Source organism: Anguilla rostrata, chromosome 10 (genome assembly GCF_018555375.3).
Source record: "Anguilla rostrata isolate EN2019 chromosome 10, ASM1855537v3, whole genome shotgun sequence".
Classification (NCBI taxonomy): domain Eukaryota; kingdom Metazoa; phylum Chordata; class Actinopteri; order Anguilliformes; family Anguillidae; genus Anguilla; species Anguilla rostrata.
The window spans coordinates 5,591,636-5,879,993 of NC_057942.1; the positions used below are offsets into that span (position 1 = coordinate 5,591,636).

The 288,358-nt window shown below is 44.9% G+C and overlaps 7 protein-coding genes and 1 long non-coding RNA gene across 29 annotated transcripts; 3 read left to right on the plus strand and 5 right to left on the minus strand.

Moving 5' to 3' along the window:
- Positions 1-1,773: 1,773 nt before the first annotated feature.
- ksr2 (kinase suppressor of ras 2) lies at positions 1,774-95,282 on the minus strand. 7 transcript variants are annotated; one of them, XM_064353649.1, is made up of 22 exons: positions 94,300-95,277; positions 79,485-79,625; positions 78,787-78,937; positions 67,551-67,586; positions 66,648-67,146; positions 53,803-53,978; positions 44,391-44,460; positions 42,376-42,459; positions 40,103-40,170; positions 35,683-35,703; positions 34,397-34,503; positions 33,014-33,182; positions 32,446-32,487; positions 31,945-32,011; positions 30,328-30,376; positions 28,230-28,597; positions 22,105-22,201; positions 21,876-22,009; positions 10,671-10,805; positions 9,383-9,512; positions 8,330-8,463; positions 1,774-1,867 (listed from the first exon to the last, which is right to left on the minus strand). In XM_064353649.1, the coding sequence occupies exons 1-22, from the start codon at positions 94,474-94,476 to the stop codon at positions 1,861-1,863; spliced, it is 2,862 nt and encodes a 953-aa protein (XP_064209719.1). In that variant the 5' UTR covers positions 94,477-95,277; the 3' UTR covers positions 1,774-1,860. The 7 variants fall into 7 exon arrangements, with proteins under 7 accessions (XP_064209719.1, XP_064209718.1, XP_064209717.1 ...); XM_064353648.1 differs by lacking the exon at positions 1,774-1,867 and having other exon boundaries at positions 5,909-8,463; positions 10,671-10,802; positions 94,300-95,280; XM_064353647.1 differs by lacking the exon at positions 1,774-1,867 and having other exon boundaries at positions 5,909-8,463; positions 94,300-95,276.
- Positions 95,283-95,880: 598 nt separating this feature from the next.
- On the minus strand, positions 95,881-96,966 carry LOC135264804 (uncharacterized). Its single transcript, XR_010332805.1, has 2 exons — positions 96,864-96,966; positions 95,881-96,401 (listed from the first exon to the last, which is right to left on the minus strand). It is a non-coding gene; the product is annotated as an uncharacterized LOC135264804 (long non-coding RNA).
- A 73-nt stretch (positions 96,967-97,039) lies between these two features.
- Positions 97,040-105,428, plus strand: rfc5 (replication factor C (activator 1) 5). Its single transcript, XM_064353665.1, has 11 exons — positions 97,040-97,174; positions 98,317-98,381; positions 98,520-98,656; positions 99,410-99,489; positions 99,603-99,676; positions 100,113-100,272; positions 100,397-100,478; positions 100,576-100,705; positions 100,896-100,973; positions 103,649-103,703; positions 104,525-105,428. The coding sequence occupies exons 1-11, from the start codon at positions 97,134-97,136 to the stop codon at positions 104,619-104,621; spliced, it is 999 nt and encodes a 332-aa protein (XP_064209735.1). The 5' UTR covers positions 97,040-97,133; the 3' UTR covers positions 104,622-105,428.
- wsb2 (WD repeat and SOCS box containing 2) lies at positions 105,282-111,402 on the minus strand. 2 transcript variants are annotated; one of them, XM_064353664.1, is made up of 9 exons: positions 110,757-111,402; positions 110,383-110,551; positions 110,057-110,268; positions 109,082-109,213; positions 108,491-108,588; positions 107,878-108,059; positions 107,601-107,699; positions 107,117-107,233; positions 105,282-106,794 (listed from the first exon to the last, which is right to left on the minus strand). In XM_064353664.1, exons 1-9 carry the CDS (start codon positions 110,809-110,811, stop codon positions 106,587-106,589), a joined length of 1,272 nt encoding a protein of 423 aa, XP_064209734.1. In that variant the 5' UTR covers positions 110,812-111,402; the 3' UTR covers positions 105,282-106,586. The 2 variants fall into 2 exon arrangements, with proteins under 2 accessions (XP_064209734.1, XP_064209733.1); XM_064353663.1 differs by having other exon boundaries at positions 110,383-110,554.
- A 1,317-nt stretch (positions 111,403-112,719) lies between these two features.
- vsig10 (V-set and immunoglobulin domain containing 10) lies at positions 112,720-118,083 on the minus strand. Its single transcript, XM_064353662.1, has 7 exons — positions 117,392-118,083; positions 116,818-117,129; positions 115,582-115,872; positions 114,649-114,933; positions 113,956-114,240; positions 113,366-113,479; positions 112,720-113,017 (listed from the first exon to the last, which is right to left on the minus strand). The coding sequence occupies exons 1-7, from the start codon at positions 117,438-117,440 to the stop codon at positions 113,001-113,003; spliced, it is 1,353 nt and encodes a 450-aa protein (XP_064209732.1). The 5' UTR covers positions 117,441-118,083; the 3' UTR covers positions 112,720-113,000.
- Positions 118,084-119,004: 921 nt separating this feature from the next.
- pebp1 (phosphatidylethanolamine binding protein 1) lies at positions 119,005-121,281 on the plus strand. The gene is made up of 4 exons (XM_064353666.1): positions 119,005-119,242; positions 119,818-119,927; positions 120,248-120,348; positions 120,841-121,281. The coding sequence occupies exons 1-4, from the start codon at positions 119,108-119,110 to the stop codon at positions 121,056-121,058; spliced, it is 564 nt and encodes a 187-aa protein (XP_064209736.1). The 5' UTR covers positions 119,005-119,107; the 3' UTR covers positions 121,059-121,281.
- A 439-nt stretch (positions 121,282-121,720) lies between these two features.
- taok3a (TAO kinase 3a) lies at positions 121,721-172,758 on the minus strand. 8 transcript variants are annotated; one of them, XM_064353657.1, is made up of 22 exons: positions 172,267-172,583; positions 170,201-170,269; positions 154,898-154,990; positions 150,626-150,829; positions 148,216-148,287; positions 147,710-147,811; positions 146,863-146,908; positions 146,300-146,396; positions 145,768-145,881; positions 145,210-145,301; positions 144,050-144,143; positions 142,414-142,495; positions 140,076-140,243; positions 137,945-138,136; positions 134,780-134,914; positions 130,723-130,959; positions 128,996-129,124; positions 127,097-127,300; positions 125,787-126,026; positions 124,652-124,864; positions 123,463-123,645; positions 121,721-122,893 (listed from the first exon to the last, which is right to left on the minus strand). In XM_064353657.1, the coding sequence occupies exons 4-22, from the start codon at positions 150,755-150,757 to the stop codon at positions 122,732-122,734; spliced, it is 2,694 nt and encodes an 897-aa protein (XP_064209727.1). In that variant the 5' UTR covers positions 150,758-150,829; positions 154,898-154,990; positions 170,201-170,269; positions 172,267-172,583; the 3' UTR covers positions 121,721-122,731. The 8 variants fall into 8 exon arrangements, with proteins under 8 accessions (XP_064209727.1, XP_064209725.1, XP_064209724.1 ...); XM_064353655.1 differs by lacking the exons at positions 170,201-170,269; positions 172,267-172,583 and adding an exon at positions 172,624-172,758; XM_064353654.1 differs by lacking the exon at positions 170,201-170,269.
- Positions 172,759-174,151: 1,393 nt separating this feature from the next.
- On the plus strand, positions 174,152-185,881 carry suds3 (SDS3 homolog, SIN3A corepressor complex component). Of its 8 annotated transcripts, none has more exons than XM_064353671.1 (13): positions 174,440-175,604; positions 176,427-176,530; positions 177,009-177,078; positions 177,581-177,639; positions 178,436-178,507; positions 178,936-178,955; positions 179,667-179,823; positions 180,236-180,331; positions 180,647-180,708; positions 180,990-181,011; positions 181,606-181,711; positions 184,418-184,502; positions 184,857-185,881. In XM_064353671.1, the coding sequence occupies exons 2-13, from the start codon at positions 176,494-176,496 to the stop codon at positions 184,953-184,955; spliced, it is 885 nt and encodes a 294-aa protein (XP_064209741.1). In that variant the 5' UTR covers positions 174,440-175,604; positions 176,427-176,493; the 3' UTR covers positions 184,956-185,881. The 8 variants fall into 8 exon arrangements, with proteins under 8 accessions (XP_064209738.1, XP_064209737.1, XP_064209741.1 ...); XM_064353670.1 differs by lacking the exon at positions 174,440-175,604 and adding an exon at positions 175,611-175,824; XM_064353668.1 differs by lacking the exons at positions 174,440-175,604; positions 176,427-176,530 and adding an exon at positions 174,152-174,372 and having other exon boundaries at positions 177,581-177,636.
- Positions 185,882-288,358: the final 102,477 nt, after the last annotated feature.

Consider the following 288,358-nt stretch of genomic DNA (forward strand, 5'->3'; position numbering starts at 1 on the left):
AATATTTAACAGTTACGAACTCAGTTGCGCAGCACGTCTAAATGCCTAAAAGTACAGTTGTATTATACATAAAAGTTTCTGGACAGCGTGGGTGAAAGGCAATGTGCCAGTGGGTAGCTTTGCGTTTCGATTTCCCCGCGACTGGTGTTGGACAAGGTAACTGCGTGTTTGGCATTTGGTCTGCTGTTGTGGCGCGTTCGCATTCTGCGTTATGGGCATTTAATCAGGCACTCTGCATGCACGGGGTTGAGCCGAAATGGTGGACATACACCCCTTTTCAATTTACTGTCTCTCAACCAAAGCACTTAAAAAAAAATAATAATAATGTTCTCCCTACAAACATGTCTGACAAATCCAAAAAATAATAATAAAAATAAATAAAAAGCCACTCACTAAAATTATGTTCTAAACACAAAATACCTCTGTACAAATCAGCCATAAGCCATTGAATATCAATGAGAACACTTCCTTCCCTCCGTAATGTAGTTAACACTTCAATACTCAAATCCTGTCAAAGGAGCTGCCCAGTTTACACCTGCATGATCCATCCACATTTGCAGTCCTGTCATCGGGTAGTACTTAGTTTGTCAGTTTGCATTCGTGACTGTTAAAAGTTAAGGAGACGTGAAAACCATGTTCAATCGGTAAAAGACTCCAGGGTAGCATCTGAAAAATTTGTAAAGTTTTGGGAACTATTTTTCTCAGCTAATAATAATAATAATAATAATAATAAATGCAAATAAAAATCGATGATTGGCTCCTTGCATTGTTGCTTCCATACCCTCAGTGTCATACCGTATGTACTTTGCATTTATTTTGCAAAACCCTTTTCATGTTTGGTACTCACATGAATTTAAATGACCAGGTCGAGCCTGTTCACAAATGAAACCGTGGATGACAAAATGTCAGAGACAGATGACACACGGTATGGATGCTAGCATGGACAGTACAGAGGACAAACGGTCGGGCTCTGATTCGAGCATGGCAATGACAAGTGGCGTTTGTGATTGGGCGGTGAATGAGCGAACGTACTGGGGAAAACAAAGGCGGGTGAAAGAGGAGAAAATGCTTCACGTTTTCGAGCTTCACAAAATGGCTGCACAACCGCAACGCCTATCGGAGTTCACAGTGAGGGCGTGGATGACGTGGACAGATCGGTGAAGAACAGCGCTAATGACCACTTCCTCGCAGACACGCGGAGGGCGGGGGTGGAGGTGGGGGTCAGGGTGGGGGGGCGATGGGCATGCGGGGGAAACCAGGGAGGGGGCGGGGAAGAAACCGGCGCTATCGAATATCGATGGCGAACTCGTCGTCTGTTTCGGCGGATGAGAGGCGGAGCCGAGCTGTCAGGAGAGAGCAGGCGCCGCGCGGAACGCTTTGAGGCATCGAGGGCGAGAACGGGGTCGGCTGCAAGGGATTCTGGTCCGAGGCCCCCCGCTGGCGAGCCACCGTGCTGGGCAGCGAATGGGCTTCGCTCAGGATGTCTCCTGATACAAGTATGGAGGGGTTGTGGGAAGGGGGGCGGGATGGGGGCAAGGGGGCAGAATCGGTGGTTGTTTGAGGGTGGGACTTACGACACAGAAGTGCTGGGGGGGGAGGCAGTAAAATGTCCAGCGTTAGTTCAGCTCTAGTCAAGTGCATGTGAGTCATACAGGAACCATGTGCACCCTGTAAGAGTTGATTCAACACTGAACATTTTACTGTGTGGGAGGGAAGGGGAGGAGTCAGTGAGTGGGGCAGAGAGGGCGGGGGGAGGGGGGGCGGGGATTGGGGGGCGTTCGGTGGGGGGGGTCAGTGGGTTTCACGCAAAAAGAAACAAAAAAAAAAATCAAAAAAGGCACAATCCCATCGCGGCTTCTGTTACAGCCTGCAAAGAGGAGGGAAACAAAAACAGAGAATTCGTCAGCAAACGGGCCCCTCTCCCCCCCCCCCCCCCGCCGCCGTCCCCGCTCTACCGGGCCCCCTCAGCCCAGGGACCGCCCGGGGTGGAGACACGAGGAAGATCACATCACATCAGACGCACAGAACAAAGTCATTCCCAGTCGCAAAGCCTGACCGGAGCGAAACATTAATTAAAGAAGACAAGTTTAATAAATTATTTACCACTTAAAGTGCGTGTGCAGAAAGCCCGCCTACCCGAGCTCCACTTGCTGCCTAAATCCCGACTACTGAGCTCTGAGCTCGACGTGTGGGTGAACAGCGAATCTAGAGGGACTGTGGTGCATCTCATACACTCCTCTGATTGGCTGGTAGGACTCCGTGGAGCAGCGGGTCAGAGTTGTCAGGGTCAGATTTATTCTGTGGGGCAAGTTTAGTTTTTCGAGGATATTAAAATGTATCTAGCCAGAATTTTTTATTTTATTTTTTGCTCATTAAAGCTGGGGGATACTCTGGGAATCTAAACCCAGTAGTACAACAGCATCGGGACTAGATGCCATTCAAATTGAAACACCTGTTTCCATACAACTGAAAAAATATCGTTGAAAGATGGAAACTATGAGGAAAATTACAAGGAAGTTTTGCAATCGTGACATGAACACTTCAAAATCCCTGGTTTGCACCACTGGGAGAAGCCAGCTGGTTATTGTGAATAATGAATGTCTCTTTCTTTAATATGACCTGGACCTTAGCTAGCCAGAAGGGTGTAATAGAGAATTCCACGCACAGTCCATACCAGCGCTACGCTCTGAACCTCTAGGGTTTGGTGTAATTTAAAGGAACTGCTGATTTGTTTTCTCTCTGTCTCTCTCGCTCTTTCTTTCTCTCTCGCTCTCCCTCTCTCAGATAATTTAATATTTCTTGGATAATGAGTCCCATCTCCTATGAAAAATGTGGGTGTCTGTGGTTGAATGGGGAGAAACCCACACAGTTTTGTAAATTCTAAGCTGACTTTTCAGGCCAATTATATGTGCCGTTAAATTATCCAAAATCCTCCCACGACAAGGCCTTTTATTTCCTTAGAAAAGACATAATGCTGCCCGAGAATAACGGATAGCACATGCTCATTTGATTGGACGGAGAGACACTGTGTTTTTTTGTTGCTGGTGTTTACATACCTCCATTTCAGACTGACATTATAATGATGTGACTGAACGACAAGGAGAGGAGAAATTAGGTTCTGTTTACCTGGAGATTTTGTTTCTCTCAGCACAGCTCAATCAGTATGAATTTTGGAATGAAGTAAATGAAAATGGGAAGGGGGGGGGGGGGGGTGGGTGGTGGAAGATTCATGGAAGGATCAAAAGGTTTCAACAAAAGATAATCAGAAAAAAATCAGTGAAACATCAGGCAGAAAAACAGAACAAAACCAATAAGATCCGTGCCACCTTTTTAGACGCTGTTGGAACATTACTGCCCCATGCCTATCAATTATTCCAGAGTTATTACCGACTAAATCTTCATTACACAAGCAAATTATGTTGTGTGGAGTTACAAGGATTACAGTTGGGTTTTGGGGTCATGAAGACGTTTAAAAAAATAAAAAAAAATGTTATTCATATCAAGCACACAGCTCACGTGGCCTACTGTGTAATTAAGTCATTTCAAGTTTCAATTACAGTGCAATCACACAGGTGTAAGGGGTATTAATTGCAATGAAGGTTAATCTCGTGTCACTTTATGCATCTTGGGAATTGTAGTTCTTACTGTTATCTTTTTGTCAGTTGCCATATTAGTTGTCACAATAGGAAGTCTAGCATTTTTCCTTTTGTTATTTTCTCAAGCTAAGCTGTTATGTCTTGACACCAATGCTTGCATAAATTCAGCAAACCACAAATGGTAAAGAAATTATCACAAATAAAACACCCCCGGCCCAGCGTCATTAATTGAAAAGCCGAATGTTTTTGCAAAATTGGGTCCTAGAGTTTTGATTGGTCAAACTGATCTGTTGCCGTATGCCGAACGATGATCAACTTACTTCGTGTCCGTGGACATCTTTAAAATTGCGGAGATATACTAGGAAATAATTTGCCTCTGTTCTGCCAACAAAAGAAATGTCAACTGTTAACTGGAATTCAATCTGGAAAAAACAATGAGACTGAGTTTTATCGATAACACAGATCAGGTATGCTGCCATTCTCTTTATCGCGAGCATGCGTATCCTACAAGTGTCAGCATTCGTCTTTATCTTCCATCGCCTACACAGTTACATTATCTCTGATTTTGTCTCTTGGTCAGAGCATTATTATGACGCCGAGAGTCCATTAAGTACCGAGACCTCTCTCTAAGTGAGGCCACACTTGAGATTCCGCGAAACAGCGGTTTTATTTTCCGCAAGTCATAACGCCGTAATTTCAGACGCAGCGCCTGAGGCGACCATTACACCGCAAATTCCGGGTTTTGAAATGTGTGACCTCCTGACCGCAAATAAAGCGCCGCTTTGCCCAGGTAACCTGTGCCTCACTTTTGCAAAAACTAATTAGAGATTCCGGATACGCGGCTCCCTTGTCTTTTTTTTTCTTCATTTATTTTATATTATAATTTTTAATTCTCTGGGGCCAAAGGCGGGGGAGTGTTTGAGCCCCTCTCTTTCTAACGCAAGGGCGGAATGTCCCTCCGCACCGAGTCTCCCCTCTGTTTCAAAGGCTTCGCAAATAAATAAATAAATACCGAAAAAGAAGCTATATAAAAAAAGGAAACAAGAGCCTCTCGTGTCTTTGCTTTTTCGAACAATTATGCGGCATCAGAGCTTTCTTCTCGACTTCTTTTGTAGCGGACTGTGGCCAATTATCCCCTCGTGGGAATCCGGGAAACGCAACGCATTAGACGGCACCAATTAGTAAAATCAGCCCTGCACTGAGATAAGCGCAGACCTCCGACACAACTGCTCTTTCAGGGTTTCTGTATACTGGAGAAACCCCAGGCTTAAATAAACCTCTTACATCAGTTCGCTCCGTATACTTGACAACGGATTTTGGCACACCTAAGTTATGAGTTTCTGCAGAGGACCAGAAACGCTCAACCGAACTTGTCGCTAGCATGACTCTGAATGACAGGCAATGAGAGGGTGTCAGCCCTGGAGTATAAATAACCGACCTTTCAGAATCCACACATTGACAGCAACGGTCAACAGTCTGGGAGTGAGTCATTGGTTATGGTCACTGTCCTCTCCATCACTGACAATTGCATCATAACACCATGGTTACGCCCCCCTATACTTCCACCAGAAATATTCACGAATATAAAAAGCGTCAATTCTAAAAATAAAAATTAAAAAAATTAAAATTTTAAAGGAGCAAGACTAACATTTTATTTAACCATTATATAGTAACCGTTTAATAATAAATAAATACATTTTGGTGGTATAAATAATGATCAGTGTCATACACTTACCTCTCGTTTTTATCTGATACCTAGAACATTATAATGCAAGGTGGTGTTCTAACAGACAGAGTGTGAATGGAGTTAATGTAAGCCCCCCTGAATAATTTCTTGAATTGCTGCATCAATCTCTTCAACTCTTATTTATCACAGAGCAAGCTTTTTAATTTTTAACTGAGCTACGAAGTGTTCGGCATACAAAACATATTTAGGGATATTTGAAGACTGCATCTAAGTGCAACAGGCTTTGCCTTTAGCTTTGAGCTAATGTGATCAAGCTTGGGCTTACATAGCATAGCAATAGCATACAGAGCATCCATACTCTAGTTTTGTATTGGAATTTCAGTTGATAGATAAATTGTCTTGTGTGTGCAACTCCAGCTGAATGACAGAGGTAGATATATACTTTTCATGTTATCCTGGCGACAACTGAATTGGCCCAGACTTTATAAAATTTTATAAAATTTATAATACATGGTTTAAGTAGGTTGCTAATGGATATTTGTAATTTAACTCTCAAAACTGAAAATATAAAACATGGAAAGGAGAAGGGGAGGATACTGAACAACTGAAAAAATAAACAAAAAAGTCCAAAATGAACCCATTTTTATTGTCATTAATGATGAGTGCAAATCAAAACTTTGTGATAAATTCATTAAGTCACTTAGCCATGAACCATAAGGCAGCAAAAATACAAGCTTTTTCAACTACACTCTACAATACAAGACCCAGAATACAAATAAATAAATAGATAAATAAATAAACAACAACAATGCAGATGAAATATAGGGAAACTGGCAAATTTTTGGAAAAGGAAAACGAAAAGGAAAAAATTATGTGTGGACAAAAGTACGACAAAAAACCACAACACAGTTGAAACATCCAAAAAATGAAGAAAGAGTGCTGCACACCAAAAACTGATATGAGTTCACACAGAATATGGAATACAGAACAAAGTCTACTAAATATTTAATAAAGTCCGCTATCTGTTAAATACACTTGGCACTAAAAACGGTGCAGGCTAAAAGCTGACCCGGCTTTTGTTAAATAAATATCCTTCCAGCTCCAGATTCAAAACAATACATGTTGCTTCATAGTATGATACTGTACAAATATAACATTACAATCATTCTCTTAACACAACTATGATTTTTTACAAAGCTCGCGGTAGCACGGCAACCAAATTTTTTGACGGTGCTACAGCAAGAACATGTATTAGGTTTGTTTTTGTTTTTTGTTTTCAGAAAATACTCCAGTGCACTTACAAGAAACTTGTGTGTTTTAAAAATCACAAACTAAATAAAGAACTTCCCTCTTTTGGAAAAACAACGCTGGCCTGTCCCTTCCTAAAGCATTTCATGCACTTGAAGTTGTAAACAGTGGAGTACACTTACAAATATAGATGGTCCACATTCAATTCGTACAAATCTGAATTCCAGTAATAGATTGATTCCAAAATAGATAGGTGTTCTTCAAAACAGCAGCAAAATATTTGTACTGAATGCGGTAATGATACTGGCATATATGATAAATATATATGATAAATATACAGGGTAAATGACTTTGTGCTGTACATCAATGGATTGTCTATCTTGATTAGGCGTGGCACTGTATTTACGACCTACCATAGGATTTATTTTACAGTTGGCTGAGACGACTAATGAAACCATTTTATGAACCAAGTCAGAGGTTCAAATAATCGGGTAATGTGTGTGCTCATAGAGTCCTCCTTAACTTAAAAATGACCAGATGCAGTAGCCTAAGTATTTACTGTACATACGCATCTTTTAACTTCACGGTTAAACATGCGACAGTCACAGAGACTTTACCGTTTCAGAATCAGGGATATATTTTAACACCAGATTAAGTGCAAGGCTCGCAATTGGCACGATTGTTTTTTTTGTCACCGTCGTAGTCGTGTCTCTCTCTTGAAACGCGACTGTAAATATCATCTCTCACATTTACGCACACGAACGTAACACTGCGTTGTTTAAAAAAGTGAACCTCAAACCCGTCAATGAAAAAATCCTAATGAAACAAGGCGCCTTTACAGGCATGCTATTTTTTCCCCCACAGGCTCAATATCAGCTACTCATCGAAGGGATCCATGAGTTTGTCACAGTTAGCACGTTGTTTACATTTCAAGTGTCAAATTCACATCACAAGTGACCTCTGGCGACGGACTGCGATTGGCACAGTGGTCAGTACGCTATCGTCTTTTGTTCCAATTTCGCCCCGAACGGAAAACATTCGCTTTTGTAGATAGGAGGAAGTCAGAAGCGCCTGCTGACATCACCACTCACAGGCAGGGAGATGCCCCTCGTCACATTCAGCAGTGAGACAGACACTGTGAGAGTCCCCAGGAATTAAAGCTTTGTGACTGAGCGTACCACACACACAGACAACCACACATGACAGTGCATGAATCAAACAGTGAAAGAGACGGATGACAAGGACAGAAGAAATGGAAAAAAATAATACGAAAGCAAAAAATACATTTCACACCTCGTAAAAATAATTACACTCAATCTAAAACCACATTTTCTTACAAAAGAAAAAAAAAACACACACTTGGATTTGCATTTCGTTCATAAAAATGCAGTTCAGTTTGAAGTGATTCATGACACAAAATAAAAAGTCATTCTTAAAATAAATAACATTAATAAATAAACTGATAACCGAAAAGTCAACAAAAACAAAAAAAGAAAACAAAAAATACTGTAATTAAATATTTAAATAAAATCCATGTTCAACATGTAACAAAAAACATGAGCTCAAAGGCTGCTGAGTAGTCTAGTTAACTGATATCACTGATTATCTAAACATGTTTTTTTTACTCACGTGTGCATACACAATCCATAGGGGAACACAGTCTAGGCAGTTGTACTTATCGGCTGGAATTATATATTTTTTTTGCGGTTGTTTTTTTTTCTTTTTTTTTTTTTAAATTCAGTGCACTCAAAGGGGCGGGGATATTTTTTTTTTTTTGTTCCTAATTTATTTGACATACTCAGCTGACTTCCAGAAATGCCCCGGGTGGGAGAGGCGGCGGTTCCGTTTTGGCAATTTTTCCAGCAGCTCCACCAGCTTGGAGAAGCTGGGCCTCTCCTCCTGCTCGAAGGCCCAGCAGAAAAGCAAGATGTCCTGGAGAAAGGACCGCAGGAGAACACTGCATGAGACAGCCAGCGTGGGCAACACAGGCAGCAGCAAGAGCGCACAAAGCAATGTTCCTGTAAAATCCTTTTTTTTTTTTCTTTTTTAAACATCTTCGAACATTTTCTCCAGTATTCAAACTGAATTTCTTTACCACCAGTTGCACATTTCAGCTAGTGACACAGGCCGTTTTAAAAATTATTTAAAAATCTTTTACACCACCCGAACAGGCTAATGTAGGGCTCTCAAACTCAAATTCTGGAGAAATTCTGTGTCTTGGTGGTTTTTGACGTGTTTAAGCACTTCTTTGCTGAGCTTAAAACACCACATTGGCCAAAGGGACCACACGCCTTCTTTCCGAGGATTACACAGGCCGCTGATCGGAAGGAAACCTAGAGACACCGCAGGGTTTGAGAACCCTGCAAATGCACACTGGATCCAGGTCTAGAAACAAACTGTAAAACTGTGTCATTGTTATCCTATCGCACAAAGGTCCTGAGCGTGCTGCCCATTACCTGTGTTTAAAGCATAAGCCCAGAGTAATTTTACATCCTGTGAAAAGACCAGAACCTTACAATGCATCTGCCTGACTCTCCTCACATTGTCTGACATTGTCCTACCCCATTTAGTGGCGCTCAAACAGGAAGCTATTCATTGAAATTGTGTGCCACAATAATTAAATACAGCTCAGGAAGGACACGTTTTCATATTCAGAAAATGCAACCTATTATCTCGAAAAACAGGGCCAGTGTGGTTTTCACCACGTTTACTTCAAAACGGAGCAAATTGTACATTTCATAGGATGCGTTGATCATAAGAAAAATAAAAAAATGTTGCCGACCTTATCCTTTAACACCGCTGAACACTGGAAGCATAATGACCAAAGCGTGATCATTGTAGAGCTACTCACTGATATCTCCTTCCCCATGCCGATCTGGGTCAGATTTGGCTTCATCCCACTACCAACTTGCCATATAATTGCCTCTGCTGGTTGGTTCTTGAAAGGCCACTCGCGTGCATGCAACTCATACCATATAGTGCTGCAAAAATTAAAAGGGGTTTCAAAAAATGTTATTACTCTTTCAATCATGTTACAAATGACAAAGCATGACATAGCATAACAAACCAGCTGTCGTGTGGTTTTTAACTCCTTGAAGAGTAGGTTTTTTGGAATGTTTTTTTTTTCCAGAATTTTAAGCCAGAGTTCTAGAACCCCACTGCTGTCAATTACCATGGTTGTTACATCAGCATTAGAATGCTCAGTTAAGAGCATTCTAATCACACACACACACACACAAATCACACACTAATTTGTGATCTTACACCTTGAAGGGTTAATATATAAAAATATTTCCAGTCACGTTTTTTAAAAATAATTCCCCTGCATGTACCCATTTCTGGGGTAAAGACAGAGCGTGGGCGAAGCGAATGTTGTGGACATAGCACAGCGGCTAGCAGACCAGCTGAGCTGCGTACGTGCTCCAAACTTCAGCCGCTCAAACTGACACTGCGACTCCTCAGAGACCCTCCATATGCAGGGACATCTGAGGATGCAGTTGTGTTAGGAGTCAACAGACCAGCGGCCGCCCACTCGCTGTCAGCCCTTCCTGTCAGGAGGCTAGCGGACAATGGCGCACAGATACACTGACGTGAGCCTGGGACGGGGGGAACCGTCCGCTAGGCTAGCACTGATCTGTGAAGGGTCAGGGAGGGAGGTGGGAGGGAGGGAGGGAGAGCGAGGGGGAGAGAAGGGGGTGAGGAGAGAGAGACAAGGGCAGAGAGAGGGAGAGAGGGAGGGAGGGAGGGAAGGAGGAGAGAGAGAGAGAAAGGGAGAGGGAGGAAGGGAGAGAGTGGGAGGGAGGAAAGGAATGAGAGGAAGAGAGTGGGAGGGATGGAAGGAAAGAGGGAAAGAGAGAGAGGGAGAGAAGAGGGCGGGGGAGAGAGAGGAACAGAGGGAGGGGAGGAGGGAGAGCAAGAGGAAAAGAGGGAGAGAAGGAAGGAGAGAGAGCGGGGGACAGGGAGGGAAGGATGGAGAGAGGGAGAGAGAGATAAAGAGCGAGATGAGGAGGGAAAGATGGAGAGAGGGGGGCAGAGAGATGGAAGAAGGGAGGGGGAGAGGGAGGGAGCGATAGAGAGGGGGACAGGGAGGGAAGGATGGAGAGAGTTAGAGAGGGATAAAAAAAAAGCCAGACACCCACCCGAAAGCGAAGACGTCGGACTGCTTGGAGAAGGGGAGCTTGTCCTCCTCGGTCTCGGGGGAGAGCTGACGGATGATCTCGGGGGCCAGGTGGCACAGCCAGCCGCTGGGGATCCGCAGCTTGTCCTCCCTCCTGCTGAATCGGGGAAGAGCGACACGCTGCTCCAAACTCTGACAGAAAGAGAGTTCCCCTCAACTACGCCAACCATCGGCTGGATTCACTCCAGGATGGATTCAGTCTGTCCCAAACTCTGACAGAAAGAGAGTTCCCCTCAACTACACCAACCGTCGGCTGGATTCAATCCAGGATGGTTCAGTCTGTCCCAAACTCCTTCAGCATTTCCTTCTCTTGTGCTTTTCAGTGCAAACACAATTCATTTTCTCAGTTCACTTTGGTTATTGTTCAACTTGTTGCACCAAACTATGACCACGAAGAACAAAAAAAAAGGCAATCAAAGAAAATGACCCTGTCCAATAAAATCCAGGGGTTAAAGGATGAAAGAACTGCTCTGGATTCTGGATGCAGCAAATAAGACATCCAGGGTAAACTTCTTAATTTCTTGCAAGATTTGTTTTCTAAACTTCCAGTTGGAGGGATCAATAAAATACAATAATTTCCCTTTGATACCACTTCAAAAACTTCACATCAGTCATTCAAGTACAAGGGCTGCACACCAGCTGAGATTTTTTCTCCCCAGTCCAGGAGCAGGTCTGCATCTCTGCCTTTACCACTGAACTATGCGTTTGTGTTTATACCGGTTTTGCAGTTTTTTTTTTCGGCCACAAGGGACCGCAGCCCTCTGAAGGGAATCGTCCCGTCAGAAATTCAGATTCCGGATGACACACAGCTATTCATACTGATCAGAAGCTGGTCTCCCAAAACCTACTGCCGCACTGACATTTATTTTTCTTTTTTTACCACCCAAGAGCTTTTACATCTGCACACCGCGGTCGACATCCTGTCTGCAGTCCAGGCTAGCAAAACACGAGTCCGGTCTAGGTTCGGTACACGTGCCGTGGCACTGCGATCATGGGGCGGCAGTGTAGTGTAATGGGTAAGGAGCTGGTCTTATAACCTAAAGGTCATGGGTTCGATTCCCAGGTAGGACACTCCCGTTGAATCCTTGAGAAAGGTACTGAACCTGCATTGCCTCGTTATATATCCAGCCGTATAAATGGATGCAATGCACATGTAAAAATGCTCTGGATAAGTGTCTGCTAAATACCTGTAATGTTAACCCAACTGGAGAGAGTCATGCATCAACACCAATACAAACAGCTCTGTTCATATTATTTTTTTCCAACCTCTGATTAATATTCACAGCAATTCAGTACCATGCAAGCTCCACACATTCTATCCAGAGAGTACAGTCAATGACGTTCCCCCGTCTAAATCAGAGGGCTCTGACTGCGTGAAGCAAATGGCATTCAATAAAGAAGTTGCTTTGTAATGCATTATTTGTCCGCGTTTACATCAAAAAATTACATCTAGGTCTGGAGATGTACAGCATCTGTGGGCAGAGGAGAGTTATGTTCTTGGTCCGATGATTATTACAGCTGTGGGTAGGTATTAGATATAGGGTGACTCACAGCAATTACATTTGTGGGCAGGCTGGTATTACAACTGTGAGTAGATGCGCAGAATAATGTTCAGCGCTAGATCAATTCTGAGAGAGTAAATTTTACCCTTACAATTCTATTCATGGCCTACAACCAACTTTGCAGTGCAGTCAATACTGTTGGCTGCTTTCGAATAAATGTGTTTTTTTTTCTAAGAGCAAAACTTATCCACTTCAGCAACTCAGGCATATTGCAGAATTAATTATTTATTTCCAGTCCAAGAATTTCTAAATTTCCCTTTCCAAATTTCATTGACTTTTCCAAATAAATGCAATGAACTGGCACATTGCCAATATACTCACGGACCATAGCTTGCGGCAAACTCATTTCGAAATAACAAATAAATTGCCACCAAGCAAGAAATGATTAATCCTCCCCATATTCTTATAATTCTGTGAAGTTTTTTCCTCTGTGTTTTCTGGACCAATCAAAGGACTTGCACAGGCACAACAGCATGAATAACATAATATTTTTTCAGTTTGTTTCAAAAGTGCTCACATTTTAAAAAAATAGGCAATATTCCTGACAGCCCACCGCTTCTTTATGAATCATTGATTAATTAGCCAAGGTAATATTCAAATAAATACACAAAGGAAAAATGTCAGTGTGCACATCCATCCTAAATAAAAAGGAAAAAAATATACCCGCATACCAAAATGAAAAGCTCCCAAGAATTTATTGAATAAATGCAATGTTTCTTGGGATAAATTCTTGGGAGCTCGGAGTGTTGATATGTTTTCCTTTTTGGAATATCCGAATAAACTTGTGGCAGAATTTTTAAGGGAAAGTTCAAGCAAGAATATTTCCATTTATTATTGTCTCTTTAATGGATATATTACCTTCAATATATTTCTCATGTCCGTAAAAGATGGTATGGTATAATAATGATTAATCTAACAATGTTAAATTAGACCAGTTGTTCTATGGTTTTCATCTTCCTCTTTGCTTTTCTCTGATTGCATTGTCAAGGAAGAAGATGCAAATTAAATGACAATGAGTTCAATTCAATAAAATCAAGTCAAGCATTTCAAATAAACTAAAAGCAATGAGCCAAATCCTCCCACAACAGCACACACGACCGGCTTTTGAGTGCAAAACATCATAAAAGCCAGCGAGCGCAGTTTTGCACCTTTACAAATCCTTCACGGTTTACTGGCTCCACACAATATGCAACCGGCTGACAAGACACAGATGTATAAATATATAGATGAATTAATATTAAACATTGACAGAGTGAATACAGGAACAAACTGCACCTCCCAACAGATAGCAGACCCTGAGCCCAACAGTGAAGGTAAATACTGAAGTGTCATGGCAGGGTTATAAGTGCTCATTGAAAGGGACTGTGATCGGCGTAGCTGATTGGCCAGCGCGCGGTCACCCCTTTAACCTGTTACAGATCAGTCACCAGGCACCTCGTCACTTACCTGTGCCAGGGCCATTAAAATGACTTAATATTAAGTTATATGGACATAACTCCCAGTCTGCTAAAAAAATAATTAAATTAATAAATGTACTGCACTGTAATGTATTCATTCCATCTCTGTATGTTCATAAACCTCTCCAGAACTTTGGGATATTGAGTCCTTGCATTTGCACTGGGAATCGCATGAATCTGAATGGTCTGAATGGTTGCAGCGAAGCGAGCACAACTGGTTTGGCTGCACTTGAAAGATCGGGCGAAAAGCAAGCGGCTGCTTGAGGTGGTGTTTGTGGGCCAGTAGAGGGCAGTGTTCCTGACTCACGGCTGTTAGTAAGGAGCCTTATTGCAAAACAGCACGAAATTCCCTGGGGGAAAAAAAAAACCCAACCTGACTGACTCTACCTGGCCACCTGAGCATGTCCTGGTTTAAATTAGGTTCACAATGTCCCTCTCCAACCCCGGCTGATGTGTGATGAGTACATCATCCCGGGGGTTGAGTTAATGGTGAAGATCATGAACAGTGCTCTGTGAACAGCAACCATGACCTCACAAGTCCTGTGAGATCATGAGGTCAAAAGTGCTCTAAAATCACCATCCATTATGAGTCCATGATTGCACTCCCAGTGCACCAAATCATTGGGCTGCCTGATCCCCACACATTATTACAACAACAACAACAATAATGATAATGATGATAATAATAATAATAATAATTATTATTATTATTATTATTACTATTATTATGATGATGATGATGATGATTATTATTATTATTAACATGTAGCTTTAAATAAGAATAACAAATTGGTAGGGAAAAGATCTACTGCACAGGAAACATTAGGCTAGCGTGCACAGCTCCTGTCCAAAGCAAACCATTTACAGTTGCCTTTCATTTTCATGTTTCATAATGCAATGCCCCCAGGGGGAAGAGCAAAAACATTTCTGCCATAATAAATGATACAAACAAGCATATTACTGGCCAGGCAACGGTGCTGGCATCGCTAGTGTGTTATCTGCGGTCCAGATATCCAGATTTCAAAGAAATCAATTTGGCTGATCAACTTTAAATGGTTGCTGTTCTTGACATTAATAAGAATGGATGTGGTCTAAACAAAAACAAGAACCAATAAAAAGGTAGATAAAATAAAACCCTGACTTCAAAACATCGATGAAATACAAGCAATTTAAATATTCCGTTGCACTTAATTTATTGCAATTCCACTCATTACAAAACATTCGTGCTCTTAAAAGCAAGGATCTAAAAAGGTCAAACAACTAGAAAGTGTGAGGCAAATGTACTGAGCCAAGCAACTACTTGCACTAATAACTCGCAGGTTTTTAGCCAACATGTACATAATGTCCACGTATCAGGTTTTCCGTGTACAACATGAGCTGACTTGCACACATCAGACGAACAAAATAAAGCCTGTTTACATTGCCCTACAGTGTACACTAATATCAAATATATATTTAAAAATATATATGACATCACTAAGGGCCCGTTTTGCACAAAATAAAAAGCTGTCAGAAGCATTATATAAATCTGGCCCAGTTTCCAAAAACAGTAATTCCTCTCAGCAGTTTTTCCGTTTTAGTTGCATATTCATACAGCGCAACAAGTACACTTTTATCCCTTAACTGGCTGATATAGAGAATGAAGAAAGGGGGGATATTCCTGCAGAAATCTCATTGGATGGGAGGATATGGTTCAGGGACGGGAGTGGGTGGAATTATTCAAATCTTATCGCATACAAGAGGCCAGCAGTATCCTTTTCCCCCCAAGGGGGGGGGGATAGGGAAGGGGGGGAGGGGGGAAAGGGGGAAACTCTCTCGCGTTTGCTTGGGACAAAAGTGCCAAGATGCCCTCGGAGACAGTTTCCCCGCGAAAGCCTACACTCGAGAACAAGAGCGGCAAATGGGGGGCATCTCTGGCACCCATTCCACTTTTCTGGCTGCGATTCAGGTTTGAAAAAGCGCCCCTGGAGTTGAGCAAGCATCCCTCGCAAGGCATTCACACCCAGAAGTGCCAGCGTGATCAAGAGGAGCCCCTGGCTCGAAACTTTCATAATCACTTCTTTATACGTCGCCTCGAAAACCAAGAAAAGGCATTCGAACACACAGGGCCCGCACCTAAGGGGATAGCGCTCAGCGTGGCCCCTTTCATCTCATTTCAATGCACTTCGCAGAAAAGCCGAAACCAAAAAGAGCGTTTTTTGCACGCGCTTTTGGAGATGCGCGCCGGCCATCTTTTTACGCCGCGGTTAAAAACGGAGTCGGCCGGAAAGGGGCGAGAGTGTGGCATGATGATGACGACGAGGGGAACGATTTGCAACTACGCGGCTGCAGGGTTTGAATCCCAGCTGGGGGCACCGCTGTGGTTTACCCTCGAGAAAGACACAACCTGAAATACTTCAGTAAACATCCAGTTGTATAAATGGTTTAAAAAAAAAGAATGGAACTTGTGCAAGTTGCTGTATGTAAAGGGAGAAAGTTATTGAGCCAGTCATAATATGGGAAATCAGGTCTGAAATATCAAAGAGCAATAAGCTGTCGGAAATCCACTGCTATTATTTTTATGTCATAGAGTGTTATGTCATGTGACTCTAAATACCACTATTATCCATTCTCCTGCTGGGTTCACCTGTGCAGCCATTTTCTTAAAAATGTAACTGTACATCTTTATTGTGTGGTCAAATACACGAAAGAATTGACTGAACATGGTCTTTTAACAAAACACAATGCATTTACAGTGCAGGTTCACAGCACACAAGGCCACTTTTATAACACACCAGATGCCTGTCCATAATTCCAAGCCCACTCAACTGTACATGTGCGACTTGCGGAGGAAAAAATTGTGAACCAGAGACGTTTTGAAGAATAAAGCCACACGCCGTACCTTTTGACAGCTGCAATAACAGCTGCTACAGTACATTTCCATCCATTTCTAAGACTTGAGAATCACTGTGTGCATTCCTTGGTGCTGTGTGTTTTTTTTTTTTTTTTTACACGTTCTGATTCATTCTGTGAGCAGAGCATTAACTCAATCACCTTTTTTCACGAACCTGAATAGCCATCAACTAGACGACTGAAAACTCTCTTCTGATTTTTTAGATGATCCTCCAAATTGCGGTGAGTCAGAGTATTCCCCAGCATGCAATTGCCAAGGGTTCATCCAATCCTACTTTGAGTGTCAGACAAAGAAAAGGAGCTCTGTCAATAAAGCTAGGTTAGCTTTTGGCTTCCTCAAAATGATTAGCTCTCTAGCTATACTGCAAGAAAAGCAAGTGGCATAGAGGTTGGGGGACTACAGACCTCTACCACACACTGTACTCTGTTACAGTCAAATAATTCAGCAAACACGAGTTCTGTTATGGAATGAAGAGCTGACAGGAAGAGAAAAACACCAAACAGCAACCCCTGATTGCAGTCTCCTCATCATAGCCAATCACCTCCATGGAAGAGGCCCTAATCCAGTGCAATTCAGATGAATAAAAGTTTGCTTCTCAGGCACCTTCCAGTGCTGGCTGTTTACCGAAGCAATTCTGGTAAAGTGCCGCACTCAAGTGCATGACTGCAGGTCGATGTCCCTGATGAAGCTGCACCGCAAAACACTGCGGCTATAAGTCGGTTTTCTTAACCAATCACGCCCCCAAGAACCGAGCGAACGCTGATTGAGGGAATACAGCCCCACAGTCTGTTTCCACGGACAACGGGCCTGCTTTCACCTCGCCGACTGTGCGCTGACAACCGCCGCAATCAAACCTCTCCGGAGGTGAAATGGATGCTAATTAGCCCCTTCGTTCAACGCATTGTGGTTCGCTAGAATGAATGACATTGGGGAGTAATTTTCAAAAGACCACCCCCCTGCTGCCCCCCCCCCCCAAAAAGAATGTGCTGTAGATGCGCTGTAATTCTCGGTTGTTTATTATGATGCGGTGAACGTTTTACTGCAAATGAGCAGAAGCTAGCTGCAGTGACTGAAATGTGCATATTCACAAAGCTGATTTTTATCGATTCACTCAGTTTAAACGTAGCTTTGGTTTATGCGATAAGCTTTCGCACTGATAGGTCAGTGATCCTGAGGACGCCCGCAAGAATTCCGCAAGGGATCCCTGTTACTTGGGGCGTGGGACAAATTTACAGCATTGCAGGAGTGGCCAGTCAAACAAATAAAGTTCAAAAAAGACCTACCTGCTGAAAAAATTTACTTGAGGTGAACGCCATACAGCTTAAATAATGCTGAATGACTTCAGAATGAATGAATGAACAAACGAATAACTAATTTATATATGAAAAGTAATTTTTAGAAAATTAACCGTGAACAAAGGTGGTGCTGGCAAATGCTTCGAAATTCTAACCAAACTATTTATCAAGACCTCCCCTCTTCAAAACTCTCAAAGTACAAATTTTCAAGCTACAACCTCATGCTGCCATTGACCCCCAAACACGTTTACAGTGAACCTTACCTTTAGGTATATTTTGAATACACGTAGAACCCTTTCACATACTTATATAAGCAATTTACACAACACATCCATTTTCACAGAGTTAACCTGAGGGGAGATACGTAGTATCTCCAAGTTGGGTGCATGTCTAACTAGTCTTGTTCTTTTAAAACCACCCCCCCCTCCCCCAATACCCTGCAGTTTAACAGACAGGACCAGAGGATGCATGATCAGGAGCTACTAGTGAGGCAGGCAATATGATGCTGTACTGTCACTGTTTCCTTACGTGCACACAAGCATTTGTAATTTGTTTCGGATGCAAGATACATTGGCGCAGTGCATTTCAGTTCAAGCACAATTGAGTCTTTTTATAGCATTCATTAAGAAACCGACACGGGTTAAACAGCTACAGAACACCGGCCTACAGAAGAACCACAAGACTGGAAAATCGCACTTCCTCTCAAATAAAAACATCTCTTGACCTAATAATAATAATAATAATAATAATAATAATGATGTGAACAATTCCTACGGCGGCACTGTTTCTCATTCCGCTGCACAGATTAGAGCACATCAAACGGTTTTTCTCCGCGATGGGAAGCGTGGCTAAAATCCAGCTCCGCGGTGTTCCCACGGAAAGTGCCGGAAAGCCACTACTATCTCTCGAAGCCACTGCGTTGAGGCAGGCAGCGAATATCTTAAAGAGCGAAGCATAGCACAGGATCTCTTAAATCCACACTCCCACTCAACTTTCACACAGCGTTGCTTTTTTTTCGTTTTTTTTTTTCGTTTGTTTCGAAACTCAGTAGCTGCATATTGGTTTTTTTCATTTTTCGTTCAAATGACCGCACTTTTTAAACGATTTAACTTCTAAAAAGCAATTAGTTGTGCATGAATTATGAGTTATGAACAATCTAAATCTACTAATAATGAGTAATAATATTGTTCAGATGGAGAGATTTTTTTCTTTAGAAATTAGTCATGTAACAAGGATTTCTTTTTATTTTTCATCAAAGACGTGCCTTGGTTTTTGGAGGTAATAAAGGAAAAATATTGTATTATATTCACTCACCAAGACCTCTACACACAAAAAAATGCTGAGATCTGAAAAAAAAAAAAGATCACATTTTACACTGACAGAGTACATTTGTAGACAGACATATTCTATTAAAGTACGACTAACACAGAAGATTTCACTCTGCCCCAAAGAGCATGTTCTAACACTGCTTTTTTTTTTTTTGGAATAAAGCGAACTGCCTAATAGACTGACGTCTGATGCGTTTCACCTAGCTATTGTTAAAAGGAATAGATTAGTGCTCCACAGACAGAACAACCCGACGTGGATACAAAAGGGATTTTTACCCAGGAAACTTCAATAATTACTAACCTGGAAAATAAAGGCAGCTGGAGCTCACAGCTTTTTGCTAGGTGCATAATGAACAGGGAAGACTTTTATAATGTTAGTGCATTCCTTACCATATTACAATCGCTCCACAATTAAATAATAAAATTCACATTTTATACATTCAGCTACAACTGAATGATCTCCAACCCCATACCATGACAATGGTGGCGTAGGGTGCTTAAAATAATAATTATGTTTCTCTTATGTAAGCTTCAAATTACGGTGGCATTTTTTTTTTTTCATTTTTTACTCCAGTTCAGGAAATTGAAATCATATTTTACAGGCAGTCCTGTGATCCGGGACCATTTATCAACAGCTACTAAGTCCACTCGAGTCCTCGACCCAGAACCTTTTGGGCTGTCGTAACCACGGCAGCGTTTGAACAATGGAAACTGATTAGCTAGGTGCTCAAAATTCAAAACATTCTGTCCAAAAGTACAGCAATCCATTGCGTGAGAGACACGCATTCCCTGCTAACGTGCGGTAGCCTGCTCTTAGAGCACTGCAGTTCGTTTAACAGACGTTCAAAGCACGGCATATTACTGCATATCTGATTCAAGCCGGAGATGGAATCAACAGGCACAATACACACAAAGGACGGGTATCTTCAGTGTTTACCAGTTAAAATCTTTCGCCGATTAAAAGGTATTAAGAGGTAAATGGTTAGAGTGTGCCAACCACGTCCTGGTTGGCTTGTGGCCTCCCAGGAGAAGAATCATCCATTGCTCTGAACGAGCATTGAACAACTACCGATACCCATTTAAAACTCGTTGCTGTGAAATCATTATAGATCTAGTCAATGTAATGTAATTAAGTAGCCTGAAACTCTGTTATTTTCAGCATTTTGTAGTGGGCTGAGGGCTTTTGGTTCGTCAGGTGAATTATACTGGCGAACTGGCATTGAAACGTGAAATTCTGAATGCAGTCGCCAATGCCACAGGCATATTTCAGTCAGAGGCAGAGGAAATATATTTAATTTCTGAGATTAAAGGATTTCCTCTGATGAGTAAGCGTCATTCAAACAAGGAGATCCAATCGTGACGGAGCAGTATGCAAAAATCAAAACAATCAATCCAATTATGAGGCAGCAAGGTTGATCGCATTCGAAAAACTGACGGAAGTGAATATAATGCAGGCAATTGACTGAGAAGCTTAACGCTAGTGAATGGGAAAATTTCAAATAACATTTACTCCCACTATCTCACCACTACATCGCTCTGAATACAGAAGAGTCTTATCTGAGGCTAAGACTGCATATGCTGCCCAAACAGCTTTAATGTAATTTTTATTTCTTACATCTACGTGGAAGAGTATTCAAAACAGCTGTTAGAAGCAGTAAAGGACTTTTGATTAAACTAATAAAAGTCAAACACGAGATTCTGAAGCAGCCTGTGGCACTTCCGTTCCTGACTAGTCTGTTACAGCACCTTCAATGCTACGATCCACACGGACGCTATACTGGCAATCGCCTAGGGTGGAATCTTTACTTCGCTTTACTTCACTCTAGTGTGTTTTTCTGCACTTCTGCACTTTGAACTGATGCACTTGTTGTACGTCGCTCTGGATAAGAGCGTTTGCTAAATGCCTGTAATGTAATGTAATGTCATCTGCATGGGAGGTGCACCAAATAAAAGGGAGAAAAAAGGGAAAACGGAATGCATTGCATTAACAATAGTCAGCGAACCCCCGCCCCCACCACCCCCATCACCCCAAGCACTGCCCCCACATCCCTCCCCCAGTTGTTCAATGTTCCCTACCTTACCACACTCTCTCCGTTTATCAATTTCTACCCCCCCCCCCATCCCCATGATACAAGGGCTACTACAGCCAAACCTACTGGTCAGCGAGTTCAATAACCCCTTTGGCCTTTAGCCACATGAACACGTATTCAGATTCACCCAGTACATGTTCAAATGGAGGACAAAGATTACAACCGGGATGCTACCCCGAAAGCTACAGGCATTGTATCTTTCACTCGAAGTACAAGTATGCGATGTTAGGCTTCGCACCGAAATGAGATAAATGAATAATTAATGCACAACACCCAGAAATACGGCTATTCTAAATATTTGATGTCACTGTCAATTCAATTAACCTGAAGACATGGCGCAGTTCAAATGATCATCCAATGCATATTAAAATATTTTGCTGCCACAAGGCTACAATAGGGTAGTATGCTTTTATACCCATTGAGTGCACTTCCACCACAAAAAATTGGTGTACCAAAGAGGCAACACATTGCATGCTTGTTACCTGTAATTTATGCCTTTTGTATGTGTACACGCATTATGGGATTCTTTACATAACACCTACCTGCCAGCCTGTAGAACTCCCGATATGGTGAAGAGGCCAAAATCGGTTATGACAACTTTGCCGTTGTCGTAAAACACGTTCTTCGACTTCATGTCCTTGTGGAGGATCCCCTTCGCGTGCAGGTATCCCATCCCCTGAAAGGACCAATAGGAAACTCCAGTCAGATCCCGTCCTGTTCCACCAGTGTCCCGGTGCATGCTGGGGAAAAAAAGGGTCACCGCCCTCTTACCTTGACCATCTCCTGTGCAATGTGTCTGGTTTTGTTGACATCGAGGACAACTTTGGCATCCCTCACTACTGCGAAAAGGGTCCTCCCTTTGCACAAGCTGGAAGTGAGAAAAATGATCAGTTAGCAAACGTAACCTTGGCTAAATCGATGGACAATCTCCATCCACACACAATTTATAGAGCTTATTTGTTTCCGTCCCCCGTCCCCCCCCCCAAAAAAAAAAAATGTTTCCAATATAGGAATGCTCTTTGCTGTGACATTTTGGCCACAGATTGAACACCTGCTTTAGAAAACAATATGGCGATACTTGCACATACCCAATATGAAACAATTATTTTATATGAAAATCATTTTAAAGCTTGATCGCTCAAACCTATACTACCTGTAGAGCAAGGGATCCTGCCATTCTAAGCTTTCAATGTGTTACTTGGCAAAAAAGCTGCCAGCTGTATATTTAACGTACATCTTAGATATACCCGTGAGATTTAATGCCCCTAACGCTGTATGTGAGAAACAGGGTCAAAACAAGAGCGAGCTGTTTTTATATCCTTAACTGCTTCCAACGTGGTTACAAAGCAGCTCAGTCAACATCCTGTTTTTGGCTTCGGCGCACATGACCGCCAGTCGAGGGTTTGCGACGCCGTTCCCTCCCTTTACCCCTTTGGGGGGTGGGGTGGGGTGGGGTGAGGTGGGGGGGGTGAGTCGTGGGGGGACGTCCCTGCCCAGCTGGATGAGGTGCAGACAGCACCAGCGCCAGCACCATTCCAGGTGAGGATCCCTGACGTGGCGGACAGGCGGTTGGGCCTGGGGGCGCGACGAGTGACGCCGACCCGCTGAATATTCATTGGCGGTCGGGATAAAATTAGACTCGATCATCCTGTGCTTTAGTGGCACCCAAACGCAGCTCACAGTCTAACCCACCGATCATTTTTTACTTAATCAATGTACACCCATATGAAGGTACCCCGCATATACTGTAGGTACAACCTATTCGATTAAACCTATTTTCGACTGGAACTATGTGGTGACAAGTCCCGGTCCCCAGAATGGGATTCAAAAGCAGTTTTATAGCAGCACTGGCCCATTGGGTCCACAGATGGACAGAGTGGCACACTGACAGAAGCCATTTTCAGCATAATTCTGGAATTATTCCTGGTCAACATCTGGCTGTTGACATCAACTGTGGAGGCACCTTTTTTGCCAAAGAGAAGATTCACCCCAAACGTTCACACAGACTAGATATTTGCTCACATTACACTTTGATCACTGCAGTTAGACTCACCAAATTACATTTCTAAAAGCCCAGAATTTTCTCTATTTATAATAATTAAAAAAAAAAAAAAACTCTCTACTGATATAAAAGCGAATAAATATTGGCAACGTGGAAGCGCAAGCACAACACTCAATATACGCCCACTCGAAGAAAAACCGAATGCAGCAAATAAATATTTACATTTCCATAACTCTCACACGTCGATTGGTCTGCATCTGAATTTAATTCTGCATGTTTGTGCTGTTACCGTTCGGGGAAAATTACCCGAAACGAATGATTAAGAGTTTTGTCCTTTATGGAATAACAAGGGTAGCGTCTAAATATAGACTAAAGGCAACCGATGTCGATACATTTATCAATTTAACTAACCTGCACTTACCCCGCTTCTGTGCTTCCCAGAAGCCTCAGGGGCATCGGCTTTTCCTAGTGCTTCTGTGTCATGGTCCTCGAATCATTCGTTCAGCGTTAATCAAAGTACTGAAACGTGTACACGCTCACGGTGAACCTAATAAGTCCACCGCTCTACACTTGTGCTACAATAACCCTGGGCTCCCAGGCCAATACCAGACCGCAGGAGTAAAATCATGAAGCTACAGCGCTTCGCAGACACTATAAATCCTCGAGAAAAAATCAAAACGAGAAAAGAGATGGGAGGATTACAAAGCAGTCGATCTGTATCTGTATTTGTAGACGTTTCGGTCTGAAGACCTTTTTCCAAGACGTGCCAGATTCAATGGCGTCAGCATGTACAGATGAAGATTAAATACTGATTGGCAAGTTGTTACGTCATGATTTCGATTACTCCCACCTGGTCACTGTACCGCCATTAAACCACTGTTTTACAAAGAGTGTAAAAACTCCGAGACATCATGGTCTGTCTTTCAACCACTACTTTTGTTAACCCCACTGAAGAATAGGTTTTTTGAATGTGTTTTCCAAATTCTAAGTCAGTGCTCCAGAACTCCATTGCTTTCAATTACCAGTTGTGACTGTTACATCAGCATTAGAACGTTCTTAACTGAACGTTCTAATGACATACAGCATTTGCGACCTTTAACATTTAAAGGGTTAAGTTACATGCAAGGGTAACCTGAGAGCAGTGTCAGCTTGGTGTTAAAGAAAGGTAAAAAAAAATAAATATATATATAAAAATTTCCCCTCCTGGATTAATTTGTTAACTGCGATGACACAATTCACAGATTTTTTTCCCCCCTCGGCGGGGGGTGTGAAATCTGGCCACCGATGGGGGCCCATCTGCTACAGGTGAAGCTGCTGGAGGAGTCTGTGCCCCGCCTATCAAGCGGTGGCCCCTCCTCTGTGACAGAGGCTACAGACGGGAAGGACAAACTGCAGTCCTGCTGTTCTCCGATCCGCTCTCTGACGCCACCAAAGGTATCCTTCCCTCTCATTACTGTCAAGTACTGATGGGGGGAATGAGGCTTCATCTACCCCATAATGCACTGTTTCTCAACCACGTTCCTGGAGATCTACCGTTCTGTACACAAAATGTGTGAAATTAACTCTTACACGGTACATGTGGTCCCTACTGGACTCGTACAAACTTTGTTGCGTTGAATTAAGACAAGAAATTTTACTGTGTGGGTTTTCACTCCAACCCGAACCTCAATTAACAATTAGAGTTCTTACTGAGCTGCTAATTAGTAGACTCAGGGGCACCAAATTCGGGCTGACGTGAAAACTTACAGTTTGGTAGAACTCCAGGAACAGGGCTGGGAGCCACTGCTATACAACATGGCAGTCAGTCACGATGTATTTGTTTGAACCAATCAAAAAGTTTTGCTTTCCACAACAAAATGCAGTTATTGGTTTAATTCAGTGAGTTACAGATGGAATATTGTTGCTCCAATCAACCCCTTTTCAGTGTTGTGAAGCCTCATTATCCCATCACAACTATCAAATTCTACTCCATCTTTGTTTCCCATTGAAACTTACTTACACAAAACGCTCATGTCAAGCATTGTTAAGATTACAGTCCAAAGCCATGCTCTACAGTGCAGTGGACGTTTATTTTAAAAAATGTCATATGCTATTTAGCCGTTTATAATACTTCCCATGTTTCAAATGAAATGGCTGCACATCTTTACTTTATACTTGGTTTTTTCCTTCCTTTGTGGTATCTTGCTGTCTGAAATTAAGTCTTTTCAGAAGCTGTTTCGAAAGGAGAAGCCAGTTATCCCGACAAATTACTTCTGAACAAACAGCAACCGAGAGTGGCACAGAAAGACATTCAATGCGAGCAGTAAATTAAGTAGTAAGAAAGTTAAGCCAATGTACCATGCTCCCTGAAATATTGGGATTTCACACTTCACCGAAGCACGAACATCATCTTACATTTGTTTTTGATTTTAAATGGAAGAAACCAGGTCAACACTGAAAACAAGCACTTCATTTAAGAGACTAGCATGAATGCCGTTTCTGAAAGACTTCCTTCCAAAAAGCTCCAAAGTAAATTGAATACAAATGTGCTGTATTTAAATGCCTTAAAGCTGTATGAGTTCTAAACTCATTTTCTTTAGCACCCCTTTACAGTTCACAATGTGTGAAGCTATTATTATTATTATTATTATTATTATTATTATTATTATTATTATTAATAATAATAATAATAATAATAATAATAATAAATATTATAATTTGTATCCATTAAAGACTTACAGCACCAGTTTCTTTAGGCTCTCCATGACTAACAAGCCGTAGGCACACTTTCCTAATGTCCCATTGTGCACGTTGTAAAACCGGTGTGCTGGACGCTTACACACTGGCAGATCAACTGAGGAGGACGAGCTGGAGTCAGAGCCTTAATCACAGCTCGTTACGCTGCCTCCCCCGCCACACAGGCCCCAAACAAACGCTGGAAAACTTGAGTGACCTCACAGGGGGGTAAGGCAGCGTTTCCCCACCCGCGTGGTGAGGTCAGAGAAGGCGAGGCGGATCTGTCTGCTCCGACGGCCCCTGGCACCGGGCCTGCCAACAGGCCTGGGATAAACTGGCGTCGGTCTCCGGGTGGGTGAGGGGGTGGGGGGGGGGGGTGCGGAAGTCGGCCTGCCGCCACGGTGATTCTAAATCATGAGCAGCAGCAGGTTGGGGGGGTTGTGGGGGGGGTGGCATGCATCTGGGCATGCCCGCTGCCACAAAATGGACAACGTCCTTAACAAAACTCCTTCCTCTTAATGATGCACAAACGTGAACTTCCCAACAGCCAGGCATCAAGCATAAGCTGAGGCCCAGTGACATTTTAGAGGGGGCGGGTCCATTTTTCTGCATGACGCTGTTCAGAAATTAGACAGGCATGGATGGCACGTTACAGTATTTTGTCTGCACTTATTCTAGAAGTTAAAATCCGGACCGACTCATTACCAGAAAGGGTACAGTAGATTGTTCAACAGAAGTTTAAACATTGATAAAACACAGAACAGGAAATATAGAAAGACTAATAAACTGTGTGAAGACTAAGACATATTTTCTGAATTTTTTTGTTTATTAAAGATGTGAGGAGCATATTTGATTATACATACTAGCTTTTCGTTGCGGGGAGTGAGACCTGGACAAATGTGGCTTTTCTACAGGCCACTTGAAGATCTCGTTTCTTTTTGAGCAAGGAAATGTCTCCATTTTCACCCTGGAGCCAGTACAGCGTCACCTCATTTCATCTCAACAGTTCGTGTACGACCCTCTGGGGCCTCTGAATTTTTGGGTTGGTCTTGTTTGACACGTTTAAGGCTACAGCACAAACACTTCAGCTCTGAGAAACACGGCTTGTCACAAGGCAGAATCTCGACACCGAATCGCTAAAAAAAACCAAATCAGCCACAAGACTTCACTAATTGGCTCCCCTTCAAATACAGTCATCAATTAACATTTGGATGCTCATATCAATTATGCAATAATACATACTCTCGTGACAAGAAAAATTGATGCTGTAATTACATACAGCCAACAATTTTGACTGCAGAAGCCCCAAATTGCATGCTTAACTAAATGCTAAAAGACAAATTTAGTAGGCAATTTAGAGGCAATATGAAATTATTACTTTAATTGAAATTCATGGCTGTGACCAATTTCAAGAGAAAATGTTTCATTTGAGAAATAACGTAGGAAGCAAGACAACAAAGACCGTGTGCGTTGGACAAACTACAGACAAAAATCTAAATTTTATGTTTTTGTTTATTTCACCCACAGTGTTAGGGAGAAATACTCAATTGCAGGCTCAGCCAGACACAACTCCGCTCTCTCCAAGGTCTCATTAAACATGTTTGCCACAAATGATGTTATTTGGGAAAGCGATTCAGAGAAAAGGCATGGATAGCAGCATCTGGATTCTGTTTCTGAACGCGAACGAGTTATTTACGAATGTGAGGCTCCTGCTCAGCACTTGCAGTGTTCCTGGATCTATTCAATCCTTTACTGTAGAAACATAGCATCAATATCTGTTTAAATTCTACACAAGATGGTCCATAATTTCAATTATTTCGTTCAATAACAAAATAAAAGTCCATCGTGAATATTCTTTCTTCGGACAGCTTGACGTATATCAGGGCTAATCTGCATCAAGATTTCATGGCAAATTCTGCTCTAAATGATTAGATTTCCCCCAAATTATTTACTCATCACTTATTTCATTGGTCACGAATGGCATTGGCAGCTGCAGGGGGCAAAATGTATCCCTGGTGACGTTTTACTGAGGTTCAGCACTGTTATACAGCCTTTTAGAAAACAGTGCGAATAAACGGTCGGAACAAAAAATCAGCACACAGGTCGGCTCTCCAGGAACGGCGCCACGTTTACAAAAAAAAAAGTCCCCCTGGCCGCAGGCAGGGGGCGCCGCGCTCACCTGGTGATGATGGCGAGGTGCGGCGGGCTCATGCAGGCGCCCATGAAGAGCACCACGTTCTCGTGCCGCGTGTTCCGGTAGGCCATGACCTCGCGCTTGAAGGCCTTGAGCTGGTCCTCGTTGTCGCGCTCGATGTCGATGAGGCGGATGGCCACCTCGCCGTGCCAGCGCCCGTGGAACACCTGGCCGAACCGGCCCTTGCCGATCAGCTCGCCGATCTCCAGCTGCTCGAACGGGATGTCCCACTCCTGCAGGAAGATGCTGGTCTGGCTGGCCTTGCGGGGGAAGTTTCGGGCCGACAGGAGGGACAGGTTCATCTCCTCGAACTCGTCCTCCGAGTCCTCGGCCTCGTCGTTCCCCTCCTCAGTCTGTGGGGGGGGACAAATCACGCACCTCCATTAGCGCATGAAAAAGTCTCTTTCAACAGGCTAGGGCCATGTTCGAATCAGCGCACTTGCCTACTATTGAGTATACAAGTCGCAGAGAAGTTGTACACAACTTCTACACACTACAGCGGGCAAGTATGCCGATTCAAACCCGGCCTAGCTTCGATGGAGTTAAAGAGGAAATGCGCTGCCTCGGAATTTTGAGAAATGACCAGCAAATTTAAATGGACCGGTTCACGGATCTAGAGGCAGAACTGTCAAAACTCATTATACCTAAAAAGCATATTCTACTTATTACATCTGATTGACCAACCTTAAAAATTTCTATCTATTTCAATAAATTGTCCACTTTTATAACCGTCAACAGTCCTTATATCCTGTTTTTCCATTTTAAGCTCCTGATATTTCTCCACTGTACAATCGCTCCCCCTGTGATGGAACGACCTTCTGGCCAACATCTCAATGCATTAACCCTGATGTCATCTCCATTCTCCAAGTGTTCAGCCGATCATGACTGATTTAGCAATAGACTTGTGAAGGGCAAGAAGAAATTTATGTGGAAATGTGGATCTCTGAAATGCTCTCTCTCGCAAAAAGCTGGGAGATGAAAGTTTCACCAGGAAATGAAGACTTCTTGAAGAGAAGATGAACTTGTCACAAGTTCAAACGAGAACTGACTGCAAATAAGATGAAAGCCTCGACAAACGAATGCTGTGGTCAGGCAGATCCAGTCAATTAACCTCCGCGCCATAAACAAAACACATCAAAAGAAAAAACAGATAACAAAAAAAATGTATTTTTAAATTATTATTGTCCCTGTGATATGAACAATGACTGACGTGAAACAGCTTATTTGTTTACATAACGTACTCTGCACCCGTGACTAGGATTAAGTATTGTCAGAACAACAATAAAAATAAATCACGCAGTGAGAATGAGAAGACCAAGAATAAGCCTGTTCTAAAATGGCGAACCCACAGTTATGCTTTGGCACGTATTGGTTTGAGCATAATGTCTTCACGGTGAAGAAGCATTTGAGCACACCACGCAGTGTGAAATTGAAAACCAAGAAAATTCAAGAAAGTTCTCAAATTGGCAACTCAGAGTTGCCTGGTTTGTTTATATTGCTTTGCTTACTGATATGAACTTTGTACACCAAGCCTTCCTTCAATTCAATTTGTGATTCAGAATTTATTGAAATGAATATATTTTGTCATACCAGCATATTGGCAGTCTTGTGCATAAACCATGTATAAGGAATATCAAAAAACCCATTTACCAATGACCATCACGGTTGTGCTATTTGGAACCAACTTTATTACTAAACTGGCACTACATAGAGTCGGATGGGAACTTTCAATGTTGGTAAAAAGCTACATTTAAAAAAAAAATGAAGATGGGAGATTTCTGCGTGACCCTGATGATATAATGACATCCTGGATTAGGCCGTGTTTTGTGGATTTTACTAAATGGTAATACCTGTGTCTATGTGTAGTTCATACAACTACAGAAAAAAGACATGGATAGAGCACTTCTACTGTTACTGTCATCATCATCATCATCATCATTATTGCAATACAGGAGTTGGAAGAATTCATGCCGTAAGAATTTATGAATATTAATTCATTGTTTTACACGTGAAGAGGCAAAAAAAGAAAAAGGCCTGGGCAGAATTCTTCTGTTTAAAGAGGCAGAGCAAATAGATGACTCACCTCTGATGTTGGTTCAACCTCAATCTGTAGCAGGGGGTTTCCTTCATTACTGAAAAAAAATAACAGAGATCACCTTCAAGGGGAAAAATGCCTTCAAACTGAGCACTTTAAAAAGATTTAATTTCCCAAAGCACATGAATGCTGATGCTTAGTGGCAGGACTCGACACCGCAGGTACCTAACGAACGGCTCCGGGGCTGACAGTGTGTAACCTCCGCGCGTTCGTTAACGGTTCTCCGAGACTTCAGTGTGTCACGCAGTTTAACACGCGACACGCGTGTGTCATGTTAACGTCGTTAAAATAACGCTGCGCTCTGCCAGAACTCCAGACCCCAGAGCGCTTTAACGACCTGCAGCTGCCACACTCAGCGAGGAATATTAACCCCCGTGTTATTAAAAACGCGGGGGGGTGTGACGTCTGCAACGGTGAAGACGGTGAAGAAAGGCCAGCTTTGACTAATCGTGAGGACTACGCATTGCTCACTCACTTAATCGCGCACACCATCAAGAGCCCAAAGATAACGCGCCGCGATCACAGCCAAAGAGAGGGTCACACCGCTGAACGCTCTTCAGCGAGGTGCTTTACCCAGAATTCCTTTAGTTGGAAACCAGCTGTGGAGCTGAGGAGCAGAATGGGCTTACATAAGAACACAGACGGTGTAAAGCCAAGTTGTCCGTGACTGTCCGGCAGGGATGCAATTCGGTTTTTTTTTCTCTTCCTGTTTCCTGGTAGCCGAAAGTGAAAATGACAGCACGGAATTGGCAAGTTCAAACGAATTAAACAAAAAAAGAAGAATCAAAAATTTCCTGATTGACAAATGACATACGGCCATTGATAAAGGCTGGATTTTTCCCAACGGCACTTATTCTATTATTATGTCTATTTCTTGCCTTCAGTTTCCACTCCGCCTGATTTTCCACTGCAAACCCTGATTCAGTCCCGTACCATAACTGTACCGTGAACGCAAGGCCATCCAGACATTAGCCCACAGTGTTTGCCCTCGCCACTTTACCGCCAGCATTCGCTGTTGCCTTAACAAGGCCTTCCTTCCCTAACCCCACCGACGGAAAGACTGCAGAAAAGATCATCTGTCCTTGAAATTTCATACGTAAGGAAGACAAACAAGAGCCCTTTTTGATTAAGGGCAGCACTCACGTTAACTTAAATGCCGTCTGACCTCCTTAAATTTGAGTGCTGAAATACAGTGCTGTGTTGTCTTTTTTCCCCACTTCATGTCCATCACCAACCAAGTGTATTAACGTAAGAAATGAACAGCACAGCTCGCTGTAAGATGCCACCCAGAGCGGCAAAGTACACTGCAGTTAGACTGAGTCGACAGCACGGTAGGGGGCTGCATTATGTCTTCACTGTAAGCAATACATGAACGGCAATGCCATGCAGTATCACACTCGACCAGGATCCGATCATTTCAAGCATCTTAAATATTGAATTCTGATTGAAGGTTGTCTGTGTTTAGGATTCAGCTTAGCACACTTGGCACATCTTACCAGGCGCTTGATATATGCGTGCGCATGCATGCGCTGTGAAATACGACGCGATTAATGCGCGCCGCGAACCGGATTTGAAAGGGGGGCAGTGAGGTCACGTCGGTCTCACCCGGGCTCGGAGAGGACAGGGTGCAGGATGACCTGGGGTGCCCTGGGCGGGGCCTCTGGAGCAACATCTGGAAGAGAGGGGAGCGGGGGAGAGGGGAGGGCGGGGTCAGAAAGGATCGTAACCCGCAAGGCGACCAGGCTCAATTCGGCACTTGCCCCCCACCCCCCAATGACACCAAACCAGGGTGACCTGTGTCGCACCCCTCACACCACACACCCCCTCAAATTTTCACCAAAGGAATTTCTGTCAGCCTTCCCGTGGAACTAAAGCGCGTCTCCGCGGCAACTCGTCTATGTCGAGAGCAAACAAACAAAAAATAGCCCAAAATGCCCATAACTATGTAACAAAATACATTAAAAAATGTAAAAAAAAAACGTCTTAAGGAACGGCTGCGAGTTTAAATGCGGTTCAAGGGGGGAAGGGGGGAACATCAAAAGAATCCTCCTTGGCTCGCTGCACTGGATTATGGGAAGGCGTAATGACCAATTACAGCGCACATACCTGGGAAAATGAACTGCTGCTTGTGTTTGAAGTAATGAGACGCTGAAAAGAAGAGGGGAGACACACCAGTGTGAAGCACAGCCCAAGCCGGGGGCACGAGCCTGACAGCTAATAACAACCAGAAAATATTTTAATGTGGACCTCATTCTCCATTTCAAGGGGGGGGGGATTCATGTGCAAACGAGATGGCAATATTGTTCGGTCAAAGAGTAGAACCATCTGAAGAAATTATAGACTCCCCAGTTCCAATTTAAATTTGACTTCAGGCAGTATTTCATGAGATGGCAAAAAAAAACAATTCAATTAAGGAGGTAAGATATTACACACAGTAGAGAAGAGTTGAGAAATATATTAGAGATACAGAATATGCTCTATGCTATACAGAGATACAAACTTTGCTATAAACAGAGACAAAGACACACCACACACAAACACACACACTGTGTATATATATATACAGAAAAGGAAGAAAAACTATACAATACAAAACAATATCACTTTTTGTCTTTTACTAAGGTTATACGTTTCCTCTAATGTGGACAAGCACATTTAAGTACAAATGACACACCTGTTAAGTTGAACTGTTTCTGTTGTCGAGTGCACTGGGGGGAGGGGTGAAGGGGAGAAGGGGGCGTGGCATTGGGGGGAAGGGGAGGGGCAGGGGACGAGGGCGTTGAGGAGGTCGTGGAGGACGGGTTACTGCTGGAATCCGGCTGGTAGGGAACGGAAATGTGGTCCTGTCGAAATAAAAGCGAACATTTACGAGACTGAAGAACCGCCAATATGTCGTACGTACAAATGCATCCCTCTTTTTTTGTGTGAAAATGTAGAAATTTTATACTTTCCGAAGATTTTCAGAGAAATTACAATTACCATCATATGGTGAGGAGGGTGTAAGTGACCAAAAAAAGACGTAAAAGACCAAAAAATTAAGATTGCTAAACTCTGATGCAATCCAAATGCATGTCAATGACAGCTTTTCAGCATCACTTTAAAAAGGCCTCACTTTAACAATGTTCCTAAGACAAAAAAGGCGGCCTTAGTGCCCGTATTAAAATGTGAATTAAAACTGAGGTCAGAATCTAAAATCACACCCAAGCCCCAAAATTCTGATTTAGACTGTTTAGCCAGACAACTGAGAGCAGTTGCACAGACATAAAGATAAATGCCACAGTACCATAGAGACCAGCTTTGCGGGGTGACCAAGACATTGATGACTCATTGACATTTTCTTCCACCTCAGCTATTGAATATTGTAGTTCTCATGCGTTTTTATGTGTGATGTACTTTAGATTTTATTGCTGCTGCTGTCTTGGCCAGGTCTCCCTTGTGAAAGGTGGGTGGTAACATACACCTTCCACTTCTAAATGATTGACCAGCCTGAGCACAAATGGATACTAACTGACTCTGAAATTCATACGGCCTTCTTCTTCTGATCTGTGAGTTCCCACAGCTTAATCCCTGATTTGTCTTGAGAGCTCCTCAGAGTTCACAGTTGACTTTTTTGGAAAAACTTTATTCCGCTGCCTAGCAGACAGATCGTACTGTGGCAGGTGTATTTATCGTGCAATCATACAAACTATTACTGCAGACAGCAAAAGGCTATTCAGCCAATTTTGTGACTTGTCACAGTAATTGTCTGCACCTGACATCATTTTGGTTTGCCATGGCAAAGGGGTTGAATAATTAAGCAATCAAGATGTCTCCATTCATAAATTATTTATTCACCACTTTTTCTTTTGCTTTGACATAGTGGAATAAGTTCTGTGGATCAGCATCCATAATTCCTCTTTCAAAAATGCCATGCTCCCAATGTGAGAATGTGAAAACTGCAAAAAATATACGATATGAGTACTTTCACAAGGCACTGTATGTTTTTATTATATCAGTGTGTAGGTTTTGCACATACTTTTCATACCCAATGTAGACAGGTTCACATGGAGGGACCTACCTTGTTGATCTTGTTGGTTTTGGGGAGCGTTTGACTGATGTGCAAATCCGTGTACCTGAGGGGGTTGTTGATGTCACACGGTACCGACTCGGTCCGAACCAGACGAGCTGGAGCAGACAAAGAGAGAGTACCATCTGGACCTTCCAAACAGGCCACACTCACAAAAAAACAACATTCTCTATTCAGACCAATTACTCCTAAAATTCAATGAAATGAGAACAGAGGTCAAAATTGCCCAGAAATAAATGCCTCGTGTTATAAGGAAGTAATACTTGAGGGAGGGAGAAATCCTCCAGAGTTATGGTGATGCAGTATATAGAAATGTCATGCATAGTCACACACACATACACAAACTGTATGTAACCCATGCATCAGCTGATTCAATGCCCAGCTAACAAAAAAACTTTGTTTTGGGGTAGATTTTAGTTGTAAGATGGCATTATGATCAGAATGTTCCCCAATAGCCTCTGAAAATATATATTATTCCAGGCAGGTTCTGTCAAACTCAGACAAATATCCCCATGCGTGTTCAATAAAAAAACTTACTGCCAACCAGAGGAGGAAAGTAAAAGTCCTGCCAAGTGTTTCTTCCACCCATGTACTCGGCCAGCTGATTTCACTAATTAGTTCTACCTCCTGGCTAAAGAATTGTGCTAATTAGCAAATCCAGGTGATTGGAACAACATACTGTGGAGAACTTTTACTTTCTGAACCTGGATTTTCCACCTCTGCTGCCAACATTCGATAATGGTTATTATTTCTCCATGAAAAAACATCATGGAAGTACGTTACACACATTTTGCGAACGTTGCCCAACTGAAGTACTGAAATGGTGGAAAGTGCTTAACATTGTTAACATCCCTGATAAAATGAACATGGATGACCATTCACAATTCATTTTTTTAACAAGAATTACAAAACTGAATAACATACTAAAGCCAGTCCTGCAATGTTCCTTGCAATTTACCCCAACTTTTATAACACTTGGGTAACGATATGAGAATCAAAATTTGGCTGGATGAGTACCATGCTCCCTCAAGACATTCAGGTAGAGAAAGAAAAAAAAATACTGTGGGAATTCCTTTTTGGGTGGCCATAACAAAAATAATTTGGGCAAGAAGAGGAGAACACTGTGTGCTGAGTAGACTTGCATCTAGGTCTGAATGCACACTGTTATTAGGCAAAAACATCCTCTCTTTAAGGCATGCTGATTTTAAAATGGCACAGGCATGTAAACAACATTAGAGCAAGCTCAGGCAGTCATTCGGACGTATCGATCGTGTTACCTTGGGCTGTTCCTTGGTGATCTTTTGAGCCAGACGAAGAGAGAGAGAATTAAAGAGCTCACTTCAGATGAGGTAAAGAGAAAGGACCTCACTTATTTGAAAATCAAAACCAAGTATGTTGACAGGGTAGGTAAAATCAATAACAGAAATGTCCATGAAAGCTTAATGTTGACAAGTCCATTAGGGACAATGATGGTGAGGAAGTGATAAGGCATAGACTTAATAGAAATATTGATGCTCCACTAAGGAGTACATAAAAAAATGAATCAGACAAATTAGTCGACCAAAACATGCAATGTTTTTCAATCAGCAAATGTGTTTCAATCTGTTCTTTCCTCAGGCAAGCAGTTGCAAGGATGTTAGATCGCCAAGACCTCATCAAAAAAAAAAAAAAGAAAGAAAGAAAAAAAAAACCCTTGGAGAGCTTGACAACACCAGCACCTTCTTCCTAAACTTTGCTGCATACCAAGGCCACGCCCACAGACTCATCCTGCCCAATAATATCTCAAAGATTCCCTTCCGGCCCCACTGATTGACAGATGATGCTGAGCTCTTGTTCCATTGGCTATTGAAGCTGTTTCCCGCTCTTTTTGTGATTTCCTCCCTCTGATCTTCTGTCACCCCACTCTCCGCTCCCACAGTTCCACTCTCCAAGCAGCCCTCCACTCACTGCCAATTGCTGCCTGTATTAATTTCAGACCTCTGTGTCATAATCAGAACTGTACTTATGCTACCTTTGAACAAACTCTTCTATGGCCCACTCATTTTCATTTTCCGCAGCCTCTTCAAACACAAATACATGTTTTATTTTTTATTTTTTTTAAATCAACCATGCTGACTCAGTGCAGAACTCTGATATATGCTGAGGGCACAAGATGAGGTCAGAGTAGAAAGGCAGCCATTTTACAGTTCATAGCACTGGCATTCTTTTTTATTTTTTAGAATTTTTTTATGACACGCTAAAGAATTTATTGGTTCTTAAGAATGTTGTTAAAATGGTATGTGCCTGTTTTTTTTTTAACACAGCACTGTCTGTCCATGGTTTCACAGAAGCGCACTTCAATGTTACAATGTTAAAATGCGTGAGATTGAAACCGATCTAAACAGCTTGTTTTCCATCTTTTTTTTAAAAGTTATTCTTGACAAAGAAGGAGACGGATTTTGATTGACAGCCAAGATTGGTACTAACGCAGTGGCAGAGTGCAAATCTCTGTTACAAAAACACCTTCAAACTGAACAACTGCGAGCACGACAGTTTGGAGACACAAAGATTCAAACCTTATCACCATCTGAAATGAACCATCTCAAAACACTTTTAACACTCTTGAGAATTCTTTTCCTAAATCATTTTTTTTTTAAAGTTATATGTGTAGTACATGTTGTGCTAAGTAATGTATCAACAAATAATCTTATCTATTCAGCCATTCATTTGTCTGTTTGGATTTACATGTGTCTATTTAATGTCTTTTTATCTCTGCCATGGATTTACCATCCCATAGATGTCACACTCCTCAAAATAAATAAAAATTTGACTACAGCTACAATTCCGGAACATTCTCTTGCTACTCGCTCCCTTTAATAAGTTGCCATTGTCAAGAGATGAGAGTGACCCTCTGGGTTTGGCCAACAATGAGGGTGAATAGAAGAAAATATCACTGAGTGACGTGCATATTAGCATGACCGGATAGCGCTCCAACACAGGAAACTCATGCAATCTATTCCTGTGATAAAATGATCGCTTACAGCTTGCTATTGCCATAGAGACAGACAATGAAACATGTTATGTAAGAAATGATGAAATACTCAGTAGACATGGCACGAAAGGTGATAGCAGTTTTTTTTTTCTGCAAAGCAAACTGGAATCAAACTTTTAATCACAGCTTATGCCTAACATTTATCTAAGCATAACTGAATATGTCAAGCAGTGGGGTGAGAGAGGCTTGTCAGTGCATTTTCGCTTTTTTTAAACAACTTTTTCATTTGAATATTTTTCGATGCAGCCTGAAGTGCATCTGAAAAAAATCCATTTCAGACTGGATGGATTACACTTCCAGAAAGAGATGTTTGTTTGACTCTTTGCATAAATCTAAATGAAAGGGCAGGTTGAAGTCAATTCCACATGCCCCACATAGACCTTCCCTTTTTTGAGAATGCAAGACAGGTAGTATTTCTTTCTACTCGCAGTTGTCAACCGTGGACAGGCTGTTATTATGGTGCATCTTGCTCCGCATCGGTCCAGTAACACTGACAACATGACACCGAGCTCACAGCCTTTTAGATTATTGGCCATTCATTTCTAAAATGATTTATAGCCACAAAATGAGGGTCCAGGGGTCCAGACTAATTTTTTTCAGCGGCCAATTGGGTCGCGCCCAAAAATTTCACCCGGCTCCACACAAAAGAGTGCTTAGCTCTGCCTGTTTGTCCCGCCATCACATTTGCTATTCAATCACAGCACTGGAAAATGACTGCTAAAGCAGGACTAAGGTGCAATGAAGAATTTTAATTAACATTTTAAATTTCACTTCAAGCAGAGGTCAGTATTAGAGCACAGAACACACAATGCTACATTCAGTGCTGTGGTGTCATTCAGAAAAATCATATTTAGGAGGTAATCGTGTGCTCATTTGATTATTATTATTCTTTTTTTTTTACGTTGGTCCAACCCAATTATAAAGTTGGGACCGGCAGGATACAACACATTAACAAAAATGGACAATGATGGCATCTGGACAATGATAATTTTGATAGCCTGTTTGAAATTGATCATGTAACTTTTGTTAACAGTAACGTTTGGTCAGACAGGCTAGGGGTACTCACAGGTAACCTACCTAGGCTACTTAACACACTTGGTGGAGCAGAGGACACCGGTTGTGAAATGATGTGTTGATAACGTGATGCTTAAAGCCTATCCTTAACCATGTAGCCTGCTTTTTACTTTGGCCAGAAAGTTTCATTTTACTTTAAAAGCTCATTTTTACTCGCATGTGTGACTAAAATGGTCGCACTCTGGAGCAGTGAGGGTCTTTTTAAATAAGGGAAGAGTAACAAAGTAAGAATTCCAGTAAATATTTCACGGTAAAATGCGCATGTTCCGACTGATGTGTGCTTTTTGAAGAACAATTTTGAGAGGTCATGGGCACCTCAGAAACTCCATAAGTTACACTACTCCTATTTGCAAGAAAAGATAATCAACATATAATTATTCGCAAGTAAGTAAACATTATCTGATGGGATGAAAAAATGTGTAAACTAAATAGTGCAATACAATAATTTTGCCACACACTTGTTTTCCTGTTTCTATCAATATATACTTTATAAAGTATATGGAATAAATCTATCTATTTGTGTCTGAGTGTTCAGACACAAAAATACCAACAATATTTAGAAATACATGCATGCCATGAATCTCTTTTGTATTTTTTTTTTTTTTTTTTTACACATGCACAACATCTGTGTAATGCTTTTACGGCCAGAAATCAAAATGGCTTTCCGGCTTGATTCTGGACAAAAATAACAAAATAAAATCTAAATTGCTTGATATTGCACTGTGCCGCACCAGTAAAGGTCAACTGACATCATTATCTGTGACCCGAACGCAGTGCTCGTCTCATGCTAGGGGGTTTCCATTGTGCGATTCAGCAGGTCTGTGCAGTCGTGCTGCCACAGCTGAATTTGATAAATAGCCATATCGTTTCTCTCACCCAGTGCATCTAACCACACAGAATTCTGTCCGTAACTCCAAGTAACACATTTATCCATTGTTTTTATTGTGACTTTATCATTGCACTGCAACTTTACACAAACCTTCATCATTAAAAGTTGAAATTACAGACTGCATAACATTGTGCGAGAAATGCTATCAAAGTGCACTTGAATTAAAAGTGGAGCATACTGCGCTTAGAGTGAACACAACCCAATGTAAGCTGAGTGTATCATAACTTTTAGAGACCTGGGCTAGGATCTCAGAGGTTGCAGGTTTGCATCCTGGGAGAGATCCAGCTGCTGTGCCCGTGAGTAAAGCCGTTAGCCTGAATTCCTCTGGCGAATACCGAGCCGGATGAATTGGTCATATGTAAAGAAGGTAAGTTGGGTAATAATGACTAAATGTAATGAAATGTAACGAAAATGGCCGTTTTGTGTTAGCTGCAGGAAAACACACACTGTAACAGGAACACTGGTGTGGATTCATACATATATCCTTAACTTTACCAAACAACTAAAAGCAAGAGTTCTGTCTGCTCTTCTTCACAAATACAGTTTTGGTGTTTGAGTTCAGGGATTACCAAAACGAACTCGCCAAGCCGAGTTTGTAAAGAAAAGGCGAAACGCTTGCTTTTGCTTGCAAATCAAAGTTGTGGACTAATGTTTATTGACTGTTGATTGAATGTTGACAGGCCACTGCTTTTTGAATCCCTACCTCCACGATGGATGATCAGCAAGTGGCAAGGCGGGGCTTCTTTGGTGCATTTGTTGTGGCACTTCAACCTACAGAGACAGACAGAGAAGTATCCTGTCACTCTGACGAATCAACTCAACGACTCAACAATGGAGCCTGGTCCGATTAAATAAAGGGATAGATACACAGTAAGCATAGTAACTGCTATGTTATAATTAAGTAATATTATAAAATTGTAATTGCAATATTTGTGATTACAATTCTATACATAAATAAATTTATCATATTAGGTATTATATTAGGTATATAAGATATTGTGATATTATACATACATGCTATATGAATACATTACAATATTATAAATATATTACAATATGTCCAAATGTGTGCGCATAAAGTTTAGTTTAACCAGGGAACTCTGTCTCATCCAAGCAGCCCTCCTGCAAGCCAGAGGCTCAGAATGCATGCCACAGAGTGCACTCGGTACCCAATTCCAGAGGGGAAGATCCAATTTGGAGCGAAAAAATGTTTGTCGCTGCTTTGCACATACGCGCGGCGCTGTGAGCAGGCGCGGTGCGTGGGCGTTTCTTTCTTTCTTTGTCGTTCAAACATCCCACAGAAAAACGGTCACATTGAACCGGTGCCCTAAGTCTTAAGCTCAGTTTCTCTTTTTGAGCAACGCGCACACTGAACTGAACGGAACCGTTTTCACGCTTCTCTGTTGACATCTGTTGACATGCTCTCGTTGCGTTAAGTTAGATGTGAAAATTTGAACTATATCTCCTGAAAGAAATAAATGTTTGAAAAGAGGTCATTAGAAGGATACGTATGTATCTTCCTTGTGAGAGATTTAAGCTTTTATAATCGTTGCTCTGATAAAACACTTGAATTGTTTAAGGAATCAAAGAACAATTTCAATAAATGTTACTGCTATAATCTATACTGAATAAAGAATGGTATTCATTTCAAAAATACATATCAGTTGGGGAATTTCATATATCCGGCATTGATTCTAATCAAGTACTACTCTACATCACGTTTGGACAGGGTGTGTGGCCAAGTGATTGCATATACAAAAGTATGTAAAAGAACGGTCAGATAAACACAGCAGATGTATTTAGTCGAACAGAGAACAAAAATATGAATTATAAAATAATATGTTGTATAATGATATGATTCTTAAAATACGAATGTGTTAAGTAAAACCTATAAAATTCTACCAGTCACGTACAACATACACTTACCACATTAAACTGATGCAATTTCCTTTGAGAATTAGTGTAGCATTTGGTGGAAATACACTTCCAAAGCCGTTCATTTGTATTATAACAATATGGTAATCGCCCATCGTTATTGAGGGGGTAAATGAATGCAGCAGACCTGAACTGGCTGTAAAGTATGTGGAGTGAAATGCCTAAACAGCTTGTACATGGTGTGCATCAAATGCATTGTCTTGATGTCAAAATGACACGATGTATTCGGTTTTAATAGGCAGTAATTAGAAACGTTTTTTTACTCAAATTATCCGTTTTAAATTATATAGATAATTACCACTCACTTCCCAATCCGCTTATTATGACAAATGCCCTTCTGACATTCCAAAAACCAGTAATTAATGTAAGAAAATGTTCATGAAAAGGGTCCAACTGAGGGCAAATACGGAAATGCGTCAAAACAATTAACCCCGTTTTCCAAACTTCCACCAAACCAAGGGCTATCAACAAGAACATATGAGCGCAGCACAACCGTACCCCAGGTCCTGTGACCCACGGCGTCTGAAAGCATTTGCTCCAACCATGCACTACACGCTACCTGATTTCACTACGGAGCTTACTTCCTGAGTGAAGAAGGTTGAATAATCAGCGAAATCTGGTGGCGTAATGCAAATACCCGCAGACACTAGGGGGCAGCACAGAGGACCTGGCGCAGAGTAGCAGCGTATTTAGCGAAGCATGGCCCTCACCTGCCGTGTTACTGCAGGTTATAATGGTGAGAAGAGTGCAAAATCTGAGACTTCAATATCTCCCTTAAAATCAGTGTAAATAATCTTCATGAAAAAGATGCGCATGGCTTAGTTTTGCGCATCCTATGCAGTTTTATGCAGGTTGAAACTGCTGAAGGTTCTGATCAGAATCGGTGAATGAGCCTTTGATGACTCCCCCACCAACTCCTCGTTGGGAGGAGTGCAACATGTTGCACATAAACAAAAAAATAAAAGATATTTAAGGCTCTCATGGGAATAACAGATGTTGGTTCATTTTATTCTCCGAAAAGTTGTAAGTGTGCAGACGTACTTGCAGTTTTTACATTTCAGTCCAAACAGCATTCCTTTCCCACAAACTACACATGTCTGAGACATCCAGTACTTGGTGGAAAATCTGCAAAAAAGACCAAAGAGAGGAACATTTACTGACAAGAAACACTTGAGAAAAATAAAAAAAACCCCACAGCATCAGTTTTAAAACACAGACACGGGTCTTGTCTACATCATATGAAGAATTGACCTTTGACAATAATTACCATTTGCGAACGAAAATTGCGCGCTTGTCATAGACAGGATCACATTCACGCAAACAACAAATAACCTTGAATTCTGTAAAAGATAGGCGTCTTTTCATTTTACCCCCCCCCTCCCCCCCTTACATCTAGCCAGCTTTCATCTGTAATCTCACAGACGCAGTGATTCAATTTCCAGCCTCCTGCTTTTCAGCTCTTCCTGAATGCGGAGCTCGTGGCTGCGGCTCGCTAACAAAGACGGCGCGGGACAAAAGGCCACAGGGACGCACGTCAGCGCGCGGCGAGGCTGCAATCGCAGCAGCCGGGGCCCAGGAAACGCAGACTGCGAGACCCCCCAGTCTCTCCCGCCGCTCGCCAGTCGCCAGCAAGGCGAAATTTTACGCCGCCCGCTTTCAACCGCGATAAACACATCTCGGTTCTCTCTTGACTCCGCGGTTGAAAGCGGGCGGTGAGGAACGCAGGTTTGTTTGCGATCCCGCGCCGAGGTACGGCTAGCGGGCCCACAGGTAATGGAATATGACTAATGCTGCCTGACAGAATCAAAATATCTTCATTAGACCCGCCATCTCACCTCATTCCGGCAATATCGCGGCTTGATGCGAGTCCCCACTTACGGGTGGGACGTGTGACGTTCGAGCGGAGAGCGAGCGAGTGAGCGAGCGCGCGCGACGGAAGCTAAAACGAAAAGAGCGCTCCTTCTGGGCCTTTAACCGGTCACGTCTGTAACCGCTTCTCCATTCGCTGGCCGGTATCTTTTCAGCACGACCGCGTCCAGAAACAAACTTGACGAACTTGGGTCACGATGAACCTGGGCGTTTGGACAGCCACCGCTAATAGCACGTAGCGCTGTCCACAAAATGCTAAATGGAGGAACTGAATGAGAATCCACTACACGTATGTAGAGGCTACACTATATCTGAATACAACACATTACCGGTGCTTTTCTGAATAGGGTATTCAAGTATAATACACCCCAACTGTTGGGTCTCTAGATATACCCAGCGAATGCAAAACGTTCTCACAACGTTTCTGCCATGTATAATATTGAACAACACATTTCAGAAACATTTCAAGAACATTTAATGTCAGCCGGGTGGACACTGAAGGGGCTACTCTGGAAATACTTTTTCTCAGCGGCAAAAGGTTGCATGTTTTGTAAGTTTAAAAACACTAAATGGCCATTTATAATCCTTCAAAAAACAGCCCATTGTATTTGCCAAGACTGAGGTGGAGTACCAATTCATGTGTACAAAGTATTTCTTTCCCCTTCTGTAGGGCAGCAGTACAGTCTCACGGACAGGAAACTGGGCTTTTAACTTGCAGGTTGTGGGTTCGATTTCCTGCTGGGGACGCCGCCACTGCAGAGTTGAACGAGGCACTTAACCCCAATTTCTAGGAGCTAAATATTCAGCAGTATAAATGGAATGGATGTAAAAATATATTCCGTGTACGTCACGCTGGATAAGAGTGTCTTGCTAAATGGCCGGAACGTAAAAAAAAACGTAAATGTGACATTGATTGATGTGGCGCTCATACGCAATGCCTCCAAACGGGGATCTTCATCACCCCCCACCCCACTTTTTTTTTGTTACAATACGTCATCACCGTTTTGAGATCGCGCATTTAGAACCATGGAGGGTTTCAGAATGGGGGGCGAGGGTGGAAATGATCTACGCAAGCAGGCCGTTTAATTGGCCTGACATTTTGTCAAAGGAGACAGTGAAACCCACCCCCACCCCGACGCCCGCACCCCACCACCCCACGCCCCCCCTCCTTTCAGTCAGCACGTTACCTGTGTTTTATAGAATTTCCCAAGTCTCGACGGGGGATCTGAGGAGACCATCGAGGCACTGAGAGAGTGTCTGCAGAGAACGACAGGAACGAGAAAGAGAGGGAGACAGAAAGAGAGAGAGAAAGAGGGAGAGAGAAAGAGAGAGAGAGACAGAGAGGGAGAGTGAGAGACAGAGGGAGAGGGGGAAGAACACAAATCAGACCAGAAGGATTGGCCATCGTGGGCCTTCCCTCCCATCCACATCCTGCGGATGAAATGAGAAGAAACAGGGAGAAGAGGCATCGAGCACCCCCACCCCCCCCCCGGAATGGCAGCACACAAATGGGCAAACGCTGATCGCCGCAGTATAAAGGCTGCTTTTGCATCGGCTGACATTTCAGCTGGTAAATACCTTTCATAATGACTACAAGTCACCTCGAACGTCAGGATGGCCTTTCCCCGATCGACGATAAGAGCTTCACCCAGGCCGAATGCAAAATAAATATATTCGATTTTTATAAATAAAAAACCCTGAGCCCCTTGAATGTAGCAGCCCACCCCCCCCCCCGATATAAAAAATTTCAAATCGAGTCGTTTTGGCAGAAGCGCTCCAAAATCGCTTTTGTTTCCAGCAAGTACGCAGATGCAACCACTCACACACGCGCCGAAATAGCCCGGGCCCAATCACACACACCGAGATGGATGGATGGCGGTCGTGCGTTGACCTGGCACCGTTCTGCCATCCAAGAATACCACAGGCGCTCTTTACCGGTACTGGGGAGCCTTCAGCTGGTGCAGTAACAGATACGCTCGGTCACGTGGAAACACCGGTGAAAAAAGAGAATCCACACGGACCAATAATAATCCGCCCCCCCCCCCATTCCAAATGCGATTCGGGCTTTTCTGCTATTTTAGCATGAGCTAATTATCGGCAATTAATGCAATCGTCATTCCGGAGTCATTGCTCAAATTGCGAGTAACCCAATAAAATCTCCCCAATGGACGCCCTTCAGGCAGTAATCAGACCGAGGATCTGGTGCCTCGTTAAGTTGGAAAGGGCATTCATCTCGTGAAAAACATCCTTGATACTTTAATTAGGATTTGGTTGCTCGTGCGCGGTGAAATACGTGGGGGCGCTGACCTCCGTGACCCCCCCCCAAATGCCCCCCACCCCCCACCTCGGTGGCACGGACACAGAAACACTCGAGAGCTTCCGTGCCGGTTGCTGAGCTGTAGGGATATTATGCCGCCCAACGCGCATCCTGATAGAGGCTCCGCATCTCTCTCTCTCTCTCTCTCTCTTTCTCTCTCTTTCTCCCCTCCTCAACAGACCCTCCAGAGAACCCATTAACGTACACACTGACGGAAAAATTACCAACGGTGTGCAGTGTTCCCACTCATCCCCATGTCATATCTCCTTGCTGGGAGGGGGGGTTTGAAAATGTATGGATGGTTGCAGAATAGACCCCCCACCGGTGGGGGGGTTGCTGTGTACAGAGCCTGTGTGAAAGCAGACAGGGGCCCCCTTACCGTTTCCTGAAGCCAGGCGAAGAGCAAATGAAGCCTCTATCCGCCATTACAGAAAGAGCCGGAAGGGCTCGGCAGAAGGGAGGGCCGGGTCTCCCGGTAGCGGCCACGCGCGAACGAGGGCCGGCGGCGGTACGGAATTAACGAGCGCTCGCGGCGTCGGTCTGCGGAACGCGGGCCGAGACCGTCTCTGGACAGAAAGGGGCTCGGCAAAAAAACCCTCCGCTCCTTTATTTACATTCTGTTCCCGCTCTCAGTCATGGAGATACACTCACCAAAACAGACAAGGCAAGGACATTTTGTTTTTCTCTTTTGTTTTCGTTCACCTTCATTTGCAGTGTGTATCCTGGCTGAGCCCCGAGGCTCTGGCTCGTCAAGTTTGTGTGAGAGCGCAGAGGCACTGCACATCCCGCACAGCCCCCCTACATCCCTTACACCCACGCGAGTGAACCAGGACACATCCATGGGGCCTTCCTTCATAAAAAAGGTACCAATTTACACCCAAGACACAGTCACGCGGAGACGCCGTTTTCCCTCTTTCTTCGGCTAACCGTGTGACGCGGCGTCGAATTCCTTCACGTTCCCGGGAAATCCGTGAGAATTTTTTCGACGTCATCCACGTGGTCGTGAAGGCCGAGTCCGCCATTCATGCAGAGATGCTAATATGAAACCGGAAGCAGCCTTCACAGATCAATCCCCCCACCCCCCCACCCCCCCCCACTTTAAGGGGGGGTCCTCAGAGGATCAGAGATGAGAGGCTTCGCGCCGCTCCGGGCAAGGCTGGCACTGTGGTCTCCGTGCCCACTTCCACAGCTGCTGGGTAAAGTGCGCCCACCTTCCCCTGAGTATGAAAACGGTTACCATGGCAATGCCTACACACACACACACACACACACACACACACATATGCACACGCCCATGCATACATACACACAAAAGCCCCTCGTTCAGAGAATGAATTTAGGAGGCCCAGCATAGCGGTCTGGTCCATGTTTCTACATTCTCCCTCTCCTGCACTGGGGGGCCAGGGCCATCCTTAACCATTTTGGGGCCCAATATAGAGTTAGATTTTGGGCCCCTCCCCCTTTGCTTTCTGTGGCTGCCTTCCCAGTGGCCCTAGCATAGATCCAGATGGCAAGAGAGGGCACGCCCACAAAAAAACATCATAAACTCTCCAGGCCCAACCCCTAAGGGGGTAAATTTGGCTTTGAGTTTCCACGGGAAATCAATGACGCGCTCAGTCATAAGTCTTTAAATTAGGACCAAATCTGGACTCAGTGAGGGTCGGGCATTCATTTTCCCCCACACAAAGCTCCGCCTACATTTCTATGATGCGTTACCAACTGGATTTATTACGGACTGTGGCGTGGGACAGTAGTTCACTGGTGATTGGGGGGTGTAGTTGCTATCATTGCACAGGGGAAGGGGGGGGGTTTAGTCATTATTACTGACTGGGGGGGGGGGGGGCAGGTTTGGGGCTCATTGTGGTCCAAAGGTATGTGTGATTTGAGGAGAACCTATTTCAGCTATACCAATGAGAATTAACTTCCAGAAAGCTGGAATCTGTCATTTTCAAGTGTCTATTCAACAGAAACATCATACCACAAGAGGATCCATGGCCGACTCAGAAGAGACAATCACTTGCAGAAAGCCCAAATCTCTCATTTCCAAGTGTCCATTCCACAGAACCATCGCATCACAAGAGGATCCAAGGCCGACTCAGACAGCGAGAGGCACACAAGGGGTAATACTGTATCAGGCAAACTTGAATCGCTTACGAAATTTCTGTTGTCTAGCACTGTGTCTAGTGGATGAAAAAATTAACCTCACTCAGACATTTTAGCAGACTCAATTTTCTTCGCACAACATGAAAATGAAAATCACTGAACCGCAAGAGCATGCTTCGTAAAACATTTTTTTTTGAAGACAAAATACATCTCACAATGTGATTAAATGAACAAACAATAGTAATTACAATATATTGTCTTCTTTTTTTTTAATAACATCTCTAATAGAACTGAGAACACGTGTCACGCAGGAATGTTTTGACTTTTCAGGGCCATGCAGATGGTAGTCAGCAGAGAACATGACTTGCTCTTGTCATTAAAAAGAACACGACTTCCATTTCTCATTAAAAAACTGTTTCTTTTTTTTTTTTTTTTTACATCGCTTTGTTCTCCTTTGACATTATCATTTGTCTTCCTCTTTTCGACAGTTTTGTTTTTTTTTACCCCAGTTTTGTGCTGCCACATATTTTTCGACAGCTGACTAACGTTAAACAGTCGAAACCTCTGTAGTAGTAGTTAGACATGCACAGACATGCATATTTAACGGTCTACGGTTACAACTGGCGATGATAGCAGACAGGAGACGTGAAATCCGAGTAGCCTAATGAACGTGAGGATCTGTGGAAGTCTGGTATTCCGAAGCTTTGCTTGTGATTGGTTTACAAGCATGAACTTCCATGCATGTTGTGGGGATTTTTACAGCAGCTTGATTTCTACACGACAACATGTCTGGTTAATTGGCCCTGTTCACCCGACACTGCCCTAATTTACCCACATTTGGCGGGTGTTCAAGTGCTAGATTCAGGCCCTAATAGCATAATGGTTAAGGAACAGGCCTGGTAGCCATGGGGTCTGTGGAGATTGTCTCTGTGAAAATAAAAAATAAAATTGATTTGAGTCGTAGTGCCCATCAGCTGCTGTAAACAACACATAGTATGCAGCTAAACACAAGGCAACAGTTATTATTATTATTATAGTATAATTATTATTATTATTAGTATTATTATTATTACTATTATTATTATTACAATTTTTATAAATTGTAGGGTTAGGCTTAGCCTCACACCACCATGCATTGGTGAACACCAACAGAGCATCACTACCATCTCAGCTGGGGCTCCCAGCCTACAGATCAGAGGCCATGAACCTCAGCCAGCGAAGTTCAAGCTGCATCCGACGTTCATATCACATGCATTCTAATTCTGATTAATAACATTAATGCAGTTCTTCTGCCTTAGTAATGACACCCAAATGACACCCAAACCACTAAAGCTGTGAGGTAGGGGACCCGTAGGTTTATGTCTATTTGTTTCACATAGTTCCACTTATTGGGGGGACCAATGCGTGTTTACAGGTGACAGTTACCCATAGCGATTCCCACGTCAACACGCGTCTTTTTTAATTTTTGCAAAACGTATGAATCCCTAGTGCAGACCGGACGACCTTTCGGTCTGGCAGCCCCCCGACTGCATCGCGGACTCAAATGGAGCTAAATGGACGTGACAAACCCCGGGCGCCGGGAACCCACCGCCAGCCCTTCCTGGTGGCCCTCTCTCTGGCACGCATCACTTCCTCTTAATTAAGAACGAGTCCCGGTACTTCCTTCCCTGCGTAATTGCAGACTTCCATCATCCCAGGGATGCTGGCTTGCCACAGTCCCGTGGAGGGACAGAGAAGAGGATTGCGTTAGACTCTGGGGGAGTGGGGAGGGGGAGGGGGGGGGGGGGGTGGTGGGGGGAGCGAATCCCATCAGGACCACACTCGCGGAATAGCGTCTCGACACCGCGTCGACCGAACTCTGAGAAAAATGAGATCGCCGCTGCGGCTAACTGGCAAAATGCACGACGGCACGGTTACAGGTGGGTTCGGAAATGGGGCGAAGATATGTCATCGAAGGATTTCAAAGGGCACACGGATCACTGCGCGGGCGCAGTTCAGCTCCCAGCGCTGACCTTTTAAACGTGAGTCAGCTCCTTCGGGAACCCGGCCGACAGAGCGGCTCGACGGCTGAGCGCCACCGAGGGGTTAACCTCCGCCTCTTTCCTCCGCCGATCGTGAGACAACTCGCCGATTTTTCGACGGAGCTCCGCCGCACGCACGGTTTCCATGACAACCGGTCAAACCTTCGTAAAACAGCATAATCAACTTTTACTGTGTGCTCTTACGTCATCGCAGGGGACTAAATGAGCACGCTTAGCTTATTGATGCACTTTGACGTTAACCTTGCTTTTTTGTGAACAAAAAAAAAGCTCTCTTTAGATCATATGCTACACATTACATAGTCAAATAATTTTACAAGTGCTAGATAAGAGATGAGGACTGTATAAAATATAGCTGGAGAGATACTGGAATATTTTCTTTAATAACATTTGCATTTTGACTGACAACCAATGATATATTTAATGCAAATGACTGATGAATTTCAACAGTGGAAAAGGTCATCAATTATCATAAACGACAACTAAACAACCGACTAATAACAATTTCTCCTGCCGTCAACAGTTTTTTTCTTTTCTTAATTTTATTCCTAAATACACCTCCCGCAGCTAGACATTTGCATAACCAACTCTCTGAACTCGATGTTTTGAAGAGTTCACAAGATTCCGAGCCATCTGGTTTCAGAAGTAAAGGTTTACTCTTGTTCTTCCATTAACACAATAAAGAAAAGGCTTTTCCTGATTACAGCTGAGCTCGAATGTAAGTCATCAATGACAATGGGAAGGAAATCTCTAAAGTCTGTTTTCTTTCAATCATTTTTTCTAACTCTAACGACTTGCAGTTCTAGCTGAGTACGGATCAATAATGTTTAACCAATCACCTCTCACTACCCTAAGCCTCAGATTTGTGTTAATATGTGAGCTATGGGGAGGCTTTGAGAAGCGCAATGCACTTTTATCATGGAATATACTGGTAAAAAAAAACAACAATCATCCAAATATACTAATTTTCTCAATTACTTATTCAGTGAATATCTGAAATTAAGGGGACATTTTCAGCTTTGGTACTTCTTGCCTATGGAACCTGCTATTCATCAGAGCGAGAATATGTATGGGAGACATGTTTTTTTGGACCGTATCACGGTTCGAGCCATGAATGACATCACAACCTGCTGCTCTGGTGATGTCACTCTCTGGGCGAGCGACAGTCTGAGGATTCCGCTCGGTCGTCGCCGAACAAGCCTCGCCACGGAACGTGCCGGCATCGCGAAGCTGAAAATACGGTGTCCACCACAAGACCCAAATCCAGGAAGAGAACAGGACCCAAGTTCCTCTGCGTATACTGGAAGCTCGATGAGCAAAAGACAGGCTGTGTGTGCGCGTGTGTGTGTGTGTGTATGGAAGGCGGGGGGGTGGGGGGGTTTGAAATCGGCGATTTTTTGGCAGTTTGACTGCGGCGTTCACCTGGCAACGGGGCTCCGAGCGCATCGGCCACGTCACCGCAGATGGGACGCTGGTCCTCGTCACGCCAAACCCGCCCCAGGGCCCAACCACCAACCGAGCGCCGACGCACACCAAGACCCCAACCGTCCCTCACCGCCAGCCTCATTATAACAAATTACTGCAAGTTATTCTGTCCCTGCGCTCGCTCATTTAGGGGCAAGCGTCGCTTACAAACAACAGGGGCTAAAGCACACAAGAAAACATGGCGCAGGGCATATGTTACGACAATTAAATATATATATATATATATGGAGAGAGAGAGAAACAGTCACTTTCTGTTAACTCTGGTTTATTTCAGAAAATAAAGTCACCGTGAAACTGACACACACACACACACACTCACACACACACACACACACGCCGAATAGGCTGCTCTCTCTGGCCGTTCCCGTACAGGCTTGAGATCTGCCTTTTTGATGAAGACGGTACAGGCAGTTCATTGTGCCAAATGGCTTTAGTGGATTAAGGGTGTTGATGTCTTCCATGAGCGGACAGAATGCAGACAAATTACCAGATCTGATGAGACAAACAGGGCTGGTAAATGGTGCCGTGTCTCTTCTCCTGACCCAGGAGAGCACCACCGCGGCCCCGGTTAATGCCATTACCGACTCCGCCACAATCGAATGAAATCGTTCTGCTGGATCTGGACGCCCGCCTCGGCAAGGGGGATCCGTCTTAATCACTGTCCTCTTTCCAGATCCAGGAAAAAACCGGATTGGCCGCATTATTGATCTGAGATTGCCTGCCTGCTCTGGAGGAATTCTGCTCGCCCAGATGCCGCTAACTCAATAGCGACGTTCCGCTCCTCAAAAAAAAAACCAGGAAAACGTCTGAGGAGGAACAAAGCGGCGGACGCGTGCCGCTTCCAACTGCCGAGCGCCGTCGCCAGGCAACTCACATACAAGAACGAGGAGCCGAATGGAGTTTTACCCATGACCCAAACCGCTCCTCACACCGAACGCAATGCAAATCAGAACGTGTCTATGTGTCATCACGGAAGTATATAATTATCAACACGTACACAGACATACGCACAGGAGCACGCTAAACACATAATGCAAAAACATACGCAGACACACATACAGTGTGTGCATACACAAATGCATAGACAAATGCACACGGACACATACATATGGTATAGATGCACAGACACACGCACACACATACTGTAAATACCCTAAAACAGCAAAAGGTCCCCACAAAGTATAATTTTCCTTATCTTTCTATCCTTGTGGGGACATTTTGTCCCAAGAAATATAGTATTACAAGTTCACACATACACACTCACACACACTCACACACACACCACAATCACAACTACCTACCACCAACATACACACCACCACACACCACACACCACATAACCTAACCACACACACTACACCACACACACATACCCACCACACACACACCACATACCACACTACAACCACCCACAACACACTACCCACACAATCACATACCACCACATCACCACACACACACACTCGACATAACACACACACACACACGCACACACACACACACACACACACTCACATACACACACACGCACACACACACACACACTCACACACATGGCCGGTGCAGGAGGAGATTAATTGCAGCGGGCCCTTCCTGGCTGCCGAACGTGCACCAGAGGGCCTCGCACCCGACACCAAGCGCGGCCGCACGAATCCAGATCGGCGGATAAGAGCCAGCGAGTGAATTAGGGCCCATTACCCAGGGCCCCCCTAAGCCATTCGCCGCTTCCATCTGCGGCCGTATTTTATCCGCCCCCCCCCACCCCACCCCCCGTTTCTGACGCCGTCACCCGCCATTCCGAGTCCACTCACACAGCCTCGTCGATATCGCCCCGCGCGAGACGTTTATCGTCGCCGGCAACGCGGTAATGCGGCAGCGCCGGGGGGGGCCCCGGAGGGCCGTATGCGACCGCACGCCACGGATGCAAATACGAAGGGGGGGGGGGGATTGGGGGGGGGCTTTACTCATTCTCCGCCTGACAGCTCTCGCGCTGCGACCGTGGCCTGAATTTCGGAGTGGGGGGCGATGGATGCGAACATTATGCGCCCGGAGCCAGCCGCGCGTTGTTGAGGCTGGAACGTTTTTGTTTTGGAATTCCAAAGCAGCCAATAAAACACCTCAAAATCCTCTGGGGATCTTCTGTCTGGACAGCGGCGTGTTAAGAGATGATGTCATTTCCGTTGACGTAACTCGGGTCTTCCGATCTCATGGAACGTTTATTATTAACTCATCAACATCTGGTCAGTTAAAAATAAAAATAACGTCCCATACTCCAGCTCAGGCCAGGCCAGTCTAAACGACTTTAAAAACAATGGCTCAGTTTATTCTGCCTTCATTTGGGTTTGCTCATCAACCTGTTTGCTGACAACATTGGCTTTTAATGACATATTAAATTTGGTGACATTGGACAGGAGATTCATTCTGCTGGAGCTTACTACTACATGTATTATTTACGCTATTATTCGATATATTCATTGTTTGTTTACTTTTGCCATCCATCCACCTGCAGGGCATTTCACCGGATTAAGGATTTAGAAATATTTTCCAAATAAAAATAGGCTGACTGCTTCAACAAGTTTTATGAACTACCAACAAGTTTTATAAAGCAGATTTTCAGTGGGTGGGGTGAGTTTGGGTGGCGGGTCGGGGACTTACTTGCAGAGAAGGTGGCGTCGGGGTGGACGGGGGGCGTGGACGGGAGGAACGTGGGGAAGAAAAAAGAACGGAGGGAGCGCTCGCAGAGCAGAGGAGAGCGCTGGGAAGGCAGGTTCTCACAGCTGCCCACGCTGCTGTGGATCTTCAGGTTCAGAGGTTTGCTCCTCTTCTTCGCCCTGGAACACAAAGCAATTAAATCAATCAATCAAACAAACCAAAAAACAAGCGAACCAATCAATCAATCAAATCAATAAATCAAACAAACAAACAAACAAACAAACAAACAAACCAAGCAATCAATCAATCAATCAATCAAACATACCAATCAATCATCCAACAAATCAACCAATAATTCGTTCAGCCAGTTTGTAAATAAATCAATCAATTAAAGGCCTACACATCTTAGAAAAAAAGTCCTGCATAGTATTGATGCGAATCAATCAACCAACAACCTATCTGATTCCTGATGATCAGTTCACTTTGCAGCAAAGCAATCGCTGACCACATCAAATCATTGACCTTAAGGTTAGACTGGGGACGGCATGTGATTCAGCAGTGAAAACTGGAGGAAGAAAGCAAACGTAGGCTAAGGATCAAAGTTTGTAACCGCCATTACGGTCCTCTGGAAAACGATGGCCCATTTTTAGAGGTTCCCAGTAAAAGATGTCAAGTGTACAAGGGGGAGCATTCCCTGGAGTGACGCAGGTCACGCGGGTTGCGTATAGCATAAAATTTCATTGATGTAAAAAAAAAACCATCTGTTTCCCATCGAAGAGGCTAAAGAAGCCAAGAGGGCGTGCTAACTGAGGTTGCTCATAACCAGCGGATGAACTTTGGAGGTAATGAAAGCTCAGGACCATGTAAAATGGCTCTTATCTATCTTCCTCTGCTGCCATTAATGGATCCATCCAGGAAAAGCTATAAACCTGTTCGGCTCAGGCCAGGGCATGTCATTAACTACGGTAGTCTGTGCTTGGCCACGCAAACAATGGGTTCAACACCCTCCCAAAATGACAGGTCGTCCTCAAGCAAATGTCAAGCATCCCTATGGATGGCCTTGTGTAACTGTCCTTAAATGAAACACCACCCCCCCCCCCCCACATCCAGACTGTTCCCGTTCACACCGTTAATAATGAGCTCACTCGTCCAGCTGAAGTCAGAGAAAACCTGCATTCTGCCAGACCGCTCATTTAGATGCTGCCGCACTACACCCTCCAGGACCTCTCCTTAACGGAGTTACACAATTACACTTTTTTTTTTTTTGCGGCAGGGACCCTTCAATTTGTTTAGGTAATAAGGAAAGCGAGGCACCCGGTTATCCTTTACCCGCTAAAACTGTTTGCCTACAATCAAATTTTATAAAATTAAACCCATTTATACTTGCACCTTTTCTTTCCGTGATGAGGGGATCATTTGTTGAACAGTGTGCAACGCAAATAATACAGAAATGGAAAAAAGACAGCTCGTAGGATACCATTAAGAAGACCTTTCCAGCGGACAAAGGTGATTTCCTGTCTCAAACAGGCAGCAGTGGAACATAGTAGTTAGAGAACAGGGCTCTAACTAAATAGTTGAGAGCAAAATTTGGCATAAAATCCCAAAAGGGATACGGACTTGGACCTCCAGGAATGGGGTTCCCCGATTCTGGCCTAAAAGGTCCCACGGGAAAGAACTGCGCCTTTTCAAAATACGGTACGCTCTCCCCATCCAACCAAATTGGTATGATCTGAAGATTCAAATGGGAGGCAAAATGGCATGACATGACACCACCGCAACAAGCCCAACACCACGTCAAGACACACTCGAGCTTTCATTACCGCTCGATGGGATTTGCTCGCGCTTGTTGAGCGCGACGTCGTGCGGGCAAACGCGATGTGTCGACGCAGGAATCCCTAATTATGCCAGCGGGAAAAAAAACGGAGGGAACAAGACGGCCATTTGATCACGACAAGACAGACGAGAAAAAGGCATCTTCAAAAGGCTCCACGGACAAATTACACACAGGAAATGCAAAGAACTCGAGGCATGAGTCATAAATATTAGACGCGTTTTGCTCTTTCCTTGGCGCACCGGAATGTTCTCAAAGAACATTTTTTCCCGAGCGCAAAGCCCCGCGGTTAATTAGCATGTGGCTCCTTCGCCAAGACAACATTCTGAAATTCCAGCCATGCAGGCGCTACTACTGAAAACGTCTGAGAGGACCGATTCTGCCACTGAATCCAACTGGCAAAACATCTCCTGTCACATTTTTCATGCTAATTACCGTTGGGCTCCGATACTTCAAAAGCTCCTTAACGTCGGCGCTAATAAACCTTCAGGAGGAATGAACAAGATGAAAAAAAAAATCAAGATCGGGCTTTAGAGAGATTTTTTTTTTTTAAAAACAGATGATTGATTGATAGAGATGATTCCACCACCCTGGTCCTTTGTGGCCCGCGGATCACAAACACCCTATTCCCAGTACTGCTCCGGCTTGAGTTTCAGTTCTTACTCCATAATAAATGACAGACGGCCTGTCGAAATGGCCCCCCATCTTGTCTCGCTGCCTTCCGAGGCAAGAAAACTTCAGTCAAACCAGCACGACCCGCCTAAAAATAAGCCATCGCCCGAGAACCTCCGGCTTCGTCCTCCCCTCTAACTCTGACAGGACACGGGTCACGTTTTTCGCATCGAGTAGATTTTTTATTTTTATCCCTCCGCATCTCTTCGTCGTCTCACGACTTCTACGATAACTGGACGTCAGACACACAGCTACCACTCCCGCATCCACATATCCATCTTACAGCCACAGCTTTTCTAAAGTTCATCCTGGAAACAAAGGTTTCCTCTCTGGGCACGTACCCTTCTTAAAACCTCTTTATCTATTTGAGCAATGCCAAATTCAAGCAGTTCTGCATATCATACACTTGACTATAATACTCAAGGCAGGATCCTACACCTTTTTACAATATCATAGTATCAGAGGGTGGTGTCTTATAACCATCTTATAACATATAACTATCTAGTGCAACACTAGCAGGTGACATCCTACGTGTGATATCTTTACAGCATTGGAGGGTGGATGGTATTCTATGCTTGACTGCGTATACATCACTAGAGGGTGGAGCATTTTCTACATCGGACATCTCACACGTGACGAATGATAAACATCCTGTCAGACGCAAGACGATCGGGAGGCCTTCGAAGCCTCTCCGTTTCACCGCAGACAGCCTTTATCAGGGAGAAACACGGCGTATAACGGGAGGGCATCAGGGAATGCCAAATTACCGATCTGTTTCTCCTCAACCCGTCATCTTTTCTCTAAAGCCACGGTCACCGATTTCATTTCCCCGCAAAGAAGTACATAAATAAATAAAAATAAAATAAAAAACCCCCCGTGCCCCCGGGGATCTCTCCGTGTCAGCCTCGCCAGGGCAGGGAGGAGCACGCAAAGCTCCGTCCGTTGCCAGGGAAACGCGTTTAAAAGCGAAAAACGTCTCGGGGAGGTGACAGGGCGGCTCGGACTTCCGAGGCCCCAGAAGGGAAGCGGCCCAAAACAACGGGGGGGTCGGGTGGGGGGGGGGGCCTAAATGGGTGACGTAAATCCTAAGGATGCAGCCTTCGTGCATCTTCATTCTGAGCTTCACTGGGACCTCCAGGCTCAAGGGGGTGCACAGAAATTCCACAGCAAACTGGTGACACAGATTTTCAATCATCCGCTGTGACAATATACAAAATGTACATAATGTTAAACCAAAATCAATCAAATACTGGCGTCCAACTAAAACCTGGTCATTAAAGATCCCATGGAAATTACAGTACAATTACAGTAACTCACAGAGTACGGGGTTCCCTTGCGTCCAGGCACAAGCTGACTGCTAATTGACCTCCCCTTTAATTGGCGCAATAATTCCCGCCCACTCCAGTGAAACTAATATCGTGGTGAGACATGTGGTCAAAAATGAGTGCTCTGTGTATCACCCAGATGGGTGCTAGACATCGGTGGAGTTTTCCCCCCTTGCCTATAAAACGATTTGAAATCATGAGAGGCACTATATAAATGTAAATTATACAAATTATTATTATTTTTATGGTTATTATTATTATATTACCACTTCTGATGTCAGCTCCTGAGAGCATAGCAGGACTACATATACACACAGAACATAAAAAACCAGGAAGCTGAGATCTGAGTACCAGGGAGTTAGTGCTAACAGGTTCTCTCGCCCACGGTAATTACAGACACTAAAACTTTTGATTAATGTGACGGGGGAATGGAAACGTTAGCACATCAAACGGCCGTCCGCCGCGCCGCCGGCAGATTTCGCGGTCTGTCCTACGCGCTCCCCCCTCCCCCCCTCCTCCCCGTCCCCCGCTATGAAGACACACCCACTCCCCCCCCCTCTCGACACGCCGCAGCGAGGCCTCATCCGCTGTTTTCGGCAGGTTTTATTGATATCAGCGCCCCAGCCCGCTGCCTTTCCGCTAAAAAGCAACAGCGGCGTGGGGTTCAAACGAGACGCCAGCTCGCTCCAAACCGGGGGATCAGGGGCTCGCGGCAAAGCGGGGGGGCCAGGCGATTTTTAGGGGCTCGATTTAGCAGCGGTTAAACAAAGCTGGTTACCCCCCCCCCCCCCCGTCTCAACAAAAAAGGCCATGGGCAACAGCGCAAGAGAAGAGAAAATGAGCACAATGAGAGAGAATTTGAAGCCTTCGTTTTCATACCACTCTGGGGCGTCCTCACGCTTCACAGACAGGCTGTGATGTCCACCGAATCACACACAAAATGGAGTAATATAAGAATCTGTGCCAGGAAAGCGGCCTTCTGTGACGTGACTTTTCCAAAATCAGTTTCATGGGGGAATCTGAATAAGCGTCGAGCACATTTACAGTTTATTTACGGGCCACTGTTTTAAAGGAGAAGAGGCGGGCTCCACCACTGCGGAGGGAAGGAATCCCAGCAGTCTCCGAAAAAAAGGGGTTCGTTTTTGGGATTGCCCCTTCCAGAATGTTCCCTGCTTGACTGCACCACCGAAAGTCTAAACCCCCTGATTGGCTGGACCCGCCCCTGAACCCCTGAAATGTCCTATCACAACCAGCCCTCTGAGACCCCTCAAATCTCTCTCCTTGGATTCTCAGGTCTTCCCCATCCCACAGCTCCCCACTGGCGCCCTCTCCAGGTCCTCTTGGGGCGGGGGGGTGGTCGGGGGCCAGGTGGGGGGGGGGGGGGGGTTACTCTCCACCCCTTTTTATGCCGGCAGTCCTGGCAGTGAGGCTTAATATATCAATTATGCGCAGACGACAATGGCATTCCCGCCAGCAAACCCGCGCGCCCCTAAACACTCATATAAATTCATAATCATGCCTTCAATTTCGCCAGCCCTCGCAGGCGCGCGGGTTCTCATTAGACGGGAGAGACTGTGTGAGGAATTAGGTTCTCCAAGCCGCGCGTGTCAACACCCCTTTAACCTGACTTGTCATTAATGGTGGAGCGCCAAAGTTTGTAATGAACAGGGGATGAGATTCCTCAAGAGTGGAGCAGCCACACGGGCAAGGAGCCTCAACCCACCTGGAGTGCCATCAGGCTGCAGACTGCGTCTATGCCTGTGACTGCGACTGCGCCTTTCTGTGACTGCAACTGCGACTGTGTCTGTGACTGTACCTGTGACTGTGTCTGTACCTGTGCCTGTGTCTATGACTGTACCTGTGACTGTGCCTGTACCTGTGACTGTGTCTGTGACTGTGTCTGTGCCTGTGCCTGTACCTGTGACTGTGCCTGTGACTGTGTCTGTGACTGTGCCTGTGTCTGTGCCTGTGTCTGTCCATGTGACTGTGCCTGTGACTGTACCCGTGACTGTGTCTGTGACTGTGCCTGTGCCTGTGTCTGTGACTGTGTCTGTGACTGTACCTGTGACTGTGTCTGTGACTGTGGCTGTGTCTGTGCCTGTGACTGGGATTGCAACTGTACCTGTGACTGCGCTTGCGACTGCCAGCCTCGTTCTGCGCAGTGCTGCAGCACAACAAACTGTCTCTTTTTTGTTTATTTTTTTTTAAACTATACAGATGCCCAACCTGACACTGGGTTTCCCCCGAAGCCCAATATCATCATGCAGCTGTTCTGGAGAACGAACAGTTCTTGACTATCTCCATTCTCCCGTGAGATTAAGTTCTGCAGAAAGAAATTTTGTTCGGGGCAAAAAAAAGATGTACAGAAATGTACATACAGGAACAAACCTGGAGCGCAATTTCAAATACAGTGTAGCACTGTAGTCTTCCACTTGAAGTCCACCAAGAGGCAACTGCTGGGTTTAACAGGTTAATGGTCAGAGTGTGTTCCTGACTCATAACTTGTTGGCTATACGAGGATAAACATATAAAACAAGCCAAATGGGGACTAGAAGACCTCCCACTGCTTCTCTGAAACTGAAAGGAAGTTGGTTTACTCCCTGTGATATCGTCCTACTGTGTGATGGACTGAATCGCGACTGCTAATATGTAAAAAGGTTTTTCATGTTTCCTGAAGACCATTAAATGTTGTGCCAGTTCCATGAACCCAGTCTTTTATGTGGGAGGGGGTGCTGGGGGTTCAATCACAGGTCTTCCAGGGGGCCTATGGGTCATTACTAAATGTTCTACAGAGGACTGCGGCTTCCCCAATTCCCCCAAATCGCTGCAGGACCAGAAATGAGGGGTTGGCTGTATAAACACACCAGAGGCTAACTGACTCTAACTCCGGGTGATTCAAATGCCAGACCTCAAGGACAGAGATGTCTGTTCAGGAAATTTTCCATCAGAGAATGAAGACACCACTGGTCCACCATTTTACTCATATAAAGCACAAGTGAGAATGTCCACACACTCCCCCAACACTGCCGGTATGCAATCTCAGTACGTCATTCCGAGAAAAAAAGAGGGGGGGCGGGGAAAAAAAGAGAAGAAGAAACCCTACGAGAGCAGGGGAGGAAACTTTTTAATCAAACCAGATATCCAAACTGCCATCAGAATGGAGGAAGATTTCTCCCTTCAGGTGGTTGCAGGGTTGGAATTACCCTCAGTGAGAGCAGAGGTGTGTGATTCATACCAGCCCTCCCCCGGACTCCGAGCCGTCTGCCTGGCAGAGCCGCGTGATTTATCGGCAGATATAAAACTCAATAACGGAGTACTTAACATTCACAATAAGACTCGTAATGTCATTAAAGCGAAAAAGGGGAAACTTTCATAAAGGTAACGTCGGGGCGAACGCTATCTTCTCCACTCCCCCACCCCACCCCTACACACTCCCCCTTCCTCCTCATCCTCGTCCTCCTCCTCCGTCTCGGCGGTGTGAAATAAACACGTTCGTCCGCGCGCCGCTCAGAAACGCTCCCCCCTGTCACGGCGTGCCGGAAAAAAAAAAAAGAGAAAAAAAGACGCCGGGCGAGCCTAGCGAGCTCGCGAAAGACTTCCTGGCCTCTCCGCTAACGCGCTGATCCTCATTAGCATACCAAATGAGCGCCATTAATTATCGCTCAAGCTGAGGGAGCCACTCGGCTGGAAAAGGGCGGGCAGAGACGCGCGCGGCTAAATAAGTTAGATTAATAGCGGCCGCTCCACTCCGCATCGCCGCGGAAGTTTAAGTGGCGTGGCTTTTTATTTATTTATTTATTTTTTATTTATTTTATTTTATTCGGAGAGGCGAGGGACCCGTGTCGGCGTGACAGCGAGCGCTGACGTACTGCAGCCGAGCGAGAGAGAGAGAGCCCGCTCGACTTCTGGAAAAGTTCTAACCCGGTATGTTCGTCGCCTGAACCCGAGATTAACATTGCTCTGCTAATTGAATGTGTCCACAGAACCCTGTCTCAGTATATTAAAAGCAGAGCAGAAACCACCACACTGCCAAGCAGGAACTGCAGGCCCCGAACAGGGCTTGCTTAAAAAAACGGATGTCTCCGATAAGGAGAGGTCACAAGCCAGACATAAGAATAAGGAGTTTTGTTTTATGGACCTGAAAAAACCCCACATCCTTCCCCTAGAAAAAGCAAACGTTAACACCTATGTGTACTTTTACTAACCGGCACCAAAAAATAATACAAAGGGGAAACAATACGTTACTTTTTCTGTTTGTTTTATATAGATAAGCTTGTTGAGTAATGTGTTTTGGGTCTAGACCTACAAAACAAAGACTGCTTTTGCTTGAATAAACTCTTCTTTTGTGGCACTACAAGTACATCTATGCCAGGGGTGGGCCCTCCTGGCCCCAGAGTGCGAATTCCGTTTCCGGTTTTTGTTCCAGCCGAGCTGAATCACAAGAGTTTGATGGCTTACTAAGAGTCTGCAAATTCAGAGCCCCAAGGGTGAAACACTGACTGCCTCCAGCACATGGTGACCTGTGTTCATTACGCCCAATAATCAATCCAGATATGTACTTACAGGCTCGGAAAGAGAAAAACCAGGAACGTCTCTGCAGGACCAGGGCTGTCTACCCCTGGTCCATGTCTTCAACCTGCATACATACATGCTTTTATTGACAATCCAAGGGTAGGCTACTCAAGAGAACGAAGGTAGCGCCCGAGGATATGACCAGCAGTCTCTCAGATACATGCCTGATTCCAAGACCATTACACTACACACTGCTGGCTCTAGACTATGACCAGCTGGGATACTAGTTTGGTGATGTGCCCCCCACCCCCCCCACCTCCCTCCCCTAATGACTGCACAATAAGCCAATGCTGACAGCAAAATAAGCTAATGCTGACAGACTCCAAGGGACATTTGGAGAGGGCATGAGAGGGTGTTTGGTTGGCAAGTTATCGCCAGCTTCTTATCGACCCCTTTGTCTCATGTGTCAGCTCTGAGGTACAGTGTTCTGCCATGAGGAAGAAAGATTCACTACCTTCACGTGACATACGATGCATCTCAAAAAAAAAAAAAAAAAAAAAACGAATTAATTTACGCAAAGCTACCGTAAGCACCGCGCGCGAGTGGAGTTAGGGCTGTATCACATCTTAATACTTTGTCCGTCGAAAACGAGCCGAAAAGCAAGTCGATTACACACCCGGTCATTTGAATACAAATCAGAACGCCACAGCGAACGACAAAGAGAATGGCGGGGATCTACGCATCCGACGAAGCAGGGCTCCTGAGATCAGCCCTCGGTGCTCCGTGCCGAGGAGCTGATTTTTCAGGCACATAATGGGGACGGAACACGGCTTCATTAAGGACTCCACAGGTGCCCACCGTCCAATCAGCCTTCGGGGCAGGGCAACGCTTCTGTTTCGGCGGGAAAAAAGGAAAAAAAACTGACCGATTCTCTCTCCTAACATCTGTCTCCGTGCGACGCACGGCGCCAAAACGCAGCGATAACCCGGGTTTCGCAAAAACAAAACACCCGCCTTGTGTGCCATCGACGCCAGGCGCTTCATTATCGGGCCCGGTTTCGTTTGTGAGGCAGAAAAACCAACCAGATGGAACAATAACATTAACGATGTACCGAACGGTTACGCTAATACACGTACACCGGGCCAACAGGCCAACAGGCTATGAGAGTTCCCGCCGCTTTCCATATCCGTATTTGCAAATGTTCCTCAGCGTAAATCCATCGTGCGCAGAACGGCCGCGAGGTTCTCCTCGTCTCAAATACAACCCGACGAACGGGCTTCGACAGCACAAAGGCTACTGCCGCACTTAACAAGGCACAAATTGCCAGTCAGAAATGAGCCGAGGATTTCAAAAGGCGGAAATATTTCCGAGCGCCCTCGTCTGTGAATGCGGCGCGGCCCAAAAAACGCGGAGAATTTCGGCGCTAATGTGGAAGAAGAAGAAGAAGAAAGGAGGGACATCGTATGGTTCCCTAAGCGTCTACTCAAGAGGCTCTTTATAAGATACTTTGATGTGTTACACCGGTATCTGGGGCAGAACCAAAAATGCAAACCATCCAGTAAAATGAAAGTTATGAGGGGTGGGGGGGGGGGGGGTGTGCGAGTTCAGATATCTCATTAAGAGAGAATGCGTGGGTCAAAGGTCATTTTTCGAGACTAGTGTATTCAGCGTGATTAAGGACGGATATGGGCACGTTAGAAGTTGCTTTGGTCACACCTGGACACCTGTACACACACACCCACAAAATCAGGAAGCAGACAGTAGCCCCTATCGTATGTGGAACCCCTGAAAAATTTCCAGGTTAAAATCATCCAGATTCAGTAGTGGTTCCTCCGTTTATTCTGTTCATCTCTCCGTTTCCTATACAGAAAAAAGTTCTGGAACATTTACGGGTTAAAATCCATGTTTGATAGGGGCAGGTGACCTCACAAGCTCTTTGAAATTTACAGTCAAAAATTGAAAAACAAAACCATATGTAATACCAGTATCCGTATTTAACACATATTAATAGCAAATATCCACGACAAATTTTTCAACTTACAAAAATAGTAACTTGCATCGCATTTCCTGCGACATTTTTCAATCCTCCACCCGTTCATTTCCATCAGTAACAGCAGCGATGTCCACGCAAACTTTTAAGTTCGAGGACAGTGCAATTTCAGCGTCCAATCATTCCGTTTTTTTTTTTTTGTCCACAGCTGGATAAGTTAGAGTTTTAAAGTTTTGGAGATCAGGAACGGAGCGCTGACCAAAAATCACAATAACAGCCGCCAGGAAGAGGGGCTAATTACACCACGCAGGACCTGACAGGGCTACGATAAAGGCGCGGTTACGCTCTGCTCCAGAGTAACGACACGACTAATCAGCGTGTTCTTCTCACTTTTATAATAAAATGCTAATGCCTCCAGGAAGACAACAGAAGCCAAGCCCCGAACCCTCATTTCATTCACGGCGTGAGCGAATGCTAATGAAATCCACTGTCAATCAGTGGACACGCAACACTTTCTTTTACGCAAGCCAAAGGTACTTAGAGACAGCTCTGGAGATGTTATTTTTCACTTACTATTATTTTTTTTCCCCACTTTACTTTTCTTTGTTTGGCCCGAGCTAAAGCGGCTTGCGAAATTTGCGCTGATTAACATAATCCTTTTCAACGCTTTTAGTTAACCTACCAAAACTTTGTCCGATGCTTCTGCTAATACACCGAAACCTCCCTGCAACGGCGATATCTGCGCACAGAACAACATTCTCCCACCCATCCGTTTCCGTGAACAATAGAACAATTAAGTCGGAGGCAAAGCAACTGCTGGCTACCAAAGCATTGCCTCCCATGTCTGCGTGCAGATCCTCACAAATCTGTTACGGGCGTCCCCTGGAAGACCTTCGAGAACCCTCTGGGGAGGTGGGGGTGGGGTACCCGAACCGCTCTCTTGGGGGACTGATTGAATTCAGGTGAACGCACGACGCTGCCGGCTCTCTTCCCAATACGCCATCGATTAGGGAGCGAGCTCCGACTGGCATCTGCGCTGCGTCTTGGGTCCGAGCTGAGGGACCGGTAATCAATGCACTAATGGCGTCTGAGCAGCCCCAGCGCGGCTCTCCCTCTCCTCCTCTCTCTCTCTCTCTCTCTCCCTCTCTCTCCCTCTCTCTCCCTCTCTCTCTCTCCCTCTCTCTCTCTCTCTCTCTCCCTCTCTCTCTCTCTCTCTCTCTCTCCCTCCCCTCTCTCTCTCCTCTCTCTCTCTCTCCCTTGCCTCTCTCTCTCTCTCTCTCTCTCTCTCTCTGAGCCCGGTTCGCGGAAAAACACAACGCAGATGGCCACGGCGAGGGATTCACTTAAACCGCCGCGCATGGTCAGCGCCGGGACCCCTAATGGCATTAGAGCGATGACTTTCCCCCCCCCTCCCCACACCCCGCGCCCGCGCCCCCGCGCCCCCTCGCCCCCCCCGCCCACACGGCCCCTTCCCGTTACCCGGGTCCGTGGGCATCCTCTGGTTAGTGTAAGCAGAGACAGGGCCGATTGGATCAAAGCCCCGCCAGACCAGGAGCTCGTCAGGAATGCAGGCGCTGTGCGCTTATCTCTCTCTCTCTCTCTCTTTCCTTCTCCCTCTCTCCTTCTCCTTCTCCTCTCCTTCTCCTCTCTCTCTTCCTTCTCTCTCTCTTCTCCTCTTCTCCTCTCTCTCTTCTCTCCCTCTCCTCTCTCTCTCTCTCTTCTCCTCTCCTCTCTTCTCTCTCCCTCTCCTTCTCCCTCTCTCTCTTTCTCTCTCTCCTTCTCCCTCTCTCTCTCCGTCTCTCTCTCTCTCTCTCTGTCTCTCTCTCTCTCTCAGTAGCTGCTGGAGTTCTTGAGTATTGCAGCTCGACCGGGGTGGTGGGGGGGTTTGAGGATCAAAGAAGCCGATCAAAGCCTTTACATTCAGGAGAATGAGGTGGCCGGTGTGACCCCCCCCCCCCACCCCTACCCCCCTGTATTGCACCTCAGGCTGTAATGACACCGCCTTGATTATGATGCAAGAGAAATCAAAAGTAAAAAATATTTTAAAATTGCACCTGAAAGTGTTCTGAAGTGTTGGAAGCCTTTAAGGACATCAGACTGGGAGCTGAAGGTGCTGCCATTTCCTGATTTAAAACCAGTTAAAATCTGGGGGGGGGACGGGGGTGTTCAGGGGGGACCTGTCCCTGTCCTAGTGTGCTAACAACAGGTTTTAGTTTACACTAATTACCCTAATTACCCTGCCTCAATTAGCATAACATACCAATGCCACGTCACTTGTAGATAAGACACAGTAAAACATTTTGCATTCAGAGACACAAGAGCAGCCTTCAAGTCTTCATCTGTCAGTCATAAGCATATCAATTAATACAGGAAAAAAACAGGCAAGTGTTTGGGCTCATTTTACACAGACGCACGAGAACAGTCTTCATCTGACATTCATGAGCTTGTCAATAAATACAGGTAAGATCACATAATAATCGGGGCTAATTAAGGGCAGGAGTAAAGGGGGGCGACTCACTTGGGGATCTGCGTCTCGTCCACTCGGTTCCCCAGCTGGAACTCGTGGGACTTGCTGCGGTGCAGGGCGGTGAACCCGGGCAGCAGGTGGATCAGCTTGCGGGACGAGGGCGGGGGCGTGCCGGGGGCCTTCACCTTGTTCCTCCGCCTCATGGGCGGGGTCCCCGGCGGGGTCATGGTGTTGACCACCAGCGGGGTCCGGGGCGGGGTGTGGGGGAAGTGTCTCTGGCGAGGGGAGGGGGGCAGGGAGCGGTGCCCGGCGTCCAGGGGGGGCAGGAGCCCCAGGTGCCCGTCCACGGTGAGCCGGTCCACGTGCGAGTAGGAGGGGGCCAGGGCCTGGGGGCTGTTGCAGAAGTGCTGGTTGTACTTGGACTGGACCTTGGGGCTCTGGGACAGCTGGAACCGGATCCAGTGGCCTGGTTCCGGCGGGCAGACGGGGGAGATCTCCTTCCCTGAACTGGGCCACTGGATCGCCCAGTCCTGCTTGGCTTGGCTGCTTCCTACAGGGGGGTGGGGGGGGGGGAGAGTTTTAAAAACGAGCACCTGCGGGTCAGCAGCAAAGCTCTAGGGCAATGCGAAGGAAGCAGAGCAAAGGATTCTGGGAGCCATGAGCGTGAATGAATCTGCCGCCGGGGCAGGGCGAGCGGGACAGCGCAGCGCGAACAGAACAGGAAGTGCCACACGCCAGACAACACAGCCACCGACCACCACAACAGCCCAGCGCTCGGAGAGAGAGAGAGAAAATAAGCAAGATGGAATTGTGGGAGAATGGGGAGGGGGGGCGGTGGTCATGTGATGCGCGTGTCTGCCGAAGACAAAAGAACAGCATCTGCGGAGAGGCCACAGCGAAAAAAAGAAAGAAAACAAACATTTCAGCTAGAGTGCGAGAAAACAAATACATCACCTCCGTTATTGTGCAATTTGTCATCCTCAAGTTGTTCTTGAGAAACAAAAAAAAACAGAAAACAGAAAACAACTTTACTGCAGCAGGAACTTCCCTGACCTGTTGACCTTCAATCAATAACTTGTCTCAGCAAATGCAATATAATCTTGGACAATAATTCTTGTCAGAATGTTATATATGTTTGAGGAACATAGGCCTGGGTTGTCAATGTTTGTCAGTAACTTTATTCAATAATTAAGGTGTTTGCAGTTTGTCGAATTAATCTCTGAAGAAAAACTAGCATTTGCATTTAATCATTAAAGTAAATGTTGAGCGAATCCAAGCTTCGTTAAAGTTGAGACAAATGCTGAGTAAATCCAGGCTACATTTCTTTTTTGTAAATGAAAAGAACCATTTACACAAACAAAACTGACATACACAGGAATAAGTCGGGAGATGTGTGGCTTATTGTAAACCTTTAAGAACACCGTAGCTGCAAGCCAAGCATTAGCATGAGCTGCACACAGTCTTAAATTACACACAGAAGCATATCCTTGCCTTTGACCAGTAAACCATCTGAAAGGGTGTCATTCTGTCCTTGAATCACACGCGATTAAATTTAGAGACACAAACTTAGTAATGCAGCTCTTTAACGCTTGTCACAAACAGGTAGGTGTGAAAAATGTCCGCTGGAACGTGCTGTACTCGGTGATCTTGCCGGTACGGGTGCATTTCTGAACTGAACCATAGTTAATGAATGGCTCTGGTGTGATGACACTTTATTGCCCGTCTGTATGACAGAGTTTTTTTTTTTAAAGGCTTTTTCAAGGATGATCTGCCAAAACCGTCAGCTGTAAATTCGTAGATTTTTTTCCCCCCCTTTGGTTTGCCAGTTTAAAGGAAAAAAATGGAAATGTTCAGCGTTAATTTAACACTAGGAGAGTTCATGGCTCTAAGAGGGATCAGATTATATCAGAGTAAAATGTACTCTTGATATTGATTAAACACTGAAAAGTTTACTAGACTTATTAGTGAAGGTTGGGATCCACTTAAGATGGCCATAGGGAATGTCATATGCATGTCTTCTCTACGGATTTAACAGAGATTGTGCTTTGTTACGTTTCCAAAAAGTATGACAGAGCCAGACGGATTGAAATAGCCATTTCATACAGAAGCATCAACCTCGGTAAAAACCCATGTTTGCCAGTGGCGTGAAAGGGTCAATCTGTGGGACACTGGTTACTCTACGTAGCACGGTTAGCCAAACGACTCTCAAATCTGTGTTTTATTGGTCCAAATCAATCAGAATGGCCAATCAGAAAAGGCAGAAAAATGCAAGATAAATAGGGTTCATGGAACATAAATATATGTTCCTGCATATACAGTAATCTTCAGTATCTTCATCAATATCTGGAGGTGAGTGAAGTCGAGACTAAATTTTGCTGGTGTTTCATACAGAGTGTGAATATTTCATGTTCGTAGAACAGTTAAACAGTTAGTTCCAGTTAAACATTTTGCGGGACAGAATCGCAGATGTGCTCCAATTAACAGTTTAACCACATTTTTAAAATGAATAATAACTCGATCCTAAGTATTATGCTCATATTTCATTAGAAAATGAAACGTAAGGCTTTAGGAACCAAGCTGAACCGAAAGGCATCAAAATGTAATGTTCCTGTTCTGCTTTGAATAAAGGTTTTTTTAACTATAACCCCATGTAGTGCCCTGAATTTCTTTTTCGATTTGCACATTCCCCTGATTTCAAAGAGCACCCAGGGTGGTTAATTATTTTTCTATGCCCGCGAAGCCGTCTTTGTACACTTTTTATTACATTTCATAGGTTGTGGAAGGTTTTTCTTCTGTCACTTTCCCCTGCAGAATAAAAAGCAGTGTGATCTGCGGCACAACAGGAAAGCTTAAGTTTGGCGATGGCAAAATAAGGAAATGGTGCAATAACTTTCTGTGCAAGTTGGGTTAAAAAAAAATCTAACCAAAGGTGACCGTGTCGCCCGGGGTATGGGAGGGTTGGGTCGGATAGGGACCTGCATTTTATCACTACCTAGCGACCCCTGCTGGTCAATCAAGTGCCATGGACAACATACTGAAGCCACATACGTATGAAAGGTCTTCCTCCTACTCCACTCTACGAGAACTCAGCTGTAGTCTGTGACATAAGAGAAGCAGCCGACCATGCCACATGTTTTCGGAGGAGAACCCTGGATGTCTACACCCTCCCAAATCGGCGATGGGGTTCGCCCGTGTATGCAGCTGGGGTTTCAGACAACAGGCCCATCCCAAATTGGAGTGGGAACTGGATATGCTCATTTCCACGTTGGGCGCCAAATATATTCAATTAATAAATAAATAAATCAAATTTGAAAGTTGACCTGCACATTACTTTATTATGACAAACAGTGTGCTATACTGTTTGCTCGTTGTTGTCTTCCAAGATGATCACATTCGCAAATTAGCAAGGCTTTTGACCGTAGCGTTCTTTAAATGAATTTATTCTCTTGACGGTCTGTGGGAGAAACAGAGGAGAGCTTCACTCAGAGATTTGCACAGATGTGAGCCAGCTGGGACAGGGCAGTGTTGTATAATGGTTAGAGTTGTGCAAGTCGCTCTGGATAAGATTGTCTGTGAAATGCCTGCAATGTAATGCAACTGTGCTACGCTATTCTCAGGCCTGGACTACATTACCCTTCCTCCCTGCTCCATATCGCACGCTCGTACAGCGCACAGCAGCTCCTTCAAAGGTCGCCCAAGAAGAGCTTCTCCATTACAAACGAGCAGCTGCTGGAAAAACAGGCCATCGCTACGCACCTGCGTACCTGTAAGGCGGGTCCCTGACCTTGGCGTCGGCGCGACAACGATGACTCATCCGCCCAGACTCATCTCTCTCGCACTGTTTTCTTTTTCTCTCAGTCTCTCTCGCTGTCTCTTTATCTCTCAGTCTCTCTCTCCCTCTCTTTCTCTCTCTCTTTTTCTCTTAGTCTCTCTCTTTCACTGTCTCTTTTTCTCTCAGTTTCTCTCTCCTTCTCTTTCTCTCTCTCTTTTTCTCTCAGTTTCTCTCTTTCTCTCTTTTTCTCTCAGTTTCTCTCTTTCTCTCTTGTTCTCTCAGTCTCTCTCTCCCTCTCTTTCTCTCTCTCTCTCATCGGCTGAGCCCACCGCTGCCTCTGGGCGACGCCCACCTTTACCGCGCTCGGTGGGTTTTTTTTTGTTGTTTTTTTTCCCGCCGCAGCTCGGAGTAATGACGTCCCCGCTGCAGCGGATCCTTCCGGAAGCCGTCCCTGCGGGGGCGAGCGAGCCAACGGGGCCCACCTGGACTCCCACGTCCACCCGCCGCCTCCGCCAACTCGCCGCCGAGGTGAGGAACCCCTGGAATTAAACACCCCCACGCAAGCATGGAGCAGGGAGAGGGGACGGTGGGGGGGGGGGCGGCGGGGGGGGCCCAGAGAGGGCTCTGGGGGCATAATTAGGGGCCGGCGGCGAAGCTCTCTCCAGAACGATCTGTCCCACTCACCAGCTGGAGAGGCTCAAGGTCCCAGGAGCCGCACTCGGGCACGGACAAATACACCCCCCCCCCCACCCCACCCCCTATCAGATGGAAGTCGATAAACTCAAGTGAGCCGCACCGCGACGGGGCAGGAGAAGAGGCCCGCGATGCCCTCCAGAAACATCAACGACTCCGAGCAGACGACGCTGAGCTCGTCTCAAGCTGGGTTCTAACAAGTCGGTGGGGGGTAGGGGGGTAGGGGGTGGACAGGGGGGGTGGACGGGGTCAGGCTTGATGTGCCCTCACTCGACAAACACACGAAAAACACACAAGCCTCGCTCTCACCACGTTTCTCTGCCCCGACAAGCTGAGCACAGCGGGGTCCTGGTAAACGTTTTCCCCCCCACAGTTGGGGGGGGTGGGGATACGTGAAAGCATCAGCCATTTGAAGCAAAGTATTTCGCTTGAGTGTACACACGGAGAGCGCCATTCCGTGCCGCTGCACAAAAAGAAATCGTGGAAGCACGACTGCGGGGAAGCACAAGGCCGCAAACACACCCTGCGCAAGTACGCGAACGCAGGCCCTTCGAGCTACGCAAAGTCGACTTCACGCGTAGCTGCGTTCTAAGATTCTCGACGCAAAGCGTGAGCTGCACTTTCCAGCATCGCAACTACAGCAGGTCACAGCATCATAAAGACGTCTTCTTCCATTTGCGCTTTTTTTTTTTTCCCCCCCTCAGTCTTTTGCAACTGTCCTGGATCGCCCCCTAGAGGACGCGGGTTTATTACCTCCACGTGGACACGGGAAGGCACGTTGAGTACGTGCGCCTGAGCCGTGTGTTCGGAGTGCTTCGATCCGCCGTTGTCGTTTGCGTTCGTTTACTTGTGCAGGGTGTGTTTCTAGCCTTACACCTCCCCGCAGTTATACTTTCACGCTCGCTCTCTGCGCGGCAGCGCAGAACGGTGCTCTAAACGCGTATACTCAAGCAAAATATTTTGCTTCAAATAGCTTAACACATTATACAAAATTATACAGCCTGGAGAACATGCTAACTCCACCCTGGCCAGGATTCAAACCCAGGACCTTCTTACTTGCTAAGATGCACATATTTAAGACGAGGTCTTTGGGAAAGACAGCTCTTCAGCAACTGAATTCAGCTCCCATGGTGCAGTTGATCTGTTAATCATCTGTATCTCTCGCACTGACTTTTGTGACATGCCCTTTGCTCTTTTCCAGTCTCGTCCAGTAAGCTGTGAAACGACCTTTGTCCCAGTACAGGCTTACAATAAAGCAATTAACTGCCTTGCACTCAGAAAACTGGCAGACAGTATACATTCCAGTAGAACAAGACTGTAGTCATTTATGGACTGTTTTTTCTTAAACGAAAAATTGAATATACGTCTATATCAATTACGGTTCCAAAATACCTGAAAGCATCTGGATAAGGATTAACCCTGACATTATATATCACATACATAAACAAGTAACGCGCAGTTTAATAAATGAAGGAGGCGTATAAAATGGAGGTGATCTTTTTCTCCAGCCGCGCCGCGCGGAACGGGGTATCTGGGATATTCCGCTACTCTTTCCTCGCCAAACCAATTTGCGGCCCACGTACGGAAGCGCCGGGGCATTTAACACGTCCCGCCCTCGACGGGTAAAAAAAACGCCGGCGATAACGCACGAGCCGCCGTCCCCGCCCGTCTCCGCCGGGCCCCCGGGGGGGCCCCTCCGTCCCCTCCCCCCTCCCCCCCAAATAAATTTCCCCGGGCCGTACCCGCGCTCCCCAGCTCCCTGACGGACCGGAGCTTGTGAGGTGCGAACGCCCCTCCCGTGCCAGTCTCGGGGGGGTGAGAAGAGAGCTTTTTATTCCCCCAAAACTCCACCCTCCCAGCAACAGAGGCCCACCGCCTGCCCAGAAGTGACATTCCAGCAGCCAGGAAGAGATTTATGGCCACTTATTCACAGGATGATTTATGCTAATGGTCAACAGGTGGGCCGACTGTCGAGCGCCAAAGCGGACTCCGCGTGGAAGAGAGGCCCTGAAAGGCCGGCTCTCAATAGCAGAGTAATCGCGGTAATTAGCGTCGAGCCCGTTCCTTTTGTTCATAAAATGGCAGGGAAAATATCATGAGACGGTTAACCGATCTGATCCAAGCGCCGGGGCAAAAAAAGGATCAGGTGGTAATTGTGCTCGCATCCAAGTCTCTGAAACCTGCTTCTTTTAACGGGGCGTCCCTGAAATGCCCGTTCGTATATAGAGCGTGCGTCACTTCTCTTTGATTAATTAATAAAAGGTCTCCGTTATGCACTTCCTGTGAATGTTTGCCCGAAGCGGAGAAGGCGCCGTTTTTTTTTCGCAGTCCCTTTTGACCCTAATTTGTGAGGTCAAAGTCGCTGAGGGCCTTGTTTAAAAAAAAAAAAAAAACAAGGCTGTTTTTCTCCGAACAAAGACTGGCAGCCGGAATATGAGAAACGCTTTCCATACAAAACCTCCCCCCCCCACCCCCCCCCCCCCCGCTCTTAAGAGTCTGTTTCATCAGGGTTAAGAGCTCCTCTGCAGGCCCCCCCTTATCAAGCTCTCCTTTATCTCCGCCTTTTCAGCGAAACGATCACGGGGGGCAAAGCGGCAGCCGCCTCGTCGAAGCGCTCACAGCGGGGACTACTCCCACAAGAGTCGCTTTCTCTGAGTTCGGCGGGAGCAAAGGGGGGGGCCGGCCGCGTCGATACATCGATATCGCCCCGCGCGTCGAAGAGGGGCGGCGGAGGGCCGCTCGTACGGAGACGGGGGTAATCGGCGACGCGTCATTTAGCGAAAAGTCAGCGACGATGGCGGCCAGGCCTCGCGAGCGCCCCACCAGGTCCGCTCGACGGGCTCCAGTCGCAGGCCTGTCGTTTCCCCAGGATTTCCTCTGGGCGACGGCGCCGTTTGACGGGGCTCAGAAAGCGGAAACGGCGGGGGAAGGTTAGCGGTGACTCAGCGAGACGCGCGGCGGGGGCGGGGCGGTCGGCGCGTTCCCGGCCCAGCTGGCGACGCCGGAGGCGTGGCGAACCCGGGTTCGAACGGCCCTCCCGTGGTCGGTCTGCCCGGCGTGTGGTGAGGGAAGGTGAGACAGGGGGGGGGATGTGCGGGGTGTGAGGGGTTTCTGGCCCCCGCTCCCCCCCCCCCCCCCCCCCCCCCCCCGACAGCCCCACATCACCCGCAGATGGTATTTTGAGGCCAATTAGCGGTAAATGAGAAGATGTGCTCTGGAGGCAGGAGGTAGGTGGTGGTGCGTTAATGAAGGCGCTTTGGAGGCGGGGCGGGGTGGGGGGACGGTGGGGGTTGGGGAGGCCCAGGCTGACGTGCAGGAAACCGCGTAGCGTTTAAAAGACGCCCCAGGAGCACGGCGGCGCGTGGAGTTGGGGGGGGGGGGGGGGGTGGGGGGCGCGGGGACGCGCCGCTGCGTCATCGGCGAAAAGGCACCCGGAGCAGGAGGAGACCGGGCGGCGTGTGTGGGCGGGGCAGCTGAGAGGTAGGTAGCTCCAGATGACCCCCCCCATCCTCGCCCCCTCCCTCGAATGTGGTCTCCTGCGGAGAGTCCTGGTGGAACAGGCCTGCCGTTAACGTTAGCGTTGAGCTTAAATAAATAAAAAAACACGCTCGTCTGAATCTTTTCTGACTCCTCACTGGCTCTCCTCCCGTCGTGTACGCACAAGAGACACGCGGCTCTTCTTCCCCTGCTCCGCAGAACACGTGCCCCTGTGCGTGTGGAATGCGCGCCAAAATCCCGATACTGAACGAAAGTGTCAAAATGCGTCTCAATTCAGGTGAGTTGTAAAAAAAAAAAAAAAAATCGCTTGAAACCAAATGACACTTTTCACCTGTTCCTACCTTTGTCGTTGCCTCATAGATATCCATTTGAAGGCCATTTTCATGGATAAATAGAAAGGATGGGTAAAAAAAAGTTAACCTCTTAAATATTAAATAAAGGGCACAAACATTAGATTGGGGATGAAAATTTTCAATATAAAATTCTATTATATCTTTGCAACTAAATCAATTTAGTCTGAGAAACTCAATAAAGTGCATCTCCCACGGTACGTGGATTTCCAGTTGCAAACACAGATGTACGCTTAGATTCAGCTCTACCAACATTCCCCATCGAAAGCTAATCTTCCATTAACAAAAACAAAAACAAATGACTCTTAATTAAGGAAGGACCACAGCATAATGAAAGAAAATGACTTCCACAAATTATTGTGATCTTAAAAATTAATTACTCCCTGTTCCGAGAGGATCGACGCGGAGGCCCAGGCAAATAACAGCTCCGTCGAAGCCGAAGAAACGCATTTACAAGCCAATTACAGTTTAATACTGGTTTTATAATGGAATCGTCCTATTCACACACAGTAGGGTGCAGTGGGAATGGAGCGGAAGAGTTTTCCCATAAGACAACATTCCTCTCAGAATGATCACGGACAAGATTTCATTATTTAAAGCGTGAGCTTTGGGGTTCTTTGGTACCACGGATTTCAAAAACGAGCCTACTGGTCTCGGCCGATAAAAGGAGCAGTTCTGTGTTTTTTTTTTCGGAGGCGCCACTACCCCCTTCTCCGTGTTATTCGTTTTTTTTTCCCTCCACCCTCAGAACGAGCCTATTAGTCGCTCTCACTCCAGCTCCTCCAGAGCTCGTGTCAGGCAGGAGGAGACGGGTTGCCGAGAGACGGGAGTGTGACGGGCACGGCCTGCTCCGCACTTAATCCCATTCTGCCGCAGCGGGAGCCCGCAGAAGCCCCGCCGGCCAGCCCAGCAAGGCTCCGCGGATCTTAAAGTCGCAGCCCACTCTTCCCCCTGCTCTCCCCGCGAAGGCCACCCCGGCTCCGAGCAGGATTTTAAAACAAATAAAATCCTGCCCACCGCCATTTCAATCGCCGGGTCTGGCCAAACAACACCCACCAGGAGACTTGGGGGATTGAGATAACGGTCGATTGATGAGCGATCCATGCATTACGCACCGCAGGATTCACAATCACAGAGATGCACAGTGAATCCAAGCCTAACAGGACAGGCTGTTTTGCAACAGCCATAACTACATGGAAATAACCAGTTTAAAATCCAGTTCTTCATTTTTTTTTTTAATTTTGGGCCGGTAAAAAAAAAAACCCTGTTTGGTAAAATCGACCACCTCACTGCAACCAGAAACAGATCAATTGAGGTGTTAACAAACCCTGTTTGGTTGTCTTTATTCTTTATCCCTCAATTAAACAGGCCGTAAAACTAAATTAGCACATATTCTGAATGGTGGTTGCAGGTGAGCTAGCTACATACCAGGAGGCAGAGAATTTACACTTATTAGATAACCACGCCGAACCTGTTTTTCACATTTTTGCATGATTAACTGATTAACAAACGCGCACATTTCAATGAGGCTTACCCATTAGGAGTCGATTCATTTCTGCTTGATTGCGTTTAACGCAGCAGCTCCGCCAACGTGCGCAATATCATTTCAGCAATCAAATCAGTTCAGTTATCCATGTTTTCAGCATAAATCACTCTGGGGGGAAAAAGTGTCTGGCAAATGTCAATAAAAACGGGAAAAAATGTGGATCTCTTTGTTATAATCAAATTGACTTAAGTGCGCGAGGCCAATTTTATCACAGGAGACCTACTTAGGTAAAGAGGAATCAGTTGGAGAGGGACAATCCTCTTCAAAATTAGCCAGTAGCGCGAATTGCAAAAAAAGAGGTTCATATCCATTATCAATTTAAAGTTACGCCTTCCCTCCCTCCCTCCACAATTTGGAGAGAGAATGATATACAAAGACCAGTTTTTCCGAAAGGCTGCACTGCCCTCTGTCAGTCTTTTTAGGTACTGCATTCAAATGACTGTCTTTAAGAGGTGATGGTGATACATGTGTCTTTGCTGCCCTCTGTTGGAAGAAAAGTGAATCTAGTGGGACAGTAATTCACGCACACCTTCCTGGAGACAGAAACTCAGTCATGTGCTGACAAATTAGGAAAATGCACAACTATTCCGCATTTTACCAGAAAACAGCATCAACTGGGTGTTCTTTTTTGGTACTACAGGGGGCTTTGGAAAGGATTTAGAAGACAAAAACTGTTTAATCCCATTAGTGAATATGCGTAATTCCATTTGACTCAAACAATTGTTTTCTTGCTCTATTGTTTTCATAATTTTCTGTGTTGCGTTACAAACAGCAGTACACGCAGAAGAGCTAATGCTGACGGGATTACAATGCTCACGTAACAAAAATAACCACGCCGCATGCTGCAATGCTTGCTTTTTTCCCCTTAAGTTTTGGCGCCATCTCCTGTTGGCCTTCAATAACTTCAGGCTTGCTTTTCGTATTTGGAATTGGCTATGAGCATTTGCCGCAGCAAATGGTGGTAATATGAACTTTTTCTTGACCTTTATCCCACATCTGTACATATAATTTTTATTATTATTGTTTTAGTGAATTTCTGCTCTGTCAGATCATAGGCTTCTGTGGTTTATAATAAGTAGACAGACGTGGAAAGTCCAGGGGTCAGAAAGTAGAGGCTCTGCCATGTGTTTCTTCTACCCATGAACCCAGCTAATTTCACTAATTAGTTATACCTCCTGGCTGAGGAATTGTGCTAATTAGCAAACCCAGGTGGTTGGAACAAAATACTGGGGAGGCCTTTTACTTTCTGAACTTTTATGGCTTTTTCTTAATCAAACCATATGGTGAAATATGGGGGGGTATATGTTTTGACTTGCAAGATTAATAAAGCTTCTGAAAGAACTTGCTGAACAGTTGCAGTTTATTCAAACGATGAATCAAATCAGTGAATGTCTTTCACATCAGAAGTATGGTCTGTACATGGACTTTATCACTTTCATACTCACACTCTCAAGCAACGCAAATCTAATAGAACAATTATGGCTGTTACTAAGATATGTAAACTGATAGCAAGTAAGTGATGTTTGGAGCACAGAGCATCCTCAGACTAGAGATACTTATGTGCACAAAATATATGTCTGTGTGATTCAGACTCTTTCATTTACATTTCTCTCTGTAGCACCTGATGAGCCTTTTTGCATGTGTCTCTATTTCGCTTCATGCTACACAAATTTTAACTGCTGTGACGGCAAACCTGTCCACTCACATTTGGCATTGCGGGAAATGCAGTCACTGGTGTAGACCTGAACATGAAATTCATGAAAAACTCTTTAAAAAAGTTATTCTCTGAATACTTAAAAAGGTGGTCAATATTTTATCCTTGAAAATCTATGTGAAGATTTAGTAGCTGTTATACTTCATATAACAGGCCTGCCCATCCCTGTTCCTGAAGATCTACCATCCTGTAGGTTTTCACTCCAATCCTAACGAAGCACACCTCATTCAACAGCTAGAGGTCTCATTGAGCTGCTAATTAGTTTAATCAGGTGTGGCAGTTAGGGCTGAAATCTAGTCTGTATTTATTACGTAATACATTTGTGAATAGATACAGCTATATCACAAGTGTCTGAATCCACTCCTGGAGGGTCACAGTCCTTTCTGGTGTCCACGCACGACAGGCCGAGCAGGAAGCGATACGATTGGCCTGTAATCTCGCCCACTGAAATCAGCGATGTCCCGTCATTCATTTATATACCGTCACTAGACTGGACACCCCTGAAGTGGATGCTCAACGGACTGGACACCCCTGAAGTGGATGCTCAACGGACTGGACACCCCTGAAGTGGACGCCCGCCCTCCCTCGCCTTGCAGAGATGACGGACAGCGCCTCACCTGATTTGTGGACGCTGCGCAGACAGGAGAGGGCGGCGTTGAGCCGAGCGCACTCCTCGGCGTTGGCCCCGAACTTCTGCACTGTCTCGCACACCTGCTCGTCGTCCATCTCCAGCAGGCCCTCCAGGGTCAGCTGGCCCGGGCCGATGTCCTGCAATCGGACAGGGGGGGACGGGACAAGGGGGCCGGGAATTAGGATAAAACGGCTTTTTTTTACAAAGATGGCAGTCCGGTTCCTATAGACCATAGAACACCAGAGGCTGTTTCTACAGCAGGTTCAAACCTTCAAATACTGCAAACGTGTTCTGTGGGATAACTACTCGCGTGTTTAGGGACAAAATCCGGCTTCAGCTCCATTAGAAAGAACAATAATGTGACTGTTCTTAGTTAACTTCATGCACACCGCTTTCAGGGCTGGAATTTACTTAGCAACATATGAATATCTGCATCTGACTAATACTTTGAAGACAAAGTTGAAGAAGACGAAGACGAAGAAGACTAAGAAAAAGACAAAGAAGAAACCAAAAACAGGTTTGTAAAGAGAGATTTCTAAATACTTTACACATTAGCAACATATGAATATTAGCATTAGACATATACTTCGAAGACACAGTTGAAGAAGGAGACAAAGAAGAAGAGGACTCAGACTCAGACCAATACAAACACAGCACCGGTGCAAGCAGACGGAGGGGGCAAACCTCAGTGACCTCCTTCCTCATGTTGACGATGCGGAACCAGTGGCCCAGGTGAGGGAACTCCTCCAGCTCCGCGTTTCTCTCGGGTAAGGCCACCTTGCGTTTACAGGACAGCTGCCGGCTGAAGTACTTCACTAGCTTACCCTGAAAGAGAGGCAGAGCACATTTTAGAGATCGGGAACCCCCCCCCCGCCCTGAAAGAGAGGCAGAGCACATTTCAGAGATCGGGAACCCCCCCCCACACCCTGAAAGAGAGGCAGAGCACATTTCAGAGATCGGGAACTCCCCCCCCCCCACCCTGAAAGAGAGGCAGAGCACATTTCAGAGATCAGGAACTCCCCCCCCCCCCCACCCTGAAAGAGAGGCAGAGCACATTTCAGAGATCAGGAACCCCCCCCCCCACCCTGAAAGAGAGGGAGAGCACATTTCAGAGATCGGGAACTCCCCCCCCACCCTGAAAGAGAGGCAGAGTACATTTGAGATCAGGAAACCCCCCCCCCCCCACCCTGAAAGAGAGACAGAGTACATTTGAGATCAGGAAACCCCCCCCCCCCTGAAAGAGGGGAGCACATTTCAGAGATCGGGAACCCCCCCACCCTGAAAGAGAGGCAGAGCACATTTCAGAGATCAGGAAACCCGCCCCCCCCCCCCCGATACTGTCCTCAGCAGACCCCACAGTTTAAGTCCTGAGTGTAATTCCCTCGCCTCTACACCACGCTTTACACAGGGATGCACTTGAACCCAACTAATACACACTACTGCCACAGCTCTGTGTAAGAACGTAATCCACATGGGTACACTGCTTTCCATATGTGTCTGTACTTCCCCTCCATGAAGGATATGTGCCATTGGCAGTGATAATCCATAAAAACCAAAACGATTTAGTTAGCATGTTCAATTCATTATCATCATCATCATCATTATCATCATCATCATCATACTTTCCCAACCAAGACCGTATTCAAAGCCAGACAAATTAAACTGCATGCGTAGAATGGGTTTCAGTTGCAAGCTTATTATAATTTGTTTTGCTTGCTATTCTGTCCTGCTTCTGATACGGTTTGTTTTGTTTAGGGTACATGCTACAGTTCAGCTTTCAGTTGCAATTGATCATTACGGCCACAAGAGGGACAGGCAACAATGAGCCAGACACCATGTCGTCCATTTTTACTGTACAAAGAAAAAAAAAATTCAGCCTCAGATAAACCCTAAATTATCTGACAAGTAATCACACTTATCATTTATAAATATAACAGCATATCACAATATGCTTTCATTTCCACATTCATTCAAGCTTGTGTCTGACATTTGAAAGGTACTATATTCTATAAAAACCTACGGAAAGTGTTCGGTTGGATTTAGACAAATGTTTACAAATCACATTTGTATGGGCCATGGCCTGCCTTTCAAACTTAGCACTTAACCCTTTTGTTCACTTTGGGTAAAACTGACCCATTTTAAATTTTTGCACAGATTTTATTTCTGTGTTGCTTTAAAACCACAATAATGACCTGAGTATATTTAATCCAGGCTAACAGTTTCACAGGTGCTAATAAGTAAACAGAATAAGTAAAACCTCATTTTTTCCCATTGGAAGTGGTTCCCCTTAAGCATGAAGGAATGCCCTAATCTGTACTGAGAGCTGAGCCTGGTAATAAGGAGAAAAATGTTGGTGAATTAGGGAACATATATTTAGCGTAACATCTCTGAAACCTCCACAGTCAACATCACAGCTCATCGTCAGTCTCCCAGTCCTCCCACAAGGTGCTCATTTTGATATCTAGTGATTAGATGGTGTGAAAAAAAAAAACTATTACTATTACTGACAGTAACTACTGGGTAGTAACGGCTTTAAACACACAATAGCACTCACAGTTGGCTCGGCGAAATATTTATTAGCAATAGCACTAGTTTATTAACGCACACTGCACTTCAGGCTGCCGGTATACAGGAACAACCGATTAGCGCGGAGCAATAAAATAAACAAGGGGGATGACTATATTGTCACCGCTTATGACCTCAGACATCTCACAGGGGAACGCAGCGCAGCCGAATCACACGCAGGTAAGGGCTACTGTAATGGCGCTGGCTGAACGGTGGCTTTAAGACGTGTTTGCGGCAGCTGTTTCTCGCAGCGTCTTCGACTCTCGCTCAAACAGCCTACCCTGGAACGATTCCTCCTCGATATCACGCCACCTCACGCTGGCTCACTGCGTACGGAGGAGTTGAGTCTCCAAGGGGACGGCTATGTTACAGTACAGCCAGTCGCGGGGAAGGTCTGTTCCTCTAGGAGGGTTTCAACAATTACATTCCATGTACCGATCGCATTCACACATGTCTATGATCACATTCACACATGTCTATGTCACAACACCCCCCTCCCCCCTGCCCACTGCCAATATAAAACCATTTTGAGAGTAAGTGGGAGGCATTGGTCTAATGGTCCGTTCATTTTTTGAACAATCAAGGATCCGTAACCAACACTCCCAGGTCATTACATATAATTCTTTACAAAAACGCATGCATCCTAGGGGTCACTCTTCGCTACCTCACTGCTGACTTCAGAGAGTATTTTTTAATGTTTATGTTACAGTATACCCTTTCTCAAGGCTGCAGTTTAAAATAACGATTTTCTCCTGAAAAAAATCTGAGCTTAGACCATACTTGTAAAGAACAAGTACCAGTAGTGTTTCATAGACCAGCTGTAAATTGTGCAATGCCAGAGTCACTTAAAAGAAAGGTAGGCTACAAAGAAGCACATGTTCTTTCCAGCACTTGGTTAGCAACCCAAACAAGGAAGCAAATACCTGAATAAAAGAATACATGCACGCACACGAACACACGCGTGATAAATGAGGTAACAAAGACAGAAACAAATAAAAATCACTAAATAAACACAGAGATTCGGCCCTGGGGTCTTCACAGAAAAGGTTCAAATGGAACTATCATCCTGCCATTGTATTTATTATTACTGTTATTTTATCATTCTTTTAAAATTTATTTTATTATTGTTGTTTTAACAGTATTTTGTAATCTCAGCACTATTGTAAACGAGGGCTCGTCCCCTAGATGTGTCTATCGTCCGACAATAAAATAAAGGTTGACTGATTGATTGACAATGTCGTGAGGGAACGGTTCTCAACAGACAAGCATTCCTCCCTCACTAAGGAATATTCAGAGCTACTGTTCAGAAAATGTCTCAGTGTTGCTGAATTCTGTTGCCTGAGCATTGCATCTGAAAATATAGGGCTCAGGTTCCATCAGTCCACACAAATCCTGCTTTAATTTCACCAGTTTCCGAACGCATTTGCATAGTGTAACTACTGTGTGCATCTTAAAGGAAGATGCACAATGTAGTTAAAAGTTCATTTGGTCCTAAATCTTTGCTTTGGAGGTGCAATCAGAGATCCATACTCAAGTCTTCCTGTAACATAGTAAAACAATGTTTTTTCACATGTATCCAAAGAGCTCAAATTTAGCAGTCAAAATGCTTACATTTCACCTCACTAAAATGTAATACACACCTAATCTTAATACTGCCAAATGCTGGAATGACAGTACATTTTCCCTCCCACCCAACTCCCTCACACAGCAAATAATTATGCCAAAAATGCAAATGATCAAATAAATAAATACAATCTGCCAAAACTTTTTTAATGACGGTTTTATTATTTTTTTAAAAGCAAGAAACACAGAACAAATGACAAACAAAAAGACATTTATTAAAGCCGTACCCATACTCTTTCATCCCAGATCCACAATCTGACCGTCCAATACCTTAAAGCCTTAATTTACCACAATGCACCTGGTGTTATGCTAAGAACCTTGGGGCAGGGCAAGACTTCTCAGTATCACTGAGAAACAAGCAGAATAACAGCACGTTTACCGCTCAACATAAAACCAATTCTTACTTGTAACTGAATATCACAATAAACATGTTCATCATGTGGTTCACCAGAAATGGAGTACCTCAAACTGCAACAGCAAACTGTGAAATGGTCTTAATTAATTTCAGCCAAGCAGGTTAAAGGGATAAACTAATGTGAACAGATAACGTGCACGCTAAGCAACCCCTACAGCCCAGGCCGCTAAGCCTTCATTCACTAAATGCGTCAGGGGACCGCTACGAAACAAACAGGTCAATAAAACAGCACTTAATCCAGTCACGGTTTGTAAATGACCGCAGAAGTGGAACGGCAGTTTTTAAAAGAAGAGCAACGCCGCGGGTTTCTGTTTCCGTAATACACGTGAATGTCCAGGGTAATTTTTTTTCGGGATTTTTGCAGGATCGGAACTTCCTGGTATTTGCGAGAAACAGAACGTGATTCTACCATCATCTAGCAAGTAAAAAGACCACTGCAGTGACCCTCCAGTCTGTATACAATGAGTATGGTAAAAAAAGAAAAAAAAAGAATCATATTTGATATTTATTGGAAATAAAAACAGATGATTCCTGTGACTAATAACCCTGCCAAACTCATCAAACCACACACCTTTATTTGAAGGTTCACATAAATACAGGCATAATCATTTCAAAAATAATATTTCTCAGAGCATGTGCAAAAAGCAATGGACCAGAGATGAACACTTTGATCATTGCACAGAACACAGCTACACACAAACAGACTAATAATTTACAGTCAAAAACTCAAATCGCAAATTCTAATTAGGCATGTGCTGTTTCTCATGTAATATGACAGCACAATACAAGAAATAAAGTGGTACCCATCACATGTTCTAAAGTCTACAATATTTGGACAAATAGCACGACCACAGTCTTACTGTACAGTGCCATTTCAAGCTAGGTATTGGAGAGAATAACAGGATTGTATGTCCCCCTGTTACGAAAAATGGATCTTGTAAACAATCTTGATAATGGTATCTTGTGTGTCATGACACCAAATATGCACCAGCAAAATCACGCTGTTACACAAACCTGTGCTGTTAACATGACAACAACTTCATATGAAGTGACCCTACAATATAAACTGTGGAAAAACTCCAGTAAAAGTGAGAGAAAAACTCTGTATCATAAAATGTCGAACTCTGAATATGTGCCATTAATGGAGCTAATTAAGTTAGCATTGGAAATGTAAAGCTCAAGCGAATGTTCATGTCAGACTTGGTGAATGTGAAGGCAAACAGAAGCCGGACCTTGTATGAATGGATACATCCATTCTGTCACCATGAAGAGATCCAGTCGTAACATTTCTCAAATTAAACACTCATGCCTAAGTCAAGTGTATGCATCAAACACATCAGATTTAAGTAAAATTGTCTTATCTATGTGTTGGCCCAACAACTGGTCACCCAGTTGCCTTGATAGTAAAAAGCACAGGGAAGGTGCTTTAGTGAGTTTGGTTTCAGCTGACACTGAGTCACAACAGTAGTTGTTATCAGGACTAAAGTCATTTATACTACACTGACAGAAATTAATACAGTCTTGTCCTTGTCAAACAATACATTAATATAATTTCACAAAATTCTAAAACTTTCTTACAGAATGAATTGAAGTCATCATATCTGCTGTAAAAATACCAGATGGAAAAAATACTATTGGGATGTCCATGTCTCACCAAGTGTAGTGGACTATGTCTACTTAAAATGACCTCATTAAAATATCTGCTCATATGGTCGAGCCACCTTGTTTGTTCAGAAATTATTTTTTTCCAAAATCTTAATTTTTTTTCTTATCAACTTACTGCCACTAAATGAAGAGTAGGTGAAGGGATTTTGAATAGTAACACTACACTAACACCACAGATGGTCTCACTATAATGGTGAGACTGCCAGTCTACCTCAAAGTTTGTTTGAGCAGTTATTGCATACTGTTTATTGTTTTATTGATGTATTTTGGCCAACTAAGCTTCCATGTAATTCACACATTGGGTCAATGTCAAAAATATCCTGATTTCACAAAACTGCAAATGCCCAAAAGGATAAAAATGTAAAAGATAAAAGCAGAAACGCAAAAAGTGACCAGTTTCGAGTTTCTAATTGTCAAAACGTCAAATTGGGACCCTCTCACAATTCACAAATATACTTGTATTGTAATATTAAACTGTATAAACATGAGGCTGAAGTGCCATGTCATGTTTTGGAACATTTGGCCCACCACCTTCAGCTGAAGCAGAAAGATGTGAGTCACGTCTGAGAAGCATGACACAGAAGGTACTGTAACAAGTGACAGTTTTCTCCAGAACACTGCGGAAAGTTCACATAATTCTGCAAATCTCAAGCTACGTACTTCTCAATGACACAAATTTCACACACATTGTCTATTTCTACGTCAAATAGAAATACACAGCAAATTTCCTAGTGTTAAATCAACTCTAATAGTGTTTACACAAGTCCAGTAGGGACAATATACTCCCAATTCTGAATTCACTCATACGTAACTAATATAGTTAGAAGTACAATCATAGTTGATTTTATACTGAACACGCTGCTGTGTACAAATCTCAGGTCAACACGTAGCACATGATATGTCAGTCCAATAAAATGATTTGGACCCTTTGCTTCTTAATCATCCTCCTGCAGCACTGTTAAAATTTTCAAGACATCTGAGAACTACAATTCAGCGGAGTTTTGAAAAAATATGAGCATTCTAAATTGGACATCTCCCTCATGACGGTGATGTCATTCTGTTATTTTTGCAGTAGCATGCAGTACAGATGGGGCATCCAACTGAGATACTGTGTCTAACACGAGCACAAGCACAACACTTTAATTTGATGGACTCAGCATCAAGAGGTACAACATGTACAGTTTTTTACTGTTGCTGTACAGTTTAAGTTACACATCTGTTTGTTAATATAGTTACACCAAGACAGACGCTGGCCTAATTGTAAATGCAGTGGGACAACAATATATATTTTTAAACAATGTAGCATGTAGCTTTTAAAAAAAAACCCAACCTAACAAGAGGACTGCACATTCAGTTTATATAATGCAAACATACTCATAAACCCGATATCAATGTCAGTTTTTCAAAATGGCATCGTCTCTAAAATATGCCTTTGAAAAATGCCACTAAACAGCAGTGATTAAATCAATAAACGTGTGGGCTGTCATCAACGGTCTTTAAACGAAATGGGTCATTTTGTTCAACTAATGACCAGCTGGCCTCGCATTTTCTTATGCAACACAAACATTCCTTAAACGTTTGGCTACAGGAGAGATGTTAAAATACAGTTTATTTCTTTTTTTTATCATAGCTTTAGGATATAAACGTCATCTTTACACATTTGGGCCGCGTGTCAGCTTGTCATGTCAATGTTCCAGACTGGGTATGAGAGGGAATGAACATATTTTATATTTCAAAAATATGAGAGGCACTAAAAATGAGAAACAAAAGCAAAAGGACAAAATGAAAGGTGATCTGTTTATCCGGCACAAAAAAAAAAACTGCTGACTGCATTATAAAAACACGGCTCATGTGACACCATTTCAATGCCATGTTAAAATGAAAGGAACGGCAGCCCCATGAAAATCCCTATTTTTAGACGAGGGAGTTCAAAATAACTTCATCACGCTGCCAGCCGTGCTCATGCACTACATGGTACCGGCATCACACGAACACATGCACAGCGCAAGGGCGTGTGCGACGATGGTCAAGATGCGGTCACGGTCACACGCACACACACACACACACACACACACACACACACACACACAGACCAACACAGAACACTCCAGAGGTATTCTATGAGGTCTATTTGTGGCGGGAACAGTAGCCGGTCCTGCGAACGCATACTGCTCCGTTTCAGCGATGTTATACTGTAAGGTTTTGTTCGCTTGTCGATCGCCATGTTCAAAGGGGCGGTCTAGCTTCTAAATTACATTACATTACAGGCATTTAGCCGACGCTCTTATCCAGAGCGACGTACAACAAGTGCATTAGTTCAAGGTGCAGAGGTGCAAAAGAAACACACTAGAGTGAAGTAACGATCGTAGTGCCAGAAGTGGCCACATAGATAATGAGTTAAAATGCGAATGTGTGTGATGAGAACTTCACCTCCATAGCAATGCCCAGTCAAGGACTCACGAGTAAACACAAGACCGTAATCTCCATCCGCGCTCTACTGCAAAGCTGGAAATTGTTGGTCCTGGAGGGCTTCAGGGTCAGCTGGGGTTTTTTTCCCCCAATTAAATCAGCATCCACCCCATACCATACCATTACACCTCCAACCGGTCCACCTCAACAACAGAGCATGGCTGGTATCCCTCCCACCGTCTGCAGTGCCAGAGCTACCAACTAACTGAACATCGCAAGAAATATTTTTTTTGGGGGGGGCTTTCTACTGTATGTTATGTTACCTTCATTAGCAGACGCTCTTTTACAGAGCGACTAACAACGTAGGAGAACATAGGTGCATCCACCTGAGCAGCAGAGCTGTTATGTGAGCAACAGTGGCCCACCTGGCTAAGAGCATTCCCAGACCCACGAGTGTAAAGGCAACATCGATAGCGCACTGAAAATAACTGAACTCACACCAACCTAGAATTATAATACAAAGCATAGATGCGTAGAATTATAATACAAAGCATAGATGTGGATGTTAGCATATTGCTAACATCCACATGTAGCCACAACACACGTTATAAGAATCCAAAAGTAAATCCAAGCTGGATTCTTGAATTCACAGACCGAAGGAAGCTCATGCATCAGGGGCCTCAAGCAGGATAAGTAGTCCTACATCAGGAATGTGTGCAAGTGAAATGTTATTAACTCTCTGAAGAGTAGGGTTTTTTTATTTAAAGTTCTATGTCAGTGTTCTAGATCTCCATTGCTTTACCAATTACCAATAGTGACAGTTACATCAGCATTAGAATGTTAAATTCAGAACATTCTAATCACATATTTATGATCTTACACCCTAAAGGCTTAAAGGGTTAATGATTTCATCCCAAAGTATTTGGCAATATGACAAAAAAGATTTACAGCTTCCACAACGGGATCGCAATTGCGGTTGGAACAAATGCCAGCATATACAGGGATCACCCAGGACCAGGTTTGAGAACCACTTATCTGCTCTATCCAAATCCTATTCCAGGCCCTAGTAGGGGGATCTCAAACTCAAATCCTGGAGGGCCAGTGTTTTCTGGTTTTTGATGACGCATTCCTGCAATTCAGTGCTTAATTTAGGTCACTGATTAGCTAAAGAGCCTGCACACCTTGTTTCGAAGGCCTAAATTTGGGTGCCGACTGAAATACCGTAGAGACTGTGGCCATCCAGGACTGGAGTCTGAAACACTTGGCCTAGTACCATCAGGCCTGGGTGGTTGCTGCAGTTTGTCGAAAGCTAGGCCTCTGAGCTAAACATCCACAGGCCTCTCCAGCTCATCTGGAACCTGCTGAAACCTCACCCCCCTCCCCGCTCACTCGAATCACAGCACGTTTAACACACTGGGGCTCCGCCTCCTGGGTAGGCCCCCCTACTACACCGACCACAGTCCTTGCGATCCACACACTTCATTGTATTTTCTTGCTTCATCTGTCCTGGATACTGATGCCATTTCTTTTAGTTTATTTTCATTCCTCTTATGAACACATCCTCTGCACCTTTGCACACCTGTCCAAACGCAGTTCTGTTTTTGATTTTACAGCTATATGCTCATCCTCAGATTCAGATTATTCCAGTTAGCCTACTGTCTCAAGTGACGCTACTGCTGGCCTCCTGAAAGCACAGCATAATTTAAAAAGTTAGAATAGATGCGAAATAATGAAAAAAAACGCTTTGACCAGGCTTTCAGTTGAACTTTGAACTCTGTCACTGTGGTGCAGTTTTAAAACTCCCATTTGGAGGCTTATACACCCCTCGTGTGCGGGAACTTTTTCTCCTTTGTGCGATGTCTGTATCAAATGCTGAGATAATGTTCAATTTTCAAAATGACATTTTCATTATCATGTGCAAATGGTGAGGAAAACTATTTGTACATGTTTTTTTTCTCCCAACACATCCAGGTCCCTCTTGAGAACTTTTGGTTCCCCCTTAAAGGTACAGCCTGCACTCGGGGATGCATGGATTTAGGCATGGAGTTCATAGAAGTATTTAAGGAGGGTGCTCTGTTCAATTCATGTTATGAGAGTAGCACTCCAACAAATGTTATAACACGACACAACCATGTCGCTTTTTGTAACATTAAAAACAGGATCATCTCATCTTCCTCAGCCCATATTGTTTTTGTTTGTTTTTAATACTTCTAATAATGAATGACAACAGGCTGCATCATGGGTTAAATTGAGTTTTATGGTCACATGTTTCCCACTGCTAAGCCTTTAAAACCTTTAAGCAAATACACTGGTTGGCAGTGTAGTATAATGAGTAAGGTACTGGCCTTGTAACCCAAAGATCAGAGGTTCCATTCCCAGCTAGGACACTGCTGTTTTACCGTTGAGCAAGGTAAACCTGTATCGCTTCAGTATATGTATCCAGCTGTATAAATGGATGCTACATTTTTTTTTTTCACAAGTATTGTGTAAGTCGCATTGGGTAAGAGTGCCTGCTACATGCCAGTAATGTAAATAACTAATTAATTAAAGGCAGAATTACTTCATATGTTACTTATGCAACCTGTTAAGCAGTGTGGAAAACCAACAGCCTACGGACCTTGGGATCCTATGTCAAATTATCTGACAAGGCAGCCTTTTCCTTAGAACTTAGGCTAATAGCCAGAGGACTGCCACACCACACAGTGACTCTAACTCCTGGAGCCACAGAAAATACTGCACAATCATCTCTGCCAGATTAAACTTCTGCCTGCTGTGACACTGTACACTTAACCAGAGTATGTACATAAAAATAAAGTTTGGTCACTGAACTTTACATGGGACAAGCTGCATAGCATGCGGTAAAACACAGTTTTCAATGACCTGATATATAGTTATAAAGACCTTGCATAAGACTGCATGTATACATTTTTGAGAAGGCCAGATTTTAATGATACAGTTCCCATTTTTTCAAGATTTCAACCGAAAGAAATGACACAAAGACAGGGTTACCTGCAGGATAACTGCACTGAGTAAAACTCGGAACCCTCGCGAATCTGGAACAAAGAACCGTTATGAATTTTACTCAGCGCAGTTATCCAGCTAACTCGGCAATCCGGCTTTGTGAAATACCCCCCGCCCCCAGGTTCCAATCAAACTTCAGCATTGAAACTTGAGACTGGAACCAGGTGATACAGACAGGTGACATCTAAACTTAGCTTACTGGGCATGCAGACCAACGGTGGGAAGGAACATGCTTACTTTTAGAAGGCTGTCATACCTATGGTGAAATATGGTGGTGTATCTTTGATATTATAGGGTTGTTTTGCATCAACTTTTAGGACAAAAACCTGGAATCCTCCTGCCAAGAACCTCAAACTGAACCACAAATGGATCTTTCAGCAAGTCAGTGCTCCCAACCAAACTTCAAAATACACCACGAAATGGTCAACTGATCGCATAATTACTGGGGCACATTTCAGGACGATGATTTGTGAGGAGTTTCACTTGCAGGTCACAACATCCGGTCAAAACGCGTTTCACAAATATGCATCGCTTGCAAACTGTGCAATTCTTTCCTTGCAAGTATGCCATTTCCTTTGATTGTGCTGAGACAAAGATGCACTCCAAAAAAGATAAATCTTCCATCACCACGACCACCCTTTAGCTAACTACGGAGATAAGAAGATATAGGCCTAGATTATCATGGTATAAAGGATTACATTTATGCAACCTTCTCGAAAGAGATCTTAGGTCAAAAACTAACAGGAGCATGGTGCTACCAGTTTCGCTTCATGTGCTCCCTGACAAAAAAGTAGTACACAAAAGTTAATTCTTTAAAGTATACTTGATTATATCAAGTTCATTTTTCAGTATACTTTTAAGTACTTTCTTGTCTCATCTTTATGAAGGGTGTGAATAATTTTGGACAGCACTGTAAATAACACAGCCCTGATGCCCCTCAAACCAAAGCTAAATTAAGCAACACTACAAACAGACCCTGCACACTAACCTAGCTTTCAGCACTGGCCCCTTACAGATGGGTCCTAGTGAGGCTGGTATCATAATCACTATGAGCCAATGGTGAGAAAATTGCAGATGTTACCTTTCTGTGGTGGCTACTGAAGGAAATGTTTTATTTTTTATTTAAAAAGCCATATTGCATTGATGTTATTGGGACTTCCCTATATGTTTTTCACTCTGTTGAATGATGCAAAGCTGGACAGGATGTTCACAAACAGGACAGTGCCATTCGGCTGTTTTTGGGTCTGAATGTCAATATCCTAAGGGGTGTGTGGGGGGGGGGGGGGGTTTCCAGTTCTCCGTGTGCCACCTTGTTTTTCCTGTACAGCATGGATCAGCTGCCCCAGGAAAACCTGTCACAGCGCAGTTCATCAATAACCACAATACTGTCCATGCTCCGTAAACTGCCTAACTGACACGGAGAAGGCCCCTGTACCCTTTTCAGGTTACCAGGAAGTGCTTCCCACTGAGTGCACTTTGATTGGTAGAAGAGCATGCCACAATGCCAAGCTCCAGGAAAAAAATAAACACAGCAAATTAATAGCCCGAAGCGCACTGATAGGCTGTTCCGCTGAGATTCCAGAAAGACAGGATAGAATTAATTGAGACTTGAAAAATGCTATAGACTGTGACTTTAAGTCCAAGTCTCGGTTCCTGGAAGCATCTTTCCACAAATTCATACACTGCCAACAACTCCTAACACAGAAAAAACAAGCAGCGCAAGTCGATTTCTGTTTCTCATCGGATCATGACTAAATATATCAAACAATGCAGAAACCGTTCCACTTTTTAAAAAAAAAAAAGCTATCCACCGAAAGCAAACGTGAAAATAAAAGACAGAAAGGCAAACACGACCAAAGTCCACCGCGGTTTTATCGTCTCTTCGCACCACAATCGGGATAATTGATTGTTACTGGACAAAGGCAAAAAGCTATGATGTGCGCATTTAGCAGGAGCTTTGTAAAACATCTCCTCTTTGCATTAACCACTTGGTTGAGCAAGCAAATCATGTAAGAGGTAAAAAAATAAAATTAAAAAAATAAAATAATAATAATAATAATAATAATAATAATAACATTGGCAGATATATGATCCTCATCAGAGCTGTAAAGGATCTGATCAAAAAATGGAGGATCAAAACATTGGCCTGGCACTACTGGCAATGTAACACATTGTATAACAATGCTGAAAAAGTTGACCAAACAACAACAAAAAAAAACCGTCAGCAATGTATTTTGGCAATGAATTTAAGTGCTGCACTTGGTCTCTCCTGCCGTTTTTCTCAAGATAAAGTTGACCACAGAACAAAACAAAAAACGTCAAAGCACAAAAGGTTTCAATGTGTCCACAATTACTGTACTCTATTTACAATTACACAGAGACACCAAGTGATGTCATAATTTGACATTAGAGAAAATAAGTGAAACTAAATTCCAGACCTTGTCCTTGGAAGCTCCTGAAAGACTACTCAGATAGTTACACTATTACTATACTAAGTCATGTTAGGACATTTAACATAAGACTCATGATTCATGATTCATGATCCATGACCACCGCCATCCCAGATTCAACAGGGCAATTGATATTTCACCAATTTCCAATTGCTTTCTGCAGAGCCAGAGTTCAACAAGACTTTTATCGTGACCTAACTGGGTTTTGCTTCTGAAAGAAAATTAAGAATTTCCCTACGGCCCACTCAAATAATTTCCCTTCTTGTGACTCGAGCAGCTAATTTCTGGAAGTGGGACATTTTTTAAAGAGACAATTACAGCTAGGTGCTAGCAACTTAAAAGTGAATACCCGCTGGCACCATTTTACTGAAGTATATTCTACACAGTTTGCCTTTTGTTTTAGGTTCTTTTTTTTTGGGGGGGGGGGGGGGGGGTCCAATTATATAATTGATCAACAGGAAGAAGGCAAATCGACATAAAATTATAATAATTCACATCACAAAGGGTGTAACATGAACTGAATATGCATTAAAATGGCTTATTCTATTATCCTCAGTTGTGAACTATGCTCATACCAACACAACGACAACTGAAACAACCGCATAAAGTTATTTAGTTAGTGACAACATTATGCAGAACGGCTTCCATTTACGCTTACGTTCTTTTAATTGTGTGCACTGTTTTTACTTCGACTTGAAATCCCAGAGTATGTTACTTTTAAAATTCCCCGCCTACAGATATCCCATTGGGAGGTCGCTGGTTTAAAACACCATGAGAGCATGCGAATGCGAACATAACTCCTGGGTTATTTACGAGGTCAAAATAAGGCGAACGTGGTTTAACATCAAAAATGTGTAAAGCATAAATGTTACATAACGCAATTTGTGTGATTCCCCGCAGTGATATTAAAATGGGTCACGTTTTAAGCATTTGCACTGATTTACCAAAAACAATACACATGGGGTACAATTGCTGCGAAATAATCATGAAATGCGCACGCAGATTTATAACAAACCGCTTAGAGAGCCTAGTTTGGGCCTCCAGATTTGCAGTGAAAATCTGATGGAAATTGTATGCTAGAGCCACCTTTCTTCCACCACCTGCAGAATGCGCAAGCTCACAACAGCTCACTGCAGCTTCTTAATTTATTACACTGCACACAAACCAAGATAGCTAGATAAACAAATGTGGCAAAATGTACATATTTACAGACGAATACACCGATGTTAACACGTAATATACATATCTGAATGCGAATAAATGCAGAGTACGGAAAATAACAATACGTCTCTGTCGAAGCTGTTACGGCTACAGTTAAAATGGTTTTGATAGTGGAAAATGTAATGCTTACCTCGAGCGTTCGTATTTCTTTTTGTGTCAAGTCGTTGGATGTGGCACATTTGGTCCTTAAACCTTCCAAACTGGAGATGCTAATGTCTATCATATTTTGCACCAGCTCGCACTGCTGCAAGGCTTTTTGCAAACTCAGATGTTGCTCTTCGCTTTTTGTCATATTCTCCTCGTCCATAGTTTGCGAGCAGTGGTCGTTTGTATTTTTACTTTTCTTAATTTTATTAGAAAATACTTTCTGAATAAACCAGTGAACTAATATAACAGAAATAAAATGAAATGGTATAACAAGAAATATACAGATGCCTATGTATATCGATTATTTAAACGTGTTTTAAAAAGACGATTCTATTTGGACGGCGACTCCATTGTAATCGTCCTTTTTGTATCTCTTGACGGAGTGTTTTCATCAGGGTAGTTCAGGTAGTGGTACTGATGCTGAGGGCTGAGTCAAACACAATATACAGAAATGCAAGAGAATAAAAAATTAGAACAGAGCGTTTGCTTCTGCAGAATCCATTCAGCGCGTGTAGATTTTTAGAAAGATACAAATAGACAGTTAACTCTTCATTGCACAATGGATAAACGCGAAACGGCGCTGTACTGTTATTTAAAGGTGGTGTGTGCACTGGGTGCAGGTACTCCCCGTCTCCCGTGCCAGCAGCTGCATCCCGGCGCTCTCCCTCCACACCGACATGTTTCCTGTCAATCAAATACACAGCAACAGCAGCAACAGCGACAGAAGCAGCAGAAGCATCGAACGGGGCGGAAGGAGTTCTCGCGAGATAGGCATCAATGCAGTGAGCTCACTGTTTCAATCCTCCAACCTTTTTAAGAGAAATTTACTATTGCTATTACTTTTTATATAATTTGCTTATGACGGTAAATGATAAACCTGGAACATACAAATAGGCCTACAGATATCTCAGATGTGTAATTACGCATCTATTAATCTAGTTTCAAACTATTGAATTTTGTACATCAGAGACTGGATAGGTGTTTTGAGAAAACACTTTGCAATTATTATTATTATTATTATTATTATTATTATTATTATTATTATTATAGTAGCCATATCACCATGCATCTTGATCCTGCTGAATGGCTGAAGCTAAGCACATTCTGACTTGTACTTGGATGAGCCACCTTCTGAGAATACTAAATTGCTGCTGAATTTGGTGTTACTGGGCCAGTAGGTGGCGATCTTCATTCTGGTCAAATAAACCCCAATGCCCCAGTGCAGTGATGGGGAAACTGTGCTGTAGGAGATGCAGTCTTTCAGATGAGATTTTAAGCCAAGGTCCTGACACACTGTGGGCATTAATGATCCCATTACGCTTATTTCAAAGAGAAGCAGGTTCCCCGGTGTCCTGGCCTAATTCTCAACCTGTCTTTCACAACCTCCCACCTAATCAGCCCTCAGTTTAATTGGCACAAAGACTTTCTCTCCCTCTTGACCTCAGCTGATATGTAGTGAGCGTTCTGGGGCAGAATGGCTGCTGTGCATCACCCAGGTGGGTGCTACGCATTGGTGGTGGCTGTGGTGAGTTTCTGCCTCATCACTGTAAAAAACACTTAAGTCTTTAGAAAAGTGCTATATAAATGTAGGGAATTATTATTATTATTATTACCGACAATGAATCAAATTGTAATATGAAGCATCATATGTGTTTTACCTCAAAATACAGTCATAGTTTAGGTGCATGTGTGTACCATGGATATATTGTATTGCCACACAACCCCATTTTATTGCTTATTACATATTTCAAAAATGACAAAAATACATATTTACACTGCAGTTTAAAATTCTACTCAAATACAAATAAAAATCTACTTGATCAGTCTTGCATCAGCTTAAGTATTTTACTTGCAGCATTATTTTCTTAGTGTCTTTGTGTAGAGGCCAGGGAGTTGGTTTGGCTGAAGCCTCAGGATACATTGCAAGATGGGTTCAGAGGACAAGCCTGTGTCAACTTATTGCAACAGTTCATATTTTTTTAGTCGGTGGAGAAAACAATTTTTGGAGGATTTAATCAGTATGTCATCTCGAATGAGGAAGGTGGTTGGCTGATGTAGATTCTTTTGACATGTCAGCCACGTCACCTGCAGAGACATCACGGAGAGTCGTGTCTTATTGAAGTGCATGCCTGGTGCCATCCTTCAACAGCGAATTAAAAATAGAGCTCACTCCCTAACAGTTTAGCCCACTGAATTACAATGAGGCAGAAGGTGTGCTCGTAATGCAAAATGGTGTGCTTCAGTTCAAGAGGGAATCTATTCTAAATTCTCACTCATACAAACACATATTCTGTTGAAAACTCAGTACTTATTTTATACTTTATGTGTTAAAGAGAAACAAATTGCCGGTGAGTAAATCCAGTCCCAAACAGAGGCAGAAATTCAAGGAGAAAACATTTCGAGGTTCAACGTTTAATGTCAATAGCTGGCTTAATTTGTGGATCACAGTGTAATTCACTATTTTATTTCACATCAGCGAAATGGCATGCAACAATTATGTTGTTTGTGTTGCTCTTATTAACCGTTTTGTTAAAATGTGAAACTTACGTGGACGTTTGTTTGTAAGAATCCCAAAACAGTGAAAAAAGCGTAGCTACACAGTCTAGCGCCGTTGCTTGGAGCCCTCCTTCGGTAGTAACCCCACCTCTACGGCTCTAAATCGAGCTCCGATTGGATGTGAATCTGCCGTTAAGCAGTTTGCAGACCACCGGGATAGGCGTGTTTACATGCGCTGTGCTTGTGCGAAAGCGCGCCAACAGGATAGCCCATTGGTTTCATAGACTGAGTAGCACAATTTTTAAACAATTTTTGCAGGACATGGCATCCACAGACAACACAAAGTCAAGGAACCTGCCGTGGTAAGTTACGTGGTCGTTCATGCATTAGATAGTGGTTATTGCTGTCCATGATTGAGGATTATACGGTAGATAACTAGATGCTAGCTAACGACTGAAATTGCTCTGGGCAAGAACGTGTGACGTTAGCTACCTAGCTTACGAAGTGAACACTGGCTAGCTAGCGAGAGCGAATACACAAACCAACCAACTTTGCTAAGTAGCTAGCTAGTATTAATGTTTACTTATCGTTAGTAATCTAGCGAAAGATCATATCGATTGCCTACCTAACCATTAACGTTGGCTATACCTTAGCGATATTCGTATCGCTAACTTGGCTTACACTTGGCTGTTATTAACGTTATACTTTTGTCTCGATTTAGGTAAAGTTGGGTCAATTGCGAGCTAAAACATTAGGCAGTGTGTGGTTAGATAAACTACTTATTTATGCATGCATAATTACCTAGATCCATAAAACTCAGCACCCGCGATAGTAGCTAATGTACCTGACTTTAGATACCCAACTCGCAATGTTCGGCCAGATTAGAAATGTCAGCTCTGAAATGACATTGACAGCGTCGATAGCAAACGTTAGCCAGTTTTTCTCAAAGGGCGCAGAGGTTCAGAAAGGATGCTGACGTGTGTTTTACAAAGAACTGACCTGATGTGTAACGTAATGTGTGTCATGAAGCGTGAGAAGTGCTTGCTATGCATGCATGTGAACAAATGCACTGTTGTTGATGCATCTGTTTAGATCATGGATTACGTAATTTAAATCTGGCCCTCGAGGACACGAATATTGCTGAACCTGAAGTTTGCCCTTCTAATTAGCTAGGACTGATTTAACCCTGGGACGCCAGGTGACTTAAATCTCTGGCCAAACAGTGGCATGAATTGATCATTTAACTGTCAGGTAGAAAATAAAACCAGCAGTCCTATTGATTTTAGTATCCCAGATATTGATTAGTGGTTATCAAACTAGGTCCCCAGGATGCATGTGTTGGAGCACGAACAAGTATACTCAGGGGTCCCCAGGACTGAGGTTGAGAGAGGCAATAGTTTGCTTGTCATTAGTTTGTCAGCAAAACATGTGCATCCATCCCATCATTCACTGTCTACAAAGTTTATTTAGTAACTGACATTTTAAATCATGTGTATTGCTACAGGGTTGAGAAGTACCGGCCACAAACTTTGGATGACCTTATCTCACACCAAGACATTCTGAGTACAAGTATGTTTAATCTGTTTTATCTTTTCTATGAGAAATTTGGAGAAATGTGTGTATTAGTTTTTCCTGTTGTCACAAAAAAAGCATACAATATAAAATATTGCCAGAGATTAATCTTTTTTTTTTTTGTCCTTGTTTCAGTTCAGAAATTTATTAGTGAGGACCGGTTGCCTCACCTGCTGTTCTATGGACCTCCCGGCACAGGAAAGACGTCTACCATCCTGGCTTGTGCCAGGCAGCTCTACAAGGATAAGGAATTTAACTCCATGGTCCTAGAGGTACTGCATAACCGTGAACAGGGGGCTATTTTCATGAAGCAGGATAACTGAGTTGGCTGGATACCTGTGCTGAGTAAAACCTGGAACAACTCCTTTTACAGTAACTTACAGTACAGATCACCACACATTTAACTCTGAAATGTATTTGCTGAAACTCCTTTTTTCTTATCCAAAAAAGGGCCAGTGTGGATGCAGGTTTTTCCTTCTAGCCCAGCACGACACTATGATGTAATTATTCTAATTAGGCTAATTGCATGTACTTTTTTATTATCCTAGCAGTGTTTTCACTACAATGTAAACATTCTGTAATTTAGCCTGTTTTATTTCTGAATTGTTATTAATTGCAGTGCTTTGATGTCCTGTGAAAGCTATTAATAATTCATAACGTGTATCATAAATATTGCAACGGTAATGACTGGAGATGTGCTACAAGTGTGAAAAATAATGGAAAAGTTGTCATTTTTTTCACACTCAGGTTTGAATTACTACATTCGTAACCTTAACGTCTTTTACAGTGAGAAAAATAATGCGATACAAAGAGTGCTAGAAAGTCTAACACCGAAATTATACTGTTATAAATTGCACAGTTAATGAGCAGTAGCAAGAGTTTCACAGTGCCTGAAAGATGCCCTGCCTCTCGAGTAAGGACATTGTTGTTATGCAAACATGTACTTTAGAGAGCCGGGGTAACTGATAGCCTGTCTGGATGAAGCATTAAATGGAACTGACCGTATATATTTTTCATTTTAAAAGCTGAACGCATCGGACGACAGAGGTATCGATGTTGTACGAGGGCCCATCCTGAGCTTTGCCAGCACCAGGACCATTTTCAAGTGAGACCCCTGTTCTCTCACCATCATATCCTATTTCTGGACATTACAGTTAGCTGCCATTACAGTACCTTGGAGTGATGAAACTGTACTTTCCCCCCCCCTCTTGTTACCAGGAAAGGCTTTAAGTTGGTTATCCTGGACGAAGCGGATGCTATGACTCAGGATGCCCAGAATGCATTGAGGAGAGGTGATCTGCAGCTTTCTGTCTTCACATTGTGCATCAAAGGACCTGGGCCTCTTGCAGCATCTCCAGACACCGAACACCACTCAATATATTACATTACGTTACCACATTATAGGCATTTAGCAGAACCTCTTATCCAGATTGAATGACACAGCTTACCTTCTTTACTGTCTATACATTTATACCGCTGGATAGTTACTGAAGCTATTTCGGATGATGGCGTTGTTGAAGGGTACAACAGTAAGGCCCCATCTGGGCATCAAGCCCATTTCCACAAGCATCATGCAACACTTCCAGCCATTGCTGGTAATGGGATCAGACTAGCAGCGTTTACCATTGGCATGGCTTACCTGTGCAGTTGGCAATGGCGGTACGTTTTTGAACGCGTGCTGTAAGCGTGTGATGACTTTTTCCCCCCCGCCTGTTGTCGTTTGGGCAGTCATCGAGAAGTTCACGGAAAACACCAGGTTCTGCCTGATCTGTAACTACCTGTCCAAGATCATCCCCGCCCTGCAGTCCCGGTGCACCCGCTTCCGATTCGGACCCCTGTCCCCGGACCAGATGGTCCCCCGTCTGGAGCACGTCGTCCAGCAGGAGAAGTGAGTGTTCCGGGACCGGTTTAGGGCCTTCACGTTCGTTTAATTTTAACGGGACAAGTCGGGGGACAAAAAAAAAACGGAACCTCGGATTTATACGAGGCCGTCCGCCTTGTGTTCTTTTCAGTCTCGACATCACCCCAGACGGAATGAAGGCCATCGTGACTCTGTCCACAGGAGACATGAGAAGATCTCTGAACATTCTGCAGGTATGGGGGGGGTGGAGGCGAGGGGCGAGGCTCTGTGCTGTTTTCAGTGGCGGGTGTGTTTCTGGCTCTAACTGGCTACCTTTCAATCCTCCAACAGAGCACCAGCATGGCGTATGGAAAGGTGACAGAGGACACCGTGTACACTTGCACGGGTCATCCACTCAAGTCGGACATCGCAAACATCCTCGACTGGTCGTTGAACAAAGACTTTACCTCAGCATACAAGCGTATCTTTTTCAGCTTTTCAATCAAAACATTATTATTATCATTATGCAGTTTCAGTGTTATCTTTTGTGAAACCAGTTAAAAGTAGCTCCTGCACAGGAGTATCTTTTTAGTCTGGAATGATCCTTGTAATTGTTTGAACGTTTGACCTTTAAACTTGGTGAGCATCCTTCCTGAGCTCCTGTCCGACAGAGATCCTGCAGCTAAAAACCTTGAAAGGTCTGGCTCTGCATGACATTTTGACAGAAGTACATCTGCTCATACACAGAGGTAAGAGGTCAACCCTGAAGGCTGGGACACTGCTAAATCTTACTGTATCATTTTCTGTATCTGCAGGGAAAACCCCCATTCAGAATAACTGATAATACATAAGGTTCATACATATATGTATTATTTTTTTTTTTTTTTAAACTAAATAAATTGCACATTTCAGAAGTCTTTTTCTGTAGTATGTTTTACCAGTGACTTGCATAAACATCATAGATTAGATAACCCACTGGAAAAACAGTGTATTGTACAATGATATTGGGAGTTTTTGTTAAGTTTTCAGCACACAGCAAACATGTTTATCCTGGGTGTTGCTGCTCCACACCTTCATAATTCTGACAGATCTCCATGTCATCAAACCCCTCGTTTAGGCAAGGACAAACATTTGTGTATATCTGGGTCATAATTGTACAATTAGCATGATGCGGTGGGTAGATTTTAATAAGGCAGACTGCAGCGCTCGGCTGAGAGCTAGGCCTCAATTTGACACCATCTGCATAGTGACGCTAGATGTTTTCTTCTCCCAGTTTCCCTGGAGACCCTTTGCGGTTTCCATGGCGACGGGATGTTCTTGTTGTAGGAGGAGCCATTTACCAGCTTGCATTGCTACTGTTAAGTTGGTGGGTGGGTGGGGGGGGTGTTTTTGAGTCCTTTCACCGTGTTTCATATAATCCTCGCCTTAATTTATTTTATTTTTTAAACAATTTGTAGGAATTACTTACGTGGATATTTTTTCCCCCCATTCTTTCTGTTAAAGGCTGTTGTAAGTGCATCACGTATGCAGCTAAACTGCGCATATTTGTAATGAAATCATATCTTTAGAAATATTATTTTTTAATATCTTAGTTTGTTTAGATGTAAAAGAAATGTTTACGTGTGGTTTTTTTTTTCAGTTATTTTGTTTTTTTGAGGGCTGTTCACAGACCGATTATTCGTATACCGAGAAACAGCAAATATGAGCAGTGTTGAGCAGATAAAATGTCCAAGAAAACCCTTCAGTATTCTCACAGTGATTGTAATCTGATGAAATATTACAGTGATAGTAATAGTTTTGCACCAGAAGGATATTTGCTGCTTAAAAGATAAATGTTTCCTTTAGGCCAGAAGTGTCTTATCTTATCTGAAAAGGGCCGGTGTGGGTGCAGGTTTTTGTTTTAGCCCAGCACTGAGACATCCTGATTCAGCTAAACTAATCATTGTCTTCAGTCAAGACCTTGATAAGTAGAATCAAGGTGTCTTTGTGCTGGGTTAAAACAAAAACCTGCACCCACATCGGCCCTTTTTGGATAAGACTGGACACCCCTGCTTTTACACAAAAAGCACAGTGCTCAAAAGTTCTAATTATTTTAACTTTCATTGTTGTGCTTCATCCTGCGATGGACTGGCGATCTGTCCAGGGTTTATTTTTGCCTCTCGCCCAGTGCAAGCTGGGATGGGCTCCAGCACCTCCTGCAACACTGACCAGGAATAAGTGGGTTAGACGCTGGACGTTGTGCTTCCTGCAGAAGATACGTGTCTTTAGCATATCTGTTAGCATGCTGGCAGGCAGTCTGCCCCGACAAAAGCCCCGATGGTTTACTTGCACAATCTCGGAGTGGCGTCTGCTTTTAGGTTGATTACGGACGGAAAGTTAGCCGCACGCATTGTTCTGCTGGCAGCTGTGAGCGGGGACGTTCTCTGCTCTTGTGCTTGTGTGTGAAGCCAGCAGTGTGCTGTCCAAGCTCACCGAACGAGTCTCCCACCATTTATTCAGAGTTCTGTCTTTTTTTCCTTTTCGGTAGAAACTGTATTTGGTCTCATCTCTGGTTCGTATTCGTTTTGGTCTCACTGCGCATTACTGTGCCAAACGCCTTAGGAAAAACATACGTTTTCAATGTACAGCCAGGTAAAATCGGTGCTCTCCCGCAAGTCTGCATTGATACATAATTCACATCCAGGTGTACAGTAAAAGACAGAGTTGGGCTTGACAGTGCCCCCATTTAAGGAGCATTTTTGCCCTTGAAAATTGACGTGTGCTAACTGGAAAAATTATTTAGGATCACATCTGCAAATTGGTATGCATTAGTGTGCTAAGTTTTTAAACTTAGGAGCACATTTGCTCCTTGGGGGGGGAAGTGTTATTGTCGAGCCCTGAGAGATGGGCTTGACAGATGTTGCGCGGTTGTTGTTTATGTACGACGATTCCCAGAAAGATTACACCTGTTGCGGCCCGGGCCTGTGTTTTCACCCGCCTGATGTTTTGGTCGCCTCCAATTACCGCTGACTGGTTCCACTGTCTGTTGACAATGGAGGGAACATGCAGCCGGAAAATGACTGTGCTTAGTGCATGCTGGGGGTGGCTGCGGAAAGTAGCAGACGGCCATTTTAAGGGTCACGGACGTGTTATGAAAGGCGTTTTGGAGCGACCCGTGGGCTCTTGTTGGCGGCGTGGAGCGTCCTGACATTTTATGTGTCCCAGGACTTATCTAGGGCAACAGGAGGGAGGGGGGGGGGGGGTGGTGGGAGCTGCAACATTTTACTTTCCGGTCTTGTCCTCACGCATGTTGCAAAACCAGGTCTAGATTCAGTTCACACTCTGTGTACATAAACTCATTCTGAAAGTGGTTTTGGTGGTTGGATTTGTCACCTTATGTTTTTTTTTTTCCTCTCTCTCTCTCTCCCCCTTTTCTTTTAAACAGTGGACTTCCCACCATCAATTCGAATGGGCCTGCTCATCAAGTTGGCAGACATTGAGTAAGTGTCAGATTTTAACTTTTTTCTGATTTTATGGGATCTAGGCCATAAGGCATTTATGCCCTTTCATGATTTGTAAGATATGATATTGCAGTAGTTTTCCCATTTATTTTGGTGGAAAAAAGCTTAATGTCCAAAGTCTACATTATAGTAAATAAGAGGCAGACGGCTGCTTGGGCAATATCTTCTAAAGTACAGGGCCATGATACTGATCTAGATAATTACTTGGGAAAGGCTGCTCTTGCCCAGTTATCGTGGGAGTAGTCATCGTCATACTAATGTTAGATGTATTTAAAAGCTGAAGCTGCAAGAATATATGAAAACATGGGCTTCAAGATGACTTCAGTGATGATATCCTCAGCGACCTTTACAAATCGTGAACTCTTCTAAACAGGTTATACTTGACTTCCTCTGTAAAAGCCACAAATTCTTGGTAGCCAGAATCGCCTTGTTTGAACGTGTGACGTACGTTCTAGTTTCGGTATTGATTGCAGGCCACGGTGTGAAATCTGCATTGTTCCCCACTCTCAGTGACAGTTTCTTTGTTATTTCCAGAACATTCCTTCACTTGCAGGGCAAAATAAGTGGGGGAGTTGCACCGAAGTGCACTGCCTTTTTTTTCCCCTACAGTACTTGTGTTCGTCTGTGTACCAATGCAAATCCGATTCTGTAGCTCAACAGCAAAGCTTCCGTTGCTTGGAAGGGCCCGGCTGTGGTTATGAAAGGAGTCTGTTGCTCAGCGTCCCGCGAATCCAGCTTGCCTTAAAACTTTTGAGGCCAGACGGTGACCTTTTCTCGTCTTGTTTCTCCGTCCCGTTCAGGTACAGGCTAGCTTCTGGGACCAGCGAGAAGATCCAGCTGAGCTCCATGGTCGCAGCCTTCCAGGCCGTGCGGGACTTGGTGGTCAGCGACGGCTAGGCTCCTCCCCCGTCGCGTGATTCCAGAGCTTTGCAATCAAACGGCTTGAATTTGAGCAGAGGGGTTGGGGGGGGGGGGGGTCTTTTTGTACACAGTGGATCTTTTGACTGAAAACTACAAAAAAAGTTACTGGAGATAAATGCTTTCCAAATGTAAATATTAAAAAAAGAAATCCTTTGAAATAAATGTATCTGGCTCTTCTGATAGATTCAAGGTCAGTGCAGTTAGGAGACCTGAAAGGTCAACTCAACACAATTCCCATCACGGGAAAACACTGCAGTTCGCCCAGCCAGGGAGAACACTGAACGCACGGAGGCTGAAGCCAGAGGTTCTCCATCCAGAGACCACAAAATGAAGACAAGGGTGCAAAAGTTCCCCCGTCATCAGCGGTCTGTTTACAACGGCGCATTGTACATGTTGACACTGACAACACGTCACATTTAAGGTCGTTTCCCCACAAATGAAGCCAATCTATTCAATCTTACCACTAACCCAGTCATCCCTTTGCCCTTGCATTTTAAGCAAGTAACCTTTTGACAGTTATATTCTATGAATTCATCTTATGGAGTTCAGTGGAAGAACCTTGATTACATTCTTTACTCGGAAGTGAATCGAGATTAAACTGAACAGAAGCACAAATATTGATGTTGAGTAACGGAATTGCTGATCACATCACATTTTACTGTATTAAATTGCGTCATGTCTACAAAAAACAGCTACGCGAGAGAATATCTGATGAACAACTCAAACTCATCCATTCAATCCTGCTTCTAAACATGAGAGTACTATAGGGTCATACAGTAAACTGTAAAACAAAAAAAATAACATTAACATCGCCTTTAAATACTTTCTCTTGGTTTTTTTTATCACCATTAATTTAAATGAGAAATTTTTAATATGTACAGTGAATACATGGAAAATAAATATTTACAGAATTTATAATATATTCAAGTTATGGGGGGAAAAATGTTTTTGTCTGTTCTTTTACATAACTTAAACGACACTGTAAAACCCTGAGTTGAATAGTATTCTTCAGTAACTGCACAACATTAAATTAGGTTAAAATGCACATAAAGATAGCCTACTGAACTATTTTCTTTATCTACCCATTAGCCACGTTTACATGTAGAATATTTCATCATTCAGAATACATTCATTTAGATTGATGATTTCAAATGAACTGTTTACATGGTACTGCTAGTTTTCCCGTCTGATCGATAGTGCAGTCCAATAATGTTTGGTCAGAAATTACACTCACTTGGTGTGTCAGGTTTAAATCCGTCCCTGATTAGAGGAGAGGAATGCAAACCAGAAATCTCACCCGGGGCCAGATTTGAGTAGCCCAGCTCAAGAGTCACTGCTGAACTGCTTTGCCACCTCTGGTTCAACCAAGACTTGTAGTGCAGGGGTGGCCAAACCCAAGTCCTAGAGAGCCACAGGGCCTGTTGGATTTGTTGCTGCTCAGCACTTAATTGATCAACTTTGGCAGTCGATGACACGGTGAACTCACCTAACCTGGTTTCTCAGGTCTGAAGGGGTTGTGGTATTGAAGGTGAAAATAAAAAGCAGAAGGTTGGCCACTCCTGTAGCAGTGGAAAGAGATCCTGGTTGTCTTCAATACCTGGGCCCCAGGAAGCATCTCAGGGCAGAGCACTGATCTAGGATAGTGGCTAAGGAGTTGGTCTTGTAACCTAAAGGTTGCAGGTTCGATTCCGTTGTACCCTTGAGCAAGGTACTTAACCTGCACTGCTTCAGTATATATCAGCTGTATAATTGGATACAATGTAAATGCTATAAAAAAAAGTTGTGTAAGTCGCTCTGGATAAGATCTGGACCTGATCCTAGACCAGCACTCCCCCTCTTTAAGAATATACACCCAGTCTTGCCGGCTGCACCACTGCAGTACTGACCGTAGGCCGAGATGCAGCGAGTAGCCCTTCAGGCACATCGAACAGTTTTATTTTCTCACTGCCTGCACCTATGGTAGGAGCAGAGCAGATCGTAGTGCTCCTCGTAGTTCCTGTAGGTCAGGATGTCCCTTATCTTGCCGGGGATGGGCAGCGCCATCACCTGGTGGGTGGAGACCGAGAAGCGCAGGGCCATCCTGCAGAAGTGCACCAGGCTGGGCACCGCCTGTGGCACGTTCCAGAACTTCACGTGTCCGTCTCGTGTCCTGCAACGCCGGACCATATGGGAAAAACTATCATGCCATTTTAGTGGGAAGGGGGTGCAGGCATTCAAAATTTGCTTCAGGGCAGGGGTGGCCAAACCAGGTCCTGGAGAGCCACGGGGTATGTTGGTTTTTGTTTTTACTCTGTACTTAATTGATCAATTAAAGCAGTTGATTAGTTATACCAAAGAAACCAGGTGAGTTAAGTGGTTGTTGTATATAAGGTGAAAACAAAAACCAGCAGACCCTGAGGCTCCCCAGGACCAGGGCTGGCCACCCCTGCTTTAGGGTATTCCCTGCAATGAGTGTGTGGTGGCGTACTTACCCTGTAGCAATGACTCCCCCTTGTGGGTGGAATGTGCAGCACAGCCCACATGAGAAGTGGCGGCGTTCTGATTCTATCAAAGGCTCGTCCTGTCCAATTTCCCAGACCCTTATCTCTCTGTAAAGCAGCGATGCATGAAAAAAAACGAACTGCGTACTTTCAGGAAATGACAATTTGTCCCAAAGAACAAATCTATTTCAGTGTTCAGCACACATTATTCAACAGTGTGCACGTGTGGCAGGGAGACGAGTCAAGGTCATTACTTGAGGGTAGTGGTAGCCAAACTTATTCTTTTTCACGCGCATCCTGGTTTTTTTTCTTAACCCATTCCAAACTTCTGTAAATCCCATCTGAGTTAAAACAGTGCTAAATTACGTTTTAAATTTTGATATCATTGATACTACTCCCTTCAGCATTTTTACTTTAATTTGCAGTGTATCTTAAGACGTTACCATCGCAGTGTTCACCTATAGAAGTTCCTTACCTGTCCATTGTGATAAAAGCCAGGTGCAAACCATCCGAAGAGAAACGGACAGCCCTGATCGGATTATCCATTATCGGAAAGTTGCAGCTGAAACACTCCCTGGTTTTTAAAAAAAGGGGAAATAAAACAATGGTTCTCCATAATCATTTGAGTATAACACAGGTAGATACACATACGGCTGTAGGCAAGACTAAAACAGGTCCACAGACATTTTGCCACTGGTGAGCTACAGGTAGCGACCACAATGACAACACAAGGAGAATTTGTAAACTCTTACTGCAGCCGGAAGAGGTGCTCCCCGGTGTAAGGGTCCCACAAGGACGTCTCCCAATTGGCCAGGTACGCCGCCGTGGCCAACAGCGCGCCGTCTGGCGAGAAGTCGCACGACACCTGCCAGGTGTTGGCGTTCTGGAGGTGCCTGATGAACGTGTACGACCGCAGGCTCCACAAGAACACTTTCTGCACAGACACATTGGGAGTTTGTGTATGAGTTGAGACATTGGCAGTCTGTATACAAGTAGAGACATTGGCAGTTTGTGTATGAGTAGAGACATTGGGAGTTTTGGCATGAGTAGAAATTGGCAGTTTGTGTATGAGTTGAGACATTGGGAGTGTGTGTATGAGTAGAAACATTGGCAGTTTGTGTATGAGTGGAGATATTGGCAGTTTGTGAACGAGTAGAGCTATGGGGAGATTGTGGATGAGAGGAGGCATCACGGTTTTGAGTGATTTACTTATACTGTACTTAATCTTTGGTTGTGCACCACATTACTGCATATGCTATAACGGGGAACAATAAATTAAACCGATTCCTTTGAAACATAATTCAGCTCAGAATTCAGTCACAAAAAATAAAAAATAAATAAAATGTCTGGATGGAAAACACTCACTGGATTCCTTCTGCAGACAGATGCAATCATGCTACAGTCCGGAGAAACGCTGACACTATAGACCCAATCAGTATGTCCTTTCAGGACCTGGGAATTGTCTGGAAGAAAAAAAAAAAAAGAGGGGCGGGGGGAGAGTGACATCACAATTGGTTTAAATAAATTTGGTTTGGCAGACAGTTATACAGAATTCACTTGATATTCATACGCCTACAGGTACAGGTGTGTCCAGTATTATCTGAAAACGGCCAATGTGGGTGCGGGTATTTGTCTTAGACAACTGATTCTTATCAAGGCCTTGATGCACGCTGCGCCCACATTGGCCCTTTTTGGATAAAATTCTGCCACTTGTTTCCTCCACCAATTAACTCTTTGTGCTAATGAGCAAATCCAGGTGACTGGAACAAGACGCTGGGGAGGACTTCTACTTTCTGAACCTGGATTTTGCACCTCTGCATGTTGGGCATGCCACAAGGCGCTGGTGGCACCATGTCCCAGCATGCATGTTTCCACACGCTGGCTCATTCCTGTACACGGACCAAGAATGCGGAAAGGCGAACGTTCTCACGGGAACAGTCCTAAATGTTGACGTACCCGACTTCTTCAGGTTCCAGATCCGCAGGGTTGTGTCACGGGACCCAGACACGAGGGTGAGGCTTCCGTTGGGAGCGAAAACCAAGTCCCTCACAATAGACTGATGTCCTCTGAGATTGAAACAGAGGCGGCCTGAAATAGATGAGAAGCACTTGCTATTGGAGCAACTTTCCAGGGTCTCCCAGTTGATAATAACGTAATAGCGCTTCTCTTGCCTGAGAAAGGGGCTCCCAACAATTAAAAGAAAATATTTCATATGGCATTTGGTCCACTACTGAGAAGAAACATCAAATATGAGCTCAATAACAGACACCACTTAAAATAACAACATGAATCAGACAGCAGAGTGTTTCGTGGGCTTTGTGTGAATGGAACGGGTGTAAAATGTTAAACAGGGATGGCAGTTGGGCCCCATCACCCCAGAAAATCCTATGTTCTGGAATTTTTTGGGAACCACATGTGATTTAGGTTGGTATTCTACTATCATTTCAGGTTGTAACGTACAGTAACTAACCTTAAAACAGGTGAATCCCCAAAGCTATGTGAACTGAGCTAAGAATAAACACAGCTGTTATCATGCATACTCAAATCTGGCCCTGGTTTTCTTTTCTCCAAGGAGACTAACTGAAGGATTCGTGCCACTGATTGGACAGACTGTCTTCACACCTGACTCCTAGGTACAGGGAGGGTGAAAAACCAGAAGTTCTTGGCCCTGGAAGACTGTGATTTGAGTAACAGTGTTTGTAAAAAATTTTTTTTTTTTTTTTTTTGCTTATAGCGTATTTTCTTGTATATCTTAAGCTTTTTTGCTGGACCGCAACAGCGGGGCCAGCCCTACAAACGCTAATGTCTGTAACTGAGTGATGAAATTACACCACTGGTCGGCCGAGTTATGAAGTTACACTATTGGTCAGCCGGTCCAGCCATATACTAGGTTTTGACCTGGTCTTGTTTAAAAAGGTAATTATCACTCACCGGTCTCGACCTCCCAGACTTTAATTTCTCCGTTGCTCAGACCAGTCGCAAGAAGCAAAGGCTGTGCCGTTTCACTAGTCCGTCTCAGCTGATCATCTGACCGACCTGCATACCTGGATGCACGTGGTCCAAAGGCTAAACCCCATACAGTCTGCCCACAGTCCAAAGTCCTCTCCTTCGCTGCAGCAGTGAACTGCGGAGTTCCATGCCATCTGCAAAAAATGTTTTAATTAAGCATTGACAGGTACGTGTGGCACGAGTCATGTCTAAAGCAGAAGACATAAACTAATTTCAACCTCCCCAGGACTTGCCAACAAGAAACATACTCGATGCCCTGTAGTGGCCACCGAAGCAACTGCACAATGCCATATCCTTTGGACCACGCGAAGTACGAGCCATCCGGAGAGAACTCGACGCTCCAGGTCTCGCAGCCGGCGCGACCATCCACTGATGGGGGGTGAATGGGCCTCAACTCTCCAATCAGTGGAGCAGACTCTTCTGGACATACGAAGATGTTACACTTCGTCAAGAGTTACAATACAAGGCACACATACTGATCTAAGCCTGGTTACCATGTTCTCCTCACAAAATCGAATAGGCTGCGTGCTACTCCCTTTCCCAACAGCAGCTAGACTTAGAAATCATGCACTAAACAATCCATCTAAGCCAACAATGCACACGGTTTAGCAATAAATCCTACCTTTACGTTGTATGTCAGCAGGTCGATTCGAAGAACACGAATGATCTGAGTCCATGACGATGTCAAATGCGCAACTAGGTAAACAATCCAGTCAATACCTGGCCTATCGTATGTTGGCTAAGTTAACTAGCTAGCTAGACTGATGGCTTAAGAAGTAAGGTATCCAACCCATCGCGTAGTGTAATTAGAAATGAATATGTTCTCCGTTTATGATATTTTGCTTTAGTCATTTCATAATTTCTTCTCGGCACAATATTATCTGATGTGCTAACATAAAAGCACGCTATGTAGCTATGTAATTAGCCTGCCGTATACAGCTTGCTGGCAGATGGGCGTGGTATGGAATGTGAACAAACGACTTCCTGTACTCACACCTGCGTTCATGGAGATACGAAACGAATTACATTTTGCGTACGTTTAAAAAAAATACGCTAGACTGCTAGGTTAGCCCCTCAGCGCTTCAAACTGCCTCTACTATGTAACTACGCTGTCACTTGCTTCCTGTCACTTGCCTCATCACCTGACACAAACGCATTCAGAAAGAATGTGGTTAAATAGCAACCCAAAGCTGTTCATGCTGCGGTGAAAAAAAACAACTTCGTAAGAAAGTGAGGCGTGTTCTGGGTGTATCCGTCCAGAAAATCCTATTCGGCAATGCGCAGATAATGCGTCGTACACATAATTCTCTTCTTCCTGAAACTGACCAATGACAGCGTGCGATTTGCGGAAAAACTGTGCAGTAAACGGAAAATGAAAGAGCGCTCGTCGGCACCCAAACCGTTGGGATAATGAGACAACACTACCAACACTGTTGGTTAAACATGCAACCATAGGCTACTGATAATGTTGTCTCCACACCACAAGTGCGTGTAAAATGTTGTTCGTTCAAAAAGATTATTCGTGATGCCTACCGCTTGTCAAAGCCAGTCCAAAACTTCCACATTCCAAGGCCCGCCCACTAAAACTCATACAATAAGGCAGCATTTTTTATGTTTTTTATTTTTAACAAAAGCAAGAATTTGAAAGATTTATGACGACGATAATGCCCTGTACTAGCAGGGCAATATAACAGAGGAATAATAATAACAATAATAATAATAATAATAACAATAATAATGATGCTTAATAAATAAATGGTTTTAACAAAAATATTTATTTTTGAATTGTTTGAACATTTAAGACAATGGCAAAATACATTCATTAACTGAGTCCAGTGTTTAAACACACAATGTAAAAAGACACAGTTACATTTACAATGAGAGTAATAAAAATCCTGTTGCCACGCATTTATTGACAAGATATTTTCCTAAGATGAAACAGCAACAATAACCCTGAAAACCCTTATAGTAGTGCACATCAGTAATAAAAAAGAAAAAAAAACATGACAATCTTTAGAATACAGAATGGGTAAATTACGAGGCCAAGCACTGAGACTCAAGTCACATTTATATAGGAAGTAAACATTACATTCTTTTCAAATTTAAAAATGGCCAACAAAAAAAAAAAAAAAAAACGGCCTGGAACCTATAATGTGACTAGTTCCTGTTGAGGTGGCTCTGTTTCATCTTCTGCTTCTGGTTCAGGGGTACCTAGATCTTCATGATCACCTGGAAAACGCCAGAGGACATGAGTTATCACAATGAAATGACCTTTTATGAATCTAAAAATCACCGTAAAAAAATAATATTACATATATTAAGCTCTTAATTTAATTATTTTTTAAATTATATTTTCAGTCGCTTAAAAGTTGTATCACATTCTCAGCACTGAGATGAAAACCTACTGGACGGAATGAAAACCTACTGGACGGAATGCGGTGAATCTGTACGAGGGACGTGACATGCCCATTGGCTGTGGTGGTAATCCTGGTGGCTGGTTCATCAAAGATATCTTCCTCATCCGACTCCACCAGATGGAGCACATCATTCCTCTCTTCGTTTATTAGTCTGGAACAAGTCATGAAAATTGACCATTTACGATGATTCTTTTGTTTTGGAGCGTAAGAATGGTAACTTGATTAATCTCATTTGGTTCTGACATTTTAAGGGGATTTGAAATACTGTTTCTGATGCAATATCCATAAATTGTCGTCTTGTATCCTGGTGATCTTATTTCATATTGTACTTGAAACATTTACCTCTGTGATATTTTAGTGAATGGGATGTGGAAGTCTCCATGTAAGTGAACTTTAAATATGCACAGTGCAGTTGGAGTTAGCTTGTAGAATTTATGACCCTGATATACTCACCCAAAGTCACCACCTGCAATATAAATAAATCAGAATTAATCACAGACCAAAGGTAATTCTGTTACTTAGAGCAAGCCAATTAATTTATCAAGCGGTTGTGAATAGTATCATAAATTGCTAAATTTGTTCTGGTGAGCATAATCACACCGGTGTCATATCATGCTATAAGAGATGAAGATCAAAATAACACAAATGATTCTTGATTGTTTTCATTTATGCATTTATGTTATTGGTACATCTGGATCTTTTTAACAGCAATACATATAGTACTGTTTTGTGGGTTTGCTTGTACCAGTAAATCAACAGTGAATGGTCAGGCATTGTAATAATACATGTAATAAGTACACCAGCGTAAGCTTACCAAGGCAAATTCTGTCACGGTTATGGTACGCTGACGTGCCAATAGCAATCCCAATCCCAATTATTAAAGCAGCAATGAATGCCCCAACAACCCCTCCAGCATATGATTCAGAAGCTGTAAAAACAAAAACAAAAATTACATTTCACATTCTACCCAGAAATAAGTACATTCTACCAAAATTTTCTACTCTAAAATATATGCTGTATTAAAAGCGATATGCTATACAGTACACATGGAGGGAAGCCTGTGAACTGAGAAAAACAGATCTCCTTCAGATAAAATCACCAGGGAAGAAGACGTGACTGGTTCAGCCGCATTCCTGCAAAGGTTTTGCCTACACAAAGTGTATCAGATAAACAGTTCCCATTCTATGAACTTACTTGGCTGCCAATGACGTGTGGATGAGTCACAAAGAATCACAATAAAATACAAAGTCAAAAATCAACGTGGGCGATCCTTCCTACGTCAATGTTATAATTTAATTCCCCTTTTTTTTTTTTTTTTTTTTTTACAGATGAAAGTATTTAATCTGTTGTCCGTTTCTGCTGCGCTCACAGATCGTGCCGGTCGTGTCGTGTACCGCCACTTACACTTAACAGTCAGGTAGACTTCCAGCTCCTGCACCATGAGGGGGTTCTCGCTCCTGCAGAAGTACGGGCCTTCGTCCTCTTTGGTGACGTTAACGATCTGGAGGCTGAACGCGGGGCCCAGCTCGGAGACGACATACTTGGTGCCCGGGACGATTTCCTCTTGGCTGATTTTTCTTCGCCACGTGGTTTTGGCTGGGGGGAGTGAGCTGGACTCCGAGCACGTCAGTGTGACGTTTCTCCCTTCCACCACAGTAACCATGGGGTCCCCCTGAGGAAAGGGAGCCCCTGTCAGAGGAAAGGGAATAGATACAACTGAGAAATGTGCAGCAGGACATTTTGGCTTTGAACCCAGCTGTGCCTAGTGGAGAGCCATTTTATCTCATTTATGACAACTCAACATTAGTTTTGGGCGTACATGGGTTCAACCCAGACCGGTGTCAAATACATATTTGTTTTGGATTCAAATCCTTTTCTGTGCTTTATTGATCTTTCCTGGTGTAATTGAGCCTGCCAATATGACCAGAAGGCGGGGTTTGCACTTTTTAAGAGTATTTTATTGGTTTCAATACACCAGACAAGATCAGTAAAGTGTAGAAAAGTATTTGAATCCAAAACAAATACATATTTGACCCAGGTCTGGTTCAGCCTCAGATACACTGACAGGCAGTACTGTAGTTCATGAGCAATACTTACGCAGAGTGATGGAGCAGAACTTTGCTTCAGAGTTAAGCACCTGGTTGTGTGCTTTGCACTCCACGGTTTGGCCATTGTACAACTGGGACCTGTTCAGGGTCACCTCCAAACTCTCTGCTGTCACAGAGACATTGAGTATAGACTGTTTGGTCCCACGGGCGTCTAGCTGTGCCTCCCAGTGCAACATGGGTAAAGGGTAGCTTCCAGGCCAGCTACAGTGCAGCAGAAGCTGCAAGGAGTCATTTCCTGCATTACAGTAGCACTCTGGGTGCCGGTCAGGAGCATCTAGAGAAAAGACACAGGAATGGAGAAGTTAGAACATTATGGAACCTTCTGGTAACTATGAAAGGTTGTTTCCGCCTCTTGTTAAAAAAAAATCTAGCACATACTTTTATCATTCTTATGCAAGATGTTTTCTAGTAATTATGAAAGAGTGACTCATTATTATGAAAAACTCTCACAATTGCAAGAAATGTTAGCATAATTGTGACCTAGTATTGCATAATTATGACTTTGTAATTCATAGTTATGACATAGTTTCTCATAACAATGAGGTACTAAGTCATAAATCATAATACGCCAGGCAGAGCATCACCAGGGAAGATACACCCAGCCTCTGGTGATGCCTATGGGTTGCAGACTTCTGGAAGTCATTTAATGCAAGGGAATACAAAGTATTAATATGATGACTCTTTCAGGTTAGGTCAATTTGTCCAATCATTTTTGCTCCCCTAAAATGGGGGAACTATGTATAGTTCGGGCTGTAATTCGCACATCACTCCATATGGATGTAAATAACCTCAAATTAAAGTTTTAATATCATATTCATTGTTTCATTTCAAATGTTCCGGATAAAGAGCTGAAACGACAGAAACTGCGTCACTGTCCCAACACTGTCCCATTCATCACATGGCAATGCAGTGCAATACCTACAGTACACTAGCAGTGAGGTGCTCTTGCTGGCTGTCTGATTTGAAAGTGCATTCTGGGATATGCAGCTGTACATTCCCTGATTGGTGGGCTGGATGCTGGGGATGCTGAACTCCAGTGAGGATTTGTTTCCCGAAGACAGGAGGCTACCCTGAAAAACCCAGGACAGGACTTGGGATGGATATGACTCGCTTGAGCAGTTGAATGAAATGGTGGAGTCCTTTTGGACAAAAAGTGTCCCATTGGGAAGAGCAGCAGCAGGTTTTACGTCTGTCGACACGTCGGTTGGGCCACCTGAAACAACAAGTTACACAATCATACCAGAAGCGACAATTTCCATGAAGAATGTGACATAATCGCCCTGTAAGGGCTTTGAAAAGGCATGATGTGTATCAAAGCAACAAAATGAGGTCCGTCCTTTAAATTATCCTGTGTCAATAATTTACATTTAGGCATTTAGTAGACACTCTCACTAAGCAACTAAAAAAAGTGCATGCATACAGGTTTAGTCATAGACAGAGCTAACGCCAAATCTACACTGTCACAACCAATAGTGATACATGCAAAAACAGAATCCAACACAAACATACAACCTACAAATTAAATGTGATCTGTATTTATACAGACAGGTCTGGGAAGGTGATTAAAGATAAACACGTGACCACCTAATTCAACAAACTATCACCTTATTAGAAATAACACATCTAGGTAGGCTGTTACATAATTAGAATCACTGGAGTCAACAGCCAGTGGACACGTGGTAAACAGTAGTCCTTATGAGGCCCATGTCCGTGGATGCGTTTCCTTCCACTGATGAAGAAATACCAATGTAAACTACATAATCTTGCCCTTAGGACTTAAGCTGTTGGGGAAACTGCATTGTCATTGTAGCTGGGCCATGCTGTCATTGACAAATAAAGGTGTGATTCCATATCTGAGCAAACTGATGTCCAATGTTAATCCTAACCTATTTTTATTCAGTAAAGAACGGGAATAAGTTCAAAATGTCCAATGCAACGAAGTCTTCAGGCTGATGACGTATTTGTTTACACATTTAAGGAGACGGAAATCTAGTCAAACCCGTTTGAATTTGATTGAGTACCTCTCCCAAGAGGCATTTTTTTGTGATAAAATATTAGGGCTGAAAAAATAGTGTGTTCAAGAACTGTAAATCAGGATTACTACAATATCTACGGCTGTGCTATTTACACAAGTTAACACACGGTCAAATAAACTTACTGACAATAAGTAGCTGAATGTGGGTTTGCTTCTCCGTAGTGCGATTCAGCACGTAATCACAGCAGCGGTAAATTCCCTCGTCTGATAATAACAGCCCAGTGATAGTCAGGTTTCCTTGGTCTGATATGGAAAAGTGCATATTCCCAGAAGGACTGAGGACCGAAGAAAGATTCCGACTTGCAGCAATTCCTCCATCCTTCAGCCACTGCACCACAGGCAGAGTTCCGTTGCTCGGAATGCCGTGGCATGGCAGGGAAACCGTGTCACCAAGCGTTCCCACGATCTTTTCCAAAGTCTGTCCAATTGCCACACCTGTGAATACAGAAAATTTAAGTGGTGGTAGGCAGAACAAGGACTTGCAGTCACTGCCAAAAATAAATGAATGAATAAATAATAATAACAACAACAACAACAACAACAACAATAATAATAATAATAATAATAATAATAATCTTAAACAAAGTCTTGTGGCACTTAAAATATTTTTGTAGCTATTAACTAATATTTTGATTTACATATCAACCACAAGGAATTGTCACTATGAATGAACATTTATACAACAAAGATATCTCACCTGTCAGGTGTGCGGCGAGCAACAGGAAAAGGCTCACTGACCTTCCCATGGTTACAGCTAGACCTACAGCTTCACCCCAGCAGATCAGCACAAACACGAGTGTGACAAAAGGTAATACCTAGGAATACTTTTGACTAACCCACCCAACGTATGGCCACCGCAGCAGGCCACACATTTTACACGGAATTCACTTTATTTGACGTGCAGAGATTGCGAATTACCGTGGATCGAAACAAAAAAGAAAAATCGTCAACAGGCAGTTTAACACATAGGCACTTACAGGGCGCACAAGGTTCCATGCATTTATCGAGAGTGATTACTTCCCACACCTGTTTCTGTTACACAGGTTGTTCCGGATACTTTCTCTATATTCAGCCACACCTTACAGTCTTAAAGGCACAGTAGCTCATATTATTGACAGTAGGCCTACCTGACAACAAGCCGCGAGTAGCCTATAAACAGTACAATAAAATAGAAGCGTAGACTACCCTCTCCTACAGATTTAAAAAAATGTTCGAATATTTGTTTTCAATTAATGGTAGGCCTATAATTGCCCATGACAAACAAATTAAGTTGAAATCGTCAATTAAATATATTGAATTGCGTGTAGCATGTCTATAACTTTTAAAAAATCCAACTTTTGAGTTTAGCCTACTAAATAAATCCTGCGTGCAACCGCTAGCCATCATTTGTGTGTGTGTGTGTGTGTGTGCGTGTGTGCCGTGCGCGCGCGTGTAGTAGAGCTCTACATCTAGTGTTGGGCGGAGCTACTATCTTAACGAGCTTGCGTTTTCCTCTACCGTGTGTAGTTTCTATTTCTAAAATCGAGTAGCTACAATTGTTGGCTAATTGTACTGGCATAACAGTAACACAGGTATATCAGCATATTTGTGGTAAAAGAAAATCCCAGTTTAGATTTAACCCATCGTTATCCCAGATTATCCATCGGATATTGAAAGCGAAACCGAAAATTGACCAGATCGTGTCACCACCACGATTGCCCTGCGCTGACTGGCAAAGTTATCTAATAGAATATAAGCTAAATTGTATAGAAAACTGTATTGGCATAAAAGATATTAGACCAATATCACATCTGGACAAAATCCCATCTTTTAGATTTACACCAATGTCCGTCGGATATTTAAAGCGAGATTCTTTGCCCAATATAAAAGTTATCGTGCTGCAATCACGTAATATTGGGCATTTACGTGACCACACCACGAATGAATGGCCACACTTAATGTAACAAAGTTACATTAACAGCAGCAGATTGGCCACATTTCACGTCAATCAAGTGTACCTGCCTGTCAGACAGAAGCCGTAGGTAAATGAAAGAATTAGACACATTTAATGAGCCAACAAATATATATATTTGGACCTCTGGCCTAGATTTATAAAATTATGTCACTGCAGTTTTACAGAACATGTTCTTTCTAGGCCACAAGCACACATAAATCAGATGGGCAGCCGATGTAACAATCATGCCACATCAAGCCAATCATCTGACTAGAGGGGATACTACGGTCAGACAGATTCATTCGCTATCCAATCATAACTACTGTAAACGAATACGATGACTGTAATTGGTCGCCTCATCTGTCAGTCAGGAAAGGACATATTCGTTGGTATAAATATAGATTGGTCTACAGTATACAGCGTGCAGACAAGTTGCAGACAAAAGACCAGTGTTTCGGGCAAACTGTTTTGATATTCAGAATGCCAGTGGATATAAATCAGTGGAACGGAGAATTAGCCCTCAACGAAGTGGACGAGAAGCCTGCACATCCTCTCGTTGTGAAGTATGGCTCCCTTGAAATTGACGAACTGGGCAAAGTGCTCACACCCACCCAGGTTAGCGCTCTAGCTAACGTCAGCTAGCTAGCTAGTGTGGTTGTCGTGTGCTTGCATAGTTCGTCTGATGAATATGGCTTAAATATAGGACACTGCGAATTAGTTTTTGTTTTGTAGCAAGCATGCACCCTGGAAGAGTGTACATGACATTGTTGGGTTACCAAATTGACTTAATCTAAATTTTATGCTACCCATGCCTTTTTCGTAATGCATGTTGAATAACTAGTTCGTAGTTGCGTTGACTGGTTCTACCGCTGTAAACATCTACTGTAATTGGCTGAATTCCATTAAATAACAATCTAGCTAGATGGCCTTACGATGTGCTATAATATTCGTTCGATATATGTATCGCTGGCCATGCACGATGAAGTCGAGCCCTGACACTGCGAACGTCTGCAGCAGGGTTGACTGCATGGACCCATCCTGCAGTGACAGCGTTTTCTCATTCCTTTTGTAGTGTACTGCCAAAAGGTTTCAATTATTCACGCCTTGTCTTGCTTCAATTATCTCACGTGCAAGACCGGCACATTCTGCGTAGGGTATCTGTTATACAATTGTTATGCCTGCGTTTCCAGGTGCAGAACCGTCCTACAGCTATAGAGTGGGATGGTTGTGACTCCAGCAAGCTATATACGCTGGCCATGACAGATCCAGATGCCCCGAGTAGAAAAGACCCCAAGTTCCGGTGGGTGTATGCGGACTTCATAAAAAAATTAATGAACACAACATACGCACCGTGGTTAGGATAAATACTAGCTTCTGATTGGCTGACAACACCGCATTTCGTGTGCACCGCACAGTACATTATTATTACTTGAAGCAAGTTCCGTATTAATACTAAGACATACTAGCTGCTTAAAAATTGATCTGCGATACAAACTCCAAAACAGGATACAAAATTCTCTAGACCGTTAAATATGGCCTATCGTTCAGTTTGCTAAAAAAACCCAATAGATCTTCGTGTAACTTAAATGTTTTTATTTGATCGTTTTTGTTGTCACCAAGGGAATGGCATCACTTTCTAGTGGTGAACATGAAAGGAAATGACATCGCCAGTGGATGCGCCATGTCTGACTATGTTGGGTCTGGACCGCCCAAAGGAACTGGTAAGATCAGCCAAGTAATCTAAAACACTGGCACAGAGGCCTATAGTGTAACTTACATGAACATATCAGTGTGAAGGAATAAAAAGTGCGTGTTTTCATCCAATCGCTATCCAAACCTATATGTTTCTAAGCTCTGAGCCTTAGTTTTTAAAACTGAAGGACAGTACACAAAACAGCACATACCTGTATTCTAGAGCAGTGCATTTACAGGGGGCACGGCAGGGTGCAAATGACAGGGTGTAGTGCTGGTATGTGTTCTGGGAACCGCTCAGCTTGTGACTTGGAACCCTCCTCCCCCCAGAAGGGTAAGGGGAATATTAAAATCTTCAATCCCCCTGATCCACAACCTCAGTGACCGACCCACACCACCTTATGCACGCAATCTCACTCACAGAAGACCCCACCCACCCAAAAGCCCAAGTGCACTTCAAAACCCGGGTGCACGGTACGCCAACACTGGCCATGTTGTTACTCTTCTGTCCGATTCCGAAGGTCTCCACCGCTACGTGTGGCTGGTCTACGAGCAGCCCGGGTCGATCTCCTGCACCGAGTCCGTTCTCACCAACCGATCGGGCGACAACCGAGGCAAGTTCAAGCTCCAGAACTTCCGGAAGAAGTACAAGCTGGGAGCGCCGGTGGCCGGGAGCTGCTACCAGGCGGAGTGGGACGACTACGTTCCGAAGCTGTACGAACAGCTAGCCGGAAAGTAGGCCAGCCGGTTGCGTTGCCGCGGCAGCGACACAGAAAAAACACGAGCGGAAATAAGCTGTGTAGATCCCTATAACTGACAAAAGGCCATTGTATGATCAAGCGTTGCTTTTCAAACACCGTGATTTATTGCAAAAGTTCCCATTAACCTCTTGAAAGATTGGACCGGTGACTGCACCGGATGTTGTCGCACTGACCATAATAAATGAATTGTTGACCGAGTGATTCCGCTTGTTCGTTTGGTCTGTTGAATACACATTTTTCTTTTTACCGTTGAACAATGAAAAATGATCATTCACTCTTTAAAAGATGCTTTGAGACTGTTGGGCAAAACAAATATTCAACATCAAACACTACTACACTTGGGTAGCACAGCGCTAAAGAATGTATGCTTTGCTTTATTCACATAATTCCGTAGTTAAAGGTAAATTGAGATTTGGGGCTGGGATTCAGTCAACATAACCTTCATTTTGACTAGGAATAAATGCAGATGTTAGCTGCAGCACATGCAGCGACAACCAAAATTAACACGGCCAACTTATAAAAAAAACAGTTGCCTTTAATTTGAAGTGCGCTTTAAGGACCCATGTTGATTGGACCCAGGCCCTACTGTATCAAGGACGGTGGTGCAAATGTACAGCAACGCGTATTAAAACAAAAGATGTGTGATGAGCACTTTTATTTACAAATATAATTAAAAGCTCTGACAGATTCATGCTTCTCTTAACCTGAAAAATCTTTTAAAGTGCATGCAATAATAAAGCATTTTGACTGATTTTTGTTTTCCGATTTATCGTAAGAAAATACACAGCTTTAAAGTGTGGTTAAAGCAATAATAATGATCTAGATGGAAGTTCAAATCCCACTGACCAATTAAACTCCGAATACTGAACAAAGGGGAGGAGAAAAAAAAAATCATCATTTAAAAAATTGATTAGAGGACCAGTTAAAATACAATATGAAAATAAGTAAAAGCTCTCCATAAATCCTTCTATACACAAAATACATGACCGTCCCAAGCCCTGTGTGCTGCCTGGGTGTTGGGAATCACATGATAATTCACATTGTCTGCCAACGCAGAGAATGATTATGGTACAGTTAATGCCAAGGGCATAATCGCCCTCCGGCAGCAATCTATAATCACATTTTTCTCCAAAGTAACGTACACAACTACCAATATGTACATCGTATGAGTTCATATTTAAACGTATCAAATTGCTCAATCTTAATAAAATTTTCCTGATGAATAAATACCAAAAAGAGAAGCAGTGAATAATATAAGGCTGCAGGAGAGTGTCTTTTTAAAGTTTTCCTTTCTTCACAGCCTGACAAATCATCTCTAACGCATGGTCCTTATGCAACGTACATCCACTGGTTTGTGTAAATTTTTTTGTTTTTTTTTTTTTTTGTAATTTTTTTTGTTTGTTTTGTTTTCAGTTTTCACCAAAAAGTTATCATTGCACAAGAAAACATCAATACTGTGACATTTTGTTTTTTAAAAGACCAACCAAGAGAGTCATCCAGCATTTTATCTTGTAATGTGACGAGGGGACAAGAATTGCCCCAGACAGTCGAGGACAACACAGGCACTAGTCCAAAAAGTGACGTCAGTAGCAAAGGGCTCGTCTTTTAAGGAGAAGTGGACAAGGTGTTATGGCAAAAAAAAAATCTCGTTTCATCTATAGTCCTCCTTGGGGTAGTCTAAAGCACCCAGGTTTCCGAAACCCAGCCGGACGCTCTCCATGTCGAAAGTGTCGACCTCCCTCTCCTGCCGCTCCAGCAGATGCTTGATCCTCTCAGTGCGTTCCTTTTGAAGCGAAGCCAGCTCCTCTTCAATCTGCACGCACAAAATCACAAACATTATAAACGCTGCCGCACAAAAGTATTACACTGTACCAAAATGAGTCAAATCCAGATAATGACAAAGGAATACGTGAATTCACCAGTTCATTGCAGTTATAAATGAACACCTGCGTCTTTATCAAAGGATCAGGACAACTCAGCCAAGTATGAAACCATTTTGCCAGCATATCCTTTATAATAATTCGTAATGTCGCACTTGCTATTTGTGACATGGATCCTACAGAGTTAACTATGACATAATGTAGTTTTTTGAAGCCTGCTCGCGTGGGAAAGGCGTCAACACAACAGCAGAGGGCGCTACACATCTACGGCTGACTCGGCTGCCTTTGTGCAAGAAAATCCACACGGGCAGCATCAATAACCGACCTGGTCTGTTATCAGGGAACGGATTAAAAAAAAAATTATTTTCCATTTTCCCTCGACGCTGCGCACCGAAACGAGCGTCAAAACCGTCAGAGGGATTTTTTCCATCAGAAAGCCTCAGAAGGAAAGCGCATTACGTAAGGTCCTCCGCTATCCCAGAATCCCACGCGGGGGGCCTACCTTTTGTTCGAGATGGGCCCGGCGCAGGGACACCTTCTGCTCCAGCTTCTGCAGCTCGCGCTCGTGCTGGGCCTCCGTCTGCATCTTGATCTTGCTCTGGTAGGCGTTGAGCAGCTCCATCTCCTGTTGGAGCTGGTGCCTGAGCGCTTGGCACTCTGCTTCCTGAGCTTCGTCCAGCCTCAGCTGTGCGGGGGGGTTGGGGGAGGGGGGGGTGGTTAGAGAGAGAACACAGTCATCTTGGAGCCGGGGGCAACAGACGGCTCATCGCTCCCCACTGCGCCCCTGTGCCATGTCCAATATGGGGGGTGGGGCGGCTGTAGACCTGGGACCTCCCCATCCTGGATGGGCTGTGCCATTTTGTGGTTTCCCTTCAATCGGTAGCTAATTTAGGCCTCGGGAAGGGGTACGGACTCTTTAGCCAATCAATGATTTAAACTAAGCGCTTACAGTGCTGAAATATACTGAAAACCAGGAGAAGCTGTGGCCTTTCAGTGTAAGAAAGCATTTCAGTGTAAAACAAGGGTCTTAGTAGTATCAGTAGTATACACTCTTACCCTGAAAGGACTAGAGTGTCTGCTTTTTATTTTCACCCTAAAACCAGTAACCGACTGAAGTGAATTAACTGTGTAATCCGATGCTTCAATTGATCAATTATGTACCGAGTAAAAATGAAGACCAGCAAATGCCCCAGCTATCAGAAGCTGTACACCTTTAAACAGTCAACTATAAACAGAAGCTGTAATGGACAGAATGAAGCTGTGAAGGACAGGAGGAAGCTGAGAGGGACAGACAGAAGCTGTGAAGGACAGTTGGAAGCAGTGAAGGACAGACAGAAGCTGTGAGGGACGGGTGGAATCTGTGAGGGACAGACAGAAGCTGTGAAGGACAGGCGGAATCTGTGAGGGACAGACAGAAGCTGTGAAGGACAGGTGGAATCTGTGAGGGACAGACAGAAGCTGTGAAGGACAGACGGAATCTGTGAGGGACAGACAGAAGCTGTGAAGGACAGGCAGAGTCTATGAGGGATAGGCGGAAGCTGTGAAGGACAGGCAGAATCTGTGAGGGACAGGCAGAATCTGTGAGGGACAGGCAGAAGCTGTGAAGGACAGGCAGAATCTGTGAGGGACAGGCGGAAGTTGTGAGGAACAGGCGGAAGTTACGGGCGAAGTGGGCGGGCGCTCTCTCTCACCGCCTGCGAGGCCATCATCTCGTTGATGCTCTGCTCGTACTGCTCGGCCAGGATGGCCAGCTTGCGTGTCTGCTCCTCCTTCAGCGCCTTCAGGATGGCCTTGTGCTCGCTCTTGGGGGACACCTCCAGCTGGTGGTTCCTCAGCGCCTTGTACTGCTTGGTCTGCACCTTGCACGTGTCCTGGAACTGCTTCTTGATCTGCATCTCCATGGCCTGCTCATGCGTGGTGGTGGGACACAGGGAGCGTGAGTTTGATGACCACGGCAACCAACCTACTCTTATTTTCCCCTGAGATAATTTCTAATGCACCAAACCTGGCCTACAATGTAAAAACATCCAGCACAAACGTGTTAGCGGTGACAAGAAAAGGGCATTCCACTTATCAACACTCCTAATTTAGCCTTCTGTCCACAGTAGGGATCTCAAACTCAGTCCTGGAGGGCTGCGGTGTCTGCTAGTTCTCAGTGCATTTCAACAATTTGGTTCTTAATTAAAGGCTCCCCATGCCATGTTTCCCAGGGCCAAATCGTCTGATTTAAAGTAATCTGCAAAAGCCTGCAGACACTGTAGCTCTCCAGGGCTGGAGCTTGAGATCTCTGGTCTAGAGAGAGTCTAGCACAGTGCCAGAATTGCTCTTGAACTCCACAAGGGGTCCCTTTTTTCCCTTATATGGCTTGGTAAGCCATTAACTGAATTAACATGCAGGACACTTGCTGGCCCCTCAGAAACTCATTACCAGTGGGAAGAACTATGGAGGGAGGACATTTCAGGTCATACCAAGTGTTGTTGCATTAAATGGGGACAATGATTCAAGGCAGCAAGCTAGATAAGACTGACACATCCAGAAAATCCGAAACACTTTTGCAACTCAGTAAAACACATTTTGCGACTGCATCAGTGGCACGGTTAAACATGGGTCAGCCACCTCCTAGCATCTGGCTGGCTCCATATTAGATGAAAAAAATAAAGGATTTGTATTATACAAAGTGCTAATGTCTGAGATAGTTCTCCCGTAACATTAGGTGAATTAAGGAAAGTCATGGGGCTGTAACTCTGGGTCTGACACCGCACGAGTGGGTGCAGTGGTGCATGGCTGCAGGAAGGGGGGGTGGGGAGGAGGTGGGGGGGGGGGCACCTTGAGGTTCTTGGGCTGCTGCCGGAGCTCCATGACGTGCTTCCTGTGCAGCTCGCGCTCCCGCCGGTTGTTGTACTCGATCTGGTTCTCCAGCTCGGTCTGGTGCTGCAGCCGGATCAGGTCCATGCGCAGCTTCTGCAGCGTCTTCAGCTGCCGCTGCTCCAGCTCCTGGGTGGACTCGTCGTGACGGATCAGCATGGCGTGCTCCATCTCCTTCTGCGTCTTCTTCTTGTTCAGCTCCTGAAACGGGGGTGGGGGGGGGGGGGTGGGGTGACAATGTAACTGTTAATTTGCACTCGCCTTATTTGTAATAATTCATGCACACTTTGGTAGAAGTTCAACCGCGGCAGTGCAAGAAAACATTCCACACGAGAACATTGGAAAACAAAACAAGGCCTTGGAAAACACCAGAGAAGTTCTTTTGCACTGCTATGCTGGCTTTAGTGTCGCACAGTATGTATTTATGACAAATGTTGGCACACGGTTAGTGGGAACCATTGTGAGGTTTCAGACTTCTAACACCTCCAAAATCTTGTCCCTAAACCGACTCCAGCCCCTTCCAGATTTGAATATTACCGCATTTTTGCGTTGCTTATTTTCTAATCTGCTTTACAAAGACTGGCGACACCAGGAGAGGTCACCTTCCCTTGCACAACAATGTAAATGTTTCCCACCAAAGAATTCAGATTCTGCTCTAGGCAGTAACGGTTGGAATTTATGTTTCTCTCTTTTTGTCACCCAATTTGACGCAAGAGCATCCTGGGTAATACTTTTAAAAAAGAAATATATTTTCTGGGAAGGGGACGGGTGTTGTAAAACATGAATGTCAGGTCCGTCAACTGCTTGCGATTGGTACACCCAAACAGACACTTCTGCTGGGTTTAATTTTCAAATGCATACTAACTTTTTCCAGCAACCGTAAAATAATTATAGGCTGCAAATACGTACGTATATATAATGATTATTATGGTTAATTATGAATCGTGTTTAAAAAAAAAAAAAAAACAGCTTATAAGGATGCACTATAATGGCCAAAATGAATATTAACATAATTTGCTATAATACCTGTCAAATAAAACTCCAACCACACATAATTCATAGGACAATCAAAATAAAGTTTCTGAAAAATTTTACCCTTCAATTATTTTGTTTATAGAAGACATTTAATGTGATTTCCGTCGATTCAGTTCACTTGCATGAACTGAATCAATGGAGAGGGAGAGAGAGAGAGAGATGGAGAGGGGGAAGCCAGAGAGGAAGAGGGAGAGAGAGAGAGAGTTGAGGGGGAGAGAGAAAGGGAGCGAGCTTGCCTCTCGTATCTGCTCCTGCTCAAACTCGTGCCTCTTGACCATGATTTTGCGCTTGAAGGCGCGGCAGTTCCTGTCGTAGTACACCCTCTGCTGGCTGAGGAGCTGGGCCTCCTCCTCGGCCTGAGAGTGCTGCATGTTCTCCTTGTGTTTGGAGAGCCTCTCCTGCTTCTCTTTCTTGGGCGTGCTGGGGTCCTCGTTCATCTCCTGCGGTACAGGGGGGACAGAGGGTTAAAACCAGGCATGGGGGCCTCTGAGGGGACAGTGAGGTTCCATGAACACCAAAATGGCCGCAACAACAATGTGCTAACGAGTGACTCGCTGAGATTAACCAATCAAAGCACTGAATGCAAAGAATTAGCTGTTGAATGCCAATAATTGTGATTGGTTCGGATGGGTCTAGTGATTACCAGTCCATAGGAACACCACCCACTATGGGCTTCATGATGTTCATGTTGATTCCTAGTGCTTCTCAGCTGCTGAGACATCCAACATCCAACCAACAAACAAATCCCATACACCTAATCAATCAAACCGAGTGTTTGAGCATTGTTTCATAATCCTGGCATTGCTCTTTCAACCAGGGCTGCCAAATCCTAGTCTGCTGGCGGAACAGTTAAGCTCTTCTGCAATCTGCAATATTATCACAAATACTGCAGGACAAGCAGGGGTCACCTGAGGAATTAGCAATATGAAATCTTTCTGAAGGGGCCCCAAGCATGTTCGGCAACGTGCTACATGGATGAATATGGAACTAGGGGGAAGAGATGATTTAAATAAAATAACATTTTTAAAGCAGAAATTTTAGGCTGTGGAGATGATTTTTGTTTCGTTAACTTGTACGACACATCTGACTGAAACTTCTACACGAGGCTAAACAGACAGATAGAATTTCTCTTCAGTAACCCCCTTTGATGACGTTCAATTACAGTCCACCATCCAACGTGGCTAATTCACAGCGTGACCGCATAACGACCGACACAAAACCACACAAAGTCCCGTGAGGTCACGCCGTACCAGTCTCCACTGTTTACTGGATTGTGGGAAGTAAGCAGGTCAATCTCCCTCCCGTACAGATACTCAATACCGAGCGGCGTTTTAATTGACGATGGGCCACACTGTACACTGTCTCAATTGTTTCGTCTGTAGCTCAGAGGTTCACGTAAAGACCCAGTGTAAAACATTTCATGCTCACGGCAACCATTTACACCCTCTACACCCTCATACCTCTACACTCCTGCCCCGCCCAGAATTCCATCAAGCACCTTAGTCTTTCAAGAAAAAGGCTGAAAAGAATCCTTAAAAAAACAACGAGGTGCTTAATGCCCAATGAGATGGTTCAGCAATCAGGTCTTCAGAATTATCTCCCAGGCCAGCATTTAGACAACCTCAGTTTAAATACTCTCATGTACAAAGACCTGAATGACTCCAACAATGTTGATAACTGTTGGAGTGACCACCTATGAGAATGGATCTTCTCTAAATGCAGTCCAGCGATTGAGCATCATGCAAATTGTCTTGGCCACTATCTGTTGCTCCCATACCACAAAGAAGCTCAAATGTCACCCAGTTATCTGAGACATATCTTGGAGAAAGATGTCTTACTGTTTTTTTCAAAACTAATTTAAATAGCCAAAATGTATACCGTAATCGGTGCTGTGTGCTATTTAGTGAATTGATTTAGCTAATTCCTTCCAATGTTTATTTAAATGTGCTGCAATCTTGGTCCAGAAAAGAACTGGGCAACCAATTGGGAGTCAATAACTACCCTGTGCTCCCGCCCACTTTCTGCTACTGTACGTTTGTGACTGTAAGCCACAGTGCTCTTAAAGGGCGCTTTGGAAACAGCTTGCTATCGGTACGAGCCAATCAGCTCTCGGGAAGGACAGAAAGAGCACGAGCCTCTTTTATCTTCTCCTTGCAGAGCTTGTACTGTTTCTTCTGGGTATCCAAGAAGGTGGTCAGTTCCTTCTTCTGCTGGGTCGTGATCTGCTGCTGGAACTTCTTCTCATCTGCCGACGTGGTCTTCATCTGAGGAAGACGGGCAGGAGAAAAGAACGAGAGTCAACCACTGAGAGAAGAGGGGAAGGCGGGTAAAAAAGGAGCACTGGTTGCTCGGTAATTTTTGAAAACGGTGCTGTGAACACCAGCAAGAGAGACACGGAAAAAAAAAACAGCTTCAGAAGCTAGTTGTGCAATAGTCAGGTGAGCTACGGCTATACTTTTCGTTTCCCTGTTAAACGCAGTCCAGTTTGTGTCACTACGTTGCTTTGGATAAGAGTGCCAAGTGGTTGTAATGTAATGTAAATTATGATATTATTGTCTCGGCAACACCCCCCCCCCCCCCAGGTTTTGGTGGGGGCCATTTTCGAACACTGACTTGGAACATGGAAATCATCTGCAGGTAAATCAGCAATGATAATTCAGAACGCACGCAATGCTACTGCTAGGTGATAATATAAGCACTGCATTTGGTGTCACGTCTTAATGAACCCAAAGTTATGATGCCATCTCATTTTATGACACTCTGGTGTCACTATACTAGAGGCATTATTAAGATGTTGCTCAGTCGTGAGACACCCATGGGTGTTGTAGTTCTCACCCTAAACTTAAATTAACATCTCTTTACACCAAATAGGAGGTGAATGTGTCTATATTCAAGTAACTTAACTTCTCTTGGTCTCCCTTCAGGTATAACTACAGATATAAGATTAAGAATTGAACATATGCAATGATACTGACAACATAAATCTCTAGTAATGCTAAAGAATTGTGAATTCTGATAACAATGCTTTGTTAAGTGATTTGAAATAAACAATGTTCTTCTCATGTTAAAATGAAAACATGCCACAGGATCTGTGGGGTAGTAAGATTTCACAGGATCAATAAGAATGCATCAACCAGTGGAAAATGTACAGCCTGTTCTATTCATTTTGTTTCCCCAGGAATAGTTTTTTTTAAACATTAGGGGCACCATTAGATCAGCTAGCCAACATGGACTGTGTAAGGTTTTCCTTATCCTGCATGAAAGATCATTAGACTCATATTTCCTAGATGAAAACTAGCTCCCCTTGATCAGCTATAGCTTCCCACCTCTCCCCATCTGTCTGCTGATATCAGGCTGGCATTACTGACCACCGTCCAACGAGCAGGTTAGAGACCTGCTCTACATGCATGTCACAAACCCAATCATGCTTAGAGCTGCCATACCTATGTCTTTACACAACTGGTAATATTCTATGATCGTCACAGTTGTCATGGTCTTTATTAGAATTAGTACAGTATTACTGATTCATAGCTAATCCAAAAGCAGTTTGGACTAGTGTCCATTTAGACTGCAAGGTTTATAGGAATAATCATGGCGGAACATCTTGCTGGAAGTTTCTACAAGAGTGTTCCGACCTGCGTACAGGGGTGCCACCAGGGGCCCTCGAAATATTTTTTGAGGGCCCCTGTCAGTCAAGGGCCCCTGGAACAATCCTAACTCCCCACCCTTCCCCTCACGACACTCCTGCTTGGGTAGGTCACATGACACGAGGGCAGGAAGTCCAAAACAACAGATATCAGCACCTTGGACTCCACCCCACCCCACCCCCCCCCCCCCCCCCAAGCCCCAGCGGAGCCCCCACCTCCTTCTCGGTGTAGATGGCGTGCCTCTTGGCGAGCTTCTCCAGCTCGATGTAGGCGTTGTTGGCCTGCGTCTCCACCTCCTTCTGCAGCCGCAGCCGGTGCTCATCCATCTCGGCCTTCAGCTTGTTCTCCAGCGCGATCAGCTGCTTCTGGTGCTGCCGCCGCATGCGCTTGTAGCCCGACATCTGCTCCCGCAGCTCGTTCTCCTGCTCATGCTCGTGGATCTGCCTCGTAACCTGGGGAACGCAGGGGCGGGGGGGGGGGGGGGGGGGGGGGCATTAGCGGCGAGTAAAGCCAGGGCCTCCTGGAGGGAGGGGGGGAGGTCCCAAAAGTGACAGAGCACTTCCCACAGGCTGAGGTAGGGGGTGCTCTGCGCTTGATCACCAGTAAGATGGCTTTTAAAACTTGGTATAAACGGAAACACACACACACACACACACGTGCACACACATGCATACACACTCACACACACACACACACACCATTCACCCCTCCCAACCATAGTTACCGGCCCAAAGAAAAAAAAAAAAGTTAAAAAAATTATAATTTAAAAAGTAAAACGCTCTTTAACACTACTTCCACCAACCAGGCAGTGCCTGTTGCCGCTCCATTCTCAACCTGTACAGGAAGACACAGAACGCAGAGACGCAAAACACGCGCGGCGCGCGGCGAGGCGGCCGACCCCGACGCCACCAACCTGCAGGAAGGGATTTTCCGGGTCGCCGCAGTCGTTGAGCTTTTCGTAACTCCCTCCGGAGGCTCGGCCGAGCATGATGGCAACGTTAAACAGGCGAGCGAGCATCCAGGCGTCGTGCTCTACACGCCACGCAGGGGAAGAAGCCGACTCAGAGCGCCGCCGCTAGCGCCACCGCCGCCGGTACCACAGCCGCCGCCGCGGCGCGGAGAGCCCGTCCGAATGAGACCCAGCGGCCATGGAGAAACGCTAAACTTCTTTTGGGCTAAGCGCCGTCAGCGGGGCGGGTCACACGGGCACGCTCTCATTGAGAAAGCAGGTTTCCTAAGCCCCCCCGAATCAATGCGGCTACTGTAAGTCTGCGCCAAAATCCCCCGGCCACGTGCTTTGGGGCCCCTGGAACGGCTTCAGGGGCCTAAATCACGTCACGCGGCTTCAACTGGAAAATATGGAACGGGAGTAACCGTGGGAACAAAGCGGAAGAAAGTGCTTCCTGGTCAAAGGTGATCCTCTTGAAAGCGGCGATGACGACGGTAAGCAGCCCCAGGAAGGAGACGAGAGGAGAGGAACGAGGAGGTCGGCACGGAGTGCTGTGGCCTGTTCGTGTTCATTCTCGGAGCACGAGTTCCACTGGATCCCGTCACAGAACGTTCCAAGTCCCGGAACAAGAACAAAAAAAAAAAAAGAAAACAGCACCCTGAATTTTCAACCAATCAGTTAACCCCACACTTAATGGGCGGGCTCTGACGCTAGCGCTAATGATACACTCCGGTCATCTTCAGAACCTACTGCGGTCACCTATAATTAAGTATCGCGGAACGAGCAGCGGGTTCGGAGTCTTAAAAGCCGCGGAGAACGACGCCATGATTGTTCGTGAGGCCTTCACGTCAGGCGAGAGGAACGAGAGCCTACCCCTCCGCGGTTTCGACGGAAATTTAGGGCCGGATAGACGTGGCTTCGGCCCTGCCCACTGAGAAGGGCCAGGGGGCGGAGCCGGGAGGGCCAGCGGCGGGAATCTAGGTCCCGCCCGAGCCCGGATGCCCCCGCCGTCAAAGAAAGAGGGTGTGGGCGAGGCAGCGCCCCCCCATGGCCGGACACGGGGTCATTAATCTCTCCCTGGAGTCTCTCGGGGGCAAAATCTAGTCGTCAGAAACCCCTTCAGGGGTATAAAGGCCTTCGCTGGGTAATCCTCGAAACCGTAGCCCCGCCCAGCCAGACCCCCTGGACCGTACCCGTCTGCCGTGGGAGGGTGGCGGAAGCTCCGCCCACTGGCATGGGAGGGCCCCGCCCCGCCCTGCCCGGTCCTCAGGCTCCGCCCCCCCTCCCCTCGCCCAACCCGACACGGGGAGGTGGCTAAGCCTGCGTTGCCGGGGGCGACGGTCCCCCCTGGTGAGCTGTCACGGAGGAGGGCCCTCTCGAGCTGGGGAGCCCCGGTTTGAACGCGCGCACACTGGGCCGGGGGCCAAAGCTGGCCGACAGTCCAGCGGCCAGCAACCTGTCCCGTCTCCTTCTCCCGCGGCCTAATTCTGGCCCCCCCCTCCTCCTCCTCGACGCGTTGCGTCACGTCACGTCCTCCCCTCGGCAGGAAGTAACGTATGGTCCGCCCCACCCCCCCACCCCCCACCACCTCACACGCACACGCACGGACGACAGCCGCTTCCTCCCCCCTCTCTGAAACCCCCTCCTTTCTCTATGATGTAATATCAGAGAGCGTCAGAGCTTCCTCGGGCCCAGCAGTACGGCGTCGCCACGGCGCACAGCTCACACGACACAGGAGACGAGAGCCGGAGTACGTACCGCGCAAGTCCTACCCCTGCCATGGCTGTGCCCGACCAGGCTAAGCACAATAAGGCCAGAGAGAGAGAGAGAGAGGAAAAAAAGAGAGAGAAAAATCAAAAAAACGAAATCCCCCCCCTTGCTTATCTAATGAAAAGGCTATTCTGTGGCTGTCATGGTTGCCCTGTCCTCTTTTTATCAGATGCCAGCCCTGGCGTGAACTGCAATGCCCATGCCCCTCTGCAAGCGTGGCACTTCCTGACGAGAGAACCAGAGCGGTCGAGCAAGGCCCCCTCTCTCCCCCCGGCTCCTCGCGCCTAGCGCCTCATCCACGGCAACCAGATCGAGCACATCTCTCTCCCTCTCTCGCTCTCTCGCTCCCTCTCTCTCTCCCCCTCTCTCCTGCTCGCGCTCTCGCTCGCTTGCTCTCTCCTTTCCTCCCTCTCACTCTTCCTCCCGCTGCTGCTGCTCCCCCCCTCCTCCTCCTCCTCCTCCCCCCGCCGCCGCCCCCCTCCCTCTCGCGCTCTCCGTGCTCAAATCCGGCCCACAGAGAAAGGGTCCGCGCGGAATCATTAGCATTCCGCTCCGAGAGGTGACATCACCGCCGACTCCGCGCTCGCCGCACGACGGAAAAGAAAAAAAAAAGGAAAAAAAAAACGCGCCGCGCCGCGCCGCCCAGCTCTCTCTCTCTCTCTCTCTCCCGAGCGCCCGCGACGGATCTTCCTCCGACCGCGGACGTTCCGTAGCAGCGCGGGAGCGATTCCGAGCCGCCGCTTGCCGGATCTGCGCCGTAGAGCCGTACGCTCTCCGACGGCCAGGCAGCGAGGCAGCGGAGCGGCGGCGGAGACATGGGCGGGTTCGAGCGGGCCGGCGGCGACACAGTTAACCACCCCGGCGCGCGGCGTATAAATTAGCATACGGTACGAGTGGGCCGAGCTCCGGAGCCGCCGTCGAACGTTCCCCCGAACAAAACCGGATTCCACCCCCACCCCCACACCACCACACCACCACCTACACCTCTCGCAACACACCCCACACAAACACACCTCACACAGATCCAAATCACAACCAGTGAAAAACAAGGGGGGGTGGGGGGGGGGGTTTGTGAGTTAAGCAGCCGTGCAGGATGCACAGCGTATCTAGACAGTGCACTGCAGGAAACGCAGGGGAAAAAATGCACAGCCTACAAATAAACAGGGCAATTATGCTGCAGAAGCCCTTAGATAAGAGCCATTTACAGCAACCAGCAGCGATGGCGGAGCGAGGGGTAGGGGGGGAGAAAGAACCAGCTGCTTTTTAACGGGATGTGGTCACTATGACAACAGACAGAGAGGGAGAGGGAGAGGGAGGGGAGGGGGAGGGGGAGGGGGGGAGAAAGCTAGCCCCACAGCTTCTTCTGCGAAAGGAGGGCTCGGAAAGGGAGGGAGGGAGGGAGAGAGGGAGGGAGGGGAGGAGAGAATAAAGGGAGAGGAAGAAGGCAAAGGAAGGGAGGAGATGAGAGCGGAGGGAAGGAGAAAGAAAGAAGAGAAGAGAAATGAAAAGGAGTACGAGGAGAGGAGAGGAGGAGGAGGAGGAGGAGGGCTCACCAAAGACGCTGATTTGATGGTGGCGAATCGCTCTCGGTTCTTGTAGTTGTGCGCCTGGCTCTTGTCGGAGGGGGGAGGCCTCGGCTCGGGCCTGGGGTCCAGGTGAGCCGCCTCATCCCTTATGAAGGCATGATCCTGGGGGAGGAGGAGGAGGAGAGAGGGTCCGGGTGAGCTGGAGCCGCTAACGCTGCTGACGCTGCTAGCGGCGCTGGCGCCGCCGCCGCGGCCGCCACCGCCGCGCTCAGCCTCCCGCTCCGGCGCTGGCGCACGCGCATCCTCTCTCCGGGCCGCTGTACCCCGCCGCGCCCCGCCGGAAGCCAACGGGGCGAGCGAGCGAGCGAGCGGGCGAACGGGCGGGCGAGCGAGCGGGCGAGGGAGAGAGCGAGAGCGACGGCAGTCAGCTGATCCGCGGGCGGACGCCGCCGGAGTCTACGGCCGATTCCCCTTCACGCGGAGCGAGGACCGCGGATGGAAGTGTGTGCGCGCGCGTGTGTGTGTGTGTGTGTGTGTGTGTGCGCGTGTGTGTGTCTGTGAGACTCCGTGTGCTTACAAATGTCTGTGTGTGTGTGTGAGTGAGAGTGTGTGTGTGTGTGTGTGTGTACGTGTTTGCATATATGTGTGTGTGTGTTTGCATATATGTGCGTGTTTGCATATGTATGTGCGAGTGTGTGTGTTTGCATGTGTGTGCGTGTTTGCAAGCGTGTGTGTGTGTTCGCATGTGTATTTGCATAAGTGTGTGCGTGCGTGCATATGTGTGTGAGTTAGCTTATACGTGTGTGTGTATATATATATATATTTACATGCGCTGTGCATGTGAGTGTGTGTGTGTGTAGTGTGAAAGGGAGGGGGTTATGTAACACTGTAGAAATTATCAGGAAAAAGAAAACCGGGGAGGTGGGTGTATCATCAATGCCCCCCCCCCCCCCCCACCGGCTCACTATGGAAACAGACGGGGACAAAGGCAGCCCCCCCACCTCCCCCGCCCCCCCCCTTCTCTCCCGCTCCAGCTGAGGGTGGCATTGTCTGTTAAAATTTTTTTTATTTAAACGTGGGACCCCTCCCCGTTCTGTGACCACAGCACAGAAATAATGAGATCATTCCTTTAAATCTCCGTAATGATCCATCCATCACACGGGGACCGTGTGTTCGGCTCGCGAAGGCTTAGTTTCCAGCACTTTCTGTTCCTGCCCCCTCTCGTTCGCTCACTCCCCTTTCCTTTAAAGACACAGTTCCCAGTAAAATGTGACCTTCTTTCCCACTGATATATACGGTATATACGGGAACGCACGCTGGACCACAAACACACTTCACGTAAAAGTGGGCATTCGGTTAGCAGCTGGGAGAGGGCTTACTCGAACAGTTCATATTTATTATTATTATTTGAAAGGACAATTTGACCTTCTTTCCTTTGCATACTGACCTTATTCTCCACAGACATTGTAACTAAAACCCATTACACAATTCAGGATGTTTTAACTGCGCTGGAAAACTAATACATTTACCCCACGCTAAGTTTACTGCGAAACCTCTCGGCTTTTAACGGTTTTCAGATCCCCCTACAAACAATTAATCTGAGGAATAACGTTTAGAGATTTGAGAATACATATATATGCACTTCAAAATAAATCTTATTTTTCCCATTTTTAGAATCCCGTTTTCTTGACACCTCAAACTCATCCTGCCACTACGCATGTCGGACGGATGCTGCTCCTTGTTCAGCTGGTGGAATTATACACATGATATTTTAAGATATTGCAATAAATGATAAAATACTGTTGACAATAAAAGAGGGAAAACTGCAGAGCTGCTTCCGGGAATTAAATATTTGGAATCGCTCCTCTCTGCACTTCATTACTATCTGCAGAAAATTACAATTCAGCTTTCGCATCTGTTCTCATAGGCAAGGATATTTCACCACCTCACTTCTATTTGTTATTTTACTGTTTTTTTTTTCTGAAAGGGAAATTTTCTTGACACTACTGATACATCTCTCAACGCAATTAACCTGGCAAGAAGTTATTGAACATGCGACTGAGGTGGAGATTATTAAATGAAAAATAAAAAAAATACAAATTGAAATTATTAAATCAAAACAGCGTTCAGCAGCTCATAGTAAGTAAGTAATGGGATTTCATTTGAGAAGAAACAGCCTCATATTCCTTGTGATCAGTCCACCCTGCAGGAATATCCATGCCTCAAGTTTGCAAACCACAGAATTACGACTTCAGAAAGCTCTAGAACTCTGGGGGAAAAAAAACCTCAAACACGTGACTTCACGCCGCTACAGCTACAGCTACTCTGCACTTCCTACTGAGGCCTCTGCTGGCCCACGGTTACAAGACATGTCTGCACAGAGGAGAAATCTGAAGAATTTGTCAGCGCGAACCGACAGCTGTGATACGTGTCACTTCCTGTGTGACAGCCCACACATGTCACGTGACGTTACCCTCCAGTGCGTCACCAACGGCTAACACGCCGAGGGCCAACGGCCGCCATCTCCTGAGGCGCTGAACTAGACGCCGTCGTCGCACAAAAGAAACACAAAAGTGGATCATTTGAGGCGTAATTGTTGAGAACGTGGACTTGATCTTCCTATGGCTTCCCGACGAACAAAAAAAGACATCATTGTTTCCACACGTTCTGTGATGTCTCTCTCATCTCCCTCAAATCCAACGCTCTGGGTTTCCCTGGCAGACGAACGTTCCTCGACAAGACGCTCACGGAGGTTTGGTTCACGGCTGTTCGCAGAGCCGTGTAACAGCGCTCGCACACAGACACAAGCCTTTCTGCTGTGACACAATGAAGCCCACAGAAAGCATTTAGCTGGATATAAGAAATACGTACACAACCTCCTTTGATGCATCTCTACACAGCCAACTAAACACCACACCAAGGATCCATTTTAAAACGCCTTGTGCCCTTTCCCGAACAACATACCATCACCTTTAAGCTCCACTCTTCTAATTATAATTACAGAAACAAACGACTACTACTGTGGACCAAGTATTTGAGTAGCCCAGTCGGCTTCATAGAGACTGCTGCTCTCTTTGACCCAGGTGTGAACTTTTGACCGGTGTGAGTTTCTGTAAACATAAAACAGAGCCCTGTGAAGGGAAAAGGCTTTCCGGGGGCCTCTTGGTGAGGGGGGGGGTCTGGGGGGGGCACCTTTTTGGGCACGGCGGAGGACTCCAGGGTGCTGTCGTAGTCGTGCATCATGGTCATGTCGCAGCTGCTCTCGTCCAGCACCTCCTGCATGCTGTTCACGCTGCTGCTCTGGCTGCCCGTGCTGATCGACGTGCTGGGGATGGAGTGGTTACTGCCCAGGCTGTTCATCTTACAGCTGGTGTGCTCGCTGTCCTGGAGGGGGGAGAGAGAGAGGACAGCGCTGTAAAACCAGTGTATGGGCTGTGCTCGCTGTCCTGGAGGGGGGAGAGAGAGAGAGCACAGTGTTGCTATAATACCAGGGTACAGCCTGTGCTTGCTGTCCTGGAGGGGGGAGAGAGAGAGCACAGTGCTGTTAATACCAGCGTACAGCCTGTGCTTGCTGTCCTGGAGGGGAGAGAGAGAGAGGACAGCGCTGTAAAACCAGTGTATGGGCTGTGCTCGCTGTCCTGGAGGGGGGAGAGAGAGAGAGGACAGCGCTGTAAAACCAGTGTATGGGCTGTGCTCGCTGTCCTGGAGGGGGGAGAGAGAGAGAGGACAGCGCTGTAAAACCAGTGTATGGGCTGTGCTCGCTGTCCTGGAGGGGGGAGAGAGAGAGAGGACAGCGCTGTAAAACCAGTGTATAGGCTGTGCTCGCTGTCCTGGAGGGGGGAGAGAGAGAGAGCACAGTGCTGTTAATACCAGGGTACAGCCTGTGCTTGCTGTCCTGGAGGGGGGAGAGAGAGAGAGCACAGTGCTGTTAATACCAGCGTACAGCCTGTGCTTGCTGTCCTGGAGGGGGGAGAGAGAGAGAGCACAGTGCTGTTAATACCAGCGTACAGCCTGTGCTTGCTGTGCTGTAGAAAGAGCACAGCACTGCTAAAATATCAAAGATGAATAACGTGGCCTAAAAAGAAAAAGTAACAGCATTTATGTGCCCTGGGACTTTTTTGTAAGTCAGTTGCTGAGCGTACTGATAGAAGTGAATGGACCATTCTGTACGCGTCTCGAATGTGTAACCAAAAACAAGCTAAATGCGCCAGTCCAGGCGGTGGCCTGTTTCCACATCGGCGTGTGAAGCACATGGCAAGAAGGACTACCCGTGCGAAGCACGCCCCGCACCAGAGCCGCTTCTGTTCCCCGAGCGATGCGCGAGGCTGACTCACCTGAGCGCTTCGCTCAGCCCGACGGGCGCTCCGCGCGGCGTTCACACACACATGTGCTGCGCCAGGGGGCCGTCACGACCGCCGCGCGTCAGCGTGTCACGGAAACGGAGTCTGCACACACAAACGCGCGCGACGCCAAAGGAGGACGCCCAAGGCTCGGAGTGTTTTTTTTTAAAAATAATGCCACCGCTACATGCTGTAGTTGGATGGATTCGATAGCCCAGAGCGCAGACGCTGCCGTTTCTTATTCCGTGTGGATGCGCCTGTCATCTGCACCGACGGAAACGAGTCCCACGTCCCTCGCCGTAAATGGGTCGGCATGGTGACGAAACCGAAAAAGAAACCAGGGCTTCCGAGTTTGAATCCTCATTGGGTCACTGGTACTGTGCCCTTCCACGAACACGCATCGCACCTGAGTCCTGACCCGACACGAAAACGCGCAGGATCCGGGCTTCTGCTTCGACGAGAAGCCGCTGGCAAGCCTGAGTTCCTCTGAACAGGGATTTGGGAAAAGGTGGGTTCGGTTCTGGCTTTATGTGTGAGATTGTGGTTAGGGGCAGACAGTCTTTAAAAAAAGTGAATAGATAAAAAGATTATCTGAGAAAGGATTTAGGAAAAGGTGGTTTTGGTTCGGCTTTTCTTGTGAGGTTCATGTAGAGAGCGAGTATTCTTTATGACTCACCCGAAAAAGAATGACTAGATTAGCTAAAATATCTAGGTCATTCGCATGTAACCACAATGGCACCAAAAATACTTGCACAGGCCACAGCTGCCCAATGTAAAATAATCAGGGCAGGTTTCAAAGCTAAAAAGCAGTGCATTTGGATAGGAAAATCCTCATTTTTGTGCAACCCACCCTGATGGTTGTAGCACACATTTCACCACTTCCTCAGTGAAAGGAGCCAATCATGTTATCACATTTCCGTGATGTGACTGGACCATGCACGGGCTTTTTTTTTAAGGGGTTTTGGGGAGTGGGCAGGTCTCACCTCCTCATCCTCCTGGGACTCTCCCATTGGTCCGTTGTGCTTCTCCTGGTAGAGGATCTTCTTCATCTTGCGGTACTGCAGGTTGTCCAGCTCCCGCACCGCGTCCTTGGTCCTCTGGATGAGCTCGATCAAGACCCGGGGGGGCCTCTCTCTCCGAACAAAATCATGCTGGGGGGGAGGGAGGGGGGGGGCACACAGACAAGACAGTCAGACAAAACCCCTACATGAACCCCTCTCCCCCTTCTCCACCCCACTTCCCATGAGACGTCCGTTCGTCACTCAGCAGACAGCTGGAGAAGCCAAAAGGACAGACAGCCTGAAACTGGGAATTAAGTCTGAAAATAATTTGGCAGCAGGAAACATATGCGTGATGTCGAAACAGCTAGGGGGCCACAATGCTCTTCAGCCTCTGGCTAATGTAGGGCATGCTATCGCAGTAAAGCAAAGTCTGTTAAATGTCCAGCCAAAGCTGAATGTACCGGTCAGGCCACAGTCAAACCTATATTTTGTTTTCATAAACCCAAAGCAGTAAAATCTGTTCAAACACTGCCTGTCCTGTGATACATGGCCTGCTGCGCTGGGTAGACCAGGGGTGTAAAACTCCAGTCCTGGGAGGCCGCAAGTGTCCCCAGGTATTTGAGTTTTCCCTTCAGCCAAGCAGCCAGCGAAGGCCTTGAAAACAAGGTGTGCGGCCTCTTTAGCCAATCAATGACCCGCATTAATCACACCGAAAACCAGCAGACACTGCGGCCCTCCAGGACTGGAGTTTGACACTCCAGCGGTCAACAGAGACACTTCTTCCCGGTATGACTCCGTTTGTTCTGCACTCATGTCTCTGTCTTCCACTAGATGGCGCCTGTGCTTTATGCGGTGCCTCAAGAGCGGCTTTTGGGGATACTTGGGAAAATGAGGATGAAATGAGCAAGTCGGGGAAAAACCAGCCATTCACCAAATCCCATTGAAATAAATGCAAAGCGTGTCCGATAGAAAGGGAATCGTCGGCAATGGACACGAGTGGAAAAATGACATTTCACAATCGCTGTAAAGCCGGGACATAGATGCGGCCTGGGGGGGGGGGGGGTGGCGTGTGGGGGGGGGGGTCCCACGACAGCCCCGCAGATCAGCCACTGCCGTTTTAAATGGGCAGAGCTGTGATTGACCGGGCGGGGAGAAAACTAATCTTTGGGATAATCCCTCTAAAAAGAGAAAATTACGAGAGCTCGCAACCAACTGCCAGCCCCTCCCCCCTACCCCGCCCCCCTGCTTCTGTTCCCGCCCATCCCTCTCATCCAGTCACTGTCCAAATACGCCCCACGCAAACCCCTCCCACCCCAACCACCCTCTGCCAGGGTTTCGGGTTCGAAAATCACCGGAGGTATAATTTTTCTGGATGCGCGAGGAAGGGGAATTAATTTAGAGAGGAAGTGAGAACCTAGAGAGAAAGCCCTGGAAACAAAGTCCAGATTAGTGACCTGATTTCCTCCTAAAGAGCTTGGAAAGGCTGGGGAAGGGTATTAAATCAGCAGGGTGGGGGGGGGACGGGGGGCGGAGAGGGGGTGTGGTCAGGCCGGGGTCAGGACACCCCCGGGTCCCACCGGATGGGCCCCCTCTCCTTCTGTTCTGGGGTCAGGTGAGAAACCCTACACTCTTGGCCAAGAGAGCGTGACTAACAAGAACATAAAACTCTTATCCCTGATTAGGATTACCTGTCAGCCAGGCAAACAAAGAGATCAACTTCTCATCACAGACGCACATTGTGCGCACACACACACACACACACACACACACACACAACCTCTCACACACACACACACACACACACACACACACTGTGTGTACGCTAACAGGGTGGGGGAGATGTGCAGCGTACTAGCGTACGTGCTCAGCTAGCATAGCCCCTGGGGTACGCCCGCACACCTGCTTGTAATCTACAGAGTCATCTCAAAGAGAGCTGTATGCAAACATGCACGCACGCATTCACACACATATACACCCATACACGCACACAGGCAGGCACATGCACAGCTGCATGCGCATTCATGCACACACCCAAGCACGCGCGTGCGCATGCTTGTGCACACGCGCGTGTACGTGCATGCATGCGTGCATCCTAAATGAATTCCCCTCCTCACAAGCGCACACGCACACACAGACACACGTCAATGCTGTGATGTCACACACAGACACACTCCAGGCTGTGATGTCACACTCACAGAGAGAGGGGGCAGGCCTATGGTGAATGTACACAGCTTCTGAGGATTGGTGGGACAAACAGGAGCTGGACTCTGAGAGCTGAAACAGGGCTCTCACTGCTGGAGAAGACGGGGAGCTCACTCACCCTCAGGAGCTCGGCTGAGGAGGGCCTGTCCTGAGGGATCTTCAGCAGGCAGTAGTCCACGAAGCTCCGGAAGGCATCAGACCTGTGAGCAGGACCACCAACCATGAGGAAAACCAGCACACACTACCCAGAGAACACACACACTCAACCAGGACAGAACTTACAGCACACACTACCCAGAGAACACACACACTCAACCAGGACCGACCCAGAGCACACACTACCCAGAGAACACACACACTCAACCAGGACAGAACTTACAGCACACACTACCCAGAGAACACACACACTCAACCAGGACCGACCCAGAGCACACACTACCCAGAGAACACACACACTCAACCAGGACCGACCCACAGCACACACTACCCAGAGAACACACACTCAACCAGAACAGAACTACAGCACAGACTACCCAGAGAACACACACACTCACCCAGGACAGACAGGGCAACAGGGCCACCTTTTTAAACAATAAAAACACGCAGTGCTGAATGTAGCTAAACTAACGCAAGCTTTGCACACGGAAGATGTACAAAATGTCATTTCATGAACCAAAAAGTCCCTATTACTCAGGAAACAAAACTACTTATATCAGCCAATAACTAGCACATATGGTATCATTTCCTGAATTCAGCTGAATTAAAAGACACGTTTGAACATGAAGCTTAATGTGGACTTTAACGTCATCAATCGCGCACATAGCGGACGTCTGTGAGACTGTGTCTGATGCAGACTGCCCTCGGGGATGTTTTTGTTTCCCCAGAATCAGGGCGAAAAGCACGCCGCTCTCCTCAGCTCTGCGGCCAGGTCTGTTTAAGAGGCTCTCAGACCTGGATTCACCTCCGACGTCCCGTTTCTCACCGGATTAACATATGTGAAGCCTCTCGGGATCACCACGGAAACGGAAACGCACTGACCTACAAACGCAGCGGGACAGCTGGGCTACTGTCCGGGACACAGCCGCCGGTTAAAACGTTACGAAAAATCAAAGTAAATATTAGGGACAAGGAAGTACATGTTATTGCACATTCTCGCGCATTATCAATAAAGAAACAAACACTTCTCTAAGCCGACCTGAACTACAAAACATTTTCTATCGAACAATCTGCCGACCTGTTCTCTGAGGCACAGTTCTGAACATGGGGGTCGTAATAACTTGTGTTTGTGTGTGTGTGTGTGTGTGTGTGTGTGGGTGGGGGGGCATTATATCTATCAGAACAGCAATCTAAAACACCGCGCATTATGTTGGCGTCCCAAACCGTTCGCCTCCACCACGGTTCATTAAGGCCTAATTGCAAACGACTACCCTCAGTTAATAAGCGGTTTGTAGTTTAAATCACCGGTGGGTGAGATCGCTTTAACCTGAGGGGGTGAGAAAGAAAAAAAAAACAAAAAAAAACCCTCACCTACATTTTAAATCTTAATATAGCAGAGCACACTCCAGTATCTTCCAATAATAACTCTCAGCCTCTCCACTGTGCTGTCAGGCAACGAGCTCAGATTGCCTCCAGCAGCTTCCTGAAGGGCCGCTCCTCGCGGCGTTGGCTAGCCGTGCCCGCTCTCGCTCTGGGGTCCCTAAGGCTACGGACAGGAGACGGCTCCCGCGGTGATTCCGCAAGACGTTCCGACTTACCACTCGTTGGACTGCAGCGTGGGGGAGTCGTTCTGGGCGATGTGGTATAAGGCACTCATGGCGTTCATGTTGAACAGGGGAGGCTTGCGCTCAGCTTGGGACAGAAAGCACAGCGGTACCTCAGAGTCAGAGAGCGCCGCGCTAAACCTCTCCCGCCATCGCTAAACACAACCGCGTGTTACCGCCACCAAACCTTCACCCGCCCCCCCCCCCCCGACCCATCCGACATCCCATCCCTGTAATCCAGACGGACGACCGGCTATTAGCACGTCTCGCCACCGCTACCTGTGTTAGCATGCCGCGAGCACCACAGAGCAGTCAATTACACTTTAGCCTAGCGGTTCAAAACCAAGGAAAGCCACGGCTGACCGTACAGTACCCAAAGGTCCCACATTACATAGTACATGGGTGTGAATTTACATGGGTATGAATTCTGGAACCTAAATTACAGGGCGGAGATGCAGACAGTCTACTGGCTGGGAGACACAAATATTTCCCCCCACCCACCCGTCCACCCCTCACCCTTTTCAGGGCCCAGTTAGAACAACAACACTCGTGTCTGTCCGGTTAAGTCAGGGCTGCTCAGCTCCAGGTCCTCCAGACCGCGGTATCTGCAGGTGTCTGCTCCCCCCATGCGCTACACCACCTGATTTCACTAATGCGCCGACTTCCTAAACCGAGCGGGTAAAGTAACCGGTGAAATCTGGTGGTGGAGTGCACGGCTGGAGCAAATACGTGCTGGCACAGTGGCCTTGCAGGACCTGGAGTTGAGTGGCACTGCTGTAAGTGATGTCACAGCTTAACAAGCGAATCAGCCTAGGCCAGTGGTTCCAAAGCCTCTCCTCAGGGAAGCCAAGCCAGGTCCAGGCATTCGATGAGTTTCATTTCAAGCACACCTGATACAAACTAATGAAGACCTTGGTTAGGAGCATCAGGTGTGCTTGAGACAGAACACATCAAATACCTGGATCCAGCAGGGGGTCCCCAAGCAAAGGTCTGGGAGCCAATGACTCTGGTCTGGGAAGTGGCTCTTATTGTACAGCCAATCATCTACAGCGATGGCCCATCTACGCTGGGGTGGGGAGGCACACTGCAGCCTCCTGGGTCACGTGATCCATGTCTGTCTGGGTGTGTTTAACAGAAGGGTTTGCCACACTCACCGAGCTCAATGCAGGTGATCCCAAGCGACCAGATATCGACTTTTCCCTCGTACTGGCCCTCGTCCATAGCGAGAATCACTTCCGGGGCCATCCTGCCAAACAAGAGCGCGTGTTAAATGTGACGTTTCGCTGTTATCGGTCGTTATGTTATTGGTTCTGCGTGTGATAAAAAGGTTTCGCAAGTGCTGTGGAACTGAGTAAATCAAGCCCTAAGTGTCCAAACTGAACGTGCTGCTGGGAGTCTGAGGAAGGCCTTTCACCAGCAGTACGGCGAGGGGGGGAGTCAGGGAAGGGGAGTCTAAATTCCTCCCTTCAGCAATCGCCCTCGAGTCTTTGCAAGCACGCGCGTGTAGGGCGACATAGCTCAGGAGGTAAGACCGATTGTCTGGCAGTCGGAGGGTTGCCGGTTCAAACCCCGCCCTGGGCATGTCGAAGTGTCCTTGAGCAAGACACCTAAACCCTAACTGCTCTGGTGAATGAGAGGCATCAATTGTAAAGCGCTTTGGATAAAAGCGCTATATAAATGCAGTCCATTTACCATTCCTGTGCAGCGCTTACCAGTAAGGCGTCCCCACGAAGGAGTTGGCAGGAGACGCTATGGAGGCGGAGCCGAAGTCCGCCAGCTTGACCTGACCCGGCTCGGTCAGCAGGATGTTTCCAGCTTTCACATCTCTGCGAGGGAGAGAAGGTAATTAAGGGTCCGCCGTCCGCACGCGTAACTTTTTGGGCCCCGACGTACCGCACCGCGCTGAACTTCGCGCGGGCCTGCTGAACTTCGTATTTATGAGCGCTCTGCAAAACCTTTGTTCTTCAAGCGTACTTAGCATCGACAACGTCTCCATTTACGACGGCTAACTATTTATTAGTTATGTGCAGATACGAAGATTAGACCTTTATGGGGGACAGTAAAGATTTTCATGAGTTATTGAGTGGCTAATGGGCGGGAAAAAACAGGTTTTGTACATTGAATCGATCGTTCTATGTCAGGAATGTCGAAGGGGCTTATCGGCAGAACAATGTCGCAAAAACTCCTGTAAAGACAAGATTCTGCCTTTTGTGCAACACATGCTGGCCCAGCGAGGCAACTCACCTGTGAATCATGTTACGGGAATGTAGGTAAGCAAGTCCTTGCAAGGCACCATGGGTAATGGCAGCAATTTCAACCTCTTGGAGGGGTTTCTTGTGAACTGGTTGTTGAGGAAGAAAACCAAATGGGAACCCGTGTTATTTGGGGGAATTAAAACTCTGTACATACATGTTGAATGAGCAAAGCATGGCAGGGCGACATGCTAAGAGCCCTCAAGGTCACGACAAGGGCAAGAAACGGACTCTCTCTCGCAAGGCTTGCTTTGAAAACGAGCCAATTCAAGAGGCAAATGTGACCAAAGAGGAGGACTTCCAAAATTCCAAAATTCCAAAAATGACAAAAGGTCAAACCAACAGCTGTTAGGGGACGGCTGGTTAGTGTCAACCTGCTGCACACACACACACACACACACACACCCACCCACACCCACACCCACACGTCTAGTCCCTGTTAACACCAGATGAAGCCTGTCTGAAAGGCAGCTGCATGTGAACAAAGCTACTGTATCGGGACACACAAAGGAGACCTCTGCGTGCCCCTTAGAACAAACCATCTGAACGTCTTACCCTCTAATAAATCTGAGGCAGAGCCCAGGCAGTACTCCATCACCAACTGAAAGAGAGAGGGGGAAAAAAACTACAATGTAAAGAGGCCGAGGAGCTGAGACCCTTCCTCCCCAGGACAGGAAAAGCCAGCCGTCCATTAATCAACAAGAGTATGAGCATTCCGAGTCAGCTCAGAGTCACAGATGCTGAGGCGAAACGGGCTTCTGAAATCCTCGCACAGAGCGTACTGCGCCGGCGGGGAGGGGATAAACAAACGCGATGATTGGAGTCGGTTTTTTGAGAGGCGAGAGCGGGGTCGCTCAGAGTAATGATTTCTCCAGCTTAGCCCCGGAGGCCGTTCGGCTCGCGGGCCTGAAGGACGACCGAGCCGCCCGATCCAGGAACATCCTCAGAGCCTGTTTTACCTACTCCGGCAGGCCTGATTTGTGGCTTGCAAATAAAAATACAAATGTGACAGAGAGAGAGGAGGAGTGTGAGAGAGAGGAGGGGAGAGAGAGAGAGAGAGAGAGAGAGGAGGAGTGAGAGAGAGAGGGGGGAGAGAGAGAGAGAGAGGGAGAGAGGAGGAGTGAGAGAGAGAGAGAAGGAGAGAGGAGGAGTGTGAGAGAGAGAGGGAGAGAGAAGGAGAAGAGAGAGAGGGAGTGAGAGAGAAAGAGGGGGAGTGAGAAAGAGAAAGGGAGGGAGAGAGAAAGAGAAGAGAGGGAGAGACAGAGAGAGGGGGACTGAGAGAGGAAGAGGGGGAGTGAAAGAGAGAGGGAGGGAGAGAGAAAGAGAAGAGAGGGAGGGATAGAGAAGGAGAAGAGAGACGGGGGGAGAGAGGAAGAGAGAGGGAGAACAGCACGGTACGCACCCAGGCAGTGTTGTCTTTCAAGTAGCAGCCCTTGTATTCGATGGTGTTGGGGTTTCGCAGCTGCACCAAAAATTTGACCTCCTTGATGATGTCCTGCCATTTCTGCGCGTGAGGAGACAAAGGACAGCTGCGTTAGCGGCTAGCGCGCGCCCTTGCGAGGGGCGCTCCCCGAAAACAGGCCGGGTCACACCGGCTGACCCTTCCGTAAGCACGCTTTAAACACACGCAGAAGGCATCCTGTGGTAAGGGCACCTGCTATGGGGCCAAACGGCCTTGGGTTCAAGTAAAAAAAAAGAGGCCCACTGCTGCCATGCCCTTGAGCGAGGGCACTCTCAGTGCTCCAGCTGGTGCCTCCTGAGGATTCCGGAGAATGTTTAATCTCTGTGGGACGCGAGCTATGCCAGGCTGTGCCGGGCAGGGCAAAGGTCGGGCGGGGCCAGGCGGGGCCAGGCCGGGTGGGGCGGGGGCGGGGCAAGGCCGTCCGTTAAAGGAAAGCAGCCGCTCACCTCAGTCGTCTGCTTCCCGTTGTAGGACATCTTCTTGATGGCCACCACCTCGTTGGAGTAGGCGTTTCGGGCCTGAGGCAAAAACGAAACAGAAACATAGCAATCAGACACATTAGAGACACCAGCAACATTTGGGGTCACCTCATTGTTTGTGGGGGGGGCGGGGACAGGTAGCGTCTACGTGACCTCATTTCTCTCCTCTTCCTCCAAGGTCTTTCCGAGCTGACCTATCCCATCTTTGCATCGCCAGCTGGCTTCTCCCCTTAATGTGTGGAACAGCTGTCTTAAGAGGAACATCTCTTACCTTATTTATTTATTTATTCCCCCCCCCTCACCCCCCGCCTCCCCTCCAGCCCCAAGCCTTGCATCTGGAGGATGGTCATGATGGGAGGGGGTCAGGGTAGGGATGAAGGGGGGGTGGGGGGGTGGATTTGTGCCACGGATTCAGGTCTTCTTGCCTATTCGCACTATGAGGCTTTGTCCATCAGCCCAAAAGATTAAGAAACGCCACAAGACAAGACCTTGTGAGGAAGGGCCATGTTTTTACGCACATGCATGCTGTACACTCAGAGCTGGCCGAGGTCTCCAACGCACGGAGGACTCCGAATTAACCCATTAGAAAGCAGAGTCATACGCCATTACAAGCCATTCATGTGAAACAATTAGGAAACATCAAGAGAAGCTTCGCGGAAAAAAACCCACATATGTAGTACTACCGTGCAATGCACAAAACCTTGGACCAGCAGCAGATGATGCCAAACATAATTCATGCTGAACCCACATAATCAGGCTGTGGGTTGCAAGCACAAGTGATATTAATAATCATTTCAGTGAAAGCATTTATTTCTTAATGTGATTTTCCAGCTGTATGCCAAGTCCAGCGAAGGCTATGAGCTGAGCGTTTCCCCTCTAAGAGTCCTGAAAAAATCTGTCAGAAAAATGGTTAACCCTTTAAGGTGTGAGGTCACAACTATATGATTAGGATGTTCTTAACTGAAGCTTCTAATGCTGATGTCACAATCACTACTGATGTCTGGTCGGAGACCCCCTGCAGTACCTTCAGAGTCCAGGCCTACAGTTTCCTATGAGAGGACCACCGACCTGATTTCACTCACCTTGGACAACCTTTCTGTAAATTCAACTGCCGAGCGCATCGGGGAAAAAATGGTGCCGTCTGCTCGCAAGTTAAATTACGCAATCGGTCTCGAACATACCAACTACTGCCTTGGGCATCCAAATGATGTAGACAACAATAAAAACGACAAGACACACTTTCACAACTTGAGATTATGTTTTTTTATACGGTGGGTCTTTAGAGCTCTGGAGTCACACTGCTACGAGCCGCCATTCTGAAATCTCAATAAATCTGGCCCGTATGGCTAATGAACAGGGGAGTGTGGTTTATCTGCTTCATTACGGAGATAAACGGCCGCGTAAAAAAAGAAATGCATCTTTAATGTATCAGGAAAAAGCGCAGCAGAGAGACGGTGGAGAGACGACCGATCCTTGAGCGCTTCTTCTTCACACGGAATACGGGCCAAACGCCGTGCGGTGGGAGGGTGCGGCCTGCGTGTTCCCATCTGGAGTAAAGGTGCGGGCGCGCCCTGCACCAGGAGCTCAGGGCTCTACCTGAGGCCCGGTTCAGTAAAGGAGAGAGGCGCAGCTCGCTCTGCCTCTCTCCTTCATAAACACCACGCGGCTTTCTCTTTCTTTACACGGGCGCCCTTGCGTAGCGGAGCGGAGTTCGGCGATTCGGCAGGCCTCGCTACCCCTCTCGTTTCGGGCCGGCCCGAACTGACGAGAGCCGCGGTACTTGCCAGGCCTCGTCCAAGCCTCCAAGGATTTGGCCGTAGGATTTGGTGGCTGGCTCGCATTCTTCCATCTCCAGCTTGTGCTGGAGATCCAATGCTAACGCTAACACTAAAGCCAACGAGTACTCAGCAAGCACACTGTGCCAGTGCGCCAGTGCTAATGCTAACGAGCACTCACAAAGTACACTGCACCGAAGAGCCAATGCTAACGCTAACGCCAACAAGTACACAGCGCAGGTGTGCTAATACTAATGCTGAAGCCAACAAGTACTCAGAAAGTACACTGTGCCGAAGAGCCAATGCTAAACCTAATGCTAACGAGCGCTCACGAAGTACACTGTGCCAGAGAGCCAATGCTAAACCTAATGCTAACGAGCGCTCACGAAGTACACTGTGCCAGAGAGCCAATGCTAAACCTAATGCTAACGAGCGCTCACGAAGTACACTGTGCCAGAGAGCCAATGCTAACGCTAACACCAACGAGTACTCACGAAGTACACTGCGCCAGAGAGCCAATGCTAACGCTAACACCAACGAGTACTCACAAAGTACGCTGTGCCAGAGAGCCAATGCTAACGCTAACACCAACGAGTACTCACAAAGTACACTGCGCCGAAGCTCCCATGGCCGATTTCGTGCAGGTCGCAGAAGACCTCCTCGGGGTCATCCTTGAAGAAGAGGTCGGCGAGCTCGGGGTCCTTCAGAGTTCCTTTTCGCATGGACGATGGCATTATGGGATAGACAGTACCGTGTGGCTCCACTCGCTGTTCTTCATCGACGAGCCCGGCATTGGCGATCAGTACCTGCGGAGAGACGGAGAGAAGGCTGAGTCAGTCAGTCAGTTCCCCCCCCACCCCCCCCCCCAACCTCCGCCTACGACCAGCTTACTGCCCACGAGCACCACCGGCACAATCCACATTCGACACGCCCTGCAGCTGGTCATGGCGGGCTGAGTCAGGCTTCGGTGTTCAAAGGGGGACTTCCTGTTTAAATCATTCCCGTTTGCAACAGCCATTTACACCGAAGGCCAGGATCACTAAAGGCCCGGTCACGTGACCCGTTCACAGCCAGGCGGCCAATGGAAACTCAAGGCCGTCGCCACCCTTTTGTAAAAAGTTAAAACGGGCTCCCAATTCTGCTGGGACTGCCTCCTCACTCCCCTACAAGCTGTGCGGATTATTCACCGCACGCATGCTGTATATATTTGTCACTGCGTGTGCGTCTGTGTGTGTGTGAGTGTGCGGCGATGACGCATGCGCGGGGGCGGAGATGAGGGATCATGGGACGCGCGCGAGCTCGCCGTCTGGTGCTCATTGCTCATTGGACCACGCGGGCCGGACCCGGGGCTGCGCAGACGCAGCCGCGGTGAGTCATCGGGGGCAGCTGGGAGCCCTGGCCAGCCCGTGCATGGGGGGGGGGAGGGCAGCGCAGCGCAGCGCGGCGCGTTCGAACAAGCGAAACAAACGGCGAGGTCGCGCGACGGCGAACAGCGGTGGGCGGCACGCCCTCGAGCCCCACAGAGTACGTTTCATTCTCCGAATCTGCAGCCTCTTCTGGTGTCAGAGCGCAAGAGGAGAGCCACAAGGCCAGCCGGGACTCGGGAACGCGACACTTCTGCGCAGATTACGTTACAGTACAGGCATTTAGCAGACGCTCTTATCCGGAGAGACTTACACAGCTTCTACACAGTATTTACATTGTATTGCATCCATTTACACAGCTGGATATGTACTGAAGCAATGCAGGTTAAGTACCTTGCTCAAGGGCACAGCGGCACTGTCCTACCCCGGAATCGAACCAAGGACCTTTAGGTTACAAGTCAAGTTCCCTACCCATTACACTACCCTGCCGCCCAGATGATAGCAAGGCAAATTATTCAGCTCAAAGGCCAAGCACTCATGGCCACAGAAGGATTTTACGTTGGGAAATATATTTCCCGATTAAGGATAAACACGTCCCTGCTGAATGAATGTAAAGAGCAGGACAAAGGACAAACAGGACTTTTTTGGTAATTTGTATTTGTCCTAATACTGTAGCTTATTCTTCTGCCTAGTTGGCTTTGCAGAGGTTAGGTCTGAATAGTGTTCACTGAGTGAACTGTGTTCTTGGCTAGAAATAGCTGTACAAAATAAGTATTGTATCTTACTGAACCTGTGTTTAGCAGTTGTCTATGACCATGAAATGCACTTTTTGTACGTCGCTTTGGATAAAAGCGTCTGCCAAGTAAATGTAATGTAATGTAAAAGGGAATTTTGACTGGAAGTAGACACTTCAAACTCAAAGTGTAAATATCTGGCTGTCTCTCTTCGGGCGCTCAGCAGCGATGCGCGGTATTTCTCGAGAGTGCGTGAGACTCGCCAGGTGCGCGCTGAGGCCCTTAAGGTGACTTTCACGCCCGTGGACGCGGCGAAATGAACGACACGCATCGGATCCATAATGCATAAACAGGCCGGCCATAACCTCTCAATTATTCAGTCACCGAGTCCGAGCGTGCGGTCAAAATCGGGGGGAGGGAAAAAAAAAAAAATCTAATGTGACCAGTACTTATTTTTATTTTAACCTGTGATTCTCCGCCAAAAGAGCTCTGGGAAGCTAATCGCTGTCGCTTGTCGCCGTGGTTCTTTGACCATCGTTTACAGCCATTTACTGCATCCATAGTTCAGTGTGCAGAGCCCTGGATCGCCCTGCCGGGGGTGGTGAGATGTTTCCCTCCAATCGCTACCCGTCTGACAGCGTCTTCAAGCCCCCCGTCAGGAGGCTGGCGCCCGTCACGAGGATGCCCGCCTTCACCGGCCCCTCTCTCTGATGAACCGACAGCAGCCGACGGAGAGCGCCCGTGTGTCTCTGCGTTGCATCACTTGTCTCCGCTCTCCCGCTCCGACGTCGAGCAGCCGTTTCAGACACAACCTGACGTAAGCCTGAGCTAAAAACGGGATATTCTTCTTCTCCGGGGGGGGGGGGGAGGGTATTGGGGGGTGTTGGGGCGTGCCACAGCAGTGCAACATTTTAGCAGCACGGTCAACATTTCTAAGTAAAAAAAACAAAAAAAAAACAAAAAAAAAAGAAAAAGGTTTTTTTTTTAAATACGTGAGAAGAGAAAAAGGGTGGGAGGGAAAACAGAGCTGATGAAGTCACGTGTGGTCTCTCTGAGCCCCTCCCCCTCCCCCACTCCCTCCCCATCCCCCTCCTGCTGAACTGATGGAATGATGCAACCAGGCAACAACAGGTTGTAACGGCGTGTGGTGCGTTTCGGTGAGTAACGCCGTTTCCGCGGGACGCTGGGGGAGTGAGAGAGACGGGGAGAGGAGCTCGGCCAGATTGGGCTGGGGGGGGGGGCGGCAGTGTATGGAGGGGGAAGGGGAGGGGGGTGTGTGGAGAGTGGGGAGGGGCCAGCGTAGGTGTGGTGGGTGCGTGTGGGAGTCTCTGTTGCTTATATTTGTTTCTCACTTGTGGAGTACCCCCCCTCCCCATCCCTCCCCGCCCCCTCAAAGAAGCCACACTCACATTACTAATTTATCTGGAAATGTATTTGTAAGAAAAAAAGGCCTATCAGAGTGCTGAATAATGCATCGGGCCTGACACGCTGGGGTCAGGCAGCTTTCGGGACCCGAGCATCTGGGTGCCAGCGAGCTTGGCACGCCCGCCGGTGCCCGAGCGCGCTAGGGGGTGTGCGTGTGCGTGTGCGTGTGGGGGGTACACGTGATGCATCGCTCCAGAACAAGGCAACTTGTGCTCCACGACCCAAAACTGTGTGGGTTTCTTCTTTTTATAAAAAATAAAACCAAAAAAAAAAAAAAAAAAAGACTCCTACTGGATTTTAAAAAACAGCGCTCCAGGCTTTATGATCTCATGGGAGAGGTGTTTGTGAAGCAGAGATTTAAGACCACACAGCTGGCAGCCTTCTTGGCTGTTCTGCGTTTAACAGCTGTCAAATGGATTAATAAACTGGTTGATAACTGCAAATTATGGCTAAACTGGTGCTGGATTAGCAAGCCTTCGGGTGCAACACATATAAAGGTTATATTGCTGGTCCAGCATTGACACTACAGCACTGACAGGTTTTTAGAGCTTATCCATGTAATTCAGGCATGGCATCATTAGGAAAAAAAAAACCCACTGAATTTAAATTAGATTTCTAATTAGCATTGACCGGTCCATAAAACCAATCAAACAAAATAGTAAAATGTAACATATACTAGGGTATGTAATCTGGCACTAAAAATCTAACTCAAGGACCCTGTCCAAATTCAGTCCGAAAACATATTTTATGCTTTTTGATTATTCACCCAGTAAATAAATGTGCGTGTAAATAATTAAAAGTGGAGAGTCTTTTTACGAGAAAATGTGATGCCTTCACGCGAATCAATTACCATTATGGCTTACAGCAGCGAGAAGTGAAACACCCTCACCCCCAAGCCCCGCCCTCCCTCCCTCCCTCCAACCCCACCTCCTCCTCCCCCTCCACCCCTCCTCTCTCCCCAAACAGCACAGCCCTTTCCCAGGATTCCTGACGGGCTCGCAGTGACTCAGCGGCCCGCGTCGCTCGCGGCTGGGCGTCCTGGGCGGATCGGCGGCAAGCTGGGGCAGGAGAAACCGCCGCCGCCGCCGCCGCCGCGCGCGTCTCCTTCTCCCCGCTCTGATTCCAAACGCCCGCCCCGCCAAGCGGCGCCGCGCGTTTAGAGCGCCGTCAGGGAGAGCGCGGAGAATCCGTTCCGGAAGCTTCCGCGGGAGAGTAATTAAACCGGAGGGGGGGCAAGGGGGGGTCGGTGATGGGTGGCTGGTTGGAGGTGGCCCAATGTGGATTCTTAAAAATCTTCTTTTTTTAAATTAATATTATTATTTTATTTGATTATTTTTTAAAATCACATTACCTTTTAAAATGAGTGACGGGGGCTGGTCTCCGAGCCTCTCTCGCATCTACAGCCTGGACTGCATTTTCGGGTTTGAGAGAGGTGACAAAATACCTGTGGAAGAGGGACAGGTGTGAGACCGGGGGGGTAATCAGGGGTGGGGTTGGTGGGGGGAGGGAGTATTTCTTTTTAAGCCAATGACATTTCTTTTTTTACTGCCACTTTCTGCAGTCTTAGACCACTCACACCCTTAAGACGAGCCACTCTTAAACAAGGGGCCCACTAGCAGATAAATAATCCTGATTGCTGTCTGAAACTGTCAATTATTAAACCTGTGACCTTTGACCTCCCTCCTGCAGCAGAACGGCATTCACTTCAAAACACCCTCACCGTACATTTGTTTCTTCCGCACAAAACCCGTCACTACAATAAAAAAGGCATTTTAATAATAAAAGGAGGAAGACAGAGGGAAACTGCATTGTGCTCGCCTGAGCGTTTCTGAATCACTCCTGATCGAGCTGAAGCCGGGTCAGCCCCTCAGAGTCTGAGGTCTCCTTCCCTGAAACGTAAGCTCCCCCCCCCGGAAAAAACGTGGCCGGCGCGGCCAAAAGAAAAAGCATCCGCGAGGGGGGGGCGTGGCTAGGAACATCGGGAGAGCCAGGCAAGGGGAGAAGAACCCCCCCTGGGGGGGGGGGGGAGAAGAAACAAAAAAAAGGAGAAAAAAATGAAAAGGCCAGTGACTCACCCGGTCAGGCCCGCTACGGCTCAGAGCGGAGGGCCAGGGGCGGGAGACTCTATTTACGGCGAGGGCCACGTGATTTACACCGTGAACACAAGGGCGAAGCGCTGCTCAGAGATGAGCCCGGAGACGGAGGAAACACTCGCCACCTCCGTCGCTGTTCTGCGACAGTCGCGTCCGGTTGATTACTTCCACTGCTCCTTTTTTCCAGCACGATATTAAGCCGATTTTCACCGTGGACTGGTGTGTGTGGGGGGTGGGGGGTGGAGGTATTAATTGGAACAGAAGGCCCGGGTGGCATTAAAGTCACAGCGTTCAGCGACGCTTCTTAGATCACCATGATTTATTCCAGAGCGCTGGCTGGGGAAGGGGGGGGGGGGGCGGGGGGGAGTTCAAACTCCGCCTGAAATGGTTCAAGTGGTGGAGAATTAAAAATAAATAAATAAATAAATAAATAAATAAATAAATAGCCACTTCCGACTGCATGTGCTGCGACTCACTGCCCTCTGCAGTTTCCGTTTTACCCATTTTGTGGCGGCAGCTTAAACTCCAGCAGCTTAGCTCAGCGGTCCAACATGGCTGCCGCCAGCTCCGCCTCAATTCAGGAAATGAACTGAAATTCAATTCGTTCATTCACTAAAATTGGCTGTAACGATCCGAATAATAACTTGATTTCAATTTCATTTTGACAGAACTGACTGAACTGAAATGGTGTTGGGCCCCAACTCTGTTGTCCAGACTCCTGACAAACCAGTACAAAGGCATGACCGAGTGTCCATAGCTCCACCCAGACCAAAACAAAACCTAAACAAACCAGACAAAAACAAAACCTAAATGAACCAGATCAAAACAAAACCTAAATGAACCAGACCAAAACAAAACCTAAATTAACCAGACCAAAACAAAAAAAACCCCATCAAGATCGATCATCAAGCTCAGAACACTGGAACAGGAACAACAACATTTTTTTTGGGGGGGGGGGGGTGGGCTTGTGGAAAAAGTGGAACGAGCTCCCTAAGTCCCTAGCCCATGCACGTGGCTGACAGTGTCAGCTTTATAGATGAGTCGTTTGGGGGGAAAAAAGTGAATAATGCATCAGACCCGGCATTAAAGAGAAGGGCCGGGACCCTCAGAAGGCCTGGTCTTTTAAGAGCTCACACTTAGCGGGAAGAGACGGGAGGGAGAGCTAGCTGGAGCAGGGAGGTGGAGGGTCCCGGGGGACGGCTGAGGTTTTTGAGGGTTGTTTGTGGGGGGGGGGTAGGCGTGGGGAGGGGGATGGCGACAAATGGGACAAGGGCTGCCTGTCTGCCCTTCTGCCCAAATAACTATGGTATGCGGTGCGTCCGGCTGCTCAGACAACACTCCAAAACGTCGCCATCTTGGACAGCTTTCGGCTCTCTTGGAATTCAGTCCGAAAGGCCTTCACTTCTGAAAAGTCCGAAAACAACTGCCGTTTGGGCCCGAAAGCGTAGAGCGCATGAGGAATGTGGACCTGCAGGTTCTCGCCAGAGTGTCAGGGGGCCGTACGAACAACCAACACCGGTTTCCATGGTTGCCACTACGGTACTTCGCCCCGCGACCGCACCGTACAGAGCGCTGAGCTCGACCGTCTAAACCAGTGAGCGCTTCCCAAAATTGTGGGTTCAGAGAGCAGCAGACAGATCACGAGACACGTTACATGCACCACAAGTCCATTTCCTGTATATCTTAATGCTTTCAGAAGACATTAATGCCGGTCAAATGAAACACTGCAGTTGGTGAACTGCACAAGCACTTCTTTTGACACATTGGACGAAAATGGGAAACATTTCATTTCCACTGAAATAACACTGAAAACCCATTTTAATAGGGGGTGGTTTACAGAAAGCATACAAGAATATGAGAACAAATAATCACAACAGGCCATTCGGCCCGTCTACGCTTTTATACGAACTAGAGTATCGAGCACTCGCCGTTTACCTAACCACTCATAAAGAGGGTCGCGGTTTGAAATGTTTGGTACCCACTGTTTGGTACACACCCCGCTTTCTCTCCATGTACACGCGGATGCCACTCCCACTCCTGATGAGCACTTCCATAACATATGGAGCATTGCCCTGGCTGCATTCGGGCTAGTAACAGTCATTCCAGGAAGTGCCGTTCCACATTCATAAAACAGTTAATATACCCAGGCTGTATATCAACCTAGAGGACCGACACCCATGTCCCACTGGTGACCCTCCGCGTGTAGTTGGCTTTTTTCCACACCGTCCATCGCAATTTATGGCCCAACCGCACTCGGAGTCGTAAAAAAAAAAAAAAGGCTGGGTAGAGGATTTTCCTCCGAGGATTTTCCTCCTCGTTCTCCGCGTACGCGTGGGGGGAGGTGTCGGGCTCGCAGCTACACGCTAACGGAAAGGAAACAAACAAGCGTCGCTCCGCACCCGAGCCGGTAAATATTTAAATGGGCTGCTGCGCCCGACTCTCCCTTTCTGACGAGGACTTTACGACCCATTAGCGGGAGATAATTGAGAGGAACGACGCTCCAACAGCCTCAAAGAACAGAAGAAGAAGAAGAAAAAAAAGCAGCATTTCACCTAGTTGTTGTCCTCAGACAAACCTTCCCTGCTGCATCAGGAGCACTCAGAAATAAATAAAATACAAAAGAATTTAAAAAACAAAGAGTAGTAACAGAGAGCCGGTGGAAGAAGGGGTGAGAAAAAGGATTTGCTGACCAGTCAGTCTGGGGGAGTCAGATATCATAAGATTCAAGGTAAGATTTCACTGTCCCTCAAGGTCTACTCTGAAACGCCCATGAGCCGCTGTGGGGTGTTCTTAATTTGATCTGTGGAACCACACCTTCCTGGTTCTCTCTGTGGAACCACACTGTCTCTTGGTTCACCTCTGTGGAACCACACCTTCCTGGTTCCCTCTGTGGAACCACAACTTCCTGGTTCACTCTGTGGAACCACACCTTCCTGGTTCCCTCTGCGGAACCACACCTTCCTGGTTCACTCTGTGGAACCACACCTTCCTGGTTCCCTCTGTGGAACCACACCTTCCTGGTTCTCTCTGCGGAACCACACCTTCCTGGTTCCTCTGTGGAACCACACCGTTCCTCGGTTCTCTCTGGGAACCAGCAGCAGCTATGGCGCAATCTAGAACAAGGCACGTGTGCCCTGCCCGTTGCTCAAGAACCACACATTAGGGCGAGAATGAAATAAAACATGCACTTAGTTTTTCCATGAGCACATCATTGGGGTTACATGTTGTTTTCATGCCAGCTGGGGGGGGGGGGCAGGCTGATGCGCTGAATCTTAATTTAAAAATGGCCCCTCAAATCCTGTAGGCAGAGATGAATAATAATAATAACACATTTTAAAAATGAACCAAAAAAAAAAAAAAAAAACGCAGGCTTCCTTTGAAAAGAGGAATATAGGTCAAATGCAGTCAGATGGGGCCAACAGCAGACATTTTAGGGATGGGATTACGTAAGAGCGCAGCCACACCGATCGGCCGGCGCGCCCGAGGCGGGGCGAGAGAGGCTGCTCCCGCCGGCGCGGAGGGCGGGAAGGCGGCGCGCGCCATTCATTTATCCGCCACACGCGCTTCCAATCGAACCGCCGGAAACCTGCTCGTGTAGTACTACTGCCGTACCCGGCGAAAAAACTCCCGGGAGGCGCTGCTCAGGGTAGACCGATGTCTGGGCGGAGGGTTGCCGGTCAAACCCGCCTGGCGTGTCGAAGTGTCCTTGACAGACACCTACCCCAACCCCTAACTGCTCTGGCGAATGAGAGGCTCAATTGTAAGCGCTTTGGAAAAAGCGCTATATAAATGCAGTCCATTACCATTACCATTACCCCCCCGTGAACTCCAGAAACGCAGGCTCCGGCAGAACAACTCCAAACCAAAACTCGCAACACGCTTATCATCCCCCCCCCTCCAAGAACTACAAATAAATAAACAAATAAATAAATAAATCTGTCTCTCTCCATCCCCCCGGGCATGGACTAACCCAGATTTTGCATTTCCAGCTCGATGTACAAACACGTTTTACATAATTTGTGCATAATTACAAAAACACAGGGCGCTCGGAGTTAGCAAGCAAGACGCGGCCGTAGCCTGCGCTCGCCCTGGCTGCCGTTCACCTGACTGTCTCTGGACTTAAAAACCCGCGGGGCTTCGGGGACCGCGCCGAAAACGGGCTCCTGCTGCAAGACTTCACTCTTCCTCCCGTTTCATCTGCGAGCCGCCTACACTCGTAAAAAAAACCCGCGTCGGGAATACATAGAGCCAAAATGGCGTTCGAAAAGCCCTCCAAACCAAAGCCCTCGTAAAAAAAATAAACCACTGTAAGGATGACTTTGGGAAAAGTGCATTAAGACTTTCCGTTAAGAGGGACTGGACTACTTACGCTGGAAACACAAAAACTGCAGTCCTCACACACAGCTCTTCCCAGTCACTTCCAGTAGCCTTCAAACCCTCCCTGCTGATGAAACACACATGGAACTTGGCAGACGTATTACTTCCACATAGTAAAAGCCAGCAAGAGGCGTCCTCGCTACAGAGCTGGATATGCAATTAGCATGCGGTGCGACATGGTAAAAATAGACACGGCCCGAGTCCTGCGTTGAGCAGAGAGGCCTCCTAACGCTCAGACCCATTTTTTTTTTTTTTTTTGGTCGAGGCCTGCCTCAACGTTGAGCTCGTGTCCGACAAACAAACAGAACAACGGCAGGGGTCAAAAGGTCACGGGCCACCATCCCCGGTGAGTTCGCAGCCTTCCCGCAGTGATCCCTCTTGCCGATACAAATTTTATGCCATTGTCAACACACACACACACACACACAGTAATCGTTGGCGTGCGGGGACAAATAACAGCCGATGAAAATGAACAGACGACAGACGGTTAGAGGAAAACATGGCATTCCGCAGACTGAACAACAAAGTGTGCCCTTGTCGACAACGGAAAACATAACGAGGGCAAAGAACGGTCGCTGCGCGGTCCCAAATCCGAGCCGGTTCGAGGGCTGGAGTCTGCACACGACACAGCCTCCCCACCCCCCCGCCCCCCTGCCACCCTGAGGGTCTGATGCTGGTAACGCTGAAGGACACCGAGCTGTTCTCTGAAAAACGAGGACTAGTTCCCTCCTGTCCCATCTATCATGAAGCATGCCTCTGCTTGTGCACCATCCACGTACAATTATCAATTAGGCTGTCAATACAAACACAAAAGAATCTACAAGCTGGTGTGACAGAATGATCCCTTATACACGTTTGATTTCTTCAAATAACAACACTGATGATTATTTAAATCAAGACATTTTCCTGTGCAAAACAGAATGGTTTTGGGGGGTGGGGGGGGGGTGCACGATGCTCAGTATGACGTCACTGACATGGTCGCGTCCCCATTGGCCAGCCACAGTGAGAACATTGATCTTCATTTCAATCGACTATGCGGTAACCCTGGATTCTTTTTTTTATGACACCATCAATTCTCAAATGCCGTCGCCATTGATTTTAAACCTCGCCGACTGCTTGCCAGAAGCAGAGAGCCCTGCAGACAAGCAGGGCCGAACTGCGGCTGTAGCTTTGAGAGCTGACAGGCTGCATAATGCTGATCCGCTTGGTGCGCTAGGCTAACTGCCGTTTGTAGGTCCTCACTGAAGAACATGGTGCGCTAGGCTAACTGCTGTTCACAGGTCCCCACTGAAGAACATGGTGCGCTAGGCTAACTGCTGTTCACAGGTCCCCACTGAAGAACATGGTGCGCTAGGCTAACTTCCGTTCGCAGGTCCCCACTGAAGAACACGGTGCACTAGGCTAACTGCCGTTCGCAGGTCCCCAACTGAAGAACACGGTGCACTAGGCTAACTGCCGTTCGCAGGTCCCCAACTGAAGAACACGGTGCACTAGGCTAACTGCCGTTCGCAGGTCCCCAACTGAAGAACATGGTGCGCTAGGCTAACTGCGTTCGCAGGTCCCCACTGAAGAACACGGTGCGCTAGGCTAACTACCGCTCACAGGTCCCCACTGAAGAACACGGTGCGCTAGGCTAACTACCGCTCACAGGTCCCCACTGAAGAACATGGTGTGCTAGGCTAACTACCGCTCGCAGGTCCCCACTGAAGAACACGGTGCGCTAGGCTAACTACCGCTCACAGGTCCCCACTGAAGAACATGGTGTGCTAGGCTAACTGCTGTTCACAGGTCCCCACTCAAGAACATGGCCTGGATTGGGCTGCATCACGGGTATGTCCTTGAGTGTGACATGACCATAAGTCTGTACAAGAATGGAACGTGGTTAGACCGATTTCTCTCCCGGGATCGAGACCGCCACATGCCAAAAGAAGGACAATGGACCGGGACCGTGGGGCAGAGATGCCCCCGCAGTCTCCTCGTTAAGCTGCTTTAGCCCCAGCAAGCGCCCCGCCCCCGAACGCAAACGCACAGGAGAAACGTCCCAGCACGCAGGACCCAGACGGTACAGCCGCCGAGGACCGGCGGAGAAAATCGAACGGGGTTTTTTTTTTAACGTTCACGAGAGCCGGGAGATTAGCGAGGGCTCGCTCGGACTTTAAACGGACGCGCGGCCCAGCATGCCGTGCGCCGCGGAGCTTTTCCAAAATTAATTATCTGTCCAAAGCGGCGAAAATGAAAGACGCGGTCACATTCAATTTTTGGGACAAAGAGCAGCTGGAGCCTAAGAAAATGATGTCAGAATTTTAAACGCGTCTCCATATTGTTTTTTTTTTTCCCCTTTGGTGGATTTTGACAGGCTCACACGCTGCGAAGGCAGAGCAGCCTCGCTTTGACTCTGTGTGATGTAATGCCTCTGAGCTCTCGAGGGACTGGCTGCGTTCGCACGAACCCGCGCGGCAGCCTCTCAGACCTTCGCGTCTCCAAACAAACCGCCGCCGTTTTTTTTTTTTTTTTTTTTTTTTTTAAACGTCCCCGACGGGGTCGTCTCCGGAGGCGTGGCGCGTTTGCACCCGCGCGCGCGGAATACCCGAAAAGCCACACTTTCGACTCGTAAGTCAGGGTCCAAAAATAGAAGCGGAGGAGAGGCGGCGCGGACCGTTGGAAGCTGGCAGACCGGTCCGCGTCCAGCCCGAGAAAGCGGGCAGGATGCAGCGCAGGGGAACAGACTGTCGAGCACGCGCGTTTTTTTATTTATATATTTTCCAATCTTAAGGTAACGGTCACATCTGACAAACAGAACTGTGAAACGCCAAAACAGGATATCACAGGTGCCGGCTGTTGCGACTCAAATGATACAGAAATTCTGAGGTGGTCAACTGCACGCAAGAAAACCGAAAAGGAAATGTGTAAACTAGGCTACTGAGTCATTTCCCTCGCGATGAGCGCTCTCTCTCTCTCTCTCTCTCTCTCTCTCTCTCCCCCTCTTTTCGCCAGTGTACACTCACGGTATGAATTATGTACATCGCCGCTAGTTTACAGAGAGGAATCCCCCGGGTTTAAGGCTGGGATTTCAGCTTTCATCCGCGCGAAAGACGGCCTGCAATTAATTTGAGAATTAATGCCGACTCAGTTCTGAAGCTCTTTTTCCTGAGCTTCAATATCTCATGCCTGCCTCTCGATACCACACTGGTCAAGACCGCTTTAACGGCACGTCTATACACAACGCGTGGCGTGTAATTTCTTTGGGAAGAGGTCCGATTAGGACGAGACTGCAGGACTTTGCCTTGAATGCGTGCTCATCGCTACGAATGAAGCAGCGCAAGACTCAAAAGGCATAATTACAGTTTGCATTGTCATATTACCCTGCGCACGGCCCTGGAGATTGAATAATTTTGTTTGTGTGTAATCAGTGTTAAGTAAATACCAGAAGCAACGCTCCTTTCTAGCATATGGAGATAACAGGTAGCCCCTCCAGTGTTGTGCTGTGTCTCTCCGGAGCTGATGCGAAGATTTGCACGGTCAGCCATCGTCGTGGTGACCGTGGCGGTGACAGTGACGGTTACGGTTATGGTTATGTCAGGTTGGAGCCGCGTCACGTCGCCTCATTGCGGCCAGCTCTCGAAGAGAACCGTCACGTCCGCGAGCCCGCCTCGGTCGTCATGGACGCCCGCCCGCGGCAAAACAGGGCTCAGCACGCGGCGGTCATCGCTGACCGCTGTTCTCTCTCCCCACCTCATGCACACACGGGGGGAGGGGGGGTCGGGTCTTAATATAAGCTGTAGTACTCCCCCCTCCCTTATCCTCGTGGCTGCAATCAATAATTCATCAGTCGAGACTCCATTGTACACCGACTACTGTAAACAAGGCCAAAAGCCCAACATTCAAATAATAATGAGGGCGATGAATTAATAAAGAGCTGGGGGGGGGGGGAGGGGGGGGCGTTCATTCAAAATAAAATCACAGGCGTGCGTTCTGCAAGCTCACAGGATGCCGCGCGCAGCCCGGTGACCTCCATTGTCCCGGGCCTGAGGATGATAAATCGCCACTCTCTCCCGGAGAGGAAGCTGTTTCTCACCAAGGGGCTATCGCGCCAGGAAGCCATTATAACCCGCCGGGGTCAAAGAGGCCCCCCCCCCCCCATAAACTCCCTGTGAATGGGATGAGAGAGGCTGGCCGGGGCCAAGCAGCCAGGTACTTATTTACTTTCACACTTCTTTGTTCTTTCTGCAGACAACAGCACTGCAAGGAATCACCGTGGAGCTCGAACGCACGACACCTCTCAGAGAACGGCGCGTCTGCCTGAGAGGGGAACGCCGCCATTTTGATCCAGCCATGGTGTCGAACGGGTCGTTGCTCTGCTCAGCCCCCAGCTCTCCAAATTTCACATGCACTAAGCATGTCATGGACTTTGAATTAAAAAAAAAAGGATTATGGAATTGGTGCCTTTTGTTTAACTACCCCCCCCCCCCCCCCCCAGTGTACTCTTGAACATCGGTTCCTCAGAAACCATGGTTCCCTCTTTCAACAGATGAATCAATGTTAAATAATAAAGGGAAGACGTTTTCGGCAGGAAAAACTGACACGCTTCAGATCGAGTGGCAAATCTGGTTCGGCGGTGGCGTCACGTGCAGAGATGGAAAAAAATCTTAACACTTTTCATCTTTCTGGCGTTTGATAGAAGTGTAAAAAGGAAGTTCTTTCTCTTTCGCTCTCAAACTCGTACGCACATGCACACACACACGGGACACACACGGGGCACACACACACAGGGGCACATGGGACGTTTGCTACTCAAGAGAAAGCACTGACGGGTAAGACAGCCAAACCCATCAGTCACTGGGACTGTGGCATTGTAACCCAGATGTTCCACAGAGGGGGGGGGGGGGGGCGACATGGCCGTTTATTTGTTGGCCTTGATGTCATTTCTGCATAAGATATGAAGGCTGGGAGACGTGCTGTTCACAGGAGGGAACTTTTTCTGAACGTTCAGACTCACTGACGAGACCGAAGACAAGAGCTTTTCTTTCATTCAGTTCAGCTGCCAACTACCGATCCCTGAATGGTCATTTCCTGATTCATCAGGGGCTAACCCCCCCCCCCCCCTTAACCGAGCAGAGGAGGTCCAGTCACAGACTTGTCAAGAGCCCAGTCTAATTTTTCATTTCTTAGGGTGGGATGAATTGCTTTGAGTCAAAATAATCAGGGAATCTACAGAAGCACATTAACAGAGCTTCTTGGTTTTCACCACTGCAGAATAAGGGCTGGAGAATAAGGGGTGGAGAGTGCTGGTCTGCCGTCCAGTCAGCCTTTCCGTGAGCAATCCTAAAGCTCACAGAGGCCGTGCGGCGAGTCACCCCCCCCCCAGGAGAACGCCAGCGAGGACGCGGAGGCACGCGCGCGTCATAATCACGTTACGCAAGGCGCCTTCCGCAAAAAAGGGGGCCGTTGAAAGTACAAAGGCCTCACGGCGGACTTGGGGGGGGGGGGGGTGGGGGGAGGGAGAACAGGGACCGCTTCACGGCCTCGCTCCACACTGAGAGGAAACGCGATCCCACCTCAAATCCTGTCCTGTCCTGTTCTCCTCCCCCTCCCCGCCCATTACAGGCAGTTCACCTGACAGCACACAGCCACGGCAGGTGCCACTTCGCTTCCAGCCACCCGCCCGCCACGGCCTCCTTCCCATGGTGCTCCTGTGTTTGAATAGCAGCGAGGACGGCCTGCGATTGGTCCAGCCCCCCGCAGCCCCGGCGTGAAGCCGACGAGGGGTCCCGCGGAGGACACCGGACAAGTGCGCCCCGACGGAAGCAGCTGGGGGGGGGGGGGGGCAAAATACGAAAAGAATCCCACAATCACAGCTGCCGTTACACCAGGAGGAGAAAAAAGAAGAAAAGAATCCGAAGCGGACGGAACGGAGGGCTGTAATTAAGGCTCCTCGTGCTCCGCTCCACACCCACCGAGGTCGGCTCGGCAGGAATGCGCCGCTCGAAAAGCGAAGGCCGCGCCAGGGAGGGAGCCGCGGCTCGGCGAAAAAAACGGCAGCTCGAGCGGAGCGCCGCGGAAACAAAGGGATACAAAGAAACGGCCCGGTCCGCACGTTTGCGAAGAAAACGACGCGCACAGAAAGACCTCCGTCTCCCCCCGGGGAAAGGTGTCGGCTTCCCACCGAAGGGACGTTTGCCTCAAACAGCCCACTGAGGTGTTATAAAGGGAGATTTCAGCCATCCAGTGAGTTCAGTGCTAAAGAAAATAAGCCAGGGGACATCGGCGAGGCGCTTCAGCAGGGCTGGTGCGTGTGCACTTAGAGGTGTGAATGAATTCACTTCAGACCGGAGCACGTCGAGCTTCTTGGAAAATAAAATAAGCACGGCGCAGAGGCAGCTAATGAATAGTGGCACTTATTTAACTTGAAAACGGATCTGACTCGGTTCAATAGCGCGGACCCAGGCAACTCCCAGAAAACACCCCTAACTGGAACAGGAACCTGCTCTTTTTTTTCCTCCCCATTTTACAACGAAGGTTTCCAGCACAATCCCGAGAAGTTCCAGCCCAACAAGCTAAAGCCGCGACTTAGAAAAACAGTCCCGAACCGAGCTTATCGCTACAGGCAGAAGTAGCCGATCGCGAAACGGGCACGGTCTCCACGGGGACGTGAAAGGCTGTGGCCCCCGCCCGTACATGTATCACTCAGAGGGCCCAGGGACAGCAGAGCAGCGTAGTGGTTAGAGGACTGGGCTCTCGAGCCTCACAGGTTTGACTCCCGGCTGGGACACTGCAGTCGTAGCCCTGAGGAAAGCGCTGAACCTCAAACGCGCCAGGATACAACCAGATGTACATACGGACACTGTGTAAAAAAATGCGTAAAACGTTGCGTAGAGTCGCTCCAGTTTAATGGCGGTAATGTTCCGGGCGCACACGCCACAGCCCCGACTCAGACGCGTTCCCCGCGTTCCCGCGCGGCCGACTCACGGAGGGGAGCGTGCCGTTCCCACGCGCCTCTCATCTCCCGAATTCCCACAGCCGGCCTGACGACTCATACCCGCGGAGTCTGGATGACACGCGCGCGATTCACCAGCGCGCACAACCTGTGCGTGCGTCACGCACACGCGCACACACACACACACACACACACACACAGACACACACGGGCTCCGAATCGCGGGGGGAGGCGGTGAGAAGACAGGCTTTCGCAATAATGGCAAAACGCAGCGAAACCAAACTCGTCCAGTCAAACATCACACACCCGTTCCTCACACACTACCGCTAAATCCAGACTGACAAAGAAGCAGAGAAGAACCTTCGGATACTAAACTCTTAAATAAGCCTTTTTGACGAGGTTAAGAGGGAGGCCGTCGGAACCTGCGCTGGAACAGGAGCCGACAGACAGGACGGTAATCCGGCAGCCCTGACACTGGCGCTGGGTTTATTTTAACGGCACGACGTCGCCGATCTCCCACCGCAACGCCGGCCTGCCCGTGTCTTCTGGAATCACCGTTAAGGCTTGCATGCAGGAGCGCACACACACGCGCTCGGGGACAAAGCCATGCAGAGTTCCCCCGGCCATTTCAGACAGCGTCCTCACACGCGCCACTCCAAACCAGATCACTACGCAACATTAAGCCTGACAGCAGCGGCGGTTTAATATTTGATGTCTTATTTCTGCCACACCACATACGGCAGAACCGCTGCGCCACTGAACTGGCGTTTTAACTCTCCACTTCCTAATATATACTTTAAGTCGGGTTTTACTGAAGTAAGAGGCGGAACCAAAAAAAAAAAGTTACTCGTTTCCGTCAGGGCTACTTCTGGAGGTCGTACGGTATGCAAATCCGGGCACTTCGCTAAAAAAGGCGACGTGTCGGCAGCGGCGCCACGAGCTAAAAACGGGCCCCGGAGGCCAAAAGAGTCGCGATGAGTGTGTTCAGGAAGAGGCTTCAAACACGCACCCTAAAATACCACACGCCGGTTACAGGCATTCCTCCTTCCTCTCGCCCCCACCACTCTGAAAAAAAAAAAAAAACGAACGTTCGTCTACAAGACGGACAAAAAAAAAAAAGTGAAAAAGGGCTGCCTTGCCTCGCGCTCTGATCTTGCGATTAAGATGGCATTTCCTGGGGTGAGACCGCGCCACGTCGCGCCGGAGCAGAGACCCGTGGCGGTATTGACCCGCCACTCTGGGCCACGCCGGGGTTGTCCTCAACGCTCACCCACCGCCAGTTACAGCCGGTGGGGTCTCCTCAGGACGCAGACTGAGGGTTTGTTTATTTGGGACTATTTGGAACTGTGCTGAGACTTGCGAGGAATAACATTAGCCCCGCCCTTTATGCTAATCGCATACCCGCTAAAGCTGGCACTGCCGGTGGCGATCGATGTACACCTGCCCTATGATAAGGCGCTAGCAAGGCTGGCTTATCAACAGTGCCCCTTTTTACCACCTGCCATAAAACATAAACTAAGGTGATACCCTTTTTCTTGTAATACAGTAACAGGTGCAGCGTCACACAGTTGCTCCACACTTGTGTGTTCTGCTTGGAGCAATTCTACCACCGGTGCCAGAAAAACAACCTGTGGATCATTAAAAAGATGTCGTTTTGTGTGGTTTCTTTGATGCAGAGAACCTTTCCACATCAAGAAAAAAAATCCATCACAAATCACCTCCATTTCTGCTTTAAGTACTCAAAAACAATTTTTTTGCCGAAAGGGGGGAAGGAAAAAAACATTCCCACAGCTATGAATCCCCTCTCCTTGAGATTTGAAAACTTTATTCACACCAAGATTATACAAAGCCCTTTACAGAAGAGTTACTGTATAGTGATTAAGGCAGTTGCCAGGGTTTAAAGCTCTGCTCTGATGTTGGGCTTGTCTGGCAGTGCAGGATCCTGCCTCCTCAACACTGGCTGAATCAAAGATTCTATACACACACCAGATATACAGCTCCTGCATGCCTTCTGTCCATCCGGAGGTTCTAGCCAGTAGCAGGTCTTGCCGGTGTCACATTACTGTCCAAAGTTGTACCCCTGACCCTTTAAGAATTAGCAGAACATGCACCAAATTTGAATGCTTCGGCTTTAAACGGTGGACAGCCTGAACTGTCGATGGCGAGTATGTGGCTAAATCAGTACAGATTCTGTACGAGGCTAAGGAATCTGTGTCTATAGCTGCTGAACCAATCACAGCTGACCTCCGCCCGCTTTAGCACGCCCAGGCTGTCCAGATGGACGCCCAAACTTGACGTGGCAGCGGTTCCGCAGGCGAGCACGCCGACCCCATAATCACGCGTGACCCGGCGACATCTCCCCCCGCTCTCTACGTGTAGGAGGTCACCGAGCCACGGCTTAAAATGCTTTCAGTCGACGCGGATTTGAAGCGGACCGCTATCCCTTTAAGTTATCCAAGTCTATCCCTGGCTAATAGGCCATACACACACACACACTGAGGCAAGTGCATGTAGCGCCCAACATCAGTACCGCCCGGCACAACTGACCCGCCTCCAAATCTCCTGACATTTCGCAAACGACAGTATGATGGGTCGACGCCCATTTTCTACTAAAAACCTGCATGCAAAAAGCCATTCAGCTGTTATCCAAATTCCTCAAAATGGTGGAAAGGTCCAACCATGTGAGAAAGTGCACATTAAGAGCACAGAGCAGACACTGCTTGTGAAGAAGTGACCGGGGAATGTAGCGTAGCAACGTAAAGGCCCATTCTCACACGCACAGTGAATTTTCTCCGCTGAGCCAGACACACCTGTTGTGATTAATGATAAGGTGCACTTATCGCACTTAACACAGCTTCTTTAAAGACAGACTAAATCTCATCATGTTTGTGCGAAATGGTTTTAGCCCACATGAACCTTGCTAAATGACATCACAGATGTGCAAACACGATCTCACTTTCCACCCAAAACATGAAACAGACCTGTCTGTCAGTATACAGCCCAGGCCTAGTCAATTGTGTATGTGTCCTACAGACCAGATTACTACTGTGCGTGAGCGGGGGTGGAGGACTGTCAACTTGGATCTCAAGGGGGCAAGGCCTACATTTTACACACTCCAATGCAAGTGTTATTTTAGTTTCTTTTCTTCCCTGAATAATTCATTAATCTTGATACAATAAACACTGGAATGTCCCAGATACCAGCATTATCAGCCAGGCAGCCACTATTGCCCTGAAGTACAGCAGGTTACCTTTTAACTTCCTGTTCACGTCCCCGCAAGAGGCGATTCGACCAAGAGTTTCCAGGAGGGCTCAATGACCTAGTAGATAACGTGCCCAATGAGTATCATGCGTGAAACACCTCCATAAAAGTCACACCTTGAAACAACAATGAAGATGCATTTCAAATAAACTGCCCCAGCTCTTCCGCGTATAGGAGTCAGACATCACTTAATGCATTCCATTAAGTTATTCAGTACTGATACGAAACTCTTCGGGGAATGCGCCCCCCTCCTGAATAGAACTTAGTGCAATGATGTAATGCATCCAAACGTGTACGTTCGGTGAAAGAGCTTGCAATTCCACGTGAAGCTATGATCGGTCTATGAATTAACAGCGATTGTAATTTCCTGTGCATGGCTGGACAACTCATTCAATAGCAGACACCTGAAGACAATGTAGTCGTGTATGGTTCTCGGCGTGCGATCTGTACAAACGCGCAGGTTTGTCAACAATGGCTTGTATATCCGAGGTAAAGCAGAGACGGCGAACTGGTCATTAGAAGCCATACCAAACGATTAGCACAATCGCTGTCAAAGGAACGCTCACTGTATTGAGAATATAAGACCACATGCACTGTTCTCCGATGCCGTCTAAAGTCATGACAGGTTGTACTTATATCGACGTAGCGAGCTAGTTCTCTGAGAAATCAAGTACAACGCTGTACGGTATACTTTGAAAACCTTTATTTAAATAACAATAGCCTAGTCGAGTATGCTCTTAATATGACCCCTCGTTTATTAATCTAAAAATATGTATTAGTCACATTCTCTGGGGACGCGTTGCAAGTTAGGTATAGCTACACCAACGCGTGTGTTGTTGTTGAAATCATTTGAAACAATGTAACATTGGCCAGCCAGCGTCTCCTACCTCTCAACAGGCGCGCTTTCTAGACGTGCAAAACGCATTCATGCACCTTACCGTTTAAAACATTATTCATACGTCGGTTTTGTCTTGTTAACAAGACAACCAATTTGACACAGTCATTTTTCAATCGTTCGTAGCTATTTATATAGTGGTTTACTCTATATTACAACAAAAGATGAAGCTTGACCAGACACTAGTTTATTTTTTTAAATGTCAATATAAATTATAGCAAGCTAGCTTAACATGAGCACAAGAGTACAATGTTTCTACAACTAGTCCCAAATAAATACGATCACTAGTGCTAATCGTACATAAAGCTTTATCCTCTCTTTCTAGTTAAAATTACACATATGCTTTCAAATATATATAACGTTATATTGCTGTAGGAAATGAGACAGGCTGGCTAGCTAGCGACCTATTCGTTCGACTCACCCAAATTTAACTGGATTGCTAGCTTCTGTCGGGGTAGCAATTTATAGTCTTGCTTTACCAATTTTTTCTTCTTCAAAATAACTGTAGTTCAAAATTTGACAGACTAAATAATAATAATAAGACTAAATGGCTAGCTAGCTACAGCTCGCCAGTTCAACCGCTACTTACCCCGTGGGATCAAGTGCCTTTATAAACACAACGTCCGCTCTGTCCCTCTTAGAGAATTTCCTCTCATCGATAGCTAAACACGCAAATTATGTCTACTGTCTGAAATCGTCTGAATTGTCAGCTACAATTAGCTAGCAGTTGAGCGGCAATAGCTGGCTGGCTTACTACGCAACTGTGAAACTGATAGACAAATACGGTCAAGTCTAGCTAACTTTGGTTGGTTCGTTCGTTGGCGAGCTCTGTAGATAGCGACCAAATTTCCACTGACAGGCGATGGTTTTGAAATTTCACGAGATGTATGGTAGCAAGCTATCATGCGATGAAGTTGGTTAATTGTTTGATAGCTAGCTAAGTTGGATAACAGCACCTACTTTGAAAAGGAGCAGAAGTATAGTTCGCTGGTTTCCTAATATTCGTTTCTGAACCCCATGCAGGTGTTGTCGTTCCTGTATTTACTCATCCACGTTCAAATCGGCGGAAAAAGTTAACCCGCGTCAGTGCGTTCATCGTTTCAATAAAACTAGATATATCGATCAGACTAGAAACACTTTACACAAAATGACATACTGACCGTAGATCTTTGGTTCCTCCTTATAAAAAAAAGTTCGCGTTTAAAAAATTCAATCCGCCTGTGGGTCCTCAGACTTTCGATTTGTCTTGCAAAACCATGCAGTCTGACTTCCTGAATGAAGACTCGTTTTCCACTTGCACATACAGGCCCACAACGTCGTGACTGTCACTACCTACTTAGCAAGCTAGCTACCAACCCAGACGGAAATAAGTTCGTTTGCTCGCAAACTAGACAGCAAGCTGACAAGATAGCTAGCAAACTAGCTTCAGAGCAAGCTAAAATTGTTTAAACATTTCCTCAAGTTTTTTTTTTTACAGCTGTATATTAGTATCACACTACACAGATCATAATACTCACGTTTTGTGTTGTCAATCTAAGCTGTCATACAACATGACACATACAGATTGGACATTTTTCTCTATTTTCGGTTTACTCTCAAGAGGTGCGGTTCTATGTACAGGACATACTAATCGAGCACAGACTAAACTGAATAAGTTCTCGAGTGGGTGAAATATCGGTTATCGACGTTTTCTTTCTGATCAATATTTATAATTTAGTGTATATCGATACATTTAATAGGCCTGTGTGTGAGAAAAAAAAACTTTCAAAGAGAAAACTTAAATGTGTATTTCAATTACAATAGCCTACTCATTACATTACCATTCATTTAACCTACGGTATGACAGGCCTTCAAAGTCAGTGCATGATACTTCAACTGGTTGAATTCGTTTATTGAGGTCACCACTAAAATGGTTCAGTCAGCATGGAAAAGTATTACGCAAAACTGAACATTTGACAAATTGTCTATGTAAACTAAAAGAAAGGCACATGACTAGTCACTAATATAGACGTTTCGGCGGACAACTTATCCAGTTGCCTCTAAATTTGTATGACAAACTTCATTTTATTTATTCCTACATGCATGGTTTTATGTAAAGTGGGTTCAAAGGCACAAAGTTATCGTGAAACACTTTCCTCGTACATTACAGAGTGAGGTTCTTTTAAGAATGCAATTTAACTGCAACATATTGGAATGTGTTAAGTGAAATTGTTACGTTTCAATCGCACAAAAAATTCGTATGTCCTTTGATCACAGGGGTACACATCGCAATAATGCTCCAATAGAGATGTATCAAGCACAAACGCAATCCTAACAGGGCAGTGACATCTACTGTTGAAAAACAGTATGGCACCAGGAACCAGACTTGTGCGGTCTGTTATGTTTTCACATCCCATACATAGACCCCAAACCTACCATTTTAACATATGAAATCCTCAGGCCATAGAGGCTATTTTTGGCAAGCTACCAAATCCATGTGTGACTGCCAAACAGACAGACACAAAAACAGGCACGCAGTTGTTTAATCGCAGATCGGAGAGCAAATTGTCCTTCGTGTACTTAAGATGAAATATTTTGAAAAAATAAATATTATATTCAAAATCGTATTTAGCATGCCACCAATTGTAATTGAAATTGAACTTCATTTCCCATAAGCCCACGTGTTGGCGCCGTATTGGTACAAATTAGTATTTACAAGTAATTATTTTTTTAAATTAATGCAAATCAAAGGGAGATACATATAGAACATACGAATATTATTTTGCATGAAACATATAACGTAGTTTGAAAAGAAAGCGCGAAAATGTTTACCAACGATGAGATATTCTCTATGGCTATTCTTGCCCTCGAGCGAAATAAGGATCTTTTCAATGTGCCAGTTTAGATAGCGCACTATTCTAACATTTTACAAAAATATTAAACTAATTTATTTGAACAGAATCAATTTTAAAACAAAAAATATAGTTTTATATGTATATATAAATATAGTAATTTAATATAATAATGGAACTGATTTTGTTTTGGTCAGGCATAGTCTCGGCCTTCTCAATGTGTATGGGTCTTAACCGTCCCGGGTGCTGTTGTTGTGTTTGGAGCTGAATGTAATTCAGGATCAATACGGTATTGGCGAATGTTTACATCATTTAATTAAGAAATGGCTTCAACTTTACTGTCGCCGGTTGTGGATTATTATAACGACGAAGAGGAACTTGATAGTGTGGATGATGACGACGACCGGAGCTTCAGGGGGAGAGACTCGGAAGAAGGTAGCTAGCTAGGAGCCTTTATAAACTGTAAAGCTAGTAGCTAACTTATTGTGTGCTAACGTTGGCTAGCTTGCAACTAGGTTTTAAAAGATCTGCCCACTTGCAACGTTCATTTGGCTTGTAGCTCGATCGAAGTATTCAAAAAGTAGCTGGGTAGCCATGCTAACGTTAGCTAAAATGTATAGTCTATGCAACGGTAATGCTAGTTAGTTAGTCACGTTTGCTAACTGGAAGTAGCTACTTAATTATGGCAGTAACGGCGTGCTGTTGCTCGCTAGTCTGAGTCTGAATCAAAACGGAAAAGAAATAACGCTTGTAACTACCAATAAACATGCAGCTATCCGTAGTTCACTTATATGGCTTGATGCATACTTAACTAAAAAGCTTTGTGGTTTGCTATTGCTTTGCCAGGCTTCTCTTTATGTGGTTAACGTTAGCCATGGTACATTGAGAACGCCTACCAGTTATCTTGAGCACGCTTGCTTACTAGCTAGTCTAGATGGATCATGCGAATGAGTGGGCCGGTGCTAACATGTTAATATTAGCTATGTGTATGTAAATAAAAATATAATGTGTTGGTTAACTAGCTTTCTCGGTAACGATAGCGTGTTGACGCAAGCACGTTTTGCCCGGAAATGGTGGCTAGATGGCTAGCTAGCCAACAAACATGAAGTAGCTTTTTATTAGCTGTAGAGTGCAAACGAAACCTCATTTGAATTCACTGTGCAGAAAGCAAGTCTGTGAAAATAAATAATAATTAAAGCATGTAATAAGAAGCTAGGTTTTATTTTGTCGGGCGAATGGCAAACGCCAACTAGCTACGTAGACCTAATAATACTTTGTCAGTTGAGGAATATTAGCGTTCGTTGTGCTAGTAGGACACCTAGCTTCCGAATAATTGTATTCGTTACCTCTGCCCCTCCTAAATACGATTGACAGGTGACAAGAGGGAGTACACCAATGTAATTGGTTTTACGATGGCACCATCCTTTAGCGTATTGGACACGCGTATTGTCATTTAAGGAACAAGAACAGTTTCTGAGGCAGTACGGGGACGCAATCAAGCCAACTTGTCCCGGCGTTGAATTTGCTCACGTCCTTAAAAATTCTTACTTGGAGCCATGGTAACATATCGCTAGCTGAAGTGGTTGAAATTGAACGGTCATCGTATTTTTCATTTAGCTCCTTGGAGTTTTACAGACGTTCACAGCTGGATTTGGGAAAGGTTCCAGGTAGACAGTCCGCTAACCGGGTATCTGATCATACAGTAATTAGTTGATGGAATAGAATGTTTTTCAAGTTTTAGTTTTGATATCTGTACACTTCAGAACTGCCCTAGCTAACTAGCGAACAAGGTGGCCAACCATCCAGTTGTCTACCGAGCTAATTCGCTTTTCTTTGCGAGTGCTTTGCAGCTCTGAAAACTACCGGCAACGTTACACATTCATTAAGGTACAATCAAGGCAGCTTATTTTGTTTCAATGGTCTCGGATCATTATGCGGTATTTATTTTACTTTTCAGTGCCTGCTAACGAAAGGCCTTATCTAATGTTGATTAAAGAAAACCATTAGCTTTGTATGCTAGCAAGTTATGCTACGGGAAATAGAGATGGTTCACTAGAAAACCATCTCATTTCGGAGAAGTTGAAATGACTGTAGTGTAAGTTACGCTGCATGTTTGCCATATGATCTGGGTATGTTTATATCTGGATATGTTTATCTCTTTTATTTCTGCTTAACGATCTGTGGGCGAACTGTAGCTGCCCGCATCGTGAGAGGACCTAGCCTTCACATATATCGCGAGGCTGAGAGTAAGCTTATGTTACTGCATTTCACATTGATATTTTGTTGCAGCTGAGCAGCGAGCTAGTGCCGAGGTTCCAGAATAAGCGGATGTGCATGCAACTTTACGCTCTGCGACATCTCTTGTTTATCGTGTTTAATTCTAAATTATATAACTGCTGAGGAGTCTTGGCACCCCTCCTCGTCTCGTGTAACTAACTGGCTCGCTGGCTGCTGTGTAAGGACGCTTTCAAGAAACCATATTTCTGCAGTCTCTTAGACGTCACCTTGATGTACAGAATGCCCACTGACTCTGTGCTGTGAGACGAACGCAGCTGAATGGCTGGTAACACACACATGCATATTACCAATGAAGGTAACTTGTGTATATGTATTGTGCTTTTTGGATAAATAATGTCGACACGCTGTGTGTAAGAAAAAGGAACGCATGGGTTTGCTTTGTAGGCTATTAGTCGGCTGTAGTATGTTCTGCTCGCATATCGGTTGAATTTATAGCAACTATTATTTTTATCTTTAATGTTACGAACGAGTTTACGTTGCAAGTGCGTTTGCAGTATGTCTATTCTTCATTTACTTTCACGCGCTCACGTCAATATGACACCTCTGAGCTGAACTGAAGTTTTTCCTTCCGAGAAATATGGTCTGTTTTTCTGAAGCTCTGAATGGAAGTAATTTTAATATAGAGTGTCTAATAAATAATTTATCACACAGATTTGACAATAGGAGTTTTAGCTGTTAAGGTTTTTTTCTTTGGTACATTATGCATGGCGATTTGATTCAGACTGTCCTGAATGTGGAAGCTCACGGTACTTTCTCTAATATCCCCTTGGCAGACACTGAAGATGCCAGTGAGACAGATCTGGCAAAACACGATGAGGATGATTACGTTGAAATCAAAGAACAGTGAGTGTTACTAAGGCAACCCTTTCGGCGCTGTGCTGCATTGACCTGTTATTGAGTGCTTCTGTATGTGTGATGTGCGAGAGGAGGTGGCAGAAGCGGGCTCGTAGACTGCTTAAAATAGGCCACCTGTGAAAAGATTGCTGCAGCGCCCTCCGCTGGCCAGTACACAATTCAGCGTTTATTTACTTCTCTTTGTACCTAACTGCGCAAAACCTTATTTTGCCACAGTAGACCCTCCCTCCCAGTCACCATTCCTTAATTTGGCCCTTAAAAGTGTAAAGAGAGCGGAGTTGGTCACATACAATAGGCTTCGCACCATATGCGTTTTAGGTGAAGTATTTATTGGCAAAGACCAAAAACATCTATCTTATATTAAGGTATGTTTTTCCGGTCAATTCTGTCGGCTGGTGTGTTGATGTGTGAATGTTTATCAATGTCGATTTGCATTTTAACTAACTGATAAAGCCAGTTTTCCTTTGATCGTTCTTGTTTTGTGTTTCAGGATGTACCAAGACAAATTGGCATCGCTGAAGCGCCAATTGCTGCAACTTCAAGAAGGTGGTGGGAAACATTTTTTGTTAATTTCAAAGTTTGCACTCTTCTGAGAGATTCGTAAGAGATTCATATATTTACAAAGAAAGAAAATGGAAAAATTTGCACACACTGGATCCTCCCGATTTCACCAACTTTAACATGTTAGTTAAGTCTTTTTATGGCCATATAGGTGCGACAAATCCCGATGTCACATGGAATATTTTAATTGACATCATTTTAAAACCAGCTTATAACAAATGTGTATCCTAGTGAGGATGATAACTGGTTAGTTTTCCTGAGACAAAATTATTTGCTCTGTTTTTTTGTTGGAGATAAGTGAAACCATCCTGGGTTTTTGCTTATTTCCACCAAAAAAACCCAGCAATGCATCACAGCAATTAATGTATTTACCAAAGCAAGCACTTTACCCAATTAACTAGATAATTAGCTAGAGTGCTTGCTTTGGTCAATTAATTCACTAAGTGGCACATTCAAAGATGCATGTTCATGCAGTTCAATTTTGAGAAGTCCACTGTGCACCATTGTTCACAGTTCTGGGGGGGAACCTGAAGTTTAGCCACATTCAATATAAGGCAAGACAAGCATCTTAAAATAGCTAACTGGTACAGTACAAGGTCCGTTGCTGATCCATTTTGGACTGGGGGGTGGGTGAGACTATACACACAAGTGGATGCTGCCACGCCATGCTCCTTCGCCAACCCCCCCCCCCCCCGCCGGCTCCGCCTTAATCTCCACTGATGGAGGTGGCTCTCTGCGAGGTGGGGAGTGAAGTCTGATTCTCATCGGGGTTGTGTGCTCACAGGTACACTGCAGGAGTATCAGAAGAGAATGAAGAAGTTAGACCAGCAGTACAGAGAGAGGCTGCGCAATGCAGGTGCGTCAACGTATAAGATTTTTTTTTACGCCCACCACCACCTCCCCCCACATAGGAGGTTGGCTTTTATGATGCAATCATTAAACCTTTTAACATTCATGTAGGTGACCCCCCCAGCCCCACCACCTCATATACAAGTCTCACATGACACCCCCACCAGCCCACTCACCCATCTCAGAGCTGACTTTTATCGAAAAAATTTCATTTTATAATTGTTTTGATTGATTGCGTACTTCATGGAAATGCAATTTATTGTTAAATATGTTAGGGGATTGTTTTGGTTTTTTTTTATGAACAAGTCATTGGAACTGGTGGCAGAAATAATTTGTGGTAGTGATTATTGGAGAATGTGTTTTCAGCAGAATCAGTAATTAACTACTCCCATAAAAGGAATTTGTGTTGATTTTCCTTTGCCTTTGTTTTCCTAGATCTTTTCCTGCAACTTGAGGTAAGATAATTTAATCTGTTTTTTGTAATTATGCTGAAGGTGAGACGTGCGTCAGTTTTTAATTTCACGCGACAGTTGTACTTTTGCAAAGGGCCCGTTCCATATTTGGTCACGTCTGCAGACGACATTGACTCTGATTGGTCATAGAGGCTGCATCCGAAATCACATACATTGTAATACATACTATGTATTGTTTTTAGCATGTCTGAAACAATAGCATGAATGAAATATTATGCAAAAAATACCAGGATGTCGTACTACGTTCAATGAAATATCTTAGCATGCAAACACTGCACACTACTACTACTTTGGCATGAGTATCCCACAACGCACTGCGATAGTTCACGACTCAAGCAACCAGACATCAACCGATAATGGCATAGGGCGGTGTGCAAAATGTTACACACCTGTCTCACGCCATCATCAATGTACAAAGTGCTGAAAGGAAGTGGAGCGTTCCTATGACGACTTAGTATGTCCGAAAAGCCAGTGTAGTTTTTACTGACATACTAAATGCTCTGAACGATGGTATATGTAGTACGTAGTGTGCAATTTCAGGACACAGCGGGGAGTGGCCCGGGGCCCGGGGCCGAACGCGAAAGACACCTACGACGGCACGGTGTTTGTCTTTGGGAGAGAGCGTTTCTGGAACGGGGGGAGATAATGGCCGCCCGTCTCTCTCTCCCACCTCTCTCCCTCTCTTTGTCGCAGACGGAGCAGGTGGAGAGAAACTACATCAAAGAGAAGAAGGCGGCGGTGAAGGAGTTTGACGATAAGAAGGTTGAGCTGAAGGAAAACTTAATTGCCGAGCTGGAGGAGAAGAAGAAGATGATAGAGAACGAAAAATTAACAATGGAACTGACAGGCGGTAGGAGCCGGGAGAACGATCAGATAGCAAATCGCGCTCGTAAAAAAATAAAGAAAAGGATGAAAAGAAATCTGAACAAAATGTGAAATTACTTTTTTGTGGCATTCCTTTGAGGCTGAGATGGCTGCAGAGTTTTCCAAAAGGGCCTTATTTGGCATTAACGAGCGGCTCAATTAAAATGGCCGCGTTTTCAGCGCGCCGCCATTTTGGCTCATTTTCGCTCAAGGTTTCCAATTGTGCGCTTAATCGTTCCCTACTGGGAAGCTGCTCTTGGCTCATTGGGCTAACGGAATGTAGACCAAGATACCTGTGTCTCAGTCATAGTTTCACTTACACACACACACACATGCGTACACCGCCACCCATGACCCGTCCTTGGCTGTAACGGTTTGTGTCCGATTTTTGCGTCCAGATTCCATGGAGGTAAAACCCATCATGACGCGGAAGCTGAGAAGGCGGCCGAACGATCCCGTCCCCATCCCGGACAAACGGAGGAAACCCGCGCCTGATATCCTTGCTCGAAAAGTCTTCTGATGCCAGAAGGATGTTGAGTGGTACTTCGTACCAAGCGATCATCCAGAGTTGTCATGTTATGATACATTCGTCTGTTGACTAGGAGAAAATGCCCAACAAGCAATACACTTGCCTGTTCTTCAAGTTTGTATACATGTAAATTTGATTATGTAATATTTTACATTGTAAATCACTTTGGGTGAGGACTTGTGATGAATGAAAATGAAATGTTTCGCACTACTAATATGACACGAACACATGAGTAATAATGACAGCATTGATGCTGCTTCTTTGCCTTGACTCCCTGCACCTCAGCTAAACTATTTGCTAACAGACGAACAGATAATGGAAGACCTACGGACACTGAACAAGGTTGGCGTGTTCAGTTCTGTACAACTTCAAAGGCCCTTATACCTGTGACATAGCTTGAACATTGTACATGGAAGTGTGGAGTATATCTCTGGTAAAATCGATTCCGGCTCTTGTATGCTGCTTTTAGAAGATTAAAAATTCTTTAATTCTTTCTTTCCACATCTAAACACTAAAAGCAATAGCTAAATAAAATCTGCTTTCATTTGCCTCTCAGGAAGCTTTGTCTGTAATGGCTGTAATTATTTTTTACTGAATTAATTTGAATTATTTTCTATTCACAGCTCAAGTCACCCAAACGTCCAGGTATGATCACTTTACGCAACTTTAAGACAAAGTTAAGTGAGATATGTTTAGTCATACGCATATGGAGGCATGTGCATAATGTACACTTTAATGTGTTGGTGGAATTAGTCGTCACAGTTGGGTCAGTATGAAAAAAGCTTTTGAAGGGGGTTAAAAACAGAAGGTGTAGTGAATAAGCTGCTTCGATGCCTTGACGACGGCTCATTTAAATGGACGGCCACACAGTCATTGCTCGTCACAGCACAGAAATAGCACACCCTTTCGTTGGAGCCAAACGGAAAGCGAAACAGAGAAGCAGGATTTTAAAAAAACGTCTGCGAAGGCATGGCAACGAACGCTGGAGGCGGGAGTTGGCCGCGGACGCGCGTAACTTTAAAGCGCTGACAGAGCAGTGCATGCTAACAGAGCGATGCACGTGAACTAGCTTCTCCTCCGCCCCAGCTGACATTAGCATACGTCTGTATTGGCTCCGGCACCGGGCTCCCGAAAGACCGCTACTTAGCTTCAGAATCGCGGCTGGGCTTCAGGAGGCATTGTTCGCGGATAAAGAACGCGGGCGTGTCCCAACGGGCTTTCCCCCTTTCCCCCCCTCAGCTTCGCCGTCGTCTCCAGAACACCTTCCCACCACGCCCTTGGAAGCGCCGACGCAGCGGTACGAGGCGCGCATCGAGGAGGGGAAGCTCTACTACGACAAACGATGGTAGGCTCTGCTCGACGTACGCTGCCCGTGTGTAGGACATCCATGTTCTTTTATTCCAGGTTTCAGGTTTCCCGGTTCTTCTATGTCAGTTTCCCTTGATTTTATTTCTGTTTTTGTCTGTTTTTAGGGTCCTCACGGTTGCTAGTTTTCACTGAATTTTTTTTTTTGGTCAGTGGGGGCCTGAAGGACTGTAGTTCTCAAGGTTTTAGTGTTGGGATATTTACCTACTGCAGTTTTTGCCATTAAAAAGTCTTAAAACAAATAGTGGGGGGGAAAAAAAAAATGCCAGTATGACGTCACTTCATAGGGGTTGGCCTACAGCTCTTTTTAAAGAAACTGGTTGTCCTTGGCCCCGGTTTAAATTCGTAATCAACTGAATTAACTGCAGTTTCTCGGCCATTTCGCCATCGCACTAAGAACTGGGTCAGCGCAAGGACAGCGCGGTCAGAGAGAGCCGTGCCTCTCGCCACTGCGTCCCTGCGCCCGTGAGGTCTCTCCCTCAGAGATCTGTGATGTCATCACCTCGGACAGGTTGGACACAGGAGCAGCTGCCAGACGCGGCCCAACATTCACCCCTCTCTCAAAGTCACTGAGCCCCGGCCATAATTAGAGACGACCCAGCCTGTCCAGCGCTGTAGACGCGACCCTATGCGTGTGGTGTGCCATTTACTTAATTAGTGGATAAGCTACCCTGTGTGGCTTATCCATGTGCTGGTTGTCCCCCACTTACAACTTATTTGTACACTGTTTGTATGTAATGGATGACCACTGTAATATTCTGTGTTTTTTTCTCATATCTGGTGCATACTTAAGTTGTCAGGTGCCTTGCTTTCCCTTAGTCTAGCTGTTTGGTTAGGATCCTGGGTATGCCAAAAAAGACGTTCTGAGGCCCTTGAAGCCAGAAACGGTTCTGCAACTGGCTTTATAAAGTTATCTTATCAGCATCTTTCCTCTGACTCTTTGACCAGTGTGCTGTTTTTTGGGCTGGGTCCGTTAAAGCAGAAATGTATGCATGACATTGAAGTTGTTCAAGGAAAAATGAATGAGGCGTGTTTCACGTTGCCTGCCTCGTGCTACAGTTCTGCATTCGGCCACAAGATGGCACTGTAAGCATTCCTTACTGTTCCCATGCCTCCAGCTGTACTCTTCCCTTTTAAAAGATAAAATAAATACAGTTGCATTAAGGGGGGCTGGATGGAGTCTAGACCTGTTGCCAGACATTGTCATTTTGTTTTTGCTTGATGGGATTTAGTTTTCGGCATAGATTTCATGAGAGAGTGACATGGGGGAAACTTGCGGCTCAGACAGAAGAGATTTTAACTGACCCAAATCAATTCGGCTTAAAAAAGTGTTGTTATTGCGGTGTTGTTTTGGACCGGATGCCTGACGGGGAGGGGGAGACTCGTTGGAGGTCACAGGCAGACAGAATTGGTATTTGCCCATTTAAAGCATGCCGAATTCGTGCCCGGTGGGAAATTGGCCCTATTAACCGAGCAGTTGTCCGTGCTCCCATTGGTCAAGCCGGCCGGGCCGGGGCTCATGCGTTTATATTGGGGCAGAGCGGTTTATCGGACGCACCATTGTGGACTGGTGTTATTTTTAAACTGCCGCAGAAATGAAATTTTTACGCGGAGAATAACATTTATGCGTGTCTGCTGTGGTGAGATGGCTGTAAAGGAGCCCGACGCGGCTCGTTATCCTAGCGTCCTTATCAGGCCAGTAATACTACAACTACCAGAAATGCTTTAGTGGCCTGCTGTGGCCCTACGCTTATTAAAATGGCACTGGGGCCCAGCGCTGGCCTTCCAGCTCTAACTGCAACCCCGGACTCTCAAGGATGTTACAAACTATGACTGCGACGTAGTGTGCGTTTGTGTCCACGTCTTGTCGGGGTGGGTTTTGTTGAGTCGTGCCGTCGGATTGACTGCCTGACGCTCGTATAGGGGTAAGGGGGTCTGTGTATAAAACCATGCAGTTGTTTGCAGGGGATGCTCACGGACAGGTTATGCTGGCAGTAAACTGGGGGGTGGGGGGTGTGTCTGAACCCCTGGAGCAGCAGCCAGAGATGATGGATGGCTGGCAGAGGAACAGTGAAGGGGCTGGGTAATATTCCTGAAGAATATTACGAGACCTCTTTTCTCGTCCGAGTCGGGTCTGCACTTCTGAGGGAGTTTTCTTTTTATGTATTTATTTAATTTTTGGATGAGGTCGTTGCGGTGCATCGGTGCTCAACGACAGCCAAAACCCAGCTGGGAGGATCGAGCGTCCGTCCCGGTGAATAATTCTTTCTGAACAGGAAAAATGAAGGAGCAGATTTTTTTTTAAGAGCCGTTCAGGCTTGTTAATGGTGTTCCATCGTGCCTCAGTAATCGGTTTGCTTCTGTTTTTGACTTCGCGGCGGAGGAAGTGTGCGTGAACCGCGCTTCCCGCCGTCTCCCCGCGAGCCGCGCGGTCTCCTGCAGGCCTCGCCGCGGAGACGCCGCGGGAGGGCGAGCGCTAGCATAGCCGCGGGCGCGGGGGGGTGGCTCCTCCCGCTCCGCGCTGAGCCGTATCTGAGAGCCGCGGTGTCGGAGCGCGGCGGTGGGCGGAGCTTCTCTGCTCCCCGGGCCCGTAGGAGAGGCATTTCTTACCCCCCCTGGGCCGGGGTGGGGGCTGGCGTAAGGGTTCGAGGGCTGGAGTAACTGGCACTGTTGTCGTTCCTCCCAGGTACCACAAGAGCCAGGCCATTTATCTGGAGTCCAAGGAGAACACCAAGATCAGCTGCGTCATCAGCTCCGTGGGAACAAACGAGGTGCGTGACGCCGCTACCCTGCCAACCCCCCCCCCCAGACCCCCCCCGGCCGCCCATCAGCTCGCTGGCCGCGTCTCAAACGGAGCTCTTTTAATACCCCACCGCGGGGGCAGTTTGAGGCTCCAATTTACACACGCGCCTGCCTGCCATGTGTTAGCTTTTTGAGTTGACCCATTGACTGCGCATTAACACCCAAGGAATGTATTACCGCGAGTGGGAGGCCTGGTGGCATAGAGATAAGCGCATAGATTTCCCTGTCTCCGCGGCAACAAACATCGCGCGCCGGAAGCTTCTATCTGCCCTGGAAAAACCGCCTTTTCCACCCCCACCCCCCCCTTCCTTATGTAATTCCAGATCTGGGTGAGGAAGACGAGCGACAGCACGAAGATGAGGATTTATTTGGGACAGCTACAGCGGGGCGCGTTCGTGATCCGACGTAGATCGGCGGCGTAGAGGTCACCCCCTCCCCCCCCCCCCCTTTCATCGCTAGCATCATGTGACCATCATCCCCGCTGCATCGCCCAAGGACCTTCTGGTGCGGAGAAGCCACCATCTGACCCTGTCGGCAGGGAGATAAGCAGAGGTCAAGACTTCACGCAGGCGAAAAAAAGAACATTCTTCCTGACTTATTTTTCCTTCTAGCGTAAAAAAAACTGCAGCCATAGAAAACTTGATTTTTAACTTTTTTTTTTTTTTCTTTGTTTCCTTTTTAATTTTATTCCTTCCTTGGTCACTAGGTGATCTGGTGTGGATTTTCTTTGGCTACACCGTTCATATGCCCACGACAGACCTGGGTCAAATACCGTTTGTGTTTTGGATTCAAATGCCTTTCTACGCTTTAATGATCTTGTCTGGTGTTTTGGAACCGACGCAAACAGTGCAAAACCCGCCTTCTGGTCATATTGGCAGGCTCAGTTACACCAGACAAGATCAATAGAGCACCGAAAAGTATTTGAATATTTGAATCCAAAAGAAAAATACGCAATTGACCCAGGTCTGGCCCACGATATGCAATACGCTTTCTCCTCGATTTATGAATTCAGAGGAGTCCCTATGTCATATCCTCTTCTGCTATTCGTGGAAATCATGTTCCCATCTTCGCATTCGAGCCTGTCGGAGCGTCACCATTGGATGAGAGGTAAAGTTAGGAAGCTTTAACATTTGTGTTGTCTCCTGTTTGTATCTCGTATTGTGTTACCCCTTTTTCTCCACCCCTCCCATACCCTGTATTTTAACCACCCCCCCCCCCCTTTTTTTGGTCTTTGATATTGATGGAAAAAGAGCATATACCATATAACCGTTTTGAATTTTGCTTTTTAAAGGTTTTACTTTTTGTATGTGTATAAAAAATAAAAATAAACTGCATAGCACCAAATCGAGGTTTGTGTCCCTGTGACTTCCCTGTGTGTTGCAGGCTATGTGGCCGACATATTTTTTATTAATTGCAGTCGTGTTCTGTCCATAAAAATTATTGTCTATTCTCTGCTGTTCCTGTAGTCCTGTTTCTTTTCCAGTTGTTTTCAGTTGCGGAAATTGGTTATTGTAGAGTTGAACAAAAAGTATGGAACAGAACTGAAAGGTTAAATGAGGAACGTGGCATTGGCATGGCAACTGAACAACACTCGGCTCTGACGAACCCGTGGCAGTGAAGGTTCTGCCTTGTTACGCTGGTAGATTCCACAGGACATTTCAGCCCGTGCTGAAAGTGAAGTTTTCAGTATGTGAGTGTTTACACTTTCTCCGTTCCCTGGCAGCATTTGGTGTGAAATACAAGTTTGATCGTTCGTCGTGGTGAAACGGTGAAGTCATTTTTCAGGCTCGGACACCCAGAAAGGTCCCACTGACGCTCGATGCAACGCGACAGAACTCAAAAATCTGAAATGTGCTCACCAACTTTTCCTGCCCTGCAAGTATCATATGTCATTACACATAACACAGTGCTGCGGTGAATAATATTTCAAATAAAAGTATGGCTGGCTTTCTTTGATGTCACAGAGCAGCCCTTGCATACACTGGCTGTGTACCCAGTAGAGCCTTTCAGAGCCTGAGTAAAAGGGAGCTATCGAGTCGTGGAAATGGTTGTTTCATAGCGGTCCGTGCTCGTGGGAAGGTGCGACGAACGTGTTTCTGCTTAGCTCAGTGGGTAAACCGAAGAGAAAATCTCCCCGATTTGTCGATCTGAAAGGCTGTCAGCCAGCATTCCAGATACGGCATCTGTATTTAAGGCCCTGCTGCTGAGCGCCTCAGTACGCCGCGAATGCGTGAGATCCTGGTTCCCATGGTTACAACAAATGCCTAATGATTATCGGGAGCTCGGTACAATTCTGACACAATTTTGAAATAAAAATAATAAGCAGTATGTATTGAAGTTTATCAGTATTAAGAATTATGTGAAAAGTCTCCCTCAAGTGATGAGAGCCCCCCCACCTAAAAAAAAAACCAGTAAGTTCATCCAACATGTATGCCTTTCTTTGATTTTCCATTTTTTAAAAAATGATGAAGCTGATACTTTCCAAAAAAAAACTGCCCCTGTGTGTGTGTGGGGGGGGGGGTCGGTAGAACCCAGAGATTGCTTGGAATGATCTTCCCTCTCCTAGGAGGTCCTGATAGAAGTGTGTAGCTGATGTGCTTTTTAGATGCAAAGCACCTCATGAACCTGGCTTGTAACTCACTCACATTTCGCAGGCTGAAGTTTCTCCACTAGGGGGAGCTACTCATGGTGCTTTGTGTCAATGACACTGTGCCCTTGTTTGTTTTGTGATGCTTACAACTCCTGGCCACCAAGGTTTATTTTCCTCCCACATCTCTCCCAAATAAAATTGTGAACAGTCAGAAAAAAAGATAATATGTGTCATATGAGCTCAAAGTACGAAATGTGCATCGAACGATATACAGTCATAGAATGCATGTTTAGGTGGGGGGGGGGCGGGGGGCGGGGGGGGTCTTACAATTGTGTCGTCAGCATTGCAGAGAGACCACCGCACCGGCATCAATAGTTGTTTTTGGTGAGAGTTAGGAGAAGGTCAGCTGAAAGAAGGTGAAATTAGCACTTGAGCGTGTTATTTTCATAAAAATACCGCCATTAACTCCACCCATCCCATGATGAGGCGATTTGTGGAGCAGACTGTTCTGTGTGGCTTCAGTGTCACTGAGTACACAGTGCCCTGTATCACACTGAAGCAAAAAGCAAGCCTTTTGTAGTTCTAAACCCATATCAACATTATTTGAATCTCAGGGTTGGAGTCCTTGGAGAAGTTTCCTCAGTCAGTCTCTTGAGTTATTGTATTAACTGCACTTAAAAAATGTATTTTTTAAAATTTATTTAATTTTCTACTTTATAACCTTTTGCATTCAGCTGACAGGTCTACTCTACTATTATTAATATTGGAATGCAAAATTTGCTTCAATTATATGCAGCAATTCAGAAAAAAAATATTTGCTTTTGAAAATTGAAACAAAACTATTTGCAGACTTCTACCCGGCACTTTTATTTCTGAATTTTCTTTCTGCTTGAAATTAAAAAGGTGCCTGACATTGAAGCATCGCTACTGACTTGCCCTTTGGAGAATAACCCGAAATGTTAGAACTGTAGCTTTTTTTAAAAATATATGCGCGGTTTTCTTATCTGAAACCTCGGCACCAGTGGTTTCTTCAGCTCATAGACCGTGCCCGTGGTGCGGAAGACTCCCGCTCTCCAGTCAGACCTGACATTTGTCGGCGAAGCGAGCGGCTTCTGATATCCGCTTCGGCTTCGCACGCTCCGTCTCCTGTGGTTTCACCTCCCGTGGTGCATCTCTCCTGACGCCGGCTGTTGAAGTGCGAACGACGGAAAAAAAGTCCTGAAATCCCCGTCCGAGCCTGGAGATGATCTCACGGCCCTCTCGGGGCTCACTCGGGGCTTCGCCGCGTCGAGGCGCTGCGGTTTCCTGCATAAAAACCCGCCAGAAATCGCCATCTGCCCGAGTGCGTCGCATCTGCCTTGGCGTTGCCGTCCGGCTGCCTGCCTGACTTCCTCAGCAGGAAAGGGATCCAGCAACTGTGCGCTCGCAATAGAATTATTTTCACTCTGAGGGATCAGTCAAAGGCGGAGGTCTGCCATCTCCGAGTCAATACTGAGGCAATTCTGCGAGCAGACACATTTCGTATGAAAAGATGCCGCATTGTTGCTTGTTAATCGTGTTTTCATAACCCTCTTCCTGAATTTCAGCTTTTGTGCATTACATGAATACAGTGTTTTACAGGAATACAACTAGGAACAAAAGTACTATGATAAAGGCCAGATCACCCCATACAATGAAGGTGCAGCTGATAGGGCGATAGCGATTGGAACCCCTCAACCTGGTTCGTGAGTGCAAATCAACCCGCCCCAGACCATGACACACCCCCCCACCCTCGTGCTTAACCATCAAACTCTGCCAACATTACTGCTGTTCTGTTTTGGGGTACGCATCCCATACCTGCAACCAGTAGTCCATAGCCTGTATTCACCATGCTTTGTAGCCGCGCCCCTCCAGCAATCCTTACTTTTCCCCCCTACATGCCCATATGTCACCAGCCATAAGCTATTCAAGGCATGTCTTGGGGGCCATTTTGTGAAGCGCTCTCATCGTGGTGCTTATCAGCCGCATCATTGAAATGGCAGGCCGTAAAAATACATTCGTGGGCTCTCGCCGACCGTCCTCTGCGCTGCCCGCCGCAAACGCTTCGCGTTCTGTAATTGAGTCCAGCTCCGAGGGCGTCTGTGATGAAATAAACATCTAAAGGACTGTCTCAAACAAGAGAGAGAGAGAGAGAATCTTGGCCTTTGATGCAGGAAAAAAAAAAGAGTCGATAGCCCTACTCTTCAATCACGCTCCATTGTGAAACCCCCTTCCGTATCAATCACGCTACGCGGAGTGGACACAATATTCGCGCGCGCACAAAGGCTGCCGCCACACTTTTGTCTGCGACGAACCAATAAACTGGGATCTGATCTGGATATAATGTTCCAGCAGAAACATATTGCATCGAGCACGTTGTGTACGGTGCGTAAGCACACTTTCCTCACAATGCACGCGTCTCGCTTGCAAGTATCCGATATTTCCCATTTCCACCATTAATCCCTTTGGGTTCCCAGTGTTATGGAGATGGGAGCAGTGCACGTCCTTTAAACCACAGTAAACCTTGCCCTTTGGATAACCTGTGCTGTAAGAACACAGTCGCCACCTCTTATCATTATGCCTTAGGATTCTTTACTAATTAAAGGCACACTGTACTGGATAAGAGCGTAATTCTAAATGCCCATAATGTAATGTAATGTAAAGGATAACCCTTTGCCCTGTAAATTTTCTAAGCACCAGGTTTAAAGTGTGGTTCTTTGCGAAGAGTTTGGCCACATCGCAAAAAAGGTTGGCCATTTTGGAACACAAACCTGTGATTGGCCAGGAGTTCACACCCTCACACCCCTTTCTGAGGTGGGATTGTGACATCATCTTTGTCTGATACCCAGTTCCTGCTTCTTCTTCCTCTTGGATTGTGCAGATCGCTTCCTCCACCCCAGTCACACGCTGTGATGTTTTTTTGTTTCTTTTTTCTCCCTCCTTGTCATCTCATTGCCAAGGCTGGGTGACTAGTTCACTCTCGCTAATGACACCAGCTGTCAAAGCAGACAATTACTGTTTTTTTTCTCTTTTTTTTTTTTTTTTCTGCCGTACCACAAAAACACAATCCTTCATTCTTGTTGGCAAGCCTTCGACTTGATTGCTCAATTTCTTTTGGGCACAAAGTGTGCTGGTAAACAAATGGCTCTCCACATCCTATCATTAGGCGCTAGACCGCGGAGGCAATGCAAATAGCAGTTTATGCCATGTCCAAAATAATGGATTTCATTTGGGCTTCTTCTCTTACCGCTGCCTGCCGATTCGGTGTGCTGATGTGCCTCTCGTCCCACTGAAGCCATTATACTTGGTGGTGGATCAAGAGTTCATCCCTGAACATTGAGGCACACACACACACACACACACACATGCACAAACACACACACATGCGGTGAGGAGGTTTGCGTACGTGCAGAGGTGCGATTCCCAAATAGTTTCGCACATTTCTCCGTCTTCTCTGAACTGAAATATTCACTTGTATTATTATGAAATGTTATGTTTCCTGGCGTTGACAGGGAATGCCACATTGGCCGGAAATTTTACTGTGGTATTATTCACAGTGAATCACAATACAGATGGTACAGGTGTTACCTCATGCTTACCTTACCTTATACCTTATGGTATCACCCCGTTCGGCATTACAAATCTCAACAGCCCAGTTTAGAACAAAGCTTTATTTCTTTTTCTGTCTGTCTTTAAGTCAGGCACGGTCGTGCATATGGAAGAATGCAAAAATTAATATCTGCTAGTGTATGACCACAATGTGCACAAACTTCCCCTGATAAACTGCACCAGATAAACAAGCAACCAGACACCCCCCCCCCTCTTTTTTTTTTTTCTCCTTTGCTGATCAGCCTCCGGGGAGCTGTAGAGGCCCAGCGCTTGAAGGGAATCAACATTAGGTATGCGAGAGGGACACCACACCAGACCCTAAATTACTCTGACTATTTGTGAACTGATGGAAAATGCATTTCAGCACAGTCATTACGGCTGACAGCGAACCCCCACTCTCCCCCCCCCCCCCTTTGTCTGTCTCTTAATAGCTAGCCTTCTGTCTGTGACCCTGCGTGTCTGTTCTGCTCGCCCATTTGCCCTAATGGGCAGTGACTTTAAAGCACCCTCTTGTTGGGCAACATCGTGTCGCCTCTCGCTCGCTGAGTGTTAAGTGGGCGGCGGTGATGCTGTCTCCAGGGCCAGGTGAAAGCTCTTAGCCTCAGGGAAACAAGAGGCTGGGGGGGGGTGGGGGGATGGTGGGTGAGGGGGGGGGGGGGTGGAGGGTGGCGGGGTGAAATGCCTCACGCCCACCTCTTTGTCTTTGACAGTTTTTTCCCGGCACTCATCCTTCAGAGGCAAGCTGCTGGAACACCTGCCTCCAATTGGGTTTCGTCCCCCCCCGCCGCCGGCCAATGACAGCGCTGTGTTGCATTTGTGGGCGGGGCCTCTCCCCTGAGTTTGCTCAACATCGCCCTGAAGCTGATAGGTTATAAGTCACGTTTTAACCTTCCCTTCCCACCCAAAGTCAGCAGTTCCAAAATTTGTATATATATATATACTTTTTATATGGCTGCCCAGGCTTGCGAAAAGAAGTTATTACAGTTGAGTCAATGCACCTCAAGGAAGGTGGTGATGAAAAGGAGACCCAGTAATACAAAATGACAGTCAGATCTGGGATGAAGGCCAGTGGAGGGTTTCCAGAGTGACACGAGGGAATGAAATGTATTTGGAATGTGGAATTTGGCAGAGGGGCCAATCAGAGGAGCTTTTTTTGTGCCTCTGTGACGTCTGGCAAGGCCCCGCTGACTGCCCGGGCCGCGTGGGTGGGAGTAAATTAATGAAGTTAATTTAGAGTGCCATCCGGGGAGGAATAGTATGCGAGAGCCACTCCAGGGCCTTCCGTCTCAGAAGAAAGGCAGGGAGAGGATGGGAGGGGCGTGAGGAGGGAAGTGGAAGAGGGAAGAGGGAAAACGGAGAGGAGGATGGAGGGAGGCTTTGGTGATGTGCAGATGCGCAAACAAGGAGAAGGGGAGGGGAGGGGGGGAGGCATAAGCTGCAGTGGCAGCCATCTTGGAGTCAGGTGTTCCCTTAGCCTACCGTAAAGACAGCCAGCCATCTTTTAGTCAGGCATCTCGTGGACAACCGCAACACTCCCAGGCTCCTTGTACTCTTTGAAGAGTAGGTTTTTTTTTTCGGAATGTTCTTTCAGAGTTCTAAATCAGTGTTCTAGAACTCCATTGCTTTCAATTGCCAGTAGTGATGTAGTGTTACATTAGCATTAGAATGTTCAGTCAAGCACACTCTAATCATGTAGGGCCCAAGAGCCCACAGCTGTTCTCAACAGCTAGCCTGTTGTGTCAGCCCAAACTTGGTCTGTGTTGACGTCACAGCCGTAAAAGGGACTGCTTAGAAACGATTCAGGGACACATAATATATTTCTGTGTTCTGTTCTTCGTTAAGTGCCATCCATTGGGGGGGGGGGGGGGGGCAGACACTTCTACAGGGGAAAGTTTAATGGTGTGGCGCTGCCACCATGCTGTTTAGAGCGGAAGTGGGTGTTGCATTCATCGCTGTCAATTTCGTGTGGCGGTTCAAGAATTGTGTTCTTCAGCATGACTGTAGGCTTAATTGTTAAGATTGTTAAGTGTTAAGTGATTCCCTGACTGTTCAGGTAGAAGTCTTAACAGACCCCTCTGGATTAAATGTGCATCTCAGCAAGATATTAAAATAGTACTAACTTCAAAAAAATGCAGAATGATTTGGCTAATGTAATAAGTGTTGAGAGCTAATGATATCATCATTAGACCTTGAAGTATTTAGTGCATTCAAGTAGCACTGATATTCAGAGGTTTCTAGATGCCTCTTTTTTTTGGTAGCAAATAATCAAATGCAGCCATGCATTGCACTGTGTTTGCCATACAGAGCATCCCAAAAATGTAGGAAACTTGCAGAAAATTAACAAATTCTGTTTGCAAAGGCAGTTTCTGGAGGTTAATCTGGCAAACTTGTGCTTTAAAGCTGAGAAAACTGGTTGTAGAGGCCACACAGTGGGCAATATCAAACATTATTTTGTGACATATCAAATAAACAAACATTTACTCCATATACAATTAGAGTACCCCCAAAGACTAGGACTTTATTACCTTTTTTGTTGCATTTTCCATCTATAATTTGCCAGTAAACCATGTGGAATAATTGCAGTTCATGTAGTTTTTAATGTATTAAGCCAACAGTCTACTTCAGCATGGTTCTCCTTACAAACTCACTTTATGAAGAGGGTTATTTTTTGATCTGACCATGCCTTCTTTGATGGGGTAAACATAAAGAAAACAAATTGGGCGACGCAGCCATGAGGGATTGCTTATTAACCAATACAAATTGCTTAGCCTACAGCAAGGGATGATTGGAAACGCTGAATTACAAACCCACATACAAATGAACAGTATGTGGCGTGGCCATTGATTGGCCAGAATCTATTATGCACTTAGCTACAGTGGAATTCAAACATTTGGAAAACAAATCAATGACTCTTTGCAGGAAATAAACAGAGGGGCACGAGGTTAATTCTTTCCCCTGTGGTTCCCCCTGATTTGTTGTAAGTTCCAGCGTTTTTAATATTCTGTGCCCTGCGACTTCCTTTGGATCCTGTGATGTTGCAGTTTTTTTTTTTTGTTTTTTTTTTCACAATGCCACGATGAAAAAATTCTTCACGTTACGGGAAAAGACACTCAGATGCCCGGCGTACGTTCTCGTCACGTTCAACCCTGTATAGCTATCGCTGGCCTCCTATTCAATAACTCCGTCTCCCTCTCTCAGCTGGGCTCTCACAACACAGAGTGCGCTTGTCGATATTTCGCTGCCGGCTAAATCCCCCCTTCCTGCTCAGGGATGTCTGCGGGGGTTTCAGTAGGATACTGCAGGGCTTCTGGAGGTGTTAAGAGGGGGAGTCAGTGCTTAATACCGTCTTCTGGGGCCTTGTGCAGGTATACTGTATATGTATGCTACGTGTAAGCGATCGGCGACTTGGTTTATCTCCCTCTTGCAGGCACACTTGCCTGTTTGAGGATGGGGTTTTATTAACTGTGGATTGCGGAATCCTTCCCCTTTGATAAACTCTCACACTTCATCCCTTAAGAATTTAGAGCGCGTCAGTGAAAGAGCTGGTGTTGTAATCCATTAAGGAACAGCTGGCGTCTTCCAGCCGACTGAATTAATTTAAATGTCCAGTGCGGCCAGGTCTGAGCGGCACGTTACAGCACAAGCAGTACAGCTTTTGTTCAAGTTGCTATGGTACTTACTGAGGTCATGTGACCTGCATGATGCTTACTTGCATCGCATCACCTAATCTTTGCTCCTCTCCTCTGTGCTTTGTCCTTTTGTATCTTTCGCAAATTGATCTGAACCGATGGAGCAACGGATATCATAAGCGGGACGGGATCTGGGATTTAACGGTAGGGAGAAACGGTCACTTTTATGGGCTGTGAGGCAGCAGTGTAAGTGTCCAAAACCCTGGTGCCGGAGGGCCATTGGGTCTGCTGGTTGGCACTGCTGCTCGGCACTTAATTGATCAATTAAAACAATTTATTACCGATTTATCCCTTGGCTCTTAGGTCTTAATGGGCTACTGATGTTCAAGGGAAAACAAAAAACCACGCCCCCTTAGGACCAGAGTTGAGGAGCCCCAATGCTAGGCTAGGCTCCTGTACAGCGACGTGCCCCATTGTCTGGAATCAGGTCTTAGACGCGTGTCACACTTCCATACTGTGGCAGGCTTCTCATTGGCTGGCATGTAAATGCCGGCATGTGGCAGGCTTCCCATTGGCTCTAACAACACAACAGGGTGGGAGGGATTCAGTCTGCATTGTATTAGCGTCCTCGTCGTGCGATTGCAAGTCCTTTACTGGAGAAGGTAAGAGGCCTACAGTGAGACTATACCGCCTGTAACCCTAAAGTGTGAGTTGGCGGTTTGACATGGGAGTCTGAGAAAGGGCTTTTAGGTTGGGGTCATTGAGCCTCATGGTTGTTCACCTAGTATACCCGGAAGAGATGGGTGGAGATGCAGAACACGAGGAGCTATGCAAGAGGGAAAAGGGGTATGTAGACAAGAAAATTAAGCTGGAGTGTTCAGTAAAAGGAGGATCGTTTGAGACTGGCTTTCCTCCACCGTCTCAGGTACTACTCCAGAGATGGATTTTCACCTTCAGTGCAGCAACGGCTTTCTCGAGCGCAAGAAAACGTCTCCCTGTTGATTAAATATAAGTGAAGGTTGGCTTGTGTGCGTGTTTTGTTTCAGCGTCGTGATTATTGGAGAACAAAACGATGCAGAAATGTCTTTGTGCGGCCGTTTCTCCCCGGCGTTCTGTCAGCTCCCTCGCGACGGTTACCGACCTTGGCAACAAACCATTTTTGCCGCACAATATGAAATCACTTATCCTTTGTAGCGTGTTGATTATGGCACTTGTCATTGGTGGCAACCGAGTTTCTTCTCGAGAGACAAACGCAGTGTGAGCTTTGTCTGCAGACCAAGAGCATTGCTGCAATATCGCAAATTCCAGCGACGTAGTTCAGTCCAAGAACAATGGCTACTGCAGACCATCCGTCCCATCTGTGTGGCCTCGAAATAAAACAATTATAGAAACGTTGGAAACAGATTTCAAAGATCGTACTGCGAGTGAATGAGGTCTTTAAATTGCCAAGCAGAGTGCTAAAATTGCTCCTTGACTAAAATTATGGTCTACTGTCATGAATTCTGCCACAATGTACCTGATAAAACTAGTTTTCTTGAAATGGCAAATATATTAAAAATGGTCTTGAATGAAATGTATTTTTCTTTACCCAGAAATGATTAAATTCTAAAACATTAAACAGTCCATGGGTAAAACTCACGGTCACAGAAATGTAGTGAGGCATCTATCACTGCAAATAATTGAATGGGGTTGAGCAGGCTCCTGTCTAAGGTATTAAACTACCTGGTACGTAGGAAGTCCAAATGAAGAGAGGTATAATTTGCAATTCAGAGGGCTGGAGTGATGCATCTGGGGCTGCAGCTTGTGTCGTGGATCATGCTCGTCTGTGAGAAATTAAAAGGAAACAATGTTTTAATGCAGTAGATTATTGATATGTATGACATCGCAGTTATTTTTCATTTAAATCTTTCGTCTTTATCTTATTATTTTCAAAGAAACCATATAGGCAAAGAGACATAAATAAAGATGATGAACAACAAATTTATATTGGTTTTGTTGCAGGTTCTAAAATGTCTCTCAAAAATGTCATTCCTTTTTTACCAAAAAGGTTTTGAATGGGTAACTTTGTCCCAAACCCGAAATACAAGGGTCAAGTCCAAAACAATAACATGCCAAAGATGTAGAAACACCGATACCATGCAGGTGTGGTGCAAGAAGAAAAAAAAAACGCTGTTTTCCCCAGCAGCAGTACTGAGAATTTAATTTAAAAGAAGACACAGCAGCAAGATTGTATTAGGACAAACGCCCAGGATTATGACTCAGAATTCCTATGCTGGTGAAGTGCGTCACATAGGTGAGGAGAACCTGTGGGCAGCAAAGCATTTCTGTGTAATATGTTTATCAGTCATGATGACAGAGTTTGAGTCATGTCAGGCAGCGACTACATTAAATCAAAAGGGAATCCAGTCGTGTATTTGCTGATAAAATAATTTAAAAAAAACCTGCATATGTACATTGGTCAGGTGATACAGAGGGAACAAAGAATTTTGTAGAGTGATTGCATAATAAGGCAGCGCATTGTCCCCCTCAGGTAGACGGGTCATGGTGAGACATCCTCATTAAGATTCCAGACAAATCTCTTTATTTTCCATTCGTTCACCTGGAGAAAAGTTCCTCAGAAATGTGCAGGTATGTAGGATCCAGTCATGTTAATGAGAAGAGGTTTTTTTTTTTTTGCATTTTGTTGGCTGAAAGTTTGTTTGTTCTTCGCTGTCTTTTTCTCTTTTTTTCCCAAGTTGGTTCAATTGGTGTTTTGTTTGTTTTCGGGCAAGGTCGTACTCTAGGTTTTATGCGGGGTGGGGGGGGGGGGGGGCTGGGAGGTGCGTATGCAGTACCGGGCATGACTCCTAGGGGGATGAAGTCATAGCAGAAACTGCCCCGGGGTCAAAATGAATCAGATTCCGGAAGCCGTGGACATGGTGGAATTCGGCAGGTTTGAAAATATGGAAATGCCGTCCAGCAAACTTGGAAGTGTCAATCACTCACCCTCCCTGATTTTTTACCCCCCCGGGAATATTAAGAGGACCGTGGTTGATCCTGGTCTTCCTTGACAGGGAAGGTATGAAACAGGAAAATGGTGGTACACCTCAGGGAATAGCCGTCAGGTTTCAACCTGGGGGTGGGGAGGGGAGGGGAGGGGGGGGGGGGTAGGTGGTGCGTAACCCACCTTTAGCCCGGGTGCCGAATCCGGCCTGTTATTCTCATCTGCGACAGGAAATTAGAAATGACAGGAAGGAAGTCTTTCCGTGCGGCCGCCGCTAACGTCTGCGTTGCCGTAATATGGAACCGTCGACGGGAAGGTCAGGGAAACGTATGAATAAATAATTTGCGGCGTATCTGGTTGCATCTACGAGGGAAAAAACGGTCCGACCCGATGATTAGGGCCTGAATAATTCAATAAAGGGGGGGGGGAATGCAGTCAGCAGGAGAGTTCACACTTGGTTGCTTGGCAGCGAGACTGTCTGATGGTGCCCACATATTTTTACATAAACATAAATGTTGAACCTGCCAAATACCGTTGAGCGAGATGAGAGAGAGAGAGAGAGAGAGAGAGAGAGAAAAGAGACGGTTTCTCTCGGGTGAATTGGCATTCAGGGACACACGTTACTTTCCCCAATGTGATATGAGTAAAGGTTTAATCATATGCTTAATTAGAATGCAATCTGTGTATTTTGGATGAAAAGGCTTCTATATCTGGCAAAGTGCTATTTTTTTGTTGGCTATAATATTTTTCATTATATAAAAATGAGTCATACTCCGCAGGAGTCATTTTTGACTGTTGTCTTGAAATATTTTCAGCAAACTTCTTTCCAGGTAGGATTTAAACTGTACGTGATTCCCTCTGTGTTATGAAAAAGCTTTCACCCCTCTGTCTAGACAGAGATGGTGTTCATTTATGTTAATGACAAATTCTGTTGCATTGAAATACTGTATCTTCCACATATGATAATGGAACATGCTCCTTTCCAATATTAGTAACACAAGCCAGATAAAGTCATATGTTTATGCATTCCTTTGGCAGTAAATAATTTCTGTATTCCCCACGACCTTCCACAGTCTGACAGGCAGCGATGCTGATGATAATAACGTTATTTCATTTTCCATTCATGCGTTGATTTAATTCGGCCGATACGTTTAATACCTGCAGCCTGGGGATTGGCCATGCTACTTTTCCGTGAGTCATGATGGACGGATTCATTCTCGTATTTTTAATTTTTTGAAATTTCTTATTGCTGGCGAATAGGTTCCAGTATTTTATCCCACACGCAGAACTAGGTCAGAGTTCTTCTACCCATCTCACCAGCTGACCATGCAAATTTCTGCGGCTTACGTCCTGGAGAGACGCGTTAGTTACACCGCAGGAAGTAGATCACGGCTAAAATATAAAAAACTCACAGCCAAAATATAAAAACCGTGTGAAAGAATGTTGCGTCATTCAGAACCCATTTTCTGCACTGCTGTGAAATTCGGCAAAAAAAACGAATACATACAGCTTTGTCGTGTGTTGTATTTATACTTAAAGAGAAGATATTTCATTGAATAATCTGACTTGAGAATTACGTTTCGTTCGGAAAGCCTGCCACGGGCTACGCGTTAGCACGTGTAACCGCCGACCGCTCTGGTTTTGACGGATGACTGCGGTCCCGCGCACCGGAGAAATGACTTTCATGTTCATGCGATTTCTCTGGTAGCCTCAGGACATAAGGAAGGCGGGGGTCGGGGAGGGGGGAAGCGGGGGGCGGCTGGGGGGGGTTGCGTTTCCGTGTCAGCTCCACCAATCCATCCGACCCCCCCCCCCTGTGGTAGTGTCAGAGAACCTGCAGGCCTCTACGCCGCTACCCCAGCAAAACCTCATATCTTATTTAGAAGGTTCCGGAGCCTCTCTGTCTGACTTTGGGCCCGGGGACAGGGCGGCCGCCCTTCTCGGATGACAGCCCCCAACCCCCCTCTCACCCCACCGTCCGCCCCCCCCCCCCCTTCCCCGCCATGTCGCGTGCCGAGCGTTCGCGTCTTTCCGCCGTAAAACTGATAGGCCTCCGGAGGCTGCCGCCGGGAAAGGAGATCGTTGTGACAAAAAAAAAAAAAAAAAAAAAAAACCCATCCCGAAAAATACCCGCCAAATGACTTCCCTGGGAATTACCCTCCCCGCAAAATGAAATGCACTGCTCCTGAGACAGCACACCTCTTTTATTTTTATTATTATTTTTTTCTCAAAATAAATAAATAAATAAAAACAAGGCTTAATCCGGATTTGCACGCCCGGGTGCAGTTCGGAAGTCCGTCGGTCATAAAACGCAGTAACGCTCCGTCGTGTAAAGAAATGACGGGGAGTTACAGCCACTGTGCGGTAAGAAGTACACAAGAAGGGGGGGGGGGGGGTGAAAAAAAAAAAAAACACAATCGATAGGTGTTTGTGCTTCATGCAATTTAAGGAATGTATGTGGCGCTGACAGATTGAATTTTTGTTTACAGGAGCTCTGAGCAATACAGTAGTTGTTATTTGCAATCCGGTCAGGGCCCATTCAGAACGGCGGCGTGAGAAATGGCGCCGTCGTGACAGATCAATACGCTCGGGCGCTTTCCCGCGACGCGCGAAAAGGCAGAGAGAGATCCTGGCTGAACGCGCTCTCCGTCCGGACTCCGCCCGGGGGGGGGGGACGGGGACGTGATGGATGTGATCTCTGCAGTGTGGCGTGGGGCTCTGAAGAATCCATGAGGGAGGGGCTATACGTGATGAAAAAAGGAGTACAGTGTGGAAAAAGTCCGTCTTAACACGGGTTCAAGTCTTGTAACGAGACTTAAAAATCTACATTTTTTTTGTAGTGTAGAAAATACTAGCTTGTTTTTAGTTACTTTTGGCTAGACGCGTGAAATTGTCTGGAATTGTGAAAAAAGTTGAGAATCCCTGAAGAATAAGATAATGACAGTAATAAGATAATGTGAGATTTGCTGCCATTTCCACCTTGCAGCTGCTTTTCTATTTTGTTTTGTTAAAGCATACAAGCTTATCTAATTTAATATTTACATGCTGTTTACCGAATGGAACTCCACATGACAGAATTGACATGCACAATTTGTGAGCTGAAAATGACTGACAAGCAGACCTCAGCTCTTCTCGCGGAAATGAGGTGACAGCTTGCTTACTCTAATAATTGTTTTTATGGAACCCCTCATGGGTAGTTGACTGTGCCCAAAGGAGCCGAAGTAGAATAATCAATTTGTGAGTTTTAATAACATCTTTTGTTAAGGGCAGAGCAAATCTAATTTAATTGCGCTGAAAAGACGGTCGCTCTTTGAACATTTTACATGAATGTGCTAATCCAGTATTGCAAATTTAGGCATCTGCTCTGCACAGATTTTAAGATAAAACAAAATGCCAGACGGCTGTGTTTGTAAATAATAATTCTCTCTATATGCTACATACAAATTTCAAGTACTTGGTTTTAAAATGATTTCATATTGCGTCAGTTGCTATATGCAATTGTGTAACTGTAACTAAATGTATTAGGCAGCTCTTAAATCATAGTCGCAAACTGACAATTGCATCCAGTTAAATGCAGCTGAAGTCAATAAAGTCTTCAGTCTCAATCCATTCATTACTGCTTCCTATTGATATCAGACAGGAAAGAGTCTGAATCTAACCAGGTTTATTTCAATATCTGCCTGCCTCTGCTTTGGCTAGTTAGCATGTAATGCATGTGCAGTGTGTATTGTATACTGTGTGTACTGCTTTGACTTTCTGCCTCGGGGCGTATGTTTGCATTGCTAATTAGTGTGTTTTCTTATTCATGGCTGTGTCTCTAAGCCTCTTGGCCAGGAAGCCATTGCAGACGCACGCAGTACGCACTAAAATTTTAAGTATCTGTTTTTAGAAACAGCAGCTGACAGGCTAATTTTTTCTCCGGCATTATTCAAGCTTTTAATTCTGGTATATTCCGAGCTCTCCCCCCCCCCCCCCCCCCCCCCAGGTGTGTTAAATTACGTTGGACTCCCGGTCATCACAAAGACCCAATGGAATTGCTTTGCTTTGGCCATCACTAGACCTGGGTTCCTACTGAAGCATTGGGCCCTATTCTTGGTACCCCAGAAGATCAATTCTAGCTGCAGCTGTGGTAAGTACAGATTTACTCTTTGGTACATCACAGGCTGGTAAAGTGCCTTTTGTGCGACGGTTGATATTTTCTTTCCAGATTTTCAGTGCTTTTGCTGGGGGAGTGGGCTGGGGTGGGGGTGGGGTGGGAGGTGGGCGAGATGGGGGCTGCGTCGGTTGATTGAAGGGCGCTGATTGGTAACAGCAATATTTTAACAAATTAACAAGCTCTGAACAAGCCAGCAGCAGAAACCGGAGTGCTTGATTGAAGTGCTCATGAGCAGAATAAATATTTAATTGAATATATTGAAGAGGCATCCACGCCGCACACATCATATGCCGTGTGTAATACTGCAGTGATGCTAATATGTAAATACATAACAGCACGATAAATAATCACGACAGTTGCTCTCAAATTTTGTTATATTACAGCGAGCCAGCAAACACCTCTTTTGAGACCATGTTTGGCACAGCTGTCTGTCCAGCGGCGTTTTGAAAATCTGCACGACAGCAGCCTGCGAGATTCAGGACCACTCACCAACTACTTCACTTCACCCTTTCAACACCTGAGCCTCTTGTTGTTGACTACCTGCCACTGCCACTGTCTGCTAGCAGACAGCCATTGTGCTAACTACTGGTGAAACTCTGACAGACCCACAGCTGTGTCAACGGTGTGTCACTGCCTGTTTACTGGCTAGGAACTTTCACCAATGAAAGATTAGGCTATATTGGTACATGTACAATTCCAAACTAAGCATGCCATCAGCACTGTAATGGTTAATGATTTAACGGTAGTGTCCTCACAGACAGCCGTAACATTCCTCAGAACACCAATCGTTCAGACGCGCGAGTGCTGTCTGTCAATCACGTTAACACCCTATAGGTGTCCACTGCCAAAGAACTCCCGTAACCCCAATGTCAGGTACTTCAGCAGTTGCACAGAAGCAGAGGCGTTCTGGGAGTCTGCGTAGCCGCCAAATGATTGGACGATAGGGAGAAGACGCACAATGGGTTTCCGGATAATTCTCTGTACCGGACCTCCATTATAGGAGGCTCCATTTCTCTCTTTGAAATATTTTTTCTCCCAAATGACAGCGACAACCTGAACCAGCCGTCTGCGGGTGGGGCTATCGAACCGGGACGCATAAATCCATCGCGGGGACGGTGAGAAATGGTCGCGATTGTACGAGCCGCGCGCTTCTCCTTCAGCATTGTGGAGAATTGTGCCGACGGAGCATTCCCTGTGTCCTGGAAACGGCAGCTAATGGATTCCACCTCCCCCCCCCCTGTTTTTTAATGGCTCGTGACAGACTTCGAATGTCATCGGTTTGTCGCGCTCTCGACCGGCGTGAAACGTGACTCTCTTCTCTCCCCGTGCCCGTTTCTTCTCGGCAGTCCTCGAGCGAAGGCCTCTCGCTCCCGGGTGCGGCTTGTACCCCTCTCCCCCCCCCCGCTCGTGCCGTCTCCTAAACGACTCTTCATGCTTTCGATAAAGACGCTGCTGTTGTGGCAAGCTAGGAGAAGCGTCCCCCTCGCTGCCATTACTTCATCACTTCTTCTCTCATTACCTTTATCGTAATTGAGAACAAAATTACCTAAAATAAGTATTTCCACGGAGACACGATACCTTTAATGTTTTTTTCCCCCCCCTCTGCTCTGCCTTTGCAGGAATTCCTCTTGCCTCTCTCCTGGATTTATGTGCTGTCACACACATATATTTACCACCTAATAATAAATACACACATGGAAAGGAGTGATAATTCACCACTAAAGCCGCCTCTGTGCTCCTGTTATTGGATGAAAGCATAGCCTGCATGCAAATGACATGTAAACATGGGATGTGTGCACAGGGTATGATGTTTATTCATTGATATTGAAAGCGGTGTGAGGATTTGATTTGTTCGTGTTCAGTCTGTTTGCTCTAGAAATTCTTTTAAGGGCTCAGGACTGAATGCCTCTCAGCTTATTAACAGTTGCATGGCAGCAAATCACATTCATATTCATAAATACAGAGCGAACGTTGAATTCAAAACATAAACTAAAGCCGGCATATTTCATTATCGTCGTCTGCTGGTGGCCAGTACATTTTGTATTTGAGTTGAACACCTTGCCAAAACGTATTCAAAAATTAATGGTGCTACCACAAAAGCATTTTTTAGCCTTTGACATAAACGGGGAAAAGGAATGAATGGTTGCTGAAATTTGTGTTGCAAGCTTTCTCTGGCCTCTGTAAATGTAACCATATAATATGTTTGTCCTTATCTCTGAGTAACAAATAGAGACGGTGCTCTAACATTTACAAAAATATGATGTCAAAATATGACTCAAAAACGCTGGTTTGCCAGGTATGGATTTAGCCTATCCTTGACTAAATTTTGTTTTTCATTGGTGATCTTAATTGAATTTCTCTTAGTCTAGGAGTAGGCCAAGTCCATGTATGCGAAACCAGCTGTGTAACATTTCGACCACACGATTAAATCTGACACTCAAAGCCAGACATCATTGTGTTCAATAGAGGCCTCCAGTCTCTCTAATGTACGGATGGAGTTTTCTCAATGAGGCAATTTGATCTATGAATGATATACGGCAGGAGAGCAGGGCCATTTCATTTTACAGAATCCTCTCAGTCCCTTACTGAAGGCACAGCCGTGGGAGGCTTACGCACTTCGTTCTGGCAAACATTTTAAGGCTGCCGGGGAAAAAAAATCCTCATTATCTTTCACTCAAGGAAACAATATGCCTTGGGAGCAACTGCATTACTCTCACAGGTACATTCTCCCAGACAGTTTGAATGCCAGAGACTCGATGGCTCGCTCTGGAGCCCTAAAATAAAATAAAATACAAAAAAAAATTGTGGTAGCTCCTGTCATATAAATGTAAATCTTTTACAATGGAATTTGAAAAAACCACAACAGGGAAATCCTAGAAAGAAATGCTGGTTTTCCCCTATCGAAGTGGTTAAATAAAAAAACAGGACATTTATAGTTTAACGCCAACAAATGTATCCATACCATGGCATGGTCTTTGTTTTTGTTTTCATCACAAAATGCTAAATTGGCTTCGTTGGCAGTTCTTTGTGCATTTATAATATGCTGCGGTAGTATTTCTAAACGATGCTGCTCGATGATGAATATCCCGCTCAGATATTGTCAGATCATTTCAATTCTGCCGTCTTTGCTGTAGTTATAAATGTGCACGAAGCTTTTTTTGGGTCAAGGGAGCTGAACACATTAATGCCAGAGTTCATCGCCGCATTTCTGCAGAACCAAGTCTTTCTTCCCCGTGGTCATAGCGGATGAACTGCGGCTTTCTGATGCGGTGTCATTGCTGAAATGGGGCTGCGCATCAGGGCTACGCATCAGGCCAATGCTGCCTGACCCCTCCAAGTCTCTGCCTTTCGCACCGACTCATTCGTTAGATTATGAAAACTCAGGCTCAATGTCCTGCAGTGCAGCTATGCACAAACACTCAGCGTGAACCCTGGGACATTCAGTGCCTTGTTACTGCGAAAAGAGGCAAAGATACCATATACATTTACCTGAAAATATTGGCTTATAAACAGGATTGTTTATGGTTCACTGTTATGGGGAACTATTTTACCTTATGATCAAATAGTATAGAAACACGGGTCATGTGCCATGAGAGGATATTACAGAGACTTGTGGTTGATTGGTGGCTACTGAAAACTTGTGTGGCTTGCATAATTGCCAGAAAGCACAAGGCAACTGGTGAAGCGTTGTTCCAACCACCTCTAAGAGCAGACCTCAGTTATTTTATGTGGTCAATCTCAGTCTTGGGTAAATCAAGTCAACCAGTTTGCATAATCCATTACAATTCTTTGAGAAGGCGATCTGAGACATTAATGACTGAGACATAAAGGTAGTAGTTTTTGGCGCTGAAAATTCTCGAAAGCGTTCCGTTCTCATTAGAACCTCGCGAGGGGCGAGCGGCTTCCCGGCGGCTCTGCCGTGTACACGGGACGGGAGGCCCTCCGTCACCCTGCCCCGCGTTTGTGTCGAACCTCGCCCCCCGATCTCCTACGTGAAATATTTCATCCGTCAGCGGCCCGACGTCGGCATTAGCCGGAATGATGTGCGGGAGCGGGGGCTCCTGGGAAACGGCCCGTCGCAAGCCTCGACTTTATTGGGCCATTTTTCACTTCTCAGAGGAAAGAAAAGAGGCGCATCAGCAGCTCTTCCTTCTCCCGCGTAAAAACCATAAAAAGTGTGACTGTGTTTAAGGGCCGGGCAGACTCCTCTTGAAGTTCAGAGAACAGACGTAACTGTGAGTTATTCATGTGACTCTTATTCAACCTTGTACAGTTGTACAAAATGGCCGTGAAACTTTTAGGGAAGAGGCATCACGGCTGGGATTGCGGCACGTACGCAGAGAGTAATTTCTAATGCTGGAAGCAACTAAGTGCATCCCTGACAAGTCAAGTGATAACCTCAAGCCATTCCCCACCTTATATTAATGTGAGAATAAATAAATAAATAATCAGCTAATCAACACAAATCTAGGGTAGGCCTCCATCTGTCGTTATCTAATCCACTAATTCCTGGTCAGGTTCACGGATGGCTGGAGTAGCCGAAACACAAAACTAATAGTTAAAAACTTGAAATGAATATGGTTCTGTTTGAGGTTGTGTGTAATGGGCAGCTGGTGATTCTCGCTCCCTCGGCCTTCGTACGAATTCCGGAGATTCTTTTTTTTTTATTGATGTCTCAAAAACTTATTAGTTCAATCCCAGGTGTTGTGAAGAGAATCACGACACGAGAATCATGCGCTGTCCCAGATCCGATTCCGAACCGCGCGTCTGCGCTCGGAAGGTGGAAATGAGGCCAGAGACGGGACGCGTGGCGCAGCAGCGCGGATGTGGAACGACTGCAGAGGCGACAGCCCAAAAGAGCCGTACGGGCGCTTCGCAGCCAATTTCCTGCAGCGGCCTCCTCCGCGAGGTACCCCCGCACGCCCCCGCGCTCCCCCCTCTCGGCGCTCATAACGAAAAAAAAAAGATGAGTTAAACAAAAAAAGGAAAAAAAAAGGGAGTTTCACAAAAAAGCGCAGTGAAGCCAGGTAGTAAATATCCCCGAGGTCCTCCCGGGCCACGAAGAACGGCGCTCTCTCTCACAGCCGAGGGCTGTATTTCAGCACCAAGGACGGAGACGATGTCCTTCCGTGCTTCCGTGCTTCCGCGGAGCGCCGGCCCCCGCCGTACGTCAGCTTTACGACGCCGCCGGCGGCCGCGGCGGCGGACAGGAGGAAACACCCGTTCGGACGACGCGCGTCTCCGAGCGAGCCCCGAGATGGAGACGTAAAAAAACAAAAGGCGACCGGGCGCCTGGCGAATCGGACCGGATCGAATCGAACCGCCGCAGTGGTGATTTCCCCTCGTCGGTGATCGACGTCATCTGCCGTGTGTGAGATCGTAGATTGGCTGCCGCCTCACGGTTGACATCCTCCGGTTCTGGCTCAGTGTACGCCAGTCCCCCAGTTACCGATTTCTCCGCTTTGGTAATTTACAGCAGCACATCTGTAACTCAACCCCGGGCAATATTTACATCGGAGACAGCGGGGGGGAGGCACGCGGTGTTTTTATTTTACGAAGCCCACACGAGGTGGTCTGTCCCCAGATTTAAAAAGCGTTAGAGCGCACCAGGATTAATTGTTGACTCCGTTCATCGCTGTGTATTATTTATATCCTCACAGAACCAAGCTATATATTTATGTGTTGCAATGCTGGAATGAGTTCTGGAAAAAAAATGTGGATGCTGTGTGCAGCAGACCCCGAAGGAAAGTAATGTCTCGAGGGCTGCCTGTAGCTGTACGGCACAGAGCAGCTCATTCGCACGCACCAATGAGATTTTACGAAGCCATTTTCACACCCTGGCCATTGACTAACAACGTGCATAAACCGGACATAAATGGCAATTGCAGAACCTCGGCATTACGGCTGAGGCAGCGAAATGAAAACCCGCGAAAGCCATTCGGTTTTATTTCTCGCGCGCCGCTTTCCTCCCAGTGTGGGAACACTTTAACCTATTGCTTTTCATCGGGAAAATAAAGATTTTCGCGAATTGAAATGGCAGCCCCTCCAAATCTCTCTCGTGCGCACTTTACCTCCCTCCCTCCCTCCCTCCCTCCCTCGCTTTCAGTCGAGACTGAAATGTCGCCATCATCTCAGCGGGAAAGACCGGTCGCCCGGGGTTAAAGCCCCCCGGGACTGGGAATTGCGTGTTTGTTGATGCTCGATCGCGAACCCACGAACGCCTGAAATCCGAACGTGGCGGGCGCCGTTTGGAGTTGTGCTTGTTTACCCGCCCGCTGATCCTTTTAACCTTATCTGCGATCGCGACCGTGTACGTTTCTCAGACAATTCTACCGGAGCTTTTAATCAGTGGCGGTAAAAGGAAATTAGTGACAAAGGAACGGCTTTCATAATTTGATTTGCCTGCCTCGTGAGATGAGAGAGAGAGAGAGAGTCGCTCCACACATTTTTTTTTTTTGCGATGTTTATAAATGAGGTTGGGCCTGTATCTTCTAGCCAGAGATAAAACTTCCAAACAAACAAACAAATAAGCAAATAGAAAAACAAAACGCCTTCATGGAAAATGGATACCGCTATGAGATTATTGTGCAATTAATGTCTGGAGAAGATTTCAGGCGCATGCATATGCAGTAGTCGAGCTGATTTCCCTACCTCTGCCAGTTAAGAATGTCGACATCGACAAAAATAGTCGCCAGGTTCAGTTCTTGCTACACAGACACAATAACGAAAACAAACAAGTTGCATTCGTTCTCAGGAGCTTTGGGGGAAAGTAGATTTCCATTTTCGCAAGGCTTAACTCTAATCCCAACAACACTCTTTTTCGCGGTCGTGAAAACCACGTATATCGTATAGTTTGCTTCAGTGCTTCCTCTCCACGAGACTGGCTTTGGGCTGGGTGTTAGGTAAACTGTTAGCGAGTAGCCTACCCGTCGTTAACCGGGCTCGCTGGACAGATGATTGTGTAATGGCGCGGAGACGACCGAGCCCCGGCTCCTCCACGGCAGCTCTGGCTGTCACAGCGGTTCCGGTGAACCGTGTGAAACGCTAGCTGCGTGCTACTCTGTCAGACGCCGCTCTGGCCAAAGCCGCGCTGAGGCAGTTTACATAACGCCCGTCTCTCCAGCTGCCAGGGCCGATGAAAAGTGTTTACCTGTGGCATGATGAGGGGGCTTATTACCTGTTTGGCGTTTTGGATGGAACTCAAGTTACGCAAAGTAAATCCCGGGAGTCGAGAATGCAATTATTCATCTTTACATCTCGTGCGTCAGCCGCGATTTCGTGCTTTCGTGTTCCACGCTTTGGTATTTAAGGCGTCCCAAAGCCGAGGTTTCTGCCGCACTTAGCCCTGCCGCTCTTCTAGCCGTGTGCACTGCCCCTAGGGGAAAACGAAATGGCTATCGTTGTGTCCGGAGTCCACGCTCGGAATCGCCTTGAACGTGTGGGCGGTGCGTTTCGATATAAAATGACCCCTTTAAGTGGCGACCGTCAAAAAGACAGTTGGGCGCACAATGCTGATTGAAAGATTACACAAGGTGTGAATGGACGTCCAACGGAGTCTAATGTGACGCGTACATCCTTTTTGAGCGGACCGGGCGAATGTACTGAAAGACGTGTTGTGGAAAGTCCCACCGTCAACATGAGGACTCCTTCGTGACCTGCGTGCTGGGTGCTTGCTGGCCATGTTCGTGCCGCGCGTTTTCAAAGGCGTTGCTGTCGACTCTTGCATTCAATGCACTGAGCCCCTGCCACGTTCAGCACCAACAGAGGTGCCCCAACGAGAGAATCGAAGAAACAAGATTTCACGCCGGTCAGAGATAAGAGCCAAACGGCACGCTAAAGCTAGATTGCTTTGTTTTGGCGAGCCCGCTGGAAGAAGGGCCATTCATTACATTTTTTTGTTTGTTCTAATTAAACAAATAAATCACCCGGAGAGGTGAAAACAAATCCCAACTGCTCTTCTGCGTAGAAGGCTGTTGAGTTAAAGGCGCCGCGCGTTCTCTCCTTGCCGCCATTCCGTGGAGCGTCGCGTAAGGCACTTGCTGTTGTTCGCGTCCACGCCTTAAGTGCACTTGATGTGTTTTACTTTCTTCGTCGCTCTATCTTCTGAAGACACCTAGGAGGGGTTTTCTTCTTTGAACGGAAGTGAGTGAAAGGCCATCGGCTGGACACCCGCGTGCGGGCGCGCGGACCCTTTGTAGCACCGCTCTCTCTGAACTCTCCGGATGCCGTCGGCGAAGGAGACGAAAAGGACGATGCCTGATGCAGGAAGCGTGGCCGGCAGGCAGCCTTAATGGATCCTCGTAAAAGCCACTCACCGAAGAGTCCTTTGTGGTGAATGACTGGGGGGGGGATGGACACCAGGACTCTAAGATGTCTCCCCTTCTCCTTTCTGTCTCGTCTTTCATTCCTTCCTCTTTCGCTTTCCCAAAAATAGATAACCCCTTGGCAAAGTCCAGCGAAAGTCCCTGTTAATTCAGCACCCCGTTCCCGGGGACCATTAGCGATTGTGAAAAGCTTTCAAGACTTGTGAAACCCGCTGGGCAGCGAACTCGGCACAGCGAGAGCAGCCATAGCTCTCACCGCCCACCCCCCCCCCCCATCCTCAGCACCTGTTACACAGACAAGTGGCTTGATCTTTTCCTCAGCCTTCAGGCCTGTCTCCCAGAAAAAGCTCTCTCACCCTCCCAAGAAGAAAGAATGCAATCCTCCTTTCACATGAAGCCACTTTATATAACGGCAACAGGGCCTCACAATGGATTTGTGCTGCCATGAAAGCAAGGGATAATCTTCCAGGCATCAGTAAAATCAGATGTTGGATCATGCATGCTTCCTTTTGAACACACACACACACACACACACACGCATACTGGCACAAATGATGGAAACGCTGCACTTACAGAAGAAGCTTAGTACTTTTAGAACTTTTATCTGTGGCCTTTCTCCTGTAGTTGTTTCTTGAAGCCATTTTCTCCTGTGAAAATGTGTTTGAAACAGTTATCCTTCTTGACCACGATTGGTAACAACTTTATATGACCATCAGTCATTTGAAATGAAGTATACTAGCCTTGCATGAATATTATCATTTTTGTATATAAAAATACTGGACAAAGAAATACATGCTCAAGCTAATTAGAAAATTACCAACTGTAAGATATATTAGATTGCTCAATCATCCCTATGAACTAATATATATTGGACAGTGTAATGTTTATTACTTGTTTAACACAAATTCTACTTAATTCTTCATTTTAAATCAAGCTAATTATGTACACATACATGTTATTATATTAACCTTTTATGTAATTATATTAGCATTTAATGTTATTTATATGACTTCTCATGAAAAAAGTGCATAGCAAACCCCAGGTCAGACCGTAATTATTGAAAAGAGGATACTTTAATTGATGAAACAATATCTGCAGTCTATTTTATAGTCAAGAAATGATTGCATTAATGTTTTACTGAAGTCTTTGCCAAAGGGGTACAAAAGGGACATCTACTACAAAATATTGCTTCAAAAGTAATTTTGACCACATAAGACTGCTCTAATAAAGCCTGGAATTTGAAATTATGTATAGCTTAACTTTGGTTTTTAGCACTTTTATGTTCCAATGTCCTTCACTCTGGCTCTCAGTAATGTATAGCTTTGCGAATCTGCCTGCGATGGGAAATTTCTTGGCGACTCTGACACAAGTTTATGTATAATTCAGTGAGAGAAGTAATGGAGTATAGATGTCACATTCACAAAAATGTCATTTTCATTCCACATTTCCTCTGCCTGCCCATTGCTATTTTAATTCCTGCATTGTGTTTAAATTGATTTTTCCCCTCCCTTTCTTTTCAGTCTGGAATGTATGTGTATATCATATTGAGTTTTTATTTTTTTATTTTTTGCTTTTCATATCAGCAATTGCATATTTCTTTGATATTGCAGACTGAAGTCAATATGCTTCTGTTAATGCTCAATGTTGCTCAGCTCCAGTTACGTTCGGCAGATGAGAGAGGCTTGCTTCCAATCTAGAGTGAATTCTATTCATAACCGGGGACAAAATGGCCACTTTCAGAGGGGAGAGGACGATATGAGCAGAAGGCGGTGGTAAAATAAAATATCCAATCAGAAGCTCTGGCACTGGAGTCACAATCAGAAAACAAGTGGAAGCAGAATGGTAGTTGTGGATGTGCAAGAAAAAAATCAAGAAAGAATAGCATTATTATGATTTTTTAAAATCACTTCAATTATTTTTAATATGCCCCGAACCCAATAAAATATATTTTATACCACATTCTGCGTGTGGACTCGGCAAAATAACAACAAAGTAAATTAGTTGTTAGTCAGGTTTGTATGAATATCACTACATGGAGAAAGTAGACCATTGTAGCTTGTTTACAATGATCTGAAATGGCTTGAGTTCTCGGAAGGGTCACAGTAGTCGATGCCAGTAACTGGCTCTTCGTTTCCAGGCTGAAGACCTCCGTTGCTAAGCACGTCTTGATGCACAGAGCGGATGTTTACGAGGACAGTCTTGGTGAAGCAGAGCAACAAAAACACATCACCACCACAGGTATCTATTTTAGCACAGCTAATTGCCAGCACACAGCAACTTTCTGGGATTCAAAAAATCTGGAGTTAGACAAAAAAAACAAAGTGTGGAAGTGTTAGATTTAGGGAGTTTATTTTTAGACCTGTACTCCAGCTTGTGTTCAGGGTTCATCCTTTGCGGTGAATTATTTTTGGTGTTCGTTTATTAGGTGTATATGAGCCTGATTCAGCTCCACACCAGCAGTGATTACAAACCCCATGCTGTGCAGAGCCCTGTGAACTTAAGGTGGTCTTCCTGTCGTCAGGCAAGTAAAAGGGGAAAATTTGTCTTGGGCCAATTAGCTGTCTACTTTGCAACATCAGGCACACAGCTAAGCCAAATTTACACTTTCAACATAGTGTTTGCTAGCGAACGGTTGGTCTCCACGATTCGCATTAATATTTAACCCTGTATCGCTCAGTAACCCTTGTTGCCCTTGTTATGTACTTCGATGTTGTGCCAGTTTTCAAAAGGTATTGTATTGTTGTTCCAGAAACCTAGCTCACATGCGCCCCCTATTGGTTATGTGTTGTGACCCAGTTGAGTCCCAGTAGCGTCGGGACCGTCGCCTAATCTGGCGTGTACGCACTTACGCAAGTCGCTCAGGATGAGAGCTTCTGCTGAGTGCCCTAACGCAATTATATGTCAATCTAAGCAATGAGTAACCTTATAAGGAAACTAATTTGGATTGCAGTGATCGCTAGACTTCAAAAGCAATTGACATTTCTTTATTGCCATAGCTTAGCGACACTGTCGTCGATCTGTTGCTGGGGTGAGTGTGCATTATAAGCAGCTAATAGCTGTCATCTTGGCTCACGGGCCGTTGTGGAGCTGCTGGCAAGCCCGGGCAGTTTATTGTTTTATTAAAACGAAATCCTGCTCATATGAAGTGCGGGGGCCAATCAATCTGAGGGAAATGAAACAAATTGCATCAGCGCCTCTTCCCTTTTTTGTTTTCTCCGTGTGATAAAAAAGCCCGCCTCATGTGGGGGGATTGTGGAACGTGGAACCTGGACAGGCTGACATGATCGGTTGTTGTCGTGATCGTGAACGAACGAAAACGGTCGCTCAGAATGGATAAGGCAGTGTATGAGGCCACTGTCGTGCACTGTGAGGCATTTCACACCGTGCCGTTTGGAAAGAGTAGGTTCCCTCATGTCTCTCTGCGTGGTACCTGGCTTATCGTAAATATGGAATCCCGACCGTGTGATGCGGTTACACGTCAGACGGCGTCATGCCACAGGAACAGAGAAATCCGCTGAGCTTGTGCCCCCCCCCCCATCACATCTGTGACCTACCTACTTAAAAAGGAGAGTGTGACACCTCACATTTCTGTTAAGCAGTACTGTCATGCTCTTGTATTATGACTTATGGTATATGAGCATATGACTTACAGTACATAAGACACAAACATATATAATGAACCACGGCATCAACTGCTGAGCATTTGAACCTTTTGAGCAACCGCACCCTAAAAAAGACAATTTGATTATTCGTTGTGTTTTCTGAAAGTTTTGAATTTGTGTTCACCCCCCCCCAATATTTTGCTCACAGTAACGTGTAGGATCTTTAACAATAGACACATACTGGTGCAGCTGACCGCAAAATGGCGCGGCTGTGTTTAAAGTTGTAGATTGGCGGTTTCCTGCGTCACGGTTACGGTCGCACTGAAAGTCTTCCCGCCGTGGGCATCACGTCGCTACACTCCCTCCCCCAGTGCCGCGCTTTTGAGAAGTCAACTGTTGACAAGTTGCCGCCGGCAACTGGCAGGAATTAGCCCAGTGTGCTGAGTGCGCTCGGTAGATAACAAACAGTAATCATAATGTGACCAAACATCCACTGCCCCAGGGTCACTCGGGGAAGGAGACGGGGGGGGGGGGGATGTCGCAATTAGTATTGCGGGGATTTGTAGATGGCGAATGTCAGATTTTGTGTTTTCGGTGGACGTCGGCTCGGTCTAACGTGCGCATGCAAACGCCTGGCAAGGTGCCCTCCCCCTGTCGTTCCGCTGGCGGTTAAACACGGCGACGGCGAGCGGGAGTAACCCTTACTCGAGAACGCTCCCGGTCGCGCAGTCGCCGTATCTTTTGGCGCTAATTTCCGTTCCGCGAAAAGAGGGAAAGCGTGGCGCCAGCTTTTTTTCGCGTACGCGTTCTAATCACGGTTGTCATAAATCTCTCTCTAAAAAAAAAAAAAAAGCGAACCGTGTTTTGCAGCCTCCTTGACTTTTCCATCTGCTCGCCATTAGTGTGTGGCTGGAATGGATTTAGTTCTGGTATTTGTCACACAGGAGTGTCAGGATCAATTACGTACTCAGCAGGAACAACAGAATGGAAGAAGGAACACCTGCAAGTTCTTCATAGAGTCATACACTTAAAAAAATCCCCGATAGACCACTAGCAGTCGTCTTTGTCGATAATCACCGTATTAACAAATTACAGTGCGCAGTGATTTCCTTTCCTGTCATGAGTCATCCAATGGCTGCACATCCTTTGGTATCAATGAGAGCCAAACAGAAAAAAAAAACGGATTTTATTTGCTAGCTAACAAATTCAGAAGGGTCTATTTACTGACTAGCCAGCTGAGCCCTCAAATGAGATGACAGAGAGAGAAAAAAATCACAGCCATCTACAGATGAGCACACGCAGATATTAAAAAAGGGCAATTTGCAACTAGCTGGCTAACTGATTATCTACATGTCAAATGCTGCAGGTGGATATTTCTCATTGGTGTTTTTGTTTGCAGTTAGGCAGTTAGGACCTTGAGTCTCACCCATCAGGCATTTAGTGTGTCCGAAAGCACTTAGTTCAACAGGTAGATTTTTAAAAGGAGGATTGCTACCTCAGGTAAAATGCACAGAGCTGGATATGCAGCACAGTCTGAATTGTGATAACACAACCGAATACAAACTGGATTTGTCAACTGCGTCCGTATCTGAGTGCAAAACAGGGCCAGTACAGAAGGAGCAGGAAACTGTCTGGTTGCAATTAGTAAATTCAATTGAACACACCCCCTGCAACTGAAGATTATAATCAGTTGATTGTTAAAGGCTGACAGTGAAACCTAGAGGCTTAATTTAAATGTTATTGTGAATGTGTGCAGCGACCACAGATTTCTCATCTTCGCACTGCAATACTTCATTATACTGCAGTAATACCATCACATACAAGCCAACCCCTTCATTCTGAATGACATAACATTAACATTATGTGAGTTACATTTACTGTTACACATATACACTCACTGACCACTTCATTAGGTACACCTGTTCAACTGCTCGTTAACGTAAATATCTAATCAGCCAATCACGGGGCAGCAACTCAATGCATTTAGGCATGTAGACATTGTCAAGATGATCTGCTGAAGTTCAAACCAAGCATCAGAATGGGGAAGAAAGGTGATTTAAGTGACTTTGAAAGTAGCATGGTTGTTGGTGCCAGATGGGCTGGTTTGAGTATTTCAGAAACTGCTGATCTACTGGGATTTTCATGCACAACCATCTCTAGGGTTTACAGAGAATGGTCCGAAAAAGAGAAAGTATCCAGTGAGCGGCAGTTCTCTGGGCGAAAATGCCTTGTTGATGGCAGAGGTCAGAGGAGAATGGCCAGACTGGTTCAAGCTGATAGAAAGGCAACAGTAACTCAAATAACCACTCGTTACAACCGAGGTATGCAGAAGAGCATCTCTGAATGCACAACACGTCAAACCTTGAAGCAGATGGGCTACAGCAGCAGAAGACCACACCCGGTACTAGCAAGTACCTAATGAAGTGGCCGGTGAGTGTATATGTTTTATGTTTATTTCAGTGACATCTAAACTCAGATTTTTGTGTATCAAATATTATAAAGCGACATCTGCCTTATTTCCCCCGTTTAGTTGGGAATATGTAATGTGATCCCTGTTTGCTAGGTTAGTACAAGCTAGTGCATGGAGAGGCGTACCCAATACAGATCAATTCATCGGCAAACCAAAAATAGTTACCTTGCTGATTCATTAAATTTAACAATCTAAAAACGCAAGTTGTCCTGACCGAACTGCATTTAGACTGAATCCTATTGAAGGCAGTGCTGCGTTGCCTCATGTACATATTAATTAACGTCATTCAGCATAATGTTACTATAGCTCAGCCCACAGAACATAATATGGATTTGGTAGGTCATATGGAAGCCAGTTGCCCTGATAATTAATACTTCATTCTTACAGGGCAGATAAAAACCGGTGAACGGGAATAATTATATCATAATTATGAGGGGATCGTTAACATGGGGTGGGGGAGAAGGGGGGGGGGGTGTCGGTGGCAGGTGGCATACAAGTGGTCCTTTTCATAACCCTGTTTGATAAGGGTCCCAGGCGGCCGGTGAAATGAGTCATAACCTGCGTAACCTTACCCTGCGCTGGCACGATGGCAGAGCACAGAGCTCTTTCAAGCGCTACTCCAAGGGATTTATTAAATGGCCGTTTTATCTGCACCTCTGCAGGCCTCAACACATCTGCAACGTGACATGGCGTGCACACGGTTCTCCCCCCAACCTCTCCAACACCCACCAACCCCCCCCACCCAACCCCGCCCCCCCCCCTCGACCTCCGCGAAAGCATGGCCAGCAAAATGACCCACCGTTGACCTTCCCTTGATTGCATGTTTCCCCGAAAAACAAAGCAATTATTTTTGCCCTCTGGCAGAAAATTCAATATCATTCGGACATGGAAGTGAGGTGGTTCTCTCCTAGTGTATATTCAAAACAAAGGTTGGCAACCACGCATTTGCACACACACACAAACGCACGCTCGCACGCATGCATGCACGCCCCATTGGAATCTTATCTCGATATTTTGAGAACCAATTTTTCTGCTCCATTTAAGAAGACTACTACTTACTATTGTCTCTCAGTAATTTGTCTGAATATAGCAGGACGCCAGTGGGGACAATTTGATTGATAAACCGGTATGGTGAAATGTTTCACTGGGTTTTTCTTATCTACCCACAAAACTTGGAATAATGAATTTGCCATCCTTACACCACCCCTGAAAAACTACCTCTGCTATTCACTAATTAAACTTAATTTCAAATGAATACAAGATGTTTAGATAATTAAAAACAATCCCTGCCGTCCTTGTCACCTTCAATTTCTTAAGCCGTAAGTTATAATTATCCTTATGGTGTCAGAGATAAAGCACATTCAGGAGAAATCAATACTGTATTCATACTTTATATTTGGGAGGGGAAAAAAATGATAATTTTCCAGCCATTACCTTTTAAAACATTCAGAAGAAACCAAGTAATGCAGTGTCACACAGAACATGCCTTCCTACCAGGAATGCTTTAATGTGAAATTGGAAATGAACTCAAGGCAATACGCATACAAATACATATCAGTCAGTTTTTTGGCCAAGTTTCCTTCTGTTTTATCTGTGAAAGCTTATTATCTACCTCTACGACAGCACTGATTATTTCTACCTCTAGCGGTGTTTTGGCTGAAGGTGTCCACCAAATGCCTGGATTGCAATGGAATGTAATGTAAAAACCATGATGTATACATCATTGGATGAACTGTTTTGTTGGAGCAACTTAGCCCTCACTTTAAAAGCTTATTTTCTGTTTTTGTAAGGTGTTTTATAGTTTTATAGTTATGGTGCTTACTATTTACAGCTGGTTCAGAAAACAGTTGAATCCTCAGCAACCCATTCCACTGCTTTTTTTTTTGGGTTTGTCAACTCGCCGAGCATCCTCCAGCTGTTCCCTAGCAACCGCAAAATTCCGCCAGCATCCTTTGTACCTCTCCTGCGGGAAGTCTTTTTGTAGTGTGATGTTTTGGATGAAACTCAGCTCCCTCTCTGTCACAATATACTTTTGTGTGAGTGACCACAGCACATTACATCATATTTTAGAAAAACTGGCAAGTGCTGTTCCTCAAAACAGAATTGATTTCCTACGCCACGTTTGACAAGCACCATTTATATCAGAGATTTATTTGAATTCAAAGAAATTTCTAGACTGAACAGATAACCGCTGAATTCAACAACCGCAATTTTTCGACGCTGCCTGCAAAGCTAAATGCTCGGTGGTAATTCATCAAACACGAGTTGATGCCAGTCTGTCAGGGCTTATTAACAGTAAAAATGTTGTTATGTGTGCTAATTTTGGTTGAACCCTGCTTAATCACGTGGGAGGTGCTAAACATGCATCTCGGCTGGAAAAGTCACAGATGAGCAACTGCAAGTAATCCAGTGTGGCAGAATATTATGAAGCACGTGTTACCATGGCAGCTTCAGTGCGGCTCTAATGCTAGTTAAAGTGTTGACATCAACGTTTATTTCAAGAATGAGCAGGAGATATATCGTATGACACGCGTCAGTGTTCTAGAACTCCATTGTTTTCAGTTACCAGTAGTGATTGTTGCATCAGAATTAGAATGTTCTGACTTGTGATCCAGGCCTCATGCCCAACATCGGTGCCCTTGTGGCCGAATGGAAGCGAATCCCTGTGGCCATGTTCCACAATCTAGTGTAAAGAATAGCGGCTGTTACAGCAGCAATGGGGTTGGGGGGGGGGGGGGGGTTCCAACTACCTATTAATGCCTGTGGTTTTGAAATGAGATGTTCAAAAAGTACCTCTAGTCTTGTAACCACCGCAGACTTTTTTTATTAAGCAAATAATCACATTTTTTCACATTTTACACATACTGTACATGTGCAGGCAAACTGTGGCCCTGAAATGAAACACCATCCAATTTTTATTTTATTTGTAATCATATTGCCAATATATATGCCACACATGTAATAAGACTTATGCATGAATTATGCTCGAGACCAAAAGGCTGAGTCCCGGGATATCGGGAGACGCGGTTAATACACGAGCACCGCTGCGTCCCTTCGCCGCGTGCGAAATTCGTCGTGATTAAGGGTCCCGCTCTCCTGTTTGATTGCTTCTCTCTCATCGGCCACGGGGATGAGGGCTGGAGACGGGCGCTTCCCGTGAAGTTTAATTTCACATGAAAGCGTCTCCGCTCTTACGCCCGAGCTTGGCTGCGTGCGGAGCGGAGCGGGGGCAGCGTGCGTTCTGCTGTTCCTTTTTTTTTTTTGCGGCTGTTATATTTATCTCTGTCTTCTGGAGACACAGCGATGTTGAATACGACGCTGCTGGCCGCTCCCTCCGATTGGTCCTCTCGGTGCCCGCACCAGCAGCTGCCGACTTTGATAAACTTATGTCAGCCGAAGTTAATCCAGGGTTCAACGGCGCAGAATTAGTTTAGAAGTTTTTGCGCAGCTCAAAAAAACTCCTAAACTAATTCTGCGAAATACCGGTTTCTGAGAAACGGGTTTCATCCATCAAAGCATTAGGATCAGGACCAATGGGATGCGTCTGTTCCCCCAATGCAGCGAGGCAGAGTGATGTAACAGTGCACTTTCATGACCTGTGATGTCACAGCATGAGGCTAAATTGCAAGATCTGCACATGCACACGCACACACACACACAAACCCAAACACACACACAGAAGCATGCACACACAAGCATGCACGCGCCCACGCGCACACACATGAACACACACACAGAGGCATGCACACACACACGCAGGCACACACACACAGAAGCATGCGCACAGACGCGCACACACACACGCACGCATACAGGGATACAACGCACGCAGGCAGGAACACAAACACGCACTCACACACACACACACACACACACACACACGGTCTATTGAGGGCATATGGTGTTTTTACCACTGCCAGTCTGATTGTCTTCATTACTCATTTGGGTGGACCAGATGGGCTGATGGAGACATCATTTTTTCCTGTCTGACAAGCTTCACTCAGGTGGATGAGTAAACCTGAAAAATAAAGAGAGAACGTCAGCTCCGTGTGGTTATTCCTGTCAGTCGGTAACATCTGACATGTACTTTAGCTGTTGTGTTTCATTTTCCAAATGGCCTTTGTCCTTATGGTCATGACCAACACCTGAAAATAATTACCTGAAAGTTTGGAAAGTTGATGAAGTGATGGGGCTTTTAAAATGGCACTGCACTACAAAAGGGCCAAAGAAAAGCATTCAGCTTTGATGGACCGAGATGTCACAGTGGGGGGTACATTGCTGTTGCGGCTTTAATTGAGTGGATTTCTTTTCCATTATGTAGATGGCCTTTATTCCTGTCAATACCTCAGAACAGATTCACATTACCCACTTATTTGGTGTAGAAAAGTACACGTCATAACCATTGTTATTGTCACCATGACATGATTATGAAAGGCTGCAAGAGGTTCAATTGAGAACCAATAAACCAAGAGAAAACCAAAAGCTGTGCAGTTTGTAATACCCATTTATAAAATGTTTATAAGACTCTTGGGGCGGCAGTGTAGTATAATGGGTAAGGAGCTGCCGTTGTACCCTTGAGCAAGGTGCATAACCTGCATTGCTTCAGTATATATCCAGCTGTATAAATGGATGCAATGTAAATGCTGTGTGAAATGTTGTGTCAATCGCTCTGGATAAGAGTCTCTGCTAAATGCCTGTAATGTAATGTAGTGTAATATTTACAAACAGTTTTACACCTTCCCTTCATTCTTGTCTCTCAGAAAAGCTCTCCAGCTAATCATATATATATGAATATATATATGATTAGCCGTCATAATGTGTGAAGACATAATTGGGCATGATGTGTTCCACTTGCTATCATAGCAGCTTTCTAACATTGGTAAGATAGATGCGGTTACTCAGTAAAATGTCACTCTGGAATGTGGGACCGAATGTTGTCCGTTAAGAGTTGAATTAACACTGTCAGAGTTGAACACGACACTGGACATTTTACAGTGTAGCCCCATTGCTTTGCTGTTTTGTTTATCCGGCCTGTTCGCCCTCAGTGGGAATGATAAACAACGGTGTGTTTCAGAGAGCTAGCGGCGCGCGGCGCGGGGCGCGGTGTCAAAAGAGCCAACCCTTAATCACAAAAATCCCCGCCATCCAAAAAAATCAATAAAAGATGGGAAAATAGGTTGATACGGCGCCAGCTGCTTTTGTTTACTTTGATAATTGGCTATAAAAAATCAATACCGTCCCTTTTACATTCCGGAGAGGTCTGCAGCAGATATACATCATAGCCTGTGATGCATCGCCTAGCGGATTGGGTCCCCCCTCCGTGTGAGGGTAGGCTAATAGAGAAAGTGGCTTCAGAATCGTTCTCAAAGTAAACCTCACCGTATCTGTAGACATAAAGAACTTGGACAGATTGTCTGGATAAGACTGAGCTAATTAAGCCGTTTCTTTGATGGGCCCCCGTTTCTAAATTGGTACCATGGCTCATTTGGAACAGATGCCGAGGAGCGTCCCTTTTTGATAACAAATAATAAGATACTCCGAAGAATTAATTTTGCTCCGAAGCATTTGCTCTGTGCAATGCATAATCATGGCAACAATAAGGAAAAGATTCTTTATTTTGGGCAGAAGGCCACACACAATACAGCCACATACAATCTTACCTTGGGATCAGCATGCCAACCCTGTCACTGAGGAAGGGGCTCTAGCAATCTAATCTATTAAGCAAAGATGTAATAATTTAATATTTTAGTTATATTTAAATTTCATTAAATTTTGTGTGTCTATCGTATCTAAATATTATTTATTATGTAATTCATTTTTCCTGTATCATGCAGTTTGGTAGTTCCCCATGTATTAATATCATCGTCACGGTTACTGCAAACAACCTAATAAGCAACCTGCTATTCGTATTAGTTCAGTTACTTCTACAATCTTTATTGGTATTACACAGACTGTGAGGGAAAAGGCTGGTGTTGTGCTGAAGCTCTGTTTCTTTAAACGCTGATGAATCACCTCTTCTTATCCAGAGTGACTTACAATCTCGGAGAAACAGATGTGCGTTCACCTGATTAATATGAGCGGTGGTTCCAGATCTGGCTAACAACATTCCCCGGACCAGCGAAGATGGGAAATCGCTAAAGCGCTAATGCAAGCTAACTATGCTAACCGGTGCTGAATGGAATCGTCTCTGACTGCAGTTTCACATTATGGAGTATCTGTTCCAACGAGCTTTGGCTGCACGGGAGCGAGTGATGGATTAACCGATGGAATGAAATCTGTTAGGTGCGGAACTGCTGGAGAAGATATTAAGCCATGCTACTGAGGCGTAGGACACACACCATGCTATGGGCATTTAGCAGGCACTCTTATACAGAGCGACTTACGCTGCTTTTCAATTATTTTTTGGAAAATACATGGCATCCATTTTTACAGTTGGATATATACTGAAGGGTGCAAGGGTGTGATAGCAGTGTACCTGCAGCCTTTCGATCACAAGGCCAGTTCCTTAACCAGTACAATACACTGCCAACCAAAAGACATTGTGACACCCATCATATATGAAGTTATCTGAATGTACTGTAGGGATGTGCTACTTGAATATGCCCCCTGATTTTTCCACAACTCTAGTTTTAGGAGGAGATCTGAGAAATGGCTCATGCTCAGATGTGGGGGCAACCAAGGAGAGGCAGGGGAACATAACATAACTGAGGGAAGCCACGACCTCTGGGTCACCCCGGGATGAGGGATTATGACTCATCCGTTCCCCTGACTGTGTGTACAGGGAGGGGTGCACATATTTGGCAAGTCTGAATGACATGGCAGCACAGCTTGACCTCAACCCAGATTCCATCTGAACCCCTACCCACTTTGTCATTGTCTCAACTGAAATTATCAGGTGTTATGTGTGTTTTGCTCTTTCACAATAAGCTATCTGTTCACAGAAAAACAACCACAAAATAACACGTTTAATTAAAACTTTTTAAAAGTTTAACTTTTTTTTTCTAGAAAGTTGCGGCTTGATTCCGTCTGGGCGTTATCGTGAATAAACGTGCCGTGTGTTTTTTGGTATCTCGGCAATTGCAACTGCAGGACTCTCGTATTAATCACGAAGACAAACCGACGGAAATCGGAGGGAAAAGGGGGGTCCTCGTTAATTTCCTTAACAGGACGGCAAAGAGGCTGACGGCCCGAGATGTTCCCTTCCCTCAGCCGTCCAACGGAGAGAAACCAAATTCGCCGGAGGGGGAGACGAAAGGTCGTGCTGTCAAAAAGCCGCTTCGCAGACGTGACAGCACGGGGCACATCCTTATCCATCAATGTCAATTTAAAATCTGCATCTCAAGACTTTGTGCCAGGACTTGGCAGTGGGGGAGCGCGTTTGTTGCCTCCAGGACAAGAGGAAAAAAAAAAAAATCACAGCTCTCGATCCTGTGAACAGCACAAGTTTGCCACCTCCTCATCCCCCAGAGTGCCCAGGGGGGGGGGATGGGGGAACGTCATTGAAGGCCAATTTAGGAGTGTCTCAGCGGCAAGGACCTGGCATCGTGAACCGCGGTGACCTCACTTAGTGTCGCCCCACGGAAGCGTGATTCGGACATCGCTGGGGGACTCCAGGACCCCCCCTTGCAGAGGTAACCATTGGGCACGGTGGCGCAGAGGAGGGGGGTGGGGATAGTTTCCTCCGAGGTGCAGTTCCTGGAGGGAGGAGCTCAGCGGTGGCTCGGAGAGCATTCCCAGCATGCCGAGGGCCTGGCTGCCAACGACTACCACCATATACCATCATGAGTGATATTTTTATTTTTTTTCAAAATTCACAAGTCAGTGTTCTAGAACTCCGTGATTGTTACATCAGCATTAGAATGTCCAGTTCAGAGTATTCAAATGCTGATGTAATGTTCAGAACATTCAAATCACGTATTTGTGATCTTTCGCCTTAAGGGCTCAAAGGGTTAACAGGGCATGCGTGACAGATCCCGCTGATCTAGGTGGCGAAGCACTGCAGTCCAAAGCGGCATTTCAAAAACATGTATTCTACATTATTCATGCATGCATAATTTTAATATGCCATACATATGAGATGCATCCATACTTCTGTGCAAAGCACCTGCAAAGCAACTTTGCGCCTCCGCCATTTTGATTGCGGTTTACAGGTGTATTTTGGGAACCATTTTGTGTTTTGCGTTTGCAGTGAAATGCATTCCTGCATGCTCCTGCTGGTTGCCATGGGTGGCGAAGGCGGTGGGAGGCTGCCGCTGAGGTCATTGTTCGTCTTTCTCGCTGCGTTGATGTCAGGTTTCGGGTGGAAACGGAGGTTTTTTTGCGCCGCTGGAATTTGCAAAGCGCTGAGTCCAGGCTCTCCCCGCCTGAGACCGAACGATCCGCGCGTGAAGTTCTTCTGACCGTGCGTCACAGACGCGCCCACGCCGGGTAAAGCCAAACGGACTGCCGAGTTCACAGCAGGGGGGAGTTCCTTACAAACAAACCTGCGTCAGATACAGTACATAAAACACTGGCCTCTTTTCATGCCCGTAAAATCAGAAGCCGCTCTTGCAAATCCCAGAAAATTCTCAAAGAGACATTACTTTCCAAAATTTAGAATGAATATTCTTAAAATTAAAAAATCTTGTTATGGATATTGGTGAGAAAGCATACTCTTTGTAAGTACTGGTGCCAGCAGGTGTTTAACTGGTGCAAGGGTTTAAATGTATCAGTGCTTATATAACCCGGGTCTTTTGTCCTTGACTGACCTTCAAGCTCGAATCTCAGTCTCCTCTTTCTTCTCTGTGATTCGCTCATTTCTTTACATCAGATCATGTCACCTGTGCGAGAATAGTGTAGTTTTAGATGTGTTTGTGGTAATGGAAACTAAACATTAAATACACTTTAAACAAGAGTTAAACCGTAAAATCATCTCTGTAAAGTAGGGGCAGCTGTCATAATTGTAAGAAATATCTAAATCTTATTTTTTCAGTACCAGTGACACATCCTGAGCAATATTTAACAGGCATACACTGCAGATGAAATGTCATATGTGAAATCCAGATCAATAGTCAATTAAAAGTTGAATCAAACCAAAGCAAATTGAGTTTTTATGAAAAACCCACACACAGAGGAGTACACAAGAGCAAGATGGAAACTCTGACCAAGGATCTGCAGATTATGTGTCCACATATTTTTTTTTAAATCACTCAAGAGCAGCTCAAGTTTCTTGTAATTTCAGTTTTTTCTGTCCTTTTTGCTTTTCAGTGGACTCAACCCTCAGCTCAATCCCTGAGTTATGTAATATTGTATATGGTATTACTTTTAATTGCATTGGGAAAGTGCCCAAATTTCTATTCATGTACAGTTTTTAACAGATATTTTGGACTGGATACCATTGTGTTATAATGTTGCGTAAGAGTCACGTTCTGCCTTCCTTCCTGTCTAATTTTGTACCGAAAATTTAAAAAAAATCCTATTTATCTAAAAATACCGGGAATTGTTTCTGTTTTTGTTCACTAAATAACCTTTGGTCTATGTCTTAAATGGCCCTGGAATGCTTCTAAATGTCAGGGATTTGGCTAGATGCTCGTCCCAGGTGAAAATGTTTTCCTTTTGTCGTGGATGAAGTGTAGTAAAGTCTCTGCAGTGCCACATCGTTTGTCCTTCTGAGGCTAATGTCAGCCCGATGAATCCTCTGAGTTTATTAACGGCACTGTTTGCTCCAGTAAAGGAAAAAATCAATAACATATTTCTCCCTTGCTCTATATTTATTTTCATGAACCCATATAACATGCAGAAGTCGTCAAATCACTTCCAGGGTGACAATTATTAATATCTCAGGAAAAACTGACAAAGATTGAGAATCTCGGCACTAAGAAGCTTTATCGATTTTTTTAATCCCCCCCCGAGCCTCGGTTATTCGATTGAAGCGATTGATCATTGAGCTCAACGTCCGCTCCCGTCCAGTTGTCCTTTCAGCTCAGGTTGGAACTTTCTAGAAAAGCAAGTTTTTAGCCAGGCCAAAAGCAGATTTTTTGTACTTCTTCCTTATTGGTATTTTTGTGTTGTAGCTTACTGCAGTGTGCACTAAAAAGCAGTCTGACAGGTTGATATGACATATTTTATTTTTTACAGCGTTGGCCAGAGAATTCTGTTAGCACACGAGTGGCATGATGGAGTTCTCTGACACTTTAAGCCTGAAAAGTGGGGTCACCTTGGGACGTACAGACATATACAGGTGCTTAGGATGCATTTCAGCAGGGGAAAAGCACTAAATTAATCCACTTGTAATAAGGTCATACCAATACCCATCATTTATTGGCGATCACATTTATACATGGGGATTAAAATATAAACATGAAGGCAACAATCCATGATGCAACATTCAATAAGGTTGCAATTAAAATAAACATACAACTTCAAAGGTTGCTGAGACGGCCTTAAATATGATTTCACTCAAAAAAAATAGAAGGTTCAAACCAAAATGGTGATCTATCTTGTTCTATTGTTGCAATAACCAATAGAATAATTTTAGTGAAACTTTCACTTGTTCTTTTTAATTTGCCAGTCTCTCATCATCAACTACTTCAGGGAAACGTGACAATCTTTTTAAAGTGGGCACGTCCAATTCATGGAACTCTGCTCCACTGAATTGCAGCACAAACAACTCTGGTTGATAAAGCCAGGCCCCAACAAATCTACTTACCATTGCGACTCTACTTTACAGTACATTACATTACATTACATATATTAAATACGATATACAAAGCATCGACATTGTACCAGATGGCATTAGGAACATTTTCTCTAAATAGCACGACATCACTGGCCTACTAAATGCAGTCGTGCTTCTTTCTCAGCGAACTGTTTTGAAGAAAATAACACCACTTATAAAACACTTGGAAGTGTTACACACCGTAATTTTCACACAAGACGAAGTGGAGTCTATCTATTTCAGTCGTGTCATTGACCTGGACCTGGAACATCTGGTACACGTCAGCTGCAAAAAAAGCAGTGGACAATTCTGCAGCACACAGCAAGGAACGATACAACGGTCTCAACGGGGCTTAATTTGTGAATCAGAAGAAAGGTGCCCTTGTGAGGGAGGTGACGAAGGTCCCAAAAAAAGAAAAAAAGCAGTGTCAAAGTGCGGGAACCCTGTGGAAAGCTAAGACCAACTGAGATTCTGAGATGGTTTAAACTGGTCATTGCTGTTCTGTGACCGACCAGCTCCCTCGGCAACACCAAAAAAAAAAAGGCGATCATGTACAGACCAACATCGCCACAAGCGCCAACATGGTCCACCTGTTTAATGTATGGTGTGTAAACAAGCCACAGTACAGGGGGTTTTTTTCTCCCAGTCGTTTCTGCTGAGATGACTTTGTAAAGCTTTTGATTATGGATTGATCACTTTATTAGGGGTGTCTTTCTTTCTCATTGTGCCCTTTTTTTTTCCCGGCTCTTTGTACACAAACAGTCACTTCTCCCCGGTAATCACAGGCTGTCACGGAGAGGATGACAGTCATTAATCTTCGGCAGAAGCCTGACAAAGTGCGCCTGGCGGGTGCAGGGAAGCGGCGGCATTCTGGGAAGACTCGCGCACGCCTGCTTGAGCCCGACCACTTCCTGTACGGCGAGCGCGGCGGCGTGTTTTCGTTTATATTTTCGTTTAAATTTTGTTTAAATTTATAGCTCGTGCTTTTTGAATTTCCTCTCCGGCGTTGCGCGTCGCACGCGAGAATGACGGCGGCGACACGGCAAACAAGGTTACACCCCGTCGTCCGATGGGGATTTTTAAAAAGCGGGTGTTGCAGTGATTAAATCTATTTAGCGGAGCGCTGTGTGTCACGCTCGGCTCGGATGTAGTTATGCTTTATGTAATTAGGGCCCTTGGACGCACTGTTTTCATTTACATCCAAATTCAAGAGTCATGAATTCTTAATTTCACCAGGTTGGCTCTATATTTGGAGGCTGATAAGGCAAATTGCCTGGATGTAAATGAAGCCGGGAAAACTCTTCATGGCTCACAGTCTTGGTGGAATGCTGCATCTTATCATCTGCAAATATTAAACGCAGCCATGAAAAGCAGAAGTGAATAGATGCAATATTGCCGGTTTTGTGATAAGGCTGTGTGGTTACAATTGAAATTATTGTTTAAAAAGATGCATGGACATTGTCCATTTTGACCTGGCTGAAAATACGTTTGATAAAAGTATGAAATGTGGTTAAAAAGATATGACATCCATAATGCGTTTTTCACATGAAAATATGGACACAGTGAAATGTAAAATTCAGTGTAAAATCCACTATGACAGAGTACGCTTGGCATTGAAAAAGTACCCTTTATCCAGAGTACACTCGCATAAACTGTGTTTAGAGTCAACTGACCTCTGAAGACCCAAAAAAATCCAGCTATACCCGATAATGAGTGGAGTTATCCCGGAGATCAGCATAAAAATACATCACATGGCCCCTTCTTGCCATGGCAACAGAGGACCTGATGCAGGCCTGGTTCCTTTCAGAGGTTGGCTGCTGTTGTAAGCTGGTGCAGTGGTGCGTAGTGTTCGTTGAGGTTCATGTGTGCACACAAGGTTCATAGGGTTTATGCATCCAAAAATATATGCAATGGCGTAATTTTTTTATTACCACCAATTTTCATGTACATATCAGTCATTAGCCATATGGCCACTTTAAATAAACAGTGCGGGCACTGTTCTTTTGAACATAATTATTCCCTGTGGGGACATTGTGGACATTTTTATTATTGTTTTTTCTTGTTCTCTCATCTTAGGTAACATTTTTATTTTTGTATTGTACTTCATGCTTCGAAAGTCTCCGGCTTTAAATTCCACTGTATTTCCAGATGTCGGGCAGAGTCTGTTCTGAGTATTTAACAGCAAAAATAATAAAAGGAGAGTTATGACTGGCATGTAACTCTCCTCATCAGACATCCCTTCCAAACTGCTTCCACCAAACAGATGCAACGAAGCAGGCATAAACCACAATCAGTGCTTGCTTATAAAAAAAAAACCCCAACACTTTGCACAGCGTTCTTTTCTCTCTTATTATTCACCTAGAACAGTCTGAATAAAGACATCTCCTTTTTTTGGACACTTTATCATCCTTGATTATTTTGGTCTCCGCCTGGCTTCCACTGACAAGGAGACTGAACCAGAGATCCCTGCTCTCCCATCACTGAGGCAAATTTAGCCCCGGGGCAGTTGTGTCACAGGCCAGGGGAGATGTTGGGGTGAGCGTGTCGAAACAGCAGGGGATAGTCCTGTTTCTCCCCAACACCCGACCATTAACACAGCCCAGCACAAAGGACAAGGACACACTTCAGCCTGATTATCCTTGAGAGCAGCAGGCCCCAAACTCTTCTGTGGTCCCAAAACTCTTGGCACGACTTCCTTATTACTCTTTCATGATTCCAGCCATCTGATGGCACTGTGGCCTTTTCTGTTCCCTAGAAAGAAAGAAAGAAAGATCAGCCAAATTTTGCTCCCCATTTAGATTTATGACCACCGTTTTGAGCCACTATGGGGACCGTAAGGCTATGTGAACTGTCGAAACTCACTTTTTGAACCTCTCCAACTCACAGGCTCAGTTTAAAAAAAAAAAAATTTTAAATCACGGTCATGAGACATAATTTACACTAGTGCAACAAAAAGGTTGTGACACTGACTGTGGAAATTTGTCACGTTGTCTCAAATGCTCTGGTGACATTTTGTGCCGTCTGGGTTGATTCCGTGCAGTGAACCCGAAAATGCAAACAATAACTGAGTTCTGCTCGCTGGATTTAGTCTCCAAGAGAAGAGCAGCGTCCTCTGAGCTCGCAGACTGCTGGAATGAGCTGAGAAATGGACTAAGTGACATTTGGTATCTGACCTTGATTATAAAAATTAAAAAAAACACTGTAAACAAATGCTATAATGAACAGTTATATGCACCGAAGACCTAGCCAACATTATTTACATCTAATTAGTTTTCCTCATGTACACGGTTACAACACCCCCAGTTTATGTGAACTTGTTAAGTCACTCAACGCTGGGAGAGGCTCCCTTACAAGGACGGGCGTCAATCCAGAAATCCGAAAAGCGTGAAAGAGCACGCAGTGATTCACATTGTTGTCACACTGAAAGGAACGGATGCTAGACGAATGCTACAAACTTGAGTGAATCATCCGATCTCTCAAACTAGTCTAAATATCCATTAAAAAAAAAAAATGAGTAGGCACATGAAAAAACTGTAATACGACAAACTAAAATATTACAAGTTGGTGTTAGATTGCTTAGAATTTTTGTTTACTAAATCGTCAACTAGCTTTTTTTTTGTCATTGTTCAGTTTTTTTCCCGGTCAAAACATTTGCTATTGGTTTTACAGTACAACCAATAGTACTGTTTCCCATGTCGTGTATACTGAACGGTTACCCACAATGCACTGCCATTCACAGTAATAAACTGTGCAATTATTCCACGGTATCATACTGCTCAATATCCTGTCAGGTACTGTGCCATTTACAAAAAATGCCTTGTATGCCATATCCAAACATATTCCATTTCCTTGATTTTCCATATCCTACATGTTCCATTCCCAGACATTCTGTTGGGCCTTGTAAGGTGGAAACAGAGCACATCCTTCTCTTCTGCCCATGACCTCTTAACAAACCTGATTACTGTCTTCTGAGCACTTTGGGGGGGGGGGGGACAAGGCATCAAATTAAGTGGCTCTCGTGCAAAGGCGGTCATTCGGAGGCATATAAAGGGGGAAAACGATTCGGCGCAGGAGTCACATCAGTTAGCTAATGAGGAGGTAATCAGATGAGTCACTCAGGTTAACAGAGAGAACGGGGCACGGAGGTACTGAACCATCGCGCTCGCTTGCCCCCGCGTTGCCCACACAATGGAAATTACCACCTCTCTCTCTCTCTCCTACCATTTATACAGCTCCACAGAATGCCAAGCACTCTCCCAAGTCAGGGAATCTCTTATTTTGGGTATGTTGGGCAATTGGGCAAAAAAAACATTATTGGTTAATGTGTGTACCTAATTGGGGTCTTGACGCCTTTAACGCGTTTTCGTGAAGGAAGACATTTTGAATGCGAGGAGAGTGTTTAGTTAATGTGCCAGACACACAGAGGTAATCGGCTTCACTATAGTAGGAGTCTGTGTTAAGACTGGGTCCCTCCCAGCAGCGTTAAGAGCTTTTCACTTGGCCTCATGGCCATCACAGCCCCTTAGCAGCTTTATGAAATTGTACAATGATTGATTTGATTAATCAAAAGTGTTTCTAACCCTTTGAAGAGTACATTTTTTGGAATGTTTTTATTTTCTTCCAAAATTCTAAGTCAATGTTCCACAACTCCATTGCTTTACCAGTAGTGATTGTTACATCAGCATTAGAAACCAGTAACGATTGTTACATCAGCATTCGTAACCAGTAGTGATTGTTACATCACAATAACAACGTTCAGTTAAGATCACATAATGACATAAAATATTTGTGATCTTACGACTTATTGGGTTAAAGATGTCAAATTAGGCTTTGAGTTTGTGTGTACTGCAAACAGTGTTGTAAGAAGGATCTAGCAAGCAGGTGCTATATAACCAAGGAGGACATTTGCTTCCATTATAGTTTCTTTTCAGTATTACTGGTTTTAAATCCACAACACTCAATTGCCCACCATTATATAATTACAAAGCCATCTCGGACAGAGATTAAAGGCCTGGGTTCTAATCTTGAAAGCACAAAAGGACTTTGCCTTTGTTTTATTGGCAGGTGGTACCATAATGGGCTTTGAGTGCCAGAGATATGAAAAGTCCACAAAAAGAGTCTGTCCATGTGTTCTCCTTTCACACAGTTTTCTGAATATAGCCGGAGAGAGAGTGATTGAAATGAGGAGGAAAAATACATTTTAAATACTTTTTAACCCCCCCTGTCTCACCTCGCACACCTCATCTCCCCCTCCCTGACCTTTCGTCGCCGCCTTCGGTCCGAAAGAAAATGAAGTTTTTCTTTTTCGCCGCGAGCCCGGGGGCCCGTTCGCTGTGCCTCCCCCGTGTTATTTCGGGCTTGTATAGAAAATTGCATTTTGATCTACATTCCCCTCTCCCGTTTGAAGCTGCAGAATGTTTTAATCTCTCCTCTGCCCCGCGCTGGCTGTTAACATTAATTCGATTTGCTCCCAGCTCTGAAGAAGACTCTGTTTTTTTTTTTTATCAGCCGTGTGGAATCTGCCCACGCCAGGGTCCTTGCCTACCGGCGGTGGGTTTTTTTAGCCGTGTCCGAGTGGAGAAGGCAGGGGGAGCTGCTGGGTGGCTCGTCCAGATAATCTGCTGTTGCATTGGTGAGTTCCACAGTCCGGTATCTCTTAAGGTGCTGTATCAGTGCACGGTTGGGTCCCACAGTCTGGTATCTGTTGATATGCTCTTGCAGTGCAAGGTTGGGCCCCACAGTCTGGTATCTGTTGATATGCTCTTTCAGTGCAAGGTTGGGCCCCACAGTCTGGTATCTGTTGATATGCTCTTTCAGTGCAAGGTTGGGCCCCACAGTCTGGTATCTGTTGATATGCTCTTTCAGTGCAGTGGGCCACAGTCTGGTATCTGTTGATATGCTCTTTCAGTGCAAGGTTGGGCCCCACAGTCTGGTATCTGTTGATGTGCTGTTCCAGTGCAAGGCCGGACTGTGCCAGCAGCATTTGGCTCTCGCATTGCTCAGGGATGGAAGGGGTTCCCTTTAAAAAAGGCAAGTCCCCCCTGGGCAGCTCTGTTAGAATTTTGAACTAACAGTCGGGTGACATCCTGACAGTTCAACAGCCACGCCATTTTTTTTGTTGCAGGTATATCAGCACCCCGAACCGCAAAGTCACTGACTTCATTTGAAATAAGACCGACCGAAGTGAAAGGCTAGAAAACAGAAGATTTAGAGAGAGCTAGACAGTTCTTCAACAAACACGTGACACGCTGAACGTAACGAGCTGACGGAGTAATCGAAAAACTGGGTCGCGATCTCCTTGGGAACGTGCCGCTCTCGGGGAGTTTGGTTTTCGAGCGTAAAGGGTAAACGCGGGCTCTGTGTCGCGCACCGTGTGGCGCACGACTCTCAGAAATTGCCTCGGTTAATGTCTGGAAAAAATAAAGATGGATGCCGCGAAAATCTCACAGCTTGAGATTTTGATCCATGAGTTCGCCTCCAGTGGGGGCCAATTGGAACCCATCACTCTCAGAACCACAAAACGCTCCTGTCGAAACCATCTAATTTCCCCCCACCCCCCCACCCCCTTCCCTTGAGAATTAGGGGTCACTGGTTGTTTTTAGTTTTTTGTTGATGCAATATGCAACCCAGCCGCGTACCTAAAAATGGCAGTCCGGTCCCGATTTCAAGGTAGACCGCCCCGCTAAATTTAGTGGCGGTAATTCATTCATCACCCGGTTAGCGGAAAGCGCCGGAAACGGCTGTCCGTTCGTTTCTCCCAGGTGTTTGGGGGTTTGTCCTTGGCCGCCCTCGCCCCCCCCCCCCCCCCCCCGACTTTGAAACAGTCCATTGAGCACGCGCTCGCTGGCAGTCGCGGCGAGAACCTTCTCCCATTTCACACTCACACCGTTCTTCTGTCCCAGGCAGCAGCTGGCTGTGCCGTCCGATGTCTTAGTGGGGAAATTGATTCCACAAAACGCAGTCACAGCGAACCTCGCGGTTCTTTTTTTTTTTTCGTCTCCTCCATGCAAATCCTATTCATCGAAAAAAGAGATTAAAAAAAAAAAAAAAACCCTGAAACCCTAGATCCAGCATCCAGAGTGTCAGTGGAGATTTCATAACTGCTGTTTTGTTTTCGCGTCTCATGAATAAGCATGTGGACTGTCTGTAATTATGTGGTCAGCAATGTCTTGGGATTCAAGGACCTGTGAATTGAGCCGAACAAAAACACTGAATGGTTTTAAAAAAAAAACAAGGTTAACATACACACATTTTGCAGACACTGAGTGACAGTTGTTGCACATACGATCCAATTATATAGCTGGATATTTTTATTTAAAGCAAATCAGGTTAAGCATCATGCTCACTGATACAACAGCAGTGCCCCATCTGGGAATCAAACCAGCAACCTCTGAATTATAAGCCCAGCTCCCGATCCATTCAGCTACAATGCTACCCATGCTCAACACAGATTTGAAAGTAGAGCTGATCCTTCCCATATGTTAAATATGGGTGGGAGCACATACGTTGCACGATGTCATTTATAAACTGGTAACAGAAAGATTTCAGGGGCCTTCATGCGCATCACGCTGACTTATGTTGTCATCGCCCGCGTGAGGCGGATCTTTAATTACGGGACGGAAAACCGAGCGGCGGCCGCAACAGCGAGCGAGGCATCGACGGCGAGCGACAGGTGGGGGGGAGTCACCGCGCGTACCTCCACCAGCGCGTACCGCCACCAGCGCTACGTAACTGAAGCGACGAGGTGACGAATGGCGGCTCCCGCGGTGACCATTCGCACGGCTCTCCCCGTCCAATCCGTCAGAGCGGCAGCGGAGCGGCTAGTAGTCGCAAGCGCCGAACCGCGCGGCTCCCTGGCGCCGGAGACGAGGCGAGACGCGGTGCTTCCGGATGTTTCCTCGTAGCGCCTAGACAAATATCACCTGCCCCCCCGCCCCCCCCCCCCCTCCCCAAACAGTCATATTTACAACTTTCTGAGCATTTTCTTTTTCTTTTTCTTTTTCTAGCACCGCTAGCTCTTGAAAAATTGCCATGCAATGTGACACTGAACGCACTTCAGTACAAGCCAAAGGAATGGAGGCTCTTGTTAGGAAATTGGGGTTAAATTGCGTTGGCGGGTTTTGCTCAGAAACACGGCGGCTTCGTGGCCGACGCCGTGGTGCGGCGATGGCGCGTGCGGCAGTCTCCTCCTGGCATCGCCGCGTCGTTTAGGTAACGCTGCTCTCTCACGTCCCCGAGCGGGCGGCCACACCTCTCAGCACCTGTCATCTTTCCCGAGCGGTGTCTTATGACGCCATTTTTCCCGCCTCTGGATTCCTTATACATTATTCAGTGTGCCCCCCCCCCCAACCCACCCCACCCCCCCACCACTACGAACCTCATGTTATTGACACGAATGGCGGCCTCTCTCCGATGTATCCCATACGGACCGCCCGCTCGCTCTCTTGTCATCTGTCAGCTTCTGCGTTTGATTTGAGTTCGGGCGGAGCCTCGCGGTAGGGCATCGATTCCAACATTAGCTGGCTTTATTTTTTCTTTCTTTCTTTTCTCATTCATCTGTCTCCAGAAGAACAGGGAGCATTTCATTGATTCATTGCTGTATGTGTTTCTTTGTGTGTGCTTGTGCCAGGCATTTATTCAGAGTAAGGGGAGGCCTGGTGCACTGTGCTCGTGAGGCGGCTCTCCTTCAACTGTCACTTTGAGAGTGAGATTTCACCGGAGGTTTCTGAGCAGCACATCCAACAGAGGGGCTTGTTCCTAGCGCTGTGACACGCGCTGCAATCCAGACTGGATCCCTGCGTCCTACTGCGCCAGTGCATGTACACCCGCTGGGTGAGAATGTTGCTAGCCATGTTTGAAACTGTTACTCATACATCAGTGCCATAAGAATATGAACGGCTGCATTTGTGTTCTCTGTCATTGTGAGTCACTCTGGTTAAGAGGGCCTGGTAAATTAACGGCACCCCCTGCGTCGTCGCTCGAGGCCAGCTCGTCTGCGATTGGCTGCCTGCGAGCTGCCTGCAGCGGCAGTTATGCAGTAACTGCAGCAACTGCGCAGTTCAGCTGGTCATCTACAGAGTGAAAGGAAGCAGCTTTGAGCTAGTGTGTGTGTGTGTGTGTGTGTATGGTGTGCGCATGTGCGTGTGTGCGTGTGTGCACTTCAGAAATGGCAACATATCAGGATCAAATAAACATTTGAAATACTGTCTTTAGACGCCATTGAATTTGTGCAGAGTTCTGAAAATTTCAAAAGAAGGAACTGTTTTCACAAATATTCATAACAAGGTTAGTGTCTCATCTGCATAAGTGTTTTCAAATTGTATCTCGGTCTACAGCAGGGCTGTCCTATCTAATCTGAAAAGAGTCTGTGTTTTTATCATTCAAAAAGGGCCGGTGTGGGTGCAGGTTTTTGTTTTAGCCTGGCACCATGGCAACTTATTCAAATAATTAACAAATTAACAAGACCTTGATAAGTAGAATCAGATGTCTTAGTGCTGGCTGGACTAAAACAGATAAGATTGGACAACTCTGGTTTATGGGGTTTGTAAATATTTACTTTACCCTGGTCAGATTTACAGGGAGAGAGGCAGAGGTGGGCCAGGCTAACAATTATGACTGGGCAAAATTCAAAATGGTCAGACAAAATAAAATGAAAAGTCATTAAAAAGCTCCTGCTACAGCCATAACTCAGAAAGGATTAAATCAGACCTTTGCGTGGGACAGAACACAAGACCGGCGTCTGTGGAAGGAGTCTATAATTATGCATGACTTTCATTAAACTCCTCGGATGAAAAAGAGAATCTGGCATATTGATGATGGGAGTGTTTGAACTGAAGGGGAGCAAAAAAAAAAAAAAAGTCTATTTCTTTGAAAAACAGTTCAAGAAATTCCACAAAGCAAAAAACTGAAGGAGAGGCCTCCTGACATTGAGCCGTGGGCCTAGCAGGATCAAGAAAGCTTTTTTATTTAAAAAAAAAAAAAAAAAAAAAATCAAATTGCGATTTCCGCATTCATTTGATTTCAAATGCATTTGATTTTTGGTGTCGGACGAACAAAATTCAGACTTAAAAAAAAAAAAAAAAAAAAAGTCTTGGGAGGGCTGTGATGAGGACCAGATGGCTCTTTTGTGGCCCTGGACCGTGTCTGCCCAGCGGTAAACATATCAAAGCCGGTCCTTCGCGAGTGGCGGTAATCCGCCGTGTTCCCCCGGCCCCGCCGTGATTGAAGCTAAATGTATATAATTTAGCGCCGCCATCAGAGAGAAACCCTCAAGAGGACGCGAGACAGCTGTAAGGCACTTGTGTTCTAGGGAAGGCAATTGCGTCTGTCTGCGAACATCTGCGATGCACTGTATGTGTTTGTGTGTCATTGTGGGTGTGGGTGTGTGTATGCTTATGTGTGCGTGTGTGTGCATGTTTCTGTGTGTGTGTGAGTGAGTATGCGTGCGTGTGCATGCTTCTGTGTGGTGTGTGCAAGTGTGAGTGAGTATGTGTGTGTGTGTGTGCATACTTCTGTGTGTGTGTGTGAATGAGTGTGCGTGCGTGTGCATGCTTCTGTGTGTGTGTGCGCGTGCGTGTGCACACTTGTGTGACTATGCAGATCTGACAAAGCTACCTGTGCTTTCGTGTTGAGAAACACTAGCATTATGAAAGAAATGAAATGCAAAGACCAGAACGGCAAAGTAAAGCCAAGCAGCCAATTAGCGGTGTAAAGCCAGCCACCGAATCACGGCTTCCGAAAAGCCAGGCTTATGAGCGGCTTGGGGACGCCGAGGTTCTTTGATTTATCCCGGACGATCCCCAGAGAGGAATCTTCCCCCCCCACTTCACTAATAGACCTGGTCTCGCTTAACTCCTTTCAGGGATCTTACCCCTGCGACCAATTTGCATGCTCTTAATGGGGACTGTGTATGCGCCACACCTGGGCAAGCGAGAGAGAGAGAGAGGGTATTGCCTATGGTGTGGTGAGCGTTCTGGCGCAAAATGGCTGCCACCGTGCATCACCCAGGTGGTTGCTACACATTGGTGGTCGGGTAAGGTGAGTTCGCAGTCATCACTGTGAAGCATTTTGGAAGAGTGTTATATAAATGCAACGATTCATTCATTCCTGCTCTGTGTGTGTACTTGACGTAGAAATTGATGTCAGTTGTCAGTTGTGAATAAGCATAAAGGAGAGAGAGAAGGAGGGATGCCATATTTTGTCGGAGGACTCTATGAAATTTAGGACAAGGGCCTTGCCGATCATCTCCTTTGGCTGTCTTGTCTGTCTTTGTTGTGGAGTGGCTGATGGAGCTGGACCATCGCTTTCAGTTGGTGTGACACATTTAAACATAATTTGAATGTGCAGGAAGGTGAAGAGTGGTATTTCATGCATTCCTTTAAAACACTTACCTGATAATTGTTTTTTTCTCCTCCTGGTCACGACTGGCCTTCAGAATGTCACATTCAAATGATTTATTCAGATTTGAATCGTCTTCAGTTTTTATCTGTTTTCTGGTGCAGTTTATTACTAAAAGCATTAACAGACACATACAATATAACCATTTTTACTGAAACAGTCATTGATGTGGCATGCACCGTGGAAAAGAAACTGAACACTGAACAAAAATATAACTGAACACTGAATAAAAAGAACACTGAACACAAAACCCAGAGGTTCAAAGGAATAATAGACACAAACCCCAGGGAAAATATCCGCTACGGAGCAACGAGAGAATTAAACTTCACATAAACATCAAACGTTTATGTCTTCTTTCTGTTCTGTTTGAATCTGAAAAATTCCAATGCAATTATATGCTGCCTTAACAGACAGTGGGCCACAGTAGGGACCATGGGGCACACCACTACACTGAGAGATAACGTATTAGCGTTAGGGTGAGCCATGCAGAAGTACCTCTTATCTGCCTTTTAAAATATAGCAGCTAGCACCCTTGCACCCCTAAGCACCCTTAAAGGACTTGTTCATCAAATAAGTAAACTAGAGAACAGAGTTTCCAGAGGGTGCCCCAGAATCACATTTGTTTTGGTGCTTTTTATACAAACCAGGAATGGTAGAATCTCGTTTATCACTGGAAATATTATTGTTCTTTGTTTAATTTCTTCATCAAGAGTGCTGGAGGCTCTGTGCAATGAGATGTTCATGTTGAATCTATATACACTGACAGATTGATGTTCAAGGACGGAGATTACAAGTGGATTGATAAATGCAGCAATGCCATTCTGAAGTTTAATTATATTTTTACAATTATGGCCTCTCAGACACTGAACATCATACTAACAGCCAATAATGCTGAGACACCATTCATCTTTGATCTAGTTACCATTTTAAAAAATGATTATAATTTGGCAGCACACAGCTTTACAGTGTTGAGATAAGATTGGAAATTAGGGCAATCAGCCAGATGTCTTCTCCTCAAAGTTACATGTGGTGAATAGTGGATGCTTCACTCTGAAATTGGCTGTCTGTTGAAATGTAATAGCGAATAACGTCCTGTCATTCTGAGGAAATAAATACTGAAAATTTGTTCGGTGCATTTATTGATGTAGAAATGACGATATTAACTTGGCAGAACAAGTGGTTTCGTTGTACTTAAGTATATTGTCCACAGACAACATATGTTTTTTGAAGTAAAACTTGTGAAGAAAAGCCAGCGAGTCACAGCTGTTTTTATGAATGTCCGAAGCAATTCAGTGTCCCTGTACATGGTGGTGTCTGGTCTATTTAAAGAGGAAGAACAAGCATTCAGTTCCAGCAAGGCAATTAGGAAGATTCCAAACAAACAGCTTTTGAATAAAAATGTAAATATCTTTTGTGGTCCAGTTGTGTATTTAAATAATTTATAGAAGTTACCTACATTTACAAAACTTACATGTAAACTGGAACAGGAATTGAAGTCAGGATTCTTGAGTAAGGGTTTTTCCCACACTGAATAAATGCAACATCACCAGCACTTCTCTTGTCTTTGAGCACTGTATTGTATTTCAGTGCTACGCTATTGAACGTCATGCTTAAATCATTTCTAATAATTTTTTCACTAAATTTATTCACTGCCGTAGGACAGGCAAAATCAATCCATAAAACCAGGGGATAAAATGCTGGCCAGTGCAGCTTTTTTAATTGCGCAGATTTTTCAACTATGAACCAGATGTCCTGAATGGCCTTGATTCCATCGTCATCACTTCCCATTAGTTTTGCCATACACTGCTGTTCCCGGCATATTTTCGGGGAAGAAAATGCTGACCTCATTTATATGGCGACGCTGAGTACATTTTAAATAATGAGATGCTTCTAAACTGTGGTCTGTGTCCCAATAGCGTAAAAAATGTTTCACAAAGAAAATCTAAATTCGATATTTCAACCAGACCTGGGTCAAATACTTTAACCCTTTTGATACCTCAAATAATTTATGTTGCTATACCTGGTTTGTTTGCTAAAGTCCACATCAGATTATTATTCAGTTAATTGTTAAATTGTGTATCATCATATTTATATAATCATAGTATTAATTCTGAAAAATGTACATATGATGACATAAATGGAAAAATCTGATAATGAACGTTATAGGTCCATATACTGACCTGAGGGCGCCCGGAGGTATGCTGTGATTGGGCCTATTTTTAGCTCTGTGATGTTAAGTCACATAGGGCACTGGCCTCCCACCAAGACCCGGAAGTTTACAAATAGTAACATAGCAAAATTTCTGCCAACTGTTAACAATGATTGACAACGATGGCATAAGGTTTCCACTTTTTTTGTAGTGTACCCAACTAGTAAATGAAAGCAGCTGTATTTCACAGCACCGCACCAATAAACATATTAAGATAGTGTTTAACAGAAGGAAAAACTGTAGCAAAGCTAGCTAGCTAGCCTGTTCTGATCAATACGTAGCGTGACAAACATGTTCGCGTCACATTTAACGGATGGAATAACGGCACTAAAGCTTGTCGGCTAGCCTGTTCTGCTCGTTACAAACACTGAAATACTAATTATTCCTCTTTTTCACAAAACCTGTACATCTGGCGAGAAACATGGGGAAACACATATGGCAGAGAATTATAGGGGATTATAGCACCAATCACTTATATGGGGCGGTGACAAGGTCATTATTAGCCAGACTGACTGAGCCCGGTTGAAGAATTTGATGAGAGGAAAAGGTGTTATTGCCTCCGCTCTTTCAATAAGAGCTGTGTGGGAGTGTTAATGCACAAGGGGGTCAGCATCGTGGATAAATATCTCATCAGAAAGATTACCCCGTCACAGAACCAGGGGTTTTATTTCTTACCCTGTTCTCCAGGGAAGCGTGGCCTTATTTTCCAACCAAATCCATCCCAGCAGCAACCCCCTTACAACCGTAGGTGTCTCACCCAAGTCCTAAGCCCAGTCACACTTACTTTAAGTTGCAGTTTGGTGCAAGATGTTTACAGGGCAGTATAAGGAGTCAACGGATCCTTTAAGGGAAAGATCTGGAGATTTTCAGAAAAGAGAGAATTTTGGATTTGAGTCTGTGCATCATGTTGGTTTGGCTTTGTTATCAGTCTGGAATTGCAGTTATTGTGAATTTAATTGTGTGTTTATATCCTTAACTTGTGGGTTATGAAGTTCTCTTTGTTAGTTTCTCATTGTTTCAGCGCTCTCTGTGTCATAAGGAAATATTAGTTAGGACATATTTAACACATTTCGGTTAACAACCGACTGCATGTGCATAAAACCTATATGTGGTATGAGGTATTACCAGTTTCGTGGCTTTTTGGGGCTTATCATAGATAAAATATTGTCTTTGCTGAATAAAATACAAAACAATCATTTTGTGACTTTTTACTGTTTGTGTGCCTGCCTTTTGCTTTGTAACTCTTTCATTCAGCCTCATCTGCATCAATGCCATTGTGTTCCAAACAAAAGAAAATAGCTCAATTTGGCAAAACATCCAACAGCTGTCCATACACATGGCTTACTGCCGACTGCCCGGAAAATTCCAGCAGAAAATATGATCCCCAGTGGGCAACCAATAAGAGGCCATTTTACACACACACACACACACACACCAAGTGTATCACTGACACAGCTGCTGTTAAATGTTCATCAAAGCACCACAGAAGGTTAGGCTATTTAAAAAAAAAAAAAGAGAAAAGAAACTTGCAAATTACAAAAAAAAAAAAAAATCAATTTGAACAAACTCACAGAACAAAGCCACTTTTCCCATTAGGAGTGTTCTTTAAGTGATCTTAATGGATATCCTTTAATTGGCGCTAGACTCAAAATAATATAAAGACCTGCAATTAGATACTCCTGATTGTAATAAATCTGCGGAGCGGGTATGTGCTATATTGGTCAAGGAACATTTGATGTACTCTCCTGGGATTCTTAAGAGCAGCACTAATTTATGTGAAATTAGCATGCCAGCCTACTAGCCAGATCCCATTATTACTTTAATCATTACGTAACTGGACTAAAAAGGACTTGTATGATGTCAATCATGTATTTTTCCTTTGACAAAAGCGCACTGATTTCTGGTTACTGGTTGCTTTTTTTTAAAACCCCCTGCCCACCTTAAAGACTGTGTCATAACAGATAATGCCTTGTGTACACTGCACGACTTTCAAAATCGTAACAATGGAGAGCGTCGCACATGTAGTTAACCGTCCCTTATAAAAATTGTATTGTATTGCATGTATTTCCATGCCCACACTACACTCTGGCTTTTCTTAAAATCTTGACTAAAAATCCTGTAGTGCGTGTTAGGCCTAAGCTAATGTCAACCCTTTTGACTACAGGCATAATTCTGGTCCCTTCTAAAAGTTAACCCTTGGAAGTTTGTTTTCCAAAAGTTTGATACAATGACGATTCCTTCAGAGAATTGCAAATTAAACAATCTACATTCTATAGCTGTTTCGCCAAGTTAGCATGTTTTGGGGACTAAAATCTGCTATGGATTTTGTTTGCTGGACCCTTGTCGTGATATGGATACTGACTTCACTGTGCTTTGTGTGGTCTGTGGACTTATAAAACGCATAGAAGGTGAGGAACCCCAAAGCTTGTTTTGCCTCCCTACATATTACAAAACAAGGTTTAGTTGTCACTATTACATTACCATCATAAAATAATTTATAGAGATAGAACCGTGAGTTTCACCACCACCAGATCGTATATCATGTGACCAGATTGAAAACTAACAACCTTAAATTAATTAATTGAGTGCAAGTAAACCCACTTCAGCCCAAATACAGGCCGAGGGGACATAATGGGTTAAATTGCAGCAGTATCAAGAATCTCAAGGCAATTGAAATGCACATTTCTTACATTTATGAAGTATGTGAAGCAGTTTTGGCGGCTGTTCATTGGCCACCCATGATTTTAATTGCAAGGTTTGAATCCTTTCTTTTTTTGAAAATCAACCAGCCCTGTCAATCTTGTTCTCCTATTATTATTTTAGTAACCACTTAAAGTCAATTCCAAACTCAGTCTATAGGCTATTATAGACCGCAGGGGGCTTGTTCCAGTTCTGTTCTTATGGATTTGCAAGAAAATGAAAGAAAAAGCTACAAAATGTAAAAAAAAAAAAAAGAAAAAGAAAAATAATGCGTTTAGGCAAAATGATATTGTATCCACATTTAAGAAGAGCATAACGCCCAGGGTCAGAATTTGTCGGAAGTAAGATCACATATTCGGTGCGGTTGGACATGGTTTCCCTAATGAGAGGGGTCAGGAGCCGTCGTATAATGAATTTACAACGGGACCCCGGGGACATATTACTCAGTATCCTAATCATCTGGATCATAATGATCTGTGGCAGTGACTACGGGGAGGCGGTTAGAATCCATTTACAATGCAGTCAAACTGCACATGCTCAGACTTAACGATCACCTCCAGGGCCTCGGCAACAAAGAAAAAGACGGGGGGGGGGGGGGGGGGGATCCAAGCCGTCTGTGCGCGGCTGCCGCCAACATGGAGCTCCGAGAGAAAGGGATTGTGGGAAGGCGAAGGGAATGGAACGGAGAGGGTTTCGGACGTGGGGGACGGTTCGGACCAGCTGTTGTTGTTGGCAGGGCAGTTGAAGGAAGGAGCGTGTTTTTAGTGGCCAACCCTAAACATTTCTGTCTATGTGTTTCCCAGTATTGTTCCTGGGGCATGTCACCATGCTCAGAGAGAATCGATCATTTCCACCCTGAAACTGGACGCTGTAATTCCAGGACTCAATAATATACCCTTTGTGGTAATTTGAAGGACCCCAGAGATGACATTTTAAAATTCAAAACTCACTCTTTTAAGTTCCTTGTATATTCTCTCGTGATAAATCAATGTGAATTCTATGTACCACAGAATTTGTTGACTCAACCGAACACCTTTAACTAAATTGAATGGGACATATGGAGTTTCTATGCAGCTGTACTGACTATGTGACTGCACCACAAATACCACAACTAAGCACTTTTAATACAAAAAAGCATTGATAAGAAGAAAAATCTATTAAAACTCTGTCAAGAATCTAAATGATCTGTGTTGATTAAAGCTATTTCTGTAGATTTAGGCACTATTTCCATTTAAAATCCCAGTGACCATTTTTTTAAAACTCAGTAACTTATTAACTCTTTAACTGGCACACCAGGGAAGGACCACAGAAAAACTATACCGCTCAGTTGAAATGTAGGACACCAGATAATAAAGTTTGTTCTAGGTGAAATGAAATGGTTAAATCAAACAACCCACTGATTTAGCTCTATAAGAAAAAGCAAGCTTCATGGAGCTTGAGAAAGTGCTTGAATCCTCAGGCGCTGGTGTTAAATAAAAGACTATACTGTGGAGATGCAATGAGATCAGACCTTCTCATAGTCAAGTGGATAATTGATACCATTTATAGAGAAATGTTAATATCTGGGGTCTTACAAAATGGTGGTATTCAACATTCAGGTCTTGTCAAGGATATGAAACCGATGATTTGTCATTCTTAAAGCACTGGTGAGTTTCTTTGATGTCAGCTGTAGGTTTACAGAAAAAGAAGAAAAAAATTAGGCTGGTTAAATAAGGCTGCATCTTTGAAAGAACTGAAAAGTTTGACCGAAGTGAACATAATATTTTTTGATTTTAGTTTAAAGATTAATGTTATTTATTTTCTTTCATTTTTTATCTCAGAACTGAATGTTGCACTGAAGGTACTTTAATGATGGCACTGAAGGGCAAAAAGCCAAAATCTCACCCATACCTTGTTTTTCTTTGTAAGATTTTCCACATAAAGGACTTATTTTAGCTCTTTAAAAAAAAAATCGAAACGTACTTTGAAAGATTTGATCCGGAGATGACCCCAGACAGTGGCTGCCTTCACAGCATCAGTGAGTCAGACCGTAATGACTGGGAATGATTCAGTCCCTCAAGACGCTGCACAAAAATACCACAGGATTAAAAAGGTCAACAATCTGTGAATTAAACTTCTTGAGAGTCCATAAGATTGATGTAAATTGAATTCATTAGATTCAATTCATTTAAAATCTACACATATAAATCTTGCAATGTCTACATTTTTCCTCCCTTTTGTTCTGCTTTGCCTCGACGCAGATTGATCAATGGGGATTTTTAATTAGCCTCCTACTTTGAAAGGAAATTGCCTGCGTGTGGGAAAAAAAAAGGTTGAATATGCTTAATTACATTCCCGTTTCGGGGGCGGCCACACGCATTTTGTGAAGTGAGATGGGGTGGGGGGTGAGGGGTGGGGTTGTTATTTTTGAACTGGCGCAAGCTGGGTCAGCAGCAGGACCCCGTCACCCTGGCGGTGGGACTCCGGCAGGGAAAGGGGCCAAATTCGTTAACGGGGCAACCCTCAAACCCTCAGAGGCAGCGCCTACGCAGGCTGCATCGACGGCTGACTAATTGCCCCTAACGAGCAGCTGAGCAAATGACGGCAGAACCGGCGCCGAACCCCACTTCCCGGAGACGCGGGGGGAGACGTGAGGGTCAGCTCCTTTTCGACTGTCCACTTCCACCGTAGCTCTTTAAGAGGCAGCTAATTACCCCAGTGGATCCCCCCAGCAGGAGAGGATATGCAGTGGCAAGCTAATCATTCACAATCTGAACCGTGCCCTGTGGCTGAATTAAAAAAGAGAGCAGAAAGCAAGCTTGCCGAGAGCCTTGGTTTATCAAGATAAATAGTTTGTGAGGACTCCTGAAGGCAAAGAGTTGCCTGGTTTCTTTTTAACACTTCCGATTGTCACACCAGCGCTCAATCTAGTGCCATATTTTTAAAAAAAAAATTATAAATCATAAGTGATTATCCTGTATGCTCCACTCATACGTGCTCCTCTCTTGCTCTCAACAGTTAGCGCGCTAATCTGTACCAGACATTTCAATGGGTGCGTGGGGGGGGGGCCTTTAAAAACCTGTCTGTCATCCTAAATTTTCCTCCAGTCAGTCTGATAAGAACATAAAAGGACCGTGAAGTTTCAATATGTCACATTTCATCCTGCCGTGCCATTTAAAGCACAGATTCAGGAGCAGGTAAAGTGTTTACCAGTGGAAGCCCTGAGTCTGTCACTCTCGATGCTTCATGGTTATGCCTGGGTGTTTGTCACGGAAGTCACAGGTGTCACGCATTCCGTGCCTTTCCTTTTTTTTTTGGCATCGCCCTGTTTTTAGTGCTTTCTGTGATTTTATTTTATTTTTTTAAAGGAGTTTTGGATGGTAACTGTCAACATCAACATTGCCTGCAGTGTGAATTTTATAAGCCTAAGCATGCTAACCATGTTGCCAAAATACTGGGAGAAACAAAGTGCAACAATGTGCCACAGGTTCTGGAATACACTGGGATCAAAATTCCATCCCTGTCCGTTGTGATCAGATGCTTAATGGCCCAACAGTCGGCCACTCCGTCCTCCATTACAGCAACGTTGTCAGGTGCTCCATCAAAGACTCAAAGCTCGTAATGTGCAACATGCTGTACAAAAACAAACTTTATAGAAAAAACAACGGACACACGGATACCATGTTTTATTATTTTAGTAATGCAATTTGAGCATTCTAACAAGGTTCTGTTAAAAGCCGAAAGGAAATGTCCTTTCTTTCCCTGATGGACTGAAGCGATTAAATCCACCAGCCTATTAATGCATTTCACTCTTATTTGTTCCTTGTAGAAACTGCCCGCTGATTTTTTTTAAAATTTCAAGCACTTATTACTATTGCTGCAGTTGCACATGTCATTTCAGTCATTTCCCACTGTAGCACATGAGATCTATTAATTAAATAAATTGATGTTTTTTTTACTGTAAAACTCTTTGTCATTTTACCTCAAGCTTTTGTCCTTGTTTGATCACCTGGCAGGTCTGCAGCACTGTACACTGGGCATGTAACCATTTGCGTATGAATCTGTGCATTGTTCCGCAAGTGGCACCAGCGTTGCTGAGGATTTTTTTTTTTTATCGTCCCCGAGTCTGTTCTCAAGGGCTCATCCCCTAACACAGGCGTGAACAGAACAGACATTCTGGAGAGGTGTTATTAAATCCACCCTGTCAGACAAAATCACACGATCACACGAGAGACGGAGAACGGGGGGGGGGGCTTTCCTGGAGGTGAGCGCGAAAGGAATATTCCTTGTGAACTCTGCGGGACACCCTCTCCCTCTCCCTGTGAACCGCTATCTTTGGGTTCTGCTTCTCGCTGTCTCTGGAGAGAAGCAGGGGGACCGCCAGCAGCGGCACGCGTCCAGCACAGCTTTGAAAGGCGCTGACCGTTCCAGAACTGGGAGGGCCGAATCGTATTCATCGGTTCCTTGCTGCAGCCTGAGCTATTGATTCGGGACAGTGCAGACAAGCGCGCGCTGTTCTCTGAAGCATCGCGACATCATGCAATACCGTCACGCATGCAGTTCGCCACTCGAGCTCGCACTGACGTGAGTCGGTGGAAGACGCATCGTCCGCAGCTCAGCAGGAGGATCGACCAGCAGGGGTCACTGGTGAGCGTCCCAAAACCCTGTCATCCTCGGTTCATGGTAGAGCTAATTGTGCGCTGCCCCGTAGGGCTGCTAGACACACTTGGCACGAGCGTTGTCCAGACGCAAGAATGGATTGCCTTCAAAGTAACAGTTTCTGGTTCAGGCACCAGATAAACACCTCTTTTCCTCCACAGCAAAAGATCTTATAAATTAAAGTGCTCTCAGGGAGAAAAATAAATACATTTTTGAAAAGAAAAATAAGCTCTAGCGCTTAATGAATTAAATTAGCTGAACTGTTAATTTTACACTGATCAAGATTAGACATTTGACGACCGTAATCTGCTCTTTGTGAAATTAATGTGAATGTGTGGAGAGCAGTGTTTATGCTTATAAATTTTAAAAAATACAGGTTTTTATGAACCCCTTTTTTGTTCACTTGTTCCTGTTAAACATTGCGATAACACTGATTAGCCCTTAACTCAATTGCATTTAATTAACTCCAATTAATTGTTCTAGGCCTCCATAAAATGAATCAACTGATGAAATTAATCTTAATCAAGTTAAATACTAGACTCAGTTTATGAAGAGCCTCCCCCCAAGCCCCCGCCCCCACTTCACCCCACCTCACAGTTTATACAAGCGACCATAAGCCTTATTGTGCAGTAAACAGAACACAGAAGTGCAGCTATAGCACAAAACAACTCTCGAAATGATACAAATATTAAAAATGTGACAAAGTCTCTCTATATTGGCTGCAGGATGCATGAATAATGCATGGGTAACTTCAGCAGGACATACGTCTCCGTTTTCCACACAGTATGTTGCTACCGTGTAGCTGGAAAAGGAAGCTAATAAGTGCTAGATGAATACATCGCTCGCACAACCCCCCTCCCCCCTTCTTCAAACGAGAAACTCGCTGGAGTGACTCACCCCAGCACCAAAACTTTTGAAAAACGGAAATGACAGTCTTATACCTTGCATAATTTATCGTTTTTTTTTTTTTTTTTTGGTCCAGAAACAGACATCGTTCGGTTTCAAAGCGAAAGATAAAATCATTATCAGCTGCCCACTTGCGTCTCCATTGGAAAATTATATTGTGAGTCACAGGAAAGAAGAACCACGCAAGAATTAATAATTGTTCAAAATCTGCATGGGTGATTACATTTTTCGAGATTTATGAAAACGGCAAACATTGTCTTGGCAACCCATACAACATCTTTTTTTTTTCTTGAATGCTTCACACTTTCATATTATAATTTAATATATTCCATTATCTTAAATGCATAAAACGCCTGAGCCAACTGGAGCACAATGATTTAGAACAATTTCACAAATCTAGACGTACTCATTTGAATACAGCAACAATATGTCATGCTGAATGAACCACTCAATTAGTTTGCAAGATATTAAAACAAGCTGCTCTGTTGATTATCTGCTTATAGAGGAGATTCAGGAGTATTAGAATGGCACTTTATCTTGTTGATATCTTTTCAGAAATTACTTTTTATGCTTTAACAAACAGCAATCTGGCCTTTGTGAAGATACACACAGGAACAAGATTATATTAAATTATATGAAACAAGAGGCATTATTATTATTATTATTATTATTATTATTATTATTATTATTAGTAGTAGTAGTAGTAGTAGTAGTAGTAGTAGTAGTGGTAGTAGAAGCAGTAGCAGTAGTAGTGGTAGTAGCAGCAGCAGCAGTAGTAGCTGTAGTATTAGAGGTAGTAGTAGAAACATTTTTTTCAAAATGACCTACAATAAAAAGTTTTAGTAGGGCTCGTATGTGTTGCTTTTTCTATGCTGATTTATGCTAGTTGTTTATGGGAACTACACTATTGGCCTGTTTCTGCATTGCTATATACCCCCCAAGCATTTCTTTATTAACCTGGGAAATTTGTGCTTTTATCTGTGCGGTTTAGACGAGAATTGATTGCCGGTACAAAGGATTTCTGGCTGCAATTTATTGTTATGAAGGCTGGTATTCTGTGCTTACAGACAGACAATATGAAATAATATTTACTGGGCTGGGGAGCATTTCAAACTCCATGTTGCTGAAAAGAAGCTTGGCGTGAAACTTGCTTCTGAAATATCTGTTTTAAGTGCCACACATACATACACATGTATATACACACACACAGACACACACCTACACATAAATATGCATACACATGCACATGCGCACACACATAACACACATGAACACGCACACACAGACATACATCTATACACAAATACACACACGCATGCACGCATACACTCACGCACACACACACACACACACACACACACACACACCATGTAATCCAAAAAACAAATCCATACACTGTTGCCACTTGCCCGTATCTCACTTAGCATTACCACAAATGCTGAGAAAGGCATCCTGTGTCTGCTCTGTTTGAAATTAATGTACTGTGGCGTTGCCATTCCCGAACTGTGATTGGAGACGCTGTGTCTCTCTATGCTGGGCAGGTCAGCACCACTGACCCAGAGTCTGTGAAAAAAAACAAAGCTGCCATAGGCTGTGTGCCCATGTGACCAGGCAACAGCCAATAACAGCCAGTTTCGCCCTGTCAAAGACAAGCTCTACAAACAAAGTAGCCAATAAAGAAAAGGGTCACAGTCTATGAAAGGGTTGTCCTGGTCTCTGCCTGAGGAAAATGGAGTAAGGACCCTCAGGCAACCGTCAAGCACCAACTTCCCTTGGCTGCACAGCTCAGCTCTCTGTAAACATAGAAGGGTTTAATGATGCCACTCTGCTGAATTTAATGCCATCAGCATCTTCTTTTTTTTATAGCTCGACTGGTTTGCAGGGTACTGATGATAATGAACAGGCTGTCCACTGAAATAATGGAAATAAATGAAACTAACGCAAAGTAATGGGGACATAGCTCTTCCTCTGTATCAGATACGGGGGCAATTTAGTAAGGCCGCTGTAGATTTCCACGAGTGCTGAAAGTGCGCACCTATAGAAACGGCTGTGATTTAGCAGCATACTCATTTAATGATTAATTATGCAAATGAACGCAGTTGAAAATTTATAAACTTAAAAACTGCTGCCGCGATTAAACAGGTTGCCTTGTCTCAATTATTGATTTTCTGAAAAGGGAACAGTGTGGGAAAATTCAATCGTTTCATCGTTTACCATTTTGTACAGTCATGTTTCACTGTTCTGTGTTTTTAATGATGGGGTGAAGGAGGCGATGGATGGCGGGAGGACTAGCCATCTTGGTGGTGTGAAGAGAACATTGTTTAGCACCGTTCACATATCGCACAGAGATAAATTATTAAAATATATTAAAATGTGGGTTTGTAATTTAAGTGTTGTTATTCTGCAAGTTATTGCCGCTTTCAAGTGGTGCCGGATTTACAGTCTACACGAGTTTCCCACCAGGAAGGTCCACATGAACACCTTTTGGATGATCAAGTCAGGGAAATCGGGGTTCGAAATGCAACACAAATTGGCTGAGTTGTGACGTAGTTTCTCTTGCCAACAACGGTTGAACAAAAGACAGAGTCCGGTGTGAACTGCAAAAAGATTTCACACAATAAAGCCATAAGAAAACCACAGCTACAAATTTAAAAAACACACGGGCGTTCTTTGAAAACTACAGTGCTGCAGCATTCAATTCCTTGTGGTATGTGTATTCTTGACCCCCTGAAATAGGTAAAGATTGCTTGCTGTAACTAGCTAGTCAATTGCTAGCCTAGAAGGTAAACAACCTGACAGGAACTGAAGCACAGCCACACTTAAGGCACATACTCTGCCGCCTCCAACTTTCTTTCAATTGTCCAACCATAAAGCACTCGAACGCGAACGAGTCGATTCCCCGACGCAATGTGGCACATTCTTGGCTCAGAGAAAATTATGACCCAACATCACTTGAAAGCAGCATAGCACATTAACAGTCAAACATATGTATATGGTAAATAACGCAATACTTGCTTTGGATTTACCCAAGATTTCCCCAGGGGTCAGGGCACTGAGTTCCGGGAGCGGTCGATTGTAACAGAGGAGGGTGTGTGGAAATGTTTGTGTTTAGTTGAGTATGTAGTGCTGTGTATCATTGAATTATCTATATTTGTATTTATGGAAACATTCCTACTTTTTCGTTATATTTATTCCTGATGTTGGTTTATGTAAGTGTCTATTTTATTATCTTTTTGTTGTATGTCTGTATTTCAAACTCCCCTGTAGTTGGTATCTTCCATCTAATCACCTTCAGCAGTCACCTATAAAGGGGCTGTCAGATGCTGTTAGTGGTTTGGCTGTAGGTGTTCATGTCTATGCTGGTGCACACAGTGTGACCTATAAAAGTTACAGTTGGTGAACTGCACTTTTCATTGATCACATGCTCACAGGTTTACAGGTCAAGCTCACAGGTGTTATCCCACATTGTTATCACAGAGCCTTTTCGTAATTGTTCCCAATGGACATCAAGTCCAAACAATCAAGGGCCAATGGGTGTTGCTTGGGTAAAATGGTTAAGTGATATTTGTTACATTTATTATTTATTTATTTATTTATTTTGTCGCCATTCATAGTTTTCACATTGACAACTTTCTAATCACATCAGGAAAATTAATCATGAATGAGGAAATGTGTAGTCTTAATGAGGGTAGATTTATTTGACACTTGATACCTCCAAATGGCATGAGATATGATGTGGCCATTCTGGTATTAAAATACTTTGTGAATTTCCTGTAGCTTTTTTACAATCCCTGGCTACGGGTGTCCTATTCAGTTCAGTGGTCTGCAATTTAAAAAATAACACTGTGAGCAATCCACATTTTTGGCAGATCTCAAGCAATATAATTACCTTTCTTTCTTCCAAGTTGCTAATGGGAGAGTTTAGCACTTAGGTAACCAAAGACCTTAAGGCCAAGGAACATTAAAGTCATTTTAATGCTCCATTTATTTTATGGGGCCCACGATTTCAAAAAATTTATAAAAATTCTTCTTGAATCTCAAGCAACTTGAAATATATTTTTAATCAACGTATTTGATGGCCAAATAAATTCAGTACCACCCTGGGTCATGCTGGAACTTCTGGGCCAAACAAATAATTCACCTTTAACTAATTGCCTAAATAAGTAATAAATAGACTCACCAAAGAACGTACTGGCTGGCAAGTATTGCCAGACATATACATTTGTAGCTTTCTATCTATCTTGCCGGTGACCTTTCCAACTATGCTGTTCTGAGCTGATTCATTTGTTTAGCTAGAGATCTGTGAGGCTTTTGTGAGATAAGCTTGTCAAATGTTTGGATTCATGCGTTGCGTTTGAAGCAATCTGCAGCAAGAGGGTAGATTGTAATCGCAGAGTGGTCATCGCAGGGAGACCGTAAACAAATGGGATCAGTTGTACTGTGCAGGTATGTGCTCTCGACTGCGGAAAAGGACGAGAAACGACCGAAGGCATAGCTGAGGTGATGCAGTAGGGACAAGAGGGCACAGCCCCTGCAGCGACTGTATTAAATTTCAACCCTAAGTGCACTCATCGCGCTGCAATCCGATCAGTTCCGTTCTAAACGGATTCTGAAGCTTTTGTCCACGTCGACATCGCATGGGGACGGAGGAACACTTAGGAAGAAAGGTGGCGATGGAAACGGACGTTTCCCTGCAATCAGAAAAGCGTTTCGCTGCTTCAGATTTGCACCTCTTGGGAAAAATTGGACACTCAAGCTGATGAGAAGGAAAGGGGGGGAGGGGGGATATGGGGCAAGGTTATCTTGCTTGCAGGTGTTTCATCCATAAACATAATTTCAGCTCGAGGCGTAATTTCAGTTTTCCACTTCACCGCTGCTGTGCAGTTCAGCATTCGAGGTGATGGAACGCCGATCGTTGCGTCGAAAAAGGTGTGCAGCTCGTTTTCATTTGAGCCTTGACTTGAAAGAACGCTTACTTTCTTTTTCACACGTATGTAAAGCTTGATTTTTTTTTTCACCCCCCCCCCCCGTGTTTCTTCAAATGCTCTTCAGAGACTTCTACCCACTGACTCATCCAGCACACATGTACACATTAACTTCGCCATTAAATATCGCCACGTTCAGCATTTAACTCCTTGACGAATGTCACCAGTGAGAGGCTGGCGTTTCAACAGACACATAAAACACCTGAGCTGTTTCATTAATGTCTGTTCTCTTCCATACTGCCGAAGAGAATAAAATTAAATAACTTCTTTTTCTATTTAAAAGCTGTCCTTTGAGTTGGCAACCAACTGAAATATGAAGACACAGGAAAACAAAAGAACACAGGAGAGTGGTACGGATGTCAAAAATCCAGCGTATGCAGACCTCTCTCACTGCTTCAGTATTTTCAAACGTCTTAACGTGACCACTAGACGCTGAGTGCAGCGGCAATTAACCGCAGGTACAAGGACTGAAATGTGTGCATTCGTGAAGCTGATTTGAATTGAAGCACCTCATTTAAATGAAGCTTTGAACACAAGTGAGGGGCATGTACAGCCACAGACAGAGCTGAGTACCAAAACCCGATGCTATGAAGGCCGTATGGCCTGAATCACAACCCAGATTTCAGTGCCTCATTTCAGTGGCACTTTAAAATCTAATGCTCAAGCTACCGATTTAAATATCCACTGGTTCATAGCCAACAGAAGCATCGCACACCCTTACTGTTCTCTAGCTAACTTTACAGTCACTCTGTCAAATCAATCAGTGACAGCAGGTACCGTTAGCACATTAGCTACCATTTAACTATGTTAAAATAGCAAAATCAATACAGTATAAATTATTTAATATACTTTATTTTAAAAGTATAAAGTATAATTTAAATGATCAAATTAAATAATGTTCAATTCCTTTGCCTTTGCAATAAAAAAAAAAGTTCTTTTATGTCGTCATTTGCTCTTTACTTTAACGAAGCTACCGGTTCAAGCACAGTTAAGGTTGCGGTACCAAGTATCGTTTTAGCACCAGTACCTGCAAAATCTGTACGATAAACATCCCTCGTCGCAGACCGTGGGAATAATCTCGTAAATGAGAATTTCGCACACTGACAAAGAGAGTGAGTACAGTGCGATCCTTCACACGTGTCTTGGTTTTGTCCTGTGGTCAATCAATTCCTCACTGCTAAACCGTGCAAATTTGACAACAATTTCATTTTGTTTCACAAAAAAAAAATATATATTTACGTTCCATCTTTCGAGAGGCTGTCCGTGTCAGATCCCTCTCTTTTTCATCACTGCTGTTGGTGAACACAGGTTAGCTGCTGGGCGAGGGAACATTGCTTATGACAGTCACTGGAGAAATGTTACTACGGTTACTACTTACCAACGACATAATTCTCCTTGTGTTACCAGTGCCTGAAGGGGTTTGTAGTTTATTTTTTTTACTCTGATTCCACGATGACAGGCTGACCTGTGACAGGAATGATCAGTAGAATACCATTTATGGTGCCTGTGTGAGCAGTGGTTATGGCATTTTGATTTGATTTTTGTAAGCTACATAGCTTGAGATGCTTATTGGGGAAACATTTACCAGCAGTAAGAGTAAGAGGTTTTCTATTGCTTTCTATGGCTTAAAAAAAAAAAAATCTAATTTTTAATCACCAATTGTGCCTCTTGAGGTTACCGCTGGTTACCCAGAGGATAACCCCCCCTGCTCCCCACTCTTCTCCTGCTGATACAAATCTAATTGTGTCCTGTCACAGTGTACTTCCATTCACTCTCAGATAATGACAGAGTCAGAAATCAAGACTGCAGTCCTTGCTGCCTGGTCCAGCCTACACTGCATTACTACCTATCGCTGTCCTTTAGGAGCAACTTAGACAAGCTGATTTCAAATAGCTGCAAGACATCGAGCGTCAGGAGTCTTGAAACACGATGAATAAGCGGCAATCGCCACTCCTCATTTATCATAAATGATAAAAATTCCTTGTAGCAATGCACACTCTCTTCCTGTCTCTCGTTAGCACACAGGAAGTATCGATATTCAATGATGGTGCTATGCTCTGTGTGCTCTTTATCTTTCCTCGTTGAAAATATTTTCAGGGTCAGATTTATTCTGCAAGCTTCAATCTGTTTCCAGGTGTTAAGTTTCTCTAGGGGAACCTGTGCCAACTCTGACAGCAAGCTATTTTGGGGTTTCTTGAATTTCTGTCACTTGGAAGGGAAGGGTAATTTAAAATGTTGGCTTCTTGGTCAGTTATACACTACAACAGCAACAACAATAAAACACAGTACAGTGTAGTTATACAACTTCTGATTATTGTCTTCTAATTAAAATAGTTCCAATGTTTTTAGTTAGCAGTGACTTCGTTGTCCTTTCTCAGTACGAGAACACAGCCTCGTGCCCCGAGTCAAACAGAAGAATATCTGAAGCATTGCTTTTTACAAGCTGCCAAAAAAAGAAAAACAGCAAAAAGGAAAAAAAAGGTCAAAGGTGAAACTTTCAATCACTTGGAGTAATTTTAACGTCCATGCATGTCGTTGCCCTCGCAAAACATTGTCTAGCGTTCAGAATTCAGATTTCTGCACGGTTCAGAATTTTAAAGTTCAGATCCCCAATGATCATTTTTGTCTGCGGCTCCAGAGCTCTGTTGGCCCATGTTACGGTCAAACCGCCCCCCCTCCCTCCTCCCCCTACCCCTACCCCACAGCCAACAGTTTATCAGTGCTGACACTTAGTTTCTAATCCTATCAGGGCACATTGTGGTGAGATGAAGCCGCTCGACTCAAGGGCGCATGAAGCTCTATCTGCGCAAGCCCGCCCTTTAGGGACTGGCTACATGTGAAATGAAGAGGGAAATGTCAGTGATTCCATTTGCCATCTGGATATCTGTGACTTATCTCCACTTTTGGGGAAAAAAGGAGACGCTGCAGTGTCCCTCAGCGGATGCTTTTCGAGGCGTGCGTTTGAGACACCAGAAGGCACCAATGCAGAAACAGGGGCGGGTTTGTAAATTTAGCAACTTGTGCGTGGCGATAGTGGCCGGCAAAGCTCGCCGTGTCAGTTAAGAGTGGACTTTGGGTTGAGAGGTAGCGGATTAGCTTCAAAAAAGGCACAGAGCTGTTCTCGAGCTGTTCGCCAGCAGCTGTTCTGATATTGAGTAAAAACCGACGGCAAATTATTTCTGCGTTTACCATATGTGAGACAGATGCATCGCTGTAGAAGCCCTTCAACAGTATTCCCCAAGCCCCACGAATTCACTCCAACAGAGCTTCAATTCGGGTTTTTTGTCGTAGGGAGAATGCAATCTTAACGGGGGCAAAAATATCAAGTGACAGCCAGAAACGTGATTCATATGCTGCTCTGTGTTCTCAGCCATCCTTCGCGTTTTTGGAATACCCAGTCACGTTCTTAAGCGTTCGTTGCCACGAACTCCGCTTTGAATTCTAGAGAGCGCGCGGACGAGCGCGTGCTCTCCCCTCTGAAAGCATGTGACATCAGCCGCTAGTTCCTATCACGCCGCAGTCCGCAAGTCGAGTGGCGGGAAGACCCTTCACGTGCGACAGGTGAGCGACGAGCACCCAGGTGACAAGTGCAGGTCGTTAAAGAGGGAAGAGACTCTGTTGTTCCAGCCAACCCGAAAACTATTCCCATCCCTGTGCGACTCTAGAGCCAACTGAACATTGCCCCGCTGGGGTGCTGGCCCGGGTCTGACTGGATTCAATATCAGACCACACGGCCTATCCCATCCATGCTCTGAAGTAGGGCCTTAACAGGATGAGACTCCCCCCCACCTCCCCCCCCCCCAGCAGCCCCCCCCACCCCACCCTCCAAAGACACGGCCACTGATCCTGAGTCATCTACCAAAAATGCATTAAACACTTCGCTGTGGGAAAGAGTAGGTGAAGCTACAGAGATAATGCAATTCTCCACACACTGTTACTCAGTCTTGGTGAGTTCGTTTTAGTCTGCAGTCGGTTTGCGGACTGACAGTGTGTCTGCAGCAGGAGCTCTGTTTGAGGTTGCCGTCGGCCCGTTCTGTCACCTTTAGCAACACAGCGATCCGTTCTTCCTGGCAGCCGGGACCGAGTTCCTTACTCTTCACGACGATTTTTCAGAGTGAGGTAACATGCAGAAATCGGTAACCTAGCAACGGGCGATTTTAGCATGGCGGGACGCTTTTTCTCACCTCGTCCTCCGCTGTGCGCGCGCGCTCTCAAGTGCGGAAGGTCTTTGAAGTCTGACGAGCTCTTCATTAATCTCAATCCGTTCCACCGTCTCTCTCTCTCTCCCCTCGCACTTTCTTTTTTTTTCTCTTTCGGTTGTCGTTAAAGCAAAAAAAGTAAACAAACCGCAAAGCCTTTGAAGACGCCCGATGGTAAAATTAGATACTTACTTCAAAGGTATGACAGGAATTTGGCATGTGTGTTCAAAGCATACAGACTTGTTCCGACTGTAACATGTAACGGACGTGAGTTCTCGGAGTGCTGTAAATTTTTAATTTTGCTGAGAGTGGCTTGCTAATAGGTCCGCAGTCCCTTTAGTTTGGAAAGAGGGATGATTCCAGTCGAGCTTGTGAGGGGGGCCCTGCGTTTGGGTGAAGGATGCCTCTTGTTAAATTGCGCCAGGGGCAGTGAAATTATGACTGGGTTCAGTTGAGTCCCCCCGTTGCATTAATAGGAAATTTGTCAGGGATAATTGGTTTCCGAGTGGATTACAACATAAAGCCACGGGGAGGACATTGTTCCCCGTTTGCCACCGTCTGTGCCCGGAGTTTATGACATATTAGTTTGATGACATATTAGGTTATTAAAAAAAAAAAAAAACATTTTCCCCAGTTTGTTAGAGAACTTGTAGGGGACAGGAAAGAAAGAGAGGGGGAGAGAAATTAGACGGTTTTCTGCGGTGGTCTGTTTATCACCGGCAGTCTGGTCTCCTCAGTGCGCAAATAGTTTGTGGGTGAGCACAACTGCCCCCTGCCCAAAAACGGCCCGACGGCCCCCAGCGCTCGGAGGAAGGGGGTCATTCGAGGTCGTCGGCACTCAGCTGGTAGCTGTGCCTACGTTTGCTCTCTGTCCACGAGAGCGGGCAGCTCAGGGTGGCACGTAAACCTGGCTGGCACCAACAGATAAGCAGCGCTTTCGGCCTGTTTTTTTTGTTTTTTTTTGTTTTCTGTGTTGAGCCCAGTGCCAGCCTGCACCAACACCCCCCCCCCCCCCTTACCCCCCGTCCCCCTTATCACCTGTGCAGGCCAGGCGGTGGGTTCTGCGGCCGCCCTACCTGATTAAATAAACAAATTGCCGGCGTGTAACTCCGGCCTTGTTTGTGTGCCGCTATCTGCCGCCGGGCAGATGTGCGGTCCTGCTGTCGCGGTGTGCAGTGTGCCGCCGAACCGCCGCCCGCCAGAGTCCGATTACGGAGACGAGGACATTTGCATATTCAGTCAGGTGCAGCGTGCCTGCACGGGGACCGTAAGCTCCCCTGGGCCATAAAACCCCCCCCTACCCCCTCCCACTGCCAAACCCAAAACCCTGCAGTCATCGTCTGTTCAGGTGTCTGTTGACATTTCAAACCCCCCCCCCAATGTCAATCCACTTTGCGGGGAACATTTCTGCTGTCAACCCTGTATTCGCTTTCATGCTGTTCTCTGTCAGAGAAGGTTCTAGATGTAATATGGAACAGTTTACAACAAGGCCCAGATTAGATTACCTCCTTAAATTCATATAGGGCAGGTCGGAGCACTTAAATTCATATAGGGCAGATCAGAGTCCATAATACTAAGGTACATCCTCTCTTTGGATTTTGTTACTGTTTTTGTTCTTAAACTTGGGTATCAGATTACTCATAAAATATATATATATATATATGTAAACTTTGATGATATTTAATATGTGGCATTACATGTGACATAAAATTCACCTGATGGATCTTGCGTAAGAATTCATTTGATTGTTTGAACTAGTATCTTTTGTTGAAGAAGTTTCTAAAATGCGTTTTTCAAAAACACCATTAGTCAGATTCTGCTTGTCCAGCCTTTATTGAAGGCCTGCCGTTAAGTGAGCCTTTTCAATAAAAAGGCACCAATTAGACTGGACACTTTCATTTGGAGCTTCTGTTTATATGGGATTGTCTTGCGTCTTTAAGTGTGCAAGCACTTTGAGAAAATTGCTTTGATGTGACTGGGGACAAAAAAAAAAGAATAGAAAAGAAAAAAAGAAGGCTTTTGAATGCTTCTCAGAAGTCTTCAAAGCACCATTTTGAAATGGGCTGCATTCTCAGAATACAGAACCATATCAATTTGCAGCAAGCTAACATGTCAGTCTGGCCTGTGGGGGGGCCAAACTTCACTGTCTTTTGGTCACCTAGGATAGAATGTGTCAGGGCTGTTAGAGAGAAGGAAAGCACTGTGGTACTCCGCCATCCATTGGCAGAGATGCAAGCTCTACTTTTTTCAGACACATTCAATTTCTTGCCAAAATAAAGCAGAGAAACAGCGTGAAGCATGATGGCATAATCGTTTATTTAAACGAAAATGGAACTGATGGAAGATTTAATTAAAACTTGAGGAGAAAGCCAAACTTTTTTGTAGTTCTGTCTCACATATTTGTTTTGGACTTAGTATCTCAGACATAATAAGATAATGAGTTTGATAATAGGATGATGCTAAAAAAGCATATGGGTTTAAAAAAAAAGATCTAAATGATGCTTATTAAGAGTTTAAGCTATAGTATAATACTTGGCTTTTGAAAATGTATTGCAACTGTAACTACAAGAAGATGGACAGAATGATGATAGAATAACAGAATATTGGTAACAGAATAACACTGAGACTTCTAACTGGTAACAGAATGTGCTTGAATAGAGGTTTAAATTTCATATATTTCAAAACAGTATTGCTGGTAGAAGGAAAAGTTAAAACTGCATAGCACAGGCTATCACAAAGATGATTATTACTTTGAACATTAAGTTGGAACATGAATCATTTTTCAAATTGATACTTCCATAATAGTTCAGTAATTGGTTATTTCATTATTTCATTTCATATCATTTTTAGGTCTGAAAGTGCTTGAAAAAGTGCTTATAAATTCCATGAGTCCTCATGGAATTGCCCATGTCAAATGGGAATCGGTACCACCGTGAATATTAATATTATTTTCCAAAGGCAAATGCGTTCAGCAAGAACTACTCATGCTCATAGAAGTCAAGCACCCATTCCAATGCATGGGCCAGCATTCATGATGCTGGCAATCTCAAGTGCATGGACATAAAATTGCATGGGCACTGTTGCACTTAAACGCAAAGAATTTCTCTCCAAACCCGGGTTTTGTAAAAGCGCCAAATGGAGCAGAGCTCCCTTTCGATTACTGAGGGAACAATATCCACACAAATCTGCGGGGAGACTGGAGAATTATCGACAGTAAAACCGAGGAAAGGTTGGCACAGGACCCGAGGAAGGTTAAAGAAAAGATTCAAGTTCACGTTTAATCGTTTGTTAGAGAACAATGTTGCCTCTTTTTTTTCTGGTCCATCAGTGACAGTCTATGGCAGCTAGATTGCATTCTTCTAACCACATCGACGTCCACATCTTCCGACCCCTTGCACCGTCACCTCTCCTGTGTACGCCATTGTGTGATGTTCGATCGCAGAATAACTTCATGGTCAGATAGCATAATTAGGGGCATCTAGGTGTCTCTGCTATTAATAGAGGAGACTGAGATTTTTCAGTTGAAGTATTTTCAGTGTCCCCGCGAATCGTTTGGGCCATTGGATCTAATAGCTTACAGGGAAAGCAAAGGGGGGCCATTTTGAGGCCAAGGAATGTACAAGAAGTTGCGATGTGGTTTTCCTTTTGACATTGAAGGACTGGTGGAGTGGGGTCGAGGGTGAAGGTGGTGTTGTGTGGGTTGGTTAGGGGACTGGCAGCTAGGGTGGCAGCTGGAGGACTCACCCGGCAGAGGCGGTAGTGCAATTATCAGGAAATTTAAATACAAGAAGAAGACAGAAGCCAATGCTAATGGTCTCACAGATAACCTACAAGACTCCAGGAAGACTTGCCATAGCACCTTTTACCTCAGGTCCGGAAGAACATAAGAGGCTTCCCAATATAGTGGTAATAAAGTTAACCTTCCAGTTTGCATTGAATAAGCAAATCTCACATCCACCATTATTTTCATCCAGGGGGAAACTGTTAATGTAATTCAGTCCAAACAGACAGAGACTATTCGCTCAGCATTTGGGAGTAAATTAAAAGAATATTACCATACATGACAGAGTGAAAAGCAGCTGTGCTTTAATTGTGCTGTATATGCAATTACCCCTGTCAGAATTCACAAAAAAATATTTTTTTTTCCTTCTGACATTTTGGATTTTACAATAAACACAGAGTCCCCTGGATTTGCATATGAAAGCGAGGAGGCGGTCTCGTTTTGTCTTTCGTTCGCGAGCTCGAGGAGAATGTCGGCGAGGGCCGGCGGCAGGAAGCATGTGATCGCACGCGCGGGGTGCGCGGTCACTTGGGCGCCAAGCTCTGCGGCGCCCTTTCCCGCCTTCCTCCCCAGCCTCCGAATCGTTGCCAAACAAGGCTCCGGCACACACCAGGCCCTTTCCCCGGCGGCGTGAAAAAACCATGCCCCCGAAACGTGAGAGCCCGGCAGATTGAGTCTTGCGTGGCGTGGTGTGGTGGTGTCCTGAGTGAGAGCGTGATTTGGTGGGGGCGGGGGGAGGGGGTGGGGAACAGCTGGCCGCGGCTATGCTCCGACGGCTTCGACGGGGAAGTTGGAGCGTGAAGAGAGGCCCGTTTTGTCTCGAAGGAGCCGAGCGCGCCTCCGCTCCAGCCCCAAAACGAGAGAGCGCCGTTCCCGCTGCCACGGAAACCTCGCCACGGAAACCTCGCCACGGGCCCGTCAGACCAGGAGCCGGGGGCTTTCCGTCCAAAAAAAAAAATCCCATAATTCCACTCGCACTTGAGAAGTCAAGGCAGCAGCAAACCTGAGCTACAAACACCATGCCACCGCGCATCTCAGCAAGTGTGTCCGTCAAAGCCTGGCTCTTTACCCAAGTCACAGGACTTGATATGTAAAAAAGCAAACCATTGGCAGCTGCTGGAGAGACAAAAGATGTTTACACAAGGAAGGCATGACATTTAATTATCATGGTGCATTATACACAAACAAATTCAGGATATATATTATTCATAAGCTGCTGTGCGAGAGATTGCAATTACATATTTTACGGTCAGCACTTTTTTTTTTTTCTGTTGCAGTCAGCACCTTTACAGATGTGGCACAGTTGCTGCCGTCAGATCCGACAGTGGGGTCTTCACATTCGCTGTCTGGCTCAATTAAAAACCGGTTTGTTGAAATGTCAAACCTTGCTTGTGTTTTTAAAATGTTTTCCTGTTTTGCTTCGCCGTGGAAACCTTGAGGAGCTAAGCCGAGAATACTGGAGATGGAGGGAAGCTGTTCCCCACGGTTACGCTGTGTCGTCTGATTGGGTAAAGACCATTATGATGTCACAATGCTTGCTGTCAGGGCATTCTTTATTTGAACAGTATTCCACTCTGAGTGCAAGGGACCATCACACTTGCTGGAACATTGAGAACTTTCAGTGCATTGCGAGCTGTTAGGATCTGTAGGACGGGGGCAAATATCGGGGACGGCACCTGCTGAGTTTCACTCTAGTGTAAATTATCGGTGGCACGGGGATTTAAGCAGGTGTGCATTCGAGGAGAGCTATTTCTCCGACAAAGAAAAACAAGCCAAAAAAATAAAAATAAAATCCATAGAGGAAACATCTGATGGGTCCCACCGCAGACACAGCCCCCCACCCCCTCCCCGTCCCCTTCCCCACCCCATTTCCCCATAATGAAGGAAACAAGCTGAGGACGCCCCGGTTTAAATCTATGCGGATCGCGTCGGGCGGCCGCGTTCCAAATGACTCGTAGCCGAGAGGTGAGCCCATTAGCGTTGCTTACCCACAGGTGTGCGCACAGCCGAGGGGGGAGAGAGAGAGAGAGAGAGAGAGAGCGATCGATTTTCCCGCGCGACGCGTGTCATAATAAGAGCGGCGGCCGAGCGAAAATCAAATGACATCATTTGGGAGAAAACAGAAAGCTCTCTGGCGTCCTGCGCTGAAGGGCCACTTTTCCTGTCATCTGCGATTCCTGCAGACATTTATCACCCGGGCTCCGCAAAGTGATTTTCATTTAGAGCAAACAGATGTAAGGGGATCAATACTTTACTCATGGGCCCCGGCATAAATCACAGTTTCTTTGTAAATATTGGGAGTGTTGCAGAAAAAGAAAATCAGTGCAAATAAAAAATAAAAAAACCTTTTTTGTGCACCATTAAGTGCCGGGATATCAGAAAGGACATTTACATGATTGCTGATTTGTAATCTACATAAATGTGAAATATGTGCAGGTGGGTGTGTGTGTGTGTGTGTGTGTGCGTGTGTGTGTTGGTGGGGGTGGGGGAGGGAAGCATAGCCATGTCAAGTTTTAAACAACTTTTTACACCGTTATCCCACAGTCGCACCCAGATAAGTGTAGCAGGTCTGTTATAATAAAAATAGGAAGGAATAGGACAGGAAATCAGACATTCACCACTTCCTGCCAGAATCATTACATTTTATTTAGCAGCAGACATCCACACAAACTGGACTCCTATGTCATGGTCACTGTTCATTGTCTGTTTTGTTCTCTGTTTTCACTAAGGGAGATGTAAGGATGTCCACAGAGGTAATCTGTGCTGCCAGACTTATTTTTCTTTCTCAGTGAGATTGGCAATATCATATTTAATGCATTTGTAAAAGAGTCCACTCTACTGGCATTCGTGTACTGGATTGTACAGCTGACTTATGACCACATGCAGCTACGGATCCAGTAGCAGAAGAGTTAAAAAATGTATTAAAAGTTTAAAAAGGTCTGATGGTTTTCCCCATCCCATACTGTCTGTGTTATAATTAAAAATAAATGATGCATCAACTTCACTGAAAGTACGGGTAGCTTTCATGATAATTTTGCATACTAATGAGACCGATGATTTTTGGTAAATGAACTGAATATGATCAGAATCCTTCAGTGAGCACGTTGCAGATTCAACTGTGTCCAATATGACCCCTTCAATTCAGAAGTGTTCTTTTATTTGAATAAAGTGCCTTAAGGTAATGTGTGCACCTCGTTCAAATGAAAACTAGGAATATAGTTTTGATTTAAATAGAATTATTTAGATGTTTATGTCAGTTTTGTTTTGTTTGAATTTAAACTATGCAAACAAGTTTGCATTTTTAATGAAATCTGTGCTTTTACCACATGTTGATGCCTTAATGCTGAGCTTTCCTTTTCTGGTAAGTGGGTTGCTTTTTATTTTGGCACAAAAGAAGCAATATTGTATATATTGTGCTCATTTCAGCTAATGAAAAAATCTGTGGATACTTGCTCTGGCTCAGCTCAAAAGAAAGAATCTCTAAATATAGCATTCAGTGTCCTTTTAACAATCAAGGGATGTATCCTGATCAGCAGTATCACTGTGCCAAATGTAATGTCATTTCAGATTGATGCTCAGCTTTTCCTACTTTTTTCAAACAAGTGCAGTAAAAATGTCTTTAACTGCATGGTTCCGGGTTTGTCTGTTGTTAAATTTTGTCTAAAGATCTGAAACTATTCAGTGTGACAAATATGCAGTAATAGAGGAAATCAGGATGGCGCAAATAAATGGCACTGTATGTGTACCGTACAATACTGCTAAATGAAAATGAAAGCATTTGGATATGATTATGGGCTCTCTAATACCACGCTCCGGTATTACAAGAGAGCAAGACAGACCACCAAGTTCACTTACATGGGCTATTTATGAATTACACATTCATTTGGATTTCCAGACTGAAATGGCTGCAGCTGAGACTCTCATCAAGCACCAGTGGCTAAATCGCAGATTAGCTCATTCAGCTGAAGTGCGAGCAGGATGCGAACCTCCCATTCAGGGCTAATTTGGGGCAGAAGGCATCTGGATGGAGCTCTATTATGTGTGGCCTTCCTGATTGGTACAAAAAAAAGAAGAAGAAAAAAAGTCAGATGTGCAAACTTATAGCAGGAATCCATCATTGTTAATGTGAAAGAACACACTGAATAGCCACCGGAATTGATGCTGCTTCTAAAGGTCCTGCCAAGTTATGATGTCAGAGATCTGCAGGGATTATGTCGAGAAATTTAAGAAGCTCTGCTACAAAGAGAGGGCTGCTGAAGGAAGTAAGCAGAAGTTTGGTTACCAACCAATAGGCATGCGCAGTGATGGAACACTAAGGTGTTGCGCTGTCAGCCAATCACTGATCTGCATTCTCAGAACAAAGGGCTCCAAAAGGCTCCTCTGTGTCTCCATAGCAGAGCCCTGTCTAGTTTAAGGGTTTGCTGTCAGGAAAAATATGCCTAATGTATGTCCAACTTGCTAAGTAGTCCTACTCTGGTAATATGAGTAGAACCTAGCTCAATCCATACCATAGTATTCAGAGGTAAAACACATTTAGATTTTTTTTTTTAAAGTAGTGATTAGTAGCTTTAAAAGTGGTTAATTGCAGTTCATTACATGTCAAATTTGTTCTTACAAAGTTGCTTGGGTAATGAGGGACAGATTTATAGAATTGCTTTAAATGTTTCAAATGTCATAAATGCTAATTCTAAAGAGTACGTTTTAAAATAATTTAAAGCAAATGTTCTTTGGACTCCAAAAGCCATCTATAATTATTCAAGCCTCTTGAGGTTCTGGACCCCATTAAACATTGTTAGGGTTATTTTTCTTTACAAGATTAACCTTATTTCACCTTGTAAATTCTTCTCTCTGGAACATTCTGATAATGGGGGCCAAGTGTAATTGACTCTCCTGTTGTAATTTTGGGTTTCAGTTTGTCTTTTGTGTCATAAATAGATAAGAAAGCACTCTCCATCCATGTATGCAAAATGATTAGTAGCTTAATAATGGGAATTCAAAAAATTTCACAACAATAACAACAACAGTATTTTGGATTTTAAAACTATCAGGGAACAGGCACAGTTAATGTCTTCCAAGCAAAAGATGGTATCTCAACTTTGAAAAATAATGACTGTAAAATTGAAAATAAGTTTAAAAATAAGTAAACAAGGAAAATTAAACATGTACATGACTTCTAAAATACTTTCAGTGATAGAAACCGGATGTTTTCTTAATTTATTATTGATGACTTTCAGACTTTACTCACAAATTTTCTTGTGATATTATTTTTTAATGAAAAAAGGCAAAAAGCACAACAATTTAATAATTCATAAATTACATACTTAGGAAACAAATAAGTTCATTCAAATATTAAAAAGAGCAATAAAAAAAACACACTTTAAATGTATGGTATGAGAAAACAAATCCATGGAAATACATTTCCTGTTCATCACACCTATGCATGTGTGCTACAAAATTATTTGAAGCATACACACAAACAACAAGTTTCAATAATAATAATAATAATAACAACAACAACAACAACAACAACACCACCAATAATAATAATAATCATAATAATAGTCATAATAGTAATAATAATAACAATAATCATCATAATCATAACACTGTTTATTATAGTTTTCCTTTGGGTGTGAGTCCCAATGCTGGTATCTCATAAAAAGTCTCTCATCGGGCAATCTAATCAGCACAGAAATCAATGGGCCGAGTGCCCTTTGAAAAGGCGGTGAATGTCCTTCAGTCAGGGGGGGTGGGATGTGACAGTCATACGTGCCCCTCGGCTGCCGGCCTCGAGGAGGAGACCCAACAAGGTCAGAGGGTCGGCAGAGAAGGCCTCAAAGACGCTGACGCTGACAGACACCTGTCAGAGCCCTCTGCGGCTGGGCGACGGGTGCTTTTCACACACCGTACGCTATCCGCCACCTCACCACCCCACCCCCCCCCCACCCCCCCTTCCCCACCTCCCGCCCCCTTCCCCTCCCTCGTCCCCCACCCTCACTCACTCACCCACCTCCAGCTGAGAGCCATGACACTGTCTGGGCCTCAAAAGTCAAGTCAGACTAAATTTGCTGAAAAGATCATCCACTCCCTTGGGGAGACGAGGAGGCTCGGAAGACTTGGATTGATAAGAATGGTATATGACGAGAGGCATATGGCAGAGACTGATAAAAAAAAAATATATATATATATATAAATAAATAAAAAGAAACATTTTTTTTTTTTAAAAACACCTAAAAGGCCATCGGAAATGCAGATTTAAGCCAAAGTGCTCAGTATCGACCCATGCTGGCTCGTTGTACTGTAGCTTAGGAGCTCTCCGCCCCTGTTTGGCTAGCTGGAGAACCCTCAGAAAATGCACAGATTATACCGGATGTCTGGATGTCTAGATTCCCATTTTCCGTACTCTCCCAGATTTCCTGCTTTTCCGTTCCACATAAAGGACTTTCCTGGATATTTTTGGTCTGGGATTAATCCTTTTAATTTTGCTTTGGCTTCACAGCACACAACAGGGAACACTTAGAACTTTTCATCTTGCTCAGGCATTTCATCTTTATTTTAAATATTCTGTTTTTTTTCCTGCCGTTTCTCAATTCTGTGAAATGGTACATTTCTGAGTAGCCATTACCATTTTTTCTGTGAAGAGGCTCTAAATTAATCAACTCCACAGCTCCATAGATTTAATATGTAATGGGCGGATAGAAGGCATTTATTAAAAGAGAAGCTGTAGCCCATTGATCATAAACTCATGTTACATATAAAATATGTGATATATGCCCCTATGCAATAGTCCACGTTCTCATGAATGTTTAAAAAGATTTTATAAGAGCATTAGTAAATCTATGTTTTATTTAGCAGTCATAATCACCATCACTGAACAGTAGACATTAATAGAGATTGAAAATATACTTATAAGGGGGGAATAAAAAAAACAATGAAGTGTCCCTTAACCCTTTTTCAGCCAAAAAATCTAACTCAAAAATATTTTAGTTCTTGAAAAATCTGCATGGTTTCCTCGAGCCAAACTGCTGTAGTGAGCTCTTTATCTCTCTATATTGATGATAACCGCTATTGGGGGTTTACACCTGGTTTCCTTAAGTAGTTTACTGTATCACAGTAAAGTGGGGATAAAGTTTATGAAAAGGTGATGTCACAAGCTTCAATCTGATCAGTTTATTCCCTGCAGCCTTCACGGCGGGACTGAGCCAGAACACCAGCGGTGTCGCTGATAATACGCCCCCCCCCCCCCCCCCCCCGGGGAAGGTTCCCAGCGGCGCCGGGGAAGCGTTTCTATGCGCGCTTGTCAGAGGAAACCTTATCTCAGCTTTGAGAGCCCCGTGAAGGCACCGTTGGCTTTTCACCCGAAAAGCAGAGATGCACAGAAGGACACAAAAAGTCATCCTCGCCCGTCTCCCTCCCTCTCCCTCTCTTCGTTTCCTCCGCGCTGAAATTCGCTAGGTTGTCCGCGGGATCGCATCACATAACACGCCAGCCGCGGCGTGCAAAGGAGTGCATAGAATGTGGCCCAGCCAATCAGTGTCCAGCACTGAAAGAACCCGTTTTATTAGAATACTTGTAGCAGCCTCTTGCTCTGTATCTTGATCTTTCATTAAACACTGCTTGAGCAGGAGTGCTATTCTGCACATTCTCAGGACCAATGGAATCCCACACGACTGCGAATGCATCATCCCATTAGAACCGAGGGGTAATATTAGGCAGGAGGATAGATTATGTGCATAATTCATAACAGGCGTCTGTAAGAATTTGTGTCCTGTAAACGAAAGCTTCTTGTTTGTTGTACCTTCCATTTTGTTGGGTGATTTATGTTGTATCTGTTTTAGCACAATACGGGATATGGTGATTTTTTTCATGGTTTGCATTGCATTTATTCATGAAACAAAACTGTCCTTTCAAATTGTCAGTGATTTTTTTTGGAACTTATTCATAATCTACTTTACTGCTGATGGCGCACTGAAAAGCTTCGTGCCCGATGCAAGCTTAACCTTCTTTTTTGTAGTCATCTTACATAAATTCATATGTTTATTTTGAAGAGTATTAAAGTGCTACTTCAAGGCACATGTATATTACATGGGGAAAAAAAAACATGTTCTATGAATCAAATATCTCATGCAAAGTCAATGAAGTGCTGGCAGAGCCTTAGCATTTCCACCAGTGAAGGAGGAGCCTGGGTGGGCAGAATAGCTTTCGCTCATCATCATATATTCTTATGTTCTAATGTTCTGTGTCGCACCCTGGGTGATAGATGATGCGTTTAGGCCTTAATCACACAAGCTATTTGCATAACTCACCATCCGGTTCTCCGTCAGTGTAATGGCATTTCAATGGTTGGTTTATCTAATGTAGACACTGCTTCCACCCACCCACGCACCCACCCCAAAACTGAATATAGGACATGCTTTGTTTGAACACGACTGGCTAATAAATCATAAGAAAAAAATGTAAGTTTGACGATCAAACAATTGCCTGCATTCGATCAACTGTTTGTTGTCCTTAACTCTTGATTTACAAGTAAGCACAAACCTTACACTTAAACTTCATCACTCTGTGGATTAGCTTGTCAGGTTATTTACAAGAGACAGAAACTCTAGGGGTTTTTCAAGACCATCCTTGATATGGTGTTGGATACTATCCTGCTTGTAGGCAAACGATGAGCACTAGGTACTTTTTAGTGGTAGGAAAATGGTGAATATTGTTGGGCTGAATGGCCTGTTCTCGTCATTATGTTATGTTATGTTACGTTATGTTACATGACACCGTGTTCTTTCCATGGTTGCATAGGTCAGGGCGGTGTTGATGTGGTCTTTTCAGTTGCACACTTCTTTATATAATTAAAGCATATTCATTTAAACTCTGAATGTAGACTTCTTTCAGGGGAGATATGTATGTGAACCAGAGTCAGACTGGAGATTTATAAAGGAAGATGTGTTCAGGGCCGTTAGATTGATTATTTGTTAATACATATATTTTTAAAACGTGTTAATAAAACCTACTCAATAATAATAATAATAATAATAATAATAATCATAATCATAATCATAATCATAATATTAACAACAATAATCATCATAATAATCATAATAATAATAATCATAATATAGCCTAATGTACAGTTGAAGTACATAGTAGTGTACCTTAGTTAAAATTGCAGGTTGTATTACGCTTAGCAGCTGGCTATTTCCTTCTTTCACAAGCTTTATGATTCTTGTCTAAATCTCTCCAGGGGAGCCAAATCCAGGGGCGCCACGGGGGATTTTGAGAAGATCCTCACATTATGCCCGACCACCCCAGAAAATCTTGTTTGAATGTTTTTTTTTTTTTTTTTGAAGGCCCCCTTTACGGTGCCTCTGGGTATATCTACACTAGTTTATGAGTTGTTGCATCTCCGGAGACTTGAGACCTGATAGGTGTATTAAATCCAGCCCCGTGCATGTTGTTGATACCTCCACTGCCCTTTTAGTAAATTGTTTCCACTGCCCTTTTGTAAAAAAACCACCAGAGTGTTAAAGATCCTCGCCTGTTTTTTTTCCTCGTCCTTGTGATCTTTTTAAATGAATGCCTTTTAAAAGGCTCAGCTTTCTGTAAATAAAAAAAGTTTGTATATAAATGTCATGGTTGTCATTATGTTTTCCCTGTGGACATTAACTAACTGTGGTGAATAAAAACAGGACACACCGACTGGCACACCATCTTCACTTTATTATCAGTGTTCTCAGTTTTGGTCAATTTTTTTCAACAAAAACCTCAGGATAGTGTGAAAAGGTGTGGGAGAGCACTCAAGAGTACAGTAATAATTGTATTTTCAAAATAAGAATGCAATTATCACTGTACAAAGCACATTCGTTTTAAGGTGAGGCAAGCGGTAGTCACGTCCATTTTCAGCATGGTGGTTTTTTTAAATCATGCCACTGATGTTGCATAATGGTAACATTAAGGTGAAATGCATTTTCAGGTTCTGTATATTTAAATACTGATGGTCAAGTATGTGACCTGCCATTCATAATGGGAGCTTAATTTGAATAATAAACATAATGGAAAATTACCTGTGCTACCTGCTTTTCTCATGCCTTTGAGCATATTAATTTCAAGACCACTGTTGAACATCCATCTGTCTGTCTGTCTTTGTATGTCTGTCTGTCTGACTGTACGCAAGACAGTATCTGCTCATATGGCCAGAAGAGTTGGCACACATGCACACACATTCACACACACACACACACACACACACACACACAGATCCATTCCCACATTCAGTTCAATTACTTATCGCCTCAAGACTGCTAACACTGTACGCCAGCCCTTTATATATAAATATAAGTGGGCAGTTTACTTTTGCCGTGTAACTAATGCATAAACTCTCTGTATCCGCCCCAGCAGCCGAAATCATTTCCATGTCTCTGGCTGTCAATCTGTATGACTTAATGCTTTTCTCTAAAATGGAAAATGTTCCATTTTCTGACTCAAAAAAGCTGTAGTACCACCTCAGGTTGCATCAACACGAGCTCTGAGTTTTTTCCTTGAATATCCTCTATTAATATCCCAGCTCAGCCCCAGACTCATCCCTTTCACCTAGCACGCTGCTGGCGTAATGAAAAGCAATTTGCTTTCTATTTTTTTTTTCGCAAACCCCAAAATGAATCTATTATCATACTAATTAACAATTAAACACTGATCACCATGGTTGCACAGTTTCTTCCGTGATGATTGATGAAGATGACATTTGTGCGTTAGCACGCGCCGTTTCACACTGACGCCAAATAAAGGCCTTCATTTCACAAAAGGGAAGACACAGTGCCCACCCACCGCTGAACAATACTTATCCCCGCTTTGACTCGATCATTTAACATGTAGCTAGTACAGCTAGCTGTGCGATGACCCCTTTGTACCAAACCTGCTCAGTGTGTGGCTTATTCTTCATTTTCATGGGAACAGTAAGCGTGCGATTTTACAACACCGTGGGATCAATCTAACCATGATGTACTGCAGCCAAATACTGTGGTGAATCAGCTTTTATTGTGGTTCATTATTATTCTTTTTTCCAATTCATATTGTTGCTTAATTTCAGTTTAGTATCAATTCATGACAACCTTTATGAGGATTGTCGATCGCCAATACACTAAATGTACCGATCTGACATATCTAACGTAATATATCCACATATCTAACTATGTTAATGAGTCAATCACACTTCTTACTTTCTTAGGCAAGGAGACGCCACAACATTTAATGTACACACTTGATATTGTGAATATACTGTGCACTATACCGTAAGTGTTTCATCATAATTGTAAATGGCTCAAGTGATGCCCTGATCTACTGCACTCATAGTTTGCACTATGCCCTGAACCTAAACAGTTCTGCTAAATCCACCTATTCGAGTCATTTACATTTAATTCCAACCGGCCTGTTTTGCTCATGTCATCTAGTTGTTTCAATAAGCACATAACCCCATTTATGAGAATGGTGAACTATTTCAGCTGACGAATGGTTGTATGCAATTCTAGGCTTATGGTTTCTGAATAAATAAAAAGAGGCTCTTCTATGACTGCCTGCAATTGGCTTTGACACTAGTGACACTCACTACAGTGGAATTTATAATAGTTCCATATACTGATGAGCTGAATCTCATATCTTAGAAACCCATAAACTGCTTTGTGAATTAATTTTTTTTTTCATTGGATATCATCTGTATCATTGTAATCGGTACAGTAAAGTTCAGGCTGGGAAATTATCTAGACATTCTCTAAATGTTATCAACAAATTGCCTCAAAGTTTTCTAAGTCTGTGTCGGTTATTTTTAAAAAGCCACAACTATTTACTTGAGAAGTATGGACAAAAAATGGAAAACGCCAACGTGACATTCTAATGGAGTTACTCTCGCCTCTGTTTATGATTTCCAGCTGTACTGTGTTTTGCCCTGCAGTTTAAACAGATGCACAGAACTAAAAGCCCCAGAATGCACCTTTGCCCTCTGTTGCTTTTTGCTGATGATGTCTTTACCTCTGAGTTCTGTGCTGGCATCTTCGCTAATCAAACACCAGCAAGTTGTCACTGAACAAAGCGTCACCCAACATTCACCCCTCTTTCAAAGTCAATGAGGTCTCCTCTAGCATCCATATAAGCCATAATATAGGCAATCAGGCGTGTCCAGCATTTTTATACAGTACATGACCCTTTGCATGCTGGGATATTATTTGCTTAACAAATGGATGACCTATGTAGATATCTTTGGCTATTTGTCCAAGACCATGACCTAATAACCATCCATTTGTCTGATAGATATTTTTAGGGCATAATATATGCTTGCCTTCATTACGTATTCATGTGTGAAATTATTCGGAATGTTTTTGTATGTCTTGTGTCCTCAAAATATTAAACTAAGACTAACACAAACAAATGCAAAATGAGCCAAGAAAATACAGGCTTGAAGCAGAACAAAATGAAAAACTGAAAAACTTCAGGGAAAACATGGAAAAGAAAAGTTTGAATTATCTAGTTTAAGAAATAAGGAACGGGGGAAAAAGCAGACATTTGGTTTTTACAACAAAGTCATGGATGCAAAATAATGTATATAATGTACAGAATAAAATAATGATTTGAATTACAAATCCAAATTTGTGCAGTACAGAGCCATAGAACAAAAATACATGTCTATGTCCATTACATTATGAACCTCACTGTATATTAAAGTTTTCCTGCTTTTGATTAGGCATTCAAAGAACTTATTGTTAATGTGTCGGTTTGGGTTCTGGTCATCAATTCCAGCTGAAAACACCCTAATACGAAAATAGGCCCGCCAAAACTGCAATAAATAACGTACCTTATTTCATGCAATGAATCTGCAGCTTGGCTCACTGTGTACCTGTCAAAAAAACCTCGTGTAAAACTGCTTTTCTGCAGGATTCCCATTATCACTCCAGGGTTGTGCTGATGTGAAGGCTGTGCAGTATATCATATTACATGCCCATGTATCACATGTAAATGCTAATGTAGCAGATTTGTCAAACCAAGCCTTTTTCCCGCTTAATTGTCACCTCGCCACCCCAGTGGAGGATGATGTTTTTGTTTTTTTTTCGTGCATGGCACAAATAACACACACTGTGACACGAGCATAACTCATCATGTTAAAAAATATGCACCCTAGGTGGTCGTGATGCGCATTCTTAGCGAGATTAATGTTCCGTTCCTCCGCCTCCCACCTAACTCCCCACCTCTCTGTTTACCCTATGGCCCTCCCTAACCACCCTATTTCCTGATTCATTTTTCCAGGTGCCTCCCTGCCTCCTTCAGGTTAAAATTGTGTCACGCCCCATCTCACCGCCCCCCCTCCCCCCCCCCCCCCCAATCACCTCCCCACTGGTTGCAGCACTGCAGCAGAACTTCTTGTTGACGGATTATTGTGGTCTTGTCAGGTCTTGATGCAAGGACATATTCCGGATTAATGGTGTTGCATACTACGAATATAATAATAAATAGATGAATTAATGTGGGAATTGCTTCAGAATTTAATAAGAGATCTGGAATATCACAAATATTATTTTAGAAAAGTATGTTTTTTATTTAATAATTTATTTATCATTTATTTTTCATTTCAATAGTTTAAATGCTTCACATGTCCGTTGTCTGTGACAAATCTCCCATCTGTTTTATACTTACTGTGTGTGTGCGTGTGTGTTTGTGTGTGTGTGCCTGTGGTGCATCTTTAATCATTTCTGTAGTGCAACATACACTATTCAATATTTTGTGCTGTAGTAATTTGTTGTGGTTGTGGTTTATATCCCAAAAAAAGTGTACAAATCTTCAAAAGGATTCAAGGTTTTTGAACAGTCTCTGTCATTTGCAGTTTTCTTCAGCGCATGTGGGTTGCTTTCTGTTTTGCATTAGCCGCTTTATTAATAGCAGCAAGCAGGGAAATCGGGGTGTCATAGGTCTTCATGGGAGAAAAGCAGACGGCACAACAAACCCTTCGTTGGATCCGAGAACCTTTCTTCTTCATTTTTTTTCCCACTTCTCTTCCTTCTCTGACACTATAAACCTTGACAGCATTCAAGTGAGGAAAACGGCCGAGCGAGGTACATAGCTGCTTATTCACGACGGTGCGTCTTTTGTGATCTTAAAGCACTAATGCGCTCGACCGAAAAAATTCTAACCTTGGCGAAGCCATTTCAGTCCTGCATCTCTGATGCTTTTTGCGGCCTGGCTGGAACCACAGAGACCAGCTGATTGGTGACAGAGAAAACGCTCTTTGATAGGTCTTTTGATAGTTCTGAAATGCCAAAAATGTTTGCTAGGAACTTTGCAACATCAATCTTAAAGCACTAATGCGCTCAACCTAGAATTTCACACCTTGACAAAGCCATTTCAGCCCCATCACTGATGCTTTTGCAGCCTGACTATAGTCACACAGACCAACTGATTGGTGACAGAGAAAACACTCTTTAATAGTTCTTTCGATAGTTCTGAAATGCCATCAATGTTTGCGAGGAACTTTGCAGCATCAATGTCTCGCCTTGTGAAACGAGATATTTCTGCACAGAAATAAATGTTGGCAGCACTGTCGTACATTATATTATTACAATATTTGTTTTCTTCCTCTTATCCATGACATCTTACATCCTACGCACATTTATAAATAGTTCATTTGTTCAGCAGGAAATTTATTGGAACAATTTGAAACAAACAATTTGAAACTTGAGCCTGCCAACAGTGGCTCCTCTCTTGGTCATAAGCCCATCTCTATAAAATGGGAAATTTTACAATTACCTACCAGATATCGGACTATTTTGGAAACGACTTGTCTAAGGAATTTCCACAAATCTTTTCACAGGAGCCACTGTATATTTGCACCATACAGTGATAATTCAAGGACATGTAGAAAGAGTTTTGAGGTCAAAGGGACTATTTTCTCATTGCATAATCTGAATTACAAGCACTACTGAGTACAGATGGGGTTCCTGGCATTATTCAGTTTATTACTGAATATTATACTGAGCAGAACAAAAATCATATGGCTCACTCTTAGCTCCAGACATCATCACTGTCTAATGATGACATCATCAGAGAACACGAGGCACTGTGCATTCCATCTGAAGCTCAGGTAGGCCTTTTCATGTTCCCCGGATGGGGGGTCACACAGAAACCTTATCCAGCAACAGTCCTGTTTATTACACGGCACCTATCTTCGGTCCCGTCTCTTTTCATGCACCGCCCAATGGCGTTGTATACATTACAGGCATTTGGCAGACCCTCTTATCCAGAGCGACGTACAACAAAGTGTATAACCAAAACCTGGAACAGGTGTGTTGAAAACCCTGGAGGGAAGTGCAGTTCCAAGTGCAGGGAACGACCGCGTAGCAGGGAACGACCGCGTAGGTAAACTTGGACCCTGCAGGTTAACCTGAGGGAAATTCACGTCCGAATTTCATTTGATTCAGCCATTCACGTTCCACTCCATGGCTTGCGAGACCCATTCCACACGTCTGTGGAGGTACGCTTGGCATCGAGTGGAACACTCCGAAGTTTTATTTATTCAAGTTCCGCATTCATTTTTCCCCAGCGAGTGTTTATTCTGAAAGGATTGGTAAAAAAAAGTTTGCTGACAGGCTAAGACTGTTAACATATTGTATTTGAGCACAGAGCCGTCTCATGGTCCGGTTTCGAATCCAGACCGCGCGAGTGCTGACTGTGACGGACAGCCCGTCATTGGGCTCCGGCACTGCCCGTGGACGAGAGGGCTTCAGTCAGTTTCGCTTTCCTCCCGACCTGAGATTGGATTGTTTCTCCTGATTTCTTACCCTCCTGAATTCTGTCTGAGAAACAGCCGTCTGGAAATTGAGGTGGCTCCCAGCATTCCTGTGAAGCTCCCTATCACGCTGAAGTGCAATTTTTCCATTTTGATACCATTGAACTTGTTATTATTATTAACTATACCAAAAAAAAAAAAAAAAAACTCTGCAAGAGAAAACGAATCCGACATTTTCCACATATTGACCATCCCATGGCCAGGATTTTTATCATTCAGCTTGAAGACAGTGGGCATCTTGACTAATCACTAACATAAGCAAGAGACTGTGTTCAATTAGTTTCTTTGCCCTCAGGTTACGATACCTCCAGGGATGAGAATCACAATTAGTATTATGGGTAAAAATTCATGGCCATTTCCAGACAAATCACAAATATTAACACAGGTAAACAAGCTGAAAAACTCTGGTTCAGGTCATTCCGTTTTTTACACTGTTTCAGACTATGGATTTTTTCTAGTATTATTTCTCAATGATAAGAAACACAGAAACTGTATTCAATATGGGAGTCACTTTGGTTGACATTTTTACATATTTGAAAAAAATGAAGCATTTCCTCCCATAAAGGTTTTAAGGCAATAATGTTTTTTTTTTGTTTTTTTTTCTAAGCTGATATTTACATCTCAGCAAATTAATATCTCCGGTTTCTTATTTGCGACTGAAGAAATTTCGATTAGATCTGCATTCATGCTGGCGAAGCAGTTTAATGAGTTTTCTACACCACGTTAACTTTAGTCAACAGTGAGTCACGGAGCATCACTCTTTCCTCTCGCGATTGGATTTCACATCAGTCCTGTCAGAGTAACTGAGAAAACACGTGTTGCTGAGAACCCATCTGTGAAGATTTATGCAAAAACAACAGGCCTAATAGGAATATCGTCGAACAGGACTTGGAATTTGATTTTGGTTGTTAAAGGGGTAATGAATTGATGGCCAGATTAACACAAAAACAAACAAACAACAACAACAACGACAAAAAAACCCTGTGTTGATGAAAATTATTTTTGAGAGGCTGTCTGGTTGAGCTTTCTGCGTCTTCAGAAATGCAACTGAATGGCACGTACTTCAACAGAACAGAGTAGCAGCTGAGAGCTATAATATCGTTATGACAGCCTCCCTCACATGGTATATGGACTTTATGACACAATCTGTCTCCAGCTAGCTAACACTAGGCACAGAGCGTTTTTTTTTTTTTTTTTGAGAACCTCTGCAAAGTTGCACTGAATAATGCATGAAGTCAGTTCCTGGAACAGCTGCATGCGCGTGACGTACAGCTTTTAATAATGAGTTTATGATTATGAAAAAGTGTATCGACACTTTGGTTGAACTTTTGCAGCAAAAGTTTTGGTTACAACTTGTAGAGGAAGTGAATCGATCACACTCAAAATGCATATCAAAATTGATCTCATACACCTCGCGACTAGACGTCATTTAAAATGTACATCTACAATCTCTAGCGTGATGTAAGGCATTTCAATAATGCGTGATTGTTATAGATGTAGATATTTTTGTACTCTGTGGTTTCAAATGAATGGGATCAGAGGAAGCTGCAAAGGAACAATGTGATTTGCATAAAGCTTTGTTCATGGAATTAGGGTTTATCTTGTTCCATTAATTAGAGGTTTAATCAGAAATGAATTGCACCAAAATTACAGATTTGGAGACAACCAGCTATTAAGCTAAAAAAATAAATAATGCACTTTAGATTATTATTTGGCAGGGGGAGGTAGTTTGTTTACAGCAGAGCCAGGATAGTTTGGCAGTTCACAAAAAAGCATCGACAGTTACATAATGCAAGGTAAAGATAATGAATTGTTTCAAAGATAACAAAACCCCTTTCTCCCCAGTGCTCTTTACAACAATTATCATGCCGAGAGTTTATTAAGTTCTGTCCAAAACATCAATTTATATGTAAAACCCTCCTTCCAGCACAAACTGAGTTGTGGATTATGGCCACCAGATTGCATCTGACACTTCCTGAAAAAATAGCTTGCTTCCCCTGCCCCCCACTGTTTTTGTGATTCAATTTAAACATTAAACTTTCCATCTCATTGTACAGTATACAACGTCAAAATAAAAGTTCAGGTGATAGTTCGAATGGCCGGTGTCATCTGAACTTGTCTAAAGAGAAATGGAAGAGCTCTTATTTTCTGCCAAAAGCATCCCTCTGGCCCTCTTTGATCGTCCCTTGTGTGCGCATTGAGCGCATAGTTTTTGATGGATGGTCCCTGGCATGCTGCTACCTGGGAGGAAAACCTTCCCAGGTTCCTCGGTACCTCTATGAGATGATAAAGGATCAGCTCTCCCGCAGATTTAAAGCTTGGTTACTCCACAGTGCTTCCACAATCGTTTATGGCCCGGGCGAATCTGCAGCGGCAAAATCATCACGACCGCAGCTCCATTCAGTCCTGATATGAAGTCCTAATATCGGTGAATGCATTGCAATTCGAAAAAGCCATTCATATAAGGCTTTTTTTTTAACACAAATTAATTACATTTTTTTTTAATTAAGCAGATGCTATTGTCTAGAAAAACTGGCACAACTTACTGTATATTTTTACATACCACATATGTTTGTAAGCCAGACATTTACTAAAATGATTCAGGTTAAGCACCTTGCTCAAGAGTACTTTGACTCCGCTCGACCTGGGGATAGGCCCAACGACTCAATTTCCCTCCCTGACCATTACGCTTAACTAAGCTATCAACCCTGAACTCAGTCCACAGACCTCGCCGTTACTCCCTTGGTATGTGACTGGGATTTTCTTCTTTTTTTTTTAAACGAAAATTGAATTATGATGTTGTTTGGAGGCTGATTATTAGCTATCGGCAGGGCAACAGTTTTCCAAGGCACTTGCTGTGAGGTGCTTTGTAACTGTCAAAAGTTTGCTCGTCTCATTTTACCTTGGTATCGCTGTTGCATATCAGAAGTACAAGAATGATTTCAATGGCCCATTAATGTGTTTGTTATAAACGTATCTATTACTGCTGCCAAACCAAAAAAAATTATATATATATATATATATATATATATTAAACAGAACAATAGCTGTCTGAGAAATGTAACTACAGTCAAACAATTACTGTAGAACGTGAAAGTTGTGAATTATGAAGATTGCTTTGCAAGGGTCAGCTGAGGCATAATGAGGAGGATCTTCTCATCTCAAAAATCTTAATTAGTGGAGCGCAAACTGACAAAAAAGTTTTATGCGTGGCGGAATACTAATAGGTGGGAGGGAGAGCTGGCAGTTGTCTAATTAGATTCAAAATGTGCTCGGCTCGAAGGGAGCAAGAAATCACACTCCCATATCTTGATGATGAGAAATAAAACTGTTTCGGCATGTGTGATGAACAGATTAAAATAGAAGTTAAATCATTTCCCAGAAAATCAGAAAAAGAAGAAGAAGAAAAAACCCTGGCCGAACGGAAAGGCTGGGAGGAAACACGGACGGCGATTGGGTAAATTAAAAGGCGGGAGACGTGGACCTTCTGGAAGAAGGTGACGAAATCTGTCATCTCCGGGCTACCCTTACAAATGGAGCTTGCGTGTGAAATAGTCGCCCAAGTGTGGCCGTGAATATTCAATAAGAGGTAGCTTACCAACAGCCGTTATAGCATGAGGGGCGAGGAGCTGTAAAATTTCCCATTTCTAGAAAGTTCTTTCTGAATCTGTGCTAAAACAGCCGCAAAATGATTAAGCCTTGCTTAACACTTGGGTTAAGTTCAGCTTCAGTGGCTTTTCATAATATTTGCAGCTTGGTACATTCTACTGCTCTACTTCTTATTAAAAATGTATTGCCATAAATTGTAAATATTCAACAGTTACAGTAAGTAACCGTTATAGCTAGATAAAGGTGAACAGAGACATTGACAGCTCAAAGATAGAAACACATGGGTGTGTGCCTGACACCTCAACTCTATAGTTAATATGTTGGCTTGATTTGTTTCTTATATTCTCGTACTCGTGTCTGTCAGTAATCAGAAATAATCAAGTACAGCCTGGGGCGCTACCAGGGATTCTGGGCCCCATCAAATGACACACTGGGCCCCCCTCCACCCCAGAAAGTCCTATGTTCTAATGTTTTCTGTGGGTCCCTGTCAGTCAGGGCCCTTGGAATCATCCTAAATCCCCCCCCACCCCCCCCCCCCCACCCCTTACGGTGCCCCTGAGTGCAGCTCGAGTTTGGATGAAAGCATCAATTTCCTCAGTGCAGTTGAATGTCGCTAAAAAGCTATTGCTATTCACCTATGGGTCTGCTTCATCGACATGAGTGAACACACGAGTGCCCCAGCTAGAGGTAAGATGAAAACCACGAGGGTAACTAATATCTGAGTCTTTCCTGTTCAATTAAAAAATGCACAGATAAGTGTAATTTGACCATGGAGCCCTGTACGAAAGACATCACAAGGGCTTAGCTTTTCATCTCTCCTCCTGCTCAAGACAAACACAGCCCATCCATTTTGAAGGTAAAGATATTTTTACGGGTTTTTTTTTTTTTTTTGACCACACATTGAATTATTGTATGAAACCACCGTGTGTAGCCGTTGTAATTTCTGCTCTCATTTAAACGTCATTCAACATTACCTGGTATTGAATCGCACAAAGGCAGAGATTCCCCTGTGTGCTCTGAAACATCATTCCTGACTCAAATGAAACCTTGTTATTTGAAGGTCAGTCCCACAATATTGGCTATGAAATAAAAGTGGACGAGGAATACGGCTAATATCACAATAAACAGATTTGGAGAAGTAATACAATATAATAAGAAATCTTTGAGAGCAACGATGCAGGCTTTGGAAACCAGCTATAACCCGTTTGTTTGTGAGATATCTATGAAGGACAGGTGCTGCACTCCAATGGTTTACCGGCATACCGGACTGCTCTCCGTCGAGATGATACAGAGACCGGTGGACTTTTTTGTGGCTTTCAATAACAATGTTTTCCCAGCAATGACTAGAGTGAATATGCACCGACATATTAAACTAATGTAACATTTCAAATAGTATGGTGGTAATATGGTGTTCTTCCTCAACGATCTGAATGATAGAGACTAATTCTGTACTTGGTATTGCGTGCACAGCAAAACGTTCAGTCTTAAACGAACTCTGATTGAGTGCATTCTGCTCGGAGAAGAGTAGCCTACATATGATCCATTTCGAGAGGCAAATAACCACTGAAGATTTTACCGTCGGATTTTTGGCATGGTGGCTCAATTTATCTTGACGTGAAACAATCAACGCAGAAGCGCTTTCCAGCGTATTTTCTCAATAGATGCTTAAGTGTTATTCATGAACTGCGATGCCTGATTTAGAAATGAATGTAAAACTTAATAAATTCTTGGACCAGGAAGAAATGTAAGAAATCACACAGCCATACTGTATATATATATATATATATATATATATAATTTTTTTGTTTAGTTTCTTTAATTGTTCCCAGTGGCGGACTACCACGCTCGTCTCCAACCTGTCATTCCACGCACCATCAGCGCTGCCATCCCCAGGGCTTTCCCTCGTGCTAATAGTTCTTGCACGAGGCGGACGGATCAAATCTAGCATTATCCGCATTAATTACATTTGTGACTCACGGAGGGCACTGTTTCCGTTTGCCGAGCCACCTGCATCACACGCGGAAAAAAGTGTTGTGACAGTTTTAATCCTCCAAAGTAATTACTGGTAATCCTTTCACAACATCGGAATAATGCTGCATTCAGACAGCGTCTCAGTGGTAAAAGCAGTGAAGTAATTTATCTATCTGGCTAGCTAACAGTATGTGGCAGCTTGTAGCCCATTGTGCTAAGGCTTATTATTAATTTTTATTATTGGGGGGGGGGGGGGGGCTTCACCTACAGAACAATGTGGTGGAGCCATGGTGGGGGTGGGGGGTGGGGGGTGGCAAGGGGGAGGCAAAGACACAGATTTACTTTTATCCTACTTGTTCACAGTGTCTAGCACCACATGCTACATGCTACATGCCACATACTTAGACCCGTCTATACAGAATGTTTTGCACAGGAGCGGGGGGGGGGGTTATCGGATGTTAAACGGCAAGCTAAAAGCAATGGTACCAATTTTAAAAAAATAAAAACCTAGAACATGGGAAATGTTGTTTTCCACATTGAGTCTTCCATTCCCTTGATAATGGATATTCTTCAACCATGAAGGATATATCTACTCCTTAATTACCTGTCACAAGGAAGGTACACTTACTCAAAGATATGATGGGGGTGGTGGTGACCGAGCTCAGTAGCAATATAAACACTGCCCACGCTCTCTGTGTGCACAGTGCAGGTGCAGCTTATCGCTCAATCTTTTCATTTGGAAAATGCATTTGTAATTGGCGAAAAAATACTAATAACAATGTGACTGCCCTGTGTTAATTGCATTTTCGGATTTCCAATATAGACTGGAGTCAAACTCTGCGGAAGCACGGCATGCTGGGAAGTATCTCCAGGGAAGCAATTGAGACGGAAAAAGGTTTTCTCCACAAATTGATTCAAGCTGGTGGAAAGTATTAATGAAGGAATTATACCTGCGTATGCGCACGTTCATTCCAGGGCTATTTCTAATAATGACACACGGCACAGTACAATTGATTATTCTGGGATAGGGATACAGTGGTAATTAAGGGCGATGTTAAATGGCTGCAACTGAATGTACTCACTTGTAATATGCAACCATTATATATGAAATATAAATAAGATTTTATAAATAATGCCACGGGATAATTATATCCTACACATAAATAAATAAATAACAACAAACAAAAAAAATAGTTGTAATAATAACAATGCTGCTGAAAAAATAAAATAAAATAAAATAAAATACACACAGTATGATATTGCGAGAAAATGCACTGATGTCCAAATTGTGTTCCTGGTAAGGGCCACTCACCAGTTAAACTGTCAAATTAACTTTTTAAGAGGAAAAAAAGAGAACATGTATGCCATCCAGTCTCTAGCACAAGGACAAAATAACAAACAAACAAAAAATTTAATTAATAAAAATAATTATTCAACCAGAAGAGAGAATGAACCAGCGTACTGGTTAAATATTCCCAAGTGATTTATTACAAAAGAACAGTACTTCCACCTACGTGCCTTTTACAGTTGGCTTGGCAGACTGACATGCAATTTTCCTTCATAATAAATTTCTGGGGGAAAAAGTTCAAAGCTCTCAATATGCAACTTTTAATTTCAAAACATAAGATAGGTCAGTTTTCTGAAATCACAGTAACACCTTATACATTCAGGCATTTTAACGTTTCAGAAGTAAGCCAAGCCAGAGGAACCCTTTGCAAATGGAAGATATTCATGTTTAAAGATATCCATGTTTCCCAGACAAGGATTAAGGCTAGTCCAAGACTAGGCTCAAGACTAAGACTAAGTTTCCTTTTTCAGTGGATACCTCATTTGGGGAAATGTTTTCAGTCCAAGACTAGGCTGAATCCTTGTCTGGGAAACCAGGCCTTGATCTATGCTGTTGTATGCTTGCTCTGGCTGTTCCTTCAAAATATTAAAAAAATATATTTTGATAGCACCTCCATTTGCAGTGCAATGAAGCTAATCTAACCCTTGTTCAAGAAAGTTGTCTTCAGCTTGCATTTCAGTTTCACACTAATTACACATTTAGATGAGATAATTTGGCTAATTACCTCCACAGCACAAATGTAAAAGGTGCTTGATTGTGTAACAACAGAATGCAGAATGGCAGAGAGGTCAGACCAAAGTCACTGCTGAGGTTACAATTACAATCAAGTGATTTTAATGATACTACAACTTTTACAGAGGTCTACTGCATAGTCTAACTGGAGTTTTGGATCCACAGTTTTCACACAAACACATTACTATTTGGTCAGCATAATAATAATAACAATAATAATATAACAACAAGAACAACAACAACAATGTGAACGGTCATTTAAAAGACAGTGAAATAGAGAAAAAGTAAAAATGTAGGTAAGGTTAAAAAATGTGTATTGTTTAAGGAAATGATGACAGGATGTCCATTTAGATGTGCATTGAGCAGCTTGCTTATTGTGATTATCTGCCTCCTACGCTACCTGGCCTGTAGGCTTTATGGCGTATTTTCTTGACCAATTGGAGCCTCATTCATCCTCCGACATATCAGTCCTGATGACACGAGGGTTCTTTTGAACCTTCCCTTGATGAATGGGGCATATTGATTTGAGTCTGTGTTCCCCTGCTTGAAGTTCAGCAGCCTTTACATCTGACAGGCTAGATCTCTTAATCACCACCTCCCTGCAGTTTTTCTAATGGCTGGTATGCACTACAGTACAATCATGATTATGAACGGTAGATTAATCAAAGCATTGGCAAAAACATCCAGGCCTCATGAACGCGCAGAATCTGTGTTTTACTGTACTAAAAGCAAACTTGCACATAGTGTTACGCGTCGGTACATATTCGGTATATATTTAAAGGGGGGAGAAAGAACATTTCCTTCTGATGTACAGTATGGGAGGTCTGACATAAATATGCCTGTTCTACAGTATAGTGTCTGTTCACTTCAAGTTCACTTTTGGCTCTGGGCCTACCGAATGGGGAAAAGCCTGTACTCTGCAACTAGGATTTGTATGTGGAATATATATATTTTTTTTCTGGGAACAGTAACCGTGGTATGAGGACATTGTTCCTACTTCAGGCGTTACTTTTATCCTGCATCTATTTGTGTTGGCTTCCTTTTTTTCTAAATGAACACGACTGTTATAAATGAGCACTGTCACGTGATGCATTGAAGCAGGTTTTTAAAAAATATCTCAATTGCATAAAATCATTTGACACCATGTTACTTCTGTTCTTTGCTTCTTAAAGAACAAGATAACTATTTTTATAAATTTTATATGAATTGCACAAGGCCTTCAATGTATTCAAATAAAAGTGTTGTGATAATTTGAAACAATTCATGAATATTCTAGTAGCGAATGTAAAATACTCTCAATCTGTCAATCTGCATGCTGTGAAGTATCATTATTAATTAGTATATGATACATATTACTGAAATATGTATTTAATAAATCTTCAAAATTAGAATAGTAAAAGACAGGCAACTGCACCAAAATCAAAAGCAGAATGCAATTATTTATAATTCCATGCTATAGCAACATTTAGTGCTGCCATTGTAATAGGATTATAATTCAAAGAAATGGATTTGAGGCTGTGGAAAATTGCATTTTACACACAGGAAAATAATCAAGAACACAAATATATTTATATATTTCTTCTCATAGTGAAGCGTTTACAATAGAGAATATGCTTAAGCTGGATTTCAGAATTAGTGTTGAGTAGAGTTTATCAGTGACAACAGAGCAGGCTGGATCTGGATGCCTTTGAGTTGGACCCAGTTGGCAATGTTGGGACATGAAAGTCCAGTCTAAATCCCCCTCCACCCCTGAGTCGATTACTAACAGACAGCACTGTGACCAAAAAAAAAAATCTTTTTCACAAAATGCCTGAAAAAGTCATCCAAAAAAAAAAAATGTGCAGCTGTCCCAGGTTCAGCTGGAGGAGGAACTGACTTTCCCTGACTGTTGTTTCCGGCCGGTGTTGCATGACGCACTGTTTACTTTTTTCCCATTTGGTTCCTTCCACCTCATAGTCCCACTTTTGCCCATCGAAAACTTCTTCAAACAGCACAAGGCCCGTGTTGTCCCTTTGACCACGTGCACCCACAGTACACACAGAACCAACCATCACGCCAAAATCAATCTGTGATGGAGAAAATCACTTCCTCTTTGGGCGACACGGTGGCACAGCGGTTAGCGAGAAGGACGTTCTGGGCTCAGGTTCCGCCTGGCCTGGTAACCTCCCTGCTTGGAGTTTTCTGCGTGTTCTCCTCTTGTTCGCTTGGGGTTCCTCCAGGTTTTTTTCTCTGGTTTCCTCCCGCAGTCCAAAGACGTGTATGCTCCAGGGCTCACTTGCAAAAGAGATGTCAATCTCAATGTGACTACCCTGGTTAAATAAAGGTTGCATGAATAAAATAAATGTACAAGTATCTCACAGCGGCAGAGCGCCTTCGGGCCTTTCAAAAGTTTTGTCCCTGTCCTGCCTCCATCAGAGAAGAGGAGAGACAGAAATGACTGTCCTGTTTAAATATTTCTCAGATCTGACAGTTCAGATTTCCTCTCGCGAGCATCGAACAAAACCTGTGGCTTCATGACAACGGAGCAAAGGCGCCATTTTAAAACCTTCATCTCTCTCAAAACATGTGGTATTAAGAGATTTTTGTTTATTTTACCGGGACAGAGCTTATTGGCATGCTACAGTAAAATTAGCCATAAGCTTATTGGTGTGCAAAAATTTTGTCTAGTAACTCCAGTTACTTATCATAAAAAAGACATGGTTCAGGAACAGATTGTAAGGTTTGTTTCTAGGTAATTTTGGGGTGTAATATTGCAGCTTGTAAATGAATGGAGTGTCTGCATTGCTGCTATTACTGCCGGGAGTCAGTTTTAACAATACACAAGATGCACCCCTTTGCAAATCATGAAATTTCCGGTTCATGCACCACCCACCCCGGCGCATCAGAACTATTCCCTCGTCTCTCAATTTGTTCTTTACGTGTGTATCGGCCAATAAAATTCCACATCCAGAGACCGGCACACTGCTCCGAACAGTAATTAAGCATTTTTTGTAATGTTTCTTTCACTGTGAGTCAATTAAATCCGCAATTCAGGAATAACAACAACAAGTTTGGTTCGGCTAGCTGTTAAAAAAGACAAAAAATACGAGGAGAATGAGCTTTTTACATTGTCTGCCTGCATTGTGACAAGCTGTTTAAATTCTGCGGCCAGAAACAACTTCATTTTCTCCTTGTCTACAAAAGTACAGGAGAGAGAAAAAAGAAAACGAAGAGGCGATCATTAGTTTTAATTTTCCATTGTCACCACCGACCAGACAAGTAGTGGCTGCTGCTGATAAGAATCGATTTTTTTCTGTCTGGCTTTTGTTTTAGCAGCTTTCCTTCTGCAGGGTGGAGTGCAAAGAGTGTACATTTTTCACAGATTAATTAGCTCAAAACAGGTCATTAGTGAGGTAAATGGAGAGCAAGAAATATAGGTCTTCCCAGAAACAAAACAGTCTGTTATCAATATCTATA

Bases quoted from the DNA above. Each gene is read 5' to 3' on its own strand.
- ksr2 (XM_064353652.1), bottom strand. From the start codon at position 94,476: ATGGACGAGGAGAATATGACAAAAAGCGAAGAGCAACATCTGAGTTTG. The intron at 67,147-67,550 runs GTGATGTATTTG...ACCCCCCTGTAG, and splicing joins CAAATTGCACAATAACGGAG to GAAGCAGCCAAGCCAAGCAG. The intron at 34,537-40,084 runs GTGGCCTGTCAA...CCTGTTTGGAAG, and splicing joins AGGTAGGGATTCAAAAAGCA to GTCCAGATGGTACTCTCTCT.
- rfc5 (XM_064353665.1), top strand. From the start codon at position 97,134: ATGGCATCCACAGACAACACAAAGTCAAGGAACCTGCCGTG. The intron at 97,175-98,316 runs GTAAGTTACGTG...GTATTGCTACAG, and splicing joins AAGTCAAGGAACCTGCCGTG to GGTTGAGAAGTACCGGCCAC. The intron at 99,677-100,112 runs GTGATCTGCAGC...TCGTTTGGGCAG, and splicing joins CCAGAATGCATTGAGGAGAG to TCATCGAGAAGTTCACGGAA.
- wsb2 (XM_064353663.1), bottom strand. From the start codon at position 110,811: ATGGACTCAGATCATTCGTGTTCTTCGAATCGACCTGCTGACATACAA. The intron at 108,589-109,081 runs GTACGTCAACAT...TTTTTCTTCCAG, and splicing joins CTGGAACCTGAAGAAGTCGG to ACAATTCCCAGGTCCTGAAA. The intron at 106,795-107,116 runs GTAAGTACGCCA...CCGGCGTTGCAG, and splicing joins GGGGGAGTCATTGCTACAGG to GACACGAGACGGACACGTGA.
- vsig10 (XM_064353662.1), bottom strand. From the start codon at position 117,440: ATGGGAAGGTCAGTGAGCCTTTTCCTGTTGCTCGCCGCACACCTGACA. The intron at 114,934-115,581 runs GTAGGTATTGCA...TCTTTTCTCTAG, and splicing joins CACCTCACTGCTAGTGTACT to ATGCTCCTGACCGGCACCCA. The intron at 114,241-114,648 runs GTAAGTATTGCT...TTCCTCTGACAG, and splicing joins GTTCTGCTCCATCACTCTGC to GGGCTCCCTTTCCTCAGGGG.
- pebp1 (XM_064353666.1), top strand. From the start codon at position 119,108: ATGCCAGTGGATATAAATCAGTGGAACGGAGAATTAGCCCTCAACGAA. The intron at 119,928-120,247 runs GTGGGTGTATGC...GTTGTCACCAAG, and splicing joins AGAAAAGACCCCAAGTTCCG to GGAATGGCATCACTTTCTAG. The intron at 120,349-120,840 runs GTAAGATCAGCC...CCGATTCCGAAG, and splicing joins TGGACCGCCCAAAGGAACTG to GTCTCCACCGCTACGTGTGG.
- taok3a (XM_064353655.1), bottom strand. From the start codon at position 150,757: ATGCCATCGTCCATGCGAAAAGGAACTCTGAAGGACCCCGAGCTCGCC. The intron at 145,882-146,299 runs GTGAGTTGCCTC...TCTCCCTCGCAG, and splicing joins TCCCGTAACATGATTCACAG to AGATGTGAAAGCTGGAAACA. The intron at 134,915-137,944 runs GTGCCCCCCCCA...CTCCTCCCCCAG, and splicing joins CCTCCGCCGTGCCCAAAAAG to GATCATGCCTTCATAAGGGA.
- suds3 (XM_064353667.1), top strand. From the start codon at position 174,261: ATGGCTTCAACTTTACTGTCGCCGGTTGTGGATTATTATAACGACGAA. The intron at 174,373-177,008 runs GTAGCTAGCTAG...TCCCCTTGGCAG, and splicing joins GGGGAGAGACTCGGAAGAAG to ACACTGAAGATGCCAGTGAG. The intron at 180,332-180,646 runs ATATCCTTGCTC...GACTCCCTGCAC, and splicing joins ACGGAGGAAACCCGCGCCTG to CTCAGCTAAACTATTTGCTA.